This window comes from Leucopleurus acutus (assembly GCF_964270905.1).
Source record: "Leucopleurus acutus genome assembly, chromosome: 7".
Classification (NCBI taxonomy): domain Eukaryota; kingdom Metazoa; phylum Chordata; class Mammalia; order Artiodactyla; family Delphinidae; genus Leucopleurus; species Leucopleurus acutus.
Window position 1 is genome coordinate 50,029,298 of NC_139150.1, and position 220,256 is coordinate 50,249,553.

The following is a 220,256-nucleotide window of genomic DNA, read 5'->3' on the forward strand; positions in this document are numbered from 1 at the left end:
AATAAATAAAAGTAAGGATCCTTTAAGCAAATGGTGCTGGATCAACTGGAAATCCCTGGAAGGGAGGAAGGAAGGGAGGGAGGGAGGGAGGGAGGAAAGAAAGAAAGAAAGAGCATTGACCTAAACCTCACACCTTATACAAAAATTAATCCAAAATAGATCACAGGTTTATATGTAATATTAGAGTTATAAATCTTTCAGAAAAAATAGGATGAAATCTTTGGAATCTAGATCTTGGTAAAGACTTACTAGCTCTGATACCAATCATACAATATATGAAAAGAAAATTTGAAAATTGGACCTCATCAAAATTAAAAACTTTTGCAAAAAGCTGTTAAGAGGACATGAAGATAAGCTATGAATTGAGAAGAAAAGTTGCGGTTGTGTATCTGACAGAGGACCGGTATCTAGAATACATAAAGAACTCTCAAAACTCAACAATGAAAAGACAAACAATCCAATTAGAAAATGAGCAGAAGACATGATGTGATGTTTCACAGAAGAGGATATATACATGACCAATAAACACATGAGAAGGACAGACAAACTGACCACAATATAAATTACCACGAGGTGTTTTGCAGCACGGGAGAGGAAGGACTGGACAGAAAGTGTCAAAATACTTTAGGAAATTAAAGTCCCATATCAAAGAGGTAACATCAGAAAGATGGTAGACTAGGAGGTCCCAGACCTCATTTCCCCAGAAAAACCAAGATTTAACAGTTTTTGTATGTGATTGAAGTTCAGTTGTTATCAACTTAAAATAGATGGGTATAACTACAAGATATTTTAATGCAAGCCTCAGGATAACTACAAAGAAAAAACCTATAAACAGATACACAAAAGACAAAGAGAAAAGAATCAAAGCAAATCACTAGGAAGAACAAAACAAAACAAATAACAAAGGAAGACAACAAAAGAAGAAGAGAGGGGCAAAACAACTGCAAAAAAGATAGAAAACAGCTAACAAGATGATAATAGTAAGTCCTCATCTATTAATAATTACTTTAAACATAAATAGATTACACACCCCAATCAAAAGAATGGATGAATGGACTAAAAAAAAAAGGATCCAGTGATGTGCTGTGTACAAGAGACTCACTTTACATTTAAGGACACACACTGGCTGAAAGTGAAAAGATGAAAAAAATATTCTCTGCAAATGATAACCAAACAAAAAACAAAAAAAGGGAGAAGTGGCTACACTTTGACAAAACAGACTTTAAATCAAAAGCTCTCTAGAGACAAAAAAGGCTATTATATAATGAAAAAAGGGTCAATTCAACAGGAAGATATAAGAATTATAAATATATACTCACCGAACATTAGAGCACCTAAATATATAAAGCAAATATTGACAGATCTGAAGGGAGAAACTGACTACAATATGAAGATAACACATATTAACGAGCATGTGGAGAAAAAGGAACCCTTGCATAATGTTGAAGGGAATGCAAATAGTTACAGCCATAATGGAAAACAGTATGGAATTTCCTCAAAATATTAAAGTAAAACAATCTTACGATTCAGCAATCCCACTTCTAGGTATATATCCAAAGAAAATGAAGTATCTTGAGGAGGCATCGGCACTCCCATGCTCATTGCAACATTACTCACAATAGCCAAGATATGGAGGCAATCTAAGTGTCCGCTGACCAATGGACACACGTTATATATACATTGTATATATGTATATATTTTTGTATATGAATATGTGTGTACATATACTCACAATGGGCATTTTGATACACAGTATGCAGATTATATACATATATATATATATACACACACATATATATCAATATATACACAATGGAATATTATTCAGCCTTAAAAAAGAAGGAAATTATGCTATTTGAGACAACATGTACAAACCTGGAGGACATTAACCATGGATGAACCTGGAGGCTAAGTGAAATAAGCCAGATACAGAAAGACAAATACTGCATGATCTCACTTATATGTGGAACCTAAAGTAGTCAAACTCATAGAGGCAGAGAGTAGAATAGTGGTTTCCAGGGGCTGGTAAGAGGGGAAATGGGGAAATTGGTCAAAAGGTACAGTCAGTTGTGCAAAATGATTAACTTCTGGAGATGTAATGTATAGCAATGTGACTATAGTTAATAACACTTCATTGTATACTTGAAATTTGCTAAGAGGATAGATCGTCAGTGTTCTCACCACACACACCAAAAAAAAAAAGGGGAAAGAGAAAGTTAAAAAAAAAGAAAACGGTAAGTATGTGAGGTGATGGACGATTGTGATTGTTTCATAGTGTACACATATATCAAAACATCAAGTTGTACACCTAAATATGTACATTTACAATTTGTCAATTGTACCTCAATAAAGATGGAAAAATAATAAGGTTGTATATCAAAAGTCAACTTCTGGACTTCCCTGGTGGCGCAGTGGTTGAGAGTCCGCCTGCCGATGCAGGGGAGACGGGTTCATGTCCCGGTCCGGGAAGATCCCACATGCCGTGGAGCGGCTGGGCCCATGAGCCATGGCTGCTGAGCCTGGGTGTCCGGAGCCTGTGCTCCGCAACGGGAGAGGCCACAACAGTGAGAGGCCCACGTACCGCAAAAAAAAAAAAAAAAAAAAAAAAAAAAGTCAACTTTTTTTATTAAGCAAGTTAATCAGAATTGTACCTGTTTAAATATATTGAAGGTTGTGACTACAGATTTTTAAAGTAAATGTACCAAAATTTTCATGTGTTCAAATAAATGGTTTTTCTTGAAAACGGGTGGTTTTGTGAAGTTACCACAATGAAACGTTGAAGTGATGCTTCCATGCACAGAGCTGAGGTAAGTTGTTGATAAATGGAATATTTATAAATGGAATGGAATATTTATAAATGTAATATTTCCTGCCACATCAATGAACAAAGGATGTCACAGCCACCAATGATTGCAGCCCTCCAGCGTGAGCTGGCGAGCCGTGAGGAAACTCAGGGCTGAAAAGAATACCTGCCATCTAGCAGCCATCAGACTGCAGCCACTCCCTGCGGTGAGCCCTGAGGAAACTCAGGGTGTGAAAATACAGGCCCCAGATAGCTGAGGTGCATATCAAAGGAATGATTTCAGTGAGCCCAGAGTCTTGCATCTTCCCATACGTAGAAAAGCGCTAAATTCCTTAACTTGAGATACCTGGTTTTCTTTATTTGACAATAATCTTTTGATGTTCCCAATTACCTGCTCTCTGTTGCAAAACTCCTATATATCCTGGTTCCTCCCCTCGCCTCCTGGGAGCAGTTTCTCAGAGTTATGTGAAACAGTCTCCCGGGCTGCAGTCCTCATTTTGCCCCAAATAAAACTGAACTTGCAACTCTCACGTTGTGCATGTTTTTTTTTTAAGTCAACATCGTGTACAGACTCATCTGCACAACTCCCTCCTGGCCACCCCCAATCCTCCCTTCCAAAGAACGAGGGGCAGGTCCCCATATCCAAGAGCTTCGGGAAGGGGCTGAGAGGGGACCAATAGTGTGGTTCCCACAGTCCTTGTGAGGGACTCCGTAAGCCCATTGCATCTGCCAGAAGCCAGCTGTGTGTTCTTTGATTAGACCCAATATCTGCTGTAGGGGAGGCAAAGCTCCCCTTTGAGCCCTTCCCTTCAACTCTTGGAAGTCCCAAAGACGAGGCAATGCCTGTTGATGAGGCTTCTCTGGTCTGGGCTGTTTAGGATCCAGGATCAGGATTCTTTAGGGAAGATGTTCCTCCTACGTTGTGCCTGGCACCCAGAGAGCCTGTTGCTTCAAGCGCCTCCTGGTGATGGGTGGTATCTGGTCATTCTCTCCCTACCACTCAGAGCCCACGTGGGACACACAGGATCAGGCCCATAAAAATAGCAAGTGTGCAGGGCTGAACAAAGTGCCCAAGTGTGGCCCTGTGTTGAGCTTTTGTTAATGACTACTAATCTATAAAACACCAGTGAAACCAAAATTGAAAACAATTATTTCTGTTCTGGATTTTGCACGTAAACATTTTTGTCTAAATTGATGAAGGTGGTAGGAGAAAAAAACCTCTACGGTTTATCACTGCCATAAACATATCTGCTCTAGTTCCCAATCAGAAGGCTTTTCTTTTATCACTTCCACTGCCGGGAAGATAACAAAGCAATTTAGAGCCTAGTGGAGGAAGTAGATTCGACCTTGGCACAAACCTTTTTGTCAAGTCAAGAGCTATAGAGGCTGAGCATTCTTTGGGAAGTGTCTTTGAATATCTAGTCAACAGAGGATCAGGCCAATGCAAGAACTGCTAGCACCAGGACCACTACAGGGACAGGACTTCGGGTTCATGAGGGTTCGCCCCACAGGGTGTGGGGGAGCCTGGGACGGTACAGTGTGCAAGAAAGAGAACCAGGTCACAGAAGCTGTATGCAAGGTTTTCCACACCCAGAGGGAGGGTCCAGACAAGGATCAGATGCGAGTTCCATAGACAAGTCCCTGAGTCAGTCAGATGGGTCTCCCTGTCGTCCAGATTTTGCCAAGGGTATTATTATGGGGAATGATAGGAATGTTACACTATCTGCACTCCACTTGATAGCCCCAAGTTAACCTTGACTTTCAACTGTGTCTGGTCATCTGAGAGCTAAACACCTGGCCTGCACCCTTCTGCCCACTTCTGGAGGTTCCTTAACCTTTACTTCTGTGTCACTCCTTTCTCACATGGAATACACATACAGAAACACAGGACGTGTTTCAATGGCACACGGACACTGCCTACTGTTTCTGCTGCGGGGGTAATCATGAGGATACTGTCCTTTACATCACGCAGGGCTTCCTGGCAGTTGTAGGAAGGGAAGTTCCAGGAAAAGTTCTGCCTCTCCCGAATAGCTGATTTACTTTTGTTTTAGCAGTTGTGATTCTTGTCATCGATGGCACTGCCCACTTTGTTTTGGCTGCCAAGCAGTTCAGAATCCAGTTGGTATTGTACCACCAGCAGAGAGTGTAGGATCCCATGGCATGAAACGTGTATACCCAAGTCATCCCTGGGAACATCTTTTTTTTTTCCTATACCAGGCTTTCTTCAGCGTGATGGTGTCAACTTTTTTTTTTTAATCCTATTTTACTGTGACATCTCTGCAAGCCACTTTAAACACCCTGTAGGGGAGAGAGAAGGTATGAACAAGTGAAAAGACAAATCAGACGGGTAATTGGCAGAAACAACTTGTTTGAAAATACGTTCACCTCCCTTTTTTTGGGTAATCTTGCCTTGCCTGTCTTTCAACAGCTCTATTTACAAAACAACATTTTCCATCCCGAGGTGTAGCATGTGTTTTTAAATGACCTTGATATTTTTAACTTTTGAAGAATTTATTCCCATGATGGGTCTTCTTCCAAATGATGTGTCATAAGGAGCTTCTACTGAGTTCTGCCAGAGCATTCTGGGAGTATTTTCCATGACAAAACAGACTTCTAGCTATTCAGGAAGCACCGGCAAACCTGGGCGGTGGTGAAAGTCAGCACAGCCAGGGGGAAGAACCCAGAGGTCTGACGTCACGTGTGTGATGTGCAAAAAGTAGGACAAGGTCACACTGGTCTGTCCCTCCCCACAGCCTCCTTCCTCTGGCCACAGTGAATGAGCCACCTTCCTCCTCCAGGCCTCAGGTTTCTCCTCAGAGAAATGAGGAGAGTGGCCTAGTGGTTCGGTCTGGTGAGGAAGAGAGAAAGGCAGGAACAGGTCGGAACACCCTCTGAGAGGACAGGGGAAGCATGGATGAGAGGCAGGCGGAGGAGAGCGCCCTTGCACAGTTTTGTCTGCGACTGATGCTCTGTGACACCTCATCTCCTGATTCTGAAGCACCGGGACTTTGGGGGGAAAGGGCAGAGCGGGAGAGTAACCCAGAGCATCTGTACAAGGAACGGATGGATGGGTATGGATGAGGATGGAAGGGGTTACTACTGCTTTTATTTTATTATTATTATTACTATTATTATTTTGGCTGAGTGGCACGTGGGATCTTAGTTCCCCGACCAGGAACGGAACCTGCGCCCCTGTGGAGGAAGCGAGGAGTCTCAACCACTGGACCAGCGGGGAAGTCCCTACCGTTGCTTTTAGAGATCAAGCAATGCTTATGACGTTCACATATACTTTCTCTTTTTCCCTGTCTACTTCTCTCTCCCTAGGAAGACTTTTTAAAACTAGGCATGTCTTTTCATGTGGTGCAATATATATGTTTCATATATATGAAAAATGGTTAAACTTTACCATTTTAACCATTTTTAAGTGTACAGTTTACCATTTTAACCATTCTTAAGTGTACAGTTCAGTGGCACTAAGCACATTCACATTGTTGTACGACCATTACTGCCACCCATCTCCCCAGTTTTTCCCATCTTCCCAAACTGAACTCTATACCCTTTAAATAACAACCCCCATTCTCCCCTCCCCCAGCCCCTGGCAACCACAATTCTACTTTCGGTCTCTGTGAATTTGAATACTCTAGATATTTCATATAAGTACAATCAGACAGTTTGTCCTTTTGTGTCTGGCTTATTTCACTGAGCATAATGTCTTCAAGGTTCATCCATGTCGTACAATCTGTCAGAATTTCCTTCCTTTTTAAAGCTGAATAATGTTCCATTGTATGTATATAATTCCTTTTGCTTATCCATTCATTCATCAGTGGACTTTTGGGTTGCTTCCTCCTTTTGACTACTGTGAATAATGCTGCTAAAAACATAGGTGTACAAATATCTGTTCAAGTCTCTGCTTTCAATTCTTTAGGAGTATATGCCTGGAAGCAGGATTGCCAGATCATAAACATATATTGTTTATTTATTTAGGCTGCACCGGGTCTTGGTTGGGGCATGCAAACTCTTAGTTGCAGCATGCGGACTTCTTAGTTGTGGCGTGCATGCGGGATCTCGTACCCCGACCAGGGATGGAACCCGGGCCCCCTGCATTGGGAGCACAGAGTCTTACCCACTGGACCACCAGGGAAGTCCCTAGATACATCGTTTTAAAGTATTTTTATTATAGAAAATTTCTAACATTCACAAAAGTGGAGAGGACATTATAAGCAGCCCCATGTACCCATCACCCAGTTTCAACCACTACTGGCCCATGGCCAATCTTGTTGCATCCATGCTCTCTATTCCCTTTATCACTGAATTATTTTAAAGCAAACCCCAGACACCTGTCATTACATGTATAAATACTTCAGAGTCTACTTCTAGCAGAAATGATCTAGATATTTTTAAGGGAGTAATATAGATTGTGAGCACCTAACTACAAATACCAATATGGGTAAATACTTACTGAATATTAACCATTGTTTGGAACTTTGTTTAAAGTGGCAGCCTTTTAAAAGAAACATTTTACGATAAAAAATTTGAAACATACTACAAACTGGAGAAAATTGAACAAGGCACCCCCATGCGCCCATCACCCAGCTTCACTGACTGTCAATAGCAAAATGGTACTCCTTTTAAAAATGTAGGCATAAGGTTGCTCAAATGATCATCTGACTCTTTATTCCTCTGGAGGAGAGAACAGGAATTGGAATGGAGTTGACAGCAAGAAGAACCCTTTTAATTCTCGGAAGGTTTATTACTCATCACTGAAGCACATACTTTTAAATGACTGAATCTTGGCTATAAATGCTCAGAGATATCAGCCTGAGTTCTCAGCCACGGTGTGATTCGTGGTTTATCTGAACTCACTTGTCTTTCCTCCTTGGCCTAAATCTGGGCGACTTTCAGATTTTTCCAATGTAGATGGTTATTTACAGAAAGAACAAGTTGCCATTTAAATAAAGGCAATGGCTAAGAAGTCATTTCTCCTTTTATCATAAGCACAGAAAATGTGTGTCAAGAATTGAAGCTGTACACATGTCTAACGTTTATTTAATGAGGAATTTGTATAATTTTAGAGACAGATGCATTTCCTGGTTATTCTTATAAATGATTGTATCACTAAGCTTTTGTTGCCTAACAATCACCCCCAAAATTTTGTAACTTAAAAGAACAGTCATCAATTTTGTTAGACATCAAAACTTACTGTATGTCATTGATTCTAAGACACACTTTATTATCTTTGAAATTAGGCTGCATGGATCTAACAATCTATGACACTGCGGAATTACTCTTCACCAGGCAGCAGTCAGGACATATTTGTTGCTACCTTCACAAAGACTGAACTTGGTCATGGCTGTTCACATTATCATCACCTCATTTGAATAGAATGCATTATTGTATGCATGTGTTGAGTTAAGCGATCTTCAAAAAGATTGCACTAAAATTCAGCATGGAAATGAAACGTTATTGTGTACAGAGAAAGGTGCTGAAACAGATCAGTTGCATAGAAAATTGATACTAGTTAAAGAAATTTTCATTGTTGGAGAAATGACCTTGATTAGATAGATATGCCCTTGCAGGTCTGTGCTTTATGAGACCTAAGAAAGGACTAGATGACACTGTGTTATATTTTGTGACTAAAATGCATGCAAAAGAATTGCCCATCACATACTAAGAAACTTCTCAAAATGGGTGTCAGAAACTTGGCCAAAAATTCCTGTAAACAATAGTTCAGCACTCCTTTAAGAAGTACTACATCTTCAGTGCTCTTGATGACTGACAGAAAGTCCAAAATACCATTGGCTCAACAAACCGTAAGTTTTTATCTCTGAGATATAAAAGAATTCCAGGCGCAGCCTGTACAGGATGGGTAGATAGCATCACAAAATCCTCAGGGATGTAGGTTTGTTTGATCTTGCTGTTCTGCTATTTTCTGTACATGACTCTTGCCTCATGGTATAATATAGCAGCTTCAGATCCAGATATCAGGTTCATATTCTAGGAATGAAGGAAGGAATGAAGAGGGAGCAAAGGGCAGGTGCCAGCTGACCTTCTAGAGGAGGATATGCTTGTTAAAGGAAGGGAAGAAAAAGTCTGCAAAGCCTGGGTCTCCGGGCGAGAAGCACCCTTTCCCCAGCCATCCACTCTCATCCACTTTTAGGTCCTGGCTGTTATCAGCAGGTGGTTACCTGAGAGTCACAGTGCTGGGAACCCAGAAGGGTCCTTCCATGTGGGCCCTTCGCCAAGGGGTAGCCCAGACGTGCTAGTAAAAGGAAGGGGGCAGAAGTTTCAGCCTCAGTCTCCGCTCCTCCCTCTCCTTCGGGCCACCTCTCCCCCATCCTGCTTGTCTCTCGTTCTTCCTTCTTTTGTTTAGCATTTCCCCATCAGACTCTAGAGCATTGTTGGAGCTACAGAGTCAGTAAAACACAATCTTACCTGTATCCAACATCTGGTGCCTAACAGTCACCCAATGAATCCACTCAGAGTACGTAAATAGAGGCAACTGGTCCTGCCCCCTCTCAGCAAGGACTGAATATCTCATGAAATCCTCTGCAACTTTCAGGTACCTTCCTGAGGAAACGGGCATGAATGAAGAATTGGGCCCCAAAGTACATACAAGGCTTGAGGGTCCTCTTCATAGAGCACCTCAGAGGTTTGCAATCCTTTTGCCACCTTTGGAAGATCAATACATTGACAGCACGAGTGCCCCCTTAGGACATTCAGAATGTAACCCTACTGGTCAAGCTAGGGACATAATCTTTATTCCCAGATCTTCGCCAACACCCAGCTCTCCCCAGGGCCCCCTTGTCCACACACGTTGCCAGAGCTGTATGTGTGAGGCTCTTTGAACACATCTTAGAACGAGGCCGACTTAGTCTCTGCCTTCACAGAGCTTTGTCCTTCAGGTTTGTCAGAAGATTCAACTGTTTAAACTTAAGGTCACTGTCATGGGGCAGGCAGTGTGTTTCAACCAATCTGGTAACCACTATTTACCTAGGCTCTTTGCTTTGGCCCTCCTTTTTCTTGGATTTGCTCTCAGGGGTCTCTCAGGAAAAGTAGATCAAACATCTATCCTTATACATGTATAACTGATTCACTTTGCTGTGCAGCAGAAACTAACACAACATTGTAAATCAACTATACTCCAATAAAAATTAATTTAAAAAAAATAAAAAAAGAAATCTATCCTTGTTTGTCACAGAAGAGCCAGCCATTTACTCCTTCCCAACACCATCACCTTTCCATATTTCAAAATGCAATTATCCAGTCTTGGAAGCACCTTGGTGGAAGCTCCTTAGCGACCTGTATGTAAGTGTGGCAGACTCTATTTTCCCAAAAAGGTCACAGCAAAATTTCCAGTCCCGCATTCTTTCAGAACCTTGCCTCTCTCCAAGAAGAGGCAGATTCTATTTAGTCTCCCCTTGAACCTGAACGGGATTTGTGACTGCTTCAGTGAAGAGGATGTGGTAGAAATTATTCATGACTTGTGAGGCTAGGTCAGAAAAGGAGATATAACTTCCTCCTGGCTCCCTCTCTTGGAGCACTTGCCTTCAGAACTCTGCCGCCATGCTGTGAGGAAGTCCAAGCCAACTCTCACAGAGGAACCACGTGGGAAATTTGACGTGGAGAAGAACTGAGGCTCCAGCCAACAGCCGACATCAACTGGCAGATGTGTGTGTGAATGAGCCCTCAGATGATTCCAGCCTCCAGCCTTCAAGGGCTCCACCTGAGGTCCCAGACATTGTGGAGCAGAGACAGGCTGTCCCTGCTGCACCCTGTCCAAACTCCTAACCCACGGAATCCATGAGCATGATAAGTGGCTATTTCCACCACTTACTTTTTCTTTTGCGGTACGCGGGCCTCTCACTGCTGTGGCCTCTCCCGTTGCGGAGCACAGGCTCCAGACACGCAGGCTCAGCGGCCATGGCTCATGGGCCTAGCCGTTCCACGGCACGTGGGATCTTCCTGGACCGGGGCACGAACCCGTGTCCCCTGCATTGGCAGGCGGACCCCCAACCACTGCGCCACCAGGGAAGCCCTCCACCACTTACTTTTAAGGTAATTTATTAGACAGCCAGAGTAACTAGGACAGCAAACCAAGCATAAAATGTGAAACCTTCTAAGGTCCTTACCTTGGCATCTGCAGGCTCCTACTCGTCCTGTGTCACAGTAGCAACGCACCGAGACTGGAGGGGTAACCACAGGGAGGGTTCTGCTGCCACAGACAGCTCGGCCACGAGGGAGGCAAAGACATGAGAAATGGGAAGAGACCTGCAGAAGCATAAGAATAATTGGGGGCGCTTCCCTGGTGGCTCAGTGGTTGAGAATCCACCTGCCAATGCAGGGGACACGGGTTCGAGCCCTGGCCCGGGAAGATCCCACATGCCGCGGGGCAACTAAGCCCGTGAGCCACAACTACTGAGCCTGCGCTCTGGAGCCCGTGAGCCGTAACTACTGAGACTGCGTGCCGCGACTACTGAAGCAAGCCTGCGTGCCTAGAGCCCATGCTCCGCAACAAGAGAAGCCACCGCAATGAGAAGCCCGTGCACTGCAACGAAGAGTAGCCCCCGCTCGCTGCAACTAGAGAAAGCCTGCACACAGCAACGAAGACCCAACACAGCCAAAATTAAATAAATAAATTTATTAAAAAACAAAAAGAATCATTGAGAGTTGACTGTACACTGTATAGAATGTAATTTACCCAATGCTGACCATTTCTAACCCTGATGCTGTGTCTGCTAGAACTCTATTTTTGGCAGTGGCATTTTATAGTCACCCCTACCCCACTTTTTTTTAAGAAAGAAGAAAAGATATATGGGCAGTGGGGCTTTGAATCATTTCATTCCCCTGGGCCTTATTACCTCCAGCTTTTTTTTTTTTTTTTTTTTTTTTGTGGTACGCGGGCCTCTCACTGCTGTGGCCTCTCCCGTTGCGGAGCACAGGCTCTGGACGCGCAGGCTCAGCGGCCGTGGCTCACGGGGCCCAGCCGCTCCGCGGCATGTGGGATCTTCCCGGACCGGGGCACGAACTCGTGTCCCCTGCATCGGCCGGTGGACTCTCAACCACTGCGCCACCAGGGAAGCCCCACCTCCAGCTTTTTGGCTTCCTCCAAACCCTCTCTCCCGTTCATACACGTCTACTCATTATTGCTTAGTTTGCTAAAAACAGAATTTGTGGAAGTTAATGAGCAGTATACCCAATAGTGGCAGCACCATCAGCAATCCTCCCCCCAATAATCCCCAATCATCATAATCATTGTCAACACTGTTGTCACCATTATCTTTGTTATGACCAAGTAATGCTTAATCTTATGAAAAGTATAACTCCAAACCACTTGAGTATATTCTGCTGTTTTTTATTCATCTGTAGCTATCTCACCCTGGGTCCCCCAAGCAGAACCCAAGACAAGGACCTATGTGCAGGTGGTCTATGTGGTAGGAGATCCCAGGGAGCCAGAGTGAAAGAGAGGGGAGAATAGACCTGCAAGGAGGAAAAACCAATAAAAGCGTACATCTTTGAAGCTGCTACTCTAGATCGTGGAGCGTGATTCCATGGGACTTCCTGGGAAGCATAAGGAATTTCTCCACTGTAGGATAATATCGGCTAGTATCTGCTGGGCATTGATTGTGCTACGTATTTCCAAACACAGTTTAATCACCACAACAACTCCGTGGGGTGGGTTTTAATAATCCCCATTTTATGGATGACAAAGCTGAGGCTTAAAAATCTTAAAACTGCCCAAGGCCACAGAGCTAGGCAGAGGTGGGGCCCCACCCTCTATCTTTAAAATCTTTTGCCTCTTTAGAACCGCTTCTACTGTGCAAAGAGGGCAGACAGTTTCATTGGTTTCTCTCAGAAGCTCTTAGAAAATGCAAAATTACCTTTTTTGGCCTCAAATCAAAAGGCCTCTGAGGAAAAAGTCCCCAAGTGTACAACAGGAATTGTCTGGCACATTTACACCCAGGGCTCCCAGCTGCAAGGCGACCTGAGAAGGAACATTCTCTGAGAACTTGGATAAGCCTCTCCAGCCCATGTTATTTTTGTGATGATGCAGCTGATAAGATTTCACAGAAACATGTGGACAGCAAACCACACACCGATGGAAAAACTAGGAGCAGAGAACAAAGCTGAGTTTTGGGTCTTACGGAATCCCTGGCAGGAAGCAAGCAAAGCTCCTCGTGGCCCCATCGCTGTCGCCCTTCTTCATCAGTCACAGTCCTATTCTTAGTTTGAGGTATCTCAGTGGTCACCGAAGAGAACTCTCAACTGGCTGAATAATTCCAGTGGCTCAGAATAGCACATCTGAAGCCGGGAAGAGCGAGCCAGCAGGCACGCTGCTACATTGTTAAGTGAAACTGGGTGGGGAGGAGGGAGGTTCTGTGGACACTGAGAGCCAGGTCAAAGGGCCTTTCTTTTCACTCAGGGAAAAGGCCGGAATAGCCGGTTTTGTTGCAAAAACAATGCTTTAGGGGAGAAGAAGTAAATTCAAAGTAGAGAGCTAGTACACAAAGGCCAAAAAAAAGTCTTCATTCATTTAATGCCTTTTCTTCATTTTGCCAGATTTAAAACATGGAATTAACTTTGTTGTCTTTCAGTTATAAAATCAATATATTCTCATTGTAAAAAACAAAACAAAAAAACACAGACATACAGTAAAGTATAAAAATGAAAGTAGGGACTTCCCTGGTGGTCCAGTGGTTAAGACTCCACGCTCCCAATGCACAGGGCCCGGGTTCAATCCCTGGTCAGGGAACTAGGTCCCTCATGTGCAGCTAAGGGATCCCGCACAGAGCAACCAAGATCCCACGTGCCGCAACTAAGACCTGGGCAAAAAAATAAAAATAAAAAAATAAATAATAAAAAGGAAGTGAAAATCAGCAGTAATTCCATTATCCAAAGCTCAGAAATACAAACATTATTCACTTTTTTTTTTTGCGGTACGCAGGCCTCTCACTGTTGTGGCCTCTCCCGTTGTGGAGCACAGGCTCCAGACACGCAGGCTCAGCGGCCATGGCTCACGGGCCCAGCCGCTCCGCGGCATGTGGGATCTTCCCGGACCGGGGCACGAACCCGTGTCCCCTGCATCGGCAGGCGGACCCTCAACCACTGCGCCACCAGGGAAGCCCCAAACACTATGCACTTTATGGTGTGTTTTGTTGTTGTTTTTGTTGTACGTAAACAACCGGTATTTGCTACCCAGGACTTTCCCTCTTTCTCTGGGCAAAATCCGCCCAAATTCCTTTGGCACCCGTTCTCTCCCTCTAGTTCTCAGCCTGGTGGTTAGGGATTGCCTCACTCTCAGTTCCATTGTCCGGTCCTTAATGGCTTCAGCTCACCACTGTAGCCCATTTCCGTGGCCAGATAATTTGGTTCAGCAGTGGTTATGTGACCCAAGCCAGACCAACCCCAGTGAAGTGTGCATCTTCTAGGACACTCAAACAAAGATTTTCTCTATGTCTTACTGGAATTGAATGAGGAACCGTAGCCCCAGGGACCGTTGGCAGCTATCTTGGGATCATAAGAAAAGAAGCAACTCCATAGAATGCAGAAGAGAGAGAGAGAGAGAGACAGAAACCAGGCTCTCTGGGATGTCACTGAGCCCCGGGCAACCCTGCCTTTTCAGTTACAGGAATCAACTGACTTCATTATTAAATCAGCTTTGAGTTGAGTTTTCAGTTACTAGCAGCTGGGAAAGGATCCTAATCAATGTCAGTTTCTTTGGACTTCTTTCTGGCATACACACTGACCGACTCCCACACATACGGCTTTATGAAAATAACAGGGATTGTACTATCTTTTCAGGTCAAGAAATATAGGCCTACATAATAGTGATTTCTAATGCCCTTCTTGCCATGTAAAACTCTACGTAAATGTCATCTCAGTCAGGCTTCCTCTGACCTACTTAAAGTAGCCCCATCCCTAATCACTTTTTATCACAACACCTTTTTCATTTTCATCATAGCACTTACACACCCCAGCTTAAAAAAGTTTTTATCTATTTATTCCAGGTCACCAACCCTTAAAATGTAAGGTCCATAAACAAAGACACACACACACAAAAAAGACATATCTGTATCCCTAGATTTTACAATGATATTCTCACAACGTATGTGCTCAATGAGCGCTTATTGAATGAATGACTGAATGCCTGAATAATATTTCATGTACATACCATAATTTATTTAAAGCAAGTTCCTATGTTGAATATTTAGGTTGTTTCCAAGTTTATGCTCATAAAAACAGCTATCTTCGTACAGTTATTATTTTCTTAGTATAAATTCTTGAAGTGGAACTGCTGAGCAAAAGCAAACATGTTGAAGGGTCTTATGTATATTGCTATGTCGACCTGCAAAACAAATGTGTACCAGTTTATACTCCAATTTTAAAACATGAGACTCTAAGTCTCCACTCCCTTCCCCACAGATGAAAAATAGTAACTCTTTGTTGTCTTATTTTTCATGCCGTTATTAGTGGAGTTGAATATTTTTTCGTATCTTTATTAGCTATACGTATCACTTTTTAAGGAAACTTTATCTTTTGCCCATTTTTCTATTGGGCTTTCAGCTTTCCTTACTGACTTGAAGGAAGGTTTAAAAAAAAAACAGGGACTTCCCAGGTGGCGCAGCGGTTAAGAATCCGCCTGCCAATGCAGGAGACACAGGGTTGATCCCTGGTCCGGGACTATCCCACATGTCGCGGAGCAACCAAGCTCATGCACCACAACTACTGTAGCCACAACTACTGAGCCCACACACCACAACTACTGAAGCCCGCGTGCTCTAGGGCCTACGTGTCGCAACTACTGAGCCCGTGTGCTGCAACTACTGAAGCCAGTGTGCTTAGAGCCCGTGCTCCACAATAAGAGAAGCCACCACAATGAGAAGCCCGTGCACCGCAAAGAAGAGTAGCCCCAGCTTGCCACAACTAGAGAAAGCCCGTGCACAGCAACAAAGACCCAATGCAGCCAAAAACAAATAAATAAATAAATAAAATAGATTGAGGGCACTAACCCACACATTTATATTCTATCAATATCCAGACATCTATATCTGAGCCTTCAGACATTCTTTTGAGGTTAGAAAGTGCAATTTCTGGTCCTTTCCTTGTTGGTGAGCTTCTCAGGGAGGGAAATGACGGGATCCCGGGGTAAGTCTCAAAGACATGGTGGGCATGCCTATGGTGACAGGGAGCAGAGTGGATCAGTAGTCAGCAATCCGATCTGCAGAGATCTTGACGTGGGCTAGTTGATCATGGTCATGTAGATGGCCAGGCTTCAAAAGTCTTATTTGATTTGTATAAGCTGAAAAACTTCAGGTTTGGGAAGAGACTTGTATGAATCACAATGAAGAGGCGTGGCCCCTCAGTCAATTTCCATTCACACACGAGCCTCCAAAATACTACGCTAAGTGAAAGAAGCCAGAAACAAAAGGTCATATGTTGTATGATTCCATTTATATGAAACATTCAGAATAGCCAACTCTATAGAGACAGAAAGCAGACTCACGTTTGCCAGGGGCTCGGAGGCAGGATGTATGGGAAGTAACTGCTTAATGGTACAGGGTTTCCTTCTGGGGTGATGAAGATGCCTTGGAACTAGATAGGAGTGATGCTTGCCCAACACTGTGAATGTACTAAATGCCACTGAATTGCATACTTTAAAATAGTAAATGGTTCATTTCATATTATATGAATTTTACCTCAGTTTAAAAAGAACTTTTGCATCTAGGTTTCTTTGTTTTTGTTTTTTAAGGCTTACATCTGTTGAGCACCTACCATGTGCCAGGCCCTGTGCTAAGAAATTAGCTGTATTATAGCATGTAACCCGCAAATCAGCCTCTTGAGAGAGGTGCAATTTTTATGCTTAGTTTACAGATGAGGAAACAGAGGCTGTAAGAAAGAGGTTATAAAACTAATCAATAGCTTTCAGAGAGGGATTCAAACACAGGTAGTCCGCTCAGGGGCCAACATCCTCAATCACTGTGCTTTGTGAATTCACTGCCTTCAGAGGAATTCTACTCCCTCGGCTTTGTCAAAAAAGAAAGGAGGTTGACATACATTGGTGGTAGGTTTGGGCTAATATTCTTGTAGTGCCTACCCTGGGCCAGTCCCCTAGGTAGGCTCCTCACTTAATTCTCACCATCACACTTTGTAGAAGGAACTACTTCAACCCTCATTTTGTACATGAGGAGCCTGAGGCTCAGGCAACTTACCCCAGGTCCCAGGACCAGTGAGGCACTGCAGCCAGATCAGCTGAGACACCAGCCGTTGCTCTGAACTGAGGATGGATGGGACTAGCTCCAGCCCAGCCTCTGAGGTTCTCTCTCACAGGACTCTTTTCCTCTTTCAGCTCAATCAGCTCAATCATCTGTGCAGCAGATAAGAAAGCGACAAACAGGGAGAAGGCACTGCCTCTGCCCCCCATCTCACAGAAAGAACGTTACCATCCTTCCGTCCAGTTAATACAAATGCACAAGGCTGGAGAGCTGGTTCCCATTCCCCTCTGTCACATCCATATCTATTAATAGGTAAGTATTGACTAAGTTAGGAAATGTTAATTCATCTAGGCCTGAAGAGGAATACAGGCCCAGGGACAAGTCCAGGAGCTGGGCCTAAAACCATTATCTAATCTCCTGTAATGCCCTGGACTACATTCTATTTCTATAGAGAAGTTTTCAGAATGCATTTCCCCAGACCAGCTCCACAAATGTGACCTCTGCAATCATCCTGCTAACAAAGGTGGACAGCCATCCCTCTGAAATCCCATTTGGTCCTTATTCAGCAGAGCTTTGGGAGCTAATTTTCTAAGCAACAAAAATATATTTGTCACCTTCTCCCAAATCTCTATTTCTTATTCCAACACATTTCAACTGTAGTAGACACAGAGAACAGGACCTGAAGAGCTATACTCATGAGTTCTTTCCAGAGCCAGGTGAAATTTCTGGCCCGTCTTGTAGGGTAAGTTACAAACCATGCCAGGGAGCAGCAGAGTTCCTTCTGCACGTTCAGAACGCTGGCATCCCTTGCAGTTGCGTGGATGCTGCACACTCAGCCGCCATGGTGGGGAAGGGATGCAGGGAAGAGGTAAGGGAGGGTTGCAGACTCAATGCCCTCTCACCTGTCATGAAGGTCATATTAGTAAATGAGCCTGGGTGGGTTCTATATGAGGCAGCAAACACCCAGCCCCAGCCTATGGTTGCCATGCAAACATGTGCGCCCAGAATTGCCACATCTACCATTTTTAAAAGGAAAGCCCCCAATCTGGACTTGTACGTAAAATCTGCTGATTTTTAAATTAAAAAAAAAAAATTTCATCACCCTGTGCAGGCCAAACAAAACATGTTTATGAACTAGATTAGTTCCATAGCTTCTGGCAATTTGCAGAATCGGCTTCAAAGTGCTTTTTTTATTTTAATTGTAAATAGAAAACAATACAACATGATCAACAAACTATTCTGAGACATCCTATAGAAGCGGACTCTAGAAAGAAAGACTGGAAGACAGGATTCACAAGCAGAAAACTTTGTTTTGAACCCAAACTATACATGTTTTTTATCAGCTGAAGGATTCTGAACAAGTTACACAACTAAGTTATAGATTACTTATAAAACTGGCATAGCCACACCTGCCATTCTTACTATGCAGGGCTGTTGCAAAGAACAGATCAGATTATCCATTTAGGCATTTCTCAGGCAAATAAAGTAATTTGCAATGTAAACCTCTGAAAGGCAGAGAATAGTTCATATTCAGTACATAGTGCCTGTGTTTATCTGCACACGAGACACTCAATAAATATTTTTCATTGACTTAGCTTACCGAAAATCCTGCTATAATCCAAATTTAGAGAACTAATCTTTCTAAGGATCTACAAAATATTTTTGTGTGACTATGAAGCATAATAATTCACATAGTAACTGATGATGGCTAAAACTATTGATCAAAGTTCCCAGACAGGGTCAAATTACACGCTAATGTGTAGATTTTTGTCTCGTAGAGATGCAAATAATTTCTGCCTGGTGGAAAAGACAAAGACAAAGGTTATCATTTCCTATCCTGTAGGATATTAACCAGTTTTTATTTAACTCTGAATTCTTATTCTAATATTGCTTAATTAATTGCTTATCTATAACTAGTTCCTCAGATGTTCTTTAAACCAGTCTTAATATCTTATTGGTTCCCTCCTTAAGTAATGGGCTGAAAAAAATCTTTGACAAGGATTCATTTTATATTTGCCGGAGAATCATAATTTTATCCTTTTGAAAACTATACATCGTTATTAGCCTGTCTTTTGCTAGCCAAACTAAGTTCTTAATAGTTTTCCTCAACTTGTTTTACTAAAGTTCTCCAGTTTATATCAGAGCTATCAGTGTTGAAGTTTAAACTGGGCACAATGTTAGAAAATCTTATGTCACTGACATGCTTTTGTGACAAAACACAGACACTGCATTTAATTTATTTCTCCCTTCATTCATTCATTCCATTTTCCAACAAACATTTCTGGAATATATGCAAGACACTGAAGAGTATACATAGATGAATAACACACACACACACACACACACACACACACACACACACACACACACTCCTTTTAAGGGAGTTTAGAAGTGAGTGGTGAGCAGTTCTGTACATTGATAACTAGAATATCAGAGAATATAGATGAAGGGCTATGGAAACTTGTTGAAGGAGTCAGTGTTAAATTGGATTGGGGGCATCAGAGAAGGCCTGCCAGAGAATGGGATATATTAGCTGATTGGAAAAATCCTGGAAAAATGCCTAGGATGTTGAAAAACAGTGAAGAAAATGGAAAGGTATTCCCAGCAGAAGAAACAGCAGAGAATTCAAGAAATGCATTGAGGACAAGTCCTCCTATGAAGTTGGAACATACATTACTTTGCAGGAGAAAGTTACATGAAAAAGGATTTGGGGGTCTATTGTTACAAAGCAAACTACCCCAAACTCAGTGGCTAAACACAAAGCTTGTGTAATATTTCTCATATATCTGCTGATCTAAGCTGGGGTCAGTTAGCATGTTTCTATTCCATATCCCTCCACCCTGCCTGGGCCACAGCAGGTAGTCTGAGGAGTTCCCTGGAGGATGGCAGAGGCGCAGGACAGCAAGTCATATGGTCAATCCAAAGCCCAGGAGTGGGGAAATACATTCTGAGTCTTTAGAGGAAGGAATTGTAAAGTCACAAGGCAAAGAACATAGATACACAGAAGGGTGAAGAACAGACTCGACAGGGACAAATAGTAGGAAAACCTGAATGCCATGATTAACAATTAAACTTTGTTGCTAAGAGACTAGATCTTAATTGTTCTCACCTCAAAAAAGAAATGATAATTATATAATATGATACAGGTGTTAGCTAACATCCAGGTGGTAATTATATTGCAATATGTAAGTGTATCGAATCAACAAGTTACACACCATAAACTCGTGCAATGTTGTATGCCAACTATATCTCAATGAAAAAATGAAAGAAGTAAACTTCGTTCTAGGCAAGGAGAAGTCATCACTGTTTTTTTAAGTAGCAGGGAGACATTCTCAGATCTATGTTAGAAAGATGATCATGCCTGTTGGCTAGTGGAGGATTATTTACAACCAGCTGAACTAGGGTAGTGGCTGTGGGAAAAGGGACAGAGAGACAAATTAAAAATAGTTCTTACGTAGAATAAAGTAGGTCATCATTTGGATGAAGAGTAAGAAAATCAGACACCACTCAGATTTCTAAATTGATATGGGAAAACCACTGGGAATTAGACCACTAGCTACTTTTATTGAGCATTTATTTTGTGCCAGCTACTACTGCAAACATTTTGTGCAGATCATTTGATTAAAGTGCCACATAAAACCCACAATACAGTGTTATAATTTTCTATCCCTATTCTATAAATGCAAAAACTGAGCCTTAAGATAGTTGAGTAACTTGCCCAAGGTTCTAAGCTAATACCTGACAAAACTGGGGTTTAAACATAAAACCATTTTGATTCCAGAATCTGAGTTCATAACCTATATGGGCTGCCTTAGCAGGATAGGGATAATGAGGGAACCAGCTCTGGGGGGAACTAACATTTGATTTGGGGAAGGGACTGGATTACTGACTTTATATCCTGGCCATCATAGTATTTTTGAGTAATAAAATGCCAGTTTATTTATTGGTATAAAACATCATTTTGATATTTTAAAATGCCTGAAGTTTGAGTCATTTGCATTTTGGCTCAAAGGTGCATTCATTTGGAAAGATTCAGAATCCATCCCTCCGCTCTTTCAAACCCTTCCAAAGTATCTTGCTATAATTCCCTCTTCCTGGGCTTCTAATGAGGTTTATGTGTATTCACCATTTGTTTCTCACAGATCCTTTGCTCCATCTATACTTACAGCAGTCTGTAATGGAGTTATTTTAGAATGGCGGGGGCGGAGGGGGGGAGGAGAGGGTTGTGGAAAGCAAAGAGAGCATTCAGTGGGGGATTTGGGAAGGAGGAGAAAGGGGGTTTGGGGAGTTTCTAGTCCAGCTCCAGCCCCACCCCCCCCCCCCATTTTTTCTACTCCTCTCTTCTCTCGTCCTCAGAGACAGATCTACTCTCATTAACTCAACGCATCTCTCCCAGGATGATTTATATCAGTCAATATCTTTTCCCCAACCATCCTTCCTGGAGAGACTTAAGCTCAGAAGGACAGAGGAACCTGGACTCTGGCCCTCTCTGAGGTGGAATAGCATCTGAGGACAATGTAGAAGCAATGAAACCACATCTCACTTTTGGCTGCACAAAATAAATACCAAAATACTATATTGCCATTGCAACCAATAGTTTGGGGAATGTAGACTGTGCCAATTTTATACCTATGTACGTATAGGCATGATTTAAATAAAAGGCAGGGGGCCTTCCCTGGCGGTCCAGTGGTTAAGACTCCACACTTCTACCGCAGGGGGCGCAGGTTCCACCTCTGGTTGGGGAGCTAAGATCCCACATGCCATGTGACATGGCCAAAAAATAAAAAAAAGTAAAAAGTAAAAAAGTAAAATACAAGGTAGGATGGCAATGGGTTGTATTTGTCTCCCTATTTACTCACATATATTTTAATTGCCATTGAGCCTTTTATTTTAAATCTCATTTCACTACTTATTATTTATTTAATTTTAAAAATAAATTTATCTGTTTACTTATTTTTGGCTGAGTTGGGTCTTCGTTGCTGCACACGGGCTTTCTCTAGTTGCGGTGAGCAGGGGCTACTCTTTGTTGTGGTGCGCGGGCTTCTCATTGCAGTGGCTTCTCTTGTTGAGCACGGGCTCTAGGTGTGCGGTCTCAGTAGTTGTGGCTCGTGGGCTCAGTAGTTGTGGCTCGTGGGCTCAGTAGTTGTGGTTCGTGGGCTCTGGAGTGCAGGCTCAGTAGCTGTGGCGCATGGGCTTAGTTGCTCTGTGGCATGTGGGATCTTCCCGGACCAGGGCTAGAACCTCTGTCCCCTGCATTGGCAAGCAGACTCTATTATTTGAATCCTTTTTATTCGTTTTGTTTCTCATAATTTTTTTTTTTTTTTGGCCGTGCCACACAACTTGCAGGATCTTAGTTCCCCAGCCAGGGATTGCACCCAGGCCATGGCAGTGAAAGTGCTCAGTCCTAACTACTGGACCGCCAGGGAATTCCATTTTCTCTTAATTTTTAGGGCTTTTCTACTCATTAAAATTAAATTAACTCTTCTTTATTTAAAACAAAATACAAGTACACATATAATGTATGCATATGTGATTATATAAATATCATATAAAATCTACAAAGATGTGTAAATATATGTACTTTTCCTTCTTTTGGTCCATTCAGTCATTCGTTCATTTGTTCATTCATTCACTCATGCTTTAACACTGGACAAGAAGCACAGCTGCAGGGGTAGCCTGTAAGGATACCGAGATGATTAATTTTGTGTCTACTTGGCTGAGCTATGGTGGCCAGATTATTTGGTCAAAGGTTATTCCTGATGTTTCTGTGAGTGTGCTTGGGGGATGAGATTAATATTCAAATCAGTGGATTTTGAGTAAAGCAGACTGTCCTTAATGTGGGCAGGCCTCATCCAGTCAGTTAAAGGCCTGAATATAGAACAACTGATCTTCCCGGAGCAAGAAGGAATTCTGCCAGTAGGCCATCGCCTTTGCACTCAGACTACAAGATTCCCTGGGCCTCTAGTCTGCCGATCTAGGATTTACCAAGCCTCCCTAGTGGTAAAAGCCAATTCCTTAAAATAAATCTCTATTTGAACACACACATCCTGCTGGTTGTGTTTCTCTGGAGAACCCTAATACAGGTACGCAGGCTTTCCCGCTCCACTCTCCCTAGCAGATAGTTCCCTTGTTCTGCTCATGTTCTCCAAGCCCATTCTAAGACACTAGACAGAAAAAATCCCTCGCCTTGGAGGGCTCAGGAGATTCACAGCCCAATCATCATCACCTTACAAGCAGTCAGGGCTCCTCAGGATTTGTACCGCTGCATGCTCTAGCCTGTCAACCGCCTGCCTCTGCATTTCTCTGCATTTCTCTGCCTGAAGGTGGGGGGAGGGGTAAGGAGAGGGAGCAGGGTCAGGACACCGTCTCCCTCATCAATGTTTACAGTAGCCAGCAACCTAAGTGTCCATCGACAGATGAATGGATAAAGAAGATGTGGCACATATATACAATGGAATATTGCTCAGCCATAAAAAGAAACGAAATAGAGTTATTTGTAGCAAGGTGGATGGACCTAGAGTCTGTCATACAGAGTGAAGTAAGTCAGAAAGAGAAAAACAAATACCGTGTGCTAACACATATATATGGAATCTAAAAAAAAAAAAAAGGTTACGAAGAACCTAGAGGCAAGACGGGAATAAAGACACAGACCTACTAGAGAATGGACTTGAGGATATGAGGAAGGGGAAGGGTAAGCTGTGACAAAGCGAGAGAGTGGCATGGACATATATACACTACCAAATGTAAAACCAATAGCTAGTGGGAAGTAGCCGCATAGCACAGGGAGATCAGCTCAGTGCTTTGTGACCACCTAGAGGGGTGGGATGGGGAGGGTGGGAGGGAGGGAGATGCAACAGGGAAGAGATATGGGGATATATGTGTATGTATAACTGATTCACTTTGTTATAAAGCAGAAACACACCATTGTAAAGCAATTATACTCCAGTAAAGATGTTAAAAAAAAAAAAAAAAGCAAGCATACTCGCACTAAGCAGCCCTCAGTCAAAGTCTGAAGCCAGCTGGTGAACAAACAGCACAGCCCCTGCCCCCAACTTGGGTGGGAAAACTCTGAGGCACGTGTTTCATACCATTGACTAGCATTTCTTGGGGGGATTGAGTTCTGGTCTCCCATTGTAGAGTTCCCTTGTATTTCCCAAACCAACTACTTGAACTCAAAACCTGATCTTGGGGTCTGCTTCCCAAATTACCATCTCCCCCAGCCTCCACCCCGCAACTACTGCTGTTTCCTACACCAGACAAAAGCACGGTTGACAGAAGCAGTAAACTCAGGGATGGATAGAAGGTTATGCTGCACTTCTCTAACCAGCAGAGGCTGAACACGCTGCTCATGAAGCAGGACTACCATGCAGACTCGGGAAGTCTCAGGTTGGAGGGTAGAAGGTGCCCCAAAGAGACCTGCTGAGGGTACAAAACTTTACATAAGTCCCCCGTTTTATCCTACAAATTCGTGTGAGGTTTGCACTCTGCTGCACGATCTACCCTGTGTTTTAAACACCCACCACCCACTCTGAGTACAATGGATTTTGCAGAAAGATGGATAACGCACTTTCCTTGGGGCTTCATGCATGTCATGCTGCTATTTGAGAGGGAATGGCCCTGAATGCTCTAGAATTGCTCTCTGGATTAGATCAGAAGTCAGAGCGATGCTTCTACACCGCAGTTGTAGGTGCTTTCTCCAGAACATTTACTGAATGGCCCTCAGAATCACGCTACTGTCCTACAAAGAAAAACACAGGAAGAAATGGACCTCCAAAACCCTCCTTGCAAGTAAGTGGTCATGATTGCATGAGGCAAAATGAGACCCCACAGAATAAAAAGAATGGGGGAGGCGAGAGAATTCTGGGACAGCTCCCCCCCTTCCTGCATGTAGAGTGAACACTATGCTCCCTCCTCATGCTTGTCCTTCCTATTCTGACATTCTTCCCTTTCCTCATTTGCCTAGCACCAGTTTTTCTTCCTTATACTCCACATATATTGTAGGCAGCCTTAAATCCTCCCTAGGACAAAGCTGAAAATGAACTAAAAAGGCGTGGGGCAGACACTGGTGGTCCACTGGGCACCACTGGGACATTCTAGGGAACAGAGGTCCTTCCTTCCTGCCTGCACCACCTAACGCATCACAAAAAAGTGCTGGAGCCAGATGACAGCCCAGCTCCTGATCAAAAGCCTCCTCTCCTCCCTTCCTTGAGTTTGCAAAAGGGCTCGTTCCTGTATTTGAAGAACACAAGCAAACTAAACCATCATATATTTAACCTGTTTTTTTTTTTTCCCACCCACAAAAGGTGGCTTTTATTTATGAAATACGCAGATCTGAGTCAGTGCCTTGAAGTCTGCTCAATTCAAGGTACTGCACTGAATGGTATATAAATTAGAGCACCAAACTGACAATACAACCAAGGATAAATTTGGAATGTAACTCAGTTATGAATAAGCTGAATTACCAACTCTGCTAAACACACGCTTATCATCTTTGTGTGAATTCTTATTACAAAAAGCCCTTAATGGAACCAAGACTCTTCTCCTTTCCTAAATTCAGGGTACTTTTGATTCACACAAACCTAAATTCCTTGTCTGTTTTTTAAAAATTCTAAACATATTTTAGCCTTTAGGAGTGAACGCGGGAGTATAAACGGATGCAACTTTTCTAGGAAGCAATTTGGCAGTAAACATCAAGAGTCTTAAAAATGTTCTCTGCTTTTACTCAGTAATTCCATTTCTGAGTACCTACCTAAAGAAGAGGACTGGAATGCTGATCATTGATATACAAAAATGGATTATATATAAAAAGGTGCATCTCCTGTAAAAAGAAGCAAAAAATAGGAAGTAATCGAAACGGCCAACACTACTAGAACTATCTACTTATGCAGCAGTGGTCACGGCATGTATTATTATTCTGCAGTTATTAGCAATGATGTTGCGTAAGTTTTACCTACCTGAAACATTCAAACAGAAAAAGCAGGAAAGAGAACTGCACAGTGTACACCCAGCTATTACACACATGGACATCCACAAATATATAATTGGAGGAAATGCACCAAAATTGTCTGAGGGATGGGGCTATAAGTAATTTTTATTTTCTTTTTCATATGTCTTTATTTTCCGATGTTCAGCGATGAGCATGTCCTCACTTATATGATCAGTAATTGAAATAAAAGCTGCCCTGAAAAGTAGGAAGTAGTGTAGAAATCCACCACAAAGCACCTTGATTACAATGTCCTCCTTTTTATTAAATTATAAAACTGACTGCAGTCAATACACACAATTTTGGGAATGTGTTTTTCTCAAGTATCTGCTTTCGTGGAACACATGGTTTTAAACAGACAGACAAAAATATTTCTATACCAACTTCTTGGACTTCAAGCTATTTAGCACTACCAAGTATAGCTATTATATATACAGTCAGAATTCATGGAAAATATTACAAAGACAAATGTCTTGAAAAGATGACACGGTACAGAGAAAACCATAGCTCTTAAACTGGTATAAAAATTTAATCAAAATGTTTTAGTCCATTATGGCTTTGCATAAAGCTTCAAAAGGAGAAAATTTAAGACACTTCTCATCAAAGGCACTTACATAGTTGTAATAAACTACCTCTTTGAATTCAATTTGAGTCACATAGTATTTTTATTTATTTTTTTCACATTCTCTCATTGAAACGGTCCTGGAAAGCAGCTATTAATGAGGAAAAATAGTTATCATTTCTTAATATATATGTTAAAAATACGCAAACAGAATTAATACAGATTTTGGTCCACTGAAGCAGGTAGCAGTATCAGACGGTAGTGTTTCTCTTAATTCTGAGCCAAAAGCCATAAGCTCCCCAGACTCAGTCCCCTGGGCTCCCCAGGAAGTGCCCCTACATCTCCACAGTGCATCAAAACTGCAAAGAACCATCCTCCCACGGCTGGTGGGAATGCTGCTCTGAGTGGGCGGCAGCGGGGCACCCAAGAGTCAATCCTCGGGCATCTATAATTCCGTGTCCCGGTATCGGGAAGGCTGGCCGTAGTAATTGCGTTTTGAGTGTTCCGACAGCTGCTGTCGGTATTCTTCCTCCTCGGCGTCACTGCCATAACCTCCTCTGGGATCCTGATAAAGTCTGGCAGGACCTTTCTGCGGCTCGGGGGGCCTGGAACTAACAAAGTGAGAGGGTTACGTGAAGCCGAAATCTCGGGCCTCCCCGCCCGTGATGCATGCAGTGGTCAACTGCCCAGGACGGCTGGCTCACCTGAGTCACACTCTGCTGACAAGCCAGGGCACTCCTGGCCCGGCTCCAGGTTCCCAGAGTGGTAGGAGTGAGGACGGGAATAACAAGGCCAATGCCCACTTGAGCAGCGAGTGGGGAAGCTGGTCACGTGCTCCCTGACCTAAGAACTCTCCAGCCGGAGGTGGGTGCCTTCTTAAGCTCACTGGCTAAAAGCTCACAAGCAGAGCAAGTTCTTTGCCAGTTTCAGTCAATTATACCAAATCCCCTCTGTTTCCAGGGGCCACTTGGTAGGCTGTGCCACAGTTCAACTGGCAAAGAAGAAATTTGCCTCTAGTTTTCTGTTGCGCGTTAAAACTAGACTCCAGTTTCCAGTCAGAATGGCTGCAAGAAAATGTGATTGTTTTCTTTTGTTTCCTATTCTCAGAAGCAGGAAATGATCCAGCGTAAAACCTCAACAGGAAGACACTGTGATAATTACTAGTGCTTATGTAGCACTTTCAACAGAAAGCATCTTACCAACACCAGTCGATTGATGTCACCTTCCCTTCAGACCACAGCTCAGAACAAGTGGCCTGACTTTGCTAGGTGATGCAAAGGAATTAAGGAGCTTGGCTAAGAGCTCGAAAATATTAGCGATGAAACAATTGGCATCTAAGCCCCAGGAATTTTGCTCATGTGCTATCTGAACATAATTTAACACATCTGTGCTCCAATGGGTCTAATGGCACTGACTTGGAATGTCAATGATTACACTGTGTCAGTTTTAGCACACGATCAACACTACCATAAAATTTTGACTCTATGATCTTCACAATTAATTTGACTGAATAAGCAAACAGTTGACCAGGAAAAAAACCAAACCTTCTTGTTACTTTGAAATGTAGGTGAAAAAAATTCTTTCTTAGGCATCCAAGTCCTAGACAAGCCCCTTTTTTAGACCTATACCTTCCGAGCAGCTCTTACCTTGTGTACTGGGGTGGGCCGGGCTCCGGCTTGGGTGTTTTGATTGGAACTGCATAGATATCAGGATGCTTCTGAGCAATTTCAATCTGTGGTGATTAAGGAAAAAAAGAGGGAAGGGATGAATGACTAGACAGCTTGCTCATTCCCTGCTGGCTCCATTTTCCAATCCCATTTCAAGGAGAAGAGGAAAAAGAGAAGCAAATCTCTAGCTTCTAGGGTTGTACGTGATGCCTAGTGGTATATGTCATAGGAAAAATGTTTAAAACTAAAGAAATTCTGCCGCATGCTACAATATGGTTGAACCTTCAGGACACTATGCTATGGGAAATAGGCCAGTCACAAAAAGACAAATACTGTATGATTCCACTTATGTGAGGCTCCTAAGCTGTGAAATTCATGGAGACAGACAGTAGAATGTTGGTTAAGGGACTGGGGAAGGAGGTGGTGGGGGTCATTAATATTGACATATACAGAGCTTCAGCTGAGGAGGATGACAAAATTCTGGAGACGAATGGTGGAGGTAGTTCACAGCAATGTGAATACACTGAATGCCCCTGAACACTTGCAAACGGTTAAAATGTAAGTTTTATGTATACTCTACCACCAAAAAAAAAAGAAAGAAAAGAAAAAAAGAGGTCTCTTGCCTTCTGAGATGGCCCACACTCTGTGGAGTGTGTTTCTCCCAGGGCCACTCTTGCCTGTTGAGACGAACAGTGTCCTGTCTATGGAATGTGTACCTCTAAATAAATCCACTTCGTATCTATCACTTTATCTCTCACTGAATTCTTTCTGAGATGAGACACAAAGAACCTGAGCTTCGCTCCAGTGCTTTGTGACCACCTCGAGGGGTGGGATAGGGAGCGTGGGAGGGAGATGCAAGAGGGAGGAGATACGGGGATGTATGTATATGTATAGCTGATTCACTTTGTCATACAGCAGAAACTAACACACCATTGTAAAGCAATTATACTCCAATAAAGATGTTAAAAAAAAAATGAGCTTCAGTAAGTCTTGACACCAGGAACTAAGGCCCCCAGCCAGGTGGAGGATGGAACGATGACATTGACCCTCCTGACTTCAATCAGCTAAAGCTTGGACTCTGTCAAGCTCTGCCCCAATTCTATGCTGAATTCTCTACTCAAGCCCCCTGATGAATATGCACGTACCCTTAGTTTAAAACCTCCCCAGTTTTGCAGTTCGGGAGACGCTACTTTGGGAAAAGATCCCCAGTGTTCTCCTTACTTACGGTGAGTAATAAATCCTTCCTTCTCCTGCCCCCGCCACCAAAAAAACAAAAAAGAAAATCAGAAAAAGGCTCAGAAGCACTGCCATTGTTGTGACAAGCTTAAATGAAAAAAACTCCCATAACCACTGGGCAGAATATGCTTAAATTCTTCTCTGGCTTCTGAAAGGCTTTTGTGCACATGGCACAAAAATTCAAACAGTATCAAAAAGGACAATCTATGGGCCTTTCAATTTTAGCACCCAAGGTGTGCAGAGTTTCTATGGCAAATCTGGGAGCAAAGTAAAACTCAGTTATCAACTGTTTTAACAAAAAACAATTTCAAAGAGGCCATTGATTCTCTCTTGTCACACTTCCCCATTCTAGAACCTGATAAAAAGTTCTGAAGTATGAAGGGCAGAATCCTATTTGCCTACAATGTTAGGTTTTCTTGACTGGAAGAAAAAGGGATGCGCTGATAGCTGGCCACCTGGAAATGACACACATACAGGATGTGCTTTTGTATCACGCGTGTGAACACCCTTTCATGTTTGTCGCAGGGGCAAAAGGACTGCAAATCATTATACTGCAATGAAACTTCTTTAAAATTCTTACTGATGACACGCTAAGATGACCTAGTGGTTGAAAAAGAATTACCCTTGCATTCTGCGCTTCTTGGAGCTCTTGCATTCTCTGTAATCTCGCCTTGTGATCCATCTTCTCAAATATTTTTACTTTGCCCAGGACAGACTTGGGGGCGCTGTCCTGCTCCTCACTGCTTTCTCCCACCTCCTCACTCTCTGGGGGAGGGACGGGAGTGGACGGCTTCAGTATAGGCCGTCCAAAGGCAGGTTTTGCTGCAATAGGAGGTGGACATCCTTTGGTAGATGTCCCGGGAATTTCATTACCGGCAACAGCTGAGGGGTTTGACTTGTATTCATAGGATCTAGAGAAGTCAAAGGATTCTTCTTTGTTTTGGGTTTTGGCCTGCAGAGAGCAATGACATAGTTTTAACCGTGAGCTTTCGGTTTATTTTCAAATCTCTATTAGTGATTTAATACACTCCATTTCCTGATCAGTTTCCAAAGGTGGTCAACAAATTCCATTCCGACAAGGAATCAAATACGGCAAGGCACACGGCCACTGATCTGGCATCCGGAGCCCTACCTCACTCCCTACAGAAGAGAATTAAGTGCTCAGGAAAGCAAGAGGGTGCTGGGGACGTGCTAGGAGGCCCGCAAGTGCTAGAGGCGGATCAGACCTCACTTTGTACTAGAGGAGATCAGAATTTTGGAGAAGACCTCAGAACAAGTCAGGCTTCAGGATGGAATAGTGGCTCCCGAGCTCACACCACGCGGAGGGTGCGTGCCCCGGCCCGGAGGTCCAGCCAGAGGTGCAGGAGACTGGGGTGGGGAGTAGAGAGGGAGCATATCACGCTGATGGCCATTTTTTCTTCATACTTCCATCCTAGGCCTGCTTGTCAATTTTCACTGTTCTATTTTAGGAGGTCACCAATTACTTCTGAAAGCCCAATCAATTATTACTTTCTTCTTATCTAAAGTATTGAGTTAGAGAGAGAAATTTTCTTGGGTTATAAAGAAAAGCCTAGAGTCATAGCTTTGATTCAGAGAGGGGTAAACCATCGTATGACATACGCCCATGTGTCCTCGCACCAATTCTGTTCTGGACAATGGTTTATTTAAAAAATAAATTAAATGGTCCTCCTAATGAGACGCATTGTCAACAATGGTGGTGATTGTTTTCTTTAGCACGTCACCAGGAAGGATTTTTCAGGTGCATCTAAATCAGATCATGGGCAGAAAAATTTAATTGGACAGAGGAAGAAAAACAGATTCTAAGACAGGTGATTCTGGGCATACAGTATTTATCAAACTTTTATTCTTTCTACATAAATAAACAAATAAACCAAAACAAAAGGAAACAAACACTAATAGTCCTAAAATTATATGTTCTTCTAAAACTGCCTTTCCATTCTACTATTTCACCTTTTCCTAATTTTTGGTTTCACCCAAAAGGCCAAAAGATAGGCTCTAATAGAGAACCTGGTAAGTCAAAAACATAATCCAATACCATATTATTGTGCGTGCTCCTCCCTGGCTATGCGAGGAGCTCCAGGGGCATACGCTTCCTTCTCCTTCCCATCCTGGGCTTCCCAGCCACGTACCTGGGGCGGCTCTGGCTTGAATGCCGGGGGCGGGCTATTGTCCCTAAGTTGATCTCTGCTAGCAGCCCTCCTCATCTGAGCTCCTGGCTCTGGGCTAGGTTTCCTTATGCTCTACAAGACATAAAGGTTCATTCATAACAAGAACATCCCAGCAGAAAGAAGAGAGCACTGGTCTGCTTTGCTGGAGTTCTTCAAACTTGTGGGAATTCAGACGTTAAGGTTCATAACTTGCATAAGTTGAGCTACTGACCCAATGCCTCTTTACTAAAAAGGCAGGTACCAGGCATATTCTCCCATTAGCAAGTGCTTAAGATACATTTTTCCAAAACTAGCTGCATCTCTCCCTTTAAAGTACAAAAACAAAAGGTCTTCCTAAAGTCTAAAATCTCTTTTGTCACTAACAGCTGTTAACATTTTAAAGCATTAGCTCAGCTGTATCTGCAGACATTCATGAGTTAATTTATTCTTTACCACTTGTCCAGCAGTATATACTAATTTGTCATGGTGAGTTGCTCCTCCTTTCAACTTGTATTTTTGGTACTTATACTTCGTAAAGAATAAAACCATTCATTGAAATGAGCTAAACTGCTAAAGAGAAGTCCACAGTCATAATTATCCAAATATATGAAGCGTCTTGTCCACAAAGGTAATTATCCCAATGTTCTCTGAGGTGTAACTAATAATCGCTCTGATCCTTAGTGCTGGCCATGTGATTCCTAGGATCACAGGAGCTGTCTATTCGCTGGTCAGTGGATGCATAGTACATGAGATCAGACATATCATTAATCAGCGAACTCAATTAAAAAATTGAAATACGAGAGAGAAGGAAACTGATGGGGAAACAGGAGTTTTTGCAAGATTAGAAAGGTTAAAGGTAGGGGGGAGAAGAAAAAGCACGGATACCTAAGAGTACAGAGAGAGGCCTAATCAAAGGTTACAAGTAAATATAACAATACTGTATTTAAAAATAATGTCCCCCTTGTAATTTGGACAGCTGGCCCGATATCATGACGTCATGCCCGACAGCATCTGTGTGACGAATGCTGATCACTCAACCTCTCCCAGCGCTTAGTTCCTGTCCCACTCCCCCCTGGACCACATCCACAATCATACAGGCACTGGCTTGGAATGAGAGGCTCCCTAGACATCATCCACTCCAACCCTTAGGAATACCTGCCACAGCACCCTGAATAAACCGCTGGCCGGAGGAATTCAAGTGAAACGCCAGAACCTCCCTTTCCTGCCCAGGGCCGGGCAGCCCATGGCCTCCTCGCCTCACCTCCTCGTGCTGCACCGGCTCCGAGGAGCGGGTGATGGAAGACACCAGCGGCTCCTCAGCTGGCTCATCCAGCTCATTGTCAGTGTAGGCACCTCCTTCGCCGTCGGTGTCTTCAAAGTCACTGATGAGGCGGCTGTCGCAACTCAGATAGTCCGCGCCCATGGCGGTTAAGTAGGACATGCGGTCTTCGGGGTCATCATCCATCCCTTCCATCTAGAGGAATTTGTTTTGGAGGGTCAGTGGGATCTGACATGGCTCCTGGGAGTGAGGACTCAAGAAAATTCCCAAGGGCACAGCCAAGTGACTGAAACCTTGACTTGTTCTAGAAAGGGAAGTCACCTTTATCCTCCTGGAATCACTTGGCTTTAAATTACTATGTTAATTTTTGTGCAGAGACTCAGACTAGAAACCCTCCGCCCTATCTCTCCTTGCCACCATCCGTCCTATATACCACTACTGAGCCAGGCTTCCTCAGACTGTTGCACTTCCTTCCAGAATCTGGCTCTCCTCCAGCTGTCTCTGTTGTATTTGTCTCCTACCAATAGTGCACGCTGCCTTGAGCTGCACACCTCGCCGCCCATCCATGAGATTCTCAAATCCTTGAGGGCAGAAGCTATGTCCTGTTCAACGTGTTCTCACCACAGAGGCTAGCACAAAGCCATAGTGGGTATAAGCACTCAGTAGATGCTACTAGATACTCTGACTAAACACGCAGTTCCTTAAGGGCAAGACTAGGCTCAACCATCTAATCAGTAATGGAGGCACTTCCGCAACAAAAATCGTACCTCTAACGTCTCACAAACTACCTCAATTCAGCTGGACCACAGAATACCAGCACCAAAGGCTCCTAGAACCACAGGGAATTCTATAGTTTCTTTGCTTCCTCCCTGAAGTAGGGCTGCGTGTAAACTGCCTCCACAGATGAGACGCGAGCCAAGGTTAGGCGCCTATACAAGGACCCAATGCTCTCCCATCACCTACTCAAATCCCTAGAACACACTCTCTGCCAGACTTCTTTCTAAGCCAATGATTCAAACTCCATTAGCTTTTCTTCTTTCTATTAATTTTTAACCGTGTTCTCCACATAGCTCAACCTCACCTCTCCACTCTGAGTTTCCCAAGTCCTTCATACTAAGCTGTGGAGCTCAACACAAGGTCTTGTAAGCTCTGATTAGTGTGCTTGGAACAAAACACTAGTTACTACGTTAAAAGCAAAAGGGAAGTGAATGTAGGGCTGCATACATCCCATTCTGCTTTTCTTGTAAACGTCCCTTCATTTTATTACTTTTTCAGAGAATTTATAAATTTTCGAACTACTGATGCACATGTTGGGATCACTTGAAATGGGCATGGTTTTACTACATTCACTACCCTCTGGAGAAAAAACTCAGAACGCGGACTCTCACCTCATAGCAGAGTATCTGTGCCACATACCTTTCCTTCGGAGACCCAAACTGCTTCTCCTTGCTGATGCTGAATCGTGTCCTTCAGGCTGCCAAACCAGCTATCGTTGGCTGAATTTAGGTTGATTGTGGCTATAGAAATGCAAACCAAAAGGCGTGCCTCAATTTCCAGAGAAATTTTTATTAGAAATCCCATTGGACATAATTTATCCTAACTTTCATATTTAAGTTAAAACTTTGGCAGATGAAAGAGAAAGTGTTTACAAATATTTGAACAGTAAATCCCTTTAGTCGAATGTAATTAAAAGCATTACCATCTTGGGGCTTCCCTGGTGGCGCAGTGGTTAAGAATCGTCCTGCCAATGCACGGGGACACGGGTTCGAGCCCTGGTCCAGGAAGATACCACATGCCGTGGAGCAGCTAAGCCCTTGCGCCACAACTACTGAGCCCGCGCTTTAGAGCCTATGAACCACAACTACTAAGCCCACGTGCCACAGCTGCTGAGCCCGCGCACCTAGAGCCCATGCTCCGCAACAAGAGAAGCCACTGCAATGAGAAGCCCGCGCACCGCAACGAAGAGTAGCTCCCGTGCACCACAACTAGGGAAAGCCTGTGCACAGCAATGAAGACACAACACAGCCAAAAATAAAAATAAATAAACAAATTTATATTAAAAAAAACCCCAATTACCAACTGGCTGTTGGAGTTTACATTATAGGTGGATGTTATAAAGCTAAAAATGGATTAATTTCTTTAAAGAATGTCTATTTTTCAGAAAAGCTACCTTAAAAAAATTTGTTGTTTTCATTTTGACCTCGCCATACGGCTTGTGGGATCTCAGCTCCCCAACCAGGGACTGAAGCCAGGCCACGGCAGTGAAAGCGCCAAATACGAACCACTAGACTACCAGGAAACTCCCAAATGTGTTTTTTTTTTTTTTCTTTTTTTTTTTGGCGGTACGCGGGCCTCTCACTGTTGTGGCCCCTCCCGTTGCGGAGCACAGGCTCCGGACGCGCAGGCTCAGCGGCCATGGCTCACGGGCCCAGCCGCTCCACGGCATGTGGGATCTTCCCGGGCCGGGGCACGAACCCGTGTCCCCTGCATCGGCAGGCGGACTCTCAACCACTGCGCCACCAGGGAAGCCCCCAAATGTGTTTTTAAACAGTGTGTTTTCAGGGGCAAAGATAACACATCTGAACCAAATATAAATATGCTGTGTTTTAAAGAGCAATACATAGACAGGAACATTATAAGTGAGAAAAACATATACCAAGGTACATGTTATCTCCAATCAAAAACTAAAGATAACATTTAAATGAATATCATTTTGATAGGATTAAACATTTTAGAATATAGACATAGATTAACCAAACTGTACAGGTATGTATTTACAGAACATACATTTTCTATTCAGAACAAAGTATATCTTATGTAATGGCACTTACTATGATTGACCAAGTAGTTTTCCAAATACCTTACATGGATTAGCTCATTTCATGCTTTAACAAACCTCACAAGGTGGGTATTGCTATTATCCCTGTTTTACAGGTGAGAAACTGAAGCACAGTAGTGAAAGTAACTAGCCCAAGGCATCGCACAAAGCCAGTGGAAAAGCCTGGATGCAAACTCAGAAGTTTGCTTTTAGAATCTATGGTCTTGACCATGGCATGACAAACACGAATTTAGAGCACCGGTATAAAATACCAACCAAGTAAAACACATGTGATTGTTCTTCAGCAATATGTATTCATGGACCTACTGGGGATAAACCAGATAATCAAAATTGGGCCTAGGGCTTCCCTGGTGGCGCAGTGGTTGAGAGTCCGCCTGCCGATGCAGGGGACACGGGTTCGTGCCCTGGTCCGGGAAGATCCCACATGCCGCGGAGCGGCTGGGCCTGTGAGCCATGGCCACTGACCCTGCGCGTCCGGAGCCTGTGCTCCACAACGGGAGAGGCCACAGCAGTGAGAGGCCCGCGTACCGCAAAAAAAAAAAAAAAAAAAAAAAAAAAATTGGGCCTAAAATGAACAAACTGAAGGTTAATTAGGATTTTTAAAAACTATATCACACCATGGCCTGTAATTAAGGGGTATTGCATTATGTGGCACCCAAAAGAAAATTGGAACTTGTTGATAAAAGTTGTTTGGCAGCCTGTCCCACCTATCCTGAAGTCTGCGTAATTCTTGGTAAAGAGCCACAAAGAACCAGTAAGCAAATTTCGTAAGCAATTATGCTTCAGGTTTTCTTCCTAGTAACGTATAGCATTCTTTCATTTAAAGAGTCCTAACACTGACCTTGGAAAATCCTGAATGAGCGTACAGTTTCCTTGGTTATTAATTATTTATAGCATTAGAATAAACCGATACCTTGGACAACTCAAGGAAAATTAACCTTGATTCCTTGGACTTCTGTATCCTTATCATGGTATTTTAAAAAGATTATTGTCCTCTTGGTAACAGAAGTGAGATCAGGCATATAGACAAAATGGGTGATTTGCACTAAGTGAGAACAGTCAGCTGCCTTTTAAAGCTTTATGTTGGAGCTGTCTGAGATGAGTACAGTTTGTATTTATCATGAGGAAAACCTAAAGTTAAAAGGGGCATTTGTGGGGCTTCCCTGGTGGCGCAGTGGTTGAGAGTCCGCCTGCCGATGCAGGGGACGCAGGTTCGTGCCCTGGTCCAGGAAGATCCCACATGCCGTGGAGAGGCTGGGCCCGTGAGCCATGGCCGCTGAGCCTGCGCGTCCGGAGCCTGTGCTCCGCAACGGGAGAGGCCACAACAGTGAGAGGCCCTCGTACCGCTAAAAAAAAAAGGGGCATTTGTGAAATGCAGAAAATATGTTCATGCCCCCTGATAAAATGAAAAAAGTCAGAAACCTCTTATTGAACCCACACTGAGTCAAGTATATGAAAAAAAAAAAAGAGCTTTACAGTAACTAATTTCCTAAGCCCCATAAAAATGTAATTTCCGACTAAGTTGGTAACATCCAACTCATGCACTTGACCTCTCTTTAACAGGTGGGTGCACAGCTATGATGCTTCCCTTCACTTGAAATCAAGTTCCTTTGGTTTACTATTGGCTTCTGCTCCTTAACTTTTTCAGATTCTTTGACTACAAGCAATACTGGTTAATTCCTGTTGTTCCCAACCTCTGGACTAGACCCATGTTCCCTTGGCTAGAACGCCAGAAAGTGAAATATTGAAAGGAGCTTCACTCAGCCTCCCTCGCGGGTGGGAGTCCTGGGATTCTAGGGGCATCCCTTCCCAGCCCCCGCACAAGTGCGCTCGGTGCTTCTTCTCCTTCTCTACCCAAGGAGGTTGGGGAGCACCGAGAACAACAGCAAAAGGTGACATGTGAGGCTGGAGGGCTGGGGAGAAATCGGGAGTGACTGTAATGGGTATGAAGTTTCTCTTCTGGGTGATGGAAAAGTTCTAAAACTGATGGTGCTGAGGGCTATACATCTTTGAATATACTAAAAACTACTAAACTGTACAGTTTAAGTGGGTGAATTATAGCGTATATAAATTAAATTTCAGTAAAGCTATTCATGTGGCAGGGACCCTCTCTAAATGGACAAGCGTCAACTGAAGTGCCCGGCCAGGGAGTGTGGCAACTTCCATCTGCTTCCTGTGGCCCTCACAAGACCCTACGTGTCCTTGGGAAACCAAGAACTGCCTCCTGCGGTTTGGGTACTTTTGACTAGTACATGATTCACTCCTCTCCCCAGGCTTTCTCAAACACTATATTATGGCATAGAAAATTTCTTTTACAATATGTAACGTTTATAAAGACTTTTTTTTTTTTTTTGGCGGTACGTGGGACTCTCACTCTTGTGGCCTCTCCCGTTGCGGAGCACAGGCTCTGGATGCGCAGGCTCAGTGGCCATGGCTCATGGGCCCAGCTGCTCCGCGGCATGTGGGATCTTCCCGGACTGGGGCACGAACCCACGTCCCCTGCATCGGCAGGCAGACTCTCAGCCACTGCGCCACCAGGGAAGCCCTATAAAGATTTTTAAAAAGCGTAAAATAGTATCACTAATAGCATTTGTTTAGCATTTCCAAAATCTCAGGACTGAATTATACAAATTTCACATTAATGAAATCTTAGAAAACTGATAAAAGTGCTATCCTTTGGTACTTTAAAAATCCCACAGTTTCATCCAAAGGGTGGCCCTGTGTGGGTCTCTAAATCCATAATTCCATTTCCGTGGTATTTAAACCATGAACTGAGTGCTTCAGGAATTCCAAGAAAGCATGTAACTTAAACTTCAGGTTTTAAAAAATAATTTTTGCAACATATGCATGCAAATGTATTCTAAAATAAATTTTTTTAAATGAGGGGGGAGGGTTGGGCAGCCTAATATTTTAATTTACATTGACAAGTTAATTTGCTCTGGGGCAAATCTCAGAATGAAGTTTCCCTGGTCATCTCCACTTAATTAAGAAGTATCTTGAGTTTGCAAGAAGAGCCATTTTAAGTTTTTTAGTTTTTAGGTAAAAGGCATTTATTATATTGTAAAAATAGTAATGGACATATGTAAAAAAACAAAAGACCAAATAATTTATAAAATAAATTATAACTTTCAAAAATGACCAAGACATAACAATAAGTATAACAGTACAAAAAATATAAATCAACAAGCACTAGCAATGTTAGCTTTTCCTGTAACCACTCACTATTATCATACTAAGCCCTGATTTGTCCTATATCTGAAATACTAACAATTTACCAACACACTAACAGTTTACAAATCTTCAGTTCTTCTACTCAATCATGTTTACTACACAGTAACTTCAAGAAGAGCCATTTTCATACTGTCATAATTAAATAATCACCTGCGGGAAACAAGATTTTCTTGTTACTGTGCAACAAGGAAAAAAGAAGGATATTGAGCCTGGTGAGACCACCTGCAACATAAGCCTTGATTTTCAATTACTGTTCATCGTAGTAGCTCTATCTTTTCCAATTATTAATTCATTAAAATGACATAAATTTAAAATAATAAAAAAACCTTGGATTTTGGCCATGGTGCACACAATCAAATCACAGCCTGGCCAGGCTGAGTGAGACACGAGGCATAGAAAGCGCTCAGTGGGGCCATTCACACAGCTCTCAAGAGTTAAACTTAGAAGTCTGGAAGATTGCTGCGAAAGGCCATCTCACAGACAACTGAGGCCTTTTGATAAGTTACCTGGCACCCTGCTCCATCCATCCTGATGACCAAATAATTCCATACCGAAGGCTGGCAACCTATGCTGACAGTGGATCACCTCCAAGTTCTAGATGAAATTGGACACTCACAGAGTCCCAGCCTCCAACTTTAGTTATCCCCAAACCTTCAACTTCCTGATTAGCTTAGTCGCAATCATATGGACCTCAGTTCAATGGGCAAATTGTCTATTAAATGGAGAAACAGCACTATATGACCCCTTTCAGCATTAGGATAATACATCTGTGCTGTAAAGTATATAGAATATTGGACCCACAGTCAGAGACACTACAGTGTTAGTCTGGGCTTAGCCATACACTAATGTGTGACCTTGTGGAAATCACCTGGCCTTTCCTATGGCCTAATAAGACAGTACACATGAAAGTCTGTACCACTGTTAGCCATAGCTATAATAAAAATAGTAATGATGATAATAATAATTATAGTAATAGTAGTAAAAACAACAGAGGAAAGATTATATATGAACATACCAAAAGCACAAGCTCTTAAGACGCTACATTCACAAAAACCCAGTTTATGACACACCATTCCCTTCTTTGCATTTGGCTAGATTACCTACCTCTTAGTTAGAGCACTTCACCGTAGTGGTAAGGAGTGCATCTCACTCTTTAACAAGAAAAGCCAGTAAGAGTAAAATAGGGTCTAATGTGGACATTCATCAATCATTCACCCCCTCCCCTCCCCTTCCCAGTGTCAGATAAGCTAAAAATGACACAGGTTGGTGATGACTGGCACTGAACTCAAAAGAGCTATCATTATCCTAAGGATATTAATTACATCCACACAGTCTCCTCATGTTGCTCCCACAAAACTACATGACCAAAAACTTCATGCCATCCTGTTAGACCCTTAATTATACCACATTCACAGAACTAGTCATTTTCATAGATAGTGCACGTATTCAGTTACTAAAACAGGTCACATTCTTAAATCATTTTTCATGAATAACAGTAGCAGTAGGCAGTAGGTCTTCATTTCAGGAACTTTAAAAAATATTCTATGGGACTTCCCTGGTGGCACAGTGCACTCCCAATGCAGGGGGCCCAGTTTTGATCCCTCGTCAGGGAACTAGATCCCACATGCATGCCACAACTAAGGAGCCCATGTGCCACAACTAAGGAGCCCACCTGCTGCAACCAAAGAGCCCATGTGCCGCAACTAAGGAGGCTTGAAGCTGCAACTAAGGAGCCCATGAGCCGCAACTAAGACCCAGTGCAACCAAATAAATAAATATTTTAACAATTCTATTATGGAAAATTGTAGACATACACAAAAGTGAAGAGAACAGTTTAACAAACTCCCATGTACACGTCACCCAACAACTATCAACTCTTGGCCAGTCTGGCCTATAGTCTCACTTAAGATTATTTAAGCAAATCCCAGACATGATATTAGGTCATCCAAAAATATTTTATTTAGCATATATGCGTAAAAAATAAGAACTCTTAAAAAAACTCATAACCACAATATCATTTTCACCTTAAAAATAGGAGTAATAAATCCTTAATATCATCTAATATCCAGAGTGTGCAAGTTTCTATTTCAAGGATATTTTAAAATAATGAAACCAAGTTCTGATCACCTTGTAAGTCAGCACATGCATGGATGGTAAGCAGAGAACAATGACACAATCCATAACAGATATGGGTACTTGGTGCTACACCAGGCTTAATCACTAGCTTCGTAGTCCCACCCCAAAATTTGAGCCTCATCAAAATGACCAGGTATTGTGTATTATGGATCTTTATGATCATTTTCAAATAGTCAAAATTACAAAGCTAAATGTACAAACGCCATGAGTCTAGTATACTCACTTTATAGGATTAGCGACTTTTCAAGGAGTCATGAATAGAATTTCAGATTACTATTCTCCATTCTGATTATTTTCCTATTCCTTCCATTCTACAACTCTCTATTTCTCACTTTTGAGCAAAGAGGCTACATTCTGCATTTCACTTACCTGTGAAAAGATGTGCACAAGTTTTTTTAAGCTTGTTGGCTTGGTCGAATAACTTCCGAGAACTTTTGTTGGATGACGGATTCAACCTCTGTCTCATGGTTTTGACACCTTGTCTAGAGTCTGGGTTGAAAAAAATCACAATCGGGAACCACTGAGTATAATTCAACAGGTCCACGGCTTTAGGAGTCACATCCAGGAGCGCATGCTTTTCCTGTTAGAAATGGGAAAAAGTTACATAAATGGGTATGTGAGTGAATATGTAAAGCCACATAGCATCAACGAGTTTGTATTGATAAGTAAAGGCCGCATCAGATAAAATGTACCAATTTAAATCAAAAAGCAGAAAATGTTACCCTCCACTTTAATATTACCAATCTATGAGAACTTCTGAGAAAATGAATTAACAGGTTATTTGGTATAATGCTTAGAACTCAGAGAGAACCAACATATCAGTGCCACAGAACATCAGCTGGTTTCCACATACTGAAACAGCTTATGTTTATAGTCAGCTTTTATCATTAACAGTTAATAATTATTAAAAATATAGATTCTATTCTTGAAAAGACTGCAGCAATCCATGACCCAATTCTTTCTGACAGCATGGCCTTCTGGTGAATTTCCTCACCTGTTCAATAATTTGCCTCACGGTATTTAACCGCACCACCCCGGAGGATTTCTCAGATCCCGCGTCTCTTGGTTCCGTTTCTGCAAAAGCAAAAAAAGAAAAAGAGGGGGGGAGGGACTGAATAAAATTTTAGAAACCAGTAACAACCAAGTACACCAACCTAGCATCAGCAAGGACGGGACAGCTAACATTCGCTGTCTCCTAATGAGAGGCAATGGGAAGGACCCACACTACCTGTTTAACCAAAATCTAACCAGGGGAAACAGGCCAGGCCAACAGGGAACATCCTATGAGACAAATGGCTTGGACTGTTCAAAATATCACATTACAAACTAATTTAGAAGAAGGAGGAGACCAGAAAGACATAAAAATCAAATGCACTGCATGCTCCTTGGTTGCGTTCTGAATTTAGAAAAAACAGTAGCAACAAGCTATGAAAGACATAATTGGGATAAATGAAGAAAATTTGAATAAAGGACTATATACTAAATAAAATTATTGTATCAATGTTAAATTTCTTGCCTGTGATAATGGTATTGTGGTTGTATAGGAGGAGAATTAGGAGATTCACAGAGGTAGGAACTGTTGTAATGCCTGCAACTTAAACTTTCAAACAGTGCAGCAGAAATTATAAAAATTTGTGTGTGTGCCTGTGTGTATGCATGTGTGTGTCTATGGGGGAAAGAGTGTAGATGGCAAAACGTTACCTGTTGACAGTGACCCCAGATGAAGGGTATGTGGGTGTTAATTATTTTTTCTGTATGTTAGATATCTTTCAAAATAAAAATTGGTGGAGAAAAAAATATCACTGACAGACTTACTAGCAGTTTGGAACAGGTCAGGCAACTCATTTGCCAACTTCTCCAGGGCTATATCTGCTATGGGGCCAAATAAGACCACAGGTCTCTTGAAACCAGCTGAAATGAGATAAGAAAAGCCATGAAATTAGGTATAGAATAAGCTAGAAGGATATATTGTACAACATGAGGAATATAGCCAATATCTTATAGTAACTACAAATGAAGTATAACCTTTAAAAATTATGAATCACTATATGGTACACCTGTAACATATAATATTGTACAGCAACTATACTTCAATTTAAAAAAAAGCCATGAAGCTATCTACATGTCCTTAGCTGTTAAGAAGCAAAAGTATTTTATATATTGATAACACAACTAAATGAAAGAAATTGTGTGTTCTCCCACCTCCAATTCAGACTAGCTCTTTTCTGAAAAATAAAAGAGCTCCCTCTTTTCTGAAAAATAAAAGAGCTCCCTCTTTTATTATCGTTCACTCCTCCCACTATTACTAAAGATAAGCTTTGCTCTACAGAATATATAAAAACTTCTGAATGGTAGTATTAAAAAAAAATAACTGAGATTGTAGAACTATGAGTTGGCACAGCTCACTTTTTTGTAAGTCTTATTTCATGTTTAAACATGATTCCAATCTGTAAGCTGGCTTGGCCTAAGGGATACAGATAAGTTGGAATGTGATCATTAAAGTTCAAAAACAAAGAAAAACAGGCTCTGAGCCCAGTCGGATTATTTCCTGGCCCACTTGGCTTCCCCACCTTCTCGAAGCAAAACCCTTTCGTAAGCCGGGAACTTGGTGCTGACTGACACAACGGCCGTCAGGTCTTCCCGACTCTTCCGTAGGTTCTTCTTCACGCCCGACCTCTGGCCGCGCATCCTCCAGAAGTCTGCCCTGTCCCCACTGCTGTCTCTCTGGGCAGTCTGAACGCTGGCCATCTGTTCTGCTCTGAGAGAAGAAACCAGGGGAAGTAAAGGTCTAAAGCCAGGAAATGCGCAAATGTGTGGGTCACTAATCAAATTCAGTCAATGTCACTCATGGACTTAGATTAGAGGTGCAGCTTGACAATGAGCAAGTTGCACGGGGTGAGAAACACAGGGCCTTCCTCTTCTGGACGGAGGCAGAGAAAGGCTAGGTGCACATAAAATCCAGCAGAAATAGCTCAGTAACAAACATGATGACATGGCTTGTTCTGTTTAGGCTGATATAAGACACACCCTGTCCTACTGTACTTCGCTTTATTGTGCTTTGCAGATATTGCGTTTTTTTTTTTTTTTTTTTTTTACAAATTAAAGATTTGTGGCAACTCTGCATCGAGCAAGTCTATCTATCGGTACCATTTTCCCAACAGCATTTGCTCGCTTTGTGCCTCTGTGTCATAGTTTGGGAATTCTCTCAAAATTTCAAACCCTCCACCAGCAAAAACACTATGGCTAACTGAAGGTTCAGATGATGGTTAGCATTTTTTGGCAATAAAGAACTTTTAATTAGGGTATGTCCATTTTCTTTTTACACATAATGCTATTGCACACTTAATAGACTGCAGTAAAATATAAACATAACTTCTGTATGCACTGGTAAACCAAAAAATTTGTGTGACTTGCTTCACTGCGATATTCGTTTCATTGCGGTGGTCTGTAACCAAACCCGCAGTATCTCCAAGGTCTCCTCATACACAAGAAATGGATGATGGGAGAGGTCGTGATGACAAATGATGAAGTTATATGGGGCTTCCTTTGGCGGGGGGAGGTGTTGTTTACTTGTGGGAGGAAGGCTTAAAGGGGTTGCGTGGGAGTGTGCAGTCTCAAGATACCTGCTTTTGTTGGGGATTAAGCCTTTCTCCAATTCATTTCCAATCCTCACGGCCAGCCAGTGGCCCAGTTTCCCGTCGTACAGCGTATCTACCACACGGAAGACCTCCCCTCTGGTGAAAGCCAGGCTCTGTGGAGTTTCTTTCTCACATTCAAAGTGGCTTCTTATAAAAAACGAATCCCCTCTGCCACAAGCCAGTATGTCTCTATACACTGAAAGACAAAAGCATCATTGCATGTGGTACTCAGCTTGGCCGGAGGTCTTTTCTGGAAGAGTTATCAGCTCTCTGAACTCTGATCACCCTCTTTACTTTCTTTGCATTTAGCGAACTCAGCGCACAGGCCCCACGGGAACCATAGTTCAAACAGGAAGAAGGACAAGTAACTAAGTTCACGAGTTGCTGTGATGGTTAATTTTATACATCGACTTGACTGGGCCATGGAGTGCCCAGATATTTGGTCAAATATTATTCTAGGTGTGTCTATGAGGGTGTTTCTGGATGAGATTAACACTTAACTCGGGCAGACTGAGTAAAGCCAATTGCCCTCCCTGATTTGGGTGGGCCTCAGCCAGTCCACTGAAGGCTTGAACACAACAAAAAGGTAAACCGTCCCCCGAGTAAGAGAAAAATGAACTCTTCTTCCTTTCAAAGTGGGACGTCAGCTTTTCTCCTGCCTTCAGACTCAAACAGGTACACTGGCTCTTCCTGGATCTTGAGCCAGTCCGCCTTTGGACAGCAACTACACCATTGGTTCTCTTGGTTCTCAGGTCTTTGGACTTGGACTGGAACTAAACCATTGGCTCTCTTTGGGTCTCCAGCTCCCCAACTCACCCTGAAGATCTTGGAACCTGCCAGCCTCCATAATCATGTAAGCCAATTCCTCACAGTATCATAAATAGCTCACTTTCTCCCTTTCTCTGTCTGCCTGTCTCTGTCTCTGTCTCTCTCTTTCTATGTATAGAAAGATACACACACACACACACACACACACACACACACACACACATCCTATTGGTTCCATTTCTCTGGAGAACCTTAATACAGTTGCCAATCAACTGTACTAGTTGAAGCAGACAAGAAGATTCTATTAACCCCCGTTTTACAGATGAGAACAATAAAGCTTGGAAAGGTGAAGCAACTTGTCAGACTGATACGGGTTAATATGAGAGCTGACCAGCGGGTGTGGCCCTTTCCATCTGTCATGGAAAAACTCAATAATAACTTCAGGCAGTAATTAAGGATGGATCTCTGTCCAGAAAAGCAGTTTTACTCCAAAATCACACAACTAGTGAAATTCTTTCAGTAGGTGCACAGAAAACATGTGTATAGAAAGTTAAATGGTACCCGAATTCTTTCCACATACCTGCGACCTAGAGATCAGGTGTCAGGATCCACTTCGATATTTTAATACCCAGATTTTCCTGTTGTGCTCCCAAGCTACCTCCCTCTCCTACCGCCCACTAAACTCATAACCAAACTTGCTCACCATCAGCTCGGCTCTGGGCTAAAATGGTCACCATTTCACCTTTGGGGATTTCTAACAGGTAGAGAACGGCATCCTCCCGAACGAGCCCTCTGAAATCCTGTGTGTTCACCTGACAGGAGGGGCAAACAGAAAAAACAAAACAAGAAGAAATAAGTTGTTTTCAAAAAGGTGCCACCTGCTTTTGATCTGTTTGTTTTCATCAGGGCCTGCCCACAGCAAACCTCGGATGTAAAGAAGTCCTTAGTGCCCTACCCAGGGACTCTTAGCACCCGGCCTGGGCTGTGGGTACCACCATATCCTCCTGCCTCCCCACACTGTACACCCCTTAGGACTACGCCATTCCACCAAGGACTCATCATTGGATCAGGTTAGAATTTCTTGTAGCTGTGTCCGCTTCCCTCTCTTCTTTGAATCTCCTGTAGAGGTGGCCAGGAAGGTACAAATCCAATTACTGTAATGCAATAAGGAGTGGTGGGGTCTATGGTAAATGAGCGTGCTGGCCCAGCTTAAGGCACTAATACTTTTCAAATTGATTCAAATAAAAGCCTGCAAATAAGGATTCTGACCAAATCCACCTTTCTCTTACAGATTCTAGCACCTGAAATTGAAGAACATTAGTCTTAGGTGGCAGACCATTAGCCTAATCTATAGGCTTTTAGTTTAAGCTTCTGATACATAATGGGCAAGAAGCTCACATTTATTCCCCACTGAGTAGGGTACACTGTAAATAGCGCTCAGAAGACAAGTTAGAAAGCAGGTAAAACTGAAAAGTGGGACAAAGAAAAAGACATTTTGACATCTTTGTCTTGTACCTTGAAAACCACTTTAAAACAGAATAATTACACATAAGCAAAATGTAAAAATGATTTTAAAGTACCTAATATTTTGATAATGTATTACAGAAGTGAAGATACAGAATTCCTCTGAAATATTTTCTTCAGTCACTGAGGACTTGTAGAATACTTTAATCAAAGAGTAATGCCTTACTACTGAAAAAAATCATTAATTGAGTCTAATTTAATTAAGGTTGGAATTTACCATTAAGTGAAAATAGGCATGAGATTAAAATTTACTTGGTGCGTTTAAAATAGAGTGATTTACTAAACCAATCACGTCAACTTTTCCATTGAAACAATATTTATAGCACTTAAGACAGCTCATTCCCATCTCTCTGTCCCTGAATTAGGGATATTCACGCTTTGGTAATTAATCCTTTCTTGTGCACCATCTACAGATCTACATCTGTGTCTATATGTGGCCACGTGTATGTTTTTATATGCACTGTACATGCTTGTATTTGTTTATTTAAATAAGATAGGGCCACAGGGCATGGGACCTTGGAGGTCCCTCTGTCCTTCTCTATTCAGAGACTGACCTTCTGTCAAGCCAAAAACTATAATGGTCAAAATTAAAGCAACACATGGTAGCTAAAATCCACATGGCTAATAACCAAACTTAGGAGCTTTTTTTTCTCTTTCCCTTCCTCTAATAGTTTCTGAAAGAGAAATGACAATCATACCAGGTAAAAAAATAAGCAAAGAGATAGGTAAGCCAAGCACTAAAGCATGTGCACTTCTGTTAGTTACAAGGCACATATTTCGCCACAGCACACTCACTTTTTCGTTCCACATGTCAAGCTGTCACCTTTACAAAAGGAAGAGCTGCACTTAAAAAACCCACAGCAGAGTAAAGTGCTTACTGTATGTACATTGTACCCTGATATATTCAATTTGACCATAAAAAGGAGTGCTGAAACAAATTAAAGGAAAAAAGGCCAGGACAGCACTTTGGTTAGGTTGTACAGCCCCCCCCCCCCAATAAATATCCTCTTCCATTAACTATTTAGTAGTCTACACGGTCTAGCTGTGTCTGCTGTGAGCCTGAAGAGGATTCTGTGTCAGCTACGCTTAGGCTGTGTCGTAACTTCTCTGCCCCAGTAGGTGAGCTCAAACTTTTTCACCCCTTTGAAGAATTGAGGGCTCCTTTTGTAGTCAACAGAAGATTTCCACACACCCAAGAATGAGGACCATCTACTGCCTGACCTCCAGATGAGACTACTGCAAAAGAAGCTGGTTCCTGGGCTTCCCTGGTGGCGCAGTGGTTGAGAGTCCGCCTGCCGATGCAGGGGACACGGGTTCGTGCCCCGGTCCGGGAAGATCCCACATGCCGCGGAGCGGCTGGGCCCGTGAGCCATGGCCGCTGAGCCTGCGCTCCGCAATGGGAGAGGCTACAACAGTGAGAGGCCGGTGTACCGCAAAAAAAAAAAAAAAAAAAAAAAAGAAGCTGGTTCCCACAGTTTCTTCCTTGTCACTAAGGTGGTAACAGGAAACAAGACACTTTCTCAAGTAGAAAACATTGTGTATCACGACTTTTACACATGGAAGTGACTCTCATTTTAACGACTTAGAGAGGTCTATCAAGCCCCTAAGTGAATTTACTATTTTTTTTCATGAAAATTCTGAAAATCCTTTTCCCCACAGGGTACAAAAATATGTCATCCTTGAACCTTCGTGAGCAAAAGTTTCCAAATTCCTACCTGACTTCCTACGGTCCCACATCAGTTAGGAAACACGCTTTTTCTTCTTTGGCATCAGCCCACGAGTAAATTGGTATAAGCTGGCACTCAAACGGGGCTCTTATCGGTAGCACTTGGTAAGTGCTATTTCCTAGGATCATGTGGTACCCTGAGGTTCACTCAGGTACACTTAGTCTTCTAGGATCCTGTCCAGAGCCGAAGAGGGTCTAGAATGTCACTGGAAAGCTTCAGCAAAGCTCAAGGTCAAGGTTTGCTCTTCATCGGCTCCAGAAATGAAATCTGAACTACCACCATGAGGCCAAGGGCCAAGAAGGAAAAGGACCACCTCTTTTTGTGCTCTGCCTGCTTCCTTTGGGAATTCTGCTTTTCTCCCCTCTCCTCTGAGGCTAGACGCTCTTACCAGACCACCTAGTACGCATAAGAAATGCAAGTTTACAGAAGAAGAAATTCTGGTGTAGACAATTCCCCAGCATTCTGTATTTTTATAGTCACAAGGTACTCAGTGTTCTTCAAGTTAACACTGAAGTCAGTGGAAAATACATGATAAAATGTCAGAGATGAGTTGGTTATCCTTTTTGTAAACCAATAGATTATACAAACATATATATAGTAAATTGAAAAGTACCAATATTTGATTAACCAGGGATTCTCCTTCCTGGACAATTTTAGAGGTAAGTAACACACTGAATGGCAGCAACTCGTTAGTTTCCAACAGGATAAAGCACAGACACTGACTTTCCTACTCCGTGCCAAGAACTCTGCTGGGCGCCTTGCGAGTATCATCTGTTCTAACGTTCCCAGGGTGCCTGCGAGGCAGGTATGCTTATCCCCATTGAACAGATACAGAAACCCGAGTCTCAGAGCCGAAGCCAAGGCCACGGACTCATATGAAGCTGGGACAGGATTCAAATCAGATGATCTGATGCCAATACCCACCTTTGTTCAGTTACAGCACACGGCCTGAAGAGTGACAACCAAGCAGGGGCATCAACTAAAACCCAACCATTAGCAAGATCTTTTGAAAGCTCTTCCACCTAGCCCTTTAGCTGAAGTCTCCATTTTTTTGTTAATCAAACTAATAAAAATCTTTGTGAGGGTCTTGAACACTATAAAGTCCCACAGACATAGGGATGAGTTTTGGGTTCCAGGACTAGGAGACAGGACCCATTCGAAGGAAACAGGGACCTGATGCTTGGCAGCAACAAACCTGCAGTTGGTCTATTTTCACAAGCTGGACCACTTTCCTGTCCCTTATGTAAGACCCTCCAGAAAACCCCACTCTTTCCCAGTAACATTTAGAAACAGGGCTGGGATTTCCTACCTTCAGAATCTGGTCCCCTTCTTGAAGACCTTCTTGCTCCGCTGAGGTACCCTCTTGAATGCCAGCCACAAATATCCCGACATCATTGCCACCGGCCAGCCGGAGGCCCACACTGTCTCCCTTCTTGAACCTCACCATTTTGGTATTGGGGCTGCAATGGGTTCCGTTTCAGGAAAGAAAGATGGGAGATTTTTTTTGGGGGGGTGGGGGCGGGGTAAAGGAAAACCAACATTAGCAGTGAGCAGTTTAATTTATTCTATCTATAGAGTGATTTACCCTTTTAAAATATCTCTCTCGGGGCTTCCCTGGTAGCGCAGTGGTTGGGGGTCCACCTGCCGATGCAGGGGACACAGGTCCGTGCCCCGGTCCGGGAAGATCCCACATGCCGTGGAGCGGCTGGGCCCGTGAGCCATGGCCGCTGAGCCTGCGCGTCCGGAGCCTGTGCTCCGCAACGGGAGAGGCCACGGTAGTGGGAGGCCCGCGTACCACAAAAAAAAAAAAAAAAAGCTCTCTCTCATTTTTCTCACATAATCTATAATTTTATCTTCCTTGGGCCTGTGAGATGAATATCAGTAGGCCACTTTACCAGTGAAGAACAGAAATAGAGAATGTTTAAGTAAACTCATTCAAGATTAAAAGCAAATAATGGGCAGGATTAGAGCAAAAATCAAGGCCATCTGATTCCTACTTCAGGATTCTTTCAAAGGAAAGCCTGCTGACCCCATAGGGATCCTGTCAAATGGAGACACAGCCTGCGTCCAGGGAAGCAGGATCCAAATCCAGAGGCCACTGCTTGGAAGCAGGGGTTCTCACTGTCAAGTGCAGAGCACTGTATCACTTCTCCCCTCCCTCCACATGCCAGGATCACCTGTCACTATAGCCCCTACAGAGGCACCATACTTAAGCAATACTTCATCCATCCGGGCGTTCTTGACCTGGCAAACTCAAGTATTCAAAATAACATCTGGAAAACTAGCCAGGTAAGCAGACAAGCAGACAAAGTTAACATTCACTCACTTCCACATTTTACTCATCCTACAAATGATTTCTCTTTCTCACAAACAGTAGCAATAGGGGTTGGTTAAAGGGCAGCTGATTATACGCAAAATCACCATTTATAGTTTAAGAAAACCATTCTTCCAAATTTCCATTAAGAGCTGTGTGGAGGAAGAGCTGTGTGGAGGAAGAAAGGGGGAAAGCAAGAAAGACTGAAATACATACCCATATATTGCTAAATCTTCAGGACTCGGACGAAGAACAGTTCTTGGGGCTGGTTTTGGTGGAGGAACTGTGGATTAAAAAACATCATTACCGACCTGGACTAACAGGCTTTGTCTTGTCTCTAAATATAAAGATCACAAAATCCACAAAAAATTCAAGTCTGTACCCTATGCTACATATATGTTATCGCATCAAACAAAAACGTCTTAAGTTTAAGTTTGAGGCATTAGTAGGTGTCAATGATTTCTCAAAAGAAGTGAGAAGAAAATGAACCTTTAAAATGCAAGGTGCACAATCACGTTTACAAGCAGGTAGCATTTTTTAAGTAACTTAAAAGCCATGTAATAATGCTGTTTTTTTTCCATGGATAAATATTTATGCATTTAAATCATGATAATTTTATGGGGTTGGGGGCAGGGGTAGGGAATGGAGTTGAGATCAGAACTGGGACATAAAAGGACTTCAACTAATCAAATTTGACAAAATGTGACTGTGACATAATTAGAAGTATGTATTTGGTCTCTTCCCCACCCTCAGAGATCCTAAAGTCCCTTTAATCTCTGGAGTGAAAGGGGTGCCAGGAGTATCTTTTGCTCTAATGTTCCGTCTTTGAGGCCAGTTCCTGACACAGAGGTCCTACATCCCTTGCAATTTCCTGGGTGATGGGAGCATCCTTTGTTCCAAAGAGATGACTCCTGGAGAGCCTCAGGATGGGGCTGGTCACCAGGAAGAGAAAGCCATGCACATGACAAAGCCTCTATAAACAAGGGGATTCAGAATGCTTCAGGGTGGGTGAAAATATTGAGGTGCTGGGAGGGTGACGTGCCTGGAGAGGGCAGGAAAGCTCTCTACCCTCTCCCCAGACATTGCCCTATGCAGCTCTTCCATTTGGCTCTTCCTAAATTGTATCTTGTATTTAAAAAAAAAAAAAAAAAAAGTAATAGTAAATAAAGTGCTTTCCTGAGTTCTGTGAGTCATTCTAGCAAATTATCAAACTTGAGGAAAGAGTCACGGGAACCCCCAGTTTAGAGCTGGTTGGTCGGAAGTGAAGGCGGCAACCCGGGACTCGTGACTGGCACCTGTAGTGGGGGCATCTTGTGAGACGGAGCCCTTAACCTGCGGGGTCTGCACGAACTTGGGTAGTCAGTGCCAGAACTGAATTGAACTGCAGGACACCCGGTTGGTGTCTGGAGAATTCGAGAACTGGTAGTTGGGCAGAGGACAAAACCCACACAGTTGGTGTCAGAAGTGTTGTGAGCAGATAACAGTTCAGGTTGGGATCAGGGATGGGAGACAAAAGGACCATGACTAATGAAGCATAACAAAAGGTGACCAATCTGTTGGCACACAGAAAGAGCTGTTATTCTTTGTATTTTTCTCAATATTAAATGAGATAGGAGTGCCTCTTCCATATATAAAAATGATTTTAAAATAATTTCTCTCTCTCTTTCCAGCCACCCTCTGGAATTACCAAGCACTGACACCTGAACATGACTGTTTAAAATGAGCCTCACCTGGGGCTTCCTCTTGGTATGTGGGTTCCTTGCTGGGCTCTGCGCTCACTGCAGCTGCAATATCCCCAGTGGACTTAAAGGGAGTGGGTGTGGCGCCCATCCTGGACCATCTGCTATGCGTGTCCTCTCTTGAACTTAAGCACACGTCATGTTAATGGCTCATCATGTGACAGATTTGCAAATACATATGTGCGTACACTCACAGGGATGTGGGCGAGGGAAAATACTCATCATCTTACTTTGGTCTTTCCTTCAGCTTTTCATTCGAGGAATGATAATCATAATCGGAATACTGCTGTCGTCTGTCCTCCGGAGAAAATGATTGGTTTGACTCTATTTCTGAGATATCTGATTTCAAAAATAAGAAAAGACTTCTTAATAAAACATTTGAGACCTGTGCCAGAAATTATTCTATTCTCTGGGCAAGGAAACAGGGGAAATGGAAGAGAGGGCAGGCAGTAAATGTGCTATTAGTCTGAGTCTTTCGTTGAAAAAAAAAAAAAGAATCTGATCGTTTGAAAGGAAAGGCATTAATTAACAAAGAGGGCTCTAAATCCAGAATTTTATGTTCCTCTTTCATCATACTTTCCATCAAAGCTGACACTGAAGAGACAAAATCCAATGATGGGAATATATATATGTGTGTGTGTATGTGTGAATCTATATTAGTGTATATACACAGGTACACACACACACACACACACACACACACACACACTCATTTTGAGTGTGCACATAGACCAGTGCTTCTGAAACTTTAATGTGCGTACATGTCACCTGGGATCTTGTTAGAATGCAACTCTTCTGGGCCGGGCCCGAGATTCTGCAATTCCATCAAGCTCCTGGATGACACGATGCTGCTAGTGGGCTAAGCAGCACGCTTGGAGTAACAAGGAAATAACCTGTAAGCTCCTAGCACCCTGGCATTACTTCCTGTGCTCTACGTGTTTTCCTGTATTCAGAGCAGTAATCACCTGATTAGACATTGTATATAATAGAAATTAAACCAAGTTTTAAGGTTTTATAAAGTAATTCTTTTAAAGATCAACAAGTCCATTTCTAAACTTGAGAACTTAATATTTTCTAAACTTTTCTGCACAAAGCCAATACTAGATGATTAAGTAGGAAATAGTATGCCTATTTATTTTTATTGGTAATTTTTACATGGTTAAAATGTTATCGTATGTACTGTATGTCAACTATACTTCAATTAAAAAAATAAAAATAAATAATAAAGACATGCCCAAGAGCCCCCCGCCCCGCCAAAAAGTAAAGGGCTAAGAAGACACAAGACCATTTTGAAGGACAAGAAGTTGGATTTGGCTGTGGAAATTAATGAAGAGAGACCAAATAAATAAATGTTATCTTATGTAAAATTCATATTCAAATTAAAAAAAAAGAAACGGCTATAGCTTCATAAGAGAAGAGGTGACACAGATTGCCAACCAATGAATACCAGAATATTCAGCCATTCTGATTGAGTCTATTATAGTGTCTACCAGTTTTAACTATCCTCTACATTGTCTTCTCTTTGTTGGAAATATTAACAGTCACTTCAAAAAAAATCACATGATAAAGCACAAGAATGAGCAATTTACAAATGTATGTGGTTAGTTCTGTGAACCACTCCCACGTACATTTTTTTACTAACAAGTTTTGTTTTCAATGGCCTCAATCAGAGTCCGCAGGGATTCACAAGTACACCAGAATTTCATACTGGAATCCTAATTTCAACAGACCCTTTAATAAGAAAATAACAACCAAACCTGGAATTAAAGTTTAAAAGAGAGGCTTCTGTTAGAAATTTAACTTCCAGGTGAATGGCTATGCTAGATAGAGATGACAATGCAGAAGCAACAGTCTTCCTCTCCTCCAGCTCAGCTCACAGCCTCCCCTTTCTTTACCTTCTATTTCTGAGTCGCTGTCATTTAACGAGGGGATGTTGATGAGCGTCTGCTTGCTGTCCCTCAACACCACGAGCTGGAGTTTTCCTCTTGACTTTTCTATCAGTTTTCGGGCATCCGTTAAAGACATGTTCTCAGTTACGGTTCCATTTATCTGTGTTTATGAAGAACAGTAATGTTCCATGCAATACAACTACCCACAGCAAAACAGAAAATTCTTATTTTCCTCTTCTAAAAAGTTAAGGGCTTTGCTCAGTTACTCAAACAGACGTGGGCTTTAGGATGACTGACTGAATAAAAATGAATTATCCTTTAAATTAAATATAACCCCACATGCCTGGAACCCAAACACAGGCCTGAGAAAGCTGTAGTGTACTTAAGTTACTCTGCTAATTTATTTAACTTCCAAGCTCAAGACGATGGTTTGGTTTACTATTGGAACATGTTTCCTGACTAGAGAGGTTTACAAAAACGATTAAATATTCAGCATTCATATACCACCAACTTGCCCTCTCATCTTTCCTTCGTTTAGAGAACAGGAGCTTAAACTTTTAATAAACAGGGAAGAAGAAAGACTTTGTTGAGATTTTTTTAAAATTTATTTTAATTTATTTTATTTTTGGCTGTGTTGGGTCTTTGTTGTGGTGCGCGGGCTTCTCACTGAGGTGGCTTCTCTTGTTGCGGAGCATGGGCTCTAGGCACGCGGGCTTCAGTAGTTGTGGCTCGTGGGCTCTAGAGCGCAGACTCAGTAGTTGTGGCGCACAGGCTTAGTTGCTCTGCGGCATGTGGGATCGTCCCAGACCAGGGCTCGAACCCATGTCCCCTGCATTGGTGGGCGGATTCTTTACCACTGCACCAGGGAACCCCCAAGATTTTTGTTTTTAACTGACACTACACTATTACAAATCTCCAAGTCTGGTTTTCCTGATAAAAATGATCTCTCTGCTGCCCTTCCAGGCTCTGTCTTATTATTGACTCCTATCTCAACAAAGTTTCACTGACTTGGCACTTGAATGCGGAAATACAGACTAGGAAGCTGAGCATGAACCCACCCACCTTGAGAATTATGTCTCCTTCATGCAGGTTGCCATCTTTAGATGCTAGACCTGTTCCGGTCATTTCCTTTATGAAGATCTGACTCCCGAGCCGGAGACCATACTCTAGAAGACAAACACACAAACAAACACATATTTCATCAACGTGTTCACAAAACTAAGGCTGGCTTTTAGGATGATTTAAAAATATGTATGCAAAATTAATTTTGCATGTGAGACAGTCTGTAAGCCCACCGACCTTCACTTGTCAAAACAGTCGATGTCATTAAAAAAAAAAGAAAAAGAGGCAGAGGGACTGTTCTAGATTAAAAGAGACATAAAAACCAAATGCACTGCGTGAAACTTCACTAGATCCTCAATCCAATATGGGGTAGAGGTGGGGGGTAGGGGTGGATTACATTATTTTGGAGCAACTTCAAAATAAACTGCACTATAATATATTAAAAGGCATATTAATGCTAACTTTCTTAAGAGTAATAATGGCATTATGGTTATGAAGGGCAATGTTTCTATCCTTGGGAGATACCTGCTGAAATATTCAGGGGTAAAGGGTCATTTTGCCTGCAACTTACCTTTAAGTGGTTCCAAAACACCATTTAGAGACAGAGAGATGCGGTAGGGGAGGAAGACGGGGGAGGGAGAAAGGGAAAAAAAGGAGAAATAAAACAAATGTGGCAAAATGTTAACAATTGGTAAAACTAGGTGAAGGCTATTTGAGTTATTTGCCACAAAATTAACACTTTTCAAAACAAAATGCTGGGGAGAAAAAAAAACAATTCAGTACATCTTAACAGGCGTGTTCTACTGACAATACAGTTGCCTACAGGAAAGTACCACAAATAGCAAACCCTCTATCTGTAACAATTTAGACTGTGTGGGATTTGGCACTGAAAAAATGTCACTGTGTGAAGAAAAGGGGTAGATAAGCCAGCAAAGCAACAAATAAAGTATTCAACTAAAACTGGCACAGCTCTGGGGATTTATGGACTTTGCATTGTTCTCAAGAAAAACCACTGTATTTACTAAGTATGTATATTTGAAAATATTTTAAATACTTTTCAGACTATTCTGATTTTACTTATTAAACATGTAAAAATACACACTTTAAGGATGAATTTTGGTTATTTTAGGAAGCTACCTAAACCTAGCAGGTTTGAAAAGAGGCACACTCAAATTTTATTATTATTGTTATGGACTCAGTGAAGTCAGAAACAGAAAAATAAGTATCGTATATTAACGCATATTTGTGGAATCTAGAAAAATGGTACGGATGAACCTATTTGCAGGGCAGGAATAGAAAGGCAGACTCGAGAACGGATGTGTGGACACGGTGGGGAAGGAGAGGGTGGGATGAATTGGGAGATCAGGTTTGACATATATACACTACAATGTATAAAACAGATAGCTAGCAGGAACCTGCTGTATAGCACAGGGAGCTCAGCTTGGTGCTCTGTGATGACCTAGATGGGTGGGATGAGGGTGGGGTGGGAGGGAGGTCCAAGAGGGAGGGGACGTGTGTATGCATATGGCTGATTCACCGCACTGTGCGGCAGAAACTAACACAACATTGTAAAGCAATTATACTCCAATAAAAAAAAAAAATCTTATCAATTCAAAATAAAGTAACTTTCTGCCACTTAGAAGTAGATTTAAAGATAAGTTTTAAGTGACTTATAGTAAGTTAGATTCAGATCTTACCACAAGGATTAAAGCTGTTAAGGTCCACCCCCGCCCTTTAGGGAGCTGATACTCAAGAAAGAATAAAGGTCAGACAGACAGCATTTTCTTCAGGGATGGCAATTCCTTACAGGTTAAACAGCCTCACAGCCCCGGACAGAAGGTTGAGACAAACTTGAGCAATGACTTCTTTCTCACGTGTCAACAATTCCTCCATCCTCTTAAAAACTGCACTCTTATTGTAAAATTACAAATAGGTTGCTATTGGTATGTTTGTGGGCACCTCTCAAATGAGGAAAAAAAGTCAGTTGGCCAGTTTCTAAGACTTTTACCAGCAAGGCTATCTGATGCCCATGAAACATGTAAAAGCTGGCCATGTGAATGGATCCTATTTTTCTTAATCAAATGTAGGTTTTGCCTGCAGCCAGATATTTGTAAAGATTAATTCTTATGCAACTCTAGCCAGTGATAGCTAAACTACTGTGTCATCTTAGCAAAAGGTGGCTTAAAAAATCTTTTAAAAAGTAGAACTTTGGAAAAAACAAACAAGCAAACACTGAATTCTAAGTTTAAAAAGCAAAATGGCCCAGAAGCAGTAAAATGGCGCATCAGCAAAGGGGCATGAGCCCTCTCTGTTCCTTACTAGTATTACTAAGACCAGGCATGATGAGGGCAGTTTCTTAGGACAAACATCTTTTTAATTGTGGGTCACAACTCATGAGTGAGTCTTGAAATCAATTTAGTGAGTTGGGACCAGTATCTTTTAATTTAATGTAATAGAACCTCTCAAAAATCATCACTCAGAGTTAAGTACCGTTCCGTGAAACACTTGGCCAAGTTTTTCACATATTGGTGCCTCCACGATTATTTGCAAGATGTGGTTCTTTCTGTGGCAGGAGGAGGAGGGGGAAGAGAAGGAGAAAGAGGAGGAAAGGGAAGAGGAGAGAGGGGGGAGGAAAATACTGAAAAGCACTGCAACGGGGAACTCAAGAATCTGGGTGCAAGTCCTACCGGACGTGCATCAGCCTTCTGTGAAGGAGGCCTTGGGTCAAGTTATCTTTCTCAAGACTTCTCTACGGTCCACAATCTGGAAGCAGAATGGTTTTTACTCTGCAATTCTTGGGGGTTGATGAATTAATACATCATTATCCATGGTTGTAAAGATTTTCTAGAATTCTTAAATCTCCCAAGATTCACATTCCTCAGAGATAGTACCATCTCAACTTTCACCTTTGTTTTCTGGACCTGGGCTCCAGTATCCCATTATTCGCATCCTTGCAGTTACCTCAATATCCTTTCAATAGATACCCAATTGTATAACTCAACTCTTTAAGCTCCTCTAGAAGAACTAAAGAAAACAAACCCTCTCATCTGATAGGCTCTTTAAAATGCAAATTCCCAACCTAAAAAGCAAGAGGTCTTTCACTTTGCACTCTTGGGTACTCTTATCTTTTTTCCTCTTTGAAGGAGGACAATTAGAGAACATGCAGGGATAAAAGATGTTACCAGGAATTCAAAAAATTGGAAGCTAAAAATCAATGCAGGGAATAGCTCAACATGGGGCTCTAAATCCCTGTTCATTCACCTACTTGTTTCCTATCATCTATTTCCAAGAGATGAAGTTTGAGCTCCAACTCCACCACTTACTTACCAGCTTCAAGATGTGGGCATGTCACCTCCCATCTCTGAGTTGCAGAAGCCTCACCTCACTGCAAGTGCTACTTGCTTGTCCAGCTGCCACAAAGGGGTTTAGTAAATCTGGATGTGCTTAAGCGTATGCAACTGCTCCAGGCACGCAACATGTGACGGGCAGCCTGGGCCAGAGCCTGCCTCATCTGTGGACACACCAAAAACCTCTCTGCACCTTGCTATACCCACCTGTAAAAGAGGAATGAAGTCTCCTACCTACCACAAAGGCTTCTGGTGAGGATTAAATTAGAAAGTATTTATTCCACAGAGGGCCCTGGCATAGAGCAAAAACTCAATCAAGATTACCTGGAGTATTGTCCCCTACTGTGGTTTCAACAGTTTAAGCTGCACTGGGTTCACCAAGAGAGCCTGTTAACACAGAGACCCCAGGGGCCACCCCAGTGCTTCTGATTCAGTGGGGGCTGGTCTGGGGCCTGAGAATCTACATTTCTAATAAGCGTCCAGGTGATATTTATGCTGCTCTGAGAACCACTGGCCTATTAGTTTAAAGCCAGATTTCCACCACCTGGCTTAGCCACTGATGATACAACTTTGTGCAAGTCGATGAACTTTTCTGTGCCACTAGTTTCCTTGTCTATAAAATGAAGATATGACTAACTCCCACAGGGGGTGGTGGTGAGGACAAAATGAGCTAATCTGTGCAAAGCATTTATTAGGTCAGTGCTTGGCACACAGCAGGTTCCACGTAAGAGTTAGCTATTATAGTGCTTTTTCTTCATCAAGCATGACTACCTTCATTTGCTTTGCTTTTCATCAGAAGGATCCCGATGGGCCTGTCCGAGTCCAGCTGTCCCCGCGGCTCGGGGCTGGGGCTGCGGGAGTGGAGGTGCTCGCGGCTGCGGCTCCAGGACGTCCCGTACCGGGCATCGGGCTGGGCCCTGCGGCCATACTCCCGCTCCGGGCTGTAGGCGCGATCGTAGGTCGGGTCAATGCTCCGGCCGCGGCTCCTCTCCCGGGCTCGCCGGTAGTCATCGTCGTCGTGGTCCAGGCCCCGCTCGAGGCTGCGGCCACGGCTGCGCTCTCGGGCTCGCCGGTAGTAGTAATCGTCGTCGTGGTCCAGGCCCCGCTCCAGGCTCCGGCCGCGGCTCCGGTCCCGCTCCCGGCTGCGCGCCCGGTCGTGGGGACGACCCCTCTCCAGGCTGTCCTCCCAGCTGCGGCTGCACTCTCCGCGGCTGCTGGGCCGGCTCCTCTCGCTGTACCCGCTGCGCGCGCTTCTGCCGTCAAATTCGTCCATCAGCTCGAAAGCCCGGTCATGCTCGTGGACGGGAGGGCTGCCCTGCGGCGGGGCCAGCTGGACCTTCCGGGGCCTCTTGACCACCTGTCACAAAACAAACAGTGGGGACGCAAGACAATCACAACCAAACATAGAGAATGCAGTGGTTAAGAGCCCGGGTTCTCCTTCCAGTAAAACTCTTGTGTCCCCACCCAGTTGCTAAGCCTCAGGGTCCTCATCTGGAAAATGAGGACCCCCTCAGGGGGTCAAGGATAAAATGAGACAGTAAGTATAAAACTCTGAGCACAGTGCCTCCAAAATCTGCTTCTACTCAAAGTGTGAAAAGCACCAAAGGAATTTAAATCACTAAGTTACAAAAATGAAAATCCAGAAAGTGAGACATTCTGTACACAAGTGCGTAGGTTCATCTAAAAGTCAATGTCATTCAAAAGAGGTGGGGGGCAGGTAAGGGGAGAGAGGAGGTAAAAGAGGGATCCTTTAAGATTAAAATGGACCGACGAGGGCGCTGAGTGGAGGCAGCGAAGAGCGCTCGGGCGGACCACTCCGCTTTCCCGCGCCGCGCAGCCTCCCGCCCTCCGCCTCCTGTTCGGACCCGCCACCGGCTTCTCCTCCCGAGACTGCCCTCAGCCCGCGCACCAGTCGGCTCCGCTATGGCGACCCGAAGCCCCAGTGTCGTGATTAGTGATGATGCACCAGGTTATGACCTAGATTTATTCTGTAGACCTAATCATTATGCTGAGGATTTGGAAAAGGTGTTTATTCTTCATGGACTAAATATGGACAGGACCGAACGGCTGGCTCGAGAATGTGATGGAGATGGGAGGCCATCACATCGTGGCCCTCTGTGTGTTCAAGGGGGGCTATAAATTCTTTGCTGACCTGCTGGATTACATCCAAGCACTGAACAGAAATAGTGATAGATCTATACCTATGCCTATATTTTATCAGACTGAAGAGCTACTGTAATGACCAGTCAACAGGTGACGTAAAAGTAATTGGTGGAAAATGTAAAACCGATAGCTAGTGGGAAGCAGCCGCATAGCACAGGGAGCTCAGCTCTCTGCTTTGTGACCACCTAGAGGGGTGGGATAGGGAGGGTGGGAGGGAGGGAGACGCAAGAGGGAGGAGATATGGGGATATATGTATACGTATAGCTGATTCATTTGTTATACAGCAGAAACTAACACACCATTGTAAAGCAATTATACTCCAATAAGAATGTTAAAAAAAAAAGTAATTGGTGGAGATGATCTCTCAACTTTAACTGGAAAGAATGTCTTGACTGTTGAAGATATAACTGACACTGGCAAAACAAGGCAAACCTTGCTTTCCTTGGTCAAGCAGCATAATCCAAAGATGGTCAAGGCTGCAAGCTTGCTGGTGAAAAGGACCCCTCAAAGTGTTGGATATAGACCAAACTTTGTTGGATTTGAAATTCCAGATAAGTTTGTTGTAGGATATGCCCTTGACTACAATGAATACGTCAGGGATTTGAATCATGTTTGTGTCATTAGCGAAACTGGGAAAGCAAAACACAAAGCCTGAGAGTTCGAGTTTGGAAACATCTGGAGTCCCATTGAAATCACCAGGAAAATTACCAAATGTTCTAGTTCTGTGGCCAGCTGCTTAGCAGAGCTTACTGCATGGATCTTCTAAGAATTTTATCTGTTTTGTATTTTAGTTGCCGAATTCCCGAACTCTTTATTTGCACTATGAGCCTATAGACTGTCAGTTCCCTTTGGGTGGATTGTTGTTTGACTTGTGAATGAAAAGTCTCTTAAACCACATCACTACTGAATGAAAATATTGAAACTGTATCTGTAAGAAACAGTTAAAGACAAGAATATATTAGTTTTTTAATTGATATTTTAATTTTTATATATTCAGGAAAGAACAGAAGTGATTGAATATTGTTAATTATACCACTGTGTGCTTAGAAAAGAAGCAGTCAGTTTCATATCAGTGACAGCATTTAGAGGTATTGTTATGTTGGATAAACCATATGTCCTGGAATTACTTTAGTAGATTTCAGGAGCATTAACTGTATTTTCCCGCTTGTTCAGATTATTTCTGGTGAATCTTTGTCAACAGTTCCATTTAAATACAGGTCAGTAAGTTCTAAAAACCTACCACTTTTTGAAGTCTTCAATGTAAAAATCCTAAAAATAAAGGCTGTCTCTTTAAAAAAAAGATTAAAATGGACTAAAGTGATTAGGACCAAATGTGATGAGTGAACTTTGATTGGATCCTGGATGGGGAAGAAAAATAATCTACCAAAGTCATTTTAGGGTATGGACTGTATATTAAATGATATTGTAGAGTTATTATTACTTTTCTTTTTTTAATTTTAAAGTAATAACAAGGATTTATCTGATTTACAGAAAAGAAATACAATTAAGAGATTAAGGACAAAACTCCATTAGTGTAAAAGTCACTGGCTACTATCTAGCACAGGAACAACTGGATTGCTTCCAGCAGTTTTGAAGCACTAAAAGATCTTAAAATGTGGATGGAGAAATAGATCTGTATATTTCTTTACATTAAATTTAAATATGAATTTTATTCTGACAAGTCAGACCCAGAATGTTACTTTATCAATTTTTATGCATTTGAACATCTGCAACATACAGCAATCCTTTGTTTAGTAATCTTCAGTATAAATATAAAAATCTGAGATACATGAGAATGTTTTTCAAATCATACTTCTATTTCTTCACAGCTTTATATGTGCAAAATTATACGTAATTATAATTTTCAAACTTTGAATATCCATGTTATTTGATATATCTGTACAGAAAGAGTAAGATAAAAAACATTTAATAAAATTAAATATATCTAATTTGCAAAATTGATGTCTGACATTTGTTGTGTGCTCGTGCAACGAAGAGTGCATAGGTTATTTCTGCAGCAATCAAAAACAAAATCTTTTTAAACTCAGATTTCAAGTTTCCTCTGATAATTATTCTACTCCCTGGAAATACTTTCAAGTTTTGATTTCTAGATGCAATGGGCATTTTGTTACATATACATGTATTTTATCCCTAAACTTGTATATTTTCAAACCATTTGAACATTATAATCAGACTCAGCATGGTGATTTTTTCTTAGAATCTGTAGAAGTCCTCTGTTCAGGATTAATGTAGAGACTCCCAGTGCGCCAATGTGAAAAACCAGGTAAAGATAGTATTACCACTATGCTTTAGTGGGATTTCCTGCAGGTTTAGGATCATAACCATATAGGAAAGTAGCTCTTATTACAAGGATGGCTCCAAGGGAAAAGACACTGGTTGGTACGAAATCTTGTAGTCAAAAATAAGATATCAGTGTTGATAATACTATTCACAAAGAGGTTGCAAATCCTTTTAAAATGTTATCCGCATACTTAATCACAGCAGCTATTACAAGGCCTCCCAGTGCCTGAACAACAACTATCCATGTCAGCTGGTTATACCCCTGAAAAAATCCATTCTTTGATTCCAGTTCTCCTTCATAAACATATACACCCATTAATCCAAATATACTCCCCCAAAAACCAAGCTGAATGTTTCTTACCCACACTGATTGTTTGGTTTCTTTTAAGATTTTCTCAAACTAAAACCCAGCAAAGCCACTTGAAAAACATGCTGTGCGAACTGCCATGAGGTCTACGAATTGTGAGCCAGGTGAAAGTTCCTTAGAATTAAGCGCTCGTGGGGCTTCGATGGCGGCTCAGTGGTTAAGAATCCACCTGCCAATGCAGGGGACACGGGTTCAAGCCCTGGTCCGGGAAGATCCCACGTGCCGCAGAGCAACTAAGCCCGTGCGCCACAACTACTGAGCCTGCGCTCTAGAGCCTGCGCGCCACAACTACTAAGCTCGCGTGCCACAACTACGGAAGCCCGTGTGCCTAGAGCCCGTGCTCCACAACAAGAGAAGCCACCGCGATGAGAAGCCTGCACGCCACAACGAAGAGAAGCCCCCGCTCGCCGCAACTAGAGAAAGCCCGCGCGCCGCAACTAGAGAAAGCCCGTGCGCAGCAACGAAGACCCAACGCAGCCAAAACTAAATAAATAAATTTATAAAAAATTAAAAGAAAAAGAATTAAGCACTTGAGAATCTGAGGGCCACTGTACAAAAGCAACTCCTGTCATCAAAATTACTAGGGAGAGCCACTGGTACACACCTAATTTTTTTACTAAGCATCGACACAGAAAATAATGCAGTCCTAAGAATTTTCAACTGATATGTGACCTGATAAGTAGCTGCGTCTAGATTTGACAGTGCCACAGAGAGTAAATAATTCTGAAGAGTATATATCCCTGATGGAATAGCAAGTTTAGGCGTTTCCATAGGTTTGTTAAGAATTTCACCATGTAGTATTCAATTCAGTGCTCTTAGACTACATTTGCTGTCTTTGTAGACTAATAAAATGCAGGCCATTGTTTTCAAAAGTTCAGCAACAGCCACAGCTGTAGATGATAGATAACGAGGCCCCTCCTCTTTTAAAGTCCTAGAATAACACATTGTTAGAACCAAACTGGTAGCCTGAAAGACCAAAATTCCCAAGGAAAGGTATTTTAGATTGGCTGACAATGTCTTATCTTCATTTGCCTGATAATGTTGGAGGGTCTCCTGCAGAGGTGGCAGGCAGCTGAGGCTCACCATGGGGACAAGAGCACTGGCAGCAGCAGTTCTGGGAAGTACTCATTTTCGTGAGCCCTCCCAGAGACCGCCATTAGCCCTGCCATAGAGCCTGTAGCTACTTTTCTTAAATAGGATAATAGTAGTATAATTATGCAGATGAATGTCCTTATTTAGGAGACTTGAGAAGTAAGAAGGATTAAACTGTCATGTCTGCAACTTCCCCTCAAACGGTTCACTAAAAATATGTATGTCTGGGCTTCCCTGGTGGCGCAGTGGTTGAGAGTCTGCCTGCCGATGCAGGGGACACGGGTTTGTGCCCCGGTCCGGGAAGATCCCACATGCCGCGTGAGCCATGGCCGCTAAGCCTGTGCGTCCGGAGCCTGTGCTCCGCAACGGGAGAGGCCACAACAGCGAGAGGCCCGTGTACCGCAAAAAAAAAAAAAAAGCACAAGTATGTCTTTATATACATACATAAAGAAAAATCAAGTGAATATGGCAGAATATTAACATTGTAGAAGATATATGTGTTGATTATACTAATCTTTGAACTTTTCTTTTTGTTTGAAAATTTTCATAATATAAAGCTGAAAAAAAAGTTAAATACCACACACCCAATGCATCCCCCCCAGCACTGCCCCTAACACACTGTGTTCCAATTCTCGCTTAGTGTGTCCACTTGCCCCTCTGGAGTGAACACTCCTTGCAGCTCAGACCTGCTTCAGGTCATTTTCAACCAATGTTTGCTGAATGACTGAGTGAGCTAATAAATGAGTGAATGGTACAGATTGCCAGTATCTCCTAAGAAACAGGAGTTTATGAAGATAGAACAGATCCTGTGAGGGCCTTTACAAATGAGTTTCTGAGCTCATAATTTAGTCTCTAAATGAATGCTGTTTTACCATTGTTCTCAATCTATTTAATTCTCTTAGGGAATAATTGTTTAACCTGGCTCAAGGCAAATTCACTCAGACAAGAGAAGCACTGATCTTAAGTCAGGAGTAGGATAAGGAGACGGCAGGGAGGCAACCCTCACGTACATCTTTACATCACCCTTAACATCACTCTCCCAAAGTACTAAGGATATGGAAATAGTGGTCCCTAGATAGGGCTGAAGAGCAAGTAGTCATTTTCTTCTGGGTATAAAAACAAAGTCCTACCGAGGCGAGCTGAAAACAAACCCAGAACGTACAATGGCAGCGATCTTCCCACTTTTCCTCAGCTGCTGAACAGCAAATGAATGGAGTACGCCTTCCATGGGGGTGCCGTTAACCATGACCACCCTGTCATTTTCTCTGCAAATAAAACAGAAAAACGGAATGTGAAAAACTCCCATCTCATCCCTCTGAATCATTTATTTAGGAACAAATAAAAGTGGCGGATTGACCCAAAATGCTTCTTAAAGGGCTCAGCGTCTAATGACTCCTGAGGCTTAATCCATCAACTTGGTCTGAGCTCTTCTGAGGAAGGAACCCAGGAGCCACTCAGCCCACTGTGGACAGTGTCTCCTGGAAACCACCTGGGGAGAAGGACCCAAACCCACGGGGTCCCTCCAGGAGGCACTGGATAGCAGCAAGGTTTGAGCACAAGTGGAACTTGTGTGTCAGGGCCTCCTTACCCATGGTAAACGGTGCGCTTCAGCAAGTCTACAGATCTCCCCAAAGGAGGTTGGTATTCACTTGTGTTTTGGAGGGGATGAAATCAAGAGCTCGCCTCAGATTCTTAAAGAAATTCTGAGGTCACAGAACCCTAACTCTTACTTTGTCTCATCAAAAAAAAATCATGTAAAAATTCTACCATGCTCTCTATATGAAAGAATACTAACTTGGAGAGGACCATGGAGATGAAATGCCAACAGAAGCTAAATTTTGGAGCCATGTGGCCAAGGCAGCTGTGTAATTAACTTTAGATTCTGCCCTGAGAAATTATCCTAAGGGGACTCAGACATGCACCTTTTCCAATGGCATTTGCTCTTCAGACCAGAAGCCTGGCAGTTGGAAAACTTGGGTTTTCATCTGGTAAATTTTTCCAATTTCTACATCCCTCTTACAAATTAGATAATCATTAATCAGACCATCCTCATTCTTAACGAATAAAAATGAAAATAAATATAGACAGTGTGGGTAGGCATTAGGGGAAAAAAAGAGCATGCCAATTTTACAGTCGATGTTCATAAATGATTCCTAAACCCAGGAATGATAGTTACGATAGATAGTTATAACCATCTTCCTGTGGAAATTATTGCTTTCCTCTATTCAAAGTCTGGATATTCCCAAAGGTTTGGGGATTGTTAAAACATGGTGTGTTATGGTCTCCATTACTGCCTGAAGACTTTTCAATATACATATATAAAATTTTCTTTTCTTTTTGAATTTTAGAAGTGCACACCACTCAAAGCCCCCTGTCTAGGGCCAACCAGTGGGCTGGCAGGGGTTGGGGGCAGGGAGTAAGGACACTCACTGAAGCAGCCCATCGGCGGGCCCACCCGGGAGCACGTCAGAAATGACGATTGATGTCTCCCCATTTTCAAAGTGTGGGTTGTCTCTGCCTCCGGACACTGCAATTCCAAATCCTCTCTTGGAATCCTGTTCATTGGGGTTAAGAGAAAAATTAAAATAAAATCCTTCTATAAGTGGTTTTCAGGATTTATTACAAGCATTCGATAAAATAAAGGTCAAACCAATAACCGGAGACAGCTCAGGAACAGAAGGCTTAGAGAAACAAGTGAGAAACAGAGTACAGCGTCATCATGGTTAGCTGACAGGTTTATAAAGGGAAATTCCTTATCTAAAAGAAACAGCCTTGTGAAAGCTGGACAAGATTGATAGCACAGACTGGAGTTATCACTAGAAGCTGGCAGGGGATGGGAAATTACATCTTCTGTCCAAATAAGGATGTGTTATTGGATTCACCAATCATACCTGTTCTCATATCCAGGCCTGAGCCAGATGGGCTGGTCACAACCGAATCTATGCTAAAACCATATTTTTAAAGAATACCTTTAACTTCCAAGTTAGGGGAGCTAGTGGTTTCACTTTCATATAGGGTCAAAAAGAAGGAAATGGATTTTAAAGATAAAATCCGAAGATGAACTTAGTTTTGAGATCTCATGAGAGAGCAAAGCATTAAATTCTTTTCTACATGCATATAAGATGGAAATACAGATTAATTAGATTCAAGATTAATAGAGAAATGTATCACAGTGAACCCAAATAATAGAGAATCCCAACTCATTTCGGTGTTTAAAAAAGCTAAGCTCCCGGATTTCATCCAGATCACAGGGGCATGTATGTGACTATCACACTAAATACAGGTTTCATTACGTAAAAATCTTCTCAGAGAATGAAAGAACCCTCACCTCAAGATAAGTTCCCACGTGGGGCCCACTGTGGCAATCGATAACAAACAGCAACACAGACAAGCTGGCTTGTTGTTCATTAATCACACGGCTTTGAATTGGGCAGTGCTATCCCCTGGTACCTGGTTTTACACAGGGAGAGCTCCATCCTCTATACCAGGCCAAAAATGTTTCTCACCTTTGCCAGTTCGGGGTCCAAACTCAAATGGTATGTGGTGGAAGGGCAGAGAGAAGAGTCAGAAGATGACAAGAGGTGAAAAATAAGACCTAAAGGGGGAAGCCTCTCAACTGAAGAAATCATGATTACTGCTCCAGAAGTTTCAGCACTTGAGCACCAATCTGTGTTTTTCTACCTGGATGGATTTAATACACATTTATTCAAGAACCAAATTTGCACTGAAGTCAAGGGTTGAAGTTCATGGTTGTGACGGTCAAAGGAAAACTCTCCCTTTGAGGAACTTACAATCCATCTAAGAGGTGACAGAGACTGGAGAGACTCAGAGTGGAGAAAGAGCCATGCAGGGCCCAGGAAAAGTTAGATGCTGACCAAGGCAGCTTGATGGAATAAGCCTTTGGGATCACGAGTGCATGTCTAACTTGACTCAACCGCACGCAAGTCACTTACAAACTCTTGGTGCTGCGCTTGTTTCGAGTGAGGCTAGCACCTATCCTGCCCACCTCAAACTCTGCTGTCAGAATGAAAAGGAACAGAGCTAACATTTATTAAGCAGTGATTATGTGCTGGATTCCAAGTACTAGAAGCTCTTTGTATTACCTAATTAATTTAATCAAGAGGGGCAATACCTGTGAAACACCTTTAAAAATTAAGTAAAATACACTTCCATGTGATCTTACTTCTACTTTCAACCCCACTGTGGGGAGGGGGCTGTTGTTTAAAATCTGATTAATTCGGAACCTATTAATATAATCAGGAGTGAGACAAAGACTACAACCCATGTCTCCTGAGTGCTAAACTAACATTTTAAAATTAGTTTGGGGAACTCCCCGGCGGTCCAGTGGTTAGGACTCCAAGCTTCCACTGCAGGGGCATGGGTTCATTCCCTGGTCAGGGAATTAAGACCCCTCAAGCGTGTGGCACAGCCAAAAAACATTTTTTTTTAATTAAAAAAAATGTTTTTTCAGTTTGGACTTAAAACTCACTGAGGGGATAAGTTACAAATGCTATAATTAAAATTACAAAAGTTGTAGAAGCTACCTCAACGTCCTTAAACGGAACAGATTATTTCCATTCCTCCCTTCCTTTCCCCTCTTTTTTCATAAACTATTCTATCTGGAGACAGGTGAATACATTAATTAACCTCAATACATTAATTAACCTCTATAATTTTCTATACTATACAGACCTTAGCCAAAAAAATAACAACATGCAAATCCTTGTTAATGCAATAACTGTGTTTGTGTAAAAATAAATAAGATCCATGATCTGTTGTGGTATACATATACAATGGAATATTACTCAGCCATAAAAAAGAATGCAATAATGCCATCTGCAGCTACATGGATGGACCTAGAGATTATCACACTAAATGAAGTAAGTCAGACAGAGAAAGACAAATATCATATGATACCACTTATATGTGGAATCTAAAAATGATACAAATGAACTTATTTACAAACTTGAAACAGATACACAGACATAGAAAATAAACTTATGGTTACCAAAGGGAAAAGGGGAGGGAGGGATAAATTAAGAATTTGGAATTAACAGATACACACAACTATATATAAAACAGATAAAGGTCCTACTGAACAGCACTGGGAACTATATTCAATATCTTGTAGTAACCTATAATGGAAAGGAATCTGAAAAAGTGTTTGTGTGTGTGTGTGTGTGTGTGTGTTTAATGAATCACTTTGCTGTATACCTGAAACATTGTAAATCAACTATACTGCAATTAAAAAAAAAAGATCCATGATCTGTAAACTCAAGAACAGACTGTAGCAGATATGACATGTGTAGTACTCACCTTCTGTAGGGTCACAGTGTATTGTTCCCATATCACCTCCTCCATGCCTGGGGCCTGTTTTAGAAAAATCAAAACGAATTTGATTAAAAACACAAACATTTCAATGTTAGAAATAAAACTATAATTCAAAATGTCTCCATAGAAAGGCCAGCTCACACATTCTATACACCAAAGAGTGGGTATTTTTTAGGAACGTTATACTACCTATTATATTTTCAAATATACTCTCCTTGAATGAAATGGCAAACTTAACAATACTAGAAAATTAGAGAAAAACATAGGGAGAGATGTACCCTAAAAAGAATGAAATATTAGGGACTTCTCTGGCAGTCCAGTGGTTAAGACTCTGCACATCAAATGCAGGGACCACGGGTTCGATCACTCCTCAGGGAGCTAAGATCCCACATGCCGTGTAGCACGGCCAAAAAGAAAAAAAAAAAGAACGACTGGAATACTAAGTGTTGAGCTTTTTTACTATCACCACTCCAAAACACTGTCATGATAAAAGCCCTTATCTAGAGTTGCGAACAGATATACTTTCATTCTTTAAAAAAAAATCTCCCTTCCTCCAGTCAAAGGTGACCTCCTAGGCAAGTTTCATGCATTTTTGTGTGTGGGGGAGGCCGGGGGGATGCCCACGCTGTGCAGCTTGTGGGATCTTAGTTCCCTGACCAGGGATTGAACCCGGGGCCATGCCAGTGAAAGTGCTGAGTCCTAACCACTGCACCACCAGGGAACTCAAGTTTTATGGATTTTTATGTCTAAAGGAATCCTTGGCCTTATCACAGAGACTGCCAAACTGTGTAACCTGTGGGACCCCTTGGCCTTTGTCTCCACCAGTATTGTGGGTGTGAAAGATGATGGTGCCAGCATAAAGACCACTGGGCTTCAGTTTCTGACAGTATTCTAAAATAGATGTCTAGGGCTTCCCTGGTGGCACAGTGGTTGAGAGTCCGCCTGCCGATGCTGGGGACACGGGTTCGTGCCCCAGTCCGGGAGGATCCCACATGCCGCGCTGGGCCTGTGAGCCACGGCCGCTGAGCCTGCGCGTCTGGAGCCTGTGCTCCGCAACGGGAGAGGCCACAGCAGTGAGAGGCCCGCGTACCGCAAAAATATAAAAAATAAAATAAAATAGATGTCTAGACAAACCTGAAAACAGTGGATATTATTCAATAATAATAATAATAATTCATTAAATGCAGGCTGCCTCTGAGGGGAAATCCTTAAAGGCAAGAAATGCCAAGAAAGCTCAAAGCCAGAGAAATAAGGCAGCACTGAAGCAGGCATTTCAACAGGAGTCCGGGAAAAGAGAAACTGTAGGATCCAAACAGGGTGGAGGTCAGATCAGAGTGAATGTATTTGGGGCAAAAACACTATCAGGCAATGGAGACAGCAGGGACAGTCGCCTGCCTACCTTATTCTTGGCTCTGGGTAGAGTGGAAATAACTAAAAATATCTCCATGGAGAATTCCTGTATCAATAGACCTGTACTCACTCAGGTTTGAGGCTGAAATTCATATTACAGATGTGACCACACCCTCCCCCCTCCAAAACCCTCACACTCAAAGTGGTACTGCATTGGTAGCACCACCCAGGTACATGGAGGAGAACGAAATTCTCCCCTAGAAACACATTAAAACACAGGCTTCAGAGAATCCCTCAGATAAGCATTTGAGGAACATGAGTTCACAATTTAAACACACACACAAAGCAAGTGAGAGTTAAAAGAAACAAAAAACTGCAGAATCAAAGACTATAAATATTGGAAATATAACCACAGACCAAAAAAAGGATGTATAATATTTCATATGTTTGTTTATCATAAGAAGTTAAAAGGGGAAATTAAAAGTATAATGAAAGCACAAGAGAACATCAAAAATAACCAAGCCGGACTTCCCTGGTGGCGCAGTGGTTAAGCATCCGCCTGCCAATGCAGGGGACACGGGTTCCAGCCCTGGTATGGGAAGATCCCACATGCCATGGAGCAACTAAGCCCGTGTGCCACAACTACTGAAGCCCGCGCACCTAGAGCCCATGCTCCACAACAAGAGAAGCCACCACAATGAGAAGCCCGCACACCGCAACGAACAGTAGCCCCTACTCGCCACAACTAGCGAAAGTCTGCATGCAGCAATGAAGGCCCAACACAGCCAAAAATAAATAAATAAATTTATTTTTTAAAAAAATGACCAAGCAAATCTAAAGAAAAAATTCTAGAAATAAAAAAATATAATAAAATTAACACATTTTTGACGGGAGACATATTATGGCCACAGGAGTTAGTTTCTGCAAAAATCCCCCAGTCAATAATGTATTAAATTTAAAAAATGGATTAAACCACATATGACACATGGTTGAAGGCAATAATGAATTAGAAGAAAGATGTGAAGAAATTACCCAGAATACAGCACAAAGCATTAAAAAAGTGGGACATCTGAAAGAAATTAAGAGTGAGAAAGTCGTACAATGTTTCTAAGATTTCCTGAAGGAGATGATAAGAGAGTGTGGGAGAGATGCAATACTCAAAGTCACAACAGCTCTTCAGGACTTGATGATTTTTCAGGTTCAAGAAGGCTTATACATCACAAGCAGGGTAAATTCAAAAAGAAAGAAAACCACTTTGAAATTCATGGTAATCTTACTGTAGAAAAAGACACAGAGATGAGAGCATATAGGTAGAAGAGGTTACAAAAGAGCAAAGAGAATAAGAGCCGACTTTGAAACAGCAATAATGAAAGGCTGAACTCGGTAGAACAGTATCTTTAAAACAGTATCTGTTGATTTAGGGGCAGAAAGACATATTTTTTTAAAACAAAAATTGGGAAAGGTTATCACAAGCAATAAAAGAACTTCCAAAGGATAAATTTAAGAAAGGAATAATCCCAGCAGGAAGACCTAAGACGCAAGAAGGAATGTAAGCCTGGACATATATTGGCTGTATGCACCTAATCAATATAATAACGTATGATTTGTGAGAGTTAAACAAATAAGACAGAAGTAGAACACTGGGCAACATAGCATGTAAATCCAGAAGACTTAAACATGATTTAATTATTCTAAATATTTTATTCAAGAGTAGAGTTAAACTGTAGATTAATTTTGAATTTCACTGGGTAAAACCCACATGTTAAATTTTCTGGCATATATAAGTTCCAAGATAGCAGAGAGGAAAATAAAATGAAAACAAAGCAAAACAAAAGTCAATCCAAAAGCAGGCAGAAGAGACAAAATGGGAAATTTAGAAAAAGCAGGGCAAATACAAAACAAACTGTGACTGCAGAAATGAATATAGAAGAATATAGAAGAGTAATCACAATAAATATAAAGACAGATGGTCAAGATGGACTAAAAACAAGTAGATCCTGCTACATTTTTTTTAAACAGAGAATATCTAAAACATAAGGACACAAAGGAAAGGAATCTAATTATATGAATAAAAAGCCTTGCTGTACTTATTATATACAAATAATTTAAGAAAAACTATTTCCTTTACATTAAAATTTTAAAAAAATCAACTGTGCCATTCCTGCACTGCTACTAATGACAGAGAAAAGAATCAAAACATGTCCAGATAATGTGCCCCTGTTTTACCCGGTTAACAAACTCTTAGGCTTGGGGGGGAAAGACGTTTAGCACAAAAGGCAATTCTAATAACTGATATATTGGAGCAGATAATTTATCATTTGATAGAACGGGATTAGGAAAAGGCAATTTTGTTTGTATGTAGAGAAGAAAGATGAGCCAGCCACTCTTGAGTAGCTATAACTGATTACTCAAATTGAGAGGAATTTATAGTCTTTTAGTTCCCTCCTCCCTCTATGTACTCACTTTAGGGACATTTCCCTGGTTGATACCATCTGGCTCCAAGAACTCTTGAGAGATTTAAAAATAGAATTCAGGGCTTCCCTGGTGGTGCAGTGGTTGAGAGTTCGCCTGCCGATGCAGGGGACACGGGTTCAATCCCTGGTCGGGGAAGATCCCACATGCTATGGAGCAACTAAGCCCGTGCGCCACAGCTACTGAGCCTGCGCTCCAGAGCCCGTGAACTACAACTACTGAGCCCGCGCGCCTAGAACCCGTGCTCCGCAACAACAGAAGCCACCATAATGAGACGCCCGCGCACCGCAACAAAGAGTGGCCCCGCTTACCGCAACTAGAGAAAGCCCATATGAAGACCCAACTCAACCAAAAAAACAAAACAAAACAAAACATAAATAGGGCTTCCCTGGTAGTGCAGTGGTTGGGAGTCCGCCTGCCAATGCAGGGGTCGCGGGTTCGGGCCCTGGTCGGGGAGGATCCCGCGTGCCGCGGAGCAGCTGGGCCCGGGCGCCACGGCTGCTGAGGCCCACAAGCCTGGAGCCCGTGCTCCACCACAAGAGAGGCCACCGCAATGAGAAGCCTGCGCACCACAATGGGGAGTGGCCCCCGCTGTCCACAACTAGAGAAGGACCACGCACAGCCGCGAGGACCCAACATGGCCAAAAAAATACATAAACAAGTAAATTTAAAACAACAAAAAAAGGATTTTTTCTTAAAGGGAAATAGTAAGCAGAAACCCAGCTGATCAGAACTGAGCATCTCTTTCCATTTCCATTTCCATTTCCATCTCCTAACTTCTTGGCACCTTTGGTTTTCAAAGTGGCTTTTGTACAACCAATCCACTATCACCCGGAAGTGACCTTACTAGCATGTATGTTTTCCAAGTTTCTTCTCTGCTCTTCACTATACCTTAAAGCTGACAAATTTCAACAAAGTGAATTACTCTGTAAGTTGTGGTAAAATAAATACAGTTGCCAACTCCTCTTTGAATATAGCTATACTCCCGTATATTAAGAAAAACAGCACACAGTACCCTGCCCCAAAAATGTATTTAAAAGTCATCAGAAAAGAACCAGCACCATGACAATGACCCCTAGGATTGGGCAGTGCTATAGGGTGCAGGGGAGCACAATGTCCAAAAAGAGAGTGATATTTGATTAAATGAATCAACACAATGAAATATATAGGCACTGAAATACTCATTTAACTTCTGTCCATTTTTAAAGCTTTTTCTTTGTGATGCCTGTGTTTTCAATTAGAAAGAGAGAATTCGTTGGTTTTTTTGTTTTGTTTTGTTTTGTTTTGCTGTACGCGGGCCTCTCACTGCTGTGGCCTCTCCCGTTGCGGAGCACAGGCTCGGACGCGCAGGCCCAGCGGCCATGGCTCACGGGCCCAGCTGCTCCCGGACCGGGGCAGGAACCCGCGTCCCCTGCATCGGCAGGTGGACTCTCAACCACTGCGCCACCAGGGAAACCCGAGAATTCGTTTTATATTTTCAGGTCTGCCTGCTGTTGGTAGAAGCAGTGGGAATATAAATTGGTACAAACCCTCCAGGGGGCAAATTATTAATATGTCTCAAAATGTAAAATCTACATACCGTTTGATCAATCAATTCCCCTTTTAGGAATTGATTCTACAGAAATATTTGCACAAGTGCACAAAGATATACATATAAATTTGTTTACAGCTGCTTATAATTTTTAATAGATAATCAGTGAAATGTCCAACAACAGATTGGTTACATGTATACATATCTATACTTAAATGTCTATTGAGGGGAAAAATCAAGACACAAAACATCAGTTTGTTTCTGTTTTTTATTTCCCTGATATATTTATTTTTATAAGCATACAGGGAAAAGACTGGAAGAGTAAAAACCAAAAAATATTAAATCTCCCCAGGAGTTGTGGTATGGCAGAGAATATTTTTATGAGTTCAGTGCTTTCAGAATAAATGTCAAAAATAAAAACAGCAAACTCTCCATTAAAAGTTTTGGATTTAAAATTTTTTATCATTTAGCAAAATAAGTACATTACTACAAAATTTATTTTCAAAATGTTGTCCAAGCACCTGGCTTTTGAAATTCACTGTTCTTCCTTAATAAGATTATACTGTCTTTAAGCATTCCTGTGCTGCCTGCAGTAGTAATTTAAATTCGATTTGGCAGAGAAAGGATGAATCCCTTACCACTACCATGCCAACAGGACTGAATCAAATTTTTAATCAATCAGACCTTGCCAGGTGCCAAAGACTTCACCAACTTGTCATGAAACTGCTCAGATTATAAGAGACTTCTTCTTACCTAGGGTTAATGGGTTGTGACACAAACCACTGACTACTTAAATATAATATTAAAAGAATATATTAAGTGATAAATTTTAAATCTTAATTTTAAAGGTGAGGAAATTAGAGTAAAATAAATTTTAATATTGCCTTTGAGAATTAAAAGTACACCATGCTGTATTTAGCCCACAAAGCTGTGACTTTTTACAAAGTCTCAGAGAAAACCCTTTATTCATTAATTCATTCATTCACTTATTCACTCACTCACTCACTCAAAGATATTTACTGAGTATCCATTATGTGCCAAGTATGTGGTTTGTGGCACCTGGACTACACTGGTAAAAAAAAAAACAGCCAAAGCCCATGTAGAGCTTACCAACCACACAGGTGTGCCCCGAAAAGCCAATCACTGAAAGTCTGCCTCAACTATATACTATCTTTCCAGAAACACAGACACCCCACACAATCACACATATTCCCCAGAAAATCAGCTCCGGGTACACGGCCGGGGACAGCCTACTGGCGTGCAGCAACTCAGCTGACAGCTGAGATCAGGCCTTTCGAACTGGGCCAACGGGCTTGGGCCCCACCCAACCTGTGCTGGGCTGTGCAGAGATCAGAGAATTGCTGTCAATATTTACACTGCATGAATGCCGGCAGGGAGCTGCTTAGCCTTTGGAGAGCTTTACAAGCACACATATATCAGAGTAAAGGTACGCGTATTCACAACGCAGTGATTCCTCTCCTGCGCAGAGGCCCGAGAACAATGTGCCAGTATGTGCACATAGATCCACATAGAGAGTATTCACAGCAGCAATGTTTCAACAGCCCAAACCTGGAGACAACCCAAACGATCTCTCAAGAGCAAAAGTGACAAATAAATTGTGATATACTATTAAAATGCAATGTTATACTGCAATGGAAATAAACTAGAGCCACACATCTACAACATAGATGCATCTCAAACATAATATGGAGTGAAAAACATCCCAGAAGAATTTAGAGAGTGTGCTATCAGTTTTATATAATTCAAAGAGCAAACACTGTTTCATAAAAATGTGAATATTCTTAATATAGCCTTGTACACTTAAGAATGACTAAAACGATAAGTTTTATGTTATGCGTTTTCTATTACAATGGGAAAAAAATCAAACAAAACCAATCTTTTGTTTAGAGATGTTTGTGTGTATGTATGTGTACGTGACCTGGGGTGAGGCAGAGGAGTGAGAAGGGACCTTGGGTCCATTTTGGTGGAGGGTCCATGGGTATGTGTGATGGGCTCATGGGTATAGTTTATAATTATGCTTTACGATTTAGACACGTAATTCTCTGATATGTACCAAACATTTTGTAAGTTAAAAAGCAGAGGGGAGGGCTTCCGTGGTGACGCAGTGGTTGAGAGCCCGCTTGCCGATGCAGGGGACGCGGGTTCGTGCCCTGGTCCGGGAAGATCCCACATGCCGCGGAGCGGCTGGGCCCGTGAGCCATGGCCGCTGAGCCTGCGCGTCCGGAGCCTGTGCTCCGCAACGGGAGAGGCCACAACAGTGAGAGGTCCGCGTGCCCCCGCCCCCCCCAAAAAAACAAAACAAAAAGCAGAGGGGAAAGTGGGGCGGGTTCATGAGTGAACAAAGGGTACTCAATGATTCCTGGCGCAAGGACCTCATACCAAATATTTGTTAATGCAGTACAGACTTTGCAAAGCCAAAGAGCAGAAGAAAGTGTGACCGTTTGGACTGGAGGAGGGCAGGGTGGGGATCGTAGCAGTAATTTGAGAGATGCATGAAGGCAGGCGAGGTGGAGGAGAGGCTAGCTCTGAGGGAGCAGCAGGCTGCAGAAGATGCCAAGTCTCCTTTTCACCCCAAGAGTCAACATTCCAGCAGCAGGAGGACCTCCGCTTCCCGCATCACTTTCACTTTTCCTGTAAGTAGTGTGAATAATCACCCCCACAAAATTGTAATGACTCATTCCTAGACAACACAGGAAGATAAAAGGGGGCCAATTTTTTTTTTTACCATAAATAAAACACTGTGTTAGCAGTAAGGTATTTACATGCAGAATGAGAAAGGGACAAACACAAACAGTTATTCGATCTTTTAAAAAATATTCTCTAGTTGTTATAAAGTTTCTTTCCTTTGAAAAATCTTGGCCAAACAGGTAAATCCCATATTTTACATAAAGAATATGGAAACGTGTTAAAAACCAACCAGAAGGCAAACACCAAAAGTCTTCACTGCCCCAACAGGAAATCTTAAAGCTTTTTGTCTACAAATTGTTGCTTCCTAGTGATGGAGGGTCAGAGCCAAAGCTAAAGATTGATCAACATCTGCCCATAAGGTACATGTTTGATAAAAATCCCACCCACCATAAAAGTAAACACTTACACATGTTATAGTGCTACAGATGTTCAAACTATAAAAGGAAAAAAAGAACAAGGGAAAAGCTTTTTTTCCATCATTTAGAATCTGAGATATAAGAGTATTTTTAAAAAGAGTAAGAATATACATTTCTGCAGGATAAGGAAGCAAAAAGTTTTTTCCCCAAACAAGAAATTACAATTACCCAAATACAAACAAACATCTAATAGGCAAACTATTAAGTTATCCCCAGGAAGCAACACCGCGCTTGCAGATTCCCAACACATGGAAAACAGCAGCCTTTGATTCAGAAACCCCATAAGAGGCTATCAGTTTTGCATACGTCTGCTAAAAATAATACAAGTATTTTAAAAACTCACCAATGACTACAATCTGCATCTCACAATTTGTTACTGAAAGCTGCCAGAAGCACAAATAAAGCAAAGGAAAAAGGAACCACTGTGAGAAGGCTCCCCCCACCCAACTTCCCACAAAAGAAAGATCAGGAAAGAAAAGGGGGAGAGCTTATAGAAGGACTCACATGGACTTTCAATCTCCCCAACTTTTTAACAGCCTGGATCCACATCCTCTGGAGGACCTGAGTGGTCTTCATGGCCCCTGGAGGTTAAGCAACCAGACCACTGCCTACATCCCAGGCTGCTCACCCATTGCCATCACTCCACGTGGTTACGTAAGGCAGATACAATAGTGGCCCACATTGCCAGCAAATCCTGTTGTCATCTCTCAGTGACACATCCATACAGCAGGGACGCCAAACGCTTTGAAAAGCACCACTTGTGAGGAGAAAAGAAAGCAGTCTGGATTTGCACCGCTCTTTTAGCTTTCTTTTCCTCCCTCTCTCCTGTGCCAGGGAACCAGAGAACTGGAGTAAATATTCCTTTTAGACATGCAGAATGATTCAATATCCAAGTAGAAATTATTAAGTAAGTAGGGCATTCTAGAGACACGTAGAGAAGTTTTATTTACATAGATATTCCCATACACACACATACGAACACACACACACACACACACACACACACACACAAGAAAAGCATAAACTGGCTGAACAGCTACTGGTAATGTTTCAGAAGAATGGAATTGCTACTGTTACCTAGAAAATTAAAAGGCATGAAGATAAGAAGTTGCTCATCCTTAGAGATACATAAATCTGTACTTGGGCTGCTGGTGCAGCTCAGAGCCACCGCAGGGACAGAACGCTCACGAAGCAGAGCTTCTTCCTCTCTCTCCCCTTTCTGTAAATTTCGAAGATAAAAGAATAACAAAGCGCCCTGCTATCCATTTCTCTCTCTGTCTTTACCACTTGTGGGGGTGGAGTGGAAAAGCACATTTTGGGTTTCTGAACAGCTAAGAAAGACTGTATGGGATACCGGGGGTTTGAAAGTTGGGCTTGGGATTTTGGAAGCATGGTCTCAGGGAGCTGGGGGTCCTTTTCACTACCACAGTGTATGTGACACCAATGGGCCAGAGCGAGTGAGAGTGAGCCCCCTGACTTATTTAAGGTTGAGATGTGAAATAAACGTGGACCACGAGATGCAGACCGTATAGGAAGCAACTTGAAGCAGACGCAAGGACGTGAGTTTTAAAGGCAGACGATCTGGGGGCAATCTCTGTTCCGTCACTTAGCTGTGGGCCTGGGATAATCTGTCTCCTTCACGAAATGGGGATAACACACCTACACCTTGGAGGGCGAATGTCAGCCTGGGATGAGGCAACCTTTCCCTACAAAGTGCACTGCTGAACGGGCACTCGAACATGTTCACGTCCTTCCCTTGGACTCTACAAGAGTAAGTCCTTCAGAAGTGTTGGGACAGCAAAATAGGATAGGAAATGAATGAAAGTTTGTTTCAAATCTTACACTGGGCAGGGCAGGGAGGACAAAGGAGTCCCACTGAAGCAGGACCCTTAGAAGCCGAGGGGATTCTCAGGACGCGACCCCGGCTGACCAGCCAGGACCAGCCCAGGGCCCCAGGCGCAGAGAAGCAAGGACAGAGGGCACAAAGCAGCTCACTCCTTTACTGTGACTGTCCTTAGTAAACACTCCTGCTTCCCCGATGAGGAAATAAACACTTCTTTCCCTTACATTTATGCATATTGCCCAGAACTCATAGGCATCCCACAAGTTACAAATTCCAGATTCTTCTTCTATGATTTCCAAAAGTCACAGTCTCTGCCATCGCTCACTCTTTTTTAAAAATTGTGCTAAAAATACTGCATAACATAAAATGTATCATCTTAACCATTTCTAAGTGTTCAGTTCAGTAGTGTTAGGTCTGTTCACGTTGTTGTGAATCTCCAGAACTTTTTTGTTGCCAATCTCCAGAACTTTTTCATCTGGCAAAACTGAAACTCTATACCCATTGAACAACTCCTCATTCCTTCTCCTCTCAGCCCCTGGCAACCACTATTCTACTTTCTGTTCCCATGAATTTACTCTGAATATCTCATGTAAGTGAAATCATACAGTATTTGACTTTTTTGGTCTGGTTTATTTCATTTAGCATAATGTCCTCAAGGTTCATCCTTGTAACATGTGTCAGCCTTTCCTTCCTTTTTAAGGCTGAATAATATTCCACCGTATACATATGCCATATTTTATTTATTCATCCACCAATGGACACTTGGGTTCCTCTCACCTCTTGGCTATTGTGAATAATGCTGCTATGAATGGAGGTGTGCACATATACTAATTCTTTACTCACTCATTCAACAAATGTTTACCAAGTACAATATGCCAGACCTTGAGGATCAAATGAAGATCAAATCATACACAGCGCTGCCTTCAGGAAGTCTGACAGCAGCTAGCACCTGACCTACCTGGCTGAGTGGGGAGTGGGAGGTGTTTCTCATGAGCAAGGGACATTGAGATGAGGTCTGTAGAGTGAATACAATTGGGGATGGAGTGGGGTTGTGCAGGACCCAGAGAACAGCACAGGGCAAAGACCCTGAAAAAAGAAAGGCAGGAGGGGCCGCTAGTGAAAAGGCCATCAGAACCCCTGCAGCCTGTTCTGATGAGCAGCTATTCTACCAGTGGCGTCAAAAGGACACTTGGTGGTGAACAGCTGCCGCCATGAGAAGATCTCAACAGTTTAGGGATTTACCTTTTCCAAGATTCCTAACTTCCATAGTCACATATTCGAGAAACATCTACCGAGCAACTAGACACCCGCCCTGTGGATAAAAGAAAAATTACCCTACATCATCACCCTCGGGCAGTCACAGTCCAGTGGGGAACTGGGACACATAAACAGTAATCACAAGTCAATGCAACTACAACAGCAGACGAATATACAAGGCTCATTCATTCAACGAATATTCCCCAAGAACCCAGCACGTGTCAGACACTGCTGTAGATGCTGGGGGGAATACAACCCAGTGTCCTCCCCCTCACCGGGAGGATTTTAACGGAGATAACAGACAAGTAAACATATATTATAATCTCCAGTAGCAGTAAATGCCATGGGATGAGACATTGGAAAGAATGAATCATAAGAAAACCTGGACCTCTCTCCAAGGAGAGGGAACAGCAGATGCAAAGGTCATAAGGTGAGAAACAAGCTTATAATCATGAAAGAAAAAAGGCTACATGGGGCTGGAGCAAGGCGACCCCTGAAGTAATGGCAGGTATACACAATGTGAAATTGATGGCATGAATGTGTGTTATTAACCGGGATGGGAGGTCTGCAGTGGATGGAAGTGTGCCCCAGTGGCAGGGGAGGCCCTCCTGCGTTCTACGCCAGCTCAGTGCTGAAAGATGACTAACTTGTCGGGTGGGTGGATGACTTGGGGAGGGAGCTGCAGAGCAGGAGGGATAATCTGTAAGGTGTGTGCAAGACACTGCAAGCACTCAGTGTGGCTGGGAAGTAAGCTGTTTAATAACACACATGGGATGCTACGTCCTCAGCACGGACAGATGTGTTAAGTAACTTAATTACAGCTTGGGAGTCTTAAAACACACAGCCATCCTGGAAACAGGAGACCAGACGGCTATGGGAGCTGGAACGGAAGGAAGCCATTAACACTCAGCAGGCACCTCGCCCATGGCTCTCAGTTTGTCACTGATGCCCACAACCCTGTGAGTTAGCTACGACTGTCTCCATTCTACAAACAGGAAAGCTGAAGCCATAATTCACACAGTTAACGCTGTCAGATACGGATGTGAGGCTGGAGCCCCACCCCAGATTTGATTCCTTTTCTACGTGTAGAATGTGATGTGTGCTTTGCACACACTAAGCCCTTAATAAATATTATGTGGACACCTCATAAGGAAGGAAATAAAAGGAGAGAGGAAGAAAGCAAGTAAGACAGAAGGAGCACAAAGTGAAATCATCAAGGTTCCCAGGAGGCTCTATACAGCAGACATGAAATCTTGGGAGACCACCACCAGGATAAACTGGGCTAATGGTTACCTGCACCAGGATTCCTATGGTGTTTTGTTTTTGTTTTTTTTTTGGTACGCGGGCCTCTCACTGTCGTGGCCTCTCCCGTTGCGGAGCACAGGCTCTGGACGCGCAGGCTCAGCGGCCATGGCTCACGGGCCCAGCCGCTCCGTGGCACGTGGGATGTTCCCGGACCGGGGCACGAACCCGCGTCCCCTGCATCGGCAGGCCGACTCTCAACCACTGCACCACCAGGGAAGCCCCCTATGGTGTTTTTATGCTGTGTCCAGTATGTCATTTTAGAAGGCATCTCAAGAGAGAGTATAAACAAACAGCCAGCCAGCCTCAGGATGGGTGGGCAAACCATAGCCCACCTACCTCTAGCTGATCACAGGGCTTTTGTGTTTCACCCTCCCCCCACCCTTCCCCCAGGAAATTGGTCTTATTTTAATGGCTGTGAATTAGTCAAAATTCTCTTCACCAGACCGAGTTGTGAAACACCCGTCAAATAAGTACACAGGAACCCCTTTTCCCTAGAAAAGGCAAAAAACTGCTCTTCCTAAAATGAGTAGTTTTTAAAATTATAAACCAAGTCTTTGGCTTCAAGGCACCTGCCTGTGTCTCTTCAAATCCAAACCCTTCCTGGTAGCAGTAAACTAGTAAGCAGTGAGTTAAACAACCCCTTATGTAATTCTTGGTTTCCAAAAAAAAAATCTTTCATAGTTTATTTCATAAGTATTCCATGTTCAAACGCGATTACAATGTCACCACTAGCTCCTCACCCTCCCTTCACAACTCACGAAGGTGAGCGCTGACAGGGAACAACTAGTGCGCACGGTGTGCTTATAGCACACAACTCACGGCGGACATAGCCTGGGTGTGACCAGGGTTAAAGAAAAAAGCTACACACAGAAGTTTAAAGAGGGATTCTTGATAGCTCAACAGAATTCACAGGATTAGATTCTGGAGTTATTGCTGATGGGTACCAGAGTATCTACCTAAGGTAAAATTTCAGTGCATATTTAAGGAAATAATAGAGAACTGGGAGAGGATGACAGTATTCCTAGGGATGCAATCTGCAGTTTTGAAAGCAGCTGTGCTGAAAGGCACAAAGCAATGAACCCAGACTCCCAGGAAGACACTTCCAGCCAAGACTCTGCCCCTCCCAACTGATCCATGACCTTGGGCACCCACTCAATTCCATTGCCACTTGGTGAAAACAAGTATATCATCATCTGTTTCACAGGGTGAAATGAAGCAAACTCCCACAAAAACACTGTAAAATCCAGGCCAGTAAACCTTCAATGGGGAGGTGGGGTTGTCATAAATACCCCTGACAATGGCAGCCACATAACATGGTGGGAATAGCCCTGTAGGTCACTGCACATGCCTGGGTCCAAGTTCATCTCTCACACACTCTACAAGCTCTGTGACCTTGAGCAGTTTGCTTGTTGAGGCTCAGTTGCCTCATCTATAAAATGGGCTCAAAATCCCTACCCTATTATAATTGTTGTGAGGACTGAATGGAGTAATGCTTGTAAAGAGCCTTGCCCATTGCCATCCCACAATTACCACTCTCCGTAAAGGTCTCCACCATTCGTTCTGCAGCAGCAATCCAAGGTGACCACTCCCAGGTAAGAAACTGTTTACTTTCTCCCAGAAGAAATCATACTCTCCCAGAGTATGATTAACTACAATAAGAACACATATGGAAGCCAAGGGAAATGAAAATATATGTCCACACAAACACCTGTACACAGATGTTCACAGCAGCACTACTTATCATAGCAGAAAAGTGGAAACCATTCAAATGTCCATCAAATAATAAATGGGTAAACAAAGTGTGGTATATGCATAGAATCGACTATTATTCAGCCTATTAAGGAAAGAAATACCAATACATGCTCCAACAAGGATAAACCTTGAAAACATTATTAAAGAAGCCAGAGGCATAATATTTTGAGAAATCACAAAATATTATGATTGCATTTATGTAAAATGTCCAGAAGAGGCAAATCCATAGAAACCAAACGTAGACTAGTGGTTGCCTAGGAACAGGGGGATACGGGGAGAAATGCGGGGTGACTGGCTAAACGCGTACAGGGTTTCCTCTTTGGGATGATAAAGATGTTCTAAAATTGATATGGTGTTGGTTGCACAACTCTGTAAATATACTAAAAACCACTGAATTGTATACTTTTATTTTGTGAACTATATCAGTACAGCTTTTTTTTTTTTTTAATTTAAAGAATGCATCATGGATTCTGCAGTCAGAAAGTGGGGATTCTTTTTTTTCTTTTTTGGCTGCGCTTACGGGATCTTAGTGGCTTACGGGATCTTAGTGGCTTACAGGATCTACCAGGGATTGAAGCTGGACCCTCAGCAGTGAGACGGCGGAGGCCTAACCACTGGACTGCCAGGGAATTCCCAGAAAGTGGGGATTCTAATCCTTGCTCCACCACTTCCATTACTTAACTTCTCCTTGCCTCAGTTTCCCCCATCTGTAAAGCAGCGGTAGTCACAAGACCCACTCCCCTAGAGTTGTTGTGAGAATTTAATCAGGTAGTTTATGTACAGAACTCAGGGTGGTGCTGCACACACAACCAATGCTCTGCCACTTTCAGCTATTATCATTGTCATAATTATTGGACTCATTTTACAGAAAAGAAGACTGAAGTCAGAGAAATAAAGTAACTTGTTTGAGGTTATACAAGTTAAAGGTGGCAGAGGATAGATCCTAACCCTTGTCAGTGTGGCTACAAAGCCTGTATCCTTTCGACTGAAGTACATTGCCTCTTTCACTATACAGCGATTGTGCCTTTCAGAACCTACCCATGAGTGATGACTGGTCCCTGGCCTTGAAACCAACCAACCAACCAACCAAAAAAAAAAAAAAAAAAGCCATAGTTGTTGGTGCTTGGGCACCAGACCTGCAACGGATCCAATCACTCTGACAACTCAGAACATCTTAAAAAGCATGATGGTCACTTTCAAGCAGTTGGCCTGGGTTCAGTCAATCCAGCTCAGTAACTCTTCCTCAGTGACTTGGTAAGAAGGGAGTGCAGGAAGGGAATAGGGTCGGACTTTATTTTGTTTCATTTCTGGCTCTTTCAATAACCAGTTAGGTATAAGTTCCCTAACGGCCGTGCCCCTGTGAAAACACGATTAAATGAGGGGGCATGACATACACCATTATTAACTGAACGTCACAACGTGCCAGACACTGTGCTAAATGCTTTATGGCTCTTGACCACTGATCCTTCCAAAAACTATAAAATTCCTCCCTTTTTACATATGAAAGCATAAAGGCCTGATGATCCACAAAACAAGGAATTAAGAAGCTTCAATTAAAATTAAAAACTTCTTCTCTGTGAAAGACAATGTCAAGAGAATGAGAAGACAAACCACTGACTGGGAGAAAATATTTGCAAAACACACATCTGATAAAGGACTGTTATCCAAAATATACAAAAGAACTCCTAAAACTCAACAATAAGGAAACAAACCATTGGATTAAAAAATGAGCCAAAGACTTCAACAGATACCTCACCAAGAAGATATACACATGCCAAATAATCATATGAAAAGATGCTCCACGTCGTCGAGGAAATGCAAATTTAAGTAACAATGAGACACCACTACATACGTATTAGAATGATCCAAATCTGAACAATGACAACACCAAATGCTGGTGAGGATGTGGACCAATGGGACCTCTCGTTCACTGTGAGAATGCAAAATGGTGCAGCCACTGTGAAAGACAGTTTGGTAGGCTCTTAAAAAAACTAAACATACTCTTACCATACGATCTAGCAATCATGTTCCTTGGTATTTAACCAAAGGAGATGAAAGTTTATGTTCACACGAAAATCTGCATGTGGTTTTTAGCAGCTTTATTCATAACTGTCCGAACTTGGAAGCAACCAAGACGTCCCTCTTGTAGGTGAATGGATAAATAAACTGTGGCACCTCCAGACGAAGGAAATATTATTCAGTGCTAAAAAGAAATGAGCTATGGAGCCATGAAAAGACATGGAGGAACCTGAATGCATATTACAGTTGGCCTCTGTATCTGCAGGTTCTGCAGATTCAACCAACCATGGATTGAAAATATATTAAGAAAAAAAAATTTCAGAAAGTTCCAAAAAGCAAAACTTTGGGGGGGAGGGATAAATTAGGAGTTTGGGATTAACATATAAACATGACTATATATAAAATACATAATCAACAAGGACCTACTCTATAGCACAGGGAACTCTACTCAATATTCTGTAATAACCTACATGGGAAAAGAATCTGAAAAAGAATGGATATATGTATGTGTATATGTACAACCACTTTGCTGTACACCTGAAACTAACACAACATTGTAAATTAACTATACCCCAATATAAAATAAAAATTAAAAAAAGGATTTCTTCACAGTGATGCTATATTTCTGTACTTCCAGTATCTTTTCACTAAAGAAAAATAAAATATGAATACTGTAATAAAAAAAAAACAAAAAAAACTTCGATTTGCCACATGTAAGCAACTATTTACACAGCATTTACATTATATTATTAGATATTATAAGTAATCTAGTGATAACTGAAAGTATACAGGAGGAACTGCCTGGGTTACGTGCAAATACTATGGCATTTTATATAAGGGACTTACTTGAGCATCCCTGAAATCTGGTATCCACCTTGGGTCCTGGAACCCATTTTTATATACATATATATATATGTTTTTATATATATACATATATGTACATATCCTGAGATATTAAGGGACTCACACACAACTCCACAGCTAGTAAGTGGATGGTCATGATCTGAATCTGGATCTGCATAAGTTCAATTTTAGTAAGATATGAGGCAAAAACAAAAACACACCATCAACAGATAATTACATTTAAGACCTCTATGTTCACAGTTCTGCTACACCAAGTTACAAAGTATAATTATAATTTACCAGGCCATTCTTATTTGTAATCACAAAGAAGCCATTAATAAGCCAAAAAAGGAGCTCATTTGGCAACACAGACACAGCCCTGTCTACTCTATGATTTTAAATCTAAGCCCATAAACTTTAAAATATAGCTTTACTTAAAAAAACAAACATGTACAAACCACCACCCATGCTGGTACCAAGGTATATAAACTGCTTTGTCAAAAGGCAGGTTAGAAAACCAATTAGTGTGCTCAGCTAAATCCTGCCAGCAGGACTGGCCCTGTATTAAATACCCAAGGTCAACTGTCCCTCCCAGACCCAAGGCACCATCAGAGGATAGCTCACACAGAAAGGAGCAACATGGGGCTTCCCTGGTGGCGCAGTGGTTTAAGCATTCGCCTGCCAATGCAGGGGACATGGTTTCCAGCCCTGGTCGGGGAAGATCCCACGTGCCGCGGAGCAACTAAGCCCGTGCGCCACAACTGCTGAGCCTGTGCTCTAGAGCCCATGAGCCACGACTACTGAGCCTGCAAGCTACAACTACTGAAGCCTGCGCACCTAGAGCCCGTGCTCTGCAACAAGAGAAGCCACCGCAATGAGAAGCCCGCGCACCGCAACAAAGGGTACCCCCGCTCGCGGCAACTAGAGAAAGCCTGTGTGCAGCAACAAAGACCCAATACAGCCAAAAATAAATAGAATTTTTTTTTTTAAAAAAGGAGCAACATGATGCTTCTGCCATATTTCAGTGTGCCTGGTTAATCCCCAGAAAGTTAGGAAGCCTATAGACAGAGTCCTGAGCCTCAAAGACATGCCTTTCCCCTGAGAATTGGGGAATAAATGCAGGCACATAAAGAACCTCACCTTTAGATACTGTATTGCCAGCACCTGAGAGCCTCATAGAAATGCTGAATCTCAAGGCCTTCCTTGGACCTGTGGATAATAATATGCATCTTAACAAGAGCCCCCCTGTGATTAATGTGCACATTAAAGATGGAGAAGCACGGGTCCCCAACAGAACTTTGCACCATGATGACAGTGTTCTTTCTGTAGCTGTGCTGTCCAATATGGTAACCACTAGCCACTTGCGGCTACTGAGCACTTGAAATGTGGCTACTGCAATTAAACAACTGAATGTCTAACTTTTAATTTAAATTAACTGTAAACAGCCACATTTAGTAAATAATTAGCCATATCCCTAGCAATCCTTTAATGCTGTTTCCAATTTTTTGCTACATAACAAATACTATGACAGGCACTGTTGTGCATGTAGCCACTCCCCCCATAATTTGCAGTATTTCTGAATTAAAGAGCATACTCATTTCTAAGCCTTTTCATGTGTACTGACCTATTACTTTTAAAACAAGTTCTAGCAATTTACAGTGCTGTATCAAGATGAGTCAAATGTCATTTTGAGAACAAAATACTACGTATTTACAGAAGCAGTGCTTGTTTCCATACTTTAAAGATCTTTCTGGTATTCTTTTAAAACTTTTCCTGCAAGAAAAGGAAGAGATTGTGGGGCAAAGAGTATTTTGAACTCCTTCTGTAGGCACATCGATAAAACTTAGCAAATGACCCTTTGAAAACACTAATTTAACTAGCTCTCAGTAAGAGACACAATAATTTTCTATTAAATCGTTAATCTATGGATGAGATTTAAAAGTTTACAATTTATGGCTTTAACTGCCTATTTTTGTTATACATTTTATTATTTTTAATTTTTTAATTGAAGTAGTTGGTCTAAAGTGTTGTGTTAATTACTGCTGTACAGCAAAGTGATTCAGTTATACATATATATATACTTTTTAAAATTTACTTTCCCATTATGGTCTATCATAGGATACTGAATATAAGTTCTCTGTGCTATACAGTCAGACCCTGCTGTTTATCCATTCTATATATAATAGCTTACATCTGCTAACCCCACCCTCTCACTCCATCCCTCCCTCAACCCCCTCTCCCTGTGCAACCACCCGTCTGTTCTTTATGTCTGTGATTCTGTTTCTGTTTCATAGATAGGTTCGTTTGTGTCATATTTTAGATTCTGCATGTAAGTGATATCATAGGGTATTTGTCTTTCTCTTTCTGACTGACTTTACTTAGTATGATAATCTCTAGTTGCATCCATGTTGCTGCAAATGGCATTTGTTCTTTTAATGGCTGAGTAGTATTCTACTGTACATATGTACCACATCTTCTTTATCCATTCATCTGTCCGTGGACGTTTCGGTTGTTTCCGTGTCTTGGCTATTGTGAATACTGCTGCTATGAACGTAGGGGTGCATGTATCTTTTTGAATTATAGTTTTGTCTGGATATATGCCCAGGAGTGGGATTGCTGGATCATACGGTAATTCTATATATTTTTAGTTTTCTGAGGAACCTCCATACTGTTTTCCACAATGGCTGCACCAACCTACATTCCCACCAACTGTGTAGGAGGGTTCCCTTCCTCCACACCCCCTCCAGCATCTGCTATTTGTAGACATTTTAATGATGGCCATTCTGACTGTTGTGAGGTGATACCTCATTGTAGTTTTGATTTGCATTTCTCTAATAATTAGCGATGTTGAGAATCTTTTCATATGCCTATTGGCCTTCCGTATTTCTTTGGAGAAATGTCTATTTAGGTCTTCTGCCAATTTTTGATTGGGTTTTTTGTTGTTGTTGTTGAGTTGTATATTTGTTGTACATTTTAAATATCATAAACTTGACAATGGAATGTGTACTTGCACGGTACATTCAGAATAATGAGTGTGCACTGTATCTCAGGGAATCAACGGAGGAAAACAAAGACCCACCTGGTTATTCAAGAATACACTCCATTCAGGGGAGGGGACAGCAAAGACTAGAGATAGGAAGGGGAAAGGTGAGGTTTCCTACATCCAGCTCCCACACCAATGAAAGGTGGGAGCCCAAGCAAGTAATTAAAAATAATGAAAATGCACATCAGCAAGCTTTACTAATGATTTTGACTTAATAAGAAAACAGAGCAGATGAAATGGAAGCAAGTTGTACCTAAATAGTTAGGCTTCTAATTTTTTCTTCTCATGACAAAATTGAAAGAAAAAGTTCAGATGTTTGAAACAGCCTTATTGCTAAACTTAGAAAGAGACCACATTCTTTGATCTAGTATCTTGTATGGCATTATTATATAAACTGAGTTGAATGGACAGTCCGTAAAAAAATGTGTAGGACACCCTCCTGTCCCCACTCTTTGCCACTGTTTTCCTTTATTGGTGACATGGGAAATTTCAGATATAAGTCAATATTATTTTTTAAATTCTGAATTAAACAATGTTAAGCTCCTCTCAAAAAACCTGTCTATGCCTAGTAACATAAATTGTTGGCAGAAATTGTATGTGATCTTAAAGCATAAAAAGGCACCCAGCATTTCCCTTCTGTGGAATTTGTGGTTATTAGGAAATCAGCAAAGGCCACCGCATAGTAACAGACATATGACCCACTAGGTGGCGCAATGATGCAGAAATAAAAAAGATTGCTGTTTCAAATTTAAAACTTCAAAACGTAATTCGGGGAGATTAGAAACAAACTTTAAAAATTACAATGAAACCCCACCATTATAGCTTTTATAAGAGGCAAGGTACATTTGCAACTCGAGGGAGAAAGCTAAAAGAGGAAAATTACACTTTTATTTGTCACTCATTAATATTTTTTAAAAAGCTACTAGATATTACAATCAATTAACATCCTGTGAGGTTTTTGACCCTGCTCTGGTTGTGGGATAGTCAAAGCAATTTAAATCATCTGGAATGTAGAAGACAGCACTTTCTAATTGTTAATCGCAGGATCTAATTGGTATGGTGGAACATATTCCAGGAGAAAAAGTTACAGGATTTAGAGTTTCACGTAGAATGTGGAGTCCGTTCACTGGTTCATTCAATAAATATTTATTAAACACCTTTTTCATGCCAGGCTGTGTACTGAGCACTAGAGATTAAACAGTGAGGAAAATAAACAAGGTCCTGCCTTCATGGAGCTTACAGGCTAATGGGGGCCCAGCTGTAAATCAAGGAGCCTGTCAGCAACTGTAGAACTAAAACTGTGACACGTGCTTTAAAGGGCAAGTACAGAAAGGTCTAGAATAGGAAGAACTGGCTTCTCCAGGGACATCAGGGAAGGCTTTCCTTCTTAGTGACCCTGTGGAAATAGGGAATGCAACCCACTGAGGGAGGACAAGACAAGAGACCACCACCACGTCTGAGGCACAAAGAGGGAGGCAGATGGGGGAGCCTGGGTCTCAGTAAGGATCTTGGTCTCATTTATGAGTAAAGTAAGTAAAAGTCTGAGGCAGATCAATGGCACAAGTGGATTTGTAGTTTTATATATTTGAGTCCAAATTCCTCATTTTACTGAGAAGCAGGGAAGAAATCTAAGCCTAGGTCAATAGCCCCAGTAGATTACCGGGTACAAGAGGTGGGAAGAAGGAAGTAAGGGAGAGGTGCACTGAATTCCCAGGGCAGTAACGGCTTTCTCAGGGCAGCTGAACCCCAGGGCCCACCCAAGGGTTTAAGCCCCAGTCAAGATCCCCTTATACTGTGAAGAAAGAATAAAGCAAACCATAATTTCTAAGCCAAGCTCCAAAGCCACCTCTGCAAGTACATAATTTAGGAGTGGGCAAGAAACTGCTATCAGGGCAGGAAACAGGAATGTTTACCAGGCATTCTGAGAAATGGATGCAGACACCAAAATAAGCCAAAGGACCAAGGCAACAAACTGCACCATCAAGACTGCGCATCACGGGGAATTCCCTGGAGGTCCAGTGGTTAAGACTCAGTGCTTTCACTGCTGAGGGCTCAGGTTTCAATCCCTGGTCAGGGAACTAAGATCCCACAAGACCCGAGACATGGCCAAAGAAAAAAAAGTGCTCGTCTGAAGAAAGGCAACAACCAAAACCTGTCTATTGAAAGAAAATTCAGGTAAGGACTTCTACTGCATTTGCCAGAAGACTCAGGCTTCTGCTTCCCTGGAGGGCTGGGGCCAGGGTCCAGACAACAACACAACACGCTGAGCTCTCTCCAGCTGTTCTAGTTTGTCAGTGGATGAGTTCTCGGTTTGTCATTAAGCAGCTGTAAAACCTCTAAGTTTGCTGAACATCTCAGGTGTTAATACCCACCTCACAGGGTTCTTGAGAAGATCAAGTGGAATTTTATGTGGAAGTTTTTTTGTTTGTTTTTTTTTTTGCGGTACGCGGGCCTCTCACTGCTGTGGCCTCTCCCGTTGCGGAGCACAGGCTCCGGACGCGCAGGCTCAGTGGCCATGGCTCATGGGCCCAGCCGCTCCGCGGCATGTGGGATCCTCCCGGACCGGGGCACGAACCCGTGTCCCCTGCATGGGCACGTGGACTCTCAATCACTGTGCCACCAGGGAAGCCCTATGTGGAAGTTTTTACAAACCAGAAAGTTTCACACAAATGAAGAGTACTTCCTATATTAAATAAATCTCACTCTAAAAAAAAGCAGTATGATACACATTTAATAAAAGATTTTGGAAATAGATAGCATTTAGTCATTCAGCATTTAAGTATCTACTATGACTCAGGCTTTGAAAACAAAGGCCTATCAACATAGAACACAGTCCCCACTCTCAAAGGTTGCCTTTTTTAGGATACAGAAAGGCCTGGAATAGTCTAGAGAACAATGGCAGTGAATGTGTACTGAACTGGGGTATCAGTCACTGATCTATCAGCTTCAAGCCTTTCCAAATCCCCTGAGTTGGAAAAACGACATTAATTCCTCTTCTGCGTTACATTTCTTCACGACTTTGACCATGATGGTGGTTTATCATATCTTTGAAGTCTCCCCCACAAACCACCCCCCACCCCCCACCCCCCCGCCCCAGGCCCGCCCGCCCGCCAGCCAGCCACAGGAAAGAATGAATTGTTTGGAAATGAAATAGCCAACAACTTAGAAATGCGACAAACATTATCTGTTCCAAAGCTGGAAATGCAGAGCATAAATAAGAAAATCCAAAACACAGACACATATTTTATCGTAGAGGGACATCTCAGTTTTATGGCCTTTCAACATCTTAAAACCAAAATGAGCTTTGACATATCCTTTCTCCACACTTTCTTGTACTTAAGTTACTGCTTAACCAGAGGAAGTCTACACTCATAATTTCTCGACTGGCCTGTTACCAGTCACCTTCCGAGACTGAAACCAGAAGCAAACCAGCCCTTCAGTGCTAAGATCCACACTCTTCTGCATCTGGCTTTCCCATAGCCAAGGGGGACCTTGGACAAGAGTGTCCTCATAAAGCCAGAACCTTTCATAAGTCAGCATCTGACATACCTATACCCAGATGGCAGAAAAACTGCCTAGAAACCAAGCATCCTGCTTCTGGAAGTTCTAAACTAGTGCCCAGCAAACATTTATTTAAAGGGCCACATAGTATATATTTTAGGCTTTGCAAGTAGAGGATATTAAATAGATACTTATATAGCAACTTAAAATGTAACCATTAAAAAAAGGTAAGAACAATTCTTAGCTACCAGGCAGGAAAAAACCCAAAAAAACACCCAACCAGGCAGCCGGCTATAGTGTGCCAACCCCTAGTCCACACTTACGCAAAATTTAATAACTGACTAGTAATAGATGTGCAGGTGTCTGTTCACCAAGTAAGGCACCACGTTTAGCCAGTGAGGTGCTCACAGCCAGCACACAGGGAGGTGCACACACTTCTTGATTCCTGCTTTCCTTCACCTTGGTTTTCACTTCTATCCTCAATAAGCCTTAGAATTATACTCAGCACCCAGTCACTATCTGGGGATAATCCTGTTTTGTTTGCTTCTTTCCTTCTTTTCTTCTTCTTTTTTTATTTATTTTTGCGGTATGCGGGCCTCTCCCTGCTGTGGCCTCTCCCGTTGCGGAGCACAGGCTCCGGACGCGCAGGCTCAGCGGCCATGGCTCACAGGCCCAGCCGCTCCTCGGCACGTGGGATCCTCCCGAACCGGGGCACGAACCCGTGTCCCCTGCATCGGCAGGTGGACTCTCAACCACTGCACTACCAGGGAAGCCCTCTTTTCTTTTTTTAATTAATAAGGCATAAGTTTTTAGTTGGTACATAATACAAAAGTTAGGTCAATTCAAAGTGAACTCGAGACTTCCCTGGTGGTCCAGTGGTAAAGAATCCACCTTCCAGTGCAGGGGACGCGTGTTCCATCCTGGTCGGGGACTAAGATCCCATGTGCCGCGGGGGCAGCTAAGCCCACGCACCACAACTACTGAGCTCGAGTGCCTCAAAGAGAGAGCCCGCGTGCCGCAAACTACGGAGCCCACGCGCCCTGAAGCCTGTGCACCACAACTAGAGAGAGAAAACCCGCACGCCACGACTAGAGAGAAGTACAAGCGCTGCCACGAAAGATCCCGCGCATGCCTCAACAAAGAAAGATCCCGCGTGCCGCAATTAAGACCCAATGCAGCCAAAAACTTTTTAAAAAGCAAAACAAAACAAAGTGAAGTACACTTGGTTTTGGTAGCAACTTAACTTCTCTGGTTATATTTTACCTAAAAAATCTGAACTTGTTCACAATTTCCAATCACATACCACAGGGGAAACTGGCCTGAGATCAGAATCTTGCTTCAGATAATCCTCCAAGTGGATGATTAACTACAGGGAGGCGCGTCATCAACACGCTTATTGGGCAAGGATGAGGAGATGTGCTGGACACAGAGAAGTAAAAACCTTTGCTCCCGACCTCAAGCTGGGCTGCTGTCTGTGTACCCTCACAAAAAGACAGTAAGGGTGCGGCACCCACAACCCAAGACAAATTTAAAGAGAACGTGAAAACACTAGAAGTTTCCATTGCCCACCATGAAGTCTGACTTAGAATCTGGTCAGAATTCTATATATCCAGCTTGTGTCAGGGCTGAACTTAGAACCAAGAATCAGCATTTCTAATTGTGTCAACCTTATTAGACTGTCCATGGAAGCTCATCAAACTCATCAATTCTGGATCCTGGGAGAAGAAAGCCATGCAGTGAGGCAATGAGGAAAAGACAAAAGCACCCTTAATAAGACTCCAGGGGGAACAGGAAGAAACAAAGTTTATATCTGGAGCCTTTCTAGCTCTTTCTACCCCTTGCTGGTTGCTCTGGCTTTCAAGGTCCTCCTACCCCAAAGCATTCAAAGGTGAACTCCCAACACACAACGTCTGCTCCATCAGCAAAATGTTCTGGCTCCCAAATTCCCTCTCTACCTTTACCCCCAACCCAAACTCTCACTGTATCAATGCTTTCAGTCTCAGCTAGGTATCAGAAAAAGATGACTTACTTCCCACTAAAGTGTGAGTGCCTGGTAACCTACACCTCTCGGGGTTTTTTTAAAAGATGTACTTTGACCCTGATGAAACTCCTGATGGAATTCTGATCCTTAACAGGCAAGTTCACAAACACAGCACATCAAAGATGAACACTCTTTCGAATTCCACAATCCAGACGCTTTGTAGCCACAACCAGTTTTTCTTGACATTAATTACAATTGTTGTTTTCTGTGGGATGGGATTACACAGTCATTTCTAACTAGAGGCTGTGGACTTGAAGACAGTGGACTCTCTCTCACTTGACAAGACAGTCTTAATATTTCTATAACAAAATTATGATTTTAACTAGTTGTCTATGAAATCTACTTCCCCATAAAGCTGTGTCTTACACACCTTAGCGTCTTTGGGGCATCCTACGGTAATGGACACACATGGGTCACTGAAGAATGAAAACATCTCTTAAAAACACTGATATTTCATTGTGACTCATGATTCCCCGAAGGAAAAATTTCTGTATACTTTCAGTGATAATGTGTAAAATCCTTCAAATCAACAGAGGGCCGTTAGCTTCTCCCTCTTATTTCTCTGCGCATATGATTCTGAAAAGCAGAGGCTGGGAGTTGAAAGCACCTATAGGTTTCAAATTAAAGGGGCCTTGGCTCAAATTCCCTCCTTGTCGTACAAACTATGTGATGCTGGACGAGTTACTTAACATTTCTGAGCCTCGGTGTCCTCACCTATAAAATCGGGTTTTAGGGGCTTCCCTGGTGGCGCAGTGGTTGAGAGTCCGCCTGCCGATGTGGGGGACGCGGGTTCGTGCCCCGGTCCGGGAAGATCCCACATGCCGCGGAGCGGCTGGGCCCGTGAGCCATGGCCGCTGAGCCTGCGCGTCTGGAGCCTGTGCTCCGCAACGGGAGAGGCCACACAGTGAGAGGCCCGCGCAAAAAAAAAAAAAAAAAAAAAAAAAAAAAAAATCGGGTTTTAACACCTACCCCCAATTAGTTGGGAGGATGCAGTGAGATCTGTACCAAGGGTCTAACACTACATCAACCACTTCACTACAGAAAGGTCTGACTGCATCTTACTTTGTGTCCTGGGCCCCCTCACAATTAGGCATTTTACAGAGACATCAGGAGTTCTGATGGACACTTGGGAACTGAGCTGAGTGAGCCGACCCCCAACACACCCCTATTTGCAAAAATCAAGGACACAGCTTCAGAGCCCTTCTACAAACTCCATTACTGCATATTTTACATTTGTTGGTCCAATAATGGAATGGAATGTTGCAGCTTCAAACAGTCTCCAAGCTACCTACAAAGTGCTTTTTTTGGGGGAGGGGCAGGTGGGGGGGAACACAGCAAGGCAAGAGAAAACATACCCAGGCCAATCTCGTTTCAGTTTTTTAGGACTTACCGTCTCCATTCTCTTCCTTTCACCTTCCTTCATTTAATGAGTAACTATTCTATGCCTGGACTGGTAATGCCAAGAATCAGACCTGCCCTTGAGAACTCACAATCAACCCCCCACATTAAAAGTGACCCTCCTCCCAACACTAGGCAGAATCCAGGCCTCGTGAAAAACACACTGCTCTTCCGAAAGGATAAACACACGCACTGAAGTTTACATCTAATTGAGGACTTTTTTTGGCAGTTCACTGTTTTCCAAGCATTCGTTTTGACTAAGCTCAACCCAATCAAAAAGCTTATGTGGCTTCTCAGGAAGATAATAACCTATCCAATGTAGCAGACTACACAAATAGAGCCAACATACCCAAGTTGGAAGAGATGAAAGAGACAGACAGATGGACATGACAGCACCCCAGTTGCCAGGGCACTTGGCTGCGTAAATCACTATCCCGTATATAAAGCCAAAAGGACAAATCTGGTGACTGGAGTGATATGTGACTGCTGTTTTCTCAGGACAGTTCATTACTGGGATATAATCCAATCAGGCCAACATTTATATGTGATCATCCAATCACACTCAAAGACAACTGAGAACAACAATGCCATTGTTCCTTGGAGCTTATTACTACAGCTAAAGCCAAGTGAGCTTCCTCGCCCCACCCCCGCCCAGTGACATGTGTACTCTCCTTGGCTCCTGTTCTATTAATAAGTGAGAGAGATTCTTTAAGACAGTGCATACTGCCTGCAAATATTCTGTGGTAATAAACAGCAAAACCATCACCGATGTATGATTTCTGGACAAAGTAAATCACAACCACGAAATTTAAGAAATTCAGAAAATTTAGCAATGCCCGAACTAATTTTAATTTTAACCAAGCTCTGTTTCCCCACATTTTATAGAGGAACTTTATCTTTAAAAAGCAGATGACTAACCAGTCCCCAAATATGAGGTTTCAAGGACTGAGGAGGGTGATGATGCAATGCCAGCAGCCTTTCTTAATTCCCTAGCTTCTGTGGAATATCAGCTCATGCCAGAACTTGACTTTTTTTTTTTTCCCTTAATTTTAAAGGATATTGTCAAATAAAAATAAAGCTATTTTACAAAAATACATAAAGCAGCACCACACAGCCCTTCCTCAGGCTGTAACACTACTAGCTGAAATATTTATAGGCACCTGGATCAGAAATACCTACATGTTTATAACCAATCATTTTTGTTGAAGGAGTGAATTAGGTCAGTGCCCTTAAGAAGCTCCCCTTCAGCTCTATTTTCCACTCTCCAAACAAAGAAAACCTTTGTGCATTGTATTAGCCACTGTAAACTGTTTGGACATCCATTGTTAGTCCTGGCCGACTGGGTAAATCTGGCGAAAAAGAGATAAAACAGGAGATTCTGTCAATATATTTCTAGCACATTCAAATTTAAGCAAGCTTCGCACAGAACCAGCTCACTCTAACTGCTAAGTGGCTGAAATGAAGTTACTGTTCATGCTTATCTTGGCCCTTAGAATATATGCTTTCCTTATCGTTTCAAATTTCTCTGAAAGGAGTCTTCAGAAGTAGCACTGTAGATAGAAGCCTAAAATAAAATATTAATCAATAAATTGCTTGGCCAGTCTGCTTCTAGCTACTTTCCTGAAAGCAATAATAGTAAGGTCCCTAATCAGTCAGGGTCATAGGGAAAATTATTCGAATGAGAGAGAAGATTCACAGACATTCTAAAATAAGAAAAACTCAGTTCTTTCCACATGAGACATCATTATAGGGAGGATTTTGCCAAAATTGAGGCTATATTTTTAAATGTTTCAAGAACAATACATTACGGCTCATACTTCACAAATAAGTAGAAGTAGGACAGACACTATTGCCAATGTTTTGGTAGACTAGAACGTGCTGTCAGCATGAGATTTGAGGCACAAAATAGGATAAAGATTGAATCTCTTACCATTTAACTTGTCAAAAGATAAAGAAGACAGAGGGAGGAAAAGGGGACATTCTCTTCAGCCCATCTATAAACCGGATTTATATATCACCTTTTACTTTATTAAAAACTAACAAATCAGGGGAGGGATAATAGGAGTTTGGGATTAAAACATACACACTACTATATATAAAACAGATAACCAACAAGGATCTACTGTATAGCACAGGGAATACTCACTATCTTATAATAACCTATAAGGAAGAGAATATTTAAAAAGAGTATATATATTTATATATATGTGTAACAGAATCACCTTGCTGTACACCTGAAACTCACACAACATTGTAAATCAACTTTTTTTTTTTTTTTTTTGGCGGTACGCGGGCCTCTCACTGTTGTGGCCTCTCCCATTGCGGAGCACAGGCTCCGGATGCGCAGGCTCAGCGGCCATGGCTCACGGGCCCAGCCGCTCTGCGGCATGTGGGACCCTCCCAGACCGGGGCACGAACCCGTGTACCCTGCATCGGCAGGCGGACTCTCAACCACTGCGCCACCAGGGAAGCCCTCAATAAAATTTTTAAAAAATTAAAATAAAAACAAATCAAAATGACTTCAAAAAGAAAATACTCATTAAGTTTCATAAAGTTATACGTAAAAGCAGCAGCTCTTAGAATCAAGTCACTTCTCAGTCTGTATTAACTTGTAGGCTAGCAAACTATAATTTCTCAAGCTTACTCATATAGAAAAGTACCAAGAATCACAGAGCAGTTGAGAATCTGAGGCCCTTCAGAGAAACAATACCTTATGTGACAGGTAGGACTTATGGTAGCATCCACACTCCAGCAGGTGATTATAAAGTCAAAGGACTGATTTCTATAATTCTGAACACGAATTATAGAAAGCAGTCCTCAGTAATAATGATGATACAAGTAAATTATAACCACTGCCATTAAATTGCCACTGCAACCCCAGGAGGCATCTATGCCTTTTGTTTGCTGGCACTCAGCTTCCCCTAGTCCCAGAGACCAGAAGCCCCCAATCCCTTTGCCAACAGGGTACCAATGAGGTACAAGTATTTATTTAAGATCTAAAAGGATGAAGGGAAGCAGATGCCATTTGTTTTCATTTTCCTGTAGCAGCAGTCATAGGCAAACACTGATTTCCCAGACCTGAGCTTTGCAGCTACCTCCAAGCTCCCTGTCGTTTCAGCCTCCTCTGGGCTACAGAGGCTGAGCCGGTAACAGGGTTGTTTGGAGGTCCTGGCTCAGGGCAGCGGCAGCTTTCTAACTTTCTAGGGGGCAAATCACAGACTAGCAATGGGCCCTTCTGCTCTGTAGGCACCTAATTCTCTCCATTAAGTTTCATTCTCCTTGAACTAGCTAGAATGATGTCTGTTTTCTTCACGGAACCCTGACCCAGAGGCTCTGTAATGTCCATTTCACAGCTGAGAAAACGGAACCTGAGAAAAGTAAATTGCCTAAGGCCAAGCAAGTAGGCGGCAGGACAAGAGAATTCACACCCAGGTCTGCCTGACTTCAACATCACAAAATGAAAGTTAAACACACAGAGCGAAAGGTAAGCCTATCTCCAACCCATGATCCAGCAATTCTACTCCTAGGAATTTACACAAAAGAAGTGGGTGCGTAAGCCCACAGAACAAGCTATAGGTGATTTTCATAGCGGCTTCATCCATAATAGAAACAAAACAAAAACCTGACTACAACCCAAATATCCATCAACAAAAGAATGGATAAACAAAACTGGTAAATTTATACAAACGGAGTTATTTACTACTCAGCAATAAAAGAAAAGTACTGAATTGTAAAACAACACAAAGGTTACTCTGAGGAAAGAAACCAGACACCAAATGCTGATTTCATTTATACAGATCCTCTCAAGGTGAAGCAAGGCTATAGGATGGTGAGAGATGTCAGAAGAGAGGTTCCTTTGTGGGTGGGGTGGTGAACAGTCGGAAAAGTGACGAGAGAACCTTCTGGAGTGATGGAAAGTTCTAGTTTTTGATCTAGGTGGTAATCACACAGGTGAATACATTCACGTAAAAGTTCATCTGGCTCTGCAACTGCATAGTGGTGGTGGCTGCAATTAATTGCCACAATGAAATGCCACTGAGGGCACACTTAGAATGGTTAAAATAAGGTTGGGAGGGAGGGGATGGGGATATACGTACGCGTATAGCTGATTCACTTTGTTATACAGCAGAAACCAACACACCATTGTAAAGCAATTATACTCCAATAAAGACGTTAAAAGAAAAAAAAATGGTTAAAATAGTGGCTCTTATTGTGTTTTACTACAATAAAAAAAAATCAAGCTCTCCACTTGAGAGTTGTACATTTTCCTGTCTGTAAATTATACTTCAATTTAAAAATTAAAAATAATAATATAGAAAAGCTCCATTGTGAGTAAGCAGGCTTTGGAGGACAGAGCCAGGATACCACTCTTCCCATAGGAAAATTTTTCTCAGTTTCAGGCAAATGTTTTTCACCTCAGTTCTTTGGTAAATTGAGTCTACCTTTCCTGCCTCTTCCTGACTCTTGAGTAAAGACATCTGCAAACTGTGCGCTTAGGCAGTATAAGCAGACCAAATACTTCTCCCAGACCTTTGATTAAAATCCAAATTAGGTTCTGCTAGAAAGAAGGCCACCGATGTTCAAAATGAACTCGTTGCCTCTTCATTGCAATGTGTCGCCACCTGACTGTTTTTAGACACTTAACAATAACGCCAGAAGGAAAAGCACGAATGTTTCCAGTTCCATTTCTGGAAAATTTCAATGGGTGTCTGAGATGCCACAAATCTCTCTCCCCTCTCAAAACTCACCCAGACACTAAACAGACCGGGCCAAGGCAGGTGAAGTGCTCTCCCTGAACTTAGGCAGAAAAACTTTGATGTGCCTGAGGTAACCCTGAAACATGGCTGCTGGCGAGTGACTTCACATCAGTCAGTAACAGTGAATGAGGTCTTGCGACAGTCACCAGGAGGCCCGTCTTCAGCGCATTTGTGAAGAACAAATCAGAAAGGCTTCCCAGTGGCAGGCCTGCCTTACCTTCCGTGCTCGTGTTACAGGCAATGCGGTCCCTGGGAGAGGAGTCCATGGGGAAAGGAGGGGTGCTGGAGGCTCCCAGGATGCAGCTTTTACTAGGAAGGATGGAGGGAAAGAGAAAGGAGAAAGAACGATTCTCAGGAAGCCCTGGGAGATGGCTGCAGTTGCTGGCTTGGGGCTGCAGAGTGAGGAAGAGAATTCAGCACCCACTGAGCTGGTACATTATTTAAGCTGCAACTGAATAATAGATCTTTCCATCACTTCATGAGCTAAACAAGACAGCCACTCTTTGGAAGTTGCTTTGCAGAGAGAATGCATTGGCTCTCTTCTTAAAAGAGAAAACAGAGAGAAAGAAAACACACACACAAGTTGTTTAAGGAGTGTGGAAGCACTTAAAGATGGCATGAACCAACAGAAATTACCTAGAATATTCTCTAGGCTTTATACCAAACACTCAGAATCTTAAGCACTGTAAAAGACTTCAGAGTTGATCAAATATAATTATTCATTTCCCTATAAAGAAACTGAGAACTAGAATTACACGCCTTAGCTCAAGTCACCAAGCTAATTCGTAGAACAGCTTATACACCACTAAAGAAAGGGTCTGTATAAAATTCTACACCTTTTTTTTTCTTATGGACAAACTATCATCCACTCACTACATCAATGTCAGGAATCCACTTTTCTAAGTTCTCGATGTCTTCAATTCTTACTAGTTTATGCAACAAGCCTTCTGATCAAGTCAGTACAATGAGGTCAACACTTAGTGCATGTGCTCGGTGCCCTGTCAGCTTCTGGGGTGACCAAGATGACTCAGACCAGGGAGGGGCTCACGGCTGACGGGAAATGACTGGCATGTGGCAGATGTGATAAGGGCTCGAATAAACACTGGCATGTGCACGCTAACCTGTCACAGGCCAGGAGGCAAATGATTCAGCCCGAGTGAAGAAGGGTAAGGGAGAAACTGGACTTCTAAAAATGAGCTCACCAGGAAGTTTCTTCTAAACTATTCATTCTTTTCAAAAGCAGAAATGACGAGTTTTTTGTTTTTTGTTTTTTTTAAAGATCGGGTTTTTTAAATTGTTACTTTTATTTATTTCTGGCTGCGTTGGGTCTTCGTTGCTGTGCGCGGGCTTTCTCTAGCTGCGGAGAGCGGGGGCTACTCTTCATTGCAGTGCGTGAGCTTCTCATTGCGGTGGCTTCTCTTGTTGCGGAGCACGGGCTCTAGACGCGTGGGCTTCAGTAGTTATGGCTCGTGGGCTCTATAGTGCAGGCTCAGTAGTTACGGCGCACAGGCCTAGTTGCTCCACGGCATGTGGGATCTTCCCGGATCAGGGCTCGAACCCGTGTCCCCTGCATTGGCAGGTGGATTCTTAACCACTGCGCCACCAGGGAAGTCCGGATGAGCTTTGCTAATACTAACTCCTTCAAAGAATTTCATTCTGCTTTGCTAGATATGTTTGGCAACAGCCTTCCTAGGATTGAGAACGGACTACTTGCCTCACACAGGTACATCACCCCTTCTCCCCGCCCAGGCTCTCAGGTGCTCCAGGCAAGAGGAGGCAGAGAAGGAACCCCACAGCCTAGGACTTGGAACACTTCCCTTATAAGAAATGGCTCTCAGCGAATGGAAACAAACAGCGACACTTGGAACATTATTTCTTCCTCCGAAGAACAAAGCTCCAAGAAGCTACAAGTCTTAGAACAGAAGGTAAGTAAATCCTACTGATGACTAGAATGCATTGTTTCCCGGGTTCACCTTCAACTAAGTGACAAAGTCTAGAGTATCTGCAGTGTCCTCTCATCTCTATCAAAGGTTTCTCTAACACATACAATGGCAAAGATACAACTGGATTCTAATCATTATCTATTAATTACAGCCTAATAACTCTTACCGACCAGCAAACTATCCCAATAATTCTCTCCCACAGTGTATTACATATATTCTCTCTAAATGCCTCTGACTTGTCACTAACTATAAATATATAGCTATATATTTAGTCCCTTGCTTATATCAGGTGTCAGATGAAGCATACTATAATTAGTTTTCAAAGATGATGTCATTTTCTCTTGTGAACATAATGTATATATTTCATATGGCTGAGTAAAGTCTACAATACAAATAATAATTATCATATTAACTCTGAAATCCATGTTTACATATGCATATGGATAAAATTCAGTAAACATTTGTATTCAAGGATGTGACATGAAGTCTTTGCCATAATTAATGGTATAATTTGAAATTCTGGGGTCAGTAGAGCTTCCTATGTAACACCCAACAAATATTTCACTCTCAAAGGATCTATCAAGGGTCTTTCACCACTACTACCGTTCCTGCCACCCTCCAAACTCTCCAACCCCTCAACACTCACACACAATGATGGGGAAAGAGAAACACAAATAGAACCTCTAATCTATGAATATTCTAATCAGGCTAAATATTTAGTTTGAAAGTAAAAATAAACATTCATTATTACAGAAATTTATACTGCTATGGTTTGCAACACACAATGGTGTATAAGTGACTAAGAAAAGCTGCATTATGTTTTTAAGGTTAAAGACCTGATTTAACTTTAACCATCTGGCAGGGGCACTAAACAAATATCTGTAGTGATTTTAAATGACTAAAGTTACTAATCGAAAGCCTAGGACTTCTCATAAAGAGTATGCACACACATACAATTAGGGATTCTGCTGACTGAAGCAAAGTGTTTTCTATTGTGGTTTTATTCACCTATCATGAACATGAACTTCAATTGCTCATTTCTCCAGGTCACGGCAGGGTTTCTTTTTTCCTACCTCAAGACTTCCAATTCCTACAACAATCCTTGTTAAAGCCTATTCTGCAGACCCAATAAAAGCTCCATTTTTAAAGAGTTAGATGCATTACATGTGAGGCTGCCTGGGTCTCTGTATTCTTAGGCGCTGACGGATGGTGACTGAGATACGCTTGGTAACAGAGTGATGTCCCCCAGGAGTGCCAAAGCATTTCCCCCTTTTCACTCTATCCTACCACAAATGTCACACCAACAGACCTTAAAATTGCAGAATGGCTTGCGGGAAGCAAAGGAAGGAATGAGACTTAGGGAAGACATTAAATAGCTTCACGAATACACTGTCTGCAGCAACAGAAAAGAGAACTGGGTGGACAAGAGCAAGATGCACATATTAAGACACAAAGTCCATCAAATTCAACTTTCCTGGCTTTTCTGGGCCATTCTGTGTCCGACTTTCCTTAAGGTGTGGTTGAGGTACACCTAGCTCTCCATACCTAAGCGTCACACTCGTATTTTGAGAGTATTTTCCAAATCTCAGATTTCAAGGGCTGTCTTCACAGTTTTGGCCTTATTCTCATACCACTCATCCTGATAATTTACTATTTTTCTTAAGTCGAACTCACCGTTTTATTTCATACTTATTTTTGCCTCATTCTAAGCAATCTATCCATGAAATAAATGAGTTTGGTGACCGGCTTTATGTTTTTTAGTCCTGAACTACAAGGGTCATGCACAGTAATTAAAGAATGGGCTATGTCCCTCCCTGTGCCACCTGTAAATCTGTCTGCACAGCACACTTTGGAAACAACACTGTTTTGAAGGCAGCAAATAAGGCAGAGAAAATGTTTAATTTAATAGGCATTTTTTCAATATGACAGTCCTGAGTCTCCCTTTTGAGTTCACAGGTTATCGAGACTGACACAGCTTTGGATGATGGAGGCGCGAGCCCCCTTAAAAAACCCGAATGAAACAGTCACCGTCATGGGAAGGCCCATGCAGGCCTGCCCAGGCTCTAGCAGTCAGATGCTAAGTTCCAAGAAGGGCATTTTCTAATCAAGCTGCAAAAGCCAATGCAGGGGACACAGGTTCGAGCCCTCGTCCGGGAGGATCCCACATGCCGTGAAGCAAGTAAGCCCGTGCACCACAACTATTGAGCCTCTGCTCTAGAGCCCACATGCCGCAACTACTGAGCCTGCGCACCACAACTACTGAAGTCCACGCGCCTAGAGCCTGTGCTCTGCAACAAGAGAAGCCACCGCGATGAGAAGTCCATGCAGCCCAGTGAAGAATAGCCCCCGCTCACCACAACTAGAGAAAGCCCATGCGTAGCAACAAAGATCCAACACAGCCAAAAATAAATAAATGAATAAATTAAAAAAAAAAAGTCCACGTAAAACATCGAAATTTTTAACCCACTAAATAGGTGTTGAATCTGACTTCTGTCTGTATGTTTCTGACCCTGCCCCTTGGATTTAGGATGAAGAAACAACTCAGTAAAACACATGGGATAATCATTCTGCCGCACCCACCCAATTTTCAATGGAAAATGCCTCTCAATACCAAGATGGGCTGGTCCAAGGCCATTGCAGCCAGCACTTGTTGGCCCCCATTACTGCTTAGAGTCTGACCAATGAGGCATTTGATAGGGTGTCAGCTCTCAACCTCGATAAACTAATCTGCAGCCACAGCTCCTCAATGGGATTTGTTTTAGGGATTAGGCAAGGAATTCCCGGATGGCTCATATTCTTGGTAGAGGTATGTTGAAAGTTTCAGCGTGATTACTAACCCTTCCTGAATCTTCACCCCACCAGCCCCTCCCACACCTCATGCCACACCCCAGCCAAATCTGCATAACTTTTAACTACGGAACATATGACAGTACACAGGACTACAGTGGCCCCGCCTAGTTTCAAAAACTTTTCTGTCTCCTAAAAAGAAAGCCTTCAGAAGAGAAAACCTTGCTAAGCTCAAAAGTCACTGTAGGGGGATTCCCTGGTGGTGCAGTGGTTGGGAGTCTGCCTGCCGATGCAGGGGACACGGGTTCGTGCCCCGGTCCGGGAGGATCCCACATGCCGCGGAGTGGCTGGGCCAGTGAGCCATGGCCACTGAGCCTGCGCGTCCGGAGCCTGTGCTCCGCAACGGGAGAGGCCACAACAGTGAGAGGCACACGTACCGGAAAAAAAAAAAAAAAAAAAAAAAGTCACTGGAGGGATTTTATCATTTCCCTCGAATTCCCAGGCACTTCTCCAGCATAAGAGCAATGTCTGGCTGTGACCTGTTGTCAATGTACAAAGAATCAGATTAAAAGTTAAACAAATGTAGGCAGAAACCCTTGCAAATGGAATTCCCCAGGGGGTGATGCTAAAAAATTTGGGGTCTTATGCATATGAGAGCCCCCAAAAGAGTAATATTCCCTGTGTAGGGTGTGGGGGGTAGCCCTGTTTACTGGGAAACTGGTTCACTTCTTTATAGGAAAAGTCAAGTCATTAATACATTAGGGATTTCTGGGACTTTTTCTTTTTCTTAAAGTTCTCTTCCTGGCATTTAAAGCCTTTCAAGAGAGTGTGCGCATCTCTTGCTCTTTCCCTCAGCAACTGCCCTAACACACCTGGTACCTCCTTTTTGTGCTTAGTAACCCAGAGCCCAGCACTTAAGAGTTTTCAGCACCTGTTTTGGTTCTTATTACAGTTGGCCCTCCATATGCAAGGATTCAACCAACTGTGGATCAAAAATATACAGTGGGGGAAAAAAATTCCAGAAAGTTCCAAAAAGCAAAACTTGAATTTGCCACACACCGGCAACTATTTACACAGCATTTACATTGTATTTACAACTATTTCTATAATATTTCCATTGTATCCGGTACTGTAAGTAACTTAGAGAGGATTTAAAGTGTACAGGAGGATGCCCTTAGGTTATAGGAAAATACTACACCATTTTATATAAACGGCTTTGAGCATCCTTGGATTTTGGTATCCGAGGGGGGTCCCAGAACCATTCTCCCCCCCATCCCAGGATACTGAGGGATGACTACTAGCTACTCTCTACTTAGCATCCACTAGCCAGGCACCCTATGTCATTTCACTCAGTCCTCGTCTTATGAGACGTGTTATTAGCCCCGTTTTCTAGACTGGCTTACCCTGTAAGGTATCTGTTCAAAGGCAAACTTTCTTCCCAAAAAGAAACCCTGAAGAGAGTGTGCACGGAACAAACCCACACTTTGTTGCATTTCTGCATTGCAGAGTGTGCATCTGTATCGCATACTCCCTCCGTAAGCCGCAGGTATCCCAGCAGAGAGAGTTTGCAGAGTCTTAAAAAACATCTAAACTTTTCAGATCGAACAGACTCTTGACAGCAGAAGTTGAGTCTTGCTTATCTTGTACCCCACCTGCTCACAGTGGACCGGCACAAGTGGGTGCTCATTAAGTTATCAGCTGCGTGGTCCTGAAAAAGCTGCAGCAGCAACTCAGGGGGAAAACAATCTCCTTTCATCAATCTCTGACAGCAGCTCTGAAAAAGCTCAAGAAACACCTCAAAAGCCACTGTTGCCTTACTAAAGCACCCTCCTTCTCTAGTCTCCCCGGAGGGGGGAAACTACAGCATCCTGTTCCTGCTTCTAATTGGAATGCATCAGAGTCTTAATTATTTGCATTCTTCCCCAACAAGACAGTGTGGTAGAGGCACACTCTTAACATTTGTATTTCCCACACTGAAGTGAAGTTGTTCATGAAAATTTATTGAATAACCATATTTCATTCTCTCAGGCAAGATATTAAATGGCACTTTGCCACAAATGCAATCACTACTAGTAACTCCTCACTTAAAATGAAAATGGTCCACTTCCAAGGTTTGCATGTAGACTGTCTCTCCTAGGAATAATCCTGACACAGGTGGACCTGTTCTCCCAAGGTGACTGTCAGCGCACCCAGCTCAGACCACCTAGAGATCTAAGGAAAAGGGCCTCTTCTCTGCTGCGATTCCCCTAGCTGAGGGAGGGAGGGAGGGAGGGAGGAGGGAGGGAGGGAGGAGGGAGGGAGGAGGGAGGGAGGGAGGGAGGGAGGGAGGGAGGGAGGGAGGGAGGAGGGAGGGCAACTTCTAGGATGGGATGAGTCTACGCTGGGAACTGCAGGGAAACCACAACCATTACTCAGGCCAGACAGCTGCCAAGGAAGCAGCGCTGCCTAAGAACTGAAGCTAAAATAGAGGTGGGAGGCTGTATTCCTTTCCATTACTAAGCCCTGGAGTATTCCCTCCCAAGTTCATCCACATTTCAAGAATGTTAAAACCCTGCAGTCAAAACCCTGATTATTTATAACTTAAAATAAACTACTGTGTAAAGCAGAAACTCTACAAATGAAGACACAAAAGAAAAGGAACTGGTGACAGGTAAGATAATACCAGAGTACATATCCATTCCCTATTGCAAATAACTTTTACTTATATTGCAGAGGCAACTGATTAAAAGGGAAAGAGAGGATTCTGGTCTCCAGAGACTTGTCAGTTTGTCTCACGCACACACGCCTGTAATTTTGCATCAAGTAGAGAGTGCGGTTTGAAACCGAGAAGGAAAACACAAAGGCATAGGGCAGGCGACACAACAGGAACAACGAGATGCCTCCGAAGTAGCACCGATCCAAGACAGAGTTCAAGACAGTCTTCCCTACTTCCGACTTAACCTGAAATCCAAGTGACTTTAGAGAACAGAGAAAAGGGTCCAGGAGCCCTGGAGGCCACGAGCCACCACCCCTTTCCGGTGAAACCTAGTCCCTGCCCTCCACCCCACCTCCGGATGGGAGAATCCCAGCCACCTAATGCGCATCTGGGAAGCCCACCACGCGCTCCCATGCCCCGTCCTCGCGACCCTTCTCCCAACCAAGCGGGACGCAAGAGGGCACTTACTTGGAGCCAACCTGACATCTCCCGCCGGGGTGGAAACCCGCGATCTCCTCGCACCGGCATCTTCAGGCGAGGGTCCCGCGTGGTCGCGCAGGTCCAGGACCCGGCTCCACCTCCTCCTTCTCCTCTGGGCGGCAGGTCAGTCCTCCGACCCGCGGCCGGGTTTTAGCCAGGTGCCGGCCCGCGGGAACCCACCCCTTTGTCCCTCCCCCCTCGTCGCGGCGTCGGCCCGCCCCCGGCCCGAGGCAGCGCCTCTGCGCCCGCCGCCTGGCCCGGGAAACTCTCAAACGGGCCGCTACCACCCCCGCGCGACCCGGGGGAGGGTTCGCCGGCGCCGCACCCTCGAGGGGCCCGCAGAGGGCCGTGTCACGCGCGACTCCCGGCCGGGGACGAAGGAGGGCGGCAGCAGCAGGGGGATCCTGAGGACAGAGCGTCCCGCGGCCCCGACACCCAACCCCCCCACCGGCGGACCTGATGGTTCGCTCCGCGGCGAGCTCTGCGAGCAGCAGGTCCGGCTCCGGGCGCCCGCCGGGGGAGCGCTGCAAGTTTGCGTGTAGCAGCGAGCCCTGGGCGGCCTGTTTCTCCACGGGTTCTTTCCTCAAGGTCGCGTGCGCATCCTGTACGAACCCTTTCTGGAGAGGTTTGCAGAAACCGAAAAGCTTTTTCTGTCCTGCCTAGAGGACACACACACACACACACACACACACACACACACTCACACACACACTGTACCCCTACGTTTAAAACACGACTTTTGAGAAAAATACACTCCAGGTTATCTCTTTGGCACATTTCCAATAACTCCAGTAAAGCGATTAAAACTCCTCTCCCATCACCAGCTTTTCAAAGGCTTTCTTTAAAAAAGTAGGTCACAAATGCTTATCAGGCAGGATTCATCGAATTCAACTCAGTACATTTATTCGTTTTAGAGTCCTCTATGTATAAAGAATTGTGCACGATAAATAAACGTTTCCTTATTTTAAGGGCATGTAAATTATTTGGAGAATCAAAACAGGTACACTGATTAAAAATATAATGGTGGATTTGAAATCTTAAGGAAACCATGTTGTAAGAGAAAAAAGTATGGCCCATCCTGCTCTTAAGTTGAAAAGCGAAACTCGGCCTACACTCACAAGAAGGTAAAAGGTAAAAGGTCTGATCTGACCAGCTGACAAGATACAGATGCCGGGCTCTCTCCCTGAAAAGTTGCTTCACTTCCTGCCTAATCAAAACAAGTTTGGCAGTTTATGTGGAAAAACAAGTACAGCAGATGCCTCTCTGAAAGTGTGAGGCTTCTGGCCTCCTTTGGAATGGCTAAGTGCCTGCCTCTGAATAAAAAGCACTGTGAGTAACATTTCCCATTTTCCTTCAAGTTTCCAGAATTAGACGTTTTGGCTGTATTCCTGATGTAAGGTGTTACTCTCCTGATGAAAGAGCCATTTTTAAAAAATGTTTCCCAAATTAGGCGGTTTGGACAAATAATAACAATGTCAGCATTTGTGAACTGGTCACACCTCAGTGACATGAGCTTACACCACTAAGCATTTAAAGAGGAACAAAGGGACCCAGAATGTAGCAATTATATCTGCTGAATGACTTCCTTTTTCTCTCTAGAGTTCTACAGTCCAATATGATAACCACTTGCCACATGTGAGTATTGAATACATTTAAATTAACTAAAATTAGGGCTTCCCTGGTGGTGCAGTGGTTAAGAATCTGCCTGCCAACGCAGGGGACATGGGTTTGAGCCCTGGTCTGGGAAGATCCCACGTGCCGCGGAGCAACTAAGCCCCCGTGCGCCACAGCTACTGAGCCTGCGCTCTAGAGCCCGCGAGCCACAACTACTGAGCCCGTGTGCTACAACTGCTGAGGCCCACCGCCTAGAGCCTGAGCTACACTGCAATGAGAAGCCCCTGCACCGCAAGAAAGAGTAGCCCCCACTCGCCGCAAGTAGAGAAAGCCCGCGCACAGCAATGAAGACTCAATGCAACCAAAAATAAATAAATAAAATAGATAAATTTATTTTTAAAAATTAACTGAAATTAAAGGAAACAAAAAATTCAGTTTCTTAGTCACATTAGTCACATTTCCAGTGCTCAATCAGTAACCACATGTGGCTAGTGGTTACACTGGACAGTGTAGATATAGAATATTTCCATCATTGCAGAAAGTTCTATTGCATCACACTACTCCAAATGATGACATACTTTTACAGTAGAAATACAAATATTTTGGCACAATACATAGTTCTGACTCAGATGTTGAAAAAAAGTGATTCAATTGATACAGTAGCATTGCTGGTGGCAGTATAAATCAATACAACTCTTTGGAAAAACAAGTTATAGTAGTACATATTTTTCACATGTGGGCGTGCACATGTGAACCCCACTCCTAGAATTTTTTTCTCTGAAGACCTTCTATCCAACAAGTAATTACCAAACACCTTCTGTCAAGTCTGAACCCCCTCATAAAAGACTTAGGCTCTATCCTCAGAGAGTCAGTTTATTGTAGTAGACAATCAGTAAATTATAAGAAACCACGTAAGTGTTGACATTCCTGGCAGACTCAGGGTAGTCTGGGGGCTTTCAGGAGAGGTGTTCCTCACCAGACTAGGGGTATGGAGTTTAGGGAAGGCTTTCCAGAAATGAGGTAGCTTACACATTCTAAAGGACAGGTAGGAATGAGTTTGTGAGACAAAAAGAGGGGCAAGAACTTTCCAGATGAAGGCAATAAATAACAAGTAGAGAAACAAGGAAGGAAAACCATGGGCTTGCTCTTGAGGTGCCAGGAAGTAAGGCTGTCCAGACAAGCAGGGGCAGTGTTCTACTGTGACACAATAGAAGAGGGATTAGACTGGCATTTTATGAAGATCACTCTGTCAGCTTCTTGGAAGATGGATGAGTTGGGTGGCAGTTGTGGGGAGGGGCATCAGTAAGAATGACAAGACCAGCAAAAAAAAAGAAAAAAAATGGATTTTTGTGGGAATGCAGGTGAGAGATGATGCGGCTATGAAGTTAGACAGAAGGAGCCACTTCAAGAGAAATTAAGGAAGTGTAATCAGCAGACTGAGTGCCTGCCTGACCAGATGCGAGGTAAGGAACAGGGAAGTAAGTCTACGGTGACTCTTAGGTTTCTGGCTTAACTAAGTCGATGACGGTGCCTTTTGCCAAAATAGGAAACACAGGAGTGGGAGCAGATGTTGAGAGGGGCTTGAGGAAGGATGGTGAATTCGATTAAGGACTGACTGGGTTTTGAGGACTACGCGTTCTCCAGGTGGAGATGCTCAAGTATCTACTATATGCCAGGTATTGATGAGTGTTTGCGTAGAGAGATTTGAGGTGGAGGAAGAGATTTGGAAATCGCCAATGTATCAAGAAAGCTGAAGTCATGGGAGATAAAGAGACTTTTCAGAGAAGTGATGAAGACTGAGGCAGAAGAAGAATAAGGATAGAACCCATCCCTGGGAATGCCAATATTTAAGGGGCAAGCTTAAGTCCTCAGAGTAGAGATAAAAGAGGAACTGCCAGAAGGGGAAGGAAAAAATCCTCTGGTGCAAGGTGTCCAAAAAGTCAAGAGAAGAATGAATTTCAAGAAGGGAAGAATAGCCAACATGGAACTTCGAGGAGTTCAACTAAGATAACAACAGAAGACATTCACCAGGAAGAGGACCACTGCTCATCCTGGCCAGCGCTGTTTCAATGGCAAGATGGGACTGGAAGTTAGATGACAGAGGGTGACTGGGAGGTGGGACAGCACTTCATTGTATGCCTATTTATAATAACACAAGGTGGAAACCATGAATGTCCAAGGATGGAGGGCTATTAAATTACAGCAAATCAACTTAATTGGCATAGCAAGCCATCATTTAAAATTATATAAAGAAGTCTGGGACTTTCCTGGCAGTCCAGTGGTTAAGACTCCACACTTTCATTACAAGGGGCACTGGTTTGATCCCTGGTTGGGGAACTAAGATCCCGCAAGCCATGCAGTGCAGCCAAAAAAAAAAAAAAAAAAAAAGTATCTATCCTGATGGCAATAACCAAGAAATTACAAAAGAACTGGAAACTATATGAGAACATGGTTTGATGAATGGATAGGATTGTGTGTATTTTTCTTTTTAAATTGTAGTTATTGTTTGTGCAATAGATAATTTTTCAACACTTGTCATTATGTATTACAGTGTAAGATCCTTAAATTATAGTCAGAAGACCTCAGATAAATGTAATAAACTAAACACTTTTAATTAGATTTCCTCAAGAATGTTAAGATTTGGGGATACACACACACACACACACACGCGCGCGCGCGCGCTTACATACATATTTGCAACATGATTATAAAGTATGATTAAATGGGAGCAAAGGAACCTGACATGGAAAGGTCCAGGCTAACTGAGCAATTTAATTGGCCTGCACACTGGATGGCAGATTAGAATTATAAAGACACTCTTCTTCAATAAGTGTTTCTTTTTTTTTTATTTTTTACATATGTTCCCATATCTCTTCCCTCTTGCGTCTCCCTCCCTCCCACCCTCCCTATCCCACCCCTCCAGGCGATCACAAAGCACCGAGCTGGTGAATAAGTGTTTCTTGAATGCCTAGCATGTACCCTGGGGTAGGTGTACAGAAGATAAAGGCAATATAAAACAGGGGGCTTGCTCACAGCATGAAGAGAAAGACATGTAAACAAACGATGACAAGGCACAAGAATTGCTCAAGTACATGTACGACTGAAGTGCTGACAGTTAAAACTCTGCCTGAGGAAAGGGCCCTTTTCAGGAGACAAGGCCCAGCATCCCCTTAACTTTCCAAATCAAAGGACCATACCAATAGCTGTGCATATTCACTTAAAGGACTCCTTCTTCCACAAGCAGCCACCCACAGCCCCTAAAAGAACATCCAGGAGAGAGGCATTCAAAGTTTTGCTCTGCCCCTCATGCCTTCACCTTTCGTTATTTAATGTTATGCTTGTTCACTTTCAAAGTTTGCTAACTCCACGTGCGTGCACCTAGGAATGGCCCTGTAAGCACACAGCGACAAGGTGGCCGTCCACAAGCCAGCAAGAGGGCCCTCACTAAGAACCAAGTCTGCCAGCACCTTGATCTTGGACTTCTCAGCCACCAGAACTGTGAGAAGTAAATGTCTGTTGTTTAAGCCACCCTTTCCGTGGTGTTCTGTCATAGCAGCCTGAGCTAAGGCAGCCTCCACGTCCTACATGAGTGGACCCTGCTGCGTTCTCCAAGCACAGCTCAGGCTGCAGACTCCCAACCTCACTTCCTGGAGCTACACTGGCCTTTCTTTGTAGTTGTTGCTCTTGAGACCCTGCCAAGCTCATTTCTGCCCCAGAGCCTTTGTTGGAGCTTCTCTGCCTGGACCACAGAGCCAGCTCCTGCTTAGATTTCTCTTTCCATCTAAAGTAGGAAGCATCCCGAGGTAGTTATCAGGAAGCAATGCCCTCAGGAGAAAGCCAAGTCTAAATTAAAGCAAGGAGGTGGAGTCCAGCTGAATGTTTCATTTACTGTGAATCAAGGGTTTCAGAGTGCAGCGGTATGAAAGGGGTGGGGGGGCGGTAGCAGGTTTGTTTAGGGGAAGTGAAGACCAGAGAGGAACAACAGCAGGAAGGGAGAACAGCCCAAGAAAGGGCCCCCTCTTTTTAAACATCATCATCATTATTACCACCATTGGTAACATGTTGGCATTGCTGCTATCATCACTACAATGAAAAGGGTTAGAGTAAGAGCAAAAAGGATGAACACATCAGGAATCAGACTTAACGGAGAGAGAAAGTTCTCAGTTCTAAATGGACGCTGCCTGCTATTCGCCTCTCCTCTCCCTACCAGTGGCACAAACTCCAAACCCCAGCATCCCCCATACCCGCCCCGCCCTGTGTAAGAACTCGGCAATGGGTTCACCTGGCCACAAAGTTGTCAAAAGAATTAGCTGTGCAACTCAGAGTCAGCTGCATGGATTATACGTCTGAGGAGGCCCCAGACTGGCGTTACGGGGGGCAGTTCTGGCTGGAAGGAGGTGGCTGTGGTCTGGGCTGACCTTGGGGTGCAAGGCTGTCAATGGGCAGGCTTCTAGGAGACTTATGGGGCTGGTCTGGGTGTGCTCAGGCTGGCAGGCAAGGCAAGGTGTACTCAGCCTGATTAACAGGGAGTTGAGATAAAGCATAATCCAACTCCAAACCTGGAGATCCTAAAAGCACTTTCTGGGGTATGGTCTCATGTGGACAGACCCTGCTAGAGAGAGCACTCTGCCTGTGGGGGAACCCTCCCCTCCTGGCAAGGTGCCCTGGGTCCTAGAGGCACTGTGCTCTGCGTTTTGATATTTTTTTTTATTATTTCACTACTATTTACATTGCAGAGTATATAAAATCCACACTCTTCGGGGACAGGTGCCGCTTGTTAACCTTACTCCATTAAAAACAAAAAACAAAAAAAACCTGGATAGAAAGTAATTGATTAAATGCATATCGTGTGCCGCAAAATCTTTCAAACACTACTTTAACTGATTTAATGTAAATCCTCACATCGCCCCTGTATAGTTGGCATTATTGCCCTACTTTAAGATGAGGAAACCAAACTTCCCGGAGGAAAACAGCCTGCCCAAGGTCATCACGGAGTAGATGGTGGGTAAGACTCCAGACCTACTGGACTCAAAGCCCATTCTCATCACTGCTCTCCGGCCCCTCGCCTCTACAGCAATAAAACAATTGCACACAGTTGGGGTAGAGGTAAGTCTTTGGTTGTTATTATTGTTGTTTTCCTTTTGGCTCCTTTTAACAGAACTTAAGAGGGGTTTTGCTGACACAACAACCGAACAAACAATGCTGGGGAATATTTGTGAAAATCTTCCTCTACAATATTAGAAAGGTAGATGCCACAAATGTCATTGGACTCCAGCTAGGTGAGCCAGGAATTAGAATTCTCAATTCAAATGTGATTCTGGTGCTAAGAATTCCAGCGGTCCCTCTCCCAGAATAAGTTCCTTAAAAAAACACTTTAATAAGGTAATAATTTTCCTTTTTAAGGAAAAATGCCCTCATCTTCCACGCAAGGGAGGGAATCCAAGGTGAGAGAGGCCCAGGGGACTGTCCACGTGATACACAAGTCCTCCAGGAAGACCAGCGGGGTCCCTGGCAACACCTGAATTTCTTTAAAAAAAATTATCAACAGAATCCTCTAGCCCTAAGATCTCAGTACCCTGATAGACACAGATTGAAATTGTTGAAGTGTCTCCTTGACTGTCAAAGAATCCTCAGACCTGAAAGGGGCCTTAGAAAAGAGCTGCAAACAGACAGTTTTCCAGGGCAGCCACGCAAAACAGTGCAGGCCTCTTAAAACAAAGGAAGCTGGGCCTGGGAAAGGCACTTCTAAGAGGCATTCGATAAAGCTTGAAACATGGCTCTAAAGCTTGAAACATGGCTCATAGCATTTGTTTCTGTAAGAACAGCTTCCTAAATTTTCCTGATGATAAGAATCACCTGAGGCATCCCAGGTCCCTCCCTGAGATACTGATTCGGTGGATCTGAGAAGGGCCCTGGGGAAATTTACATTTTTAGCAGGTACCCACCAGGGTGAGCCTTATCATCAGGGAGGTTTAGGACATTCTGCTAAAGGGACATGGTTACAATTCTCTGACCCAAGACAGGAAGGTTACCATTTTGAAGGGAGGTAAAACATTTCCAAGGTCAGAAAATAATTCTCTACTTGCAAAACGTCTTTGGTTTACAAACGAAAGGGTCTGATCTTATAATCCTCTTGGTATGCTGATTTGCATACGTATTTATATATACACATATGTTTGGATTTCAGTTATTTTTAAATAAATGATACTTGTTTATTTACACGAGCCATACAGTAGATCACACAAAAAACAGTAAAATGCAACTAAAGTGTCATCATCCAGAGCAAACTACTGTTAATAATTCGATGAGCATCCTTCCAGGTACCTCTATGCACAGGTAAGCATGTAGATATCATATATAACGTTATATACCTGGGACTATACTAGACACGCTCTTTTGCTACCTGTTATTTCTACATAGGAATATCGTTTGACTAATTTTTTCATGGCAATATAGATCTATATTATCATTTTTCTAGCTGCATAATATTCCATTTGTATGAATATACCATAATTTGCTGAATAAATACTTAAAAGTTCTTTTAAAAACTGGTATAGAGGACAAAGTAAAAATCAGATGGATGAAACTCTTAAGATTTTCCATAGACAATGAGAAAACAAGTAGCTTGTAAGACTCAGGCACAATTCATAAGATGTGTATAGTGTACAGGACTTCCCTGCTGGTCCAGTGGGTAAGACTCTGCGCTCCCAATGCAGGGGGTCCAGGTTTGATCCCTGGTCAGGGAAGTAGATCCCACATGCATGCCACAACTAAGAGTTCGCATGCTACAACTAAGAAGTCCGCAACTTAGTCTGCAACTAAGACATGGTGCAGCCTAAATAAATAATTTTTTTTTAAAAGATGTTTATAGTGTACATAGTATGTTAGTAACGTGTAAGATATGTTAAAAAACAAAATAAATGGAGTGTTTTTTATGTTAAATATAGATGAAAAGAATGAAACAAATAAGAATGTTACTTATAAATAGAAGGGTTCTGATGGAAGGACAAAGTAAATCGTAAATATTCATATTGAATAAAATATTAATAAATGTAATAATATCTAATTTACAATTGTATTTGTTTAGATATAATATAATGTAATAATACATTTTTATAACTATATTATTGTTAATAATAAATATTCCCTATCTAATAAAATATTAATGATACATAATAAAGCCCAGCTCATGTTGCCTCCATATTGACAGCTAAATCATCCTAAATTGATCACCCACTGGTGACACCCATTATGTCCAATTCTGGTCCCATGTATACTCTGTCCCCAAATGCAGACAAATTACTAGTGAGCTATAGCTATTGGCCAGGTATACTTGCCCTGCGTCCCTCCGACGGAGCAAGCCTATGCTGGCTTCAGACACCTTTTATCTGCTAAGACCCCTTGTTCAACAACAGGTCTGGTCTTTGTGACCACACCGTCACTGGGGAAAGCTGACACCGCACAGAGACAGGACATAGAAAGATTGCAAGCACAGGTTCCAGAGTATGGACCTTTCACCCTATTAATACCCTAACCTAACTATGTTAAAGTGTTCAAATCTTTTCCCTTGCTTCTCACTGCATGTTTTCAAATTGAATAAATCGTGTGACTGCAACACCCGACTTTGGTGTCTGAGCCTTTCTGTCTCATAATCTCTGGGAGAGCTTGCCTGGCAGTGTTCTTGGAGGCTAAGACTGCATCAAGGTAATTTCTCACATTCCTAGAGTAATGGAGAGAAGCAAGCAACAGGGAATTCCCGCCCAGGGTATTTTGTCTAATCTCGCCCTACAATCACATTACCTCTAAATGAATCAAAATTTTGGCTGAAATGAAAATCACTGTCACCAACCACTGAACTAATGAAAACGTGAAATACCAAAATCAGGGCTCCAGTGATGACACTCCTCCCAACCAGAAGCTAATTGCATTATTTTATTATAATGGGAATCATAAAATAAGCTTACTCCAGCCTTCCCCACACAGCCACAGCACCAGGAGCACAATAAAGGCAGCACACACACAGACAATGTAACTGCTGATTGAAAATTCAATTGCATATCTCAGCCACGGAAGAGCCCTTGTCCGTGAAAATTTTCTTAGGCAGTGCTGTGCTTAGCCTAGAGGGTATCTAAAGCCAGTTACTGGATCCCTGAGTGTCTGGAATAGGTGGACGATGAAGTGCTAAAGAGAGAGGCAGGTGGTAGGGAGGAAAAAGGGTGATAAGTACAGAGATTCCATTTAAGAAACGTGGCTGTGAAAAGTAAGAGAGAGGTGGGGCTCTGGGTTCACAAGCCCCTAGTCATCTTTGAATTGTTGGGCTCTGGGCTCTCTAAAACATGCAGGAGTATAATTAAATTTATGTTTCAGAACCTAGATGGAATATTACTCATCTATGTGCTGTACTTAAAATATCCAGACATCTCAGATTCCAGTGATAGGCCAATGGCCACCTCTCTGTCTTGCTGATTTCATAAGTGAACAATGCACTCTAATTTTTGTTTGGAAAACATGGTAGACTGTAACTAACACATTCAAAAATAAACACTTCATATTTTTACTTTTCTTCCACTTCAATGATACACCAATTTCTCACAATGAAAGTTTGCTTAAATTCCTAAAATGACAAAGTCTTTGTATCTACGTATTTGGAGCAATGCTCTTTAATTTTAAATACTTAGAGAAGAAAATACGGAATTATTCTTTGGGTATTGACAAAACTATTTGTCTGAAATCTCTATAGCTAGACAATTAAGTTGCCTGAATCTCAGAATGCTGAAATAATTCCAAGAAAATGTATTTATAATACAAGTGCACGTTGCTTAAAACATTTAGGCTGGTTTGAGATGGAAATTAAGAATAGAACATCTCGTGTCTGCTTCCAGCTCAGCTGAGGGCCAGGAAGGAGGTACACCAGCCACAAGTGACAGGCGAAGCCCAACAACGTTGTAACAGCCCTTGGGCTGAGTGGAGGTACTTCCTCCACTGAAGTCTTGAACCCCTCAAACTCATCCATGAGGACTGGAATCAACTTCTTCCAAACTTCCATTAATGTGAGAAACAGGCTGAGGGAGATTTGGGCTGTGCCTGGGTTCCACAACCAGCAAGTGACTGAGGCATCACTTTATCCACTTCTTCTGACTTTAAACCCTTCTGCTCTCTCAAGTGTCAGGTGCCTGCCACAGTTTCTCAATCAGGGATCGAACTCATGCCCCCTGCAGTGAAAGCATGGAGTCTTAACCACTGGACCAGGGAATTCCCCAGAATCTGCTTTTGACCAAGACTCCTCCCACCAACCAGGTGGGTGGCTGACAGTTTTTGTGCTTGAGCCAGGTGTCAGGCCTGAGCCTCTGAAGTGGGAGAGCTCAGTTCACGACATTGGACCACCAGAGACCTCCCGGCCCCATGTAATATCAAATGGTGAAAGCTCTCCCAGAGATCTCCATCTCAACGCTAAGACCCATCTCCACTCAACGACCAGCAACCTACAGTGCTGGACACCCTATGCCAAACAACTAGCAAGACAGGAACACAACCCCACTCATTAGCAGAGCAGCTGCCTAAACTCATAATAAGTTCACAGACACCCCAAAACACACCACCGGGTGTGGTCCTGCCCACCAGAAAGACAAGATCCAAACTCATCCACCAGAACACAGGCACCAGTACCCTCTACCAGGAAGCCTACACAACCCACTGAACCAACCTTACTCACTGAGGGCAGACACCAAAAACAACAGGAACTACAAAACTGCAGCCTGTGAAAAGGAGACCCCAAACACAGTAAGTAAAGCAAAATGAGAAGACAGAGAAATACACAGCAGATGAAAGAGCAAGGTAAAAACCCACCAGACCAAACAAATGAAGAAGAAATAGGCAGTCTACCTGAAAAAGAATTCAGAGCAATGATAGTAAAGACATCCAAAATCTTGGAAACAGAATGGAGAAAATATAAGAAATGTTTAACAAGGACATAGAAGAACTAAAGAGGAAACAAACAGTGATGAACAACACAATAAAGGAAATTAAAAATTCTCTAGAAGGAATCAATAGCAGAATAACTGAGGCAGAAGAATGGATAAGTGACCTGGAAGATAAAATAGTGGAAATAACTAGCACAGAGCAGAATAAAGAAAAAAGAATGAAAAGAATTTAGGACAGTCTCACAGACCTCCGGGACAACATTAAAGGCACCAACATTCGAATTATAGTGGTTCCAGAAGAAAAAGAGAAAAAGAAAGGGACTGAAAAAATATTTGAAGAGATTATAGTTGAAAACTTCTCTAATATGGGAAAAGAAATAGTCAATCAAGTCCAGGAAGCACAGAGAGTCCTATAGAGGATAAATCCAAGGAGAAACACACCAAGACACATATTAATCAAACTATCAAAAATTAAATACAAGGAAAACATATTAAAAGCAGCAAGGGAAAAACAACAAATAACATACAAGGGAATCCCCATAAGTTTAACAGCTGATCTTTCAACAGAAACTCTGCAAGCCAGAAGGGAGTGAAAGGACATATTTAAAGTGATGAAAGAGAAAAACCTACAACTAAGATTACTCTACCCAGCAAGGATCTCATTCAGATTCGACAGAGAAATTAAAACATTTACAGACAAGCAAAAGCTAAGAGAATTCAGCACCACCAAACCAGCTCTACAACAAATGATTAAGTAACCTCTCTAGGCAGGAAGCACAAGAGGAGGAAAAGACCTACAATAACAAACCCAAAACAATTAAGAAAATGGTAATAGGAACACACATATCGATAACTACCTTAAATGTAAATGAATTAAATGCTCCAACCAAAACACAGACTGGCTGAATGTATACAAAAACAAGACTTGTATATATGCTGTCTACAAGAAACCCACTTCAGATCTAGGGACACGTACAGACTGAAAGTGAGGGGATGGAAAAAGATATTCCATGCAAATGGAAATCAAAAGAAAGCTGGAGTAGCAATTCTCATATCAGACAAAAGAGACTTTAAAATAAAGACTATTACAATAGACAAAGAAGGACACTACATAATGATCAAGGGATCAATCCCAGAAGAAGATATAACAATTGTAAATATTTATGCACCCAACATAGGAGCACCTCAATACATAAAGCAAATACTAACAGCCATAAAAGGGGAAATGGACAGTAACACAATCATAGTAAAGGACTTTAACACCCCACTGTCACCAATGGGCAGATCATCCAAAATGAAAATAAATAAGAAAACACAAGCTTTAAATGACACATTAAACAAGATGGACTTAATTGATATTTATAGGACATTCCATCCAAAAACAACAGAATACACATTCTTCTCAAGTGCTCATGGAACATTCTCCAGGAAAGATCATATCTTGGGTCACAAATCAAGCCTTGGTAAATTTAAGAAAACTGAAATCATATCAAGTATCTTTTCTGACTGTAATGCTATCAGACTAGATATCAATTACAGGAAAAAATCTGTGAAAAATAAAAACACATGGAGGCTAAACAATACAATACTAAATAACCAAGAGATCACTGAAGAAATCTAAGAGGAAATCAAAAAATACCTAAAAACAAATGACAATGAAAACATGACAACCCAAAACCTATGGGATGCAGCAAAAGCAGTTCTAAGAGGGAAGTTTATAGCAATATAATCCTACCTCAAGAAACAAGAAACATCTCAAATAAACAACCTAACTTTATACCTAAAGCAATTAGAGAAAGAAGAACAACCCCCCCCCCAAAGATAGCAGAAGGAAAGAAATCATAAAGATCAGATCAGAAATAAATGAAAAAGAAATGAAGGAAACAATAGCTAAGATCAATAAAACTAAAAGCTGGTTCTTTGAGAAGATAAACAAAATTGATAAACCACTAGCCAGAATCATCAAGAAAAAAAGGGAGAAGACTCAAATCAATAGAATTAGAAATGAAAAAGGAGAAGTAACAACTGACACTGCAGAAATACAAAGGATCATGAGAGATTACTACAAGCAACTAAGAGCCAATAAAATGGACAATCTGGAAGAAATGGACAAATTCTTAGAAAAGCACAACCTCCAGAGACTGAACCAGGAAGAAATAGAAAATATAAACAAACCAATCACAAGTGCTGAAGTTGAAACTGTGATTAAAAATCTTCCAACAAACAAAAGCCCAGGACCAGATGGCTTCACAGGTGAATTCTATCAAACATTTAGAGAAGAGCTAACACCTATCCTTCTCAAACTCTTCCAAAATATAGCAGAGGGAGGAACACTCCCAAACTCATTCTATGAGGCCACCATCACCTTGATACCAAAACCAGACAAAGATGTCACGAAAAAACTACAGACCAATATCACTGATGAACATAGATGCAAAAATCCTCAACAAAACATTAACAAAAAAAAATCCAACAGCACATTAAAAGGATCATACACCATGATCAAGTGGGGTTAATCCCAGGAATGCAAGGATTCTTCAATATATGCAAACCAATCAATGTGATATACCATATTAACAAATTGAAGAAGAAAAACCATATGATCAACTCAATACATGCAGAAAAAGCTTTTGACAAATTTATGATAAAAACTCTCCAGAAAGTAGGCATAAAGGGAACTTACCTCAACATAATAAAGGCCATATATGACAAACCCACAGCCAACATCATTCTCAGTGGTGAAAAACTGACCATTCCCACTAAGATCAGGAACAAGAAAAGGTTGTCCACTCTCACCACTATTATTCAACATAGTTTTGGAAGTTTTAGCCACAGCAATCAGAGAAGAAAAAGAAATAAAAGGAATCCAAATTGGAAAAGAAGAAGTAAAGCTGTCACTGTTTGCAGATGACATGATAGTATACATAGAGAATCCTAAAGATGCCACTGGAAAACTACTAGAACTAATCAATGGATTTGGTAAAGTAGCAGGATACAAAATTAATGCACAGAAATCTCTTGCATTCCTATACACGAATGATGAAAAATCTGAAAGAGAAATTAAGGAAACACTCCCATTTACCACTGCAACAAAAAGAATAAAATACCTAGGAATAAACCTACCTAAGGAGACAAAAGACCTGTATGCAGAAAACTATAAGACACTGCTGAAAGAAATTAAAGATGATATCAACAGATGGAGAGATATACCATGTTCTTGGATTGGAAGAATCAATATTGTGAAAATGACTATACTACCCAAAGCAATCTACAGATTCAGTGCAATCCCTATCAAACTACCAATGGCATTTTTCACAGAACTAGAACAAAAAATTTCACAATTTGTATGGAAACACAAAAGACCCTGAATAGCCAAAGCAATCTTGAGAAAGAAAAACAGAGCTGGAGGGATCGGTTTCACTGACTTCACACTATACTACAAAGCTACAGTAATCAAGACAGTATGGTACTGGCAAAGAAACAGAAATACAGATCATTGGAACAGGATAGAAAGCCCAGAGATAAACAAAGGAGGCAAGAATATACAATGGAGAAAAGACAGCCTCTTCAATAAGTGATGCTGGGAAAACTGGACAGCTACATGTAAAAGAATGAAATTAGAACACTCGTTAACACCATACACAAAAATAAACTCAAAATGTAAGGCCAGACACTATAAAACTCTTAGAGGAAAACAAAGGCAGAACACTCTATGACATAAATCACAGCAACATCCTTTTTGACCTACCTCTTAGAGTAGTGGAAATAAAAACAAAAATAAACAAATGGGACCTAATGAAGCTTAAAAGCTTTTGCATGGCAAAGGAAACAATAAACAAGACGAAAAGACAACCCTCAGAATGGGAGAAAATTTTTGCAAATGAAGCAACTGACAAAGGATTAATCTCCAAAATATACAGGCAGCTCATGCAGCTCAATATCAAAAAAACAAACAACCCAATCCAAAAATGGGCAGAAGACCTAAATAGACATTTCTCCAAAGAAGATATACAGATTACCAACAAACAAATGAAAGGATGCTCAACGTCAGTAATCATTAGAGAAATGCAAATCAAAGCTACAATGAGGTATCACGTCACATTGGTCAGAATGGCCATCATCAAAAAATCTACAAACAATAAATGCTGGAGAGCGTGTGGAGAAAAGGGAACCCTCTTGTACTGTTGATGGGAATGTAAATTGATACAACCACTATGGAGAACAGTTTGGAGGTTCCTTAAAAAACTAAAAATAAAACTACCATATGACCCAGCAATGCCACTACTGGGCATATACCCTGAGAAAACCGTAATTCAAAAAGAGTCATGTACCAAAATGTTCATTGCAGCTTTATTTACAATAGCCAGGACATGGAAGCAACCTAAGTGTCCATTGACAGATGAATGGATAAAGAAGATGTGGCACATATATACAACGGAATATTACTCAGCCATAAAAATTGAGTTATTTGTAGTGAGGTGGATGGACCTAGGGACTGTCATACAGAGTGAAGTAGTCATACAGAGTGAAGTAAGTCAGAAAGAGAAAAACAAATACCATATGCTAACACACATATATGGAATCTAAAAAAAATGTGCTTCTAATCAACCTAGGGGCAGCACAGGAATAAAGACGCAGACGTAGAGAATGGACTTGAGGACATGGGGAGGGGGAAGGGTAAGCTGGGACAAAGTGAGAGAGTGGCATGGACATATATACACTACCAAATGTAAAATAGATAGCTAGTGGGAAGCAGCCACATAGCACAGGGAGATCAGCTCAGTGCTTTTTGACCACCTAGAGGGGTGGGATAGGGAAGGTGGGAGGGAGACACAAGAGGGAGGAGATATGGGGATATACGTTTATGTATAGGTGATTCACTTTGTTATACAGCAGAAACTAACACACCATTGTAAAGCAATTTTACTCCAAGAAAGATGTTAAAAAAAAAAAAAGGTGGGGTGTAATTCCCTTCTTACAGAAAAAAGAATAGAACATCTATACTCAGATAACCTGTGTATGTATAGGTATTTAACATTTTACTAGCAATGAATTTTAAATTTCACATACTCAATTTCCGACCACTCTCCTTAAACAGGCAGTATAGAAAACTGTAATATAAGAGTATCTCATCCAGAAACTCAAGAACCAGAAACAAACAGGCTAGTGGCTTGGTATCCTAATCTCCACACCACTGCTTTTCCCAGTGAACCATGAGGAAACAGCAGAAAAAAAGGAAAAGCTAGTAAACAAATTGAAGCACTGGGCGAAAGAGCACAAGATGAATCAGACCTGGGTTTCGACAAGCCCCAGTTCTGCTACTTCTTAGGTTTAAAGTATGACATCGCCACTATTCAACTGTTTCTGAGCTATAAAAATGGCAAGTTTACATGGTTGGACCCAATGGTTGTGTGATTTGGTCAGCTTTTCTAAACCCTCTAAGCTTCCATTTCTGCATCTGTAAAATGGTGTAATGAGTTGTATCGTGCTTCCTCAAATTCACATGTTGAAGTTCTAGCCCTCATTACCTCAGAATATGATATTATTTGGAGACAGGGTCTGTAAAGAGGTAATCAAGTTGAAGTGAGGTCTTTACGGTGGGCCCTAATCAAGTATGACTGGTATCCTTATAAAAAGGTTAAATTTGGACACAGAGACAGACACAGAGAGAGGGAAGATGACCTCCGACAAGCTAAGGAGAGAGGCCTGGAACAGATCCTTCCCTCATAACTCTCAGAAGGAACCAACCCTGCCAACAACTTGATTTCAGACCTCTAGCCTCCCAGACTGCGAGACAATACTTTCTGTTGTTTACACCACCCAGTCTGCGATATTTTATTTTTACTGCAGTCCTAGGAAACTAATACAAATCAAGATGACAGTTGGACCTACACCTCATAGGGTGGGTATGAGAATTAAATGAAGACATGCAGGTAAAACACTCAGCGCAGTACCAAGTACACTGTAATAAGCACCCCAATAAACAAAAAGCTTCCACCTTTATTACTGTAGGTTGATACTTCACTTCCTATCAGAATTACAATGGAATTCTCACCACAAACAACGTTTCCTCTCACTCAGTGCAGCATCTCCAGGCCTCTGATGCACAGTCCGGCTCCCCGCATTTCTTTTCCCCTCTTTGCATACCTGGCCAACGACTTTCCCTCCTCAGCTTCCTCTCCAATATCACCTCCCCCAGGAGGCCTCCTGTCACATAATCACTGCCTCAGGCCTTCTGCTTACAGTACAGGGTGAGAGCAGCCCTTTTCACACAGCAATGTAATTAATGATCCCAAATTAGACTCCCAGATGGACAAGCCTTTACATTCCTCTAAATCTCCCTCAGGCAGTGCTGTGTGAGGTGCTCATTAAATGTTTGTGGAAAGAAACCCTTCATCACAGGTAGGGAAACTGGCCACACACCACCTATAAACAAACCATGCTCTACAGCAGCTGTTAAAAGTACTGTCCAGGGACTTTCCTGGTGGCGCAGTGGTTAAGAATCCACCTGCCAATGCAGGGGACACGGGTTCGATCCCTGGTCTGGGAAGATCCTACATGCCATGGAGCAACTAAGCCCGTGCACCACAACTACTGAGCCTGTGCTCTAGAGCCCGTGAGCCACAACTACTGAAGCCCACATGCCTAGAGCCCGTGCTCCGTAGCAAGAGAAGCCACCACAATGAGAAGCCTGCGCACCGCAACAAAGAGTAGCCCCCGCTTGCCGCAACTAGAGAAAGCCCGTCTGCAGAGATGAAGACCCAACACAGCCATAAAATTAATTAAAAAAAAAAAAAAAGTACCGTCCAAGTTAGTGGTTCTCAAAGCTTGGTTGGGAAAGCAGAAGTATGAGCCTGAATGGGAACTTGTTAGAAATTCAAATTCCTGGGCCTCACCCCAGACTGACTGAAGCTGCAATTATGGGGGGTGAGACCCCGGAATCTGTGGTTTTAACAAGCCCTCCAGGTGATTTTGATGCAGTTAAAGTTAGAGCTACTGTGATGAGTATCTTCAATTCCATATGAAGAGCTTGGGCTGCTGGTGTGAGCTCCCCAGGTACCCCTACTGATGAGGCGCCCCCAGGGGAGAGGGCACTGCAGAGGGGCTCCCAGGGGCACAGAAGTTTTTAATTTTTACCTTCAACTCACTTTTCTATGCCCATATTATGGGATGAGCTGGTAATAACTCTAAAGTATCTAAATTACCTAACAGTGAGAATCCGTATCTAGGAAGTGGGTCTCTGCCCAGACTCTTAGCATCCTTCCTGAGAGCAAAGAGGCAAAGGTGATTTTGCCACATCAGAAAAGTGAACACCAAAGCCCCTTAAACTAGCAACAAACAAGTGCCAGGCAAATAGTGCTCTCCAGAGCCTCCAAGATTGTAAAGGAGGACAGCCGCAGGTAGAAGCCGATGATCAGAAACCTCAGGTCAAGAGTGTGCTCTACAGGGACCCTCCTCCACCCATACCAGACATTGCTTATGGATCACAACATTCTTACTCAACAAACATGGACAGCATCTAGGAGTCCTTAGCTCCAGGCAGCCACTATCAATCGATCGGAACTGGCCCTTGAGAAAAGCCTGTTACTATCCTAGTTTAGGAGTTAAGTCTTCAAGCTCTGTAAAGTTAGTACAGAAAACAGCTGCTACTATAGGAATCTCACTGAACTTAGGAATCAGAGGCTATGCGATCTTGGGGAAAGCATTTAAAATCTTTGAATCTCAGTTTCCTTATTGCAAGAGGGAGCTGGCAATAGCTCCTCAGGAATGTTCTGAGGATAAACAAGATGGGTGAAAACACCTTGCCCAATGCCTGGCAAATAAAAGGCTCTTAATAAATGTTTGCTGGATTTGAAACTATAGCCATGTGGGGAAAAAAAAACCTCACCACAAAGCTCACCTGAGGCTAATTTACCCAGAAACCCAAGCTTCAGTGTTTACACATGAAAGAGCTTTGGAATAAGACGCTGACTTGGGAAAACAAACTGATGTTGAAGGGAATGTGGTCACTAGTGTAGGGAATCAGACCAGGGAGATATTTATCAGAAAGGGCTTGCCTGAGTCAAAGATCCTTCCCTCCAAAGACAATGCCGGCTCCAGCCCCTCTGCCATACTCCATGCCGCCCCTCTAAGTCATTTGACTAAAGCAACAGATCCTACCTAGAAATCTACTTTCAGGAAAACCACTTCCGGGGTGTGGGCGAGCATCTGTCTTATGTTTGGAACCTTTACGAGCTCCATAGAGAACATCTCAGTCAACAAAATCCACTCCCAGCCCTGTCAGTTCAGTGGACACTAAGGACTTCCCCACGCAAGTGTCCCCATTTGGACAACTAGACTCCAAGAAAGGCCTCGGTTCGTGCCCAGTGCTTGCTGTATGTTAACTCATTCAGCTTCAGGTTAACACTCCTTTTTTTTTCGGCTGCTCTGCACGGCTTGGGGGATCTCAGTTCCCTGACCAGGGATTGAACCCATGCCCTCAGCAGTGAAAGCGCAGCGTCCTACCCACGGGACCACCAGGGAATTCCCTAACCCTCCCTTTTTACAGATCTGGGGCTCTCAGACATTAAGATGTGCCAAGATCACAGAGTCGGAAGGCAGGAACCCTAGGATTTGAACAGCTGCTATTCTCACTCCAATAAACTCCAATGCTGTCATGCAGTTGGAATCCACCCCAGCAGGGTCCTCGAGCTTAAACAGACAGGAATTATGAAACAAGCACACGGAAAAAATTCTAACCCCATTCCAGCCATCCATGGTCAGGCCTATGATCAGTGGTAAGTGTAACTAAGAACAAATACATCCCAGCATCTGTCAAAATAAAACTTAATACCTTGTAAATCCCATTTAATTCGTACTTAAAATTGAATCAGTAAACAGGTAATACTCACCTATTTTGCTAAAAGCCTGTACATAATTAATCTCTAGAAGCCAGTGTGACTGATGTCTTTTTTATTTTCAGCAAAGTGCTTACCACTGTTATATAATTCAGCTACCTCAAAGCTAATAGAACAAACGTGACCTACCAAAATGACCTATAACCCTAGACATCAAAATACCTTGCTAGGCATTTATTCTGAACTACGGGGGTTGGACTTACATGCTTTAGCAGGAAGCACCTCAGCTGGCATTCGCCCAAAATTACCTATCCATTCAGATCATAAATGCGGGTAAGATCTTTCTGTTCTTTGGGAAATAGGCCATTACAATTAAATTTTCCTGGATATTAAACAGTTTCACTATCAGCAACATCAAAAATGGTGGCCTTGACTTCCAGGATGTGACATAATTTACATCACACTTTTGGTGGAGGAAAGCCAGTAACTAGGCTGATGAGAGACAAAAAAAGCAAGTACCTGGTAAAGCAGGCTGTCAACCGGCACTAGTCTGTGTTTCCTGGAGCACTTGTGCCCGGAGGTGCAGCTGGGGTGCCAATCCCACTCACAGGGAGATGATAATAATGTGGTACTTCGCACCCTGAAAAAGACAGTGTTGTTAAAAATCCGGCACAGTCATGCCCAGCTTGGCAAGATCTTCGAAATGCACTGAAGTTCACATGCTGTACAATTTACCCATTTATAGTATGGCTTTTAATATATTCCCAGACTTGTGCAACCATAACCACAATCTATGTTAGAATATTTTCATTACTTCAAGAAAAAAACCCAGGAGGGAGGGAGACGCAAGAGGGAAGACATATGGGAACATATGTTTATGTATGACTGATTCACTTTGTCATAAAGCAGAAACTAACACACCATTGTAAAGCAATTATACCCCAATAAAGATGTTAAAAAAAAAAAAAAAAAGAAAAAAACCCAGGACCCCTCAGATATCACTGCCTAATCCTCCAATTCCCTCCCTTCCCCCACCCTAGCCCTAGGCAACCACCAATCTAATTTGGGTTTCTATATAGTTACCCCTTCTGGAGATTCCATACAAATGAACTCATACAATACGTGACCTTTTGTGACTGGCTTCTTTCACTTAGCATTAAGGCTTCCAAGTTGCATCTGCACTGTAGCCTGTGTCAGAGCTTCACTCCACTGTATGGATATATCATACTTATCTACTTTACAGCTGATGGACATTTGGTTTGTTGTTTCTACTTTTTAGCTATTATGCACAAATGTGTATATGGACCTAATTTTCATTTCTCTTGGAAATATATCTCTGAGTGAAATTGCTGCCCCTAATGTTTCCAGTCTTCAAAAAATGGAAAAAAATTTGTAATCATGTGAAGTTTGGCACCATGAATCCACCTGAGGACCAAGGTCTTATAAGAATTTACTTTTCAGGTTAAAAAAAAAGTACTCAGCAGGTGAGAAAACATCTAGAGAAAACTTTTTTAAAATTGTGGTAAAATACACTTAATATAAAATTTACCATTTTAAAATATACAATAGAGAAAACATTTTCAACTAAAAAGTAATTACAATACCGGCTAGTCTCTATATATTTATGTGTGGGTTGCCACGAATCATAAAAGATGGCAAATACGTTTTTCTTTTTACCCCTCATCCCAGGGAACCCCAAGAAAACCCTTTCTGGACATTTTTCTGAATCCTGCATGTGCCTTTCACACAACACAAGGAGGCAAGTTCATTTCTGGGCTGGGCCTGGGCCGCGGCAGCCTCACGTGGGGCATCGCAGAGAGCCCTACCAGTGGGAGGAGGAATGTGGCTTCTCACCAGTTCTGGACATACTCTTCTGTTTGCTAGACAAAGTGATATTGTGGCATCTGTGCAAAACACTCCCTACACAATGAAACAGAAATAAGAGATAGTGTCCATTCTATTTGTACAGGCAGGGGACACATTTCCCTTCTCCAAGGATCAGCAGGAAATGTGAGCACAGGCTAAAGCACAGCCATCTGGATATCCTACAAAGCAAGCAACAGGATTACAGCCCAGCCATATATGGTTTCTATTATTACTTCCCACGATAAATACATGCCCAGCAGATCAAGATGGGCTTGGTTATGCTTTTGGCCTTAATATGAAATTTTCCTACAGGTGTCAGTTCCAAAGAGAGTTTGCTGCTTTTATTGAAATGCCTTGCTTTTGAATTAAATCAGTTTTCTGAATTTTGATAACATCCTGATTTTAACTTTCTTTTATGATATTGCCTGATGTTTTTGACATGTACAGGAACCACCAATAACTATCAGCCATTTCTGAAATACACTATTATTGACTAGGGCTACCTTGTCAGTAATAAGCTTGGAAGAAAAACCTAAATAATACTCTTGGTGTTCAATATGCAAATATTTTGTCAGGTAACATGAGTTAGTGCTGGAAAACTTCACAACATTTTAAACGGGAAATCCAGGGCTTCCCTGGTGGCGCAGTGGTTGAGAGTCCGCTGCCGATGCAGGGGACACGGGTTCGTGCCCCGGTCTGGGAGGATCCCACATGCCGCGGAGCGGCTAGGTCCGTGAGCCATGGCCGCTGGGCCTGCGCGTCCGGAGCCTGCGCGTCTGGAGCCGGTGCTCCGCAACGGGAGAGGCCACAACACTGAGAGGCCCGCGTACCACAAAAAAAATAAAATAAAATAAAAGGGAAATCCATAAGTGGCTCAATAGTTTTGTAAATGGATATCAATTCTTTAAAAAAAAATTTTTTTTTTCATTTGTGTCTGTGCTAAAACCAAGCACTGGCAAAATATTTGCTGTGCACCTGTCATTTGCCGGGCCTTAGGGTCAAGAGACACATGTGTAAGACATCCAATCTGTGCTTCAATAAACTTGCAACATACAGTCAATTGGTTGGTTCAGCCAGTTTTGGCCTATCATGTGATTACATTTTGCAGAGTAGAAGCCCCAGCACAGGCCTGTTTGCAGACAGCAAGACAAAAGTACTAAAAAGAGGAGGGGGTTGGTGGTGAAAGAATTCCTCGAGGTTTGAAAACTCAGTCATGACCTGACTTCCAATTATATTTTGAAACACAAAAGGAGCTGCTCTTAAATACTATGCAGTATTATATGTAAGTTGAAGCAACTGGAATATTTCTTGAAAAGAATGAAAGGGATAGAATTCTTGGAAGAAATATTGGCCCCACTATTCAGTCAACCAGCTCAACAGAAATCTCCAGTATGAATGCTGGTGGGCAGATTTCCCTCTGTAGCAGCACAGCCAACCACCTAGCTTCTTACCACTGAGATGTCTAACAGCAGCAGGGAGGGAAGGTATTGGGACAAAAAGTTTTCAGGAAGATAGAGAACTCTGAGGTCAAGAGAGAACAAGTAGGATATCATGGAAAGTGCCTCTCTAGATGCTTGTTCCTCCAAGTGTGGTTCAAGACGGAAGCATCAGCATCTGGACCATCCACTGGGTGGGCATCACCTGAACTGACAGTATCAACTGGAAGCATATTAAAATGCAGACTCTCAGGCCCCAACACATCTGCAGAATTAGAATCTGCATTTAACAGAGTGATTCATATGCACATTAAAGGGTGAGAAATAAGATATCAAGGTGCCTCTGAAGGATTTAGAACTCATTAGGTAAATTAATCAGTAGGAGATAATCCGTCCTAGGATACCAGGAAAGGAGAGTTTACTACAAGGTCAGCAAGGGATATTTATATGTCCACAGGAAGGCTGTGTGAGGTGATAAGAGAGTCAGCAAACAAAACATGAGAGTCAGCAAAATACTGATTTGTCCATGTATATATTCAAGGAACTCAAAGTTTTACAGATATAGGGAAGCTCTTGACCTGTGATGCAGTGCTATTTCATCAGGTTTAAAGGAATGTTCTCTTAAGAAAAAAAAAAAAAGAAACACTCAACTTCCCTTATTAAGGATCACTTTGGAATGAATAATTTGACTTCTGTTTGGCTAGACTTGGGAATTGAGGAGAACCAGAGGTGGTTCTACCTAGGGTACTTACTCATCCTGAGGGCTGGAAAAGGTTATCTCCAAAAAGAAATAAAGAATGTGGCAATCAATTTACACATCTGAATCATGTGTGTTTGTTTAGGGTTAATCCCTTAATGAATGGTCCTGAGCCAGAAACTAAGAACATCCAGCTGCTGTCTGTGAGGGCCAAGCCCTTGATCATGATGACTTCAGATGAGGCTGTTTCACACTTGTAAAATTCGAAGACCAAATCAGAATTAAGGAATGGTAAAGATATAAGCCATGTGTATTGCAGCTTCCCAATTCTCCAAATGATATGTCCAGAACAAACATCCCTCATTATTCACAATATTCCATACTTGGCCTGGGGATCCTCCCTGACTTGACCCTCTAAGTCATCCACCCATCAGCAGGCTTTGGCCTGACTTATGAAACTTGTTTGCCACCCCTTACAAAAGGTCCTCCCAGCTCTAAATTTCTGCCATTCTGGGACAAAGGGCTGGGCTAAGGTATGCCCAATCTCTAGCGGCTACTTGAGGAATCACATTTTGGTGATTACAACATGTTTTCCATAGTCATCACTAAACACTGACCCACAATGCCTCTCCTAGGGTCACTCTATACCTCTTGCACCCTCTACACATATACTCACTTCCTTTGACTTTCAACACAACAGCAAAGTCATCCTTGTCATCATGCCGCCTCGGGATTCCATTCTAAAGCATCTCTGAAACTTCCCAAAGAAATACCTAATTTATTTCCAATAAAAACTACCTTTTATATTCGAAGAGAATCTACCTAAATCAAGTGTCTCAACAGCAGTTGCATGGACATTTTTTTACTGGATGATTCTTTATTGTGGGGGGTGGGGGCCGTCCTGTCCATTGTAGGATGTTGGGCAGCATCCTTGGCCTCTACCCACTAGATACCAATTCCACACCCAACCCCCAAGGGCTGGAACAACCAGAACTGTGACCAGACATTGCCAAATATCCTTTAGGGGACAATTCCTGCCACTGCACCCCCTCCCTTGAGAACTACTGACCTAAACGATTATAGTAATCCTTTCAGGAAGATGGGACTATGGATGATTTTTTTCTTCCTTATTTTTCTGAATATCTGTTGTTTATATGATAAAATGAGCTAGTGACTTCCTATTTTTTAAAAAGAAATATCATTAGCTATACAGATACCTCAAGCTGGTCCTTGAGTGGCAATGTGTGGCTTGTTCAGTTTAAAAATTGAATTTGGTCTTTAAAAATACTGTGTACCGGGGCTTCCCTGGTGGAGCAGTGGTTGGGAGTGTGCCTGCTGATGCAGGGGACATGGGTTCGAGCCCTGGTCTGGAAGGATCCCACACGCCGCGGAGCAACTAGGCCCATGAGCCACAACTACTGAGCCTGCGCGTCTGGAGCCTGTGCTCCGCAACAAGAGAGGCCGCCATAGTGAGAGGCCCGCGCACCTCGATGAAGAGTGGCCCCCGCTTGCCACAACTAGAGAAAGCCCTCGCACGGAAACGAAGCCGCAACACAGCAAAAATAAATAAACTAATTAATAAACTCCTACCCCCAACATCTTCTTAAAAAAAAAAAATACTGTGTACCATACAGACACCTTCAGTTACACTTCTCAACATATAAAAGACATGGATGAAGGACTTCAGAGAATAAAGTCAGGATTGAGGCCTCTTAACCATTCAGAAACGCTTCTTCAACATGGTAAATCAGTGGGGCTGTAAAAAGAGATGTGAAGCAAAGACTTCTGTTTCAAGAGAAGTGTTTACCTGAAACATAGTCTGCATGTACATTTCAGTCAGAAAAATACTTGCATTGTAGGAAAAAAAAATAAGTCACAATTTACTTCATCTTTAAGAACTGCTACGTTTATAGACCGTGTAAAAAAAATGTCAAAATCATGAAATTAAAATATCTGAATGTAAAAATGGGCTCTAGACACACCCATTACTTCATCATCTTCTTGACTGCTAGACCAGGAATTTTCTTAGAGTATTATTTCCATGAATTTCATTACTGACTATTTTAATTCAGTCTGGGAAGGCCATATCTGCCAGGAAGAAAGAAGTTCTCATTTGCTGAGATGACACAAATTTGGAATCAGCTCAGATGGAACTTGAAATGGAATTTAACTTTAGCCATAAAAAGGTAGTGTGCTTAGAAAATGAATATGATAAATGAGATAAAGTGTATAAATTGCTTTGGGGAGCAATGTTATTTAAAATGCTGATAAGAACTAAACAAATAAATGGGAGGCTAACTACACAAAAAGAAAAGCAAAGAAAGAAACAAGTTCTCAACGAAGAACTCAACATCTATTACCCTTATGACAGGGATGACACTTTCTTCCATCTAGGCCCCAGAAACACACAAAGCATCTTCTGGTCTCCGCTGCTTACCCGGGGTGCTGCCAAAGGTTCACGTGTCTTCTGCTCTCAGGTAGAAGTTCTCTTTTGTTAAGTGGGGTGATACCAACTGCTGCTTCCAGAATAGCCATATATTTCTTGTACCTCATGTTGTCTCTTTCAGTACAAGGTCAAGTAAATTTTGGGCACTGTTCCGCTGAAGCAGATGAAGTAATCTTTGCAATACCAGAAGCTGCTCTGCTTTTAGATGCTCAGCATACCCCTAGGCAGAGCTATTACACTCCACTGTAGGGGGTAAGGCATGGGGGAGAGGCCATGGCCAAACCACGAATAAATAAAGAAACTTCCCTGCAACGTCAGTATTATATAAGGCTAGAGAATTTTGAATAAAGCACTAATGAAAATGATTTGCAGGACGACGGTGGTTTTAAACACGGCAATCTAACGTACAATCCCCAATTAATCCACACATAAATCCTTGAAGCCACTAATCCTTCAAGTACTAACGGCACAGGATGTGATTTATCTCAAGGTCTAGTAATAAAATAATAATTGGTCCAAAATGCCTGCATGCCTCTGGGTGAACTAAAATCAGAAGCAGATCTGCTCCTTCTATAAATACCTCTCTCAAGGCTGCTCTTGACACTGAAAAAGGAGTTCCAGTTGTCATTTATGGCAATGCATTTCTAAATGCTATAAACTTTTTACTTGAGTCAATTGCAAAGCAAAGATTAATTAATAGAGAAACAATTCTGTTTTTTTTTTTAAATACCTTTTTAAATACCTCTAAAACCCAACAGAGGTGAGCTCTGCTAGCATGGAAATAATAACTATTTGGAGATATTCAGAATCAAACCCCTCTCTCTTTTTTATAAATGTCTCCTCTCAGCTGTAAGGACTTTTCTTACCCTCTTTTCATGGGGTAAAGGTGGAAGGTCCATCATATGGCCCACCTAATGGGTCAGAGTCCACATGACCCAGCCTGGGTAGACCAGCCCTCCCTGGGCTGAAAATAAGACATTCAGAGAGAAATGCCCTCTTTCCACTGGAGTTGGTAACCAGGGCTGATAGGAGGTTAGGGCTGCTAGCAATCATGTTGCCCACCAGGTGGAAAGGGCTCTCCACTAGCTGCTGAGAAACAGTACCAGGGGAAATGTGATGACATCATTTGAGTTTCTCGATCCAGCTATGCCTAAGAGAACTGTCATCCTAGGAGATCCTAGGTACACTTTTATTAAGATAATAAATTGATTTTTGTGAAATTTAGTTTTAGTTGAGTTTTTGTCACTCTGAAAGGGTTCTGATTTATACGCCTCCCTGACCACTTCTTCAAGCTATTTTCTCTTCTTTTCTTTTTGCTGCAATACGAGTTGTAGTGCTCCTTGTCTAAGCAAACTCATATACAGAAGGGAAGTAAAATCAAAGAGAGTCGTCCTGTAATACTTCTGACTAACCTAGATATTCACAGTGAATAAGTGTCGCAAACCCTTCCACATCCCCCCAAATCTTGAACTCTTCTTCCATAGTCTCTCTCTTTCCTTAACAGCAAGTTTCTTTTTTCTTTTTCTTTTTGTTTTTAACTTAAGGGACCTAAATCAGTGGTCTCCAAAGTAGGGTGCATATACCAACAATCTTTGGGGTGTGGGAAGAAAATATTAAACCATCTATTTCTTTTTTGTCTCTATTAAAATTTTAGTTTAAGCATTTATGTTATTAAATATTTGTAATGTTTACTTTAGGGACTAATACAGTTAAGTCCCCTACATATGAACGAGTTCCATTCCAAGAGCGCATTTGTAAGTCCAATTTCTTCATAAGTCCGGCAGAGTTAGCCTAGGTACCCAACTAACATAATCGGCTATATAGTACTGTACTGTAATAGGTTTATAATACTTTTCACACAACTAATACATAAAAAACAAACAAAAAATAAAGAAAACATTTTTAATCTTACAGTACAGTACCTTGAAAAGTACAGTAGTACAGTACAACAGCTGGCATACAGGGGCTGGCATCAAGTGAACAGGCAAGAAGAGTTACTGACAGGAGGAGGGAGAGGAGGTGGGAGATGGTAGAGCTGAGGGATCGTCAGCGATAGGAGACGGAGGTCAAGCTGCATGTGACAATGTACGCTAGACATGGGAACGAACTTACCTGACTGGGCATGGGAATGAACATTCGCATCTTTGAAAGTTCACAATGTGAAGGTTCATATGTAGGGAACTTACTGTATATTTTAAATTACATAAAAGTATATCTTTTTTTTTTTGGCTGCGCCTCGAGGTATGCAGGATCTTAGTTCCCAAAGTATATAATTTATAAAGTAATATACTCATATATATTATAGAGTATGCTTAAAAATCTGATGGGATGTGTGTGTGTGAGCAAAAAAAGTTTCAAGGTCGGTAACTTAACACTTCAACTGCTCTCTAAGCCTCAATTTCCCTCTTTATTGGAGGCCTGAACAGATGAACACCAAGTTATCTTCCAAAACCAGCAACAGACTAAAAGCCCCCGCTTCACTTGGCCCGATTATATAATTACAGTCGGCTCTCCACATTTGAGGATTACTATCCACAGATAAAACCAACGTTGGGGGGGGAGGATTCCAGAAAGTTTCAAAAAGCAAAACTTGAGTTCGCCTAGCTCTGGCAACTGTTTATTTACATAGTACTCACAACTAGTTACATAGCAACTACATTGTATTTACAGCTATTTATGTAGCATTTACACTATATTAGATATTATAAGTAATTTAGAGATGATTTAAAGTATACAGGAGAATGTGTGTAGGTTGTAAGCAAATACTATGCCATTTTATAAGGGACTTGAGCATCTCTGGGTTTTGGTATCCTTGGGGGTCCTGGAATGAATCTCCCATGGATACTGTAATATAATCTGACCACAAGTAAGGGGTGAAAACAAGGGACAAACCATTTGATCTTGGAATATTCCATTTCCATAGCATGCGTGATACTACTCCCACTGGTTGTTCTACAAACAATTAGTACCAGTTAGTCACAGGAATTCTTTTATAGGCTGAACTTGGTTGGCTACAGCTGCCACTGCCAGAAAAAGCTCCAATACAGCCCTCATTTAATCGTACAGGACGATGTAATGATACTTATACAACAGTCTTTGTTCTAACAAATTGTATTTCTAATGACGTGTGATAAAAATGACTACACAACCCTCAAACAAGAAATGACACAACCCTCTCACACAAGAAATGAAGTCTGAGTTACCAACAACAAAAATCAAGCTCAACTCGTTATCCGTTGGAAGCTGTCTTACTACAGTGAAAGTGACAATACTTTATAAAAGGCATATATTAGAGTTTCATTTTCTGTAGGAATTTCTGATGCATTTAACGTAATAACTCTTACAAAGTGATTCTTATCTATGATGATGTCACACAAGATTAAAATTGGGTCTTTCACTAGGAAAAAAATTCTGCTTTAGCAAGTAATTAGAAAGAATTTGCTTTTCTTCCACAAATAAGATTGTTCGGTTTTCTAATTTATTTATTCATTTTTAAAAACTGTCATCTTTGTATGAACTCCCTCATAATAGTACATGAGGATAATAATACAGAGAAAAATTAATCTAACCAAAACACTCCATCCAGATATGTAATTATAAGGCTATTTTCTTTGTAATTCTATAACATCTTCGGAAATATTCATTTACTTGGTTAATTCCAATTTCTAGAGTTCTAGAAATTCTTTATAACTACAACTATCTGATTTAAAAATCACTTATTTATTTTTAAAAAATTGTTAAATATACATGATCCAAAAAACTTTTAAGTCAGGATGCTCAAGTTCTCTTTCTGAATAATCAAAATTGAATATAAAAATTCACAGATAAGACTGACCTTCTCTTTGAACTGATTATTTCTACTTATTTCTGTGGGAGGAAAACAGTGGACATCCTTCTTCACGGGGTATTCTAACTGTTCCTGTGTTTAGAAGTATAAAAATGGAAATGAACTAATGTCCCAAACAGGCTGTTATACAGGGTGTGGTCTGCTTTTCAGAGAGCTGAAAAAAGCCTTAACTAAAAGTACAAGAGTCGGGGAAACAGTCCTTTTTTTTTTTTTTTTTAACTCCACTGCACATAAGATAAATTATATGACTTTAGGCATAATTTCATCCCCACACCCCGTCCCCAGTAGCTTCATATAGAATATATCTTTACATGTTTGCTACTCAGATGAGCCACTAGAACACTGTAAGAAAAACAGATTACGTGGTGTAAGAGAATTACAAAGAGTTCAAGATTAGTTGCGGATCTCCTAGGTTTAACACCCCCCCATTTCTCCCCCCCACCCCCGCCAACCCCCGGTCATCTCATACTAGTTTTCTCTCTTCATCGCCAGTCTCAAAATGCACTCACTACTGGGTTTATACTATTACCTTCAACTGGATGTCACCAAATCTGTCCTTTCAACCCTGTCCTCCCATCCAACCCAATATCTACCTGAAGGAACCCACTGCCCAGCCCCCAGCAGCAGTTGCTTCTTGCCTTTTCCTGGCTCTGCTGGCATGAGACCTTGAAGCCATCCTCACCCATCCCTGGGGTGCCAAGTCATACCAAACCCGTGACACAGGGAAAGAGAGCTGAGTTTAAATGGGAAGACTTGATTTGAATCCCACCTCTGCTGTTTAACACCATGTGACCTTGAACAAGTTACTTGACCCTTCTGAACCTATTTCTTTATCTGTAAAGCTGCAAGAAGACCACACTGCAGAGGTGGCTTTAACTAATAAATGAGATGATGTATTTGTAGTCAGTGGATATCATCTCCCTCCCTTCCTTCCATCTCTCCCGTCTGTCCTTCTTTTTCCATTCCTAATACCTCTGTAAGAAACCTTCCTTACTCCTCATTTCTTTGCAGGCAAGCACAAGGAGTACTTACAAACTTCTGACCCTCCCCTGCAGCTACAGAAAAGCCCAAGGATGAGTGATTTTGTGGGGAAAATAGGGAGACTGACTGAAGGGTACAGGAACCTAGGGGCTGAAGTGAATGATGGAAACCATCAAAAAGAGAACGTAGGGTCTCCGGGCCTGCTACAGGGAGCAGAGGAAAGGGGCCCAGCTCAGGTGGTACTCACCAACTGGGGAAGTTCTCCCTTACCATATTTCACAAATTTTTAATCTCTGCTACTGAATAATTAAAAGCCAAAATTAAAATCACTTGACTGTACCTCCCCAATAACTTGAATACATAGTAATTCTATAAGTACCCTCATTCCTAAGAAATAAAAAACTTTCAACTCCTTATGTGAGGGAAATTCACTCCTTATTACTGTTGGTAGAAACTGTGTTCATGTTACATTTCTACTCTGAACGTAGAGCTGTAGGATTCTGGCAGGTGTCTTGCCTGGGAGCAGATGAGCAGTGGCATTGCACAGAATTTAGAACACTGACAGGAGCTGGTTTAAGTCACAAAGGGCTTGGCCATTCATTGGATTAGGGGATATCAGTCACCTCTGCTCTGCAACTTTGGGAAAGGGACAGAGTCTCTGGAACTTGGTAGGGACTACACAAGGTGTGAAGTGTTGAGATCCAGCAGTCTGCGGCCAGTGGCTAGAGAGAAGTAGTTCACATAATCCCACATCCCACCTGCTGACACCCACCCCCAACCTCCTTAGCATGAACTGTGGCACGACACTGCCCAGGACTGAAGTCCAGCTCTACCACTAACTAGCTGTGTGACCTTGGACAAGTCACTTCATGTTTCTTTGCCTCAATTTCATCATCTGTAAAGTGGGGCTAATAATAACACTGACCTCATAGGGCTGTTTTAAAAACTAAATCAGGCGCATACACTTCGGGTTGCAAAATAAATGAGTCATGGGTATGAAATGTACAGTATGGGGAATATAGTTAATAACTGTGTAATATCTTTGTATGGTGACATATCATAATTAGACATATTGTGGTGTTCAGTTTGAAATGTACAGAAATACCAAATCACTATGTTGTATACCAGGAGCTAGCATAGCACTGTAGGTCAGTTATACTTCAAAAACAAACAAACAAACAAACTCATAGGAAAAGAAATCAGATATGTGGTTACCGGAGGTGGGGGTAGAGGGAGGGGGAAATGGATGAAGGTGGTCAAAAGGTCAAACTTCCAGTTATAAGATAAATAAGTACTAGGGATGTAATGTACAACATGATAAATATAATTAACACTGCTGTATGTTACATATGAAAGTCATTAAGAGAGTATATTCTAAAAGCACTCATCACAAAAGATTTTTTTTCTATTTCTTTAATTTTGTATCTATGTGAAATGACAGATGTTCATTAAACTTGTAATAATCATTTCATGATGTATGTAAGTCAAATCATTATGCTGTATACATTAAACTTATGCAGTGCTGTATGTCAATTATACCTCAATAAAACTGGAGGGGAAAAAAAAGAAATAAACAGGGAAAATTAAAAAAAAAAACTAAATCAGTTTTTACTTGTAAAGCACTTAGCACATGTAATGTCCAGCATAAAATATATGTCATGTGTGTGTGTTATTTTCTTTTACTTGCTAGTTACATCTTCATTTTTTCCAGAAAGCTCTTCTTGGTTGAACCACCTAGACCTGGCTAGGTTACTTCTGCTCTCTCTCAAATATTTTCTGTTTAATCTCTCAACAGTGGAACCACAGGGCTTCCCCGGTGGTGCAGTGGTTACGAATCCGCCTGCCAATGCAGGAGACGCGGGTTCGAGCCCTGGTCTGGGAAGATCCCACATGCCGCCGCAGAGCAACTAAGCCCGTGCACCACAACTACTGAGGCTGAGCTCTAGAGCCTGCAAGCCACTACTGAAGCCCGCACACCTAGAGCCCATGCTCTGCAGCCACCGCAGTGAGAAGCCCACGTACTGCAATGAAGAGTAACCCCCGCTCGCTGCAACTAGAGAAAGCCCGTGCGCAGCAACGAAGACCCAACACAGCCAAAAATAAATAAATTAATTAATTAAAAAAAAAGAAAAAGACAGTAGAACCACAATGAATTTAAATTATGTGTTTAGGCATGTGCAGAGGATAGCGTGGGTCCTCTGGGCCATGGAAGGAGAAGATTAATTAAAGGTTAAGAAGGAGTCTGGGGCAGTGTTGGTGGGTTTGGCTTCCACCCCAATCCACCTCAGCGGTGGTCTGCCTGGGTGTCAGACACAGGTTTGGTTCCAGGCAGAGCCTGTTTAGTGATCACAGTGTTGTGGCCAAGTTGGCCACAGAGCCTCAGCACGGGGCCCCCCTGGAGGAGCCTCATTCTGCCCCAAAGCTGTACTTTTGGCAAACCCAGGAGACACTTCAGAGTTCAAGGCAGAAGAACCTGATGATGTGAACCCCTGTCTCGCTCTCCTGGGACATCAGTGGGAGATGGTGGAGTGCGCATGACAGCTGCTGTGTTAACATCTCTCTTGGTTCCAGGCAGAATTTCTTATTCTGACTGTATTAGTTTGCGAGGGCTGACATAACAAAGTACCACAGACTGGTGCCATAAATAACAGAAATCTATTATCTCACAGTTCTGGAGGCTGGAAGTCCAAGATCAAAGTTCTGAGGCCCATGAGGCAGGGCTCTCTACTTGGCTTATAGATGGCCACCTTCTCCCTATGTCTTTACATCATCTTCACTCTGTACGTGTCTGTGTCCAAATTTCCTCTTCTTATAAGGACACAAGTGATACTAGATTAGGGCCCACCCTAATGAACTCAGTTTTACTTGATTACTTCTGTTAAGACCTTATCTCCAAATAAGGTCACATTCTGAAGTACTGGGGTTAGGACTTCAACATGTGAATTTGGGTTGGTGGGGGGGGATACAATTCAATCCATAATGCTACCTAAACTTGGAAGAAAAAAAAAAAAGGAAAGTCTTCATCAACTGAGATGAAAAAGATAAAAGCCCAGAAGAAGCTAGTTGCCTGGACATGTCCAGCCTGTGATTTGGTCCAGCCTATGTGCTTTATAGCAAATCAACTGGGCAAAGAAAATGCATCATGTTCAAGATGAGCCAATGTCTGATACTGTGAGAAGGATCTGTTCTCTGGAAGCTGAATCCAATAAAATAAAAGAGGAAGAAGTTAAATCCCATATATAACTATTACGAGCAACTGAGAAAGACTTGGGATCTCCGGACGGCACTTCTAGGGCTTGTGTGGGAGTTAGATCAAGTGTCTGGTGGGACTGACGACTGAAGATCAGCTTCCCCTCACAGACACAGAAAACAAACTTATGGTTACCAAAGGGGAAGTGAGAGTGGGGGGAGGAGACGGATAAATTAGGAGTTTGGGATTAACATATTTACACTACTATAAAGTATATAAAATAGATAAAAAACAAGGACCTACTGTATAGCACAGGGAACTATACTCAGTATCTTATAATAACCTATAATGGAAAAGAATCTTTAAAAGTATATATACATACATACATGTATATATAAATAACACAGCATTGTAAATCAACTATATCTCAATAAATTTTTTTTAAAAAATTACCTTCTCTTGGAGAAGAGAACGGGGTAATAAATTGGAATCAGGGGATGGCAATAATGTTGATGACCGGGCATGAAGATCCAGGAGGAAACTGACTAATGTTCCAAAACCAAGCATGCATCTCACCACCCAAGATGGAGAGAAAAATCAATTTACACCAATGTTGCAGAAGAAGAGAACAGAAAAGCAGACTCAACAGGTCATCTTAGTGACGTCAGATTGAACAAGCCTTGAGTGAAAGTGCAGCCCCAAACCTTCAGGAGAGAGGAAATGAGATGATATGACTCCTTCACAAGAAAGAAATGCAGCCTGTTGGGATATTGCCTGTTGAGGCAGAGCCAGAGGAGGAAAGGTCTGAAGCAAACAACAGGCTGAGCTGTGACGGTGAGTAGCTGGAGACCTGGAAGAAAAACTACAGTGACCCCGTGTTCTTCTCAAGCTAAATTCTATTCCTTCAAAAGGAGCTTATGATCATTGGAGGAGTGTGGGAGGATAGACAAAACCCCCTCCTCTCAAGACAGAAGGGTGCAGACTTGAGACAAAAAAATAACCGTAAGAGCAATGAAACTTGAACCACAGCAATTCAGGGAGAAGGCAATATTATTGACTCCCTTTTACAAAGAGAAAACTAAGGCTTAGAGTTGAGAAACCTGCCCTAGATCACACAGCTCCTACGTGGCAGAGCCGATATTCAAGCCCAGGTCTGACCCTTTCCTACTCTGTTCTAGTGCCTTCTTGAGTGGACCTCCACGCAGCTGAGGATTCAGACAGAACATCTGCTTCCTGATCCCTAGAAGAAGTGCTGCTTCCTCTGAGACAGAAGGATATCTCACCCCTACCCTCTAACCCCCTCTTGACTGCGGGCTTTCCTCTTCCCTCACCTCCTCTTTCCCAAATCCGCTATTTCCAGTGGATCCGAATGTGGAGTTTGTGGCAAGAAGACATCCTCTTCCTTCTCGTTCTCCAGGAAGCTCTGCCTCTCCACAACCATCACCAAGCTGGCTTCCCACCTAGGGGTCACTGTCCTTCTCCTCCTCATGGGCTGGGCTTTCCCCCGGACACCCCCATCCAGACAATAAAAGTGAGTTAGTTACCTCCTGGGTTTACTGAGCTTCCACATATACACGAGCTTCCCTAATAGTCAAGATCCTGAAATACCACAAGGTTTTTAAAGTCATTTTGTTTTAAAATTTCCTGTAAAATATTTCTAAATTACCTATATTTATTTTTAGTTAAAAAAACTTTTTCGTATAAGTGGTTCTACTTTTTCTCAAATTGTATCTTGATAGTGTTATAAATTTTAGGATATGTGTTACCATCATTTAATTATTATCAGTACTTTAGAAACTCTAGTAAAAATAGTCAGTTTTAATTTGATGAGTCAGCCCACTATTCCCTTAACAATATATATATATAATTTTGTGAGCACTTCAGCCACCAGATACATCTGAAATAGCAAAACACTTGCCTCTGTCAATGGTGCTACGTACTACAGTTACAAAAGAAAGGTGAAACAAAGTTCCTTGTTGGCCTCAATATATTTCAGTTGTCTTCAAAAATCACAGCTCTGTCTCTCTCAGCATTCTATGATGGCCTAGAAGGTAGATATGACGTCGTACTCAACCTTGTATCTGCAGCATCTCTCCTCTCTCAGGAATCAGCGTATGATAGATACCCAGTAATATTAGGGTTTACTTCCTAAGAGGCAATAGGGTGTAATGGTTAAAACCCTGTTCTCTAGAACCAGACTGCCTGGGTTTGAATCCCAGCTTCACATTTAATTAGCTGTGTGACCTGGTCAAGCCTCTATACCTCTCCAGGGCCTCAGTTTCCTCATCTGTATATAGGGGATAAAAATGGCACCTACCTATTAAAGTTGTGTGAAAGTTAAATTGAATATGTATATGCAAAACACTTAGGGCCTTAACCATCTGAGGTGCTATCTAAGTGCTAGCCATGATTATTATTTACTCAGCAAATATTTATTGGCCCAGGTTATTATGGACTAAATGTTTGTGTTCTCCCAAAATGCATCAATCGAAGCCCTAACCCCTAGCATGACGGTAATCGGAGGTGGGGTGTTGGGAGGTAAATTAGGTTTAGGTTATGTCATGAAGGTAGGATCCTCATGATGGGATAAGCACCCTCATAAGACGATGGGGAGAGAGATGGCTCTCTCTCCACACGCATACACTTAAGAAAGGCCATGGGAGCACACAGTGAGAAGGTTGCCTTTTTCAAGCTAGGAAGACAACCCTCACCCAGAACCGGACCATGCTGGCACCCCGATCTCGGACTTCCAGCCGCCAGAAATGTGAGAAATAAATGTCTGTTGTTTAAGCCCCCCAGGCTGCAGTAATTTCTTATGGAAGCCTGAGCAGAATAAGGCTGGAGATCCAGCCCACAGGTTGTTCAGCTCACCGGGAGCCGCTTCCTCAATCAACCCTGTGTTCCTCAACCCCAGTTTTCCATGCTCCCAAGTGGACCACTTCAACCTTCCAAGTGTCCACTTAGATCTCCTGCCCTTTGGCAGCTGAGGTGCTGGTATCCTTTGATCCACCTCTCCATCCCCAACGGGAGGACTCTTGGCTCTCCTGGGGCGGCTCCCTGCTGAGTAGTCCTTCCAGCCTCCAATGCCACCCACGCTCCAGAAGATATCCAGAAGATAACCTCACACTGCCCAGAGCATCAACATTTGGACCGCCCCTTTCTCTCTGTTCCCGCTCCCCTTGCACCTGCTGCTGGGCCAGACTCTGTTTCCCTTGTGTCGCTTCTCTCAGTATACCTGTGTACTATCTATCTCCCCCACTAGACTGTAAGCTCTGCTCTGAAGGCAGATACCTATTTGGCTGACATTGCATCCATCTCCTGTTGGGTTTTCTAAGTCCAACCCGATACTCCATTCATTCATTCACTCCTGGGACAACCACTGAACTGCTCCCTATCCAACACTCTCATGGATGTTGTACCTACGAAAAATACGAAACTGTCCCCGCCCTCCAGAGCCATCCAGTCGAATGGAGCAACAAGTAACTGCAACCCAGCACACTGCAGTAGGGAGGCGAGTGACCATGGAACAGGGGTGGGACAAAGGAAAGAGGGGACAATCCTGCCCAAGGGGCTCGGCTTGGGAAAGTCTTCACAGAAAATGTACTTGAGTTAGGTCTTAATCATATGAGTAGGCATTCCTGAGGCGGACAAAAGCAGCTGAGGCATCCCAGGCAGAGGAAAAAATATCCCCAAGAGTCAGAAAAGCAGAACAGCGAAGAATGTTCTCAGATCGGTTAGTAGGATGAGCTGGCAGGAAGGAAGCCTGAGGTGCACCTGTGAACTCAGGGCTAGAGATGCCTTCTGACCTTAGGCTCTGCACACAGCAGGTATGGCAAATGCCACCCCCTCCTGCTAACACACCCCTCCCCTTGCCTAGATGTGGTTGAACCATTACATAGTGAACATGTCCTCTGTGCCAGCCACCGAGATAAGGGCTCCCCACAGGCATTACCTTGTTTAATTCTCACAAGGACCTAAAGAGGTGGATGGAAATTCTCCCTGTTTTCAGATGAAGAAACTCAGGCACCAAATGCCCAGGTTAACTTTCCCAGGGCCACACTGGTAAGAAGCAGTGGAGGTGGGATTCCTACCCAGGTTGGTCTGATGACAAAATTCATACTTTCTGACACCCACTAAGACTGGGTAGGTGCCCTGGGGCCCTTGGTGTGTCCCCATCATAATGAAATGGAACTGCCTCTTTACTGATTTGTCTCCCTCTAGGATCCCATGACAGTAGAGACTTCGCTCTGTCGACCACTGTACCCCTAGCAGCTGCCACAGGGCCTGGCAGGGTATGGCATCAATGGGGCATGCTGAGAATGAATGAACACATGAATGAACAGGGCTTTGAACTCTTTGCCAATGTGCCCTCTCACCCTTCTCTGTCCCTGAAGCGAAGGAGTCCCTATTACCCTCCTAAAGCCAAGATCTGAGTGCAAAACCCAAGTTCACTTCTACCCTCTGCCGCTTTGGTCAAAGGGAGAAAAACTCCTACAGAACCAGCCTCTGAAGCTGCATGGACGGACCCCTCCTCCAAGTGCAAGAGCTTCTGCCACCGTCCTTGCTTTCCATACTCGTCCCCATCTGAGCACAAAAGCCTTAACATCCTTTGAGAGGCCTGCTTCCAAGACTGGCCCTTGAACGGTGTCAGGGAACTTGGGTCTGAGGCATCTCCCACCGTTCTCAGGACTGATTAAAGTTGTCCACTGTCCCTAAACTCTGTACACAAATAATGCGGTTTAGGCTAAACATCTGCTTTCCTTCTGGGCATCTGAACTTTTGGTACATGCTCTGCAGAGGATGCCAACAATAATAAGTCCCCAGAAAAAATACCCTGGGTACTGAGTCTTTAATGAACTTCCCTGGCTGGCAACATTTCACACATGTGGTCTATCGGAATTAAGCATGTCCCGCGTAGCCCTACTGGGAGAAGATACTTGGAAGCTTGCGCCCGGTGTTCTCAGATTGTGATCGTGTACTTTTGCCTTCACTGTAATAATCATAGAGGTGGCTATGACTACATGCTAAGCCTGTGAGTCTTCCTAGTGAATCACTGAAACTGGAGGTGACCTTAAGTATCCCGAGATACAATCTCTCCCAGAAGCAGGACTGAGAAATACCTCCTGTCCAGTTCTGACCATTACCAGAGGAATTGCACACCCTGGGCCCACAGGCATGTAAAATTGTGCAACTCGCTGAGTGGGACAGAGGACACAAAGGTGAGTCTAAAGTAGGCGGTGGTTACTCAGCTCCTGAGCTCAGCAGCAAGTCACAGGCAGAGCTGGGCAGGGATAACACCCACTGATGCTAAGCCCTCTCCCTCTGCTGACCGCAGGTGCCCCCAGATGGTAACACAGAACACTGCGGGGCAGGTTTTGGCCTTGTTCCAAAGCCCAAGAGAAGTGCTTTATATCCTCAGGTACAATGAGGATTCCTTTCAGAAAAATATGAAATAAAATTAGGAGATGTTTGTCTCATGTCTGTGAAACTGCAGGGAGGGTGGGACACAGCTCAGCTTCACAGGACCCAATAGCAGTGGGCCGCCGCCCTTCCTGGATTTCTTTTCTGTAGCAAACCTTCTGACCTTCACAGCATTGACTGTCAGCACCCACCCTCAGAACAGGCTTATTATGCTAAGGAGACTAGACACCTGGCAGCACAGATTTTTTAAGCCATTAAGCAGAGCAGGCAAAGGTGTGAAAGGAAGAAAACTAAAACTCGATGGCCACTACTTGCACAAAGGACTCCTGCTCTGGCTTACAAAGCTCCTCGGGTTCTAGGTTGACTACGATTCATGGTAACAGGCAAGAGGGAGAGGGCCAGTCACGACTCCAGGACTGTGGCCTAAGGACGCCTTATCTTATGAAGGCAAGTCCACACTTGGCCCTGTCCCCAAGCAGCCTATCCCACTACCTGGTAACGCTGGCCTTCCTAGAAGTGGTGAAGAGGCGTGTCCTCAGTCCCCTGTTTACATGGAGGCGTGTCCTGAAGAGGCGTGTCCTCAGTCCCCTGTTTACAGTGGGGGGCCTCACTGGCCTTTGTCTCCTCAGAATTCTCTCCCCACCTCTCCCCCATCTCAGAGGCTTCTCTTCCAGCCACCCCTCCCCACAGAATCCCTATGTCCCAGTTCCCAGCCCAGCCTGGGTCATATCTACTTCCTCAGCTCTACTAAGCTCCTGTACACACGAGATCTGTGAGCTCACCTCTAGCCTCGTCCCCTCCCTCACTCTTGCTCCGGTCCTACCCTTCCAAATGCCTCCAATCCACTGGTTCTCTTAGTGAGGCCCCCAGACCAGCAGCATCAGCAACACCTGGGTACTTGCTAGAGATGCAGATTCTCTGGCCCCCACCCCAGACTGACTGACTCAGAAACCAAACTCAGGGGGTCAGTAATGTGGGTCTTAACAAGCTTCTAGGTGATTCAGACACAGCCCAATGTGTTAGGACCACTGAACCACACACTTTCATTTGCTTATTCTAAGGCTGTCTTAATTTTCAAATGGAAGTGATTTTCGTTTTCTAAATCCAGATGATTCCCCTGTTTCTCTTACTGCTCCCTACAGTTGCCAGTAATACAAGATCCAAACAGCACAACCCAAGTTCAATAGAGTGTGCCTCTAAAAATGCTAATAGGTATTTTAAAAATTCAGGATTGATTTGTAACTGTAGAACATGAAGATGATTCTCCATACGGCTATAGAGAAAAAACACTGCCATGCAGCTTGGGAAAGAACAAAAATGTACAAACTCACATCAAAATGTCCATCAGCCTACCCTCCTGTTGGGGGTACTTGAAAATAAAATCAAGAGTACCCTAATAGGGCTTCCCTGGTGGCGCAGTGTTGACAGTCCGCCTGCCAATGCAGGGGACATGGGTTCGTGCCCCGGTCCGGGAGGATCCCACATGCCACGGAGCGGCTGGGCCCGTGAGCCATGGCCGCTGAGCCTGCGCGTCCGGAGCCTGTGCTCCGCAACGGGGGAGGCCACAGCGGTGAGAGGCCCACGTAACGCAAAAAAAACACACACACAAAAAAAACTACTTCACACCAACTAGGATGGCTAAAATAAAAAAGACTGATTTGGCTGTGTAGAAATTGAAACTCTCACACAGTGCTGATGAGATAGTAAACTGGTGCACCTACTCTGGAAAAGTCTGGCAGTTCCTGAAAATGTTAAATATAGAGTTAGATATGTTTTTCACTTGTAGGTATGTACCCCAAAGACATGAAAAAATATGCCCACATAAAAACATGAATGTTCACAGCAGTATTATTCATAATAGGCAAAAAGTAGAAACAACCCAAATGTCAATCGACAGATGAACGGATAAACAAAATGTGATAAACACAATGGAACATTATTTGGCAATAAAAGGAAGAAAACTCTGATACATGCTGCAATGTAGATAAACCTTGAAAACATTATGCTAAATGAAAGAAGCCAGAAATATAGGACTACATATTGTATAATTCCATTTATATCAAATGTCCAGAATAGGCAAATCTATAGACAGAAAGTAGATTAGTGGTTGCTTAAGGAGGGGGAAGCAGGGGATTAGAAGGTGCCAGCTAAGGGGTGGAAGGGCTTCACGAAGGGGTGGTGTTCTTTTTAGGGCAACAAGAAGGTCCTGAAATTGATTCTGGTGATGGTTGCACAACTCTGTGAATATACTCAAAATCAATGAATTGCACACTTTATAGGTGAGTTGTATGGCACGTGAATTACATCTCAATAAGACTGTTTTTTAAAGAATGACCTAGAAGCTAGAAGAGAATTACAAACAAACTCAGTTAAGTAAAATGTGTGAGGTACCTCAGATGTGTGGCTTCTTCTGTCTCCTTTGCGTTGTAAATTTCTCCCACATGAAGGTAAGACATTTTTATTATCATTTTACAGTTTACAAGCATTTTTATAAAAAAGGTCTTTCTGAGTCCTTACCATAATCTTAGGGGGAGATAATTATTTCCCTAATTTTACATTTAGGAACACAGTGGCTCCAAGTTTATGAGGTTTATTCCCGCTCAGTCAGGGGGTCAGGGTAAGTATCAGTTCTTTTGCACCTGAATTCTGTGCCCTTTCTTCCACACTGTGTAGCATCTTGGGGTGCCTCGTAAATACCATCAGGTTGATATGCAGAGATGGTACTGCTGACCGGTCTCAGTAAGGAGAATGCCCAATGCTTTTTCTGGGAGCTGGACTAGCTATGCTAATGCTACATTCAAGCCACGTATAGTCTAATTGATCACTCATGAGAGGTCTTGTGGTACCATGGAAAGAACACTTTGCTGTTGACTCCTTTGCTCTTTTGGAATTTATTTCAGTTTGGGCTCATGTTTTATTTGCTTCAAAGCCTAGAGCAGCTAGTACCTGATGTTCCAAAATATTTGAATGAAGAATTAATGAGGGCTTCCCTGGTGGCGCAGTGGTTAAGAATCCGCATGCCAATGTAGGTGACACGGGTTCAATCCCTGCTCTGGAAGATTCCCACATGCCACGGAGCAATTAAGCCCATCTACCACAACTACTGAGCCTGCACTCTAGAGCCCGCAAGCCACAACTACTGAGCCCACGTGCCACAACTACTGAAGTCTGCGCGCCTAGAGCCCGGGGCTCTGCAACAAGAGAAGCCACAATGAGAAGCCTGCGCACCGCAATGAAGAGTAGACCCCACTCACCGTATCTAAAGAAAGACCGCGCACAACACTGAGGAACCAACACAGCCATAAATAAATAAATCTTTTTAAAAAAGAATTAATGAATACATAGTTTCTTGGAGGTGAAAGGGAGTTAGTAGGCAGGGATTTATTATTCTACATGGAAGGACCATGGAAAAGACCATATTCTAGAGTAGGAAGACCCAGGTTGGCTTCAGTCTTCTCATCTGTAATATTATAAAAAAAGAAACACCTCTCTCAAAGTCATTGTAAAGATTCATTGAGAATATATATGAAAATGCCCAATTCAAAATGGGCACTCGACAAAAGTTCATTGATGCTGGATCAAATAGTCTAATATCTTGATACCTTAGGGAGACCACTGGGTTTTTCTGGACATTCAGGATTCGGAACCTCAGATCTCAAGAATGAAGACCAACATCAAAAAGTGTTTATTCAATTTGCCAAACTGAAACAATGACTACCTAATTTTAAGGAAGAATTCATCATTAATTTTATTTCATGTTTAATAGAAAATTGTGTTCTCTTGCACTTTCAGATTAATTTCTCAATATCTTAGTTTGCATGTGTGTGTGACTCCCAAACCTAATTATATATCGGAATCACCCAAGGTGTTATTAAAACCTACAGATTCCAATGCACGGAGTCTCACTCAGAGAAGGTCTGGAGTAGTTGGAGAGGTTCCATTTTTACTAAACTCCCCAAGTGATTCTCCAGGCATCACTGAATTACTGATAAATCCATTCACCAAACACTTTCTAGGAATGTTTTCTCCTGTGTGGACTACAAAATAGCATTTGTTCACCAAATAAAACACTGAACTATATTGCTATTTCGAAGAGAACACAGTGGAGGAGGGGAAACATTTTCTCTTTGCATTACCATAATAATAATATTCTGAAATTTTGTGAATGCAAGAATCTCATGAAAAAGGAGAATTTTCTGCCAAATCTTGCCTATCTGAATTATCTTCATTCATCATTTCAAAGGGACTTTTCAATCAAAGGGAGCTCTAAGTTCCTTCTTACAAGGTGACAGCCTCATTCTGATGAAAGTCATAAGACAAGAAAAGTCAAGGGTCTTAGAGAAAAAAGAATTTGGGAAGAATTTTAAGGATCTGCCACTATTCAGCTACTTATTACATCTTCCCAATATCTCTGATCACTTATGTATTCTGAACCACATTCTTGATCTATAACAATGCCTTTGTTAGATCATGAATGAAACCATTTTTATTAGCTTGCCAATTCACATTTCTGTTCTCACTGAAAAGCATGTCCTCAAACCACAACCTGGATAATTTTGAGCAGATGCAAGCAGATTACTTTCAGTATTACAAAGCTTTCTATAAATTAGGAGTTTGGGATTAACAGATACACACTACTATCTACAAAATAAATAAACAACAAAGACCTACTGTATGACATAGTGAACTATATTCAATGTCTTGTAATAACCTATAATGGGAAAGAATCTTAAGGATATACATATGTGTGTAAGTGAATCACTTTGCTGTACACCTGAAACTAATGCATTGTAAATCAACTATACTTCAATTGAAACAACAACAACAAAGCTTTTCTAAATTATACAAACAGTTTTACAACCAGAAATAATGTTCTTGGACCATTAGACTCACTTAACATTAAAGCAGTAACAAAATAGATTGGGGTCTTTTAGAAAATTATTTCAAATCTTTCTTCCTCCTATATATACGCCAGCAACAACACTTTTTCTTAAGCTTTCTTTCAACTACTTTCAACAATGAGTTTGGATCAGTATTAAAAAACAAAAACAAAATGCTAAACTCAATGTAAACATGACCCCTAAAATAAAGCCAGTTAAAAGAAGCACAGAGATTTTACCAGTCATCTGCACCTAGTTAATTAGTGCAGATTGAGCCCTGGGTAGTTCCATTCCTTTCCAACCAGACCAAAGAGGAAGCCCTCATAGTTTCAGGTTGTCTCCATTAAAAGAAAGCACATGCACTTTAAGAACCTGGAGTTAAAATGCCAAGTCCACCAGGCCAGTGACCCAGGAATTTCCAAACGTTTATTCATATTCTGAGAAGATGATTTTAGTTTTACTTTACATTCCTGTTCAACCTTTTCTGTACCCTACAGAAAATGTCATTAACAGTATCCGGAAACTCAGGGGCTGGGAAGAGCGGGGAATAGGGTATTCTTTAATGGGTACAGAGTTTCTGTTTGGGACGATGAAAAAGTTCTGGAAAAGGATAGTGGTGATGGTTGCACAACATTGTGACTGTACTAACGCCACTGAATTGTACTCTTAAAAATGGTGGTTAGGGGGCTTCCCTGGTGGCGCAGTGGTTGAGAGTCTGCCTGCCGATGCAGGGGACACGGGTTCCTGCCCTGGTCTGGGAAGATCCCACATGCCGTGGAGCGGCTGGGCCCGTGAGCCATGGCCACTGAGCCTGCGTGTCCGGAGCCTGTGCTCCGCAACGGGAGAGGCCACAACAGTGAGAGGCCCGCGTACCACAAAAAAAAAAAAAAAAAAAATGGTGGTTAGGACTCTGCGCTTTTATTACTGAGGGCCTGGGTTCAATCCCTGGTGGGGGAAATAAGATCCCACAAGACGCCTAGAGGGGCAGGAAAAAAAGAAAAAAAATGGTTAAAATGACAAATTTTATGTTGTGTGTATTTTATCACAATAATAACGATGAAAGAATCAAAGTACCTAGAAACAAAAAACCCAAAGGCTTAAGGAGCCTGGCACCTGGGGTGGAGGTACTGTGACCCATAAAGCTGTAGTGTGTTTGTCCTGGTCTGGCAAAACGAAGGTTCAAATGTAGGACTGGGTGGACATGTAGGGAAATGTAAATCACTTCTTCAAACTGGACAAAAAACTTCACCCCAACATAACCCTCTGCCAGTCTCAAGCCTTAATATGCAAAGGGTCCCCTGGGGACCTTGATTGAGCAGTTCTGGGTAGGTCTGAAGTCCTGTGTTTTTTTAAATTATTATTATTATTATTTTGCGGTACGCAGGCCTCTCACTGTTTTGGCCTCTCCCGTTGCGGAGCACAGGCTACGGACGCGCAGGCTCAGCGGCCATGGCTCACGGGCCCAGCCGCTCCGCGGCATGTGGGATCTTCCCGGACCGGGGCACGAACCCGTGTCCCCTGCATTGGCAGGCGTGAAGTCCTGTATTTTTAACAGGCCCTCAGGTGATACCGCTGTTGCTGGACCTTGAACCTCACTCAAAGCCGCAAGGCCCCAGCGCGTTTGACGTAAAGACAGTCACCCTATCAATCTAACCCTTTAGAACCACGGTCACCTCACCGGGAAACGTGGAGGGTTGATCATGTGTTTCAGAAGAATTGGGTAAGGACTTAACTTACCTCCCAACCACAGTTTGTAAAAGTGCCTTGAGAAACTTGGATAGAAGGCCTGACTGAATGGAGCCTTCTAAGAGAACCCACTCACCCCGGGACTAGAAGCAGCCGCAGCTGATAAGGATAATTGACAGCGGCAGTTTCGCAGAAAGCCCTCAAGCCGACTTCAAAACAGTCTTGAAAACACCCTTCTCAACCTCGAAGAATGCCTGGAATTCAGTGGCCTTTATCCAACATAAAGATGTCCAACTCAGTTTTGACTGAGTTCCCTATAGAAGAATCTCACAATGTAGCCCTTGAAGACTGACAACACCCAGCATGTTGAGAAGCTCGGCCCCTTCCTTACAAATGGGTCAGAAAGTGCAAAAAAAAAAAAAAAAGTTCCCTCAAACTCTGCCGAGCTGGGAGCACAGATCTCGGCTCCCGGGCTGCGTGGGCTGACAAGCATCTCCGGGGTTCTCAGGTGTGCGCACTTTCCAGGCTCCGCGGCTGAGACTCCGCCGGCAGCCCAGGCGGCGCCCACCTGCTCTCAACTATCCAGCGCCTCCCTCGGCCCGCGTAAATCCAAGCCACCAGATCCTGCCCCCTCCAGATACTGCAAACGCTGACTGCGCCGACAGAAACTCAGAGGCCCTTTGAATCTGGTTCAAGAGAAGCTCAACAGAAAGTGAAACAGCTCCCATCCCTCGGGGGAGAAGGCTCCAGGCCAGGTAGGAAAAAGAAGGTGGCTCCCAGTCACCTGTAGCTGCCCCAGCTGCGCGCCCAAACCCACTTCCAGAATGGTCCCCAAGATGGGGAGGCAAAAGTCAGTTAAGCATCCCCAGAAAGGGAAAATAATCAATGCTCAATAAAGTTCAGCCCGAATCCACAGGGGCATGGGGTGACAGAGCGTTTACTCACGCTGCCCCCCACCTCCGCCCCCATGAAGGACCGGGGGCAAGCGCCCCGCCGCAGCCCGCAAAGCCCTCCCCCGCCAGAGTCGGGACCGGAGGGAGATATCCCGGGCGCTGCCGGAGCGTGGAGGCTGCGCCTGGGGCGGCTTTTCTCCGGCCTCGCGGAGGGCAGCGCCGGGACGCCTGCGGGCGCTCAGTGGCCAGCGAGGGACCGGGAGGAGAGTACTCGCCTGGAGGCGGGTGGCGGCCGCAGTCGGCGGAGTCGGGGGCAGGGCGAAGGCGTCTCTGACGGGCGCCTGGGAGCCTCCGACGCGGCGCCGGCTGCTGGGCCGGTGTCCTCTGCGCTCCCCGCGCGCGTCGCCGGCGGCGCCTCGCGGAGCCGGAGTGCTGGAGGCGGCCCAGCGAATGGGCGGGCGCGAGTGGCCTCGGCCGCTGCTCCTGTGTATTATTGTGACTCAAGCTATTTCCTGTTTGGAGGTTTGGGAGAAAGAAAAAAAAAATCCAGGGTGGGGGCAGGGGGATCGGGGCGGCGGTGAGCCAGAGAGCGGCGGCCTGGAGGAGACGAGGGTGGGCAGCGGCTGTCACCTGCTTATTTCGAGCCCCCGAGGGTGCCTAGCGCGCGAGCCGGAGGAGAAATGTAGTTTATTGCAGTGCTACTTTGGGGTACTGGGAAGGACAGAGGGTGGCTCACACACGCCACCCAGCGTTGGGGTAGGGGCTGCGGCCGCAGGGACCGCTTGGTCACTCCAGCCCGCGCGCCCACTCCCCTGCCTCTTTCCTTCTCTGCAAAACTGCCGGTGAGCTTTCTTCACCCCGAAGGGCAAGCGGAATTCGCTGTGTTGCCTTCTTTCTTCGTGACCTGGTCGGCTTTTCGATCCCTTCCAGGGGTGTGAGCAAGGAAGGGGTGAGCGTCGTTCCCCTTTCAAAAACTATGGGAGGATCGTTGTGGACCATTGTGGGTGTTTGACTGGTGGTATTGGCGTGGGGGTGGGGGTGGGTGGGATGGGAAGGCAGGTTAATTATTTTGGTGTAAAGTTAACTTATATGATCAGCTTCCGTTTCCCTCCTCCACCAACCTCACCCTTAGCCGGATCACAGGGTCTGAGGCCCCAATCCGGAAATACCGGTTCCTCCCGCTGGGACAATAGGTGAGGGCGGGAGCGTTAACCCGAGGGCTGGCTTAGTCACCACGGGAATCTCTGCTCTGCTGGGAGGGCAGAATCCTCCTAGGACCCAAGCGTGCAACTGGCAAGCAGGTGCCTCTTCCATTTAGTCTTGTTAAAAATCCTGGGAAGGTTATGGGGACTTATTGTTTAATGCGTGCAGAGTTTCCACTTGGGATGATGAAAAAGTTGTAGAGATGGATGGCGGTGTTGGTTGCACAACTATGTGAATGTACTTAATGCTCCTGAATTGTGTGCTTAAAAATGGTTTGAATGGTCAATTATATGTTGTGTATTTTACTACCAAAAAAAATCCTGGGAAGATCATACCCTCATTCATTCAAGGCAGCTTTGTTTATGATTGCCAAGCCCCCCTTCCCTCTTCCCTGACACAAATGTTTGCCAGAAGTAATGGAATAAGTAAAACTAAAGTTCATTTAGTTTAGACTTTGGGGGGGGGAGTACCTATCAACAGGTTATTCCAAGAAGTGAGTAGATTGAGCCTAGAGGACAGTACAGTTTTTAAAAAGACGAGCAGTAGTTTGTCAGAAACATAGTGCTGGCAAGATGAATAAAGGTGTAAATAGTGTCTTACTGTTTATCTAAGAAAGCAGGAACACATAGGTATATTTGCTTATGTATTTTTTAAATGGAAAGATAAATTATTAAATTAAATGGTTACTTATTTGGGAGAGATGAAACAAGATGGAAGGTACAAGGATAGAGGCTAGACTTCTCTGACTATATCTGATTTTGTAGTTTTGACTTTGGAATGATGTCAATTTTACATAATTATGAAAAATTAAATCAAAAATTTAAAAAGCAAAATGCAACTAATGAATTTAGTATCAAGTTGTTGGCTTAACTACGTAAAGGGAAATTATGTGAGGTGACTTTAAAACACAATTATTTGACTCTACATCCCTTAGGAATATACCCTAAGGATGAAGAGAATGTTAAAAAACAAAACAGGAACAGCTTTTCAGTAATCACAATGTTATTAGTAATTTATGTTAGTGTTTTTAAGAATCAATGTTTTTCAGAATAAAAGAGATAAATACAAAATCAAGTTAAGCGATATTAAATTTGAATTGAAATTATCATTTAGAACTCATGATATACTTAAAAAATGTTTTTCCAAGGTCTCAAAATGTCCAAAATGTCCACCAAACAGTGACCAACCTAGTAGGAGTAAGCACTCTTAGGTCCCAGATTGTAGTCTCTAAATAGCATTTTTCCCTAAAAGCAACTAGACCTACTTGGAGAAGTGATTTATTTTAGTTTAAAGGTAAGAAGTACCCAAAATAAGACTGGAGCATCTTGTCAATTCAGAAAGCAAGGAAGCTATCAAAAACTAATAGGTTCACATGAAATGGAAGCGGAAGCCAACCTGTAGAAGCACCCACTGGCTAAAGTGGGATAAATTTGAGCATCAGTAAGGAAAGTAACTGCAAGGAATTGAGACATATCAAATATGTATATCTCCATGATTCACAAGGATACTTAAAAATGGGGTAAAAAAAACCTGATTGGTTACCTTTGCAGATGCAGTAGAACTAATTCATTATTTTGAAAGCTGGTAAATTGCAAGAGAGAATTACACATTTTACCTGCCTCTTCTGGACTGTATCTAACACTTCATATGTACCACTTCAGATCTTCTTTTCCTCACCTGTCTCTTATTGCAGCCACTGCTGCAGCAGTAAGTTCTACGTGGGCTCTTTCCACCTTCATACAGGAACAACCCAAATAACCTCATCTCCTACCTTCTACCCCAGCACTTCCCTGTTAATGCCAGTGTGGAGATCCATGGAAACTATCTAGGTGCCTATGCGTACACCACCCTGAAGGGTGCGTGGGTTAATGTTTCGTGGTCTAACCTAAGACCAGTGGGGGATAGAAGCTGATAAATAAATATTCCTTCCTTTTCTCCCAGGACGAAGTGTCCTGAAACTCAGTCTATATCACTTCTCAGAAATCAAGTCACAAAGTATCAACCAATCGGGTGCTTGAAGCCGCAGCCTACCGGGCTTGAATTGGCTCTCTCGGCTTCCCCCACCCCTCACTTTTTTCCCTAGGACCATGCTTCCAATAAAGCCCATGTCTCAAGAACTCTGCTTCCTGGGAAACCCAAGCTAAGACCTGTACAACCTGTATCTCAGGGTAACTAAATAGTTGATGAGGAAATTATTCTAGCAAATAAATAAGAATATCAGTATTTTCCAAAACCCTATAAAATCATGGATCAAGGCAATGGTCATCAATGGCCACTAATCTCATAGAAAAGATCACCAGACGTTATGTGCGATATGATAGAAATACGCAACACTGCAAATGACACATTCTTGCCAAAAAAGCAAACCTGAATCTGATCAAGCTCTAGATCCAACTACCAGTTTAGAGGAACTACTGGAATAGAGGAATGTGTTAATGCTACTAGGGGGCATGATCAACAAAATCCAGAATGTGAGAAACTCGAAAAGACAAATGACCCACTTTCCTCAAAAAGTAGCAAGGCATTAAAAATGATGGGGTAAGAAACATATAGATTAAGAGACTTAAGTGATACCAATAGAATACAACATGTATTTCTTGTTTGGGGCCTGATTCAAAATGGTGAGATATTTGGGGAAACTTGATAGTCCCTAAGTTTGTAAAATTTTAGGGAAATTTTTAAAATATTTTAATCACATGCCACTGATTTAATCTACTGTATGGAGTTGTTGTTGCTACTACATGTGTTTGGGTGCCATATACACACACACACACACACATATACAGACACACACAAAATAAAACACCTGTTTAATTTCTTTCTGTATCTGAAATGAAATGAACATTTCAGAGAAGACTTGGATTCTGGATTTTCTTTGAATGTGTTCAGGTGGGAAGAAAGGGACTCTGGCTGGCACAGCTGGTAACTGACATTCTCTTTGTCTTTCCCACCCACTCTTTTCGTTCTGGTTATAGGCTTTATGTATACCTTTGTGCTTTCCTGTAATCAGCAAAACAGCATTTTCAGCATATTCAGTAATAAATATTTCCACTCTGAAGACTAAACATTGCAAAATCTGCTCTTAGAAATAAAAAAAGACACTTCCATGGACCACAGGGACAGTACTCTGAAAAATGGGACAAGAACTCTGGGTTCTGACTCAGAACTGAGCAAAGGTTCCCTTCCCACCACTGACACCAAGTCAGTCCCATAGAAACTGTCTTGCCTTCCCGGGAGACAAAGCCCTATTCTGCTGCCTCTCGTGACAGGGAGCTCTTGTATTCTGTGTCCTGAGGTTCTGAAATCAATACTGTGCTTCACCTGTAGACTGGACAGACAGGATGGGGAAAGGGTCAAATCACAGTCTAAAGTGGGGCACTTGCCTTGGTGAGATAGGTGTTTTCTTTACGGGCAATAGGTGCATTATCGAGCCCCAGAAAGAGCCCTGTTTCTAGTTTTGACTTTGCTACTTGCTGCCTGTATGATCCTGAGTTTTGTATTTTTTCCAGTTTTATTGAGGAATAATCATCATACGTGACTGTGTAAGTTTAAGGCATAGAGCATGATGGTTTCATTTACACATATTGGGAAATGATTACCACAATAGGTTCAGCTAAAATCCATCATCATGGATATTGATATCCATCGTGAATATTGATACAATAAAAAGGAAAAAAAGTGTTCTCCTTGTGATGAGAACTCTTAGGATTTACCCTTTTAACTTTTCTGTATATCATACAGCAGTGTTAGCTATAGTTAGCATGTTGTACATTACATCCCTAGTATTTATTTATGCTATAATATTTATCTTATAATATCTTATAATAATATAACTGGAAGTTTACCTTTTGGCCATCTTCCTCCAATTCTCTCTGCAATGCCCCACCACCCAGGCCACAAATTTATATTTAATTTCCTTGAGTCTAAATGTCAGTCTTTCACTCTTTGACCTGGCAGCTCCATTTCTAGATACCTAGATACCCCACAAATATTTACACACATATTGAAAGAAATATATTTAAGAATGCTTATTCCTCTGTGTTAGAATAGCAAAAAATTAAAATTAAATGCCACTAAAAGAATGGCTAGATAAACAATGGTACATCTGGATGATGTGCTAAATGTATTTTGGTACCTTTCAGGGTAGTTTTTTGTATGAACTATTCAGAGGTTTGCTTTGGTTCCAAAATGAGTATCCAGTTAATTAAAGTTACAGATCCCAAACCCTAATTCTTCTTTAGGCTTTAATTTTACACATTTTTATTATTCTATCTTGTAAGTCTAGCTTTTATTTTCACCTACAAAATTTTATTATGTTATATTTGATACATACAAAATAATATAAGTACCATCTATGTAAGCTTGGGAGCATATAATAAAATGAATACAGGAATCCACCACACTGTTAATCAATAGAACGTTACCTGGACTTCCCTGGTGGCGCAGTGGTTAAGAATCTGCCTGCCAATGCAGGAGACAAGGGTTCAAGCCCTGGTCCGGGAAGATCCCACATGCCACGGAGCAACTAAGCCCGTGAGCCACAACTACTGAGCCTGTGCTCTAGGGTCCATGAGCCACAACTACTGAACCCATGTGCCGCAACTACTGAAACCCATGCACTAGAGCCCATGCTCCGCCATAAGAGAAGCCACCACAATGAGAAGCCCACACACTGCAACAAAGATTAGCTCCTGCTCTACGCAACTAGAGAAAGCCCATGCACGGCAACGAAGACCCAATGCAGCCAAAAAATTTTTTTAAAAAAGAACATTACCAGTGTTTTTGATTATGCCACATGCTTGCAAATCCTACTCACCCCCCCATCCATTTCAAGGTAATCACTATCCTAATTTATGCATTCATGAAAAAATTTTTTTTTACCAAGACATGTACATCTTCCTAAACAATATATTGTTTGGATTTGCTAGTTTTTGAGCTTTATAAGAATAGAATCACACTGTATGTAGTCTTCTGCAACCAGCTGTTTTTCACTGCAAATTATGTTTCTAAGATTTATTCAGCTTCTTGAGTATAGCTATCTTTCATCCAATTTTATTCCTGTATAATATTCCATTTCTATATTTGATTTTAAGTTTTCCTTTGCATCAAAGGATGCCCACCCTCTAGGCAGATGATTACTTTCTTAGTGAACTTTAAGGAAAAGATTTCAGACCATTTCAGACCATCAGAATTTGCAGGCAAAAAGAGTGATTCTTCTTTTCACTCATCAAGGAAATACATATATCATCCCCTGTCTTTGGGGATAAATATATATATCATCCCGTACTTTGCCTAAGTATGTCAGAGATGCATAGCTACCAGAAAAATGCAGCTGGGTGGAGCTCACTAAATATCATTTATGCTTATGCCAGTCGCTCCAGAATTTCAAGAAGGGGTAGCCTTCTAGCCCACATCCCTAGGTTACTAATTCTTCTGCTCATAGAAATGTGCACCTTCCACGCACCTGAGAAGGTTTTATATTTCTTTGGCTCTTACAATTTGTAAATGTCTTTTCTTCCTAATTCTTAAGACCTTGGGACTTAATGAATCCTGCTTCTTTCCATATACCTCTCAACTTAGAACCAAACAACTCTAGCAGATATTAAAATGACAGCCAATGAAAGTGGTAACAGTTGTTGAATCTAGTGGAGCGTGTGTGTTTCCTATACCAGTCTTTCCACTATTTTGTATGTTTGATTTTTTTTCCTGTATAAAAATTGAGGGAGGGGGATTGAATTGAATTCTGATGTCTTTCTTGGCTTTGTCTGATTTGGGGGTCACAACTTTTTAAGCTGTTTCTGCTGACCGACTGAGGAGCGCGCTCCATCAGTTAAAAGCAGTGAGCTAGGGGCTTCCCTGGTGGCGCAGTGGTTGAGAGTCCGCCTGCCCATGCAGGGGACACGGGTTTGTGCCCCGGTCTGGGAGGATCCCACATGCCGCGGAGCAGCTGGGCCCGTGAGCCATGGCCGCTGAGCCTGCGCGTCTGGAGCCTGTGCTCTGCAGCGGGAGAGGCCGCAGCAGTGAGAGGCCCGCGTACCGCAAAAAAAAAAAAAAAAAAAGCAGTGAGCTAATCTATATGAGCCAATATGCAAAGTTCTTCAAGACACGTTGCTAAATAAAAGGGCAAGTCACAGAACAATACATATGGTATGAACCTGCTTATGCAATAAATACATGCACATCTATATGCAAATTAGTAGAAAAAGGGCTGGAAGGATGCTCTGCATCTTGGCAATGGTGGTCAACTGGAAAAGTGAGTGAGAGAAGCTGTGACTTAGGGGGAGAGGTGAATGGTGGTGAAGACAGACCTGCATTTTTGGGGTACTGTTTTGAATTTAATTAAAAGCAAAAGTAAAATGAATGCATGGGGTGGACTAGAAAACCTGCCAGCCATCTTCCGACTGACACTTGCTGTGATCCTAGGGGGATGGAGCACATCTGTCTTGAGGGGGACTTGGTGGGAGGTCGTGGTCATGGGGCTCTAGTGCTCTCTGAAGATTGAATGAGGCCAGCTGCAGCTCCGAGAAACAGGCCATGACTGCATGGGTCAAAGGACTGCTAAGTCCTCTTTCAACAGTCCTTACCCTGGCCTCATCCCCAGACACACCTGAGAGCAGGGCTGCTCCTGGGCCAAGGCCCTCCTCCATGGGGCCACAGCAGGCAGCAGCCCCACCTTCTCCCTGGGCAAAGGCAGGAACGGGGCAGGTAAACACCCCATGTGTGGCTGGCAGTCACAGTGTTGAGAAGCAAGTCAAGAGCCATGCTCAGCAATCACTGGGTTGAAGATTACTTTGATCCCCTTGAACACCCTCTGTGGTCGCTCTACTTTGGCATGACATCTTAAGTCATTCAATTTACGATTCTCTGTTTAGAGCCAGGAGGTACCTCTAGATTCATAGTTCCTATGGCCAAAGCTTTGGAAGTTTTTCTAAGAAAATATCAGTTCAAGTAAGTGGCACACTGCCTGCCTTATGACATTCAACAATGTTAATTATTTGGACTTTGACAAACAGCTCATAAAAATATAGTACTTTGTCTTGTCTCTAGTTTTAGTTAAGCTTCTGTTGAATATTAATTTTAAATATGCATGAAAAGCATACTTTCCCTGGGGCTGAAATTTCCAGGGAGATAGACATATATAGAGATATGGATAAATTCATTGAACAACTTAGTAGAAAAACAAGGATGTGATTATTTATAGTGTTTTGTGTAAAAATCATTTTTCTCGTGATGCTCAAAAAGCTTTAAACAATAAACTAATAGTTTTGTAATAATTATAACTAGTATTTACATGTATAGATCAATAGAAGTTAGAGGCTGAGATGCAGTTGAATTGCACCTGTGCTTATTATGCATCGGATAATAGTAGGGGTGTTAGGGACATGACCAAAATTATGGGCTCACATTTTAATGAGTATTTATTTGGCATAGAATGCCTGTGACCCTAAACTGATGTTATATAAGCATGTTAATTGATTGAGGGATTCTTCTGCTTAAGTCAGTAGCCACAATTTAAAAACACAACAGGGCTTCCCTGGTGGCGCAGTGGTTGAGAGTCCGCCTGACGATGCAGGGGACGTGGGTTCGTGCCCCGGTCCGGGAAGATGCCACATGCCGCGGAGGGGCTGGGCCCGTGAGCCATGGCTGCTGAGCCTGCGAGTCCGGAGCCAACGGGAGAGGCCACGACAGTGAGAGGCCCGCGTACTGAAAAAAAAAAAAAAAAAAAGAAAAACACAACAAAAACCCTGGGGCAGGTGAGGGTGTGTTGAGCCTGCTGCATTGCTATTACCTTTGTAAACCGCTCCAGCTGTTTTAAAAAGTATTTTCAGAAAACGCATAAAGATTTGTAAAAAAAATCATTGACCCTGTGATTTTACACTGGGACCCCATCTTAAGCCAATAGTACAAATGCAGGGAAAACTATATGCACAAAACTTTTCATCAACATATTCATAAGAGCAAAAAATGAAAACAACAGAAATATCCAATAATTATGGGAAAGTAGGGTAAATTAAGGGATATCCACTAAAAGGAACACTATGTGGGTATATGTATATTAAGTATGAAGGGTATGTAGCAATATTTATCCAGCCAACAAATATTTATTGAGCCAGCTTTACTATACTGTGCTAAGCACAAGTGATACAATGATGAACAAAAAAATGGAGAAAGTGTTGTCCTCATGGAGCTTGTGGATAACACTTACAATATAATATTCAGTGTAAATGACTGACTACAAAATTCACATACTAGGAGTACCCCAACGCAAAAATGAAATGCATAGGCAAAAGGACAGAAACAAAATAAACCAAAATACAAACTTCGTGGTGTTTTGGGAAATAGTAATGGCACAGATGATTTTCCCCCTCTTCATCATTTTACAGACTATTGAGTATTTTTAAATTTCAAATATTGTGAGTTATATAGAAACATCAAGAGCTACTTTTGTTAGCCGAAAAAAGCCCCAGAATAATAAGTAGTATGGATAGAATAGCTGCAGCTCTGCATGCAGATGAACAGGGATTGAAAACAATTGTGCAAAAAGGAAAAGTGTCAGGAAGAGCAATGGGATCTGAGCTAACTCATTTTTCTTTTTAACAAGTGCTTGTTAATCTGTTGCTTCAAGTCTTGTTACAATGTGTACTTTAAAAAGAGCCTTGGGGCTTCCCTGGTGGCGCAGTGGTTGAGAGTCTGCCTGCCAATGCAGGGGACGCGGGTTCGTGCCCTGGTCCGGGAGGATCCCACATGCTGCGGAGCGGCTGGGCCCGTGAGCCATGGCCGCTGAGCCTGCGCGTCCGGAGCCTGTGCTCCGCAACGGGAGAGGCCACAACAGTGAGAGGCCCGTGTACCGCAAAAAAAAAAAAAAAAAAAAAAAAGAGACTTGGAGGGGTGTCTTCCTCTGCCAGTCCAGGAACTCTAGAGAGAGGCACATGGTACAGGAGAAACAACATTGGGTATTGGAGTCCCCCAGACCTGGGCATACATCCCAGTGTGGTAACTTTCCAGTTGAGTGACTGAGGTAAGCTCCCTGGATTTACCTGAACCTGTTTTCCCTTTTAAAAATAAGGCTAATATTACCTGCTTCATAGATTGTTGTTAGTGTTAGAATTTATGTATCTACATACACAGAGGAAAATCTCTAGAAGAACATTGTATCAGGATTATAATTGGCTATAGATAACAGAATCTCAGCCACAGTGGCCAAACAAGATAGGCCTTTATTTTGTTTCACATCATGAAATATCTGGAGGTAAACAGTTCGGGTTTTCTTTGTTTGTTTGTTTTTGTAAAGCAATTCTAAGATTAAAGCAGGGGACAAGAAAAACCCAGCAACAACACAGGGGACAAGGTTTTTCCATTCTTTCTGCTCTGCCATCTTTGCCTGTGTTTTTTTTTTAAAATAAATTTATTTATTTATTTACTTATTTATTATTGGCTGCATTGGGTCTTCGTTGCTGTGCGCGGTCTTTCTCTAGCTGCGGGGAGCGGGGCTACTCTTCATCGCGGTGCGCAGGCTTCTCATTGCGGTGGCTTCTCTTGTTGCGGAGCACAGGCTCGAGGTGCGCGGGTTTCAGAAGTTGTGGCTCGCAGGCTCTAGAGCACAAGCTCAGTAGTTGTGGCGCACGGGCTTAGTTGCTCTGCGGCATGTGGGATCTTCCTGGACCAGGACTCGAACCCATGTCCGCTGCATTGGCAGGCAGATTCTCAACCACTGTGCCAGCAGGGAAGCCCTCTGCCTGTGGTTTTGATCTTCATGGGTCCAAGACCGTTCCTCCACCTTCGGACATCTAGTGTATAGGGTAGGCAAAAGCCTGCACCAGCTGAGTCTGCCTATGAGCTTTCCTGTAAGCTTTTGTGCTTACATAAGCCAAACGTAGCTCCTAAGGCTATTCCTAGTTCCACAGTCACACATACCCATACACACTTACTCTAGCCTCTCAACTTTTTGCAGATACTGCTTACACCTGGCACAGTGACACATAATATGTGTTCAACATATTCATAAGGACTTCCCTGGTGGTGCAGTGGTTAAGAATCCGCCTGCCAATGCAGGGGACACGGGTTCAATCCCTGGTCCGGGAAGATCCCACATGCTGTGAAGCAACTAAGCCCGTGCACCACAACTACTGAGCCTGCGCTCTAGGGCCGCGAGTCACAACTACTGAAGCCCACATGCCTAGAGCCCGTGCTCCGCAACAAGAGAAGCCACCGCAATGAGAAGCCCGCGCACCGCAATTAAGAGGAGCCCCCGTTCGCCGAACTAGGGAAAGCCCACGTGCAACAACGAAGACCCAATGCAGCCAAAAATAAAAAATAATGTGTTGAGTTGAAAAATTAGTCTCCTCATCAAGGTATGCTTTCCTTATTGAATAATAAGTCAAAAGTAAAATAGTAATTTCTTGACTTGATATGAGTAAAGGCTCCTGTCAAGAAAGTTCTATATGTTCCTTCACTAGGAAATACCCACAGTGAGGAAAAAATGAAAAGCTACTCACCCGGCTCCCAAGCCATCCTACGACCCACATTGTCCAGGTTGCTTTGCGTTGGGCTAGCTAATCTGAAACCCAGGAGACAGAAACCAGAGGCTGTCCAGCGTGTGGCCTGTTTGGAGAGCATGGTCCACGAGCACGCCCAGGGATAGAGCAGCCACAGGTGCCGCGTGAATCTTCCAGGAGAAGAAATATGTCCTGAGTGCAGGTCTGGCAACTGTTAGGCAGCCATGTCTGCGAGAAAGTGTATTGAGAACTGAAGAGTGACTAAAATGAGCTGACTTCATTATCCTTACCTATGGTTGCCAAGGCAACAAGGCAACAACCCCTCTTAGGATCTTAGGTAATAAGATCCTTTCAAATACACTTGGGAGATATCAGTTGTCTGTTGCCCGCACCTGCCTAGCGGGATATGATTCATTGGGTTTCTGCCTTCTGGTGAGCCAGAAAAAAGCGCCCTGCATATGTCTATTAGTTCTTCTTACTTGTGTGTTTTCAGGTCCCACTGATGTATACCAAATACCCCCCAACAAAAGACCTCCTGTTACAGACACATCCGCAGCGTGTAGAAGGATGTGGTGTTGAGTAATTCCTTCCTGCCCAGACCCAGATTGTTGATTCATAGCATCCTAGCTACTCATAAGATTGGTTCAAGCAATTGCTTGCTTTTCAGAGTTACACAGAGAAAGGGTATGTAAATCTACAATCCCTTAGCCACAATTCTGAAATTTCAGAGTTTTGCCTCTGAAACCAAAGGTTTGGTGCTCAAACTAATTTGGCAGCAGAATCTGACCTGAACTGTTGATGTAAGTCTGTTTATGATCCTTATTTATTCTACCTAGTACAAATAATCATACATTTCACTGGGAATATATCGATGGGTTTAAATAATTCCAGACTCCGCTGGAAGTATCACGTAATGCTATGCAGTATATACACCACATTTCTGAAAAAAAAAATTTGAATTCCAAAACACATGGCCCAAGAGTTTCAGATAAAGGATTATGAACTTGTAAAATTAAACCCCAGGGAGATATGTAGTTAGTGATGGGTTATTCAACACATCACGTTGTACTTGCAGCTTCTTTATAAACTGTAGAGTCTCTGCTTTCCCTGCCCAAACACACAATATATGTAACCCTAACTATTGCACGCTGTATCAGCCCTGTAGAAAATTTTGCAAACTCATTATACACACCCCCAAATTCTTTTTTTTTTTTTGATGTGGACCATTTTTAAAGTCTTTATTGAATTTGTTACAATGTTGCTTCTGTTTTGGTTTCTTGGCCCCAAGACAGGTGGGAATCTTAGCTCCCCGACCAGGGATCGAACCTGTACCCCCTTCATTGGAAGGGGGGATCTTAACCACTGGACCACCAGGGAAGTCCCTACATACCCCCAGATTCTTACACTGTGAATTTTCACTGACTCGGCCTCTGTTTACAAGGATTGCTCCTCCTTACAGGCAAAACAACTCCATTTCCTCTTACTGCTTTTCATATCAGTAAGAAAACAAGCACCCACCTTGGGCAAACATATTTAAGTTTCTGTGCAAGTTTCTAAAGAAAGCAAATTTGAAGGGCAACTCAAAGGAGGACAACATGTTCAATTTCTTTTGTGCATCCCTTAATTTTCTTTATGTGACTGTGGCACAAGGCTTGGTGTTGTGACTCCTGTATGATATTAGCACAGCAAGTTAATCTTTCAAATATCCACCTAAGTCAGAAATCATGATTTGGATCTTTCATTGAACAGGAAGAATCGGATGCAGAATGCAGAACATATGAAGGTTTCATGGATGACAAATTATTAGGTTAGCTGAACAGATTAAGGTCTAGAGGTATTTCTGATGACCAAGTAGAGGAGACATAGGCATGTCCCTGTTTTCCTCTGTACCTAGAAAAATGGAATGTACTCAATAATGTATGATTAATTGCTCCTGCACAGGGGAAACTTGTACCAACAAGCTAAAGGACATTCCATAGGAAACTCATGACTCCTCAATCATATCTGATGGAAGAAAGTTCTATAACTCAAAAAGGAAACTCAGTAAACTTCACAGCCTCATAAATTGTGTTCACAACCACCATATGCTCTTTGATGCAGGATCCCAGGAAAAATACGAAGATCCTCTTCATGATTAAAGAGCTTGTGCTTAGCACTGAATTGTCTGTCTCTTCATGGATCTGGGTTGACATCTCTGCTCAATGCATTATTTCCAGGAGAAAAGTGACTCCCAAGTCCCTTCTTCTTTGTGCTCTGGAGGTGCGGTTTTAGCTACACCAAACCTTATTATATCAACTCTCACCTGGCCTATTGATGTCGTCTTAACTGTTTCCAGGGTGTGGAACATGCTAACCTAAGCTGTGCACAAAGCTTGTTCTCACTTCGTTGAGGCTGCTACTCAGATGCTAGTGTATTAGAGAAGTCTTCAACTACTCTAGCAAAAAGAGCTCCACCCAAGACAGTTCTGGAGATGGATGGTGGTTATAGTTGTGAAACCTCACAACTCAGATTGGGACTTGAACCCATGGGCTGGGACTTGAACCCACTGTCTTTTATTTACTTATTTTAAATTTTATTTATTTATTTATTTTTGGCTGCATTGGGTCTTCGTTGCTGCGTGGGGGCTTTCTCTAGTTGCTGTGAGAAGGGTCTACTCTTCATTGCGGTGCGCGGGCTTCTTATTGAGGTGGCTTCTCTTGCTGCGGAGCACAGGCTCTAGGTGCACTGGCTTCAGTAGCTGTGGCTCAAAGGCTCTAGAGCGCAGGCTCAGTAGTTGTGGCGCAGGGGCTTACTTGCTCCGGGCATGTGGGATCTTCCCCGACCAGGGCTCGAATCCGTGTCCCCTGCATTGGCAGGTGGATTGTTAACCACTGTGCCACCAGGGAAGCCCCCCATGGTCTTTTAATTAAAATCTTGCACACCTAGTCTCAGGACTTAATGAAGCTCAGGTTCTTTATGTCTCAATGCAGAAGGAATTCAGTGAGAGACAAAGTGATAGGTAAGAAGTGGCTTTATTCAGAGAGATACACATTCCATAGACAGAATGCGGTCTGTCTCAAAAGGCAAGAGCGGCCCCGAAGTATGGGGGTGGTTAGTTTTTATGGGCTGGATAATTTCATAAGCTAATGAGTGGGAGCATTATTCCCACTATTTTGTGGAAGGGGTGGGGATTTCCCAGGAATTGGGCCACGGCCCACTTTTGGCCCTTTATGGTTAGCCTTGGAATTCTCATGGCGCTGGTGGGTGTGTCATTTAGCATGTTGATGTATTACAATTAGCGTATAATGAGGCTCAAGGTCTACTGGAAGTTGAATCTCCTGCCATCTTGGACCTAGTTGGTTGTAACCAGTTACATTGTATCCCCAATAGCTGTCATTCTTTTAAAGGTTGTGCCCTGCCCCCTTCCCTCCTGTTTCAGTTATACAACAATGTGAGTGTACTTAATGCCACTGAATTGTAACTTTAAAATGGTTAACATGGTAAATTTTATGTTATGGACATTTTTACCACAATGAGAAAAAAAAAAAGACAAAAAGGAAGAAAAATAGCTCCACCCAGCACACTTCATCCTTCTCCCCTGTTTCTTTTTCCTTCTTAGCACATCAATACCCAACACTGTAGATTCATATGTCTATTATCTATACTCCCCCAGATGAATGGAAGGTCCAGGAGAGCTGATGCTTCATTTGTTTTCTTCACTCCTTTTTTTTTTTTGGCCACACCATGAAGCATGTGGGATCTTAGTTCTCCGACCACAGATCGAACCCATGCCCTCTGCATTGGGAGCGTGGAGTCTTAACCACTGGCCCGCCAGGGAAGTCCATTCACTCCTTTATTTGTGTTGCCCAGAAAGTGCCTGACACATTGTAGATACTCCTAAAGATTTTCTGAGTGAGTGAATAAAAGCAAACTAGCAAGCTAGGTCTGAAACTAGTATTCCCATCTCTAGCTTCTCTCCTTCTAATCCAATCCAGTTTAGACATTGACCCTAGAATTACCTGGGTTTTCCTTTTAAAACATAGATCTGATCTTACTATTCCTGTGCTCTCAAATTCTGCATGTTTAGAAGAAACACAAATACTATTTCTAAAAGGAGAAGAAGAAATAACAAGTGATAACCACAGAATGTTACCTAGATCATCTCTGAGAAATAACATTCTAGTTTCTCTGCCTTTCAAAGTCTCGTGTAAGAGTTGACAAAGATACTAGGTCATAAGCAAACCAACACCATGAATAACGGCAACAAAAAAATTCCCCAAACCAGCTGTGGCTTTTTACTAACTGTAGTAGAAGGTCCAAATTTAATAGATGGCGTGACATTTTAATTTCTTTGAAGGTAACAGTCCCAGTATAGTAATTAATATAGCCGTATAATTTATAAGCATGTCTCTCCTTCCCCCATATCACTTCATGGAGTAGGGATACAGGAGTGTAATCCAACTTCTTGTCGATAGATTCATGGCCTCTACAGTCTAGACCCTACCTGTCTTTTTCCATCTCCTCTCCACCCCATTGTAGGGGAGCAAAATTTGCTACCCCAAATACCTCTTTGGCATGAGGATTAATTTAGGCTGGAAAACTCAGGAAGTTTTTCTTCTTACCTTCCCCTTAACTGCCTAAGTGAATTCTCATAAAAAGCCTGTTCCTACTTGAAAAATGGTAGAGATGAACCGGTTTGCAGGGCAGAAATAGAGACACTGATGTAGAGAAAAAACGTATGGACACCAAGGGGGGAAAGTGGCCGGGGGGAGGGGAGGTGATGGTGGGGTGAATTGGGAGATTGGGATTGACATATATACACTAATATGTATAAGATGGATAGCTAATAAGAACCTGCTGTATAAAAAATTAAATTCAAAAATTCAAAAAAAAAGCCTGTTCCTGGAATAGAGCTATCACCAGAGACATCTGCAAAGATGATGGGCTAGGTGTGGTGGAGAGGCAGGGCCTAGCGATTAGAGTCCACTCTGTGTCCCATTGTCTCTGCACGGCCGGCAGCCATTTATTTACCAGACATTTGCTTTTCCATCTTCATGTGCATTACGTCCCAAACCACTACCCCCGATATCCTCTTTTGTCTTTAGCTGAAGATGATATTTAAGGGGAGGGTTTTGCCTATTTTGGCGAGTTAGTTTTCCTGGCTTTATCCCATTTATAGATGTTATTAGACTTTTGTTTTATTTTTCTTTTGTTAATCTGACTCATGTTAATTTAATTCTCAGACCAGCCAGAAAAACTTAGAAGGAATTAGTTCCTCTCACACACCGTGCTGCCCACACCCCAGGAAGAGTATCCTTTTCTCCTCACTTTATCACACCCGTGTTCTTCCCCGCTTCCTTCTGCTCAAACCTCCCCTGTATCCAGAACGTCCCACTTCCCCCTCCAGCTGACCCCTTTGTACCCCTTTCCCCTCTCCACCTGCCACAGTTGTGCTCATCCTTCAAGACCCTCTCCTCCCAATCAAAAGTGTGGCGCTCCGAGGACAGTGATGCTTCAAGGACAAAGGACAGCCCTGCCTGGAAAGATTTCGGTGTTACACCCCCTACCGGACTCTTAATCGCTCTCCCTACCAAGTTGCGATGGTTACGAAATTCCTGAGCCCACCTGGGCGACGCCCACCTGGGCGAAGGGACCTGTCCCAAATAAGGAAAGGCATCTGGCCTGTCCCACTCCCACCCTACAGAAGAAAGATATATGTGCCTCGACCAATCAGTAAACAAAATTTTCACCTCGGACCATTCTTTTGTTTTCTGGCTATAAAAATTGATCAATAGCACATTATTTGGGCTCGACTCTCCCAGACTACTCGGGAGGCGGCCCGCTGCTCTGGCAGTGACCCTTCCCTCTAGTAAGTTCTATCTTCTTTACATTCTGGCTTGTGTCTGGAAATTCTTTTCCAACCCACGTTCGGACCATGACAAGAAGCAGTTGCTGACTTCCTTGAGTTCATCTGGTATTTTAAGCCTCTCATCAAGCACTATTTTGGGTTTCTATCAAGGTCCTGTATGTCTCTGCCTCTCTTCATGACCAGACTGTAAACTTGGAGAGGAGGGTGGCAGTGTACACAATAGGTGCTCAAAGCGCGCCTGTCAGAATTGGCTTCTAGTCACATGTGCCTCCAGGACATTACAATTCTCCACAGCTAGACCCTCTATGAGGCTGCTGTCCGTCAGCTTCAGGCATGGATGCTGGTGGCTGTGTCCTGCCAGGGCACAGTGATGCCAGAACACACAGACTTCACTAGCAGAGAGAAGAGACAGCCCTGTCTGCGTCCACCTGACTGAGCCCTTAGGCCTGGTGGAGTTTCCGAGGGAGTCACCGGGGCAGATGTTTACTGTATCTCATCAGAGGAGCAAAAGGGCCTCTGATGAGCGGATCCTGAAACCGTGGAAAGCAGAGCTTTGTCAGCCTCTACCTTTGAGGCAGTGTGGAGGGAGAGATCTGTGTTGACCTGCAGGAAACCCCATGGTCTGGTCATGTCACCACAGACATCTTTCTCATGGGAGAGTCCAACCAGGGACCAGTGGAAGATTAGATGGAGTTAAGTTGGGGAATCAACGTGCAAGCTGCAAAACTCATGCACAAAACTTGACTGATTTCTGGAGTATGAACTAAGGGAATAAACATTAAAAAAAAATTTAAGTTACTTGAGAATCATGATAGGTAGCAAAACAAACAAAAACTCAACAACCGTTTGAAACAAATACACTTCTATTGCTCTAGGTACAGCTTGATTCCTCCTCTCCTAAATCTGACAGAGATGTCCTACTCATCTTTCTCTTCTTCAGCATTCCCGACAGAACTTCACCAACCCTGAGCAGGAAGAAATTCAGGAAACAGCGGGTATGGGGACAAATCCTGGATTTTTGTCCCCGCTCTGCCTCTGACTAGTTGTGTGACCTCGATTCACCTCTCTGGGCCTCAATTTTCTAATGTATAAAATAGGAGAGGTGGACTAGAGCAGAGTAAAATGCCAGTTCTAATAGATTTAATAGGTTTTCCCAAAAAGGGTTTTGAATCCAGATGTCTGGGAAATTCTGGGCTGGACAGGTTTCTGCACTGCGGGACTTCTCAGATGTATGCACTGTAACTTTTCAAGAGGGAGAGAAGTGCTGGGTGTCCCAGATTTCCTTGGCCACAGAATTCTTTTATTCCCATAAACCCCTGGGACTCACTTGGGTAGATGCTGGAATGGAGAATCTCTAAGTTTCCTTTCCAAGCTTACTTGCCCTTCCCACGCCTGGCCTCACTGTGACTTTCCTGGTCGTGTTCTACCTTATTTTGCACGAGTCCCATTTTTTCCCATCGGCTCATCTCCCAGCCATTATCCTTTCAGTGCAAACAGAGTAACATGGGTTTCTTCATTTCTCTGAAAATCTAGATGCATCGTTGTCAAAATGTAACAATGATATGACTATTTGAAAAAAATGCAATACAGGGAAGTACAAGTAAATTAAAATTTACCCCCAATTCTCACCACCCAGAAGTAATTCTAACAAAGCATTTTTAAACTGAGCCAGAGGATTCTACAATTGGCAAATTTTTATTTATTTAATGCTTCAGTTACAAATGTATATGGCAAAATCTTTAAGACAGATTGAAGTTTTAGAACTCCTATATGTCTGAGACATTGAGTGAAGATTTATTAATTAGGGTTGTTTAGATATTGGGGGAGGGGTTGTGATAGGTTGAAGTGTGTCTCCCCCCGACCCCAAATATATTGAAGCCCTAACCCCTAGTACCTCAGAATGTAAACCTATTTGAAAGTAGGGCCATTGCAGAGGTAGTTACATTAAGATGAGATCAGGACTTCCCTGGCGGTCCAGTGGTTAAGACTCCACGCTTCCACTGCAGGGGACACGGGTTTGATCCCTGGCGGGGAACTAAGATCCCATATGCCACGTGGCGTGCTGCCCCCCCCCACAAAAAAAGAATTATATATGTTTAACATCCTCCTATGGACTTACCTAGATCTTAAGCCTTACAGTAAATTGTATTTACCACAATAATTATTGAACACCAGCACAGCACTTAGCCCACCATATCTGCAGCATAAATAGAATAGCTTTTCAGTTTTACCCTAGCAGTTATACCACTTTCCTCTTCCACTAGAGAAACCGTAAAGTAATGCAAGAGGGTGAGTGAAGTGCCCGTTACATGGAGTACCAGCCCAGATGCCTTCCACTCCCAACCAGGCATCAAACCATGAAAATGCAACAGCCCCACCGTGGCTAACTCTCCTCCCTGGTTCAGTCTCCACTGTCCCATTTCCTCCTACCCACCACTCACCTAGGGCCAGAGGATCTATTCAAAAATGCACAGCTACTCGGTAGCGTCCTCTTGAAAAAAACGCACTACATAAGAGTTGTAAGTAGAATTTTTCAGTGTCTTACTGAGGAATATAGCCTGGGGAAACTGTTCTGAAGCTGGAAGGGAGAACCCAGGATATATACGAACTTTTTTGCTGAGAAAAACATGTAGTCAAGCAGAAAAATATTGTTGAACAGACATCTCAAGTTCTTTCTTTCGTTCTTTTCTTCCTTCTTTCTTTCTTTCTTTGTATTGAAGTATAGTTGATTGACAATGTTATGTTAATTTCTGCTACACAGCAAATTGATTCAGTTATACACATATATACATTCTGTTTTTTTAAATATCCTTTTCCATTATGGTTTATCACAGGATATTGAATATAGTTCTCTGTGCTATACAGTAGGACCTGTTGTTTATCCATTCTATGTATAATGGTGTATATCTGCTAACCCCAACCTCTCACTCCATCCCTCCCCCAATCCCCTCCTCCTTGGCAACCACAAGTCTGTTCTCTATGTCCATGAGTCTGTTTCTGTTTTGTAGATAGGTTAATTTGTGTCATATTTTAGATACCACATATAAGTGATATGGTATTTGTCTTTCTGTTTCTGACTTCCTTCACTTAGTATGATAATCTCTAGTTCCATCCATGTTACTGTAAATAGCATTATTTCATTCTTTTTTAGTGCTTTTCTATGTATGGAAACATGCAAGAATCTGGGGTCATTGAAAAATTTCCTTAGTTATGTATCTTAACTATCTAGGGGCTGGTATATCCAAAGCACAGAATGCTTCCTGTTTTTCTCTATTCTGAATTCCCACAAGGTGCACTGCAGTGGAGAATGGCTTGATCCCTATAAAACTGGAATGGCAGGCAACATTTTTTTCTTTACAGTAGAACGATCTCCAGGGAATATTGTACAGTGAAAAACAAAGCATGCACGCGTGCGCACACACACACACCCAAAATCAACTACTTGAATTAAAACAATCAATCAGTCAATCAAAGAAAAAAAACAAGGTGCTGGACTGTTGGTACAATGTAGTATCTTTTATAATTTTATTTTTAATTTTTTTTCCTTTTATAACTTTAAAAAGCAGTCTTACATATTCTTGGACAAATATAAGGTGGTCTCTGTATGCCTATAGTATGCACTCTTTTCACAATGCATTTTATTCGTTTCCTTTTCTATTTCTTCCAGGAGACCATGACTTCCTTGAGAGGAGGCAATGCCTTCATTGACCTTTGTATCCTAGCACGTGGCTTGGATCAAATAAGCAATCAATAAAAGTCAGTTGAACAAAGGAATCATTAAATAAAGGCAGAAACACTGCCTTTAACAGTTTCCTCTTCTCAGTTAAATTTACTAAGCCAATATTTTAACATAAATACAGATCCATCAAGGGTGTATGTCACTTCCTACCATTTTAAAGTTTTTTTTTTTTAATTAATTAATTTATTTATTTTTGGCTGTGTTGGGTCTTCGTTGCTATGCGAGGGCTTTCTCCAGCTGCAGCGAGCGGGGGCCACTCTTCATCGCGGTGCCCGGGCCTCTCACTGTCGCGGCCTCTCCCGTTGCAGAACACAGGCTCCAGACGCGCAGGCTCAGTAGTTGTGGCTCATGGGCCTAGTTGCTCCGCGGCATGTGGGATCCTCCCAGACCAGGGCACGAACCCATGTCCCCTGCATTGGCAGGCAGATTCTTAACCATTGTGCCACCAGGGAAGCCCTGTGTGTTTTTTTTGTTTGTTTGTTTGTTTTTTAATCAGGAAGAGTCAGAGGCCAAAAAAAAAAAAGTGAAATTAAACACACACACACCACAAACATGTAATTAGACCAAAACGAAACCAACTTACAAGCCTTGGTTCATCATCCATGTGCACTGATAGCTACGTGCACTGATCCTATAATTCATGTCTACTAAACACTGTTATTTTCCTTCTCTGGGCATTAGGCAACTCAGGAAAGGGTTCCAGAAAATTTCAACACTACTGGCAATCATGATTATTAATATTATTAATACTGTTTATCTTTTTAATGGCCAGTCTTCTATACTCGTGTGTCCGATCTGAGAGAAGAATGTATTTATAGGATTGCAGCCAAACGCAGCCGTGAATGCTTTCTTTTTTTTAAATATACATTTTATTTATTTATTTATTTATTTTTGTCTGCGTTGGGTCTTCGTTGCTGTGCGCGGGCTTTCTCTAGTTGCGGAGAACGGGGGCTACTCTTCGTTGCAGTGCGCAGGCTTCTCACTGCGGTGGCTTCTCCTTGCAGAGCATGGGCTCTAGGTGCGCGGGTTTCAGTAGTTGTGGCTCTAGAGTGCAGGCTCAGTAGTTGCGGAACAGGGGCTTAGTTGCTCCATGGCATGTGGGATCTTTCCAGACCAGGGCTCAAACCCGTGTCCCCTGCATTGGCAGGCAGATTCTTAATCACTGCGCCAGCCATGGGGGTGAGGCAGGGGATGTTAATAATCCCTGCTTCCAACTTCCTCCCTCCCTTCCCAGCCCAGGTTACTTCCTTCCACTTGAGTTGGCTACTTCTCCAGGAAATAATTGCTCTTTTCAGTCTTCTCTCAGAGCAGAAAGAAAGGTCTGGATTCTCCTCCTTTTCAGAATCCACCTTATTCTATGGTTTTCCAAATAACCGCTCTTAGCATCTCTAAAACCCTTAATTTCTCTCCTTCTGCTCTCAGATTGCAGTTTACATAAGAATCCCCCTGGGCAGTTGGTCAGAGATGCAGATCTCTGCTCTTCTCCTGGAGTTCGTCCAGGAGTTTGCTTAGTGAACAGAACTCTCCCTGAGAGTCAGATAACTTTACCTTTTTGTATGGCTTGCACTTTTTACCTTGAGCTTGGGGTAGTTTGAGCAAAAGTTTTGTAAACATTGGTGAAAAATCCTGAGGGAGGAAAAGAGCAGCCAGACCAGAGCTGGAGTTCTTCTACAGTCATATAGTGCCGTGAACCACAAAGATGAGACCAGGGCAACTGTGAAGGGATGGAGCTGAGCCCCATTTACATTCCAGTGAGTGTCTGGAAAGGTGTCTACTGTGATGTTTTTACGGCATCCTGCAGTCTTTCAACTTTCCCCTTACTAATTCTTGCTAAAAGCTCTGCAAGACACCCCCTACCAGAGTTGCTCTGGCTTTTCCCACCATGAGCCTACAGAGGCAGGAAGTCCGCACTGGAAGCAATGTCAGGGCATATAGCAGGGTAGAGCCCCCTACCCATCCAGAGACCTCCAACCCAGAGCGGGAGGCAGGGTTCACGTTTCTGATTCCTGCTTCCTCCCCCCGAGGGTTGGGCACAACTCAGTTAGGAGAAAGGAGTCAGGTCCCATTATCTTGTGGATAGCATACCCTGAGGGCAGATGAATGAAAAGACTCTTCACTTTCTCCCCTCCTCCATGCCCCTGTGCCCTATAAGTGTGTCCTTTGGGGTTTCAAAGGACTGGCTGTCAGATCTGGAAGAAGCAGGACCCTGCAGGTGACATACCACAGAATTGAATGAAAAAAGGCCTTTAAAAGGGGGGAAAAAAATTAGGAAGCCCAAATGCGGAGAGGGTTCTTGGACAACAACTAGGAGACGCTGTGAGAGGCCTTTGAGGGTCTAAAATTGGAGTCTCACAGCAATTCCACAAATTCAGGAAACCTGGGTGGGACTGCGGATCTCTAGTGAGATAGGATGGTGAAGTGATTCCCAAACTTAAAAAATCTCAGGATCTCTTATACTCTTAACGGTTATAGAGACAGAGCACAGAGCACTTTTAGGACACTACTCCTGCCTGATGGGGCAGGAGGAGGACTTTTCTTCTGTCATCCTATGTTCAAGAGCTGGGTCTATGAAATAAACTGACAACAGGCAGATTAACAGAAGAAAAGGTATACAAATGTATTAATTTTTAATATATGCACGGGGACATCACAGGAAGAAAAGAGAATACTGCCAAAAGCAGTGATATTTGTGAGTTTTTATAACATCTTTATTGGGGGATGTAGGCTGTTTAGAGAAAAGTAAATAATATTTAGAAAAGATGAATGGGCCCTTAGAAGAATAGATGGGAGATATGAAAATGTAGGGGAGCAAAATTTGCCACCCCAAATATGTCTCTTTGGCATGGGAATTATTTCAAGCTGAAAACAAACATGGCCCCAAAACCTCAGGAAGAACCTTTGACATTTCCCCCTAACTGCCTAAAATAATTTATACGGAGAGCCTGTTCCAGGAAATGAACTATCACCGCAGATATCTATAGTATTATATGAATCAGGCATGGTAGACAAAGAGGAACTTAGCAGTTGGTGCTGAAAATCCCCTCTGTCTCATTGTCTGTGCTTGGCCCCCAGCAAACACTTGTTTACCAAACACTGGCTTTTCCATCTCCATGTGAATTGTCTTCCTCCCCTTTGAAGTCCCAAAACACTACCACCAACATCCTTTGTGTCTTTACCTGTAGATGGTATTTTAAGGGGAGGGTTTTGGCCATTTTGGCAAGTTACACAGTTTTCCTGGGTGTCTCCCATGTGCAGATGTTATTAAACTTTTGTTTGACTTTTCCCCTGTTAGCCTGTCTCCTGTCAGTTTAATTCTTAGAGCAGCCAGAAGAAACTAGAAGGAAAAAATTTCCTTGCCAGCAATAGTTTGTAACAAAATTTGTCTGAGTGTGAGAAAATCCAATCTTTCCTGGTTGTGAAATTACCTGGGAGGAGATTTATGACAGGTGAATTTCTTTTGCCTCCAAAGGACGTGACAGATAAGGGGAGTTCAGAGAAAACCTCTCCCTGCATTTGCTGTTTTTCCAAGTGCCTTCAGCTCAAAATAGTCAGTATGCCAAAGCAGCATATTTTAGCTTGTCATGTCTTCAATTTCTTCAGTATAATAATGGATACATGTCATTATACATTTTGTCCAAAAAACTAGAATGTACACCACCAAGACAGTGAACTAATGTAAACTATGCACTTTGGGTGATTATGATGTGTCAATGTAGGTTCATCAATTATAGCACATGTATCAGTCTCAGGGGGATATTGATAATAGAGGAAGCTGTGCATGTGTGAGGTCAGGGGGCCTATGGGAAGTCTCTACTTTCTGCTCAGTTTGGCTGTAAAACTAAAACTGCTCTAGGGACTTCCCTGGTGGCACAGTGGATAAGACTCTGTGCTCCCAATGCAGGGGCCCTGGGTAAGTCTATTAACAAAAAAAGTTATCGAGGATTCCAAAGAGCTTTTGTTTGTGTGTACTGTATCTATTCATTTTTACCATATTTAAAAATTAAAAAAAAATTTATATACATATTTATTTATTTTTGGCTGCGTTGGGTCTTCGTTGCTGCACCGCGGGCTTTCTTTACTTGCGGTGAGCGGGGGCTACTCTTTGTTGCGGTGCGTGGGCTTATTGCGGTGGCCTCTCCCGTCGTGAAGCACGGGCTCCAGGTGCACAGGCTTGAGTAGTTGTGGCTCTCGGGCTCTAGAGCGCAGACCCAGCAGTTGTGGCACACGGGCTCAGTTGCTGTGCGGCATGTAGGATCTTCCTGGACCAGGGCTTGAACCTGTGTTCCCTGCATTGGTAGGCAGATTCTTAACCACTGTGCCACCAGGGAAGCCCCATATTTAAAATTAAAACTGAGAAATTTTTATGTACTTAGTAATTTAATATTCAAAATATTAATTTAGAAATAATAATAAGCTCATGACCTATTAATGTTAATGACACAGTTTATGATAAATAACTATATATTCAGCTGTTTGCATCCACGGGTCCAGCATCCGTTTGTTCAGCCAACTGTGAATAGAAAATATTCTTCTCTGGGGAATTCCCTGACGATCTAGTGGTTAGGATTCTGCGCTTCCACTGCAGGGGGCATGGGTTCAATTCGTGGTTGGAGAACTAAGATGCCTCATACCGCATGGCTTGGCAAGAAAAAAAAAATTCCACCCCCCAAATTCCAGAAATTTCTAAGAAACAAAACTTGAATTTGCTGGGAGCTGACAACTATTTACATACCATTTACATTGTATTAGGTATTATAAGTAATCTAGAGATGATTTATAGTATATAGGAGAATGTGCTTAGGTTTTATGCAAACACTCCCGCCCACGTTTTTTTTTTTTTTTTTTTTTTTTTTTTTGGCAGCGTGCAGCTTGCAGGATCTTAGTTCCCCCACCAGGGATTGACTGTTTTTTCTCCATTGTATATTCTTGCCTCCACTGTCATAGATTAATTGACCATAGGAGCATGGGCTTATTTCTGGGCTCTCTATTCTGTTTCATTGATCTATGGGTCTGTTTTTGTGCCAGTACCATACTATTTTGATTACTATAGTTTTATAGTATAGTCTGAAGTCAGGGAGTGTGATACCTCCAGCTTTGTTCTTTTTTCTCAAGATTGCTTTGGCTATTTGGGATCTTTTGTGGTTACATATAAATTCTAAGATTTTTTGTTCTAGTTCTGTGAAAAATGTCATGGGTATTTTGATAAGGAGTGCATTAAATCTGTAGATTGCTTTGGATAGTATGTACATTAAAAAAATACTCTTCCGATTCATGAATATGGAACATCTTGCCATTTCTTTGTATCATCTTCAATTTCTCTCATCAGTGTTTTACAGTTTTCAGGGTATAGATCTTTCACCTCCTTGGTTAAATTTATTCCTTGGTATTTTATTCCTTTCAAAACAATTGTAAATGGGATTGTTTTCTTGAATTCTCCTTCTGACAGTTCATTATTAATGTATAGAAAAGCTACAGATTTCTGTACATTAATCTTGTATCCTATGACTTTACTGAAGTTGTTTATTAGTTCTAATAGTTTTTTTGGTGGCAACTTTAGGGTTTTATATATAGTATCATGTCATTTGCATAGCGATAGTTTTACTTCTTCCCTTGCAATTTGGATGCCTTTTACTTTTTCTTATCCGATTACTGTGGCTAGGACTTCCAACACTATGTTAAATAGAAGTGGTGAGAGTGGGCATCCTTGTCTTATTCCTGATTTTAGAGGAAATGCTTTCAGCTTTTCACTGAGTATGATGTTAGCTGTGGGTTTGTCATTAATGGCATTTATCATGTTGAGATATGTTCCCAATACCAAATTTTTTTTTTGTGGTATGCAGGCCTCTCACTGCTGTGGCCTCTCCTGTTGCGGAGCACAGGCTCCGGACGCGCAGACTCAGTGGCCATGGCTCACGGGCCCAGCCGCTCTGCGGCATGTGGGATCTTCCTGGACCGGGGCATGAACCCATGTCCCCTGCATTGGCAGGCGGACTCTCAACCACTGCACCACCAGGGAAGCCCCCAATACCAACTTTGATGAGAGTTTTTATCATGAATGGATGTTGAATTTTGTCAAATGCTTTTTCTGCATTTATTGAGATGATCATGTGATTTTTATCCTTCCTTTTGTTAAAGTGGTATATCACATTGATTGATTTGTGGATATTGAACCACTCTGCATCCCTGGAAATCTCACTTGATCATGGTATATGATCCTTTTTATGTATTGTTTGCTAATATTGTGTTGAGTATTTTTGCATCTATATTCATCAGAGATATTGGCTTGTACTTTTTTTTTTTTTTTTAGTGTCTTTTTGTGGTTTTGGTATCAGGGTAATGGTGACCTTGTAGGATGAATTTGGGAGTGTCTCCTCCTCTTCAATGTTTGGAATGGTTTGAGAAGGATAGGCATTAGCTCTTCTTTATATGTTTGGTAAATTCCTTGTGAAGCCATCAAGTCCTGAACTTTTGTATGCTGGGATTTTTACAAATTCAATTTTACTACTAGTGATCATTTTGTTCAGATTGTGTATTACTTCATGATTCAGTCTTAAAGGCTGTATTTTTAAATTTTTATTTTTTCTTTGGCTGCATTGGGTGTTGCGGCATGCGGGATCTTTCGTTGCAGTGTGCGGGCTCTTTGTTGTGGTGCATGGGCTTCTCTCTAGCTGTGGCGTGCGGATTTTCTCTCTCTAGTTGTGGCGCACAGGCTCCAGGGTGTGTGGGCTCTGTAGTTTGCAGCACGTGGGCTCTAGTTGAGGCATGTGAGCTCAGTAGTTGTGGCATGCGGGCTTAGTTGCCCCACGACATGTGGGATCTTAGTTCCCTGACCAGGGATGGAACCCACATCCCCTGCATTGTAAGGCAGATTCTTTACCACTGGACCACCAGAGAAGTCCCAAAGGCTGTATTTTTCTAAATATTTGTCCATTTCTTCTAGATTATCCAATTTATTGGCATACAACTATTTGTAGTAATCTCTTATGATTTTTTATATCTCTGTGATATCTTGTCTTTTTAAAAATTTCTCCTCTTTAATTTTTTATTTTGTTTATTTGGGTCTTCTGTCTTTTTTTCTTGATAAGCATAGCTAAAGGCTTATCAGTTTTGTTTATCTTTTCAAAAACCCAGCTCTTGGTTTCATTGATTTTTTAAAAAAAAATAAATTTATTCATTTATTTTTGGCTGCGTTGGGTCTTCATTGCTGCACACGGGCTTTCTCTAGTTGTGAGCAGGGGCTGCTCTTCGTTGTGGTGCGTGGGCTTCTTATTGTGGTGGCTTCTCTTGTTGCAGAGCATGGGCTCTAGGTGTGCAGGCTTTAGTAGGTGTGGCACACGGGCTCAGTAGTTGTGGCTCACGGGCTCTAGAGTGCAGGCTCAGTAGTTGTGGGGCATGGGCTTAGTTGCTCCACGGCATGTGGGATCTTTCTGGACCAGGGCTTGAACCCGTGTTCCCTGCATTGGCAGGCTAATTCTTAACCATTGCACCACCAGGGAGGCCCCATTGATCTTTTCTAATGTTTTTGGATCTCTATTTTATTTATTTTCTCTCTGATCTTTATTATTTCCTTCTTTCTGCTGACTTTCAGATTTGTTTGTTCTTCTCTTTCTGATTCCTTTAGATAGTAGGTTAGGCTGCTTTTTGATATTTTTCTTGTTTCTTGATGTAGGCCTATATAGCTATAAATGTCCCTCTTGGAACTGCTTTTGCTGCGTCCCATAGATTTTGGAAAGTTGTGTTTTTATTTTCATTTGTCTCAAGGTATTTTCAGATTTCCTCTTTAATTTCTTCATTGACTCATTGATTTTTTAGTATCATGTTGTTTAGTCTCCATGTGTTTGTGTTTTTCCCACTTTTCTTCCTGTAATTGGTTTCTAGTTTCATACTATTGTGGTCAGAAATATTTCTTGATATAATTTCTATCCTTTTAAATTTGTTCAAACTTGTTTTGTGACATAGCATATGATCTATCCTGGAGAATGTTCCTTGTGCATTTGAAAAGAATGTATTCTGCTGTTTTTTGGAAGATATCTATTAAGTTCAGCTGATCTAATGAGGCATTTAAGATTACTATTTCTTTATTGGTGTTCTGTCTGGGTTATTTGTCCATTGATGTAAGTGGGGTATTAAAATCCCCTACTATTATTGTATTATTGTCAATCTCTTCTATTATGGTTGTTAATACTTGCTTTATATATTTAGGTGCTCCTATATTAGGTACACATATGTTAACAAGCATTATATCCTCTTCTTGTATGGATCCCTTTATCATTATATAATGCCTTTCTTTGTTACTTGTTATAGACTTTATTTTAAAGTCTATTTTGTCTGATATGAGTATTGCTACCCATGCTTCCTTGTCATTTTCATTTGCATGAAATATCTTTTTCCATCCTCTTACTTTCAGTCTCTTGGTGTCTTTAGCTCTGAAGTGAATCTCTTGTAAGCAGCAAATGGATGAGTCATGTTTTTTTATCCAATCAGTCACTCTATGTCTTTTGATTGGAGCATTTAGTCCATTAACATTTAAAGAGATTATTGATAGGTATTTACTTATTGCCATTTTGTTACTTGTTTTCTGGTTCTTTTTATAGTTCTTCTCTGTCCTTTTAGTTTCTTCCCTTGTGGCTTGATCATTTGCTACAGTGGTATGCTCTCTAGTTTTTGTATATCTATTGTAGGTTTTTGATTATTGGTTACCATATGCTTTGTATATGTTGACCTATAACTTTGTCTACTTGTTTTAAACTGGTAGTCATTTAAGTTCAAACACATCCCAAAAGATCTACCTTTTTTTTTTTTTTGGCAGTACACAGGCCTCTCACTGTTGTGGCCTCTCCCGTTGCAGAACACAGGCTCTGGACACGCAGGCTCAGCGGCCATGGCTCATGGGCCCAGCCGCTCCGTGACATGTGGGATCTTCCCAGACCGGGGCACGAACCTGTGTCCCCTGCATCAGCAGGCAGACTCTCAACCACTGCGCCACCAGGGAAGCCCTAGATCTACCTTTTTTTTAGTCCCCTCTGCCACATTTTGTGTTTTTGCTGTCATATTTTATATTTTCATATTATCCTTTCACTGTTTATTGTAGTTATAGTTGATTTTACAATTTTTTTGTCTTTTAGTCTTTGTAATACCTTATTTAGGTTGTTGATCTACAGACTTTACTGTATATGTGCCTTTACTAGTGACATTTTTCCTTTCCTATTGACTCTCACTCTTGTTATAGCCTTTTCTTTTCCACTTACAGAAGACCCTCTAACATTTCTTTTAGGATAGGTTTAGTATTGATGAAATCTTTTCGTTTTTTCTTGTCTGAGAAGTTCGTTATTTCTCCTTTAATTCTAAATAATTATCTTGCTGTGTAGAGTGTCCTAGGTTGCAGAATTTCCCCATACAGCACTTTAAATAAATCATGCCACTCCCTTCTGGCCTGCAAAGTTTCTGCAGACAAATCAGTTAATAGCCTTGTGGGAGTTTCCTTGTATATGAGTCTTTAGTTTTTCTCTTGTTGCCTTTAGAATTTTTCTCTTTATCCTCAACGTTTGCCATTTTAATTATGATATGTTTTTGTGTGGGTCTGTTTGGGTTCACCTTGTTTGGGACCCTCTGTGCTTCCTGTACATGGATATCTTCTTCCTGTTCAGGAAGTTTTCAGCCATAATTTCATCAAATACATTTTCGATCCTTTTCTCTGGGTCTTCTCCTTCTGTGATTCCTATAATGTGAATGTTGGTATGCTTCATGTTGTCCCAGAAGTCCCTTAAACTATTCTCATTTTTAAAAATCTTTGGGGTTGTTTTTGTTCTGACTGGATTATTTCCATTATTCTATCTTCCAGATAACTTATACATTCTTCTGTATCACCTAGCCTCCTATTAATTTCTTCTAGTGTGTTTTTCATTTCAGTTATTGTATTCTTCAGTTTTGACTGGTTCTTTTTTTTTTCATTTTCTAGTTCCTTGTTAGTGTTCTCACTGTGTTCATCTGTTCTTTTCCCTAATACAGTTAGCATTCTTATTACTAATGCTTTGAACTCTTATCTGGTAAATTTTGTTTTTTTTTTTTTTTTTTGGTACGCAGGCCTCTCCCTGCTGTGGCCTCTCCCGTTGTGGAGCACAGGCTCTGGACGCACAGGCTCAGCAGCCATGGCTCACGGGCCCAGCCACTCTGCGGCATGTGGGATCTTCCCGGACCGGGGCATGAACTCGTGTCCCCTGCATCTGCAGGCGGACTCTCAACCACTGCGCCACCAGGGAAGCCCTGGTAAATTATTTCTCTTTCATTAGTTTTTCTTTCAGATATTTTCTCTTGTTCTTTCATTTGAAAAAAATTCCTCTGTCTTCTCATTTTGCCTAATTTCTCTATGAAATCAGGTGAAATAGTTACCTATTTAGGTTTTGAAGGGATGTTCTTATATGGGATTGTCCCTGTACAGTCTGTGAGCGCCCAGTGGCTTTGGTGGTAGAGCTTGATCTGATGTGAGAATGAGTCATGTCTTCCCCACAGAGTGTGCTGGCAACTCTCATCTTGGTAGGAAGTGAGGCTGGAGATGGAGGGGCTAGAGCCAGAGCCAGGTGTGGGGGCTTCTACTCTGCTCAGTGGCCAGCACCACCCTGTTGGGGGCAGGGGTGGGTCACAAGTTTCTGGAGCAAAAGCTCTGAGGGCTGGGTCTGAGCTGGTTCCATTCCCTCTTAATGTGCACTACCCAGTACTGGCACTCTCACTCCAAAAGGGAGCAGTGCTGGAGCAAGTGGGGCTTGAGCGGGCACTTGGCATGGGTAGGGGAGAAGGCTGTGGCGGTCCTAGCCCCAATCAGTGCCCTGAATCTCTCCTGATTTGCTGCCTCTGTAATGCCAGCAATGGCTCCCCTTGGCTGCCACCCTCAGGCTGGTGTTGAGCTGCGCTATGGAGCAATAGGGGCTGGAGTGGGTGCTCAGCTCAGGCTGGTGCACATGCTGGGGTGGTCATGGGAAAACGGCCAGAGTCCCCGGTAGTTTCAATCTGCTTCCTCTGCCTTGTGTTGGGAGTGAGCAAATGTGTGTGTGCTCTTCACGAGCAGAGTCCAGGTTTCTTACAGCCCTCCTGTTAGTCCCATTGGTTTTCAAACCAGCTAGGGGAATTTGTCTTCCCTGTGTTGGACGCCAGGCCTGGGGCACTCAATATGTGGCTCGAGCTACTTGTTTCCTAGGGAGGATCTCCGAGACTGTGTAATCACCCTCCTCCTCTGTGTCCCTTCCAGGGGTGTATGTCCTGACCTTATCACTTCTCTTCCCTTCCTACCCAATTCTGTGTGAATCTTTCTTATAACCCTGGTTGTACAAGAGTCTTCCTGACCATCTTCAGTTTGTTTTCAGTGAGAATGCTCTGTATGTTGATGTATTTTTTTGATGTTGTTGTTTTGTTTTTTTGCGGTACGCGGGCCTCTCACTGTTGCAGCCTCTCCCGTTGCAGAGCACAGGCTCCGCACGCGCAGGCTCAGCGGCCGTGGCTCACGGGCCCAGCCGCTCCACGGCATGTGGGATCTTCCCAGACTGGGGCACGAACCCATGTCCCCTGCATCGGCAGGCGGACTCTCAACCACTGCGCCACCAGGGAAGCCCTGTAGATGTATTTTTGATGGTAGGAGGAGAGCTCCATGCCCTCCTACTCCCCTCCTCGGAAATTTACATTTATAAAGGAAATTTCCATTTGTAGAGCTATCTCCCTCCCCTTTGCCAGGAAGAGGAGGACTCTTAACAGTTCTTACCAGTGGAGAGGGCAGCAACTTAAATCTGCATAACAAACATTACTAAACAACCCTTGTTTATCATACTTCCCCTGGTCACTTTCCCATTACTTCCCTTACATGCTCAAAAGCCACCCAAAACCCTTTTGCCTTTGTTTAACCTAAGTTGGTATATTAAACCCAAATTCCAACCACCCATTTGAGCTACTCAATACTTAGTACTCAATACCTGTGAATGCATGTGCAATGCACATGTTAATAAACTTCTGTTTGTTTTTCTCCCCTTAATTTGTCTCTTGCCAGTCTAATTTATAGCCCCCCCAGCTGAACAATCTAAAATGGGTAGAGGAAAAGGATTTCTCCCCTCCTCTACACCCTCAATTGACACCCCCCAACCATTTTTCTGTAAAAGTTGTATTTCTTGTTAACACTTCAGGAGCTGGGTTTATTTGAACTTTACTTGGGCTGTACTGGTAAACACATAACTACAACACATTTATTTGACATTTATGGAGCTCTTATTGTATGCAAGGAACTGTGCTAGGTGCTGGAGCTACAGCAGTAAATGGGGGAGATGAAGTTCTGTCCTCTTGGAGTGTATAGTCCAGGAGAAGTGAAAAATTCTAGAGTAGTGAATTCCCTTTGCCATCAGTGCTGGGAAGGAGAAACATGAGGTGCTGTGAGATTATGGAACAATCAAGGGTGTCCAGGTTAAGAGGCTGAGTGCAGGAGGGGTCAGCAAGGTTGTGCTGAGAACATTTTTCAGGTAAAATGAATGCCCGAGGCAGAAAAGTGGGTAATAAGGACAAAAATGGATTCAATGCTGGCCAAGTCTCAGAACCATGTGAAACAGCGTAGCGTCTTTAGGGAGCTGGGGATTTGGACTTGTAGCCAAATGTTGAGAGCAAAGGGTGAGAAAAGCTTAATTATACTGTGGTGTTAGTGCAGGGTTAGGTCAGAGAAGTTCACTTTTTATGCTATGGTACTTGGTCTTGCCTGACCTGGTCCTGCTAAGGTTTTATAGAGGTAAAGATCATATTTATACTTTTGGAAGCTCACTCTGAAGGCAGCATGGGTGATGAGCTAAAAAAAAAAAGGGAGGGAGGTGGAAGCAAGAAAGCTTCTGCAATAATACAGGTAAGAAATGATGTAGAGCTGAATTGGGGGTGGGTAGGAGGGCAGATTTTAGGAATGTTTGGTGAAGCATTTGAGGAGAATTGCTGATAAACTGGCAAAATGAATTCCAGCAGGATCAGGTGGATATGCTGTGAACAGTTTGCACAGCTCTAGGTGACACCATTCACATCACATTGTGGTTGTTGTAATCTTCATAAATAGTAATGTTGAGAGTTGTGCAGTGCACAGCCTGGGCAGCCTTACACAGCAACCCTGACCCTAAATTCATTTACTTCTATTACTTTTGAACCTTGGAGATTTTAAACTTTTATTTCTCTTCTGGTTTTATTTCATTCACTCTTTTTGGAAAAATCTCAGCATTGAAAGAAGGGGTAGGAAGTTAATGTAACTGGGCAGTGCACTCTTTTATCTTTCTATATAATTTAACTACTTTTCCATTTAACATGGCAGAAATTGGAGCAAAAAACTTTGGGGTCAAGATGTGGCATTACCAATGCTCCCACATATCACAGAAACACAAGTGGAAATAGAGGCTTGTCTTGCACTAATATTTCTAACTGGATAGAGCCTCAGTGGGCTTGACTTTTCTTTTTAGAGCAGCAGCAGGTCTTTGTGAGCCAGTTTTCCTGTTGGGTACAGGTGTTTTCCTCAACAGTTTAAATAAGTTTTCAGTAGACAGCTCAAAAAATCTGTTCTGGTTTATTGGCTTAAACTCTCTGGTTCTGGATTATTATCTCTCTTATATAAGAATAGAAACATTCTATTTTTTTTTAATTGCCGAAAGTTTGTACCCTTTTACCAATATCATGCTATTTCTCCTACCCCGCAGTCCCTGACAACCACTTTTCTACTGTTTCTATGAGTTTGACTTTTAAAAAAAACCTTATGTACTCATTTATTTATTTTTAGATTTCACATATAAGTGATACCATGCAGTATTTGTCTTTCTCTGTATGGCTTATTTTACTTAGTGTAATGCCCTCCAGGTTTATCCATATTGAAAATGACAAGATTTTCTTCTTTTCTTAAGGCTGATAAATATTTCATTATACCTATATCTAAGTAAAGATACAGCTATAGATATGTCTCACATTTTCTTTATCCATTCGTCCATCAACAGACCCTGAGGTTGTTTCTGTATCTTGGCTATTGTAAATAACGCTGCAATGAGTATAAAGGGCATAGATTTCTTTGAGATACTAGTTTTGTTTCCTTTGGATATATCCCCAAAAGTAGGATTGCTAGATCATGTGGTAATTCTATTTTTAATTTCTTGAGGCACCTCCATACTGTTTTCCATGGTGACTGTACCAATTTACAGTCTCACCAGTAGTGTACAAGGAATTCCTTTTCTTGACATACTCACCAGCCTTTGTTATCTCGTCTTTCTGATGAGAGCCCTTCTAACAGGTGTGATATCTTATTGTGGTTTTAATATTCATTTTTATGATGATTAGTATGTTGAGCACCTTTTCATGGACCTTGTGGTCATTTTCATGCCTTCTTTGGAAAAATGTCTACTTAAGTCCTTTGCCAATTTTTAATTGCATTATTTACTTTTTGCTATTGAGTTGTATGAGTGCCTTGTATATTTTGGATATGAACCCCTTATCAGATAAGTGGTTTGCAAATATTTTCTTCTCCTTTGCTGTGTAGAAGCTTTTTAGTTTGATGTCCCATTTGTTTTTTTACTTTTGTTACCTTTTCTTTTAGTGTCAAATCCAAAAAAATCATCACCAAGACTCATGTCAAGGAGCTTACTGCCTATGTTTTCTTCTAGGAGTCCTATAGTTTGAGGTCTTAGTTTCAGTTATTTAATCCATTTTGAGTTGTTTTGTGTGGTGTAAGACTTTCATTCTTTTTTTGGTGTATGGTGTACTTTCATTCTTCTGCATGTGGCTGTCCAGGTTTTGCAATACCATTTATTTAAGAGACTATCCTTTTCCTATTGTATATTCTTGGCTCCTTGGTTGTAAATTAATTGGCCAAATATGTGGTGGTTTATTTCTGGGCTCTCAATTATGTTCCATTGATCTATGTGTCTCAGTTACGTCAATACCATACTGTTTTGATTGCCTTGTAGTACAGTTTGAAATTAGGAAGTGTTATGCCTCTTGCTTTGTTCTTCTTTCTCAAGATTCCTTTGGCTATTCAGGGTCTTTTGTAGTTCCACACAAATTTTGGGATTGTTTATTCTATTTCTGTGAAAAACGCCATTGGAATTTTTATAGAAATTGCATTGAACCTGTAGGTCACTTTGAGTACTGTAGACATTTTAACAATATTAATTCATCCAATCCATGAACATAAAATACCTTTTCATGTATGTGTATTTCCTTCAATTTCTTTCATCAATGTCTAAAAGTTCTCAGTATACAGATCATTCACCTTATTGATTCAGTTTATTCCTAAGCATTTTATTTCTTTTTGATGCAATTGTGAATGGGATTGCTTTCTTAATTTCTCTTTCTGATAGTTCAGTGTTGGTGTTTAGAAACACAACTGATTTTTTCATATTGATATTGTATCCTGCAGCTTTACTGAAATGGTTTATTAGTTCTAACGGTTTTTTGGTGGAGCCTTTAGGGTTTTGTATCTATAATATCATGCCATCTGCAAATAGTGACAGCTTTTTACTTCTTCCTTTCTGATTCCAATGCCTTTTCTTTTTTTCTTGCCTAATTGCTCTGGCTAGGACTTCTAATATTAGGTTGAATAAAAGTGGAGAGAGTGGGCATCCTTGTGTTGCTCCTGATCTTAGAGGGAAAGCTCTTAGCATTTCACTCTTGAATATGTTAGCTATGGGCTTGTCATATATGGCCTTTGTTATGTTGAGGTATATTCCCTCTATACCCAGTGTGTTGAGAGCTGAAACATTTTATCTTAAATAATACATCCAGAGAAAATGGACCAGGTGAGCTCAGATTGTTTCTCTAGCAAACATCAGGATATAAGTGAGCTCAGTTTTATAAATTCCCAGGGGCCACTAATTGGGATCTTTAAAATGTCATGGTTAATTAAGTCAAGCCAAGGATCTGAAGCCATTTCTTACTCTAATAGTAGTATACACAGAAAGACAGTCATGAAGTCATAGTTTTGAACAGCAGGGTAAATTTATATGAAATTTCATACCTGTGCCCCTCCTTCTTTTTCTGGTATGTAGCTGTTTTCATTTGCAAAAGATAAATCCATGCCAAGAATTCAACTGGACATGACCTAAAATTACTTTTTTTTTTTTTTTTTTTTTTTTTGCGGTACGCGGGCCTCTCACTGTTGTGGCCTGTCCCGATGCGGAGCACAGGCTCCAGACGCGCAGGCTCAGCAGCCATGGCTCACAGGCCTAGCCGCTCCACGGCATGTGGGATCCTCCCGGACCGGGGCATGAACCCGCGTCCCCTACATCGGCAGGTGGACTCTCAACCACTGTGCCACCAGGGAAACCCCTAAAATTACTTTAATCTTAGCATGTACCTTGGAGGTATAAAGTCCGCTTTCCTTGGCAACCGTGTATAGCCAATCCACACAGACTTTACATGTATGAACAGGGGTCTTTCTTCAGAAGTAGCAATGAGGTTTATTAGAATATCGAGTCAGGTATAGCTTGAGAAACCTATTATAAACCTATTATTTAATACAAACTGTCAAACGTAAGGTTGGCTTATTAGTTTTAGAAGCTATGAAGAAGATGGAGTAAAATACAAGTACTGTTAAGGGGCAAGAAAAATTGTTCCAGGGAATCAGAATCCATCACCAAGATAACCAAAATAAGTGTTTTGACTAAGTTTGAGGTTGAGTAGAGGATGTCATAAATCATACTTTGGGGGGAAATCCCAAATCTGAATATGATATCATGCTGCACATGTGATAGTATTTGTCATGTGTTTGCTTTGCTCATGGCCCACGTACCACAGGTTAGGTTCTCCACTTTACAGACAAGAAAACTGAGGCTAGTGTCAACAAACAAGTTAAGTGGCAGAGTTTGGATCAAATTTTTAAAACTCTGATTAAAAAAAAAAAAACCCCAAAATTCAGGCTCTCTTTTACATACCCCAGTGCTTTTCTGTATCTTCACAGAGGTAAATAAATCATTCTGGGTAGTTTTATTTTCTAGTGGCAAAGGGTCTATCCACTCAGGAAGCGAAACATAATAGAAAGCTTTCTAAAATTATGTAATATATTTTCTTGCCCCGTTAACATTATTATGCTAAATAATACTGAACATTTACAATGTTTTCCTGAGAATTCATCCTTAATACGGGTGATACCAGAGATGAGATGATGCTCCCAGGGTCCGAGGTATGGGGGGCACTGGCTGCACACCGTGTTGCTTTTCCAGTTTGTCAGAGCATGATTTTTATTCCTCCCCCAGCTGCTGTTTGTGCTTGCAGTCTTTTTGCCGCCTTAAATGGGAATCTCCCAGGGTCTTAGAATCTAAATAATTAAACCAGTTAGAATTGTACGTAAATACAAGTAAGTAGGCCTGAAAGGCTGCACAAGGAAAAGATTAAGAGCACAGTCCCTAATTTCCATTTTCATGTTACCACAGCACAATTAAATACTTCTTTAAATTTTATGTTGTGTCCCATATAGGAGAGCGCACCACTTAACTGAGTTCTAGGTAAATGAGGGACAACGAAACTTTCATTAGAAGCAAGAGATACATATATACACACACGATTTATTTTTTTCACTGGTACTGACCTACCCCACTTAAAAATTTCTACTGGACTAAAAAATAATTTATTTTTGAAAAAGGACTATATTTTAAATACTCGTTTAGCATTTGTTTATATTGTTCTATCGTTAAGAGGTTTTTTTCCACAGTGGAATGTGTTTTTGGTTTTCCTACTGCAAAAGCCTTTGTTATAGATTTGCATAGACTAGTCACTAATAAATCTTGCTTTAGTAAGGAAGTAGCAGAACAGGAGCCTAACTCTGGGCGAGTTTTAATGTTCCTGAGCCCTGGTTTCTTCATGTGTAAAATGCAGGTCAGTAACAACGTAAACGAGGTCATATGGTATAGCAGGCTGCCATAGTCCATCAGGGCTGCAGTAACAGAATACCAGAGACTGGATGGCTTATAAACAGAAATTTATTTCTCATAGCTCTAGAGGCTGGGAAGTCCAAGATCAAGACCCCAGCAGACTGGGTGTCTGGTGAAGGCCTGCTTCCTGGTTCATAGACAGCTGTCTTCTCGCTGTGTCCTCACATGGTGAAAGGGATGAGGGAGCTCTCTGGGGTCTCTCTTATAAGGGCACTAATCTCACTTATGAGGGCTGTGATTGGGGGTTAGGATCAACACCTTAGCATTCAGCCTACAGCCCAGGCTTAGCACAGTAATGGCACAATAAAAGATGATTATTTGAACACGAATTCAACTGAAATTCAAGCAGAACAAAACTCAAAACCATATACTTACTCTATAGCTTAAAAAAAACTGTTCACTGTCATCTCCTCTACTAGAGGGAATTAAAGCTGGCCTGTTAAGTTGCCTGACAGGACCACTAAATGTCTAAATTGGGAATCGACTATATTCTATCCAGTTTAACCCTTTCCGTTAACACAGGGAAACAGAGGTCCAGGGAGTTCGAGAAACTTGCCCAGAGACAGACAACTACTTTTGGGCTGGGCCAAGTGTAAGACCGGGGTTCCTTTCATTAACACCAACTTCTTTTCATTTATGTGGGCTTTCACAATTTACCAAGCACCTCGTCAGCTCCATGACCTCATTTATTATACTATATCCATGAGCTTACAGAGACGGCTTTTGGGAGATTTTTTGCATCCACAGACCAGTGTTGCAATAGCTTATCTATACTGACCCTTAAATTTAAAAAATATGTATGTACACACACATGTAAATGTGTGCGTACATATACATGCACATATGGAAGACACGGCACCGCATCTCCCTGTGTCACCCCATGCGGGCCACACCCTGGCAGTCACAAAGCACAAACAGAAAAGGGTCTTTGGTTTCAGAATTCCCGAGTCGCCGCTGGGCTCAGAAGTGTTTACGCTTTCAAGAGGAGTAGGAATGTATTAGGCTTCCCTTTAATGAGTCTCATTTTGAGACAGGATGGCAAGGTTGGCCAGCCGCTCTTCATGCAGTTTTTGTAGTAAGTCTTCCAGAGAATGAATGGTGAAGCCAATTCATTTCTCCTCCTGGAATTTGTCCTTCTTCTTTTTCTCTGTTGTGAGGTTATATATTAAAGGTATGGGCATACAGACATTACGAAAGATAAGGGCTATCACGTGAGGGAGGAAATCAGACAATAAATCCAAAGAAACCTACGGAAATTAAAAATCTGAACTCAGGGGCAGGGCAGGAGGCGACACGGTCTTTTCACAGAGCCGTTACACATAATGCAGCTGTCCTCAAAAGCAGGAATGGAAAAGAACTAGCCATTCAGCTGCAGAACGAAGCTGGGGTCTTGGCTTTAGAGCTTTCCATGTCTTTAGCATTAGGCTGGGCAGCAGGTGCCTTTTCCAGAGTAGGCCAGAGAAGATAAGTCCAGTTTGGTTTTTAAGGCTTGAGTCAGCTCTGTGGCCAGCAGCTCGTGGAGGGACACACCGTCGTGGGAGTACACCCAGTTTCTCCCGGTCCAGTCGTAACGCTTGGGGCCACTGCAGGACAAAACACAGTCAGAGTAAGTCCATGGGGACAGCCCTTCAGAAGAAACTCTCACCAAGAAATTGAATGACTGCAGTGCAGATCTAGAAAGTAATATTTAACAAGCCATGTATTTGACTTCTCTTAGGGTCTATTTAATATAACTGAATCACTCTGCTGTACACCTGAAACTAACAAAACATTGTAAATCAACTATACTCCAATTAAAAAACAAGCAGCTACACAATTATCCTCTGGAACAATTCACAGAACACCTCTCAAGACCTGAAAATATTTCAACCCTATTGATGAGTCTCCGTGTATCACATTCTGATCTTTTGCTTCTCCTAACTCACATGTGATACCTGAAATACCACAGCAGTGTCTTTTAGATGATGGCCATTCATGTACCACTGACATGAATTTGTCCCTTACCTACATTATTATTATCATTTTAGTACATTCATAACACTGGGCAACCACTACCTCTATCTAGTTTCAAAACATTTTCATCACCCACAGGAAATTCCATATCCATTAAGCAGTTACTCCCTATTCACTCCTCTCCCCAGCCCCTGGCAACCATCTGTATTATTATTTTAAAAAATAGTTTTCTTAATTCAATTTTAAGTCCATGAAGGTGAGAGTTTGATGGGCTAGTCCATCCATCTCAAGCTCATCTAGTGAACACAAGCCGTACGTGCACTTCGTGCTGGGAACGCTGTGTTTGTGTGGACCCAGGTGTGGCTAGGTGTCGCCGTGTCTTATTATTCCAGATGGACACAGAGTGTGTCCATTAATTCCACCTCCTCTGGGCCTAGTGGAGCGGGGGTGGGGGGTGGGGGGAACACGTGCTGAGGCAGGAGATAGACAGGCCTCAGGGTAAGCACCTGGAGTTCGTTCCCTGTGGACAGAAACTCCAAAATATCAATAGCAGGACAGTTGGGAGAAGAGCTGAGCCCTGTCCAGATAAGAGACAAAAGGCCGCACATATCCCTCATTCTCAAAGTCAAGGAGACCTTCCCAACTACACATGCAGAGAAAGGCTCCTTGCAAGTCAAAAGGGAGGGGGCGTCACCCCATAGTAAGTGATGTCAACTACCCATAGGCCTCTTCGCTAGAATCCATCTTGGCTAAGAGATGCACATGTACACAGGGGAGGACCCTGAGATATACCAAATATGGCCTCAGAACCAGGCAAAGCAAGATGATCGGTTAAAGGAAACGTGGAAGAAATGCTCCATAAAAGTGATTCAAACTACCACAAGGGCGCGACTCTCTCTCTGAGCCCAAAGTGTGTCTATCCACACGTACTGTACTCTTTTTCCTCCTAATAACACTTTACTTGCTTCACTACTTTCCGTCTCTATGTGGAAATTCATTTCTACACAGCTGATGGGCCAGGGCCTCGTCATTAGCCACTGGTCCCTGGTGGTCTAGTGGCTAGGTAGGATTCAGTGCTCTCACTACCACTGCCTGACCTCAGTCTCCGGCCGGGCACCGAAATCCTGCTTCAAGCCGCTGCAGGCCGAGGCCACCAGAGATCAGTGCCAGCAGCTAATGGTGCTACATGATGACGCCTTGATGGACAAAGGAGCAGAGGATGCTGAGAGCCCACAGGAAGGAAGGGGCCCCTGAGTCCACCTGCACACTCAGGGGAGCTCTTCCAAAGTCCAAGACTGGGACGGGTTTGCCAGGGACGAGGAAAGCTTAGAAGGGAAGCATCTTTGGGGGGTTAGGAAAACATCAAGGATTTCTGTATTATCCACCAAAGGCAGGGGTTTGAACACTTAACTTAACAATGGGGATAATGATAATGGGGACAAACCAAAAGCACTGGACTTTTGTTTAATATGCACAAATAGCTGAACACGTAAAGGCAATAACCTGGATGAAATCCAGAGAACGTTCCCTTGGCCCTGGACTCCGATTTGCTGCCGGGGTGCCAGGCAAGTGTGAGAACCTCCAGGCCCCTCCACGCTGCCTCGGACGCCCAGCTGTCCACCCAGACCTCTCCTTGATTCCACCCTACAATCTCCTCAAGCAAGGTGATGGGGGAAGGCCACTGTTTCCTCTGACCTGAAACGCTGTCGATGAAAAAGCCTCCCAAATATCAGAAATGCAGCCCTAGGAAGGATTATTTTGGACCAACGTGAAAAATTGAGTGGAACATAAATTCTTTCTTTGAGGAACGTAGTATCCATGACAGTAAATGGCTGCTCGGCAGATTTTCTTTCCAGATTCCCCTCATGAATTACAGATTTTAAAAAAGCAACAAAACTTGGAATTTCTCAGTATTTCTTATTATCCAGAAGTAGATTCTTCTAAACATGCCTGCGGTAGGATCCTATTGCTGGTAGGTGTGTCCAAATGCTATAAGGACTTTTTCTGTCTCAAGACGCAACACGAGGGAATTCTGTTAGTGGAGCCATCACAGCTGGTTCTGGTGCCCTGCCTGCTCTTTACAAAGCCACTGATTCCCGAAGCTGATGGCTGGATTGGAGCTGATCCAGCCAGTTCCTCTGAGATGAAGGACAAGACTGCAGCCCTTGTGCATGGCCACAGTTAGGGGCAGGGCAACTGTTTGAGGCCAAAGAGATCAGGCTAATTGGCCCTCCCAGGGTAACCTCCCAGCCGCTGCCAAACTTCAAGTAAACTACCTGGATCTAAAAGCAAGACCATCTGTGAATACGGGCCTCGCTAGAAATGACAAGTGATTCCTTGGAGTTGTTTTTCTTGAATTGTAACATACTTCCTAGACGAGGCTGGGATGATGGAGGCCTAATGCTTTATTTATTTTGAATGAAGAATCACACAGCACCATAAACAGTATAATATTAACTGCCTAAAAGTGATGTCAACACTGGGGCAGGAGAAGAGTTAAATACTTTTTTTGTTTTAATGCAAAAACCGTGGGGCTTTCAAAGACTTCCACGCTGGTTATATCTGGGCCTTTCCCAATTCACAGCGCGTTCTCTTTGGAAGTGCTAATGAGTGACCAGGAAGGCTGTTCTGAGAGCTTTTTGTGGGCGTCTCTTTTACTGTCTTACAACCACTTCAGCAGCAGCCTGAGGGATGAGGGACCCTCTCTCCCTGCATGTTCTCAGGCCTTGAGACGCAGTACAGACCGTCTCCAATACAGTCTTTTATTCCGCTAGATTGAAAGCACATCAATGGAAAAGGCAGGAGGGGTGAAAAGCCCTAGAAGGGCTGTTTAAAACACCTTCCCACCTCCACAGAGTACACAGCCCTGTTCTGCAAATGGAATTAAACTGGCCTTTAACTGAGATGCTCAAAATGAACCAGAGGCCAAACTTTGAAGACAAAGGGCAACTTGTTCAGATGCTGTAAAAGCAAAAGTGGCTTTTTCAAAGGCACGGCAATGATTGAGTGCAGAAAAACTGTCAAGGTGGGCTCCGAAAATTTTTCACTTTGCGTCTTGTTAACGTCCCACTATCTGCTTTTAGAGCCACAGAATCACCAGACAAGAAGGGATAGAACCACAGTAAGCTTTCCTACTGAGCATGAGACATGCTGTGAAACATCAGAAAAGGTTCACTTACACAGCTGCTAACACATGAGGGTGACCCTTCTTAAAAGGTCCACAAAGTCTTCTTTCAAGCAAGCTGAACAATGAGAGATTTTGACTTCTGAACGTACCTGGATGGTGAAGACAACCAGATTTGCTTGTTTGGCGTCTGCTTGTTGATCACGTACGTTCCTAGATCTCCACCCAGTTTAACTGTTAAAACACCACTCTGGTGCATCAGATGGAAAAAGCATGAAGAAAATAAAACAAGACAGAGTTATCACTGTGTCATAATCGCCTCCTATTTTGTTATATCTCAACACTTTGCATTTATACAGGTACGCAACATACACCGTAAAGAACTGTCTTTAATTTAGTGTTTGGAATTAGGAGGTAACGCAGAAAGAGCGCTACTCTCAGAATCAGACTATGATTGATCACGATGACACTTAAAAATCTCAGTGCTTTTCCTCATTTCCTATGAGGTGGGCAAGGTGAGAATATCCTTAGTTAAGTGACTAGTCAGAGGTATTGCCCCTGGCAAACAAAAGGATCCACATCCTTATTGGTGCCTTGGTTCCTCAAATACCGGCCAGAACATACTAGAGACATTAAAAAATAGAGACACACTGGGCTTCCCTGGTGGCGCAGTGGTTGAGAGTCCGCCTGCCGACGCAGGGGACGCGGGTTCGTGCCCTGGTCTGGGAAGATCCCGTATGCGGCGGAGCGGCCGGGCCCGTGAGCCATGGCCGCTGAGCCTGCGCGTCCGGAGCCTGTGCTCCACAACGGGAGAGGCCACAGCGGTGAGAGGCCTGCGAACCGCAAAAAAAAAAAAAAAAAAAAATGGAGACACCAACTCTACCGACGTCCCAGTCAGCACAAACATCGGGCAGGCCAAGTTCATGACCGAAGAAAGGAAAAAAGGCAAGAGAGAAGGAAATAATCAAACCACCTGCTTTGCTGGTCTCAGAAGAGCAGTAGCCTGGGCTCTGCCAGCAGAAGGCTGACACTCCAGACTAGGGTTCTTATTCCCAGACCCTTCCCAAGCTCACAAGCTTCTCAGATACCCCTCTCCAGCTTTATTTTCCTCTACAGGAGCCTTGAATTCGTCAAAAGACTGGCTGGTCCACCTTTGCCCAATAAATGCTCATTTAAATTTGAAAACCCTCTTTCAACAAAGGAGCCCTTTACTCCCAAGGCCTGAGGTCTCTCTAGAATGCGCAGGATATTAAAGAAACAGCTACACGGCTGAGCTGGTGAACGGGGAGCCTCGCTGCCCCCCATCCCCTGCACGGCCCGCAGACAGGCAGCCTTTCTCTGTGCCTCTCAGAGCCCCTGTCCACCAAGGAAAAAGTTCTTAGAAAAAGTTTTGTGTTTGGTGGTTCTTAGAAAGTTTTGTGTTTGGTTTGTAAACACAAAGAGCTGTTGAAAAGGTGGAGGGAATTCCCTGGTGGTCCAGTGGTTAGGACTCCGTGCTTCCACGGCAGGTCGCCCGGGTTCCATTGCTCGCCGGTTGGGGAACTAGGACCCACAAGCGGTATGGAAAAAAATAAACAACAAACAAACAAAACATGGCGGAGAAAGTGCCGATAATAATATAACTCATAGGCATGGGATGGGGAGGACACTATTGGGTTATTTTTTAAATAATGTTTTTTCTGATTAAAAAAGAAACGTAGCAAAATTATACAGGCATACAGGTGGTATAATAAATACAGGTGGTATAAATAAAATGCAAACATCAATAAAAATAGCATCTACTGTTTTTCAGTACCTACTCTGTGCCAGGCACTGTGCTTTGCACTTTGTGTAAAACTGCTTCCTCCGTGACCATAACCATGGAGGTAGGAATCATTATCCCAATTTATAGATGAGGACAACAGAGGGACAGGGTAATAAAGAAAACTTAGTAACGGCAGGGCTGATCTTAAATTCAGGTCTGCTCAGGTCCATAAGATGCTGTTGTTTCCATAACACGAAGCGCTCTCTCAATCCCATTAATCAGCGACATGAGCTGTTTACTCTCAGGTATCGGCTGCAGTTTTTAAATGCAGGGCTAGGATCACAGTATACATGTTTGCTTTTTAAAACATTTTTTCTTGAAACCCACGTGTACTATTTTGTTAGGACTACCTTTCATTTATTTAAAAATTTCTTACAACTGTATAATTAAGTAGTTTTTAGCATTCCACAAAGTATTTTCATAAAGTGTGCAAACATCCCCACTGTCTAATTCCAGACTATTTCCGTCAGCCCCCCAAAGAAACCCTGTACGTATCAGCAGTCACTCCTTCCCCCCCTCCATATATAGTTCATGGCTTATTTTTCCATATGATATGAAGCCCAGAGAATCAAGACATAATTTCTTCTAATCTGACCTACTTGTGGCCTTTAAATGCTCCAATGTGCATTGACCCTACACCTGGGAGGTGCGCGATGCAGCAGAAAAGGCAGGGGGCCAGGTCTAGGGATGTGCGTTAAGCCCCATCAGCTGTGTCGTCTCCTTGGGACAATATCTGCTCTGCCTCCTTCAGAGACAGTGCGAGGGCGAGGGGCTGAGGTGCTTCTGGGAAGGTTCCCCTGACGCCCCTCAGCTGGGACCATGACCCATGCATGTCCCCACAGCTTCTGTGCTTTCCTCACTGCGTCTGAGCTGCTAGCTTGTTTGCTGGTCACCTGCCCCTTCGCTCCACTACTATAAGCACCTTGAGAGCAGATCTGTCTTTTCATCCTAGCACTTTAAGTATTTGTACAAAATATCACTGAATTAGAAAAAAACTGTGGATGAGTGAACTGAGTGGCTGATAACCAGGCACTGTGATAACACGCACATACCACATGAAGGGCAAGGTTATGTAAGGCAACACTCAACCACGCCCCCTCTTGTTCGTGGTGTGTAATTAGACGTTTTTCCCCACAGAGCCAGAAGCTGTTTCCAAGGGAAAGTGGCAAGAGAAGGGAAACTAGCTGTCTTACTGGTTTCCCAGGAGTTCTTAAAGCTTTTGCAACTGTCTTCAAGTAGACCAAATAAAGAGAGTTTTTTGTCCATTAGTGTTATTCCTTAACGGGCAATCTGAGTGTCTACTTTGAGAGAGTGGGTAGACTTTAATGCAGGGCAGTGCGGGAGAGAGAGGCAATACTCAGCAGCTGCTGAGACCCTGGCCACAGCTGGTGAGGCTTGATTCCCGACAGGCAATATCAGTGGAAGCAAAAATAGCGAGGCTCAGGCTCTGTTGTCACCAGTTCATTTGCAGAAACAGGCACATAGGGGAATGGCATGTTGAGTCAGGATTTCACATACGTGCCTGTGGCTTCCCACACTCCTAAAACAGATGCTGACTTCCCCTTAAGGAATAAGAATAGTAAATATAAAGCACTTTTACCTACATTGTTTCACTGAATCCTAAGATTCACCCGGGGAAGTAGAGGTTACTGTCACCTCTCCTTTACAGCTGAAGGACCTGCCCTCGCAGATAATTCACTGAAGTGCTCTCGGAAAGAAAATACAAACGCAGGATGCTAGGCCAGGCCCTCTGTCACCATATCCAATGAAGTGCTAACTCTCAGCTGGGGTGTGTGACCTAGGACCCAGAGCTGGTCTTCAGGGGTCTGCATACAGCTCGCATACAGCTCTCATAGGTATGCAGGGATGTTTTTCTTGGGAGAGCAGTCAGATTCTCACAGGGTGTCCTGATCGCCAAGTGGTTAAGAAACCTCTGCTCTATGGCAATAATATACAGACAACCAGTGAATGAAGGACATGGCGGCAAGCAAATTCTCGTTAAAGTGTCTAAGAGGCCAGGGCTCTGCCTGGAAGAAAAACGAGGGCAGTTTGGAGGTAACTCTCTAAATAGTGTGGTGCTTCTCACGCATCAAGTGTAGCGGACTCCGTGGTTGCCTGGTGATGGGAGGGGCTTGGGCTCTCGTAGGCAGCTCCTTCTGATAACCATTACCAGTGAGCAGCGAGGCCTGGACCCAGACACTGACATCCACCGTGACCCGCCCCACTTGATGGACCACACAGCAGCCAAGAAGCTGCTCACGTCTCCCAGTCCAGGAGGAAAGTGAAGAAACATGGCCTGGGTGTATCTAGAGAATTCCTTTCATTTGCCTATTTGGCCAGTAGCGAGTGGATAAAACAGCACTAAGTGCTGAGTGGCATCAATGAAAGCACGTTCTGGAAAAGTAGGTGCGCCTCATTTCATTTACATGGTGAATCGACATTCGTTAAGTCCCCGCTAAGTACTTAGCAATGTTCCAGGCATTGGGAGACCAGGAATGGGCAGTGTTCCAGCTGTCCAGCTCAGTGTAGCCGTGGGAACTGATGCGTAAAGAGAGTTACAACACAGGGTGATCATCCTCAGAGTGCTGGGCAAGGAGGGCAGGGTGGTGTCTGCCTGGAGCATCTAGGAGGGCTGCAGAGAGGAGGTGACATCCAGCTGGACCCTGAGGGCACAGAAAGACTGCACTCCAGCCAAGCTCAAGTAATGGTGTTACAGGTGTTCTGCTGTCTATAATGTAATTTCAACTGATTTATCTTATATGTGAAATACATGAGTTGCTAGCACCTGAAGGACTCTAATCAGGAATTCACACCCGAGGGTAGATAGCATTTCAAAGTACTTAGAAGTCCAAACTACAGAGGGAGCTACTATATGCCATTAGCCTTCTACACCTACACTAGAGATTTTCCTACTTGGCAAATGATTTGCTAGAAATACTTCTTCCCTAGTGAGTAGAATGGTACTCAATGTACAGTGTATGGACTGGCTAGAAAAACTCAGGTGCCTCTTCCCTTGCAAGAATGGGTTTTAGACTCTGGAAAGTGTAGCAGCTGAATCACTCTTCAGAGAGACACTCTGAAGGTAGGTAAGATCCTGACCCACCACTGAGCAGAAGCTTTTGTTGCCTGCCTTAGTGAGGTAAGCAGACTCCAGCCGCTACAACACTGGCACCTTTGCCTCTAATGAAACATTCACGCAAAGCGTTTGAGTCAAGCAGGGGCTTCATTAATCCTGTAAGAACAGGTGGTGCGACTGTTTCTGTGGCATGTACCTAAAGGTTTGCATGTGTGGCAGAGTTTAGCCTGAGCCTTGGTTTCCCCATAGTTACAGAGCCTGGTAAGGAGCCTGGGGTAGAGGAGACCTGTAACTTCCCTGGCTCTAACGATCCCACAGACGGTCAAGTTCCGGAGGCCAGTCTGTAATGGTTTCCAAGTAGCTCTGTCTTCTGAGGCTGCCTGCATACAGGCAGCAGCCCGTCTACAGCCCCGCCGGGACATTTCTGCTGCTGACAGCGACCAACGAATCCACCTGGAAGGCATTCAATCGTTTCTTGCCTCGTTACCACCAAGGCCCTTACTGTCCTTACAACTAGGCTTGACACCTGCCCATCTGATGGAGTCCTTTTCTATCCAGTGCCCCCAACAGCAATATCCAATACCATTTCTATTGCTTTAGCCTGACAGCTGGTTGTCCTAAATAATTCCATGATTTAATCCCAAATGCACTCTTCATGACATTTTCTGGTATTAATTAATTGCTGTCAAGAGGGTTAACCTCTGCAGGGGATGTGCTCCCACTGGCAAAAAAGAGCTGCTCCCTAAGGCCTAAGCAATAATTCTAAACCCAAAGGCAGACCCTTGTTCAAGTCTGCCACCTGGTGGCCAGTCGATACACACCAGCACTGCCCTGGCTTCTAGGATTTGGGGCTTAAATTTCATCCAGCCCTGGGGTTCTCACCCAGCTGCATTAGAATCCTCTGAGGAGTTACTCTAAAAACTTTAAAAACCCCAAAGCCTGGCCTGAGCCACACCCTAGACCGATTTTTATTTGATTAATAAAAATCCCTAGGGATGAGACCCAGGGATGCTCATTAGAAGCTCAGGTGAGCTTTTCAAAAACATGCTTCCTAGGACTGTACCCTGACCACTGTATAAGAATTCCCAGGAGTGGGGCCCATGTCTAGTCTGAATACATCTCGGGCAATCTCTCACCCCGCTTAGGAACTAGCCTGCCTGCACGATGAGAGGCGTCTTGCTACACAAACACATGCCTGGGTTCCCTCCCTGATTTGTCTTCACAGGTATTGAGTGAAGCTTGAGAATCTGTATTTTTAGGCAAACGTGAGGCTCAGAGAGGCTGAGTGACTTGCCCCCAAGGTCACAAGCCTGGTGATGCAGGGCTGACACCAGAACCCCAGTCTTTTGGTCCCATCCATAACCGCATACTGCTGGAGAGGAATTCTTTATCTTAGCTAAAATTCCTAGGGAGGATACAGAAGAATGAAAAGAAGCAAATAGGTACCGCAAAGGAGACATCATAGTCTTCACATGTGTAAGGTTTGTCTGCAAGGTCTTCAAAAAACTCTGCTAAGGAGTCCAGCGTCTCCTCGGCCAGTCTTTCATAGGTGGTGTCGTCCAGAGGGCTGTGAGGGGAACAGAAACAACCCCGATCATGCAATCAGCAAACCGCTCCGTTCTATTAACATCGATGGACACATTTATTTTGTACTTAGATTTTTTAAATCGATGGAAAATATCTAACATATACCGAGTAAAAATTGAAACAGCATCAAAGGGTTTACAGAGAAGTAAGCCTTTCTTCCCAAATAGGCAGCCCCCATCCCAGAGTCAGCTATGATGAGCAATCTTTTAAATATATCAATGAAGCACCTTGCAGTTTTCCTTTCATATGTCTTGGAAATTGTTCCATATTAGCACATACAGTTTTCATAGTATTTTATCTTACGTTATTCATTCAGTTTGTCCCCTTCAGCAGGACACTGAGGTTGCTTCCATTGCTTTTGTTGTTAAAATTTGTTGGGCAAACCACAAAGTGGGAGAAAATATCTTTATTCTATATATCTGAAAAAGGACATATCTAGAACAGGTAAAGAACTCGTAGAAATCAATAAGAAAAGAAAATCCAATAGAAAAATGGGCAAAATACTTGAACAGATTTCATTAAAAAAAAAAAGATATCCAAATGGCCAATGAACGTATGAAAAGGGGCTCAACTTGGTTAATCTTCAGGAAAATGCAAATTAAAAAATCACATTGAGATACCACCAGAATGGTTAAAATGAAAGAGACAGATAATATGAAGAGTTGGCCAGGAAGTACAGTAACCAGAGCTTTCAGATACTGCTGATGGGCAAGTAAATTGGACAATCACTTTGGAACACTGTTGATACTTCTACTAAAATTGAATATATTCATATCCTATGACCCATCAATTCCACTCTTGGGCATTTACGCAACAGAAATGCATACCCAAATATAAATTTCCTTAGCAGTGAAAAGACCAAAACCAATTTCGATTTGAAAAAAATAATTCAGATGACAGAAATATAGAATTGTATAATACAATTTGATACTTAATAAATATTGCAATTGCTCTAAAAAAAAAGAAAGAAAAAAAAAAGCATACCCAAGTTCACCAAGAGACATGCACCATGCTAGAATGTTCATAGCAGAACTATGCAGCAGCCCAAACTGGAGACTGTCCAAGTATCCATAGGAAATACCATAGGTAAATAAATGGTGATATATTCATAAAATGGAATACTACAGTGCAAAACAGAATTGTCTGTAAATATAACAATATGGACGAAACACTTCTTTTGATGGTGACTGAAAGAAGCCACATAGAGACATATTTATATTTGATGGTATCATTTATATAAAGTTAAAAAACAGGCAAAACTAAGCCATGCTATTGGAAATCAGAATGGTGCTACTCTGGGGCGGGGAGGGGTTCATAACCCGAAGTGAGCAGAAGGCTTTTTAAGGGGCTGGTAACTAACATTCTATTTCTCGAAGCATTTCTTGAGTTACATGGTATCTTCGGTTTTTGAACATTTATCAAGCTGTATACTTCTAACTTGGAGACATTCCTGTATAGGTACTATCTTTTAATTTTTTTTAATTGCTATAAATCCATAGAGACAGAAAGTAAATTAGTGGTTGCCAGGGGCTGGGGGAGGGAGGAATGGGGAGTGATTACGAATGGTTATGGGGTCTCTTTTTGGCGTGATGAAAATGTTCCGGAATTAGACAGTGGTGAAAGTTGCACAACCTTCTGAGGACACTAAAAACCACTGAATGGTACATTTTAAAATGGTGGAATTTATGGTATGTAAATTATGACAAAGAAAATTGCTATAAACCTCCCTGTATGAGCTTCTGCGCCCAGGTGAGGACCTGTCTGTAGGTTACAGGAGGCGTCTTGGACAGCTCCATCATCTGAGAGTTTCTAAGTGGCCCCAGGAAGACACCAGTGGCTGCCAGTCAGTCAGTGCAAGACAGAGGTTTGCAGTATGGCCCCTCCCCCACCCAGCCCATTCCCCACCTCAAAGGCACAATGTGCGGAAGGCTACAGGGCTGATCAGGACATGGCGAGTGGGGGGCCTGCGGTGGGGCTGTGCTGGATGTTTCCCTCTCCGTCTCCTCGGCTACAGCCGACGGAGGGGGGATCTGGAGAGAACCAGGAGAGGTTGACATGTGCCTGGAGGAGCTTGGGGAACATAAAGGCACCCCTGACTCAGGCATAAAGTCCAAAGTCAAGAGCTTGACAGGTGCTACCTGTTGAAGACAGGGGGGCCATGGCAGAAGTGGGCTGTCCTTAGCACGGCAGGTCGAAGGTGTGCTTCCCAGAGGCCAGAAGTAGACCCTGAAGAAGGAAGCTGGACTTGGGGCTTCCTGCAAAGGTCCCACCCAACCTCAGAGGACTGCTTGGAGGGACTGGGAGACAGTAGCAGAGAGTCTGCCCAAGGAGGTCACAGGTCCCACCGCCTGCCTCCCCTGCAGCCATGGGGAGTGACAGACAAGGAAGAGCCTCCAACCAGGGTTTCATAGACGGGAGTCCCCCAGAGCCAGGGCAGAGGCTGTCCCAGTGCTGCTGGACACCTCGGCCTTCGAGGTGGATGAGTGACTGCATGGTCCTGTGGTTGCAGCCTGGGGGTGTGTGTGGAAGGAGAGTCCCTGCAGATACAGGTGCGGGGCAGTGGGCTGCAGCGGTGCCTGGCAGCTTTTCCCCAGAACCCACTGCGTCCTCCCTCCAGGCACCTGCTAGGCTACATTTCCTGGCCTCCCCAGCTGTTAGCTGGGGCCCCCAGTCTAAGTCCTTCCTGCTAAAATGTGAGTGAGGGACAGATGTCACCTCCAGACCTTCCATGCTCTTGTCCCTTTCTGTGGAGTGGAATCTGGACAGGGTGACCTGGCTTCGACCTGCAGAGGACAGTAAGTTGCTGATAGGCGATAGGAAGGTGGAAGGAGCCCGGCTCCCTGAATCATTTCACAGAGGTCTGGCCACCCCCCACCAACAGAGAGGGGGGACACGAACCTCTCCTGGTTGGAGCCATTGCAGTTTGGGGTCTACTTGTTACAGAAGTTTGGCCTGCCCTAACTACTAAGTTGTCAAAGAGAATAATAACAAAACTCTGGAAACAACCTAAATGTCCAGCAATAGGGGATGGGTTAAATGAATTATGGTACATCCATAAAACTTAATACTATTTCATTAAATATAATGCGGTGGGGGGCTTCCCTGGTGGCGCAGTGGTTGAGAGTCCACCTGCCGATGCAGGGGACACGGGTTCGTGCCCCGGTCTGGGAAGATCCCACATCCCGCGGAGCGGCTGGGCCCGTGAGCCATGGCCTCTGAGCCTGCGCGTCCGGAGCCTGTGCTCCGCAACGGGAGAGGCCACAACAGTGAGAGGCCCGCGTACCGCTAAAAAAAAAAAAAAAATAATAATAATAATAATGCGGTGGGTAAGTAGTGATGTGGAAAGACGCTTATGAATGCTGCTGCTTAGGGAGAAAACAGATGGGATGGGTTGCTATGGGATGGGTTTTGGTTTTCTTTATTTTTTTTTGTTGTCGTTGTTAAAAAAGGTAAGAGAAAAGGAAAAAAATGTATGTGTATGTGTGCATATGCTGTATATTGAGAGAGAGGGAGAGGGAGGAAGAGATCTCTGATGTGGAAGGTGTTTATCTCACCCAGCGTCACCCAAAGTTCCCGTTGTCCTCAAATTCATCCAACAGACCCACTGCTTTTTGACATTCAGGATCTGGTTGAGGCAGCAGAGGCTCAGACTCTAAAAGCCAAAGTGAAGAAGAACGTTACCATTTTACAACGTACAGTCCATTAAGGCACAGTTTGAATATCACTACTACGTTCGGGACTGACGAGGCTAAAGTGCTTCGGAGTGTATCTTTCTCAGGAAGTTGTTTCGCCTTCTTTTAGTGCATCAAACTGTGCTCTCCTGGGCTCTCGCTAAGCCTGTGCTGTCCAACTCGGTAGCCACAAGCCACAGGCAGCTATTTAAATGTAAAGTTATTGAATAATATAAAAATTTAAAAGTCAGTTCCTCGGTCCCATGGGCCACATTTCGGGTGTCCTGTGGCATCATGTGGCTCGTGGCACAGACAGGACACACCCACCACCACCACGGGAGGTGCTGCTGGCAGCACCGCTCCGGATGGGGCTGGGGCAGTTAGCGTGGGGGGGGGGTGGTGCAGAGGGGGTTGGGGGTGCGGTAGGAAGTGTCAGCAACGTTCTTAGAATGTGCCTAAAGTGAGCGACAACAGATAGCAGGTGTCCAGAAGACAGGCTGTGCCTCCAGTGCTATGTGACAGATCTCACTAACACGATCTGCAGGGGACACCATGACCCACTGATTTCTTTCAGTACGTAACTGCTAAGTGCCCTGGAGCCCGGCTCTGAGGACTGGGGTCTGAGCTGATGACTGCCAGGCAGGCGGACCAGCCAGAGAGATGGTGGAGGGGACGGAGGTCTGGACGGAGGGAGAAGTGCTACAGCCGAGCGGAGACGGCAGGGGAGTGATGGAGAGGTGGGCTGCTGGACCTCATCCCAGGAAGGCACCGAGCGCCTTCCTGAGGTTGGTGGCAAGGTTCACCTTCTCCACAGAGCACGTGGCTGCCACTAAGAGAAGGGGGCAGAGGCTGTGGTTACTCTCTTGAGCCATCAGGGCCCTGGGCAAGCTGAGAAAGGAGGAGGCTGAGAAGTGAGCGGAGGAAATGGGGGTGTGGAACGCGGATGGCCATTTAAAAACGTTGGCTCAGAAGGGAGAAGTGAGAGAGCGGCTGTGATAAGCACAGTATCGCCACAGCACATTCTAGAGTGTTCACCATCAGCGGGGTAGCGTCCTCAGACTTCAGACAAAGGGACTCAGTTCTCATTACATTCCAATGAGGGAAGTACTATTCACGACAGTGATGTCCTATAAAGTTACCCCAAACACTGGATTAGCAAGTTACTAAGGGAAATATGGAGAGGTTCCTGCGAGCCTCTGGTCATATGTTCACCAAATGATCAATGCATAACCTCGTTTTACGTGTTTCTGTTCAAACGTGCCTTGTGGAATATATATTGTTGATTCCTTGACACTGAACTCACAGCCAACAGCACGAGAACTCACGCTTTGGATGGAGCTTATCCAACCCACGTATTTTCTCCCTAAGGCCCATCACAGCCTTCTTGCACAGAGGAACACTAGATAGCACTTCAGCACGATGCTTGCGGGCCACTTTAAACAGTGAAATTATAAACCAAAGTCACGAAAATGTGAAAAACGCGCCACCAGATAGACTGTGAACAGGACCCTTGTTTCCAGTGTGGGAGCTGAGAAGTGGACAGAGTGGCACTTTGTCTGACCTCAGCCAGGGACATGTGAGTGGAGGTGACTCACATTTTCTGCTGCTCTGTACACGTTCGAAAATGACCACAAAAGTGCCCCGAGTATCGATTTTGGGGATAGAAATCCATGTTAGTGAGTAGGTGAATTCACAAGTAGAGGATGCAGGAATAAGGAGGATCGACTGTATCTGTATTTTACAGATGAGGAAACTGAGGCACGGAAGGGTAACTTGCCCAGAGTCACACAAACACACAAAGTGGGAGAACTGGGATTGGAACCCACGCTGTCTGGACCCAAGGTCTGGGCCCCAAAGGAAAGAATCACATCCTGGGAATGATACAGACACTCCAGACACGGAGGGGAGGGGTTTGAGAATGCAGGGCTCCCCTCAGTCAAGTTCCCTTCTCTCCGGGATCCTGGCCCCTCAGATCCTAGCTGTCTCGGTCTCTCTGCTACCTTCACACAGCTGTTTTTGTCTTTTAATTTTACATCTGCGATGGTCTGGTGGGAGGGCTGGTCTAAAAGCAAGGTAGTCATTCACAGCCAGAGTGGAAGACTCCATTCAGCTGTGTGGAATCACAAGAGGACAGTGGCCGAAGACTCCCTGCCTTGTCTCTCACCTGCTTTCCCCATCTAACATTCCCTGGGTAACTGCTTAACCTTCCCGAGCTCTGCTTCCTCCTCTGAAGGTAGGGATCATGGTACCGGCCTCGCAGACTGGTTACGAGGATCCAACAATAGGACATCAATATCCCAAACCCGGGGCCTGAGGGTTCCGTCGATTTCCATTTGGAAGCATGTCAACGGAAGTGTGAAGAGGTAGGAGGTCAGAGAGGCAAAATCCGGCCTTTGCCCAAGGGAGGCAGGTGGATTTCACGGTGGGGAGCCCCCCAGGGCCACCCTTCCTGCGGCCACGTCACCTGGAGCCATCCGACTATGTGTCTCGTGCGGGTCTACTTACTCGAGTCTCCAGGGTTCAGTGACTCCGTGAGCGCAGCACAGGGCTGGCTCGTGGGAGACATCGGAGGAGGTACTAGATAGCTCTTGGGCCCACAGGCTCAAGTCCAGGCCCTGGAACCACACGACTCAACTAAGGCCCGGCCTGGTGGTCGGCAGGGAGGCCAGCCTTCACCCTAGGGTCCCCTCGGTCTCCTGGGCCCTGGCAAACCACGAGCCTGAAGAGAGAATCAGCTCTCATCCGCTGCTGGGGAGGACACACTGGCACGGCCACTCTTGGTATCTAGTGAGTGGGATATCTGCTGGCCCCTCGCTCAGCAATGCCAGTCTGAGGACTTCACCCAAGAGGAGGTTCTGTCCACGCACGGGCACGCCCAGTGCAGCACCACTGTAAGAGCAGCTCACTGGACTCAACCGGATGTGACGGGAGGAGCCTGGACAAGGTGTGACAGACTCACCCAACGGCTACTATACAGCAGACAAAGCAAATAAATGACAACTGTGTGCATCAGTGTCGCTGAGTCTCAAACACTGATCACAACGACATTGATCACGAGGAGTACGGCACAGCAGAATAAATACAGCAAAATGGTTTTTTTAAACGAATGCTACATGCTTTAGGGAGACATACACAGGAGGTGAAACTCTGAGAAGGGGATGCCTGACAGAATTCAGGATAGCAGAGTCCTCTCAGGGAGGACCAGGCTGTAACGGAAAGCGCACCAGGCCTTCGTGGAACACTCAATATTGTATTTTTTAAAAAAATATTTATTTATTTATTTGGCTGCGTCAGGTCTTAGATGTTGCTCGTGGGATCTTTGTTGCGGCATGCGGGATCTTTCATTGCAGCACAGAGGCTTCTCTCTAATTGTGTGCGGGCTCCAGAGCGTGCAGACTCAGTAGTTGCGGCACGCTGGCTCAGTAGTTGTGGTGCACGGGCTTAGTTGCCCTGAGGCATGTGGGATCTTAGTTCCCCAACCAGGGATCGAACCCACATCCCCTGCATTGGAAGGTGGATTCTTAACCACTGGACCACCAGGGAAGTCCCTGGAACACTCCATATTCAATTTCTTAACCCAGTGGTGGGAACATGGGAGTTTGTTATTAATCTTTAAACAATACGGATATATTTTAAAAAATATTTTATTATTTATTTTTGGCTGCATTGGGTCTTCGTTGCTGCACGCAGGCTTTCTCTAGTTGCGGCGAGCAGGGGCTACTCTTTGTTGCGGTGTGCGGGCTTCTCATTGCAGTGGCTTCTCTTGCTGCGGAGCACGGGCTCTAGGCGTGTGGGCTTCAGTAGTTGGGGCACACGGGCTCTAGAGCTCAGGCTCAGTAGTTGTGGCTCACGGGCTGTAGAGCTCAGGCTCAGTAGTTGTGGCTCACGGGCTCTAGAGCTCAGGCTCAGTAGTTGTGGCGCACGGGCTTGGCTGTTACGCGGCATGTGGGATCTTCCTGGACCAGAGCTCAGGCTCAGTAGTTGTGGCGCACAGGCTTGGTTGTTACGCGGCATGTGGGATCTTCCTGGACCAGGGCTTCCTGGACCGTGCCCCCTGCATTGGCAGGTGGATTCTTAACCACTGCGCCACCAGGGAAGCCCATGGATATTTTAAATACCCTTTTGTGTATAGACTCTATGTATAGAGTCATGTATACTGTCTGTGGAAGACAATTTAGAGTGAATTTAGAGTGAAGTAGGGCATAACCCACCCAGGCAAAGGCCATGGGGTCATAAGTGATGATCGTGTCCCTCTAGAAAAATTAATAGATGCCTAAACGCCTTCCGAGGTATGCAGAAGTGGCTGCCGTAGGAGCTTCTGAAGTTGTTTAAGAGCAGTGGCACCTAGGTGTCTCCTCCTTGGAGCTGCCTCCAGCATTAAAGGGGAAAGGTTAGAGACCCTGTCACTGTCACACTCTCTTATTATTAAGGTCGGAGGCCGCCTGCTGGAAGCAGGGTCTTCTCCAAGCCTCGGGGTGAATAAGGCAGGCAGTGGAGGGCTGTGAGCTGCAGGCTTGCAAGGCACTTCTGTGGATTCTGGGTTCTGCTGAGCAGCTGGAACTGAGGCCTGACAATCAGAAGCTACATGTGCTCACCTCCAAAGCTGTGCACACAGCAGCCGCCAGACACACGTGGCCACTGGGCACTTGAAACATGGCTGGTGTGACCGAGGAACTGGATTGTAAACTTCACTTAATTTTAGTTTAAAACTGATACTCAGTAAGGTTACTGGAAAATTTAAAATATGTTTGGGACAACTCAAGTGTGTGAATTTACTTTTTCAGTTGTGAATTTTATAAAATCTAAATATAGATCAAGTATTTCCACAGTAACCTCAGTTTAACATCTGATGGACAAGGGATGGAAGTATGAAATCCATACTGGATTTGGAAGAATGAGTACAAAGAGGGAATGTGAAATATCTCAGTAATGATCCTTCAGTCTTGATTACCTGTTGACATGGTAACATTTTGGCTATACTAGGTTACGTAAATGTATTGTTGAAATTAACTTCACCTGTTTCTACTGAAACTTCACACTGTAACTACTAGAAAACCTATTGCACAGGTGGCTCCCATTCTATTTCTGCTGTGGAAGTAGAAGCAGCGGGTAGAGAAAATAAAGCCGGAGAAAAGCGTCCCCAAATGAACTCCCCAAACGATCTTGGGTCAGAAGTCATCAGGACCCACATGGAGTCCAAGGGATCAACCTGAGGACAGTTAAGGCCTTAAAAAAATGAAACAGGATCGTGATCCCAGTTGCCACTATCATCCACCCAACTCCACAAGTACTGAAGATGTGCAAGGGAACTGCGGAAGAGACAGGTTAAACCAACCTGATTAACTATGGAAAAAGGGGCCCAATGGGTAGCATAGGTTGTTAGCCACCTAGCATTTCCCAGTGGCCCAAATCCCAGTATGTGCCAAGTGCCCACCTCCCGGGTGCGCCTCTGAATCAACAGCCCTTAACAGCCACTAGGTACCGTCCAAAAGACACCACCATATCTTGTCACTCTCCTAAATTAAAAACTGCTGAGGACACAGGCAGGCGTGGAAAGGCACGTCAGGGCAGCTCCAGGTGAGAGCAGCACAGAAGGATCAGAGTAATAAACTGCAGAAGGGGATCGTGGGACCAGCATGGCCATAACTACCTAGTTTGCCTGAGAAGAGGGGGAAATCCGTGATTCCAGCTTTGAGTGTTGACAACCAATCCCAGTGTTTCTTCAAACAGGGTCAAGTAACACACGTCGACAGGAGGTGTAGGCCTAAAGTCCAAATTCCGGAGCTCCGTGAACTATTTGGGTTGGATTTCACCTGCCTCCTTCACCATCCACAATCCATCCAGCGGACCAACCACTCAGAGTTGATCGTTGCCCACTTTCCCGGCCTTTATCCACGCCGTTCTCTGCTCTGAGAGCCCCTCACCGCCCCCTGCCGTCTTCAGACCCTGATTAAACATCACCTCCGTCCTCCGGTGTAACCTTCTCAACCCCACAGCCTTTCTTTGGGCTTCCTCCTTTCAAGTCGTGGAGTAACCGGGTCAGGTATTTCTTTGTATCCCCGCGAGGCAAGATAAGTGCAATTAAGTGCTGAAGGCTTTATATGTGTTAATTAAACTGCATGCCAGCTCGGCAAAATGGGCACTCTCCCCTTCAGAGAAAAAGAAGACAGGCCTCAGAGAGGTTCTGGGATCCCCCGACGTCCCCGAGCTCTGCTGAGTCCAGGGGCCAGAGTTTGGAAGCCAGGTCCGATCCAAAAGCCCTGCTGCTCTAGCTACTGTGCTCCACAACTTTGACATCTTTACCTCGCTCGCTGAAAGCGTTTCGTTCATAAAAGCCCATGTATATTATAGTACCTGGCATATATTATTAAAGTTATCGCAAAGAGAAATGACAAGCTTAGAGCCACCACAGGTCCCTAAGAGCCGATGCCCGCCCGCCTTCCCTGCCCTTGCCCGCGCGGTTCCCGCAGTTGCACTGTATGATAAGATCTCTGTCTTCTCACCAGAAAGCGGAAGCCAGTGCAACTGTAACCGGGAGAAACGGAGACTGGGGAATGCACGGCGGGCGCCGCCGCCCTTCCCCCGCCTGAGCGCGGCCCCGCGGGAGCTGGAGCGGGTGCGCGTGCCCGGCGTGCGCGGCCTCGCTACGCCGGCGTGCGGCCCGTGCGGCGGCCCGTGCGGATACTCACGGGCTGGCTGGGTGTGCCGGCCGCGGCGGTCCCGGTGCGCAGGCCCCGGCAGCCGTAGAGCCGGGAGTCCTTCGTTGGCCGCGGGGCCCCGGCGCGGGCCTGGGCAGAGCCCGGGGGCGCCGAGCGGGGCAAGAGGCTGGCAGCCGCTCGGCGCCCTAGCGTCCACATGCTCCTCCCGATCTGCGGCCGCTCCGCCTCCTGCTCCGGGGACGCCGGGCGTCGCCTGGTGGTCACGGGTTGCAGCTGCAGTCGCAAGCTTCCCTTTTCTGCAGGCTTGGGAAACGAGCAGAAGGTAGACTTCAGTAAGAACTTCCCTGTGTTACTCTATTTCTGCATTTAACAAAAATAGATAGAGAACCTGTTTCGTGCAAAGCAGGGGGCTTACCCCTTGGGCAACATATTGAATGCGTAACCAAGGTCCCTGACCCCAGAGACTTCAGCTTAGTGACCCGCTGTTGACGAATTCTATACAAAAGGCTCTGGGAGCTGCAGTTTTGCTGTGAACGGGTGGGGGTCCTGAAGCTGCTTGGCCGCCAGCAGTTAGGAGATTGCGGACAGGAGACTGACTGCCTGATTTAAATATGTCCCCTGCCCACTTCCTACCTGTGTGGCCAGTGGGCAAGTTAATTAACCTCTCTGTGCCTCATCTGTAAAATGGGGTATACAAGTTTCTACTTAACAGGGTTGTTATAAGGATAAAATAAGTTAATCTATGTGAAGTTTTCTTGGACAGGCCCTGAATCCTATTAAGTCCACAATAAATACTAAGTTGTTAATACATTTTAAAATAAAATTTTACTTAGGTAGTGTAGTGCAAAGGAATACAAACTGTGAAAGTTCTTTCGTATTTTAATATGCTTTAGAAAATGTCAAATATGTGTACTAGAGAATATCATCTTTATGGGTAAGATAGTGAGAAGAGGAG

At 43.0% G+C, this 220,256-nt stretch overlaps 2 protein-coding genes and 2 pseudogenes across 6 annotated transcripts; 1 reads left to right on the forward strand and 3 right to left on the reverse strand.

Moving 5' to 3' along the window:
• Positions 1-26,236: 26,236 nt before the first annotated feature.
• Positions 26,237-158,641, reverse strand: TJP2 (tight junction protein 2). 3 transcript variants are annotated; one of them, XM_082843117.1, is made up of 24 exons: positions 158,508-158,641; positions 131,409-131,529; positions 70,362-70,415; positions 67,476-67,600; positions 66,208-66,310; positions 59,894-60,479; positions 55,776-55,879; positions 54,720-54,873; positions 53,055-53,163; positions 52,816-52,949; positions 51,302-51,368; positions 50,081-50,231; positions 46,224-46,332; positions 44,738-44,948; positions 43,685-43,872; positions 42,930-43,025; positions 42,109-42,188; positions 41,484-41,694; positions 34,325-34,425; positions 32,891-33,103; positions 31,612-31,722; positions 30,084-30,413; positions 28,205-28,290; positions 26,237-27,169 (listed from the first exon to the last, which is right to left on the reverse strand). In XM_082843117.1, the coding sequence occupies exons 3-24, from the start codon at positions 70,404-70,406 to the stop codon at positions 27,004-27,006; spliced, it is 3,480 nt and encodes a 1,159-aa protein (XP_082699243.1). In that variant the 5' UTR covers positions 70,407-70,415; positions 131,409-131,529; positions 158,508-158,641; the 3' UTR covers positions 26,237-27,003. The 3 variants fall into 3 exon arrangements, with proteins under 3 accessions (XP_082699243.1, XP_082699241.1, XP_082699242.1); XM_082843115.1 differs by lacking the exons at positions 131,409-131,529; positions 158,508-158,641 and adding an exon at positions 110,507-110,700; XM_082843116.1 differs by lacking the exons at positions 31,612-31,722; positions 131,409-131,529; positions 158,508-158,641 and adding an exon at positions 110,507-110,699.
• On the forward strand, positions 61,031-62,100 carry LOC309964276 (hypoxanthine-guanine phosphoribosyltransferase-like; annotated as a pseudogene). Its single transcript has 2 exons — positions 61,031-61,393; positions 61,630-62,100. The product of its transcript is annotated as a hypoxanthine-guanine phosphoribosyltransferase-like (transcript).
• On the reverse strand, positions 63,502-65,120 carry LOC309964269 (UDP-N-acetylglucosamine transporter-like; annotated as a pseudogene). The gene is made up of 2 exons: positions 64,484-65,120; positions 63,502-64,082 (listed from the first exon to the last, which is right to left on the reverse strand). The product of its transcript is annotated as a UDP-N-acetylglucosamine transporter-like (transcript).
• A 38,573-nt stretch (positions 158,642-197,214) lies between the features above and the next one.
• On the reverse strand, positions 197,215-219,514 carry FXN (frataxin). Its single transcript, XM_082843476.1, has 5 exons — positions 219,332-219,514; positions 212,526-212,623; positions 208,831-208,951; positions 202,657-202,754; positions 197,215-199,010 (listed from the first exon to the last, which is right to left on the reverse strand). The coding sequence occupies exons 1-5, from the start codon at positions 219,497-219,499 to the stop codon at positions 198,848-198,850; spliced, it is 648 nt and encodes a 215-aa protein (XP_082699602.1). The 5' UTR covers positions 219,500-219,514; the 3' UTR covers positions 197,215-198,847.
• Positions 219,515-220,256: the final 742 nt, after the last annotated feature.

Coding starts and splice junctions, on each gene's coding strand:
- TJP2 (XM_082843115.1), bottom strand. CDS start 110,566: ATGCCGGTGCGAGGAGATCGCGGGTTTCCACCCCGGCGGGAGATGTCA. Junction 54,874..55,775: donor AAGGAGACATAATTCTCAAG/GTGGGTGGGTTC, acceptor TCATAAACACAG/ATAAATGGAACCGTAACTGA. Junction 33,104..34,324: donor TTTGGGTCTCCGAAGGAAAG/GTATGTGGCACA, acceptor AAATTCCTCTAG/ATGGAAGGGATGGATGATGA.
- FXN (XM_082843476.1), bottom strand. CDS start 219,499: ATGTGGACGCTAGGGCGCCGAGCGGCTGCCAGCCTCTTGCCCCGCTCG. Junction 212,624..219,331: donor CCGGCACACCCAGCCAGCCC/GTGAGTATCCGC, acceptor TTTGGCTTTTAG/AGTCTGAGCCTCTGCTGCCT. Junction 202,755..208,830: donor ACTATGATGTCTCCTTTGCG/GTACCTATTTGC, acceptor CTGATGCACCAG/AGTGGTGTTTTAACAGTTAA.